The following is a 238,977-nucleotide window of genomic DNA, read 5'->3' as shown; positions in this document are numbered from 1 at the left end:
TTGCACATATATTCACGTACGTATGTGTATATAGTGTAAATATGCATTATATTGTACACACAGTATAGGCATGTGTATGCATATATATATTTATATATACGTACAGAACAATACTGAAATCTCCTTATTTTTCTTCTGTATGTAGGTGGGTATTAAATATATAATATATATATATTCTTAAACCTAACCAGATTATGAGCAACAATACAATAATAGAGCAACATGTGCAAGGGAGAGTGAGGACAAATCAGTGGGGAAAGATGTTTTATACAGAGGCTTCTAAGGAATGAGAGCAAAGTGGTGATTCGTGGAATTTCGTGGGGGGAAAGGAGGAAAAGACACAGAGGTCTCCAAGCTGTGAGCTGTGAGCGATTTGTGCTGAAAAAATCATTCATCATCGCGTATTTAGCAAAGTAGGGAAAAATGTTGTGGACAAATCGAAAGAAGGGGTGAGGATGTTGGTATATGAAGTGTGAGCTCCAAAATTATGGAATGTTTCAAGCCCGTGTGCAGAGTTTAAGGACAAAGGGATTTCCCTGATTGTTCCCTCTCTGGAAATAAATCTGTTGCCCCTCTAGAAACAAATCATTGTTGTGAGCAACACCAGAGACCAAAATAGTTTCATGATATTGGTAACACCTTGGCTGGGTCCCTCTTCTAATCAGGGTGTGGGGCAAGGCTGGCTATTTCCTGCAGAGAAAAGCTTCCTTATTAAGAAGATAATTTTGTGGTGGCATTTTAATATAACTCTGGCTCTCCACAGAGTCTACTGATATGAAAGGGTCCTTATTTTTTATGAGAATGAGGAAGACCCTGTGTAAAAATTCAGCTCCCTCTAAACAGGACACCAAACGTTGGCAGCTGCTGTTGAGATTTGGAGCTGGAACAAAGCACATCGTTATCAAGGTGATGACGAGGCTTCGACAGATTCACCTTTATTTGTCATTTCTCTTCTTTCCTCCTGGCTACGCCTCTTTTAACAAGAATTGACAGTGCTTTGGACCTTGCCTGGTGTGGTTCAGCAAGTGAGATATATTTTGAAGGGCTGGAGCTGTCCTGAAGTACAGTGTTTCCAAGTGAATTCCCAAATACATCTCCTGGGCTGCAGCTCCATTGCTGAGCTCTCCCCCTCCATCCCAGACCCCAGAGCATTAACAGGAGTGAAAAGGACTCAACACCCCACTAAAGGTGCTCAGATCCCCAAAGGACTCGTCCCTGGAGAGGAGGCAACAGCTAAAGGGTGGGGTGAGATGAGATGAAGATATTTCCAGAAACGAAAACAAGGCCAGGAAGGTTCCTCTGGAAACACAGGACCAATTTTCCTTGTTAAATAATTCAGCTAAGTCCAAGAGAACAACTCGCCCTGCAGAATTAGGAAGGATTTGAAAGAGAAAGAATGCATTCGGCACAAGAGCCGGAGGGGGCCGTTCCCCGAGAAGGTGCAGCACAAAAATAGATGTAAATCTGCAAAGGCTGTCACGTTGAAGTAAATCTGAAGTAACTCTATTGTTTTCCGTGGGGTTACTTTGGGTTTACACCAGCGTGACTAAGATTAGCATATCAGCTTGGGCGTGCTCGATACGATAAGTGTTCGCTCGGGGAAGTGGAGCATTGAGGCTGTGCTTGCAAGGGGCCAGAGCCCGTGTTTCAGGTAGACTCTGCGTCCTCTTATCTCCTTCCTCCCGCAGACCTGAGGTGTGCTGAGACTGCATGTCCTTTGCTTTATTACCCGCACGGATCCGAACTCTGCTCCGGCTCCACCACGGCGATGAGCTGTAATGAATATTGTATAACCACCAGCAGGAAGAATCCGGCAGGATAGTGGGAGCAATCCACGCAGGGAAGGGAGGGGAGGAGGAAAGAGCTTGACACAGCCATCCCTGCAAATTAAAGTAGGAGTAAATAAAGCAATTAAACAATATTCAACCAGAGATGCAGACTGAACAGTGGGAAAGGCTCGCACAGCCCATCTCCAGGGCAAACGCAGTCCTGTTTATGAGCACAACCTCATTTAAGTGCTTGTAGCCAAGCTGTGGCAACATATAGAATGAAATAATAGAAGTGTGAAATAAAGTAGAGAGATGCTTTTGAACGAGGAGGTTAATTCCTTTATCCATAAGGATTTGAAAGTGCTGTATGTTTGTTTCTTGAAGGATTTGCAGGTGCAGAGCCACGTGTCTGAAGGTGCTCTGGAGCTGAGGGGCTGCTCGGGACACGTTGCCTCAACTCGTGAGGCAGAGATGGCTCAGCGTGAGGTGAAGAACATGAGAGCTGTGCTACCCCAGCCCTAAAGCGTGGTGAACAGCCCCAAAATCCCACCTGAAGCCACCGTATCCCTCACACGTGGGTCTGTAGGGCTGTGACTGCAGTGGGGGGACGAGGTGAGGGCGATGGTGGCCCCTTCCTTTTCCCTGCAGACCCCAGCCTGCAGGAACCCTACAAGGCATCGACCTTTCTTCTCAGAAAGGGTGACTAAACATTGGAACGGGCTGCACCGGGAGGCGGTGGAGTCCCCGTCCCTGGAAGCGCTCAAGGAACGACTGAATGGGCCACTGGGTGCCATGGTCTAGGTGACATAGTGGTGCTCGGTTATAGGTTGGACTCGATGATCTCCGAGGTCTTTTCCAACCTAATGGATTCTGGGATTCTGTGACTGCCACCACTGGTTCCGCCGCGCTGTGACTGTCGCGACACCGGGAGGCGGCACCGCCGCACTACTTCCCGTCCCGGAAGCGGAAGGATCCCGCAAGCGGAGACGCATCACCCCGCCCGCTCTTCCCGCCCGGCCTATAAAGGGTTCCCGACGAGCCGCGTCGCGCTCGTAGTATCCATGCGCCAGGCGAGCCCGCTGAGGGGACGGCGGCCATTTTGTTCAGTGCTGGCTCTGTGCTGAGGGGGCGGGGGGGGGGGGCAGAGAGAACGAGGGAAGGCGCAGAGCAGGAAAGGGCAAAAACGAGACAGAACGAGGAGCGGAGTTGGGCCGGCCAAGCCGCGAGCGGAGCGGCGGGGAAGGCTCCGCCCGGCCGCTGAGAGGCGATGGCGGATATAGACAAGCTCAACATCGACAGCATCATCCAACGGCTGCTGGAGGGTGAGGGTCGGGGACGGCGCGGTTGGGGGGGGGGGGGGGGCGGCGGGGCCAATGCGCCGCGTCCCGCCCGCCCGGCGGGGTCTGAAGGGACACCAAAATGGAGGGGCGAGAGGCGCTTTGTCTGCCTGGGGTCTCCGCCGCCGCCGCCTCCCCGCCTGGCTCAGCCCCGCAGCCCCAACTTTCCCCTCAGCCCATGCGTTTCCCAGGCGGTTCTGCCTTTTGATCCCCCGGTGCAATGCTGGGACCAGCCGGCTGCCCCCTTCTCGTCCCGAGCAGCTCTGAGAGGATGCTTAATTTAGTAGTATTTTCGTAGGAAGATCTTTTAAAAAGCCTGGAGTGTTCTCTTGCCTTTCACGCGTACACATGGGATCAGTGCATGGCTGGGTAGTCGTGGGGTTCTGGAAATAAGACTCAGTGCGTTTCAAGAGTGTTGAGGCAGCTTTTCAGCAAGTCGGGAGGAGACTGTCATGGGTTTCAGTGGGGTTAGCTTTGATTAGCTACTTGCATTAAAGCTGCCACAGGATTTTGGCTCTTAATTCGTAACATATGGTGGGTTTTTAGGTGTGAATAGAGGGTTGGGGTTTGGTGTTTCAGACAGTCTGAAAAAGGGCTTATTTTCTGGTATTGTTGGTGCTTTGGGGTGAAAAGAGTTGCATGGGAGTCTGTAAATCAAAAAAAAACCTGAAAGTTGCAGGGGGTGTCTCCAGCATCATCCCTTCACTTGCAGGGATCAGCACTGGACTGGGATTGACAGATTTTAGGCAAAAGGCTGAGAAGTTGCCAGTGACAAATTCTTTTCCAGGCATCAAGGAAAACCATAATTATTCAGAGAAGGAAGCTCTCTTGATCCAGTCTCGTTTCACATGTGTCAGGGCAGGCATCTCATCTGGACTTACTCTTGAAAAGCTTGGTCAGGGATTTAACTTTTTTCCATTTGGCACAAAGTCAGCTGAGAGGTTGCTGAGAAAAATAATGAAGAAACGTCTTTTCTTACACACTTTCCTTCTTACAGGATTTTGCTTGTGTAATGCTTGGATAGCAAAAGGTCAGGCAGAGGAACAGAAATGCTACTCTAGAAATCAATTGGAGTTAAAAAATCCTATAGATGAATTATGGGATTATTGAATAAGTAAAAGTAAATGGGGTTTTTCCTCTGATCCGTTTTGGGTTTTGCCTGTTACCAATTTAAATTGCCCTGGTTTCAATTATTTAAAGACTTCCCTTCATAAAGTTAGACCAGGATTTTCCTGAAAATCCAGTAGTACTACTTGTAAATGTCAGGTCTCGTATGTCATATGTTTGGTGACATATTAATACATGCTCAGTTTAACTGCACATATTAGTTACAGTCCTTACTGATTTCTCCTAGTGTAACTAATGTGATATTTTCAAAGTGGAAATTTCAATTTTTAAAAGTATGGATTAGACCTTTTCCTTGAAAGAAATATGAGTGATTTCTCTGTTTAAAGTTTCAAAAAGTAGTAAGGTGTAGTATGTCAGTATGTTCTGCTTCTACTCAGTTTATATCATCATGAGATGTTTGGAGCAGATAAGAGTTCATAAATCAGGCTTCAGGTTTACTGACATCTTTTAAGAGGTGCTTCATGCAATTACAGACGTTACCTGAGGTTGCATCAGCTGCCAGAACTGAAATTAATTTTTTTTTTTCCTTTATTAATATTGCTGCTGGGATTTTGGATTCCTTGAGGCAATGATTGTCTTTCAATATTTAAAACAATTACTGGTGTTAGTAACCTATGCTAGTGCTTTATTTGATTATTAAATGTCTGTTCTAAACATCTTTGCCAGACAGAGAGTAATGACTGACCTTTTTGAATGTCACTTTTATACTTTTTTTTTCCTAAAATATTGCTGCATTTTAGCACACACTGCATTTTAGATTTAGATCAAACAAATTATTGTTTTTCAGTGCAGTTCTGGCAGAACAAGTGCATAATATTAGTTACACAAAGTGTGGTATGCCCGTGAGCTCTGTGTCAAGGGATACCCCTTCAGACAAGGCTGCACACAGATTAAAATCATACTCAGGCATGAAAACACTGCAAAATCTGGTTTAATAATCAGCTCACAAACTGAATTGCCCAAATCCTTGTGCAAGCTGTAATTTTAGAGCAATTTGGTATTCCATTATAGCTCTCTTTAAACTTTAAATACTTACACGTTTTTATAGCAGTTAACTTTAGGTGACTTGGCTACTAAAATTTAAAGAGTATGAGCAGGAAGCTTAGCTCTTTGTACAGGTAACAAACCCCAGTACTAAGGAGATACTTGAAATCCTGGAAATCAGTGAGCAGATACAGTTAGGCTGGTACCTGTGCTATCATATGCTTTAGCATTGCCCTTTTGGAAGAAGCAGTGAATCAAGTCTAATGGTTGAGGTAAAGTGAAGGGTGAATAATAAATTACTCTTGTTTTTGTCCTTAATACTGGGTATTAATAATGTATTCGTGAGGGATTTTAGTTGCTTTCTATCCTGACTCCTCTGCTCAACTCACATTATTCTTACTTTTCCCCCAAATAGTGATGTTCTCCCACCCACATTAGGCTATTTAGGTGAAATTATTAGCTTGTTCTTTAAAAGGCCTGGAAGTATATACTTCAGCTTCTCATTCTAAGGTAAATATTTGAAGAGTCTTCCTTGCTCCAGATGTTTATAGTACAGAACCATTTGGCATTGAAATGTCACAAAAAACCATTTTTCAGTAGCATTGTTCTCAACCTTGGAAAGCCATTCAGGGAAAACATTGAAAATACTGACTTTTTTTGCTGTAATTGAATTCATATTTGCTCCCTTCTTTACTGATGAGGGTTCTGTCCTGCTAGGAGCAATTTCCTGCATACAGGTTGTCTGACTTTGTGACTTTTGGTAACTGTAATGTCCACAAGAATAAGACTCCTAAAGTGTAGTAAGTAACAGTGCCCTGCACTGAGTATTGAAATGTTTTTAAGTGTCCTTGATAGTGGATAAAGGCTCAGATATTGATGGAACTAATTCACCTTCCTGAGGAATAAGAGGGGTCAAACATGAGAGCAAATTATGCCCCTCCTAGCAGGGGTGCTGTAGGCAGCAACTGTGGCTTTGAGTGTGTGCTAAGTCCAAACTGCCAGCAGACAAGAAGAAGCTAAAAAACTCCTTGTAAGATAAAAAATCAGTGGCACCTGTATGGTCTTGGGAAGGGTTCCAGGAAATGGCAGAGTTCCTGCTTGCTTCTCTAAAGAATGAGTGACAAATCCTGAGACTCCCTGAGTGTGAGCATGGCTTCCTTTCTGTGTCTTGTCAGATGGTGTTCCTATGACTCGAGCCCCTTATCCATTTCCTTCATCTCGTGTGCTGGCAGCTTTTCCAGATAAGTAGGGTCTGGTTTGGAGCTCACAGTCACATATTTAGAAAACACGATGCAAGTGTATTAGTCTTACCATGGTTACAATAAATAATGGGTAAAATAACACAGTTGCAACATACCTAAGTGACCCAAGTTGAAACGTGTTTCTGCAAATCTTTCCTGTGCTGCATCCTCTGCAGGCACTGTTAAGGGAAAACTAACTAATGAATGGAGGCTACTTTGGATAAAGCCATGCGAGGCTACAATGGTGGTAGCCATTCTGAAAGCTGAAATCCTGGCTAGTGCACTAAAATCAGCAAAAAGACTCTTAAATCCTTAAACATTTCTGTTTGTACGCCCACAGATTTCTATTCCCAGTAAAGCCTGTTGTAGAGATGTCAAGGCGATATTCTCTCTTAATTTCCTTTAAATGGGGAAAGATTATCATATACTTATTAAAAATAGTTGAGCTAAAGAGCATGGTTAAGATTTTGCTAGCTACAGAGAAGATGTTTTCTTACAAATGCAGTCCTCTAAATTTTTTTTCACCTTTCTGCTAAATACAGCATTAATTGGATCTGCAGGGTTGCTTGCTCTTTAGCTTCATATACTGGGGTAAGAGTCAGGTTCTCAGAGATGTTAATCTCAAGTGTAGTCACATTTACTTGTGGATGAGTTGGGATGTTGTGAGGAAGTTTCTCATGGACAAGCAGCACTTTTTGCCTTCAAACCATATCATTTTCCCTAGTTTGTGTAGCATAATGTTAATTGTTTCCTGCTGTGGTGCAGCAGTTTCTAAGGGTGGGAAATAGAAACTCCTTCAATTCCAAAGACAAGCATTAGATTCTTAGCAATGCCATGGATTCAAATAAGTCTGTTAAATTCTGTGCTTGTTGCCTAGTCAGTGAAGCAGAGGAATTTGTCACCTCTGTTTGTGATCAGTGTGAGTACCTGTTGCTCCTCACCTGTCTGCAGTGTGGAAATACGTTACAAGATGAAAAACTTGCAGTCATGCAGAATCTTCCATTTGAGAACACTGCTGTGGACTTTTGACATACTAGAAAGCAGACTGGAACTTTTTCTTTTTGGAGCCTTGTGCACCGAGGAGATGCTTTTCCATTTCAGTTTTGAATTTGAAGCGATCTGATCAAAGCTGGTAGTGCCTGCAGTAAAGTAAAACCTTTTTTTACATCAGCCACTTTCAAGTTATTTATTCCCTTTGTGCCTGTGGTGCAAAACTGACTGTGAAACTGTCATTGGGAACTGCTAAAAACTAGATTAAAACCAACCTGCAGTATTTTTGGAAATGTCACTATGATTGCAGACATCTTAATGTAAAACATGGTGAAACTGAGAGACTTGTTTAATAAGCCAGAAAAATGAACTGACCTGTAGATAGACTATTTTCCTTAAAACATTTTCTGTAGGAGAACTTGATTCTCACACTTCAGTTGACAGTATTTCAGCTGCTTCTTTTAATGCAATACTGAATGGAAATGAGATGTTTGCATCACTGAAATTTCTGGCATTTTTGAACTTCCTGCTATTTTCGAATACTTCTTTAAGTATCTGTCCCTTTCATATTAACCTTGAATGACGTAAAGGACTGTGTGGCACCAAAGCAGGTATTGGAAAATGCTGGGGATGGGTTGGGATGTGGGAGTCTGTTGTACTCTGCATGCATATGGTCTTCAGACTGTTGTACGTTCTCGATCCCACAGCTCCTGACCCATTTATCCCTCCCAGGGAAATGTAGAATCGTTCTCAATGTCAGGCAGTGTTCTAACTCCTGGCAGCTGCAGCTACACTTTGTACTCGCTGTTTGCTTCCTCCGTAATGACAGGGGTGCCTCAAGTTCTTGCTCTTCTTCCTTCTCCTTCCTTTCCCCCTCTGCTGGGCGCCTGTCATACTGCACTGTTTATAATACGCTCATTTTAGCGTTGGTATCTCTTGTTGTTTCCATCAGTTTCTCCCTGTCTTGGAAACTGTTAATTTTAATAGTGGGCCCTGTGTTCAAAGCAGTGCCTCTGCAGAGATCATCCAGGCTCCAGGGAAGGATTTTTTTCTGTAGTCATTTCCATCTAGTGAAGAGCTTATTTTTTTACAACTTCTCATATTCGTACAGTAGAAAAGATTTTATGTGCTAGAAGACTGCCCAGACTGGACACTGAAATTCGGGCTCTAGAGAAATGATTTCTAAGAACAGGAACATCTCTGCCTAAAGAGGGTGGGAACATTTTGCTGTCTGGAAATGCTGCAGCAGTGTGTTCAGACACAAATAAAATACCACTTGAAATAGGCTGACTTTTTTCCCCAAGTGATTAATCTTTAGCTTGTTCCACTGTCAGTTCCAGACTGTCATTTCTGAGAGGTTATTTTTTATGCATTGAAAGGGCAAATGTGCCTGTACAGTACTATTGAGCTGCTCTTTTGACTTTATGTCAAGCTGTCAATTAGTATCATACTGTCTGAGCTCTACAAGCTGCCTTATTTTGGTCCAAAGCAGAGAAACAAGCTGTAAACACAACATGTTTTTCACAGGGTATTATTTTTGCCTTTCTTAGAAGGACTAAGTAACTTGAAGATTCAGAGAAACCTTTTAAGAAGTCATTAAGACTGAATATCCTGCATTTCTGTGCCAGCTCTTTCATTGTGGATGAGTAAATCCTTGCAGTAAAAATACAGATTCCTCAAACCAAGATGTACTTCTGCATTTTTGATTCTTCTGAAGCCAAACCCACTTTTGGTTTCCCAGCTTTTCAGGATATATAGGTTAATGTCAGAAGAAATTGAACACACTCGTCTCCTCTGTGCTGGCTCCATGTTGGACAAAGTGGTGAAGATGTCACTGGCAAGCAGAGCTGAACCAAACTTTCCTGTTCTTTCATCCATGGTGTCTGTCCTAGTGAGTCTGGGGAGTGCAGCAAAGCATCATTTCACCTTATCAAGGTTTTCTACAGGCAGGTGACTAAAACTGTGTGAGGATTATACCAGTTCAAGAAAAATGTATTGGAAAAACCAAGAAAACCTGTGTCTGAAACAGTTTTCAGATCATTTAATCTTGAGCAAAAACCAATGCATATGCTTTATTCATGAGCTTTAGTGACTCAGTGCATTGCATAGTCTGCATAATATTTTGTACTTTTTAATTTATGGATGTGAAATACGGGGTTTGGTTTTAGCAATTTCTGAGAAGATCAAATCATGGCAAGTAGATTTTTGGCTTCACAGAAAACTAAATACAAGTATTTTGTATTATCTCAAAAACAAAGGTGAATTGTAAAATTTAGGATTAAGGGAATGTCTATTTTGTATTTACAGTTCAGCCAGTCTGTCACTTAATTCTAAAAATTTCTGTTCTTTATTGCTTCTGGATATTTGGCATTTTGAGTAACTTGCTGGTTGCTCAGGAGTCTTTGGAAAATTACTGTACGGATGAAAAAATTACTGTGTGGATGAAAAGCCTCATGCGTGATAAACTGCTGTGACAAAAATTTAACTTTCATTTACATGCTTCATTACTTCTGAGATACTAATGAAAGACATGAAGTGCAGCGGTAATTCCAATGTTGGCATGGAACGTCGGTGGTGAGTGATAACACGTGGGCAGTGAGGAATGAAGGAGCAGGTAGCGCTTGAAAGAGAACACTGTTAAAGCCATGACTTTTGACCTGCAGTAATGTCACTGTCAGTATACGTTGTAATTTGAACTCAAGTTTCATTCGAAGGTTGTTTGAGGAAAGGTGTTATGGTTTAGGGTACTGTCAGTGGTTCTGCAGGGCAGGCAGTGCCACCATGACTGGGGGTCTCTGGGAGTCAGTGTGCAGGGAAGGATTGTGTAGGCAGTAACACTGCAAGTGCCCGTAGAGATCACATCCAGTGACACGGGATTTCACGGCTGTTACACAGTCATTATTTTATTCGCGGTCTAGATAAGGTGCATGCTCACTGAACAGCGTTTTCTGTGCTTGATCAGAGGCCTGTGTAAAAGTCAGAAGCTTCTGTGCTAGTGAGAAATTGGAACACAACTGTTTTTTGTTCTTGCTGTTCCTAAAACTTGCCTCGAGCACCCCCAGCCTTTCCCACTGCAGTTCTCACTTGGCTTCATACAGCGCAAGGCCCACAGTGACGGCAGAGATTTGAGTCATCTGGAACTTTCAGATTTCTCACTCTGAGGTTAAACAGTAGCAAAGGAATTAGACTGAAATGGTAGCTAGATACCAAGTTATTTAGGACTTCAGGAAGATAATACTACATAGGTTCTTGTGTTTGAAAGGATTCAGGCTTGTTGCTTGCTCTTTTTGCAATTAAAGACCAGACTTTTTTGGATAAGGGCATAGATTCTTCAGTCTCAATGCCATAGGAGTTGCTCACAGTAAGTCACCTAAACTGGCAGCCTTAGCAGTGGAGGGATTATGTTTCTGGAGGTGTTGGCAGAGCGTTTCCAGGCATCTGAGACTCAAGTTCTTGGTGATTTGGCTTTGATGTGGCTGAACCAATGGGTTACATTGTAGATGATACTCCTCCTTTTTGTTCTTCAGCCTTATCACTGTTACATGTTCTCACTGGTTTTGACACCAAATAAAAATACAGGCTTCACCAGTAATGGCATACTCACAATTTTTTTTTAATCCAATCTTAACCCTGATAAATGCTGTTGCATGCAATTTGTGCCATGGTTACAGCACTGCTGCTGTAGAAATGTCCTTTGTATTTCTGGGCAGCAGAAGAGGGGGTGTGAAACTTGTTCAGGCCAGGCTGATGTCCTTGTCCAGAGCAGGAAGGAAAGTTTTAATGGGTGTTAAAGGAACAAACTGTTGGGAATTGTTGCAGTGGGGGAGATTGAAGCAGTGTTGGAAGGGTGTGAAGGATGGGAGTTAGGAGGGGGAAGTACTTTGCGGGCTGGGAGATTGATCTCCTACTGCCTTACCTTTTACTGTGCTCAAAGGCAGTGATGATGACAGCTGTTTTGTCGTCATGATCCAAAACTATTGCCTTACTGATAGGCCTGATCTTCCAGTCCTGTGCTTATTTTTCTTCCCTGTTTTCCAGCTGTAGCGTAGAACGGGGCAGTACAGGGTTTAGTGGTGCTGTGGTCTTGTTTAGGTACTGTCTTGGGCAAGGCGATTTGCTGGTTTAGGGAAACTTGCACATTTGTTGGTGACAGAATGGCAGATGCCCTTTTCTCAAGTTCAGACAGCTTTCCAGAGAACAAGCATATAACTGCTTCACTAAAAAATAGCATGTAAATAGTGACATTGTCCAGGATGGGTTTTAGAACTAAATAGAACTAAACTGATGCTATTTAAAATGTGACATTTTTAACGGGGGAAGTGTTGAGCCATGAATTCTGTTAAATGATAGAAGCATACGACTGGAGCAGAACACACTCCCCAGGGGTTTCCCTGGCACTGCCATTTCACCCTGGTACCCCGATCTTACCCTGGTACCTTCTCATTCAGTGCTACTCTGGCATTTAGTCAGGCTCTTAAAATAACACCAGGGATGTCGCTGGGTTTGATAACTGACTTCTGGCTCCTCCTGACAGTGCGAGGATCAAAACCAGGCAAAAACGTCCAACTTCAAGAGAATGAAATTAGAGGACTGTGCTTGAAATCCAGAGAAATCTTCCTGAGTCAGCCTATTCTACTAGAACTTGAAGCTCCACTGAAAATCTGTGGTGAGTACTGTGAGTTTTGGTTTGATCTTGGGGGAGGTGTCAGGTAAATACAGACCGTAAGGAGAGAACAAGTGCCAGATGCTACTTTCACTTACTAACAATGAAACTAATAAATAATTGTAGCAAAAGGCAAAATAAAACCCTGCTGGATATGTAGGGCAGAGGAGTGGAGAGGGGGTGACATGTGGGAGTTGTATTTGGGACCAAAATAATCCAAACCCAAAAAGCAGCTGGTCCAGTTTTACCAGGTTGGGGGAGAGATTGACATGAAGTTTTGGAAAGAAGTTATCAAATAAAAAATGTTTGGCCCAATTGTGACTGAACAAGGGGAAACAATGAGGAAGCCCAGTATTTATTGTGCTGCCATGCAAAGCTGAATAGTGGTTTGACAGTATTTTAAAATCCTGCTGGAAACTTAAATTTCTGTTCCTTGGAATTACTTTCTGGTTTGGTTTCACCATATTGCATACAGCAGTGTTCATTTTGCACACATGTACATGTCTACTTATGCTAAAGAAATGAAGAATGTCAACTTAAAAGCCTCAATAAATGCACTTTTGAAAGCTTCCAGAAAACAGCATTTTACCTTACTCTAAAACAGAGGACTTACTTCAGTTTGAAGTAGCTCATTTCATATTTATAATATTGGTAGTCCAAAATCACGATTTAGTGTTCTGCTTGTCAGAAACAAGCCCGTGATTTAAACCAAAGGCAGAAATATCAATTTCATTTTTGATGCAGTTTCACTGCTAGAATTTGAATTACTGAGTGTTTCCAGAAAACACAGTTGGTTTCTTGGAATCTTGATTTTGTTTTACACACTCAAATATTTTTGAGTAGCTACATGCAACTTCATGCAGTTAACCATTGCATAGATGTCAAAATGTGATAATTCTGTATACATTAACTGTCATTTTAAGTATGTTATGGGCAGTATCTAACTGCAAGCTTTTTTCTTTCTGAAGCAACTTTGACTTGTTCTTTCTCTAGAATCAATCAAAGATGTAGTGAAGGGTCACTTAAGTGTCATGTCTGATTCCCATTGCAGGTGACATCCATGGACAATACTATGACTTGCTTCGACTCTTTGAGTATGGGGGTTTTCCACCAGAAAGCAACTACCTGTTCCTTGGTGATTATGTTGACAGAGGAAAACAATCTTTAGAAACAATTTGTCTTCTATTGGCCTACAAAATTAAATACCCAGAGAACTTTTTCCTCCTCCGAGGGAACCACGAATGTGCCAGCATCAATAGAATTTATGGGTTTTACGACGAATGTAAGTAACAGGCGTGTGTGCCTCTGGCTGGGGACAGCAGGGTGGCAGTGTTAGATGGTTCCTTCCTGACTTGAAATGCCCTCTGTGCTCTTTAGAGGGGCCCTTGGCCTATTTCAGAAAGGGGAGTCTGTCCTTGCCCTGGTCCTGTTGGATCCTCACAGTACAAAGCAGCAACCAAGTGGGTAATTTCATTTGTTGGCTGGTGTGTTAACTAACAAATCTCAGTGGTACAAGTCATCTGATAAGGGCATCTAATGAGAGATGGGAGAATTTAATTTGATGTGCATTACTGAAGTTTGCCTCTGTTTCATTCATCTGAGGGACGATGATGACAGGTACAGACTGTGGATGGGGGCTGTACATAGACCTTACCCGAACACAAGAAGTAGTTTCACTGTGAAGCAGAAGCCAATGTTCCTGTTTCAAAGGATGTGATTTAATCCAGATAATGGAGAGATGATACTACTAAATTAATTGTGCACCGAAGCATGTTGGAACTTGTGTGGTGGGACATACTTGGCTTGCAGATGACAAGATGTGCACTCCATGTCTTGTTCTCCAGTGAGGAAACAAAGATGTGTGGTATTTCAGAGTTGTCTCCTCAGAGATTAATCACAGGCTTAGTCATATATCACAAATATGTTCAGGGTTCATATCTGGGAGAGTCCCTGTGAAATTTATAAAACTGTAGCAGTTTCATTTTTTAGTCCTTGTTTCGTTTTTCAGTCCTGTTTATTTGCTGAAAGTGAGTTCATGTGGTAAAGCAGAATTTTAAAGAAAATCTGCTTTTCAAGAATTGCTGTCTTCCCCTGGAAGAAACTGCAAATGGCAAGATTTTCTGCAATAGATCAAATTCTCCAAGGGATGATTTTCCAAAGCAGAGTTGGGACTGGAGAGCCTGGCTGCCAACAGTGGAATGTTGTTCTGTTGAACAGACTTACGGTGTCCTCGAAGCTGTGCCACACTGAGAGACCTTTGCCACTGTCTGTAAACAATAAAATAAGTCAGTGGGTATCAGAAAAGATAAATTATGTGTAGGCTCTAATGCTGACTTTTTGCAAATCTCAGTAAACTTAAGGCATCTGTGTTTGGTTGGTTGGATTGTGCTAGAAAAGCACATTGACTGGGTTTTTCTCCCCACTCTCCTCTAGGTAAGAGAAGATACAATATTAAGCTGTGGAAAACCTTCACAGACTGTTTTAACTGTTTACCAATTGCAGCTATTGTGGATGAGAAAATATTCTGCTGTCACGGGGGTGAGTAGCAGTTCCTAGGCGATGTCTGAGGAACTGGAGTACTCAGTCATGGCAGTTTCATGTTTACCTTGCTGAAGCTTCAAAACGTAGGGATTTTGCTCTGCCTTGGCTCGTGTGTGAGGAAGGGTTGGGCTCGAGGAGTGTCAGTTTTGTGAATCACAGAGCCAGTTTGGACATGATGATCTGCCCTTCCTTTTCCACCAAAAGGCACGTTTAATAGCCTCTCCTTTGGAGTAGAGTCCTTGTAGGGTTTTCTAAGATGGCCAGGACTTTGATGTCTGTCCTGGACATACCTGTTTTCATAGAAGTCAGAGTGGTTTGGGTTGGAAAGCACCCTTGGGGTCATTTGGTAGAATTCCCCCAGCGTGGGCAGGGATGTCTGTCACTAGGTCAGGTTGCTCCAGGCCTTCTATGACCTGATGGGTTTAATTTGTAGAAATTGGTTTATGCCACATGATGCCACTTTTTCAGGTCATAAAATACAGATTGCACCTTAAATGTTTTATCACTTTGAGTCATTACAGTTGCCCAGGGACTCAGATCAGTGGAAAATGGTCTGAGATGGGTTTGATGTTGTATTTCATCTTAACTGGGCCTGATCATCACGGGGAACATTCCCTATGATTTCTGGTGTTGATGCCTCTTTTATTTAACAGCTCTTTTATCAGACACTTGCAAAATATTAGTGAGATTACTGTAATCCTGTAAAACGTGGAAATGGCCTTGCTTTATCTTGCTTCCAGTAAATCTCCTAGAAAGTGACTTCTGTTCCAAATGCTTTAGAACAAATGCTGGTTTTAAAAAACATCAGTGAATGTTGCCATTGAGCTGCATAAAATGGCAGCGGTGAATCACTTTGAATACAAGTTATTTTTGTCCTGGATGAATGTCAGTGTTGCAGAGCAAAGCTGGACTAAGCTGTGGCCTGCCTGTGTCTTCCCTGTGAACAGGTTTGTCACCAGACCTTCAGTCAATGGAGCAGATCAGACGAATCATGCGCCCCACGGATGTACCGGACCAAGGTCTCCTGTGTGATCTCCTGTGGTCTGACCCTGACAAGGATGTCTTGGGCTGGGGTGAAAATGACAGAGGAGTGTCCTTCACTTTTGGTGCTGAAGTGGTTGCTAAGTTTCTCCATAAACATGATTTGGATCTCATATGTAGAGCTCATCAGGTATTTTCATTTTGTACTTAAAACCATAGAATAATTTAGGTTATGGGGACCTGAGGTGGTCACCTGGTCCAGCTCACAGTGCTGAGGGTCTTGTCCAGCCAAGTTGTAAATATCTGTGAGGTTTTCTTAATGTGTCCCAGTGTTTAACAGCCCTTATAATGAACATTTTAATATAAACTGACTCTCCTGAACAAGGGTTTTCTCAATGCTAATGGACTCTGTTGCTGAGCTGGTTCGTGGGACGCTCCTGTTTTGGTGTAAAAGTTTGGAATTCATGCTCCTTAAACATAGCCGGGTTTTCAGCTGCTGCCTCTGGAAAAAGTTGCTTTACACCTTGTCAGGAGGAAGCTGCCCAGACTAACTCTTTCGCTTCTATCTCTAAAGGTTGTTGAAGATGGATACGAGTTTTTTGCAAAAAGACAATTGGTAACTCTCTTTTCTGCCCCAAATTACTGTGGAGAATTTGATAACGCGGGTGCCATGATGAGCGTGGATGAAACACTAATGTGCTCTTTCCAGGTACGGTGTCTGAAGATTTTCCCTCCTATTTAGTGAGGTCACTCATGACATTTGTGCTATTTTGAATCAATGTTTTACTGTTAAACAACAGTAACACTTGTTTCAGATAGATCTTTACAGCTGCCACATATAGACAGGGCAGTGTTTGCACTCATATTTTCAAGAGTGTGCTAAGCCCGTGCTGGTGTGAGTAGGGGGAACCGTTTTATCCTGGAATTAAATCACCCAGGCGAAGGTGCTGGCTGTCAGCTGCTCCCACTGCTGTGGGCTCTGGAGCAGCTGATCCCAAGCCCCGGCCTAGCACAGAGCAGGAAACACATTGATTTCCTGGCACATTTAAACTTGTCCAGAAGACCCATGTAGTGCCTTTAGCAGTGAATTACTGTTTGACTGGAAGACAGCTAAAACTTTTTGCTAAATGACCCCTCTGTCTTTTCAGATTTTGAAACCTGCAGAGAAGAAGAAGCCCAATTCCAGCAGACCCGTAACACCTCCCAGGGGTATGATCACAAAACAAGCCAAGAAATAGTCACTTTGGCACTGCCTTGTTGGGACTTGTATCATAGTCTATAACCTCCATTTTTAAACCTGTCATGTGTGCTGTTCAGCTTGCTCAAAATAGATAATGTGTTTGTGATTTTCCTTTCCATTTGATGAATGGCATTTGCTGGTTGTAACAGCGAATGAAAGACTTTGCTCCCTCCCAGGAAAAGAGTTTGAAAGTCCCCCTGTGTCGGTGTTCCAGCTGCACACTCCACAGCATCTCCCTGCCAGCCGGGTAACTGAGGGGCTGGTGGGACCTGTACCATGAGTAGTGTAAATCTTGTTCTTTAGGATCTAAAGAGGGCACTCGTGTGCTGTGAGAGTAGAGATTGTTCCTGTCAGCAATTACATACTGTTTATACAAACCACTGTGAACTTTTTTTATGTTTTATTTCGTTTTAAAGGGATTGCTTTTCTTTTAATGTCTTGTCATGTACACGTTTAGTTTTATTGCTGTCGACATTAGGGATAACCTTCAACCTTGCCAGCACCACTGGTAGGATGTATATTTAATTCAGCTACACGTCCCTCTCCGTATACTTCAATGACAATTAAAGCCATTATTTTAAGTGTTTGTGTCTCTTTCCTGAAGCCAAAGTTTGCTTAGAAACCCGTTTGTACACAACCCCCCTGCTGTGTTGGCCGGGCTTCCCATCCACGCCTTCCTCTCGGAGAGAAAAGGAAGTCCTGGCTGGAAATAGCAAATAGAAAGGCTTGTCCATGCTCCAAGTGAACATGTTTTTGTACAGTTCCTGTGCGTTCAGTCGAGCAGATCACAGTGCTGAGACAGCAGTCCCGGGGCAGTGACACAAATGGCTCTGGATCTGCTGGAAGGGGTTTGTGCATTTCAGCATAAAGACTTTGTTCTACAAAGAAACCTAGAAACTCACTTGATAAGCCAACCAGAGGTGTTGATCTTGATCACTGGTTTATATAAATCTCTCACAGAATCTTGTTTTTTAAAAACTGTTGATCTTTTTTGAACAGATGACAGTGTACAATACCATGTAGTGAAAATCACTTATTAAATGAAGAAATTGTTAAATCTTCTCAGTGTCAGTTTATCACAACATATACACTACTGCTCTCCAAGGGCCTGACATAGAGAAATAAATTGTTCTGGAAACCCATGGATTCTTGGTTTGGATTTGTCTGAGCTGCAAGAGGTGATTTTAAACAGCAGTGTTTGGTTTAGCTCAGATCTGGAGCTTCAGGCTTGGCCCCTCCCAGCTGAGGGGTGCAGCTCCAGCAGCCCTGCATGTGGGGCCACTGTTTGCTACAGCCCTGCTCGGGGCTGGGCAGCAGCACAGGGGCGTGGGAGGACGCAAAGCTCGGCTCCTGTTCATTGTTCTGTGCACTGAGGGGTTGACCTTGAGTGCAAGTGTTGCTCTGAGAGGGCTGGAGCTGAGACCAGACCCATTTCCTCTGGTTTTTAATTAGAGAACTAAATTTCTGGTGAAATGGGGAACCTGAGTCCGTTTTATCACTGCTCACAGGAGGCTCGGTGGGGATGGGTGAGTGTGTGCCAGCTCTGGGCACTCAGCTGTTGGCCCGCACAGGACACAGGAACAGCCTGAGGTCCCTCACTGCCGTGTGGAAAATGCTGTGGGGAGGCAGCCACTCCCTACCCAGTGCCTGCTCTCGGACAGCTGCAGCGCTGGTGCATCTGCTTAGGAACAAGTTTGTCACTGGAATGCCCAGCTCTGTCCTGGTGCCCCACTGAATTCCCCTCTACTTCTGCAGTGAGTGGGACCCGTTTGCCCCAAACGCCTTTTCTGGGCAGTCCTCAGCCATTGGTTTTATCTTTTCAATGTATTTCTCTGAATTGGAGCCATTTTCCTACTCTGAAGAAATGTTTCCCTTCCCTCTACAGCTGATTAATCAAAAACCTCTTACTAAGCTCGCTAGATCAGATGTCACAGATTACCTGTTAAGGCTCTCTCACAAACTTACTTTCACCCTTTGAATCACACTTGTGGTTTCCTTTATAGCTCTATAATTTTTCTCCCTCCTCGTCCAACACCCTGTATGTCTGTTATTGCTGTGCTGAGTGCCAGCACACATGGAACCGGTTGGGATGTGCCTGCTCTCGAAGGGACACAGTCACCCCTCCTCGCTGGCTGTGCTGCCACACCTTTGTCCTCCATGGTTTGATTTTTTGTCTCCCCAAATGCAGTTTCGGTGACACAGGTGCCTATTCTGGGCTGTGTTCTCTGCCTGGCTGCATTCCCCGAGGCTGGGTCATTCCTCAGGCTCCCCCGGGTGGAGGTGGATGGGTCCTGTCCCACCATGGCAGCAGGAAGGGAAGAAAAGGAGCTGCTGGTCCTGCTGTGGGTTTTGATCAAAAGCTCCAGCGTGTTTTATGGCTGTTTGCTGGGGTTGGGTTGTTTTGGTCAGTGGAGGAAGAGAGGAGGAGTACGTGCTGATTGCCAATTGTTTTTCCATAATAATACTTGTAGGAATATCTAATTGACACATGGAATGGCTGGAGCGGCCATGAACCTTCCAGGGCCTGTGTCCCCACAGCCCAACACCAATTCCTGCTGGCCCAGAGCTCTATGGGTGCTGCAAAAGGATGGATTGGAGTGGGGAGGGGCACTGGGCTGTGCTGGAGGTCTCCACAAGAGGAAATTGTGGTAAATCCAAATTCTCTTCAATCCCTGTCATGTGCCATGGCAAGAGTGGTAAGATCTGAGGCACTCATGTGCTGGGTGTCCCTCAAGGCACTGGGGTGTTTCTCTGGTTTCTCCAAGGTGAAGCCTGTCCTTCCCCTCCCCTGTGGAAAGGCTGTTTTTCCACACAGGTCATGTTTGCCTGTTTCTGGTTTGCTTTGGGATGTGTCAGGGCTGTTGTATTCAGCTCTGAGTTAAGTCAGACTGACTTCAACAACAACACTTCAATTTTCCTTGGAACACGAGGACCTGGTCCCAGCAGAGCTCAGGCCTCCACAGGGGAACACAGGGATTTTCTGCACACACATCCCTCATGGTGGGGGTTTTCTCCTTAAACCCCACAGTCCTTACCCAAAAGGGGCTGGATCTGCTGAGCTCTCAGGTGCAGATCTTCCCCCATTACCTGATTGCTGTTTGCTGGACTCAGCTGAGACCAAAATGCCCAAATTAACTGGAAACCCCCAGGCTAAACATCCCTGCCGCGGGTCCAGGGCTGTGCCTTTGCTGTTCCGCTCGAGCTCTGTAAATCGCTGGTTTGAGCTGATGGTTGAGGGATGGGGGATTTGGAGCTCCAGGAGGGTGTCACCTGTGCTCATTCCTCATCACCCTGGGAAGGAGGACAGGGATGTGTCCTTTGGGATGAGGTGATAGAAAACATTTAGGTTGCAGGAAAAGCTTTAAGCACTCTCAAGGAGGAAACCCTTAACAAAGAAAGAAACATCTTACGGCTTTTAAAGTGCAAAACTGGAGAGATGTTCATTCCTTGGAGAAAACTGAAGTATTTCCAGTTTGGTCCAGCAGAGGTGCTTTGGGTCCCAGGTGCTTTTCACAGCTGAGTTTTTCTCAGGACTTCCCAAACCAGCTTGTGTTTGAGAGATGGACCGGGAACCCTAAACATGAAGAGGCTTCTGACAAAACACGAGCCCATAACTGCAGGCAGGTTAATCCCGGCCTGATTCCTGGATTTTACATCCCACACTGATCCCTGGACCTCCACCGACTTCGTGGGACTGATCTGTGTCCGGGCTCAGCAGCAGCTCTGGGCTCAGCAGAATCACAATTTAAGTTCACGACTCTCCTGAATCTTTGCTCGCTGTTTCGAGTGATAGGGGAAAAAAAGTTTAAAAACAGTGAAAAAAAAAGTTTAAACTCCATCCTGCGTGTCCTGTTCCGGCAGTTCCCGCGAACCGATGAACCGCGGGCAGTCCGGGGAAAAAAGGCTGCGGAAACGGGAAATGTCGGAGCGGGGCCGTCGGGGATGGAAGGGGTCCCGGCTTGGGAACTCGCTGAAGTTTCTCGGAGCGCGGTGGGGAGGAGGCGGCGGGGCCGGGCCGGGGCCGCCCCTGGCCGGGGGAGGCGGGGCCGGGCCGGGGGAGGCCCCGCGGCGGCGGGAGGCGGAGGGCGCAGCTGGGACCTGCAAGGTACCGGGGAGCGGGGGGCGGCCGGGAGGAGCGGGGCTCGGCCCGGTGGGTGCGGGCCGGGGTGGCGGGGTTACAGCGGGACCTCCCGGGGCTGCCACGTCCTTCCCCTCGGGGTCCCGCCGCGGCCCGGGGCTCCGTCCCGCTCTGGGCGTCGCCATGGCCGCTCCGGTTGATGCTGGCAACAGGAGATGTTGGGGACTCTCGAAGTCCTGGAGGCTCCATCCGCCGGCGGCTCCAGGCCCCGCGGCAGCCCCGAGGCCGTCCCGCACGGGGCCGGGGCTCCATGCCCGGGGCCGCTCTCCGCGGGCTCCGCTCGGCGCCCGGTGGCGGAGAACGAAGGTGCTGCCCCTGTGACGGCACCGTGGGAGCAGCTCCCTCCTCCCGGCAGATGACGAGGTGGCCGGAGCTGGGAGCGGAGACCACCGCGGCCCCGGGGAGCCGAGGGGAGGGCGAGCAGCCCGGGGACACGGGCGGACCGGTGGTGGCACCGGCGGGCTAAGGGACGCTGGCGCCGAGCTCCCCGGGCGGCTCTGGACAAGGACGGGTGCCCGGAGAGCGGGATGGGGACGAGCTGGCGGCAGGAGCGGATCTCAGAGGGTTTGTGGGTGAGACAGCCTCGCCGGGCTGCCGAAAGAGGAAGGGAGGCTGAGGGGGTTGCGATGGGAACACGAGAGCCTCTCCTGCAGTCGCGCAGCCCATCTGGAGGCTCCCGGGTCTTGCTCTTCCATCGAACTCGGAGTTTCACCCATACGGTTTTCATTGCTGGAGCGTGGCCTTAATCAGGAGTTTGGTTCGATAGTCCTGCCCCTCTCTGGGTGCCCGCGGGAATGGGCTGAAGCCGGAATGCCCGAGGGTGAGGTTATGAGGTCAGCTCTGGACGGGAGGAGATGGGGAGGACAGTGTCACCCACCTGCCAGGCTGGAATGAGGGCATCACCTGCTTAATTTGCCTGCAAAGACTGAAATAACAGGGCGTCATTAATGTTAATGGAGGGAAATTATGGCTGTTCCTCATCTTGGCAGTGTGGCCGGAGGGAGAGGATGCCGGGGTCAGCTTGACCAACAGGTTCCATGGATCAGTGTTAGAAACACAAGGGCAGCTGTCCCAATCTCCATCACAAGGTGCCAGATAAGGGCTGGGGCTTTTTGCTCCTGTAATCAATGCTTTGTTTGGAGAAGTTTGGAAATACCTTGTGAGGAAGTTCCTTGTTGTTGAGCAGCACGAGGTGCAAACAGAACTGGGAGGGCAGCGGGGGCTCTGTGTGGTGCTGGGGGAGATGATGCAAAACCAGAGGTACCACCATGAAGCAACTTCCCGTCAGCAGGGCCCAGCCAGCTGTGTCCGAATGTCACGCTCTTGTCAGCCTTTCTGGGTGGAAGATTTGGCATCCTTGGTCAGCCCCAAATGGGGAGGTGACACTCTTCTCTTGTCCCTCAGACGTCAGCAGGGTGATGCCAGCTTGATCCAGAGCCATGTCCAAGTACCTGAAGCACTTCACAGTGGTGGGCGACGACCCCGTGCAATGGAGCAACGACTATCGGAAGTGGGAGGAGGAGGAGGAGGAGGCTGGGGAGAAGCAGCCAGACTTGGAGATCAAACTGGAGCCCCCCAGGAGACACATCTCCTTCCAGTACATGATGAAAAAGCTCTTCAGCTCACACAGGTTTCAGGTGAGGCAGAACAAACCCAGGCCAAGGGCACCTGTGACAGCAGAGTCGCTGTGGGACGGAGCTCAGGGAGCAGCACTGAGCTCGTGAGCCCCCACGGTGCTGCAAGAGCAGCTGCTGCTTCCGAGCTGAGCTGTCCTGTCGGAACAGAGCTGCTCTGCTGCAGGTGCAGATGTTTCCTGAGAGGAGACAAGCCCCAGTGCACAATCACCACAGCTCTGGAACGTGCTCTCCTCCAGCTCCCTGAGCCCCCCACGCCAGGCAGGGTCTGGTGGGGAGCCAGGTGGTTCCATGTGGAATAAGCATTCGGGGCAGCAGGAGTGGGAGTCCTGTGTGGGAGCAATGGAAAGCTCCATGAAACACAACCAGCCGAATCAGGGCTGTGGGCACTGGGGTGTGTTTAGCTGAAGGGCTACACTGGCTCCTCTTGCTCCTCTGTCCGTGCTGGGAGGGGATTCATGTTGGTTCTTCTCCTCCAACAGATCGGGGTTGTCTGCTTGGTGATCCTGGATGCCTTGTTGGTTCTTGGGGAATTGCTGATGGATTTGAAAATCATCAATCCAGACAGATATAACATAACCCCAAAGGTAAAATGTGAGGAAATGTCAACATGCACAGCAGTTCCCTCCCTTTGGTGGCTCAAAGCCCCCTGGATAGGCTGGGCAAGGCAGGCCCTGGACCTCTGGCCTTGCTGAGCCGGTGGTCACAGAAGAAAAGTCCTCAGCCCTTCTCCTTGTAGAGCCAAACCAGAGGTGCCCTCAAGCAGCAGAGGCTTTCCAGCCTGCCCTGCCTGTGTGCACACTGCGGGGGCTTCCTGGCTTGAACTTGTGCTCTTTTCCCAGGTTTTCCACTACCTCTCCCTGTCCATTTTAACCATCTTCCTGGTTGAGGTGGGGTTTAAAGTCTTTGTCTACCGCCGGGAGTTCTTCCACCACAAGTTCGAGGTGCTGGACGGGATCGTTGTTGTCGTGTCCTTCATCCTCGACATCGTCCTCATCTTCCGGGAGCACGCGTTTGAGGCCGTGGGGCTCCTGATCCTCCTGCGGCTCTGGAGGGTGGCCCGGATCATCAACGGTGGGTGCACAACCGGGCTGGATTTGCCAAACTTCCCTGAATTATCTGGGTTTTGTTCTCTTCTCAAACCCAATCCTGGGGGTCTTGCCCTCCCAGCAAACTCAGAGCTCCACCCGTGTGGTTTTCCTTGCTGGAATGTGGCTATAATTAGGCTGCCATTTCTTTAGAGCAGAAATAATCTGCTGCTTGTGTTGGTGTGATGCCTCGGGTGCACAGCAGCCAGGCACATTCCCCCTAAAAAACCCCATAATCTGTTCCTGCACCCTTCTCCTGGAGAGGGATGGCTCATGTTCTGAATTTCCATTGTAGGATCCTTTTGGCAGGGGAGCCCCTGTCTTCCTGAATCTGCTGCTACAGCAGAGTAGGTTCTAACGCTCTGTTCTGCTGTGACTCCATCATCCCCTTCAGGGATGCTGCGATCAGGAATGTCCTGATCTCACTCTGGATCTTTCTTGCTTGAATTCAAAGTGTTTGCCATAAAAAGAGAAATAGAAAATGTCCCTGAATCAGACTTCAGTGACTTCACTGTTGTAGCTATACATTGTTGCAAACAGATGTAAATTCAGGCACATCTGAAACAAGCATAGCTGGAAACACTTTCTTCTTTCTTGGGGAAGGAATTTTGCGATTCCAAAAAACATGGCAATGAGATGATCTCAAATTCACGCATGAAACCTCATCTCAAGCTCTGTCCTGTGCCTATGTGCTCACTTTTGGTGGGTGCTCTGTATTTGACACAGCTGGGATCAGAGGAGGGGATTGCTGGGGCTGTGTCCATTGCCCTCAGCCCCTTCCAGTGGGGAGAAGGTGCCTGGTCGGCAGCTGTAGCCAGAAAGAAGAGAGATGTCAGAGCAGCTTGTGGCTTTTGTTAGTTCCGAGTGACAGTCAGAAAGAAACTGGATTTGCATGCGGCCGTGGGAGCCACGGGAGCCTCACTTTACAGCAGAACACCGGGACTGCAATTACAAATCCCCTTATCCTTGGGTGCTCCAGGCTCCCTGCCAAGCTTTATGCAATGTCCACCTGCTTGGAGCAGAAAGGGACAAAGGGAATCTGCCCCACGCTGGGGTGTTGGGTGTCAGTGCCTGGGCACAGTTCCTGTCGATGTTATCAATGCAAATGAGCAGCGGGTTGCTTTGTCCTCGGAGAACTGAACCCCCAGAGCCCAAACTGGTGCCTGGAGCACTGGAATCAGCCATGATCCAGAGGAGCTGTGTCGGGAGGGAGAACATGATGTTCTTCGTGCTCTCATCAAGCTGCTTTGTTTTATTTTTTGGGAAGAAAATTTCTTCAGTGTGGGGGCTGAGTTGACATGGAATCACCTAATGGTGCTTAGAGGGAAGTGCCACCTCTGCCTTGAGGAGACACTGCCTGCTCTCCCTGCAGCTGTGCAAGGTGAAGCCGAAGCCTTGTGGACCTGAGGATGTGCCAGGTCCTGTTCGGCCCGGCCGGAGCGATCGGCCCAGGGGATGGAGGAGCCCTGTGCCCCAGGCTTTGCTCTGCTCTCACACCTAAAACTGCTAAAACACAGCAAAGCTGCCCCAGCTGCACCCCTGGGCTCTGCCAAGGGAGCAGATTCAGATTCAGGATTTGAATGACAGTCAGAGTGATTAATTCAGCTCCGAGGTCAGGCTGCCTCTCCCCAGCAGAGTATCAGTATCCAAATCCCTCCGGTGGTTGACTTAAAACCCTTCCTCATTAAGAAAAGCACTTGGGAAGGGTGGTTGAAGATGACAGAAGCTGAGCTGGAGAAGAACACGTTTAACTCCTTGAGCACAGAGCCTGTGTGCTGTGAACTCCTGCTCGTGGCTGTTTTACAATGTAAAGCAAACCCACTGTGAATTGTTCCACAGGAATAATTTTATCGGTGAAGACCCGCTCAGAACAACAAGTGTCCAAGTTAAAGCAAGCAAACCTGAAACTTGCCACAAGGGTGGAACAACTGGAACACAGCTGTGTGGAGAAGGTAAAAAAACACTTTTAATTTGGGTTTACCTGCTGCTGGGGATCCTTGTGCAAGGTTGGCACTGTTGGCTTGGTTTCCTCATCGGAAAGTGTGGGGTGAGCTGGGCTGAAGCAGCACAGCCCTGCCCATGCCTCCCTGGGCTGCTCCTCCTCAAAGGAATGATGTCCCTACCTCTGTCCTACTTCTTTTGGCCAGGTTGTCCTGTTTTCCTGCAGCAGGAGATACATTATAGCAGTGGGAAGAGCTGTGGGAACCTGGGAAGCTGCTCGCAGGCTGTTAATGATTTGAATTTTGTCTCCTACAGGAGCAAGAAATCGAGAGGCTGAACAACATATTGAAACAGCATGGACTCCTCAGCCAGCAAAAATAGGAGGCCAGTTTTCCAAGGTGGGAAATTTTGCTTGGAGATTGCAGTGTTGGAACCTGCCAGCTTGACCTGAAAGGTTTTTCTTTGCTTCCTCTTGTATTGTGTTTTCTATAAACATTTTCTATTTGACCCCACTTTGATCAGACCTTGGGATGGCAAAAATAGTTCTACTGGAAAATTATTCACATACAGTCCCTGTAAACAGCAATTTTTTTCCCTTTCTTGTACAGTTGTACAGTCAAAACCACAAAATAATTTAATAAAGACACATCTTTACAAGCTATACATCCAGAAAAGTACCACTTATTTAAAATAATTTCATTTTTTTCTGTGATAGCATTCTTTGTTTGCAACAAACTTGCAGTATAAATGATAAGAACCCAGGCTGAAAAGGTAATTTCTTCTCTACCAGCTGCCTGTTCATCATCAATACTTCTCTTTGCCAACCATTCTTTTCATACTGTTGGTAGTTTCCTCATTTTTGTTGCTGTTTGTGCCACTTTGTTATTTATATAACATTCATTTCAGAAACACCAACACACCACTCCTTTCCCTGACAAAGAAATCAGCCCCAAAATAGAGGCAAACATGTGCCATCTTACGTCAAACAATGCCTTGTTCCAGTAGCAGATCCCAGTTCTGATACTGTATTCCCTCATCTCTTCTTCCCTTTTCACTGTTCCTTCACAGACCGTGGGGCTGCAAAGTTCTTTGTTTCCACAGCTCATAAATCCATGTATTAAAAGAACTGGAATATGTAAGAACAGATGTAGGTGAGTGCACCACTGGGAACAGTCAGACTCCAGAAAAGCCACGAAAAAGCAAATTCTAAAGGGCCAGGCTGGTGTTTGAACTTTTTCAGGTATTAGAGTGTCCCTGTGGAGAGGCTGTTTGAGAGCTGAAGAGTGAGGTTTAAGAAGTGGGAATTCTGAGAGCTGGTGACTGCAGCAGGTGTCTCCAATGGATTTCAGCCCCACTCAGCTGGAAGGGTCACTGAGCTTTGCTGAAAGCACAACTCAACTGTTCAGATTTTTAAAGGAAGGTAATTAATTTGTGGGACAGGAAAAATAGCCAGAAATATGTGGCTTATTCATCTATGAAAGGAGATAAAGCAGAGGCCTTATCTAATAGCACATGATGACTTTAATCTGCAATTTAGCTCTGCTGTTATGGGATAATGAACCTGCTTTCCCTGTGTGTCCTTGTGCTCTTCCCTTCCCCTCCTGCCTCTGCTGGGCAGGCTGGGGCTGGATCCCACGTGCTGGAGGAGTGGTGGCTGTGACTGGTCCAGAGGCACCAGCAAGTTCAAAGGGACCTTTTACCTCTCTGCAGAGTTATAATTGGATACTTTCCACCTCATGGGGGTTTCTTCACCCTAACCCTTCTGAGGTTTTCATAAGGTCTCACCCTTCCTCTCCTGGGCAATTTTAGCCCAGTATCTACAACTTAGAAGAAAGTGATGGCCTATTACAGTCACAGGATAAACAATGGACTAAAAATAAGAAAAAGCAGAAATACGGCTTTTTCTTTTTTTTTTTTTTGATGCATACTTACCTTAGACAAATGGATAGAAAAAATCAAAGGGTAACTTGATGTTAATGGTGGGCCAAGCTTTGTAGCCTGGCTCTGCAGGTGAAGAGATGTCAGTGAAAACCACAGAACTTGTTATAGGAATAATCCTTTTCCTTCCTGAGGGAAGCTGCAATGAAAATACAACCAGGACTTAGCTTCAGCCTTCTATTTGTACAACTGTTTTGTTTGGTCTGGGTTATATTGTCAGCTGTTATTTGTTAAAAGGGTTTGGGGTTTTTTTTCCTATACATTTCCATGTTTCTTTCCATAAATGATGTATAGATTTTTATTGAAGTGTGTTTTGGCAAGGAGCCCACAGTTGTGTTTGAGTTGGAAGAGAACTGCTGGCTGTAATACATTCTAATGTGAAGTGCTGCCTTTAGATAAAGAGATTATCTGGGTCACTGTCACACAGCTGATACCCAAGGAAAACAACCCACTTGTTTCATCTTAAATCCTGTAATTTAATTACATACCTGCTTCAGTGTGGTGGTAGTGATTGTGGCTGTGACATTCACTATCCTGGCTTGTGGATTGACCAGGGATCCGTATTTAGTCCACTTCACTTCTATTCCCAGTGACACTGGTATTTGGCATGAGCTCTGCAAGGTGTTAGAAATCATCTCATTGTCTACCTTATGCAGAAGCCACTACAGTTAATTAATTATTTGTGTCATTAAAAATGCAGAATGTCCCCAGAAAGCTCACTGGGGAGGTTACCAGAGCAGCTGGACCCAGCACTGTTGCTGGGCAGTACAAAATCCTGAACTCTGCCAGGGCAGAATTTTGAAGGCTACAATCTTTAATATTTTATGAATTTCTTCTTGAACTATCACACTTCTGGTTACAGAAACCATTGACTCTTTGGTTGTAGAAGCATGCAAGAAACCATCCACAATCTTATATTGTGCTTCAAAGGATTCTCTCTGTCTTACCCTGGCCTGATGTAAGAGGGGAAACACTGTTTCTGTTTGTTCACTCTTTCACCTCTGGTGCTTCATCCTTACAAGAGCAACACTCTAACCTGTGTTTAAACACCTCATTTTATACCCAACATGTAGCCCTGATCCATAGCCGAGGTGCCTGCATACCAGCTTGATTAAAAATAACGTCCACAGCAAGAGTGAAACTCCTCCTCTGAATATTCCATGAGTTCCCTCCAGCTTCTTTCTGCATTCCCAGCCCCATTTTTTTTCTCCAGTTGGTTCCTGCATTTTTAGGGTGTGAAGCTGAGCTGATGCCACAGCACAGGCACAGATCTCGTGAGGGTGGAGGGGTGGAAGTGGCTTAACTTTCACCTGTTCTGAGATGTGGAGCTGAGTTATTGGCACCCAGTCGAGCACATCCTGGGCTTGAGAATTCCCAAATGAGGCCACGTACTCAGGAAAGCTTTGGCCCTTCAGCACATCAAGGAGGGTCTGAGCCAAAGGCTGGCATTTCATAGCTGCTGTAATTCTTCCAGAAAACACACACAAAAAAAGATGAGTTACAGCAAAATCCATTGGTTTGGCACAGTCATCACTTCTCCTTGCTCTCTGCTCTGTTCAAGCCTTCTGGCTAGAGCTGCTAATGTACACAATATTTCCAAGAGAAAGACCATTGTTAATTAAATGACATTTTTTATAATTAAATACACCATTCTCAATATTCCTTCAGCTGTATAAATGGCCCAGGACCTGAACAGAGCCTAAGGGTAAGGGTTGTCAGAGGGTTAAAAACATTAAATTTAAAAAAAAAAAATAAATTACTTCTTACCGTAACTTACAGCCTGATATCATGTTATAACCAAATAATACTGGGGCTCTGGCTCCCTGTGCTGCCAGGCAGTCCTGGGTGGATGTGCTCTGCAGAATGGTGAGTTGGCTGTGTTTGTTACTACTCTGAATGATGCCAGATGTAACACACAGTTAAGGGAAATTAAATGCTTGATGGATATCGTGGCAAAAAAAGAATCCTTAATCATATCCTTAAAATAAAGCTGCAAATGCTATAATAGCTCAAGACTCCTCTCACGGTGTGAAAAAGCACCAGAGTGTGCAATGAAGGGCTAAATGTACCTCACTACACAGTCCCAGGAGACTGCAGTCAGGACTGAGTCATTCCCTCCTAAAACACAGCCAGAAAAGCACATTTTTATTTTTGGTAGAGAACAGATGTATTTCATAGATGTCCATGCTAGAAAGGGTTTGTGAAGATTGACCAGAGCAAGTGCAGCAAACAGAAATCCAGCAGGGAAAGGATATCCTTGAGGCCGGAATCCTGCTCTGACAGGCAGCCCAACAACATAACCAGGATTGCCACTGAGAGGAACTGGCTGTGTATTTTCCTGCAATGCAAACAGAGAGCATTAGCTCTTATCCTGCACTGAAGTGGTTGAAAAACACAGAAATATTTCAGTTATTTCAGGATTATGACCTGCCTTGAACAATGATGGTAAGACTGTAAGTAAGGTTTTGCTTTCTCTGTTATAGTCACAAGCTGGGGCTTGTAAATGTGACAGACTTTGGAGGCCTTTATAGCCCAGCTCTGAAATGCTGCCTCATCTGGGTATCCTGGGCAAGTTCTATTTTACCTTGCTGCTAACAATTGTTCTGATTCAAGTTTAATAAGTTTTGTAATTAAATGTCTTTCACCAAGTCACCTGTGACACCTCCACAGTTACCTGAGTGAAGCTGATTTCGAAGCTCTGCTCTATTGAAAGTGCTTCTTTGCTAATTGCCCCCAAGACAAAAGCAGCAGCTGCTTCTATTATTTCTCCTGTGTCTGTGTGGGTAATGTGATAATTCACCTGAAAATTAAATGTTTTCGATATTAATTTGAACAAATACATAAGAGAAACTAGAAAAAAAAATTAAAACCATGCAAGTATTTTCTTTCTTGCTTGCTTAAGAAACGAAATTCCAGGGTGGGGATATATTATATTCTCTAGAGGCTGGAGCCTCTTCAAAACTGACTTCTTGATAAACCTAAGCATAGACACAACGTTCTACTTTAAAATTAAAAGATGGTGTGAAGCATCTATTCCTCTGTCTCTCATTAGTGTGCCTGAAATCATCTTCTCCCAAGCATAAAGTAAATTCTAAACTCATGTCATTGTCTGTTGTGCCACATACACACAGTAATAACAAGGATTTCAGCCTGTCTCCATGTTGTATTGCACAGAGTTATTATTTTGTTGCAAAACACTCTCTTTTATCCCAAAGTCAGTGCTTCTCCTGTGACATGTGCTTTGGAGATGTCACAATATAGGGAAACTGCAAGGCCTTCCTGACAGCTTTGCAATTTGGCAGTCAAGTGACTTGATGCATAGATGCTTTCCATCAGCTATAAGGGGGAAAGGGCTGCCAGACCTACCCCAAGAACTGCATTGATGCAAAGTCCATCCAAAACCATCGGGAGCCTCAGGACGTCACTACTGTTCAGTAAAGTCCTCATTCCATTCTGAGCCTGGACAACAATGGACTGGACAGTAATATTCACCTGAAAAACAGACTCATGTTAGCTCTGAATACTGGGTATAATTAATTTTGGCTTTTCTGTGTTATTATATGTATGACCTTTCCGGGTTCTGTTCCACAGCAACAGCAGTCAGTAATTCTCTGAACAACTGCTGTGTTACAAGCACTGCTGAAGCTCAACCAAAGGGTCTGGGTTTAAATAAATAAAGAGGTTTACTTGAAAAGAGGGAGTTTTATATGAGAAATGTATCAGGCTTGAAAGTTTGCAGGCAGCATTTTAGCTTGGAGTTGCTAAGTATCATTACTGATAACAAATGATGTAATTTTTTTAATGTAAGGATTTGTTTTAATCAATCAGTGAAAAATTCCCACCAACTGTAATTAATAAGAATTTTGCCCACAGTTCTTCCAACTAATTTAGAAGGATACTTACCATCTGACTTGATTTGGGCACCTGGGGGAGAATAAAAGGACAAATTAAAGCAGTAGCAAAGGTCTGACCTATTGCAAGTAGCAGTCAAGTAAAGCAGGTAAGGCTTTGTCTATTTAACTCTTCTCATAACAGTAACTTTTATGTTATGGAGTTACTTGGAAATCCACCAGAGTATCCAGGAAGTGTGAAAAGAACTGCTACAATCCAATCCCCTCCTTCCTCTGATTCTTGGAATTATTCAAAGACCACCAGTTTAAGAAACCTGCCAGGCTGTGCTTCCCAAAGAAATGAAGAGCTTTTGTCGTCCTGTTCCACAGTTTCACGGTCTCTAAACCAATAAATGAGAAGAAAATATCTCTTTTGTTATACAGCACGTGAATATGTGTTGCCCCACTGGAAAATTTCCACCAAAAATATTTCATGGAAAGGCAGAAATGTTGGGCCAAGGTCATCAATCAGGTCTGTAAAATACTCCCATGGGAGCACCACTTTGTCTAAGGTTTTACTTTTCTGACTTTCCAATGAATGTTTGAGTCACGTCTTTGGGAAGGAACCACGGATTGGACTCTGATCATAAAGCAATTCTGCAATTATGATGGGATACTGAGAGCAGTGACTCATCCACTGCCCCAGCAGGGAACACATTCCTGGGAGCTGGAGACCTGAAGGTGATGCAGGTACAGTTTGTCACATATTTATCATCCCAAGGTACAGCTCAGCCATCAGAATCAGCTGGATGAATAAAGGTCCCTGTAAAGATTAGACTCATGCTTAGGTGGTGCTATTTCTGACTAGGATAGAAGGAATGAGCACCACTCCTGAAGTTCTGTTTATCCATGACTGGGGTGATGGATGATGTCTTTGGAGGTCACTGGCAGGCAGAACTGCTGCCTCCCACTGCCTCAGCTTCCCCTCTGGCAGGGAAGCAGGGAAAGGCAGGAACAACTCGTTGCTTTGGCAGCTACACACTCCCCACTAACCATGGGGTGAAGCACCTATGTGAGTATCCTGGTGGGAGATTCCAAGAATCCCCAACACTCCTTGATCTGCTGGTAAGATCAGGGCAGAGAGCAGAGATTATCTGCAACAATTCCCAAAACGTTGTTCTCACTCCAGCTGCCCATCCTGGCAGGCAGGATGAGCTCCTGGGGATGGGGCTTCTTGAAGGACCTGCTATCCTTCAGGAAGCCTTCAGGAGGCTCCCAGTAAGCCTCCCTCGGTCACTGGTTTGCCGTTTCTTTTGCCGGCAGCTCCATCTGCTGGTACTGGGAGGGCTCCTGCTCTGCCCTGTGACCATCCTGTCCCCAATGCCATCACTTCTCTGTTGTCACATCCCATCTCCAGCTCCCTTTGGGAAGGGAACCTTCCTACAGAGCATCTCCACCAGCTGCTCGACCTTCTCCAGTTCTTGCATCTGATCCTTCCTAGCATCCAACGTGCTTTGGGCAGAACTGTGACCTCTCCTGAGCTCAGCCATTGCCTTGGCAAGCAGCACAGGGATAAGGGGTTATGGACTTTTCCACTGAGGAAAGGGAATTCATCATTAAACTCAAAACCACTCAGCTGCTGGAGCCTGGCCTGAACCACACTTGTTCCTTCTGGTCCTGCAGCCAACAAGAACTAATTTTGGGAGGACATGGAGACACTCAAGGCCCTTCTGAGGCAGTGTTTTCTCCACTTCTTCCACAACAGGAGGATCAAAAGCCAACATCTGGGAGCAATCCTTGGCTGATTTCAATGAGATCCTGAAAGAGCAGGAGAGTGATCCCACCTGTGAGGGTGTGAACTGCTTAGTGGGCTTTCCTTGCTTTTGGGAGCTTTGGAATCTGGGAGCAGCCTGGAAGGGATCTTTAAGCAGTTACTCACTGCTAATTAAATTAATTTAAATATTTACATAAATTAAAATAATTTTAATGGTGAAGAGATTGCTCTTTCTTTACGGCCTCCAGCTTCTGGAAGGAGCCATCAGGTTTAAGGTATGATGTATTTCAGTTTCATTTTTTCATGAGTGATTTCTTTGTCTTCCTGAATATCCTTACAGGGGATTTATTTATACATAAGACATCATCCCCCAGGTCAGAAAGAGATGAAAAAGTAGACATAGGCTTTGAAAAATAACCCCAGACTGGATTTGAGTAGGCAGCAGCCAAAGAAACTTGCTATCAGTCATGTTTTTTGGGAGCGTAAGGAAGGCTGTGCCAGCCCTCACTATCAAAAACTGAGACTTGGAGGAAAGGGGCAGATGCAAAAGATTAAACCTGACAGGTTCCTCTTTCAGTACAAAGATTTACCAACTCTTAAAAACTCAGATTTCTTAGAATTATGTGTTCTGGTAAATAGGCTTCTTGGAAAAGCCTGAACATGCACAGAAACATGAAACTGCACTAGCTCAGTGACACGACCTTGGCTTTTCAAAACTATTATTTTTTACTTTATCTTTGACTATATTATTTATATTTGGCTAAGCAGAGAACAGCAAATGCTTCTATTACCAAAGCTTGAAGTAAAAACATTCCCAAAGGCTTTATGTATAAAAGTCTGCTGTAAAGGGTGATGTTTCTTCCCAACCCACAATTTAAAAATCCAAATAAAACACCATATCCCTCAGTAAACAGAAATTACTTCATTCTGCAGATGCAAAAATATAGAAAATGTGATTATTTCAGCTATGTGACTGTTTCAAATCATACTTACTGCCAAAATGCTGGAGTTGATATAAAACAACATGCTAAGTGCTTGAATGCTGTCACATTTTTCCACACTTACTGATCTAATGCATTTTGTGGCTTGGTTTACTAAAAACCCTGGAAAAAAAGAAGTCACCAAGTATTACCGGGGGAAATGAAAGAGCAATTATGGAAAGTATAAATGAAAAACGAGACAAGAACCTTAGGTACAAGCAGAAGTGAAAGTAAATGTCATCTCTATTGCAGATAAAGTTTCATGAGAGCTGTGAAGAATGAAACTTTTTATATTCTCAAAAAATGCTATGAGACAAAATATTACTTCTTAACTTGTAGAAAAAGCTTCATTTTTCAAATTACTTAATTTTTGAATCTCATAAGATTTTTTTCTTTCACAAGAGTCTTCAGTCCTGTAATCACCACCATGACTGTTATGAGACCATATTTAATGATGACAGCGGGCTTTGGAAAATGCAGGTGTGGGTTCGGTTGTGGCTTTTTTTTTCCACCTCCACCTCTGCAGATTTTCAGGAAATTGCGTGAGAGGTTAAAATGTAGAGCTCAGCCTGCAAATCTGACTGGTGAGAGGAACCCCTGGACAAAGGGAAGCTGCCAAAGGCTGCCCAGGCAGGGCTGGCGTGGTGCAAACCCCTCCTTCCTCAGGGTGTCACCCTTGTACTGTTTGATTAAACCAATTATGCCAAACAGGACGTTTTATTGTTGGATAAACAACCCATTAACAAGATTCTCAGGGATTTACATATCTCACTTGGAATGTTGAATAGAGATGCAACACAATTTCCATTCTATGTCTTTAAAAACCAAACAAAGCAGAGAAACAGAAGCGATTTGAAAATCATTGGCTCATGAACCTTTATCTGAATTCTCCATGGGGAGTGTGCCAGCTTTCTGACTGACTGATCTCAAGCCAGAGCAGAATACTCTAAAGCAAAAAAAAAAAATTGGGATTCAAGTGCATTTTCCAACCTGCAGGATTCGCATCAGAGCACCAAGAAGAAACAACAGGACTTGGCAGCCTTAGAAATGCATCCTCTGTCTGCACAGGAACACCATACTGCCAAATAAAAACCATAGTCAGGTACACAGATGTGTTCCAGCCCATGGAAAGTTTCAGAGCATTTTTATTAACAACAAATATGAATAAAAACAGTACTTATTTCCACAGTATCTCTCAATACCACTTTGTGCAGCAGTGCTTCAGCCACTGCTGCTTTATGTTGAAAATAGCAAAAAAAAAAGTGACTTATTTTTCAAAGATCTTAAAAATCTAGCTCACTTTTTAAGTAACTAAACACAAAATATTACACTTCTTTTTACATTTCTGTGTTTAAAGACCAATATAAATTTTGCCTCTTCCAGCAGAACTGCATTATTTAAAAGCAGATGCAAACAATGCTGATTTATTCTTTCTGGAGCAATCTAATACTAATTACATCAAATATAATTTACCTCCTATTGAACCAGAGATAATTTACCTCATATCTGTACGTTTCATTTGCATCAGGGGGATTTTGAGCATCTGTATCCAAATTCCAGCTGTCAGGCTCAGCACTGAACGTAGCACCTCCAAACTTGTCAAGCAACTGATCAAAATTTTCTGGAGTTGGGATTTCAGGGGATTTCAGGTACACGGCTTGTTCATCTGTCAAAACATTAAAAGAAGGAGGTAACTTTAGGGAAAAAAAGATACAGAAACAATAGTTAGTAACAATGAGACAACTTTAAACATTATTTATTTAGGATGCTAAATTATTTACAAAACACCCCCCCAAACAATACTTGTTTTTTCCAACAGAGAAGGCCAAGAGTCACAGATGTTTAATTCCATGTTTTCACAAGTGAAAGCATCACAACATAAGGATTGTGAGCAGACAGAATTACAAGTTTTCTGAGAAGTTGAATAAAATAAAAATAGTTTTAAATTTAGTCTTTTTCTGGTTCCTAAAGAGCTTACAAAAAATAACACCACAATGCTTAATACTGCCTACAACTCTACTTACAGTTTGTAGCATGAATGCAGAAAATACTGGGATTGACTTGGTCAATTAATTTAAATATCCTTTCTGGTGGATTTGCTTCAACATCAAGAGAATATACTGCAGCTTTCTGACTACACAGCTGGCTGTCACCTCTGCAAAGAATAAAAATAATAAATGAATTCACTAGAAGTTAGTGTTGACCAGATTTTCAAATTCTTTTCATGTACTGAGGCAGCACCAGAAAAATAGAAAAAGCATGAAATTACTGGGTTTAACACAATTTGTAGAACAATTGTGCATCCTTAGAAGGCTCTGTGCTTAATAATAAATAATAATAATAGAGAATTCTCCCACGTTTTATTTAGCAGAGGAAAATGTGAGCAGCAACATGAAGAAAGGTAAGAAACAGAGCAGGGGAAGGGAAAACCAGTGGCAATATGAGAGAGAAAATGCCACATTGGATGGGATTCTGATGGTCAAGGCCCCAAAAATGCAGGGCTGCACCACAGGCCAAGCAGAGCTCAGCAGTACTTTCATTTCTACAACCCAAGTGGGATGTCAGACCAGGAAAACAGGTCAGTTTTGTGGATAGTGGAATAATACCCATTTTGGGCAGGGAGTGGGAAAAAATCCTACTTGAGATGCATGTGAAAGAAATGGCGGAGTGAGGAACAGGAGGTGAAATTACCCAGCTTGTCTTGGGGAAGTGTTTAAGGCTGTGCCCCAGGTTCATGAACAGCCCAGAACTGCAGGAGAATGTGCCAGTTCAGACCCCAGGAGCACTGGTGTGTCCTACATGCTACAAATACAAGCTGCTGATCCCTGTGAAACTGGTATTTAGCAGGATAGAGCAGTTAAGGACAGGCACTGGAGAAGTGAAATGACTTTTAGAAATTTTTAAGCTCTTCCATGAGATGAGTAATTTGTTAATAGGATCCCATCATAAATCAAACCCTTTTGCTGCTGTTTCAGATGCCACAGGGCCTCCACCTTGGGATCAGCCAAACTAACACAAAAATGCAAATATATGTAAACCTAGATGTAAATAATGAGACCCACAACACTTGCAGACACTGAAAATCCCCTGGATTTTCATGCAAAATAAACGTTTTACACAAAAGAATTTGGGGAAAGAAACACGACTTCATTTGAGGCATTTCTAGTTGACAAAGGCAGCACAGCCACCTGAGGCAATTAAAGTGTCAGTCAGGAGGGCATTGATTAGACCTTTCTGATCTATAGAAATACCTATAAATGGGGAGCAGGAGTCTTTGTGTGCCAGAACAATAAGAAACCACAGTCTGGCATGACTGCTAATTCAAATTTCAAAGCACCAAGAATAAACCCCAGTGCTCAGATTGGCATAATTTATACAGAAGGTGGGTTGAAAAGCTGCACTTATTGTTCTGAGAAGTCACCATGAGATTTTTTGCACATTATGATTTTGAAGTGAGCTTTCTTAACTCCTTTTGAGAACATGGGATTGGGTGGAGGTGTTTTCAGATAAACTAAACAGCAAAGAAACAACTCTTGGCTTTAATCTGTCGGTATAACGTTTCATTTTAGTGTTTGTGAAGTGGCAGACTGGCAGTGGGGGAGCAGGTTGGGATGGTGACTTTTAAAATTAGGGTCAGAAAAATGCTCACACTATTTCAACAAGCCCTGAATTGATCCAGTGTGTAGCTGATATCATAAATGTAATCAAAGAGGTTACTGATAAATTGCTGGTGATCTACAGAAGTGGTCAGATCATTCTGTGGTACCAGTTTTCTTAACTTCCAGACACTGCATTGATGAAGATGCATCATTCTTCCCCCCCAAAAAAGCATCACCACCTAAGAGCCCACAGACAGAAGCACAGTGAAACAGGAGGAAAGCAAGGAGCATGAGAAAAGAAGGAATGAGTGGGAGAGAAGTGGGTGGGAGGTGGATTTGCTGTTCTGCCTGGTTGGGGCCAAAGTGCAGGAAGGACTGGTGAAAGGGGGGTCAGGATGGCAGCAGGGAGGGTTAGGAATTGATAAGAGGAGAGGACAGAGGCATGCAGCAAATGAACCAAGATTTTGTACTTTATGGTTATTTCTCCACTCACGTGACCACAGGAACTGAGCATGTGGTGAAGAGGCTGAAGTCCTCAGCGCTGCAGTCGGGGTCGCAGCAGCAGTTGATGTCACACTGTGCCACCAGCAGGTCACAGACACACAGCTTGGCAACTGCACCAGAGATTGAAATGAGAACTGGAGTGGGGACTTCACAGCATGTCCCAAATGCTTTCACTTTTCACCTCGCCCTGGTTTTGACAGTGGTCAGAAGTCTTCTCCAAATTCACGTTTTCTTTAAGTCATTTTTAAAAGCTATCTTTTCTGCTACGGAGCAAATTTATTTGGAACACATGGACAAAACCAAGACATATTAAAATCTGTTCCCTGAGAAACAAAACCCTGGCTCAACAGGGATTTTGGAAGTATGATAATATACTCAGCCCTGCAGAGGAAAAAAAAATAAGAGATAAACACACCTTGTTTGTATCTGCTTGTTTCAGCTTATTGGGAAGAAAAATAAAACATTTTGAAAGAGCAGAGAGATGTTTATAAGTATTGAGGATGTCTCAAGGTGCAGGAATATATTTCCCTGATGTGCCAAGACAACCACGGTTGACTTCTTTGAAACTGTTTTTTCTCTCTGTTTTTAGATACTGTGATATATTGCAATCACAGGCAGAGTAATTGCTAATAAGTTTGTAAACTGGCTCAATAAAATACACTTGGCAACTTCTTCAAACTCCGAGGTTTTCAAGTTTATAAATTCAAAAAACAGTAGATATTACTCTACTGAACTGTTTGTAAGAGTTGCTTTTCTATAATAAACCTAGACTTAAAAATAGCACAGAATGAGGAAAATTAAGGCCAGTGTTCTACAGGAAAGACATTAAAATACTTTTTTTGTAACTAACTCTTGTTTTATTTCACTTTGACTGTTGCCCCCTGGATGTTCTCTGACCACCTGAACAATATCCATGTATTTCCTGGAATCTCTGAAGTTCTGACTGTTCTGTTAGCTGAGCTTAGCCCTGGATCCTTAGCTCACCCTGTAAACAAGAGAAGTTTAAACATGGATGATTAGATTGCAAACTTATGTCTGTGAGATGAGGGATTTAAGTCTCTTTTCCCTAAGGACGTAGCACTGGGCTGGGTTTCATTTGGCAAATAACCCATGGAAAGCTCAGCTGACGGCAACACCACCGGGATATAAAAGAGTAGCCAATTATACAGTGGGAAACACCTGAGAACACAGTAACGAAATTTTGTGAGCTCTATTTTTATGACAATGTATCCACAGCACCAGGGCTCAGCCTTGGGACAAAGTGTGCAGCCAGCTCGGGGTGCGCACGGAGCTCTCCAAGAACACCCAGGGCCGCTCTGGGCTCCTCCGCCAGGTCGGAGCTGCCCGCTGTACTCAGAGCAGTGCTGGATGCAGGAAACTCTGCCCTACACCCCCACCGACCCTCAGGGCTATGGCAAGCCCAGCCTTGTGCTGTCCATGCCACGAGCAGCGTGCCCAGGGCCTGGGGGCTGCTCAGGGGCTCGCTGAGTCTTTCTGAGGCGGCTCCGAGCCTCGGCCGCAGCTGCCATGGGGTGCCCGAGCGGCGCTGCAGCGAACCTCAGAGATTCCCGGGAGAAACCGGGCGGCTGCCACGCGATTGTGCCAACGCCGGGCGCCGCACTGGGAGGGGGAGGCCGCGAGCGGGGCTCCCCTCAGCCAAAAAGCGCCGCCGATGCCCCGCAGCGCCCGGAGGGCACCCACCGTCCGTAACCGGGGCCGGCACGATGCGGGCCCGGGCCTGAGCGGCATCATGAGTATCTGCGGGCTCCGCGGCCGGCTCTTCTGCCCGGAGCGGCGGCGGCGGAAGGAGGAGGAGGAGGATAAGGACGAAGAAGACCCCAAGCCCCGGCGCCGCCATGGCGGCCGCCCTTAGCAACGGCGCGTTGCCAGGGCGCGCGGGGCGTCACGGGAAGGGCGGGCCCCGCCTCTCGCGAGACTTGGCGGGGCGGAGGGGAAGGGAACATGGCGGGCGAGGGGCGCGGCGGGCCCGGCGGGCTTGCGGGCCCTTCAGCCGCCGTCGGGTTCCCTCATCGCCCCGCAGCGCGGGGAGCCCCTGGGAAGAGGCCACACGCAGGGTTCTGGCTGGGTGTGGCCGTCGTGATGGTGCTGGGCGGCCGCTTGTGCCACCCAGCGGCCTCAGGAACGGCTCAGTCCGGCGGTGATGAGGGGTCGGTGCCCCCCTCAGTGCCACGGGAAGGGTTTCAGGTGTCGCGATCCAAGTGTAATCCACGTAGGTGGTTTGGGAAAAAGTTGTTGGAAGGCCCCGCGTTAAAAGAAAAAAAAGGGAAATGGCCCCTTGTGAGATATAAAATTCTATATTTCACATACTTTTGCAACGTTGTTTTTAGTAATCTTCCCTTAAAGTAATTTTTTAAGTGTTAAAAGTTTCTCCTTTTGAAGATGCTGTGGGTCCTCAGTGCTCAGTGAACATGCTCATTAATCTTGTTAGTAATCTTTTCATGTGCACAGTTCTCTTTGAGGTCTTTTTCAACCTAAATTTTTCTATTTTTGTACTAATTTGGAAAAACTGGGCTAGAGAGTGACTAAATGAGCACGGTTCCTTCAGGTTACCTTAGAGATGTCACATCCAGGCTTTAGTTCCAACCAAGAAATTAAATTTTTAAATTAATATTCATGAAGTTTGTGATCTGCATTACCTGGCATGGGACCTTATTGCTCTCTACAACTGCCTGACAGGAGTTTGTAATGAGGTGGGTGGAGATCAAGCTCTTCTCCCTGGAATCAAGTGACAGAAGGAAACGGCCTCAAGCTGCACCAGGGGAAGCTCAAGTTGAAATTAGGAAGAATGGAAGGGGTTGTCAAGCATTGGAAGGGGCTGTCCAGGGAAATGGTGGAGCCCCCATCCATGGAGGTGTTCAGAAAATGTGTGGATGTGGCACCTGGGGACATGGTTAGTGGTGAGCATGGCAGTGCTGGGGTGATGGTTGGACTCGATGATGTTAGAGGTCTTTTCCAACCTTAAGAATTCTGTGATTCTTTGATCTGTTTTTATTCCCCTGACCAGGTTCATGACTGTCACCTTGAAGGGAAGGCAACAAAACCTCTAAAAAGCTCTAATATTCCAGCTCCATACATTGAAAATGGAAATAATTCCACAGTGCCCCTCCTTTGCAGTGTCCACATCACAGGAGTGAGGAGTTACAAAAGACAGAGCACTGCCAGGCCACCGAGGTCATTTGATGTTATCAAGGAGCTGGTAAAGGATGGATTTGAAACAGCTCCATGTCGTGGCAAAATCCTGGAGTCATCCCCATGGAAAGGCCTCGTTCCTCCAAGGACATGGTGACACAAAGGTGAGAACTCGGTGTGCTCCGCTCTACCTCAGACCTTACACCCCAAAGTCACCTCACCAAAAATAACCTCCAACCTGCCTTCCTTTGGAAATGTAATCCAAAATCTCTGTGTTCACCTTCCTCCATGGGGATGAAGAGCTGGTGCATTCAGTCTCTTTGTTTTTTTGCTGCTCCTGAGGTGGCCAAAATGCTGCTTCTGGTGTTGGGTTTGTTACTTTTTTCAAGCTTGAAATGTGACTTCAAACATTTCCATTTTGAAAAGGAACTGTAAAAAATGGCACCATAGGACTTTTTTGGTTTTTTTGCTTCTCACTGAGGCTGTACCAGGACTGGCAGCAGCCACTGAAGAGAATGCATGCCTGTATTTGGAGGAAATCCTGGGAATCTTTACAACTCCATCTCTTTCACTGTCCCACAGTGAAGGAACAAAAAGAGAGGCAATCCAGCAGGAAGGACAGCTAGGACAGTGGCTGAGATACAACCTCCCTCTGGAAAGTCCCTTCAACTTCCTTGACTAAGCTCCCACATGCTCAATTAACAAGGAAGGAGATGTTTCTCCTCCCTACAAGTCCTGCAAAGTTGGAAACTTGGAATTTATCTTGCAGGCTTGGAGGGAGACTGGTGCTTGGTTTATTTATCATCACTGGTTGTGATCTGTGTTCTTGTTCCACTGCAGTGCCATGAGATAATGAATACTAAAACACCCCTACTTGTTAGTTTACATGCTTCTCATGCCTTTAAAATCAGTAAAAAAGGGCTGATGACATTGCACAAGGGAAAACAGAATTTAATCCATTCTTCTTGCATCCAGAATTACTTGGCAAAGCTGATGGTGCACGGGGGACCAGACTCCAAGATGAAACCAAGCCTTGCTGAAATATGAAAGCACAGATTGCACCCTGGCTGAATGTGGGCAGGAGCTGGATGAATAAAGAGGTATTAATTCTTACTGCATCTACCATTGAAATGTAATAGAAGTGGGCAACTGTTCAAAAGCAAAGTAGGATGGAATTAATCTGGTTTTCTCATGACCTTTTTTTTCCACTCAGGAGTGTCAGGACTTCACTCACAGCAACAGTTCATCTAAACCTATTTCCAGTGCTTGCTGTAATAGAAAAAAAATCACCTTTGTCATGCAGTGAAAGGCAAGACAAAAGCCAAGTCTAAGGAAAACTATTTTAAAACCCATGCCCCCCCAAAACCCACCCTGGTGCTGGACTTCTGAAACAGGTTCCAAAGAGCAACTCTAAAAGTGCAGGATAAGGTCAGGATGTCAATAAATGATGCTTGTTCTCCATCAGAGAGATTTTAATTTATCCTGTCAACATGAGTTAATTAATAATTAAAGAGGGCACTGTGATCCTTATGTGGGAGGTCCTATAAAATGAAAATTCAAGCAATTTGAGATGCAGTAGATTCCTGTTTATTAAAAAACGAGTTCAGGGATTTACTCTATTACTCTTTCAATTATGGTTTAAACAGCAAGCTTCTGATGTGCATTTAAGCATTACAGAAGCTGTGGCTGCCCCATCCTTGGAAGTGTCAAGGCCAGGTTGGATGGGGCAGGATAGTGGAAGGTGCCCCTGCCCATGGCAGGGGGTGGAATGAGATTGTCTTTGAGGTACCTTCCCAAGCCATTCTGTGATTCGTGTTAGTGATCTTCTGACTCTGCATCTTCTCTTGACTCCTCATGTGGGAAGCCTCACATGGTCCTTCTCACATTAGTTTTCTGTTTAATTCAGCTGTGCTGTCTTGAACTTCATCTTTTCAGGGCTAACATCGGGATTGCCCTATGACAGATCACTTTAAAAGTCCAAGTGGACAGGCATTTGGAATTAGAGTCCAAACAAAGTCAAACCAGGCTGAAATAAATTGCATTCTGGTCTAGCACAACATTAGCCCTTAAATAAATAGTGAGGAGCTGGGGCAGTCTGTACAGCAGATGGCATTACAGGTAATACTTATCACACTCCAATCTCAGGGCTAAGATACTTGGGAGGGAGGATTGACGTCAGCTACAAGTGAATCAGTTTTAAACAAGCTGAAAACCTGCTTATGTCTTCAGCACTTGATTACTTTGTGCAGCACTTCTGCTTTGCACTCCCCGGTGCATTTATTGCTCTGAGCAAGCCTAGCAGGAAGAGTTCATTCTGTTTTTGCAGCTTAAGTGAGCTGATGTAAATAGATCTTGGACTTTGAGGTGGGAAGATTCCACCCAGCTGCAGTAACCAGGGGGATGCCCTTTGCTCCAGTTTTTGTGCCAAATTTATGCATTGGGGAATTTTAAACAAATATCACTTGGCAGGATATAGACCCTCAGGGTACAAGAATAACACTGAGTAAGGCAGCAGGGCATGGGCTGGGAGGGATTTACAGGGAGAACTATCCAGGCTGACATTGAACAGTGGGGAAAACCAGTTCTGAAGTATTTTATTAAAAATAGTTGGGGTTTTGTCTCACAGGAGCCCAGAGATCCTTTGAATGAAAACCAGGAGCAGTTTTGCATCTGGGGACTGCGTCCTCGTGCAGGAGTGACAGAGTTCATCAAAGGTTACTAATTACCATGTAAATTATGAGGTCATCTGGCTGTCTGGACAGACCTGGGTGGGTGACCTGGGGTAGAATCATGGGATTACTAAGATTGGAAAAGACTTCCAAGATCAAGCCCAACCTTTGACCAAATACCCCCATGCCCCCTAAACTGTGTCACGAAGTGCCACATCTACTCCTTTTTGAACACTTCAAGGCATGGTGACTCCACCACTTCCCTCGGGAGGCTGTTTCAAAGACTTTCAAGGATGGAGGAGCATGAAGCTCATGGTGTGCCTTTCCTTGGGAGCACTTATGGAAGCACAGAGTCGTGCTCTGCCAAATGAGTTTGTCAGCCCTGAGCTCATGCTGTTCCTCAGCCTGTGAGCCACGGCTGCTGGGCAGAGTGGCACAGAGAGCACCCTTCCAACTCTGGGAAACTCGGGACTGAGGCATGGAGAACTCAGCTGTAGCTGGGGGGATCACAGGCTGAGCAGCACAGCCAGGTAATGCAGGACAGGTCACCTTGCACCAACTTGAGCTGCCTCAGGGCACTGCAGGCAGCAGTACAGAACAAGGGGTTAGGCCAGGCTGGACTTGAACTAGAAAGGACCCGGACAAGGTGGAGGAAGAACAAGACTGAGGGAAGGGAAAGAATGATTCTGTGGGGGAAACTCTGCAAATATGTGCTTCCCTTTCCTGATAAAGTCATGGAGGGTGTGAGGCACTGAGATGAGCTACCTTGTTTGTCTGCTCTCACACCCTGCCAGGCCCTGGCAGCAGCACTCCCTTATCTCCAGCACGTTGGCACATTCAGCTTTGCAGCCATTCCCTAATCCACCGAACCGGGCCTGGGCTGCTCCTCATTCTCTTTCTCCCTGTCCTAACAGGAGGATTTATTTTTTAATAAGTTTGGATACCATTTCAGCTTTAGGTGGATAATTCTCACGCATTGCTTAAGCCTTTAGCAGTTTAAGGGGGGGAATATTGTCTCTGTCAAGGTACACAGGGAGCAAAATGCCTCCCGTGTGATAATGAGGGTGCTTCAGCAGCGTTCCTGTGGGCTGGGTCGGTGGAGTGTGGCACAGAGCTCTTCCTTTCACTGCAGGCAGCTCGGGGGACAGGTTTCACACCTGCCTCTGCTGTATTTACACCTCTATTGTTTCTTATTTACGACTCTCAGGTTATGTAAGTGGCAGCAGCCTCTTGACGTGTACCCACAGGAATTAAGCGAATTTGCAGAGCAACCTGCTGGGAACTTCCAAAGGGACAAAGCCATTTTTTGCACACCCACGAGCAGCACGGAAAACCGAGCTGCAGAAAATGAGGAATTGGGTCTTTTTGAACATTGTGGGTCTCTACAGCATTGATGCCTTCAAGTTGTTGGTGTTGAAGTTGTCTAGCTGAGAGCTTGGTGTCACGCTCGACTATAATTAATGTGGTTTTAGTGGGGTTTGAGCGACGACTGCATAACACGCCCTTCTCGTGAGGGTTTTGTTTGGCATTTCACGTTCCTTAACCAAAATGGATTAACTGCCAGCGCTTCCATGGAGTTGCAGAGCAGCCTCTCACGCGCGGCGCTGAGCTGGCTCTGTCCCCGTTCGCACGGAGCCGGGGAGAACAGGGCGAGTCATCCTTGGAAAAAAAAACCCCCACATTTCTGCGCGGCGTGACTCACATAACCGTCCTCAGCCGGCACGAAGCACCGGCGGCCAGCGAGTCCCCGCGAGTTATTCAGAGCACGCTAGACACGCGGGGCGTGGAGGGCAAGTATGTGGGTTAGGCGCAGCCGCGCTCGGCGCGGTGTGGAGAACGTTAATTGCGCTAATTGCGGGTAAAAGGCGGCGGGGCCCGGCGGGGGCGGCGCGCGGGGGGGGCGGGGGCGCGGGCGCGGACCCCGCTCGGCGCCGCGGGGGCTGCCGGGAGCCGCCCGCTGTTATTGTCCCGCAACATGCAAATGAGGCGGGGCGGGGAGCCAATGGGGGGTGGCCGCGAGCCGCCGCTGCGCACGCGCGCCGCGAGGGGGAGGCGGGGCCGACCTCGCGCCCCGCCCAGCGCCGGGGCCCTCAGCTCAGCACGCGCGGCGAAGATGGCGGCGGCGACGGGCGGCGGGGCGCGGGGGCGGCGCGGGCGGCTCTGACCGGGCACCGCGGGCGGCGGGGAGCGAGCCCGGAGAGAGCCCCGAGAGCTTCGCGGGCAGCTGGCACAGCCCCCCTCGGGGGGGGGGGTGGGGGTGTGGCGCGGAAGGCGGGGGCGCTGCCGGCGAGCCCGGCCCTGAGGGGCAGCGCGAGGGGCAGCGCGCGGGCCGTGCGGGGCAGCGAGGGCCGGTGAACCACAGCCGGAGGGACGAGGGTCCGCGGCGGGCAGAGCTCGGAGCAGCGGCGGCGCAGGCCGGCGGGCAGGGGAAGGAAGGCTGGCGCCCTGCGGCGGGCGCTCGGCGGGCAGGAGGCGGCTGCGCCGGTGGCTCCCCGCGTTCCTGGCGCTCGGCTGCTGGGCGCCCCACGCCATGTTCTCGGTGCTCTCCTACGGCAGGCTGGTGGCGCGGGCGGTCCTGGGCGGCCTCTCGCAGACAGACTCCCGCGACTACAGCCTGGTGACGGCCAGCTGTGGCTTCGGCAAAGATTTCCGCAAGGGCATCCTCAAGAAAGGGATGTGCTACGGGGATGACGCCTGTTTCGTGGCGCGGCACCGCACCGCGGATGTGCTGGGTAAGTGCCCGGGCCAGGGGCTGAGGTGGCTTCGGCCTCGCTGTGTGACCTCCTCTCTCTCCCGGAGCTGCACATGGCGAGCGGCTCAACCTCCGGTCGCAGACAAAGGAGCTGGTTCTGCCTGTCAGTGTCACCATGAGTTCGCTTTTATAGCTTCCCAAGGAAGCTCTCGTGTTCTTTGTTGCAGCTCTGTCCGCCTTTGGCGTGGGGGGTTGTGTGTGCCGGCTGTCCGGGCCCAGCCTGGGCGTTTCACCTGTGGGTGCCTATAAGGCCCGGTGGCTCCAAAACTCAGAGAAACAGCTCCCAGTGCGTTTCACTTTCTTTCTTTTAACACCTAACCGAGCCCCGTGTACATGCATTGCATTTCCACAGAAAAGATCACTTGAACAGGCACTTCCTGATTTTAACGCGTGCAATGCCCTTGTCAAGTGAAAGGCAGAGTGACATTGAGACTGGAATCAAATGTCAAGCTTCAGTTTCGTTGTTTGTTCTGGCCTGATTGCACTCTCTGGTTTAGAATCATGGGTGAAATAAATCTTAAGGGTTCAAATTTTAGAAGTAGTGAATAATTATGGATAATCAATAGAATCTTCAGGCTATATGCGGCATTGCTTTTGACAGTGCTTGACCTTTCTCCTGTGTACTCAAGGTTGAATTTGGCTGACTGACACTCTGCACAAGTTAGTTGTGGTGTAACTACCAGAAGCAAATTTTCACCAAAACTTTGACGCTCCAAAAAAAGCTTCCTCCTCCCTGTCCCTTTCTGTGGTTCATTTTTTGCATTCATTTATTTTAAACCGGTGGGGTTGCACTGTGGCATCTCATGCTGTGGAAGTGGTTGATGGTTCTTCAGTTTGGCGCTGTCATTGTAACTTGGTTGCCATTTAGTAGAGCCGAGACATTTTCCTCAGGAAGCTGTAAGTTGGTGCTAGGTAACAGTTACTGCTGGTTGTTCTCAAGGGAGCTGTTACTGTAAGTGATGCCACAGCTTTCAAGATGTGGAAGCTTGGTGCGTGCATTTTAGACACTCTCCATCTTCTCTGTGGTGCCTCTTCCAGATAAACTTTTTTGGATTAGAATTAGCTGTTGGACACTCTTCCTTTAGCATGTGACTAACCCTGGCTGCCTTTAAAGTTCATGCTAGGCCAGCACTGATAAATAACTGAGCAATTGGTGTTTGCCCTTAAGAGAAATGCAGAATCTCCTGTATTTTGAAGTGGACTCTTGGTGTGGGGAAGGAATAGATTTAGCCCCATTTGATGATGTTTAGGGGATTTTGGCCATATTTGGTAGTTACTGTATGTGGACCTACAGTTTGTCTTGTGTTCCTCCTGGAATCAACAGAGAGTTGCGTTTCTAAGTTGGTCTTTGCATTAATTTTCATGGCAACTTGGAAACAAACAGAATTGTAGCTCCACTTAAGGATCAAACAGCAAAGAGGGCAGCAGACCAGGATGTCTTAAGTACCAAGAAGCAAATAATTTAAATAGAAAAGCTGTTGGTTTGTTTGGGTTTGAGTTTTTCTCCCCTGGTAAAGCTATTTTTATGTCAGTTTTTTATTGCTTTTTTAATATGCATACTGAAACCCCAAAATCTCTGTACTTCCTGCAAAAACAGGAATATTCCAGTGGGTTTTAATGCTTCTAACTTGATGCTTTTTCTTCATCTGTAGCTCTTAAGTTTACAAACAGTAGTTTTCTCCCAGTTTCTGCTGCTGGGATCATCTCTTTACTCTCTCAACCAGCCGTTTTGCACTGCTGCAGAGACAGTTTCAGCACCACCAGTGTTTTCCTGCCCTCATTTCCTCTTACTCTCATCACAAATCTGAGGTTCCTTAATGATTTTTTTTTTTTTAAGACCCTCATAAATTTTGTGCTACTTCAGTACCTAACTCTGCACCTCAGCAAAACTGAGCTGCACTTTTGGGTTTCCGACTTAATTTTTTGACATTTAAGGAAGAGGCTCACGTGGTTTGAGCCAAAGTGAACACTTGACACAGTAAATTTCAAGTGTATCACTTGGAGTGAGTAGTCATCAGTGACAAAGCCAGGCCAGATAATTAATTAAAAATTCCTCTGTGCCAGTGTTTTCTAGAACCAGTGTATGGAAAGCCTGCCTGTGTGGGATGGATTGGGTGTGGTGGAACAGTGAAAGAACTACTCCCAGCCGTTTGGCATGAGTGCTTGGGGATTCATTTTCTTAGGTCAAACAAGAGTTGACTTGGAAGAGTGTTTATGGCAGAATCAAAATGCTAAACACTTCTTTTGTTATGTGTGTACTGTATAGTTCAAAGGCTGAATGTTTAACAGTGTCTTCTAGTCTGAGCTTTGTCCTTTCATGGTAAGATCAGCAGGAAGCTTATGAAGAATCAGGTTATTTCCAGTCCTCCCGTAGTTGTACAAGCTTGATAAGGCCTGTTACTGGTGTTCTTGAATACTTGAGAATTTTGTCTCATTTGTGCTTTTGTGTGGAACTTACCCATCAAATTTGTGTGTTTTCTTCCCATGCTGAGCACAGGGAGAAACAAGAAGCTCAGAACAGGAGCTTTTCCTTAGGGATCACCCTGAGAAAAGGAAATGGCTTTACTGCTAATGTTAATCTCTAGAGCTTTACAATTCAGGCCTGTGTTTCCTTTCTCTGCTGCTTGTACTACGATGTACTTTTCTGTTCATTCACTGCCAGTGTCTTGAGTGTTCAGATCCTCAGAGTATTGAGATCTCTCACAGAGATTTGGGAGGTGTTCTGTACTGCTTGATATCTGATGCCTTTGGAACTTTTGAGGACAGAAATACTGGTTTTTTCAAAGCTGAAAACCAAAACTCTTCAGGAACTGACACCTCTGTTTTTTCTCATTAGTATGCAAGGAGGATTTTTGCTACATAGAGAACAAGGCAAATTTTTAAAATTAGCTTGAACAGTTTTATAACCATTTCACTAATGTACCATTAAAGCCAGTGTTTCCACTGCTGGAAATTTTGAAGTGTCACATGCTGGTGATAGTTTTTTTCCTTAATTTTGGGATCTGCCTTTTCTTGCTTATTCCGGCCTTATCAGGCTCCTGATGTCTTTGCTCGTTTTTTATGGATTTTCCAAGCTGTTGTGTGACTCATTATTGAAACAGTGCAGCAGCCAATGCGCATCCCGTGACAGCATCACTTATACAATGTCTGTGCTGGGTACAAGTTTGGGTGTAGCCAGTGTGACTTGACTCTTCCAAACTATTTCTGTCCCCCAGGAGTAAGGAAAAACTGTCTCACAGCAGGAAACTGTTTGTTCACTGCAGAGTTAAAATTTGACAATTGTTCTATTTGCTGCAAATCTTGATTTTTAGGTTTTGAGGGGAGGGGAGTGTCTAGGTGCTGCAGGGCAGCTACTCTAAAGGGAAAGGAACTGCACTTGGTTTGCAAATTAAGTTTGTCAGCAGCCTGCATAGGAGGCAGGTTAAACTGCAGTGACAAAGCCCCTGGAATATTGTCAGTGTCACTGTCATCAGGAAAAATAAACTTCAGCACCTAAATGAATTTGTAGATGAAATGTCAAGGTTGTTCTGGCAGCTGTAGAGGAGGAAGGGATTCTTACTTGGATGCCTGAAGGTTATAGAGGACTGTGTTAAGTGGTTTATTTGGTATCATACCCATTAAAGAGATTGCTGCCTTATCACAACTTATCACACTAAAGGAGGTGAGAATCGCCTGCCTCCCTTGGAGTAGCCTTTCACCTACTGTGTTGGAGAGCTCAGGGCACCTGAGAGGCAGTGATCAGAGATTTGCAGAGCTGCACACATGTCTTAGTTTGTAACAGGTCACAGGCAATTTTCTGTTTAACATGGGGAGTATCGGTGCTGGCATTTGTAGGGAAACTACAGATTGAGAACTACCCCATTAATAGTCACACTGGCTGCCTTTCTTGTCAGCAGAGCTGCTCTGGAGCAGCACTGAATAACCTCTGAGAATGAAGCTTATATCTGGTTATTCTTCCCCACAGTTTCTGCAAGGACACTGCACACAAGTGTTCAGGTCAGAATTTCCAGTTGAACACTAGTTTTAGCTGTAAATGCTATTGATGCTTGCTGATGGCAGCCAGTTTTCCATTCATACACAGATCTTGGCCTGAAGGAAGAGCAGATTCTGTCAGAAATCAGGGAGAAAAAAGCAAAGCTGAGCACAGTACCGGAGGTGAGGGTTAATCATACCTATGTCATAGGAATCCTTGGAAAAATCTCCTGCTCTTTGCTCTGGTTCATCCATGCTGTGAATACTGAGCCTGGGATGGGTCAGGCTGGCAGGGATTTATTTCAGTGTCTGCCCCCAGTACCTGTCCTTTCTCATCAGTTCCACAGTCACTGAACACCCTGAGAAATTAAATAGTTGTGACTAGGGAATTTTTTGTAAAGCCTTCATAAATAAATTATAGTTTAGTGTTCTCCTGGAGCTCCCCAAATCCACTGAGTGTTTTCTCAGGCTTCAATAAAATAGGGAAGAATTCTACCTGGAAAAATCTGCTTCAGGAACGAGTATGCTGTAGTGGGGGGGAAATAGATATGAGGAACTGTTGCTTTCTTCTGGGAGTAGATGCACAATTTAATGTTTCCAGTTCCCTGTTTCTCCTTCAGTTTGTTCTTCAAGATCATTGCTCACTTTGCCTTTGTTTTTTGCTCCCTGTTGTCACTTACCCAGTTACTCTTCCAGAACCTTTCTGTTTCATGCAAGGGTAGTTTAAGTTTTACTGTAACAGTGTGAATAAGTAACCTTTCCTTCTGTAACTTGTTAGCAGTCACACACAACCTGCCTTTAGGGATTTGTATTTAACTGGGCTATTTTCTTTGTCAAAACCCTGGGGAGGGGATAGACACCCTTTGGCTCTGACAGATCCAGGGAAGCTGCTGAGGGTCAGTGCTGGCTTTGAGCATTGGACTTGGTTTTGATGGAGAACCTGTCTAGGTGTGTGTGATTTATCCTACCACTGATAACACAACAAATCTCATCAGTTTGTCTGAGTTCTGATATGTTGACAAATACTAGGTGCTATATTTCAAACTTGTGTGGTGCAACTCATTGCACCTTTCTACCATTTTAGCCTTCATATTTGGTGCAAAATTCAGTTATAAATATATCCTTTTGATGTTCTTTTAGCAGTGATTCATTGCTATTTCAGGTAAGAATCTCAAGAAATTGAAAGTTCAGTAGGATGTGCGGAGTGCCTTAGAAAGTTAATTGTGGTTGCATGCAAAAGCAGCTCCTGCTGACACATTTATGCCTGCCTGGTGCTTCTCTGTGTGATTTTTATTCTTGGCTGATGCAATATTTCAAAGTATCCATCTCTCAAAAGGTTTTTGGGACAGGGTGGTGCTTTTGGACTCTGACTGTGGGCAGGTTAATTTCCCAGTTAAGCAGAACTGGCCCTCATAACATTATTTATATTAAACAGGGTTTGATCAGTATCAGGGGTTTGTTATGAACTCTCAGGCTGTTTAGTTTATATTTGCTCTGAACCAGGCAGAACACCTGGATCTCACACAAGTGAGTGGTGAAAAGCAGATATTGCTGCTTTCAGCACTGGCTGGTTTTCCCTGGGCTTCTGCAGGGAACTCATGTGCTGGCAGGCAAAACAATTTTGCACTTGGATTTCAGCTGCCGTCTTATCCCAGGTGCTTTTAGCATTTTGAAATCAGCTTTAACAAGTTTCACTGCCAGCATCCTCCCTGGCTCAATTTCAGTGCTGCAGCATCAGTCACTTGTGCTTTGTCTTGTAACTTCCTGACAGGTGTTTCTGTAAGAGAGATTTTGATACTCTGAATCTTTGAGGAGTTGGAAAAAGCCAGTTTTTGGATTGACACATGCAGCAAGTATTTTATCTGGCAGGCATATTTGTGTATTTTCCAGCACAAGGCAATGTAGTGGAGTGTTAGCTCTCAGATTCTGAGAAATCTCTGTAATATAGTTAAATACTTGAGAAGTATTTATTCTTCTGAAGTAATTTATTGTGAAATTTTCAGTTGCTTTATTTACAGTGGTGGTTCATCTGGCTGCAGGCATTGCACTGTCACGTGGATGTTTGTGTAATTTCTGCATGGACTTGGAATAGCCACAGAAATGTTCTTTCTATAAAATTTTCTCATTTACTCAATGGCTTGAATGAAAAAACCCCAAGGTTTGTGTACAGTTCAATTTCAGCAATTCTCAGCCATGCAGTTTGTCTTTAATGTCCTGTGATTCCTAATTTGTAACATGGTTAATACTGGAACACAATGGTTTATGGCTCAAAGGAAAACATGAGTATTTGTTGAAAAGGTAATTATTTTGAATATATACCCTTTATTTTTCTTGGATGAAAGCAAAGGTATTATATATAAATAGAGCTTGGCATTATTCCTTGGGAGTGATCTTGCCAATAGCAACACCTTTGAATTTTCTTCTGATGACAGGGAAAACCTGGTATTAATCAAAGTTGAGTGTTTAGTTTTTGCTACTTCTGGAGTTTGAAATAGTTTCACTCCTTATTTGCTGTATATCAAATAGCACAAAGTTTACTTAAACTTTATTCTCATTTACATTTCATCTATTTCAGTAGCAGTTTACTCAAACTGTTTCAAAATTACATATTCCTCTCCCATGTGAAATTGTTCAATTTACAGAGATTGTAGAATGCAAAGACGCTGGGTTTATTTTAAAACCATATTGAAGGTAGGACAGGATGATTAAAGGTCTTGGCCCCAAACCTTTATAAACCCTCCTCTTCTCCATTTGGGGCAAGGCCAAGAAATAGAGTTGGTAGCTGGTGGGGGGTTGTGGAGGTGTCACTGAAAGCAGCCTCCAGGGCCTGCTCCTGAATGCAGTGGTTGTGTCAGCTTCTGTGCCGGGGTGGAGCAGGGAGACAGCGGAGCTGTCCTGGTGCTGTGGGATCAGACAGTGTGTTCTCTCAAGTGTGGTACCCAGCAAAGCCAGAGGAGCTGCTGGTGGATGTCTAGAGGGTGATTGCACTGCACTGCACTGGCAGAACCTACTTAAAGCTGTTTATAGCTTGCAAAAAGCAGACAGGAAGGCAGACAGACAAAGGCAGTATATGGCTCAGGACAGAGTATGAAGGGTGCTGCCATGATTATGGATTCATATTTCCTGCCTGCAGTAAGAAATGAACAAAGAAAGTCAGATGGCGTGCTCATTTTTCCTTTAAAAATTTAATAGGTTTTGATAATTGGCCTTCTCAGGTGCTTGCTGTGGTGGCTTTCTGGTACTCTGTGCTAAAGCTGTAGTGTTTCTGTTCCAGTGTTTCCCAGCACTGATGTAAAAGGCTTTTCTGGATGGCTTGAGGGAGCTCCGTAGCTTCTGCTGAGCTTTCTTTGTAACTGCCTTGGGAGCCAAGAGCTTTGGGCAGCATTTATCAAACATCATCTTTTCATTGCATTAACCTGTTGTTAGTGTGGCAGTGCAGAAATACATCTGGACCATGTTCATCTTAAAGGGAAGGAACAAAAAGTTTATCTGGTACCTTCACATAAAGCACCATCATCTGACCTGAAGCTGAGTTTCTGTTTTGAGTTCTGGATCTAGAACCTTTCCTTTATGATCTGTTATTCTAGACTTGTCTGTGTGGCAGCAGAAAGCAAAGGGTTAATCCAGTATTAATATGAGGTTGTGAGACCTGTAGGGAGAGGATTAATCTGTTCTTGAAGGATCCAGAAAAGTAATTTCTGACAGCGCAGGGTGCTTTTGCATGAGCTTCTTGCCAGGGACTGCTCAAAGAGGTGAATGCAGGGATCTGCATTCCTGTAACATTCTTCTGAGAAAGCAGAGGGACAAAGCAGGTGTCTAAAAGGTTGTGCACTATTTTAGGGAGAAATCTGATTAATGTTGATAGGCTGTTCAGAATCTGCCTATAACCTCCTGTCAGATTATAGTTCACTCCAAGGTCGGCTCTAAACCTCCCGTCTCAGTTTCAGACCATGTCCCGTGTGAAGGGCGTTCAGAGATGAGGAAACTGAGTTTTATCTTCTCACTCACATTTGCATGCCTTTGATAACAGCGGCGTCTTTTTTCCTGAGCCGACTGTCCTTCAGCACAGTCTGAGCTCTGAAATTCATTTTTGGTGCTTTTATCATGAACATATTTCAGCTTTACTATGTTTTGGAAATCTGCTTGAAATTATTTGTCTCGTGCTGAGGATCAAAAAGATTTTTGGAAAAATTTCCACAAAGGAACATTTTAATCTCAAATAATACCTTCAGCGGTATTTTGCTTTTGTCATTTAGGCAATTGGAAGAAGTTCAAAGTTCTTAAACCAAATGACCAGCAGAAAATGTGTCTGCTGCTCACCTCCCTCTGATCACCCCCTTTCCATGACCACAGTCACTGTTTTCCATGTGGTTGCTTAGAAGCTTCCCAGGCTTTGGTAGAATTGGTCTAATTTTCTGATCTCCGGGTTATTTTGAATAACTGAAAATTGTCTGGATCACAGTCAGTTTTCATTCTCTTGCTTGGCTGAAGCTGTAAGCAACAAACTCTCCTTGAAAGGGGTAGGTCCCAGCATTGTGTTGGTTACATGGATTTTGGAAAACACTTGTAAAATGGGGATTTATTTTCTACAGATACTGAGAACACCAAATAGAAATCATTGTCCTTCATATGAGTAGGTAGTCTGGGAAAAAAAACTGTGCTGCTGAACAGCAGCAAGTGTTTCTGTGTCATTTCTGTACTAGTTAAAATGTTGACCTTCACTTTTAAAATTAATGAAACCTCTTCCCTTTTAATGGACTGATGAGAGGTTAATGGGATTGAATCCCCATCTTAACCCCAGATTTCTCATTATTTGTTCTGTAGTGGAGACAGCCTCCTCATTCTCAGCATTAGACTTTTACCTTCCTTTCAGCAATTCAGATTATATTTGGAATTTGGTCTGGGAGCTGATACCAGAAGTTACCTTAAAAATATTCAGAAATTTGTTACGTTAACCAAAAATGTTTTCCAAGCCGGTGCCATGTCCTACCTTTTAGTTACTTAGATCGTAGGTGATGCAAATAATTAAACCCTTTGTTTTGAAAGCCACTTCTGTTCAGGTAACTCTGGTTTTGTGTTTCCTTGCAGGGGTGGCAGATGGTGTAGGTGGCTGGAGAGACTACGGGGTTGACCCTTCTCAGTTCTCAGGGACTCTCATGCGAACGTGTGAACGTTTAGTAAAAGAAGGACGGTTTGTTCCAAGCAATCCTGTTGGAATTCTCACCGCAGGCTATTGTGAGCTGCTGCAGAACAAAGTACCTTTGCTTGGTAAGACACCAAAAGTATGTCAGTTCAATCTGGGTTGTGTGTTACCTACACATGGGCTTACTGAAGGGTGCTTGAATCTGTTATCATTCTAATTTGCAGGCAGTTAACATCTCTTAATTAACTGAAAACATAGAAATGTAGTTGCCTTGGTGGCATCCTTATTTTCTACAAAACTGTTTTAATTAATTTAGTAATGCAGGGAGTGTTGATGTGTGTGTATTTATCTATAAAATACAAGGCAAACGGTCTTTCTGTGGGAAGGGTGAATTCACCAGAGTTTGCAGAGCGAGTTCTGCAGTGGAACACACTGTGCACATGTGCTCACTCTGTATTTTATATGTATAAATAACTGTTCTCTGCTAAAAACTCTTCATGGCTGGTTGTGGCTTTCTGCTTCAGCTATGCAAGGAAAAGTATTTTCTGAGGATAATCGGATGCAGTTCTGTTCATTCCTGGCCTTACTCTGCTCCTATTGCCTTTTATGTCCCGTGGACTCAAACCCCAGTTGGTTGACTTCAGTAATTCATATCATGCGATCTCTGGTAGCATTATTTTTATAAATCTTTGTGGGGGGATTCATTACAGATCTTTCTGAAAGCCAGCTGAAGTAGATGCTTCACATATTCTGTGTTAACCTTGATGGGACACGGCATTCAGCTGCCTGGGGACTGGGAGCAGATAGAGAGGTGACACTTGGCCTCAGCTGACAACTCTGCCAAGGGGACACTTCTCTAAAGGACATGAGACCTCTTCTGCACCAAGAAAGTGTTTGCCCTGCATGAAATGCACAGGGCTCACCTGACCTTAAGCTGCTGTGCCAGAGCAGTGCTGTGTGAGCTATATTTAACTTGCCTGCTGAGCTGGGAACAGATGTTCTCGCATTATATGCCGAAAGAATAGGTTGGAACCTCAGGAGTGACCTTAAGTGTCACGAAAAAGCAGTGGTCAGTAATTACATTAGGATTTGGTGTGTTGAATGGTGCTTATTTGTGCAAAGCAGATGTAGCTGTAAGTGAGCTACAAAGTGGGGCACTGGCGAGAGCTCTCCCTACGCCTTTGGAGACGGAGCAGCTCAGCTGGGCTTGACCTTTGCAGTGCTGAAAAGCAGCGTGTGCTGAGTCACAAGATCTGCATTCCACACATGGCCTCCTGGTTACACTCTGCTAATAGAGTTAGAATTTGAAACTAATGATCCTTAGTGTTTCTCCTTTAACTGAGAACAGTATTTTTAGAAAGAGGAATAAACCCCTGGAATTGCCACAGCAATGCGCATTTAGAGTTTATTTAAAATAAAGAGACAGGAGAAGACTTCATTAAGAAAGATTCACTAGGCAATAACTTTTCCTTGCTGTTGTGCTTTAAGCCTGGATACTTGGTTCATCAGGATTGATCCAGTAAATAATATAAAATAAAACTGAAAAGGGGAGAATCTGTGCCATTTATTTAGTCACTCTTGTGTTGCAGAACAATTTTGGATACTGTCACATATAAAATCAGAATTTTTTCCAGATATACTGCTTTGACTTAACATTCATTAAGGATGGAGAAGGTCCTGTGTGTTCACTAGAGAACAGATTCAGGGCAAGTGCATTGCAGGGAACTCTGTATGTTAGAAAGAGAAACATCTGGAACGGGCAATGCCTGGAGCCAGCTGGACTTCTGCTCTAGCAAGCCTGATCCTAAGCTTTGCTCACTGCAAGCTTGTGGTCTGTCCAACATGGAGCTGTGCTTGGAAAATCCTGCTGGAAGAACATGGAGGTAGAAGATGAAGACAGTTCATGAGCTGGTGATACGGGGCAGAAGTCAAGAAGAAATGCTGTAGCTGTATTTCACCCCCTTGGGCATTGAAAGGTGTTTTGGTGGCTGTGCTGTCCTGTTTGCAAAATTGAGCGATGGCTGTTTGCTGTGTAGGACTTCAGGTTTCTTTGCAATACAGCATTTTTGTGGCTTGCAACCAAGCACAGTTGGTGGCTACTTCCCAGTGAATGAATGGAGAATTCCTCAGTGCCCTCAAGCGTGGCTGGGATAGTTCCAAGCACAGTTGACATCATGTTTCTGCTATTACTTTAATTTGGAATAGTATTTGTCTCTGAAACATGTTTTCCTTAAACTTGTGGAGTTGGTATCCCGAAGACACGACAGGATTATTATTTTTTAAACCTGAAGCAAGCTCTGCAGAGCCAGGCTGGGAGGAAAAGCATTTCATGGTCTGAGCAGAGAAATGCAGCAGGACCTAATACTTAATTGCAAACGGTTCTTTACTTGGTGTGGTTTATTTACAGCTGATGAGTTAAACTGTGTGGAGAGCTCCTAGTATTGTATGGATGCTACTAGAATTCTATTATCTCCATGATTTTGGAATTTCAGTATTTTATGTGAGTTCTGTAAATCCGGTCCTATAGCAGAATGTGCTGACGTATGTTGGGATGGAAAACTGTAAATAAAGCCAAACAAAACAGGTATTTGTCAGCATAACGTGTTTACCAAAATCAAAGCAGGAAGAGTAAATTCTACAGAAAAATCATAGTTTGCATTGCAAAGATTTCTAGCATTTTGCTAGTTTTATTTTATATTAATTCTGGCATTGTTGAGTATTACCATTTCTCCTGACTTTTAAGCTTTGATAAGTGTTGTAATTATTGAACTATTGATCAAATCAGTGAGAGAACAAGCAGTTTCTGTAAGGCTGACTGCAGTCACTGTGTTTGCAGGGAGCAGCACAGCTTGTATAGTAGTCCTGGACAGATCAAGTCATCGTTTACATACAGCCAACTTGGGAGATTCTGGATTTTTGGTAGTCAGAGGAGGAGAAGTCGTCCATCGATCCGATGAGCAGCAGCATTACTTCAACACTCCCTTCCAGCTGTCAATAGCTCCACCAGAGGCAGAAGGAGTTGTCTTAAGTGACAGGTAAGGGGGAAGAGGAACCTTAATTTTTAACCTGTGCATGTGACCAGCTCCCAAAAAGTTGCAGTTTTGCTGCTGTGGGGCTCTTCTGTAGCACATAGGATTTAAACAAATATCCAGACAGGTCCTGTACCTGCCACCCTCCCTCTTTAGATAAAATGGGAACATTTCTCACCTTGTACTTAACTTTGTACCTGTTGCACAGTCTGAATTTATTGGGCTGTTCATGGTGGCATATTCCCACAGCCATGGGCATGTTCTGATCCATGGGGAGATGTCACCCACTATAGCTGGTGTGTGGACAAGTGGCTGGACTTACCAGCAGCTTTGGTTCCAATCCCTGTCTGTGCTCCCTTGGGACTGTTTGGAGTAGCTAATTTAGGTATCTTGGCACCGAGGTTGCAAGTGCTTGAAGAATAGAGCAGAGGGACATGTGACTGTAACTTGTGTTTCCAACTTGCTGTTTCCAGCAGCATATTGTATTTGACCAAAACGAGCAAAAAAACTGTTTGGCGGAACACCAAGCTGGGAATGAGAGTATGAGGAAAGGACAATCTGTTCACAGAAATGAGTTGTTTCAAAGGCAGGCTTGTTCTTGTGTCTTCCCCTAGGAATGTCAGGCTGATCCATCCTGACTTTGTGAAGTCTCACCAGTAATATGAAATAAATTCAAAACCAAACAGTTTTCAAATATGTGTTAAAATGCAGCTCTCAGAAATGTCTCCCTCATTAAAGTAATACCCCTCATGTGAATATGAGATGGTAACAGAATCCTCAAGGAGTGGCCGTGGAATACAGGGAATGCAGTAGGCAGCTGAAGTTTTGGACTCAATGAGCTTGAGTGTTTTCCAGCCTAAATGATTCTGTGCATTATCAGGGCTGATGCAGTAAAGGTTGAGACTTTAATCCAAAATAGGTCTTTTTGAAAGTGTTGGTTAAGCTGTTGAAACTCCTGACCATTCTTGTGTGTGCATTCATCCTGCAACTGCTGAGAGGAAGCCAGGGTAGGACTCTGAAATTAGAACCTTTCAGTATTCCAAGCTCTTTGTTAGACTAAAATTAAATGATGGTTCGAAATTCTAGAGCTGTAAAAATCTTAATTTTCCTGATACTCTCTGTCATCTGTAGGAAGATCATAAAAACAAAGAGCAGAAGGATAATTGATAATGTCCAGTGGAAGTCAGGGAAGCCAAGTAATCTGAGTCATCCAGTAATAAGGAAAGCACAAGATAAATGTGCTCCCACACTTCAGCTCTGAATCATGATTACAGCTTTCTGCCTGGTTCCTGCACTGTTCCTGACGTTAATTAGTACTCATGCTCCTTGTCGAAACGCTTCTCCTGTCCTTTTTTATTTGTTGTCCCAGTTTAGTGATGAATTTGGCTATATATGGGCATAGGCAGGCAATCTTAACTCCATCAGCCTTCCTGAAGCTACACATCAGTTGAGCAAAGCAGCTCCTCTGTGTTTTGGCAGAGCCCAGTGGCCTGGGATGCAGCAATTCCTCGCTTTTACAGACCCCTGAAGAGTGTTTAAAAATGAAAGGTTTGTTATGTTGTTTCTGAGAATCAGATTTTGCAGCAATATTCATGTCCAAACTAGGTGTTTTCTCCTCTTGGTGTTGTGTAATGTGTTAGACACAAGCATTCAACAGACTCTGGTAGTGATTTCCAGACGTGTTTCATATTCCATTGAATTAGAAAGTGATTCAAAATCCTGAAGTGTTTGGGGCAGGCCCTTTATGAATTGTCCTTTCAAGTACTGCTCTCTTAAACATCTTCAAGATGAGCAGAAGGAAGCCCTGAGCTGCCATTCTGCTTAATGGTTTCCATGGAGACACACTCCTGAAGCAGATTAGTTTGCAGGATTGTTCATTTGGGAATTTTAACTGCAAATCCTGGGTGCAATAACTGGAACAGGACCTGTTTGCAGTCACAGTGCCTGTGGTGGGGCTTTCCTGACAGCCCATCCTGGGACTAAAGCTCCACAGTGAGTGATTATTTCTTTCTCTTGCACAAACCGCCAAAGAGTAGTGAAGTGCAGGAGCTCTGGATGTGCTCTTTGAGGTTGTTTGGTGTCTTTGTGAGGGCTGGAGTTCTTTAACCTCTGTCCCTTCCCCAGCCCCGAGGCTGCTGACAGCACGTCCTTCGATGTCCAGCTTGGGGACATCATCCTGACCGCCACAGACGGACTGTTTGACAACATGCCTGACTACATGATCCTGCAGGAGTTGAAAAAGCTGAAGGTGAGTGTGTGTGTCCTCAAGCTCTCACATCTTTTGTGCTGGCTAAACCTTTATAGTTACTACCTTTACTTCTAATGCACAAAACCTTTGTGTTTTATATAAAAACCCCACCACAAAGTGCTGTATCATTAAAAGGCTTTTCAGATAATATCCCATGGGAGCAGTGCAAGGGACATTGACCCCAGAGGGCTTTCTCTTGCATCTGCATCCAGGCTGAATCCAGAAGCAGCAGCTTGGGCATAAATTTCCCAAGTGACAGCTGGTTCCATGTCAGTAACTGGTGAGGGAGGGGGAGAGGAGGAGGGGAAGGGAAGGGGGAGATATATGTTCAGTAGCAGGTGCTGCGTTTGGCCACACACTGCACCTGCAGGTTGGAGATGATACACAGGAAAATAGAGAATCCTCTTCTGGGTTACTTGAGGGTGAGCTTACACTTAAAATAACTTTCAGCTTCTCTGAAGGTTTATAAACCAGTAATTCTGACACAGTATGGGCTGTCTGAATTGTGGGTTGCACATGCTTGAAAATCTTCAGTGTTCTGTAAAAAAAAATCCTGTCAACTGTTCCATGTTAGTGACCACAAATGTTTTTTAAATAGTAAGAATACATTAAAATATTTTAACTTGGCTGAGAACATTTAGCTTCAGGCTATTTACTTACAGAAAGGCAAGTACACTTAAGGAGATATCAATATGTATAAACTCCTTGAGGAAACTATTTTGCTGTGAAATGCAAATAAGAGAATTACAGTGTGATTTTAAAGAGAATTTGGCCTCCTCTTATCCTGCAGCTCCACAGGTCACTAATGTGTCACTGGGGCTGCAGCCACCTCACACCCTTGTTTGCAGAGGGTAAGGGTGTCCAGGCTGGCCACTGGAGCTGGAATTCCCTTGTGGAAGAAAGCTGAGCTCCACCTTTTGGTGTGTTTGGGAAAGGCACCGGAGTTCCCCAAGAGGTTCAGCCAAAAGTTAATCACATAAATGCCTGCTAATTCCCAAACCTGCAGGGAAGGCTCTTGAAATGACAAGGCATTTAAAAATGGTTACAGACAAAAAGAGCAGTGGTTGTCTGTCATGTTGGCTTGAGTGAGAAAAGCCTGGGAGTAAAGCAGCAGAATTACTGAAACAGGGAAAAAAACATCTTGGAGAAAGTGTGTGTGTGCTCTCAGTGCATTTTTTCATATCCGACTTGAAAGTGCCCCTTCACCCCAAGTGTGCTCTCGTCAGCTGGGGTGAGAGAGCCAGAGGTGCAAGACGTGCACTCAAGATAAAACAAATACTTCACCAGAGCCTGCTTGGGAGGCAGGGAAGGTCCTTGTAGGGTGCCCTGCAGGGACAGCTGCCAAATGCTCTGTTCCTTTCAGATGACATAGTTTAGTCTGTTTTGAGTAGTATTCTTCTAAGTTTCTAAATTCTGGAAATCCTCCAAACCCAAGTCTTGAGCTCCTGGTGGGGGTTTGAGGTCTGGCCATCCCTTGTGAAGATCCACAGTTGTAACCCAATTTACAAAGCCTAAAGAATGGGGAAGGCTCTGTTTGCAAGGGAATGTGATAATTAATGCCCTGGCAGTGAGGGATCTCCAAAACTGACATGGATCAGCACAACAACTTCTGTAGGCTTCTGAATAAGAATAAACTTTTTTCCTCGTGAATGTAGAACTCCAACTACGAGAGCATCCAGCAGACTGCACGGAGCATTGCTGAGCAAGCCCACGAGCTGGCCTATGACCCCACGTACATGTCACCCTTTGCGCAGTTCGCCTGTGACAACGGATTGAATGTCAGAGGTACGAGCTTCTCCTCCTCCCACTGCTGCTGTCTTGGGGAGATCTTCAGCAAAGTGAAGTTCTGCTGTTCCAAAATCCAGTAGGAAAACAGAACAGTAGGAAATGTGGTTGGCAGGAGAGCACCAAGCTCGTGTGGGATTTGGCAAAGCCCCCAGGGCCTGCACAGGCCATCCCGGCCCTGCAGAGCAGGAGCCTCCTGTGGGGAAGCAGCTGGAGCATGGAGAACACAGTGCCCTGATTGTTTTATTTTTAATCTAATCTGTGCATTCCTGCCCCAGGAATCCGGCCTGATAGGAGTTCTCCAGTACTCCTGTACTTGACTGGTTGCTTGGATTCGGGGGTGTGGGTGGTATTGTGTGAGGGTAGTTTTTTGTTTGGGTTTTTTTTAAGGTCTCATCTTACTGCTGCATTTCAGCTGAGGTTCTGCCCACTCTTTGGTAGATTTGGGATTTGTTTTTTGGTTGAATTTGCAACCCTTGTATCACTGGCATCCCCATACTGATGTCTCTGTTGGTTCTACTTCTGTTCTTTAGAAGGGTATTGGCGGAACACCTGGGAGACCTCAGAGCCTGAGCAAACACCTTTCTTTTAATAATTTTTTACTTTTAAATAAATAAATATAATTCTGCCAGTAGAGATGTTCCTATCTGTATCAGAAGGGCAGGATTTCCTGCAAGAACCTTAAGCCCCTTTCCTCAGGTAGCAGCTGTCACACTTGGGCTCCGTGTTGCTCCAAGCTCCGTCACTCAGTAATGAGGCTGCAGATCTCCAGAGCCCAAGGGATTGCTTTGACTTCCCACATAACAAAATCTCTCCTCTGGGCCATTTCTCCAGGATTTCTGTGTTGCTCTGGCTGTTGAGGATTGAAAAATAACTACTAAAAATGTTAAGTAGCTTTTAGGAAGACCTGAGGTAATGCAGTGCTGAAGAAGATGCTAAAGAGGTGTTTGATTTACAGTGGAAATTCCTGAGGAGATCTGATTTCATGGCAGTTTACATGTAACAAAGCAGTGTCAGGTGTTTTGTGCATTTATTAAAGAGTCTGCTGAAAACAGGCTTTGTGCTCTGCCAGCTACCAACAATGTTCAAGGTTCTGACCTCCTTTTCATAGTTTGATCTCACTGGAGCTTAAAAGGAGAGTGGTTTTGTGCTGTGTTACATGTCACTGCTCCCCTCGTTTTGGAAAGGAGGTGGGGGAGGCAGAGTTTGTGTCTATTCAAACCAAGTTTTGAACACTTAAACCGGTTTTAAAAGAGCTTTCTATGGGGAATGTCACAAATCATCAGAAGACAACCCTCTGTGGTTTGATGAAATAAGTGGGTTTTTGCTTCCGTTGCAGGGGGGAAACCAGATGACATCACCGTCCTTCTTTCCATCGTAGCTGAGTACACAGACTGAGGGCCTGGCGCTGTCCTGAGCTCCCTGGGCCCCCCGGCCAGTTTCCTGCTGGCAGGATTGTTCCTTCCTTCCCAGCTGCTCCGGGCAGCCGGCCCTGAGCCCGGAGCCTGGCCAGAGACGCAGCTGAGGCCCTTGTTAAGAACCACTCGTAGTCCACTGGTCTTGGTCTGCCAGCAAGAGATGAAGAAGCTCAAGGCTTGGAGCTTGTCTTTGAGAGCTTAGTCCTTGTCCGGAACAGGGGGAGGATCCATCCCACAGTGTTGCCGCGTTGGAGATGTGACTTTCCAAGGAGTAGAATTGGTTGATCATCTTTCAAACTAGATCAATAGGTAACGCCTCTGCACGAGGGCATATTACTCTATTTACTAGGAACGTTCGCTGTTGTTGACAGATTCGCTGGTATGTTACAGACCCAGTTCCATAAAGCATAGTCTTGTTCCAGTGATAGCCGAGGTTTCGTGTTTCTGAGCTCCAGTTTTCAGGAGATTTATAACTGCTGTAAACATTCTGCTCTTGCCATCCATGGTGTCAGCCTTAGGAGCCTTTTCTAGTACGAGATTTCAAACAAACCTAGTTCAAGTTATATGGATGCAAATGTGTTTTGTGATTTCAGGTGCTTAACTGTGATCTTAAAAGTTCTGCAGATCATTCGTCCATAATGGGCCTGGTTCTGGATGTTTTGGCTGTGGATAATTATTATTTTTTTTTTAAACAAAAATTCTAGTTCAGTCTCAAACAGCCGAGCTGGCCACAGTTGAGGTCTTGCAGCATTTGAACCCATCTCAGCGTGGGATGATGGTAAATGCTACGGTGGGAGGTTGCACAAAGAACAGCTCATCCTCAACTCTGAGCATCTTCACTTTGGGTAGATAATTCTGTTGTTGATATAAAACATAATTTGTGTTAATAATTGCCACTCTTGCTTGTAGAACAGAATATGCTGCACCAGTTTAAGTCCAGTTGATCCTTTCTGACTCAAACAGGCACCTCTTTGCTTCTGCTGCGGCAGCGGCAGCCAGTACGAAAATGGAAACTTAATGAATAATCAGCAAAACTTACATTTCAACTAAAGTTTAGGGGTTTCAATTATCCTTAATGATGTTTACAGTTATCTAACAGCCACTTCGCAATATGACATTTCCTTTTCAATGACAGTAGCTCACGTTTGTCCCCCCTCTTCCAGCCAGCTTTCCTTTTCCTTTCCTGAGGCTCATACGAAAGCTGAGAGCTGTAAAGATATATATATTTTTGGTCAGTTTTTCATTAACTTTTTTGCTGGTAGAGAAGTATGTAGAAATAAATTAAAGCCATGTTTTTATATATAAAAAGTCGGGTAATGTTGCTGTTTAGGTGAGTGCAGTTAAACTTGGTCAGTAAGGAATCTTACCTGCTCTCAAGAGGAGATTTTTACTACCTGGTTTATTGTATTAAAACTGTTTAAGTTTGAGGTTACCTCAACTTGTTTAAAGAATTTTTGTGGACTTGTACTGTATATTTGCGTAACTATGTCAAGCTTTTATTTAAGGTCATTTAACATGTACCATGTACATGTCATTTTACTATATTTCAATGCATCATGCTTGTAACAGGCATTTCATTTATAATAAGTGATTAATTTGGGAGCTCTTCAGTAATTTATCTGCTATTCCTCAATTGGCATAATGTTAGATATCTACTTTAAATCACCTTGTAATTACTTGTCAAAATGCCTTAACTACCCTAACTTGACCAAAATAGGATTTTGGTGAGGGTGTGGGGAGGATTATATTAATGAAGAAAAATTAATTAGTTTTGCGACACACACGAACAGTGAGTAGTGGAGAACTTTGCACAACCTGTCAGTCCTTGTTGTTCTTAACCTGAACAAGCTGTCTCTGGCTGTCTTGGAGGAATGTATTCACATGCAGAACAGGGCTTTGTTTCTTGTTTGGGAGGGGCCTTTCTCTCCCACTCTGGGTGTCTTTACATTTTATCCAGTATTTACTCGCATGCTTCTGGATTAGAGCAGATTTGATCAATTCTTCTTTCCCTTGCCCTTCCCTTCGGGCGCTGCCCCTGTGGCCCGGGGCTGTTCTCTGCTCTCAGCACAGTCCCCAGCCCTCCTGTTGCCCCTTCCCGGCTTTCCAGACCTTTGCCTGAGGACATGTGCGGGGTCAGAGGGACAGAATTCCCGAATTTCTGTTCCTCCGGGGCCAGGCGCGCTCCCTGTCTGTATCCACAAAGCCGTTTGCCTCATATCACACCATGACTTGTTGAGTTTTTTATTTAATAAAGAACAAATTTGGGTTTTGATTTACAAATCATGAGTTTTTCCCTCACCGGGCACACCAAAGACCAGTAAAGCTTTTAGCTTTTCCATCTGTTTATAAAGCAATACTGTATTATAAAGAATTGATATTTTTATCACATGCTTGATTGTTTTGGGTTTTTTTTTAAGACGTGCACTCTGAACATATCAAACCTGATTTTTTCCTATGAACTTACGCTGTCTGCGCACAACTGATCTTTGGAGAAGGAAATGACAGGGCCCGTGCTATCAAAAATAATTCCCAGTGATGCATGAAGCAGTAACACTTGCTAGGGGTTAGCTGAGTGGGAATGTTCACAAGAGGAATGTACAAGGAAGGTGTTCCCTGACTTGGAAGCGAGAGGAGCATGGGCTGGCTTGGAGCTGCTGCAGAGGGTTGTGGTTTGTTTTGGGGAGCTGCTGGGTTGGGAGCAGGGATCTGGAGGAACAGGAGGCGCTTTGTCCCCCAGCAAGCTGGGATTGCTGCAGCAGCGGCAGTAGGGATTGGGGTGAAACAGGGGTAAGATGTGGTGAATTGGAAAAGCTCTGTGGTTCCTTGCTATTTTCCTGGCTATCTTTGGGAGAGCTGCGACATACAGTCCTAAATGTTCTTTTTCAGGCTGAAAACAAAACCAAACCAAAAACCAGATTTGGGACCAGGCAGTTACAAGTGAGTCAAGGGGAAGGGAGAGGCAAAGGTCTGGCAGGGATGGGAGGATTTAGTGATGGAATGTCCATCTCTTGGTAAGGAGCATCCTTTCTCCAGGGGAGAAGCAGCTGGTGTGCGGAGAACCCGACTGTATGCAGTAGTTTCTGACAAAGATAGCTGAAACAATGAAGCAAATCTGAGTCTGTATCTGAGGATGCTTTTTTGTTGCTGTTAAAATGAGACTATCATCTATGCTTACCTAAGAGGCAATTATGTGAATTTCATGTCTGAGGTATAACTTATGCAGGAATAGTTCTGTAAATACATTTAAATAAATTGTAAAGATATTTAATAAATATAGTATTTATACTAAAACGTGCTTTTTAAAGTCAAGTTGCCTGCAAACCCTCTGTTTGTTGGTGTGGGGATGTGGTTGGTGGCACAGAGGCACAGCCAGGGCTGGGGTGGCTGGGCTGTCACTGTGCCCTCCCTGCCCTGTTCTCAGATCCACACCTGAGTGACACCCAATGCCTTCTGCAGCAGTCTGGCAGACAGGTAACAACCCTTAAACTGACTGGGAATTTCAGTGTTTTATTCCAGTGTGTCTTTGGAAATACTGCACTGCCTCTGATGTGTGGTGGAGGAGACGCAGGGAAGGAAAAGAGTAATCCATGTCTGAAACACAAACCTTTATTTTTTAAAATGCAATTCTGTGACAACTTTGGTTGTTCAGTTAAATGCTGGTTCTGCAGAGTCTCTGTAAAAACTTGAGTTCTGGAGCTGGGCTGGGTTTGGCTGTGGCAGAGGGCATGGTTGGGTTATTTTTCCAGCACCCTTAACCAGAACAGCAGCTTCATTTGCCTGATGTGGTAACAGAGTTTGAATTCCAGCTGAGACTCTCTTAGTGAGAGTGTTCTGAGAGCAGAACCCCAGCAGTTCCTGCAGAACACACAAACCTCAACAGAGTCAACTGTGACCTAAATTTGTGCCATTACAAGAGCACTGACAGTTCCAGAACGTTCTGTGCTGCTGGGTCACAGCACCAGTGACAAATGCTGGGCCTGCATTGCCCTTCCCTCCTGGGCACTCCCCACTCTCTGTCCTTGGACCCCAACACTGGAACTACAGAACCTGGGAGCTCTGCAAGGCACCAAAATCCTCCTCGGTGTCACTGGCTGTCACCAAACTCTGGAAGGTGTCACCGATGGCCTCCTTCTCCTTGGAAGAAACAGCTCCGAAGAATAAGGAATGAAACTGGAAAATGCAGTATTTGTACAGGTAAGAATTCTGTGATACAGAATTGGGGCATTAAATATTTGTGAAGCCTTTGCTACTTCAAGATCCTTCTCAGCTGCAGCGTTTCCCAGTGACACCCACCTGCCCCCCAGGAGTGTTCCCAGCAGTGGTGGGGTTTTCCAGCGGTGCTGCTGTGACAGCTGATCCCACTGAAACCTCCAGTGCACGTGGGGGTGCTCAGCCAAACAGCAGCTGTGGGGTTCCAGTGCTGACACCACAGGGAGTTCTCTCACCTTCTCATAAGGAGCCTCTGTGGCTTTTCCTCCCACTGCCTCAGCCGTGGCTGCTCCTGCTCTGCCTGGCACATCCCTCTCCATGCCTCTGGGAATACTTTCTACCTCTTGGTTTGCCAAAGCACTTGGGGGTTTTGCAGAGTCCGTGCTTGGAGTGTTTCCCTTCTGCTGTGGCTTTTTGGAAGCGGCCATGTCTGCCTTGCTGGCTCCATCCATGGAGGTCTGTTCAGATTTATCCATAGGTGTCTTTGAGCTGGATTGGACAGAGTAGGGCAGTTAGGAACTGGCTTTGTGTTTCATTGGAATACCCTTTTTTTCTGTTTGTGAAAAGATTACAGCTTTAGAGGAGATTCTCAGCATCTTCCCTCCTGCTGCAGCCAGACCCCGTGGAGATCAGGAAAGCAGCAGCTTGTACAGTGTTCTCTCTTGCACCCCTTTGTTGCTGTTGTGCTGCTGAGATGTTCCTGAACCCCTCTAGTTCAGAGTTTTCCTGTGAAAACCTGAGTTTTTCACCCTCTTAAAACCTCTTTTTCACCCTCAGCCCCCGTTACCTGTCCCAGGGCTGTGGGCAGCAGGGAGGCTCTGGGGAAGCTCCCTCCTTCTCAGCCTCACACAAGGTAGCCAGGATAAAGCTGGCCTCCAGCAGCAGGTCCTCAATGCTGAAAGCAATGGGTCTAAACACAAATATTGAGACAAAACAGCACAGAGAATTACAGATACTGTGGGAGGTGACACAGATCCTGTGATTCTACATATGGGTTAAAAAGTGCCTCTGAAAAGCTGAAAATCTCCTGTATTTGCTGCAGAGGAATGAGAGAGGGGCTCCTGTTGCAGATCTCACTGCTCCAATGACCAAATGCTGTGCAGTATCAAATGAGAGCTTTAAATATGTAATTGTTAAAATTCTATTTATTCAGAAAACGCATTGTTTCTGTAAAGTGCTAAATAAATCATGGCATGCATGAGACTGAGAGCCTCAGGTGTCCAGGTAATTTATACACAGGAGCTCATCAGTCAGCACGGCTGCCTTGGCAGTGCCCATGCCTGGGTTCAGTGCTTTATGTGGAATTACAAACTCTACTCCTGGATCACAGGTTAGAAATGGCTTTTGGTTTGAAATGAAAATCTGCTCTAATCTGCAGTTCAGTATTCACTGGGTGACTGCAGGGAGTCCAGTCCAGTCAGGGCAGTTCCCACACGTACTTCCCACATCTGTCGAAGTGGATGGACACAGGAACACTGGTGGCTTCGGAAAACACCAGCAGGCCCTGCAGAGAAGGGGGGGGTGAAGTGCTTGTTAAACCCAGAACATTAATATTTGAATGTAAGTTTATCCCAGCTGCTGTTTACTGGCAAAAAGAGGGGGAAAGTCTGCTGCTTCTAAGAATGATTTCTGTCCTCCCTTGCCAGAGCTTTGCCAGAGGAGGTTCTGCATGGAGAACTTCCCTGGTCACGATGCTTTCCCTGGGGCAGCTGTGCTGTGTCTGCCCAGCACAGAAACCACATTTTTGTTTCAGAAATGTTTTGTTTGCCTTTCAAAGGCTGCTGTGAGGGGCTCTGCTGTGTTTTGGGGATCCTGGGGTTTAAAGCTAATCCTCAAGCAGGTGCTGAAACCCTGCTGCTGTCAGGTGGGACACAGCCCAGGGCCATTCCCCAGGGACCATCCTGTGTTGTTCTGGTCCAGTCAGGCAAGTGAATGGGAAATGGGGTTTTTTCCAGACAAATTCTTACTTTACCCTCAGTTCTTTAAGGCAAAATGTCACTTCAGAATCTACTCCAACTTGAAAGTAGTCAAATTCCTCAGGACTGAGCTGTATCTCAGTAAGCATTGTCCTTGAAAAGTCTGTTTGAGATAACAACAAAGTCAAGGACTCACAGAAGTTTGAACTCAACGAAACTGTGGTTATAACCCTGAGGTTTTTACATCAGCATTGTTTGAACAAATAATTGTGGTTTTATAGTGGTTAACAGTAGTAAATGTTTAGCTCATATATATATTATAATTAAGTAAAATCCTGAATCTATCTAGAGTACATTGTGTAGATTTAAATGGATTTTAGCAGAACCTGTTCCATGTTCTGCTGTGTGATCTAACCCAATACCTGCTGCTGTTTTTGCAGATCTGCTTCTTCCACAGGCATCCATCACTAATATTCCCAGCTGCCTATTGTTGCATGGATGGGAAACCCAAAATTCGGCCTTGACTTTAACAGATTAATCAAAATTGCTGCCAATCACCAGAGCACAATGGAGGTGGACTGAGGCTCTTTGTTTTAACAATTACAATCTTTTCCTGACCCTTAAATGGCAACAGGAAATTGGCTGTTCATTTTCAGGTATTCAGTTGTTTGTTACCGTGGCTGTTAATAGGTGTGTGAAGAGAAAGTGAGAGGGCGCTTTCCTGAAGTGTGATAGTCCCAGAGAGCTCAGAGAAATTCCCCAGCAGCTCGAGCTGCTCCCCGGCAAAGCCAGGCTGCTGAGGGAGTGTTACAGGCGATTCTCTCTCTTCCCTTTCTCTGCTCAGGAGCTTTGTTTCATCTCAGCCTTCAGGGCCCCACCGAGGGTTCAAGCAGGCTCTGCTAAGAAGTTCCTTGTAGCTGTGGCAGGCGGTGTTTGTCACACACGTGCAGCTGTGGCTGAGCCACAAAGGAGAGCGGGTCTGGGCAGAGGGTTCGATTTCTGTGAAACCTGAGCGTGGAATCCCCCAGGCCACGGCCAGGTGAGGTGTTCAAAGGACACGGGAGGTGCTGCCGGCAGGGAGATTCACCACGAGCACAGTGCCTCTCATTGCCCCTCCTCCTCCCTCCCTGGGGTTTGGTATCTCTTTACAATTGTACCATTTTTCGCTTTCTTTCTGACAATAGTCCTGGTAAGTGAATGTTTCCAAAGTAACCACATTTGTCATTCAAAATGTAATCTTTGTATTTACAGTAATTTCTGCCCTGTTTCACTCCAGCCAGTTTCCTGCTCTCCCCTGTCTCTTAGCCCAATTCCCACCCCTGTGCTCCAGGCTCTTCCCAGGTCATTATCCCCAGCTTTGGTCATAACAAGTACGAAAAGAATCTCTTTATTATATGATATACAAGAACCTCTACTTCAGAACCACAATTATATCTTCAAAATTAGTTTGAGTCACACCCCAAGAACCTACAGCTTGTTCTCCGTGTCCTGGAGATGTGACCATGGCAGTAACAGTGCAGGGCCTGCTGACACTCTGTGCTGTCCTCAGACTAAAATATACTCTCTAATGATATCAATTCTGTAATTGTGGTATTCAGATTTAAATAGTTATTTTTAAAACATAAAATTATCCCCTTTTTCCTGGCAGTTGCCAGGCTTCTGCTCTTGCAGCACAGTAATTACCTCTTTCAAGCCTACACCAAGTGGCGTAATTTATTTCAATTGGCTGCTCAGTCTGAGATCTGCTACTGACACCAGGAAGATGTTTCAGTTTATTTCAATTTATTTAATTTATTAAAACCAGAGGGTGGCAGCATGACTTAAAATCTCTCTCTCTAATGTTCTGTTAAAAATATCGTTCAGGCATAAAATTCATCCCACATTTATATAATGACAGTTATAATTCCTTGAGTTCACCTCAAAAAAAGCATTAAACCCCCAAGTATTGGTTCACATTTTAAATTTCCTTACCAGTGTCTTCCTCAGTGTAACTCTTGAAACAAACTTTCATTGGAGTTACTGACAAGGTTATTTCTTCTTGACTGGTTGGAAAGTGAATCATCACATCAGCCAGCAGCCTGTAAAATGTCATTCAACACTAAAATAATTCTATCTATGACTATTTAGCATTTGTTACATTAGAAAGTAAAACTCAACAAAAAAGAATTCTGTGTTTGTTACCTGGAGTGGACTTTAAGAATGTTTGGACACATGTGCTTTGCAAAAATAGCCTGCAAGGGATCACACTCTTGGAATGTCAGGTTATAGGTTTTTACAACACCTGAGTATAAAGGAAATGAACAAAAATCAGTTCTGGGCTGTAATTTTAAAATGTACTTCTTTTTTCTAAAGTATTAATTGTTGAATAGAGGAAGTAACCAGGGGACTTAGTCCAGTTACATGGAAATAACTCACCACAAACAGAAAATGGAATCCACCTGCCATCTTCGACTCCCTCCATCCTATTAGCTGTGCCTGGACAGCATCCGAGTTTTTTAAGGATCCACAAGAAATGCATGAACAGCAACAAGTGCAACAAATACAGGATGGGAAATGGCCTCAGTAATTAACTGGTAAAATAATATAAAAGGGGGTGGAATGCAGAAGCCAAACCCTACAGATCTCTGCATTTCTGGGTAAGGATGTGCTAAGGGAGCTCAGTTGTCTGGAGAGCCAATTCAGTGATTATCCCATTATTGGTAACACCAGCTGGACTATTGATAATACAAACCACTGCCTCCAACCCAGCACAGCTCTGTGGGGGGAGATGATGTTTATTTAGGAATTTTCCAAAGACTGATGCTGATGAACATTCCCAGGCCTGCTGGGCTGAGGACGAGACCAGCTCCTGCATTGATAATGGCATGAAATGTTGTGGGTTTTAACTGTTCTCTGTGAGGTCACTTCCCCTGTGACCTTACCGTGCCTGCAGAGGAGCTGAAAGGTGATGTGGTGGTCATTGGGGTTGGTGAAGATGCTGCATTTCTCTACATTCCTTTCCAGCACATTCACACATCTAAACACAGGGAGAACTGACTGTAAAAAAAGATAAATCAGTGCAGAGGTTACTCCCTGAACAGCTTTGCAATAAATATCATTTCCCTGGGTTTGTACCCTGGTTTATCTCAAGCTCCTGCACTTAAGGCTTCCCTAAACTGCTCTGGGGACTCTGGGAGAGCCCAGGCTGATCCTCACCCATTGTAATTTCAGCTGGAAATTGGGTTAATTTGCTGTTGTGTGCAACGACTCATTAAAATGTACCTTAATTATCAATTTACAGGGGAGGGATAACTGCTTTTCCTTCTGACACGGTTGGGACACAGCTGTCCAGCAGTAATGTTGGAAAAACATGGATGAGAAGAACACACATGCATATGCTGACCTCGAGGAATTCACTGATCTTAAGGCAAGCTGGAAATGGAATCACAGTCATTAGGGTTGGAAAAGACCTCCAACATCATTGGCTCTAAGCACTGATGGAATAGAAGTAAAATAATTTATTAACTCAAAACTATCTCATATTGAACTTTTTAAAAAAAAGCCTCCTCTGGGCTTCAGTGCCACCAGCAAACCTGGAAATGTACATCTCAAAAGGATTAAAAAATTTAAAAATACTTTTTTTTTAAATTGATTTTAAAATTATTTATAAAAATAATTGAGTTACCCAAACACCCAGAGCTCAGCTTGTGGTAGGGGCATTTGAGGGACATGATCCATACAAATGAGCAAAGACACCACTCACACCTCAGAAATTCTTCAGGTATTAAAACAAATAATCTCCACTTGTGGTTTTCCATCCTCCCAGTGAGTCAAGGAGAGCTGATCACTTTTAACTAAGAAACCTCTGGAGAAAACACTAATTTTGCTGGAAATGGTGTTTGATTAATCAGAGGCATTAATGGATGTGTTCTTCCTGTTGAGTCACAACAGTACAAAACATGTTGTTTTTAGAGGCAGCTCCTGTGTGGTACAAAACTCAAACCTTTTGACATGTGACTACAGAACTGAACCTCGTGGCATTAATCCAGATGTCCTGGACAACAAAAAATCAAAGGATCTTAGGGCAGAGCAGGAACAAAATCTTCCATAATGGAATCTGCATAATTACAATCACAGAAAATATGGCATTTGTCCATACTGAAAGTGGAGAGAGCTGAGAATGTGATGGACTGAAAGGCACCTGTAGGAAAACACAGTATCCAACAGTAAAAATACTGGGCTTCCAAGAAAGATTTTAAAATTAGAATAAATCAAGTTCACTTACACCTTTTTCTACAGGGTCAAACCAAAATTCATCACTAATCCGTGCTATGGCATGTATTGCTCTTCCAAACACTGTCAGGGAAAGAAAACACTGCAGTATGCATTCTAAATTAAAATAAAAATGTGACACTGCACTTTCTCCAGAATAATTCAAGAAGAAACATTTCCTTCAAATGTATAGGAAATTTGTAAATTGATGGTGGAAAATGGTTTTTTTTTCTTTTTAACTGAAATTTTAATTTTCCAAACCCGTGATGTTTTGGAAGGCTGACTCTGATGAGGCACCTCAAATATTGCACGTCCCTTTGCAGCACCTGCTGTCACCACAAATTAATTCCATCAGGCAAAACTCCACCATTAAAAATGACATTTAGCAGATGGAAGGTCTGAGAAGAAACAGGACATCTGGAGAGATGGAACCCTAAGAAACACAGCGGAACCCAGCAAAGAGCCTTGGGATTCGCCTCTGGCAGTGGCAGAGCAGTTTTTTCCACAGAATGCTGCACCCAGGATTCGAGCTGTGCCTCTGGAGGTGCACAGGGAGACACGCAGCCAGGCCGCGGCATCTCCACCTGGGAGTCCCCAAACCCAGCGCTCTGCTCCGCATCCCACACAACCGCCCGATCCCGCTGGGATGAGGGAGAGGCGGATCCCCAGCTCTGCTCCCAGGGATCGTGTTCCGCTCGGGGCCGCGCCTGAGGGCAGCGCCGGGAGTAGCGCCGGCCCGTCCCGCTGCCGGGACCCGCAGCAAGCCCCGCATGTGCCGGGTTCCCCGGGCTCCCCGGGTTCCCCGGCTCCCCGGTACCTCGCAGCTGCGCCCCCCCAATCACGCACTTCATGGCCGCCCCCCCCCACCTCCCTCACGGCCGCGGAGGGCGGGAAACGCCCCGGGGGGTGGGGCCTGCGCCGCGAGGAGCCCCGGATGTGGAACCGTGAGGTGCGGGAATTGCGGAATTATGAAATTGTGGAGTTACGGAATTGTGGAATATCCCGAGTGGGGAGGGACACGCAGGGATCATCGATCCAAACTCTGGCCCTGCACAGACACCCCAACAATCCCACCCTGGGCATCCCTGGCAGCGCTGTCCCAACGCTCCTGGAGCTCTGGCAGCCTCGGGGCCGTGCCCATTCCCTGGGGACCTTGGGCAGTGCCCCCTCTGGGGGAGAACCTCTCCAGATACCCAACCTGACCCTCCCTGACACAGCTCCAGCCGTTCCCTGGGTCCTGTCCCTGCTCCCAGAGCAGAGATCGGAGCTGCCCCTGCGCTGCCCTCGGCAGCACCAGCTCAGAAACAGAGCCAGGAAACGCCCCCGACCCGAAAGCAGAGAAGGGCTGAGCATGGCACTAATTAGCATGGGAGGCAAGAGAATCATTAACCAATAAAATACTAATTAATAAAAGAAGTGTGTAACTTGTAGCCAATGAACACAAATTCCTTTGTTTCCCAAAATGCATAAATAGTAAAAAGTTTTGCTAGTTGGGGTGCTTGGTTTGTGGGACACCACGGAGCAGCCAGGCTTGCGCAACTCTGAAATAAATAAATCAGTCTCTCTCTCCCTCTCTCGTGTCATTATCGGCTCCTTTTGCGGACAGCTCTGGTTTCACGCGTGTAAAAACCCAGTCAGCGGCACGAACGCGTTCGGCGCTGTGTTCTCCCTTCCCAGCCGCCGTAGCGGGGGCGGTGCCGGGCGGGTTCCGGGAGGGCCGGAGCGGAGCGGGCGCGATGGTGAGAGCGGGGGGACCCCGGGACCGCCGGGACCCCACCCGGGACCCCCCGCACACCCCGGGACCCCCGGCACGGCCACGGAAGCCGAGCCCGACCCGGGCGGGGGAGAGCGGGCGGGAGGGCGGTCCCCAGCTGAGGCGAGGCCCCCAGGGGATGAGGGCCGGGCCGTCACTGCAGGAGCCCCGTTTATAATTTGTATTAATTTTATCGTAATCGCATTAATTTTTTTTTTTAAATTTTCTTTAACGCTTCTTTCATAACATCGACAATTCATTAATTATTATTTGCCCGTTCATTTGGCTGTGTTTTCTCTTCTGTTGCTTCCTCTCGTTTAACATTGATCATGTTCCGCCCTGTTTCTCATCCCCTGCAATCAACTCCTTCATTCCAATCAGGCTGGGCACAGAGTAAGTTACTCCTTGGCTCTCGCTAACACCCGTGGTAAGGGCTCGTTCGTGTTACTCCGTGTCAGTGGCAGGTGGCTCAGATGAATTTAGGGGCTGCTGGTCAATCCACGCTCCAGGTCACACCCAAATTCCTGGCAAAACCCAAGTCTTTCATCGTTCTCTGCCACTGCTTTATGCTGCAGATACCTGTGACGATTAAACACACTGCAGTGCTGTTCATTTGGTTTGGTTTGCCAAGCTTTTCTGTAATGAATGGGAAGTGAAATGTGATTTTGGGGGAAATGTGGGGCTGAGAGTTGGTCAGCACAGGGAATGTCTGTGTTGAGTGCACACACTGCTGGCACGGTGGGTTGTGTAAGTGGTAGGATAATTTTATTAAACATCGAATACATAACTGGCATTGCACATTTAAGTTCCTTAGGCAGTAGTAGGACAATCTATTGCCACTTAATCAAAATCACTGTTACTCACTTGTTACTCTTCAAAGACCATAAAAAAAGTCTTTCTTTTTTTTTGTTTTCTTTCCTCTCCTGGTTTAGTTTTAGACTGGTCACTCATTGATTAAAAAGCTTTTTTATTGCTTTACTGGTACTTCCAACCATCTGTCTCCTGATGGCTTTGATGGTGGCACTGAGATGTTCTTAATAAAAAAAAAAAACAAACCCAAACCAATCAAAAATACCACCCAAGTTCCCCCTGCCTCTTTGAGGGCTCTTAGCCTGAAGGTAACTGCATGGCCTAAAAATACATGAAAAAAATCTTTAAAAATACAATTTCCTAGCCTAGTTATATTTGTTTATAGAAATAAGTCTGGGCTGTGTCCTTTACAAACACATTTGAGGGTATCATCTTAGGAACTGCCTCACTAACATGAAGTGGAAGATAAAATCCCTTTAATATGGAGCCATTCTTTGAGTTACCAGGGCTGAGTGCCTCCAGATCCAGGGTTTTCCCAGTGCAGTGCCATAACATCCTCTCCCTGCTTTGTAAGCTTCTCATGTCCTTTTTGCACAATTAATTTATCCTGTGTTGCTCACATTATTGCTTTATTTGCAGATTTAAAGCCTGTGCTGTTAAGCCACAGCCTTGCATCATCTCAGTCCTTAATTTTGAAGCCCCCACTACATTTTTATTCTGGCATCTGTTGCATTGAAACTATAAATGTACAGAAGTAACGGGAACACTCTGTGCAGTGACCTGGATTGGCTTCTCTGCAGTGTCCTGTTTGTATTTTGTTGTTACATTTTAGCTTTATTCAGTTTTTCAGTGGTTTCTACAGTGAGGACTGTGAGCACGCTTCCTTTTCTGGTTAGCTGTTAACACATGTTGCAAATTTGCTGCTTTTTAAAAATATCTTGGTATTTTTTTTTTGATAAGGGGAGAGAAACTTGGATGAAGAGTTTTTTAAGAGAAGTGGCTGCAGTTTAGCCAGGTCTGTGCTTGAAACATGTCCTAGAGAAAAAAGAAAATAAGATAGTTTATGGTAGTTCCCAATTTTGTGTAAAATACTTAAGGTAATACAACAGGAATTTGTTATCTTGCACTGTTGGCTTTCAGCAACAAAACACAAATAATTCTGTAACTTGTGTTTGTAAAGCTCCCTCTGATCACGGTCTGGCAAAGACCCTTGTTTCCCTCAGAATAGAGCAGTATTCCATCACCATTCCATCCTTACTTCAGCAGCTTTTAGATCCAAATGCAAAGTTGTGACTCTGCAGAAGACATTGCAGTGCTGACTGTGCCCTAACCCGTGTCTGTAACCCTCTCTCTCCCCTGCCCTGCCCCTGAAGTTGGTGTTGGTGCTGGGAGACCTCCACATCCCCCATCGCTGCAACAGCCTCCCAGCCAAGTTCAAAAAGCTGCTGGTGCCTGGGAAGATCCAACACATCCTGTGCACAGGGAACCTCTGCACCAAGGACACCTATGACTACCTCAAGACCCTGGCTGGGGATGTTCATGTTGTCAGAGGGGACTTTGATGAGGTAGTGTCCATTTTTTTGGGGTATCTTTTACATAAAGGTGATATTTGGGGTTCATTCAATTAAAAGTCATGAATTGAGTTCCTGAGCTTTCCCCTTCTTGGTGTTGCATAGGGTTGGGTTTAAAGAGGAATCTCTAATCTGGGTTTGCTTTTATTTTTCTTTATTTGTAGAACCTGAATTATCCTGAACAGAAAGTTGTGACTGTTGGACAGTTCAAAATTGGGCTGATTCATGGCCATCAGGTGATCCCCTGGGGTGACATGGCCAGCCTGGCACTACTCCAGAGACAGTTTGATGTGGACATCCTCATTTCAGGACATACACACAAATTTGAGGCGTTTGAACATGAAAACAAGTTCTATATCAACCCAGGATCAGCTACAGGAGCCTACCATGCCTTAGAGAAGTAAGTGAATATTAGGGGGATTTTTTTCTTTTTGGTAACAAAACTGAACTACAAACTCCTGAGGGTTGATATTTATGATTTAAATGTCAGGGAGAGGATAATTACAGTTGTGTAACTTACACAGCTGTACTTGCTCAATCTCCTTGACTGAAAGATGAAATACAGCCTCAGATCTCATGTGCTCTACTTACAGAATTAATACCCATTTTTCTTAAAGTGATTTCTGTTAAATATTGGTAAAACACTGCTAAGGGGATTATAGACACACAATCAGTATGAATTTTTTCCTCTCTTTCCAGCAACATCATTCCTTCATTTGTGCTGATGGACATCCAGGCTTCTACAGTAGTTACATATGTCTATCAACTAATTGGAGATGATGTGAAGGTAGAAAGAATTGAGTACAAGAAATCCTAAAAATGTTTTTGCTTGTCTGGTATTTTTACCATCTCCTCCTGAACTGCAAGTTCCAAAACTTGATTGCTCGTTTACAGCCCTGCACTGTCGCTAACAGCTTAACAATGTAACTTCTTGGTCATGAATTTAAACAACCTCGTGTTTGCTTTTCTCTGTATGAATTGATTTGTAAAATATTCCATTAAGATAACTGTCTAAATACCGTTCCTTAATGTTGTAATAAACTCCACTTCATAGAAAAGCTGAGCTTTGTGAGGTGTTGTTGGGGAAGAATGCAGCAGTTGTGGTGGTTTGGTGTTCAGCTTCTAAGGGATGCTTGTACAGGGCTTGAACAAAGACATTGAGGCCTCTGGGACCAGGCTGGGTTTGCTCCAGAATCCAGTTTATATTTAATTTTCTCAATTTACCATTCTCAACTAAGTTAAAGGAGTAAAATGGCTTGAAAGTATTACAATTACCTCATAATTTCACTGTAAACAGTTTGAGTCTTTCTCTGATCAAAGCAGTTCCAAATCTCCCTGTGCTTTCATGGCTGATGATCTCGTTAAATCTGTAACCAGTGAGGAGAGGCTTTCCTTTCTTTGTGGCTCACATCTGACACTCCATGTGTGTGCACTTTGCTCCATGCACAGAGGCTCTCAATGATGTAATTCCATGTGATGTTCTCAAAGCTGCTGAAGATAAATATGGCTTGCTCAAGACAACTGCACCTTGTGGCTCCTCTGTTCCCACAGCTGCAGGGAACTGAATGTATTTAACAGCTCCCCTTTCTCACAACTGCTGTAACTTTCCAACAAAATAGAGTTTTATCTTTGTCTCCCACAGCAGAACGTTTAGAATGGGGGGGCAGTTTCCTTGGCCTTTGGATTATGACTCTTCCATCAGCTGGAACCCTTATTTCTGTGTCATGAACTGACTAAATAACTTATTTCTATTCAAAATAAACCTGCTTTGCCCTGGACAAAAAGACATTTCAGGCTGGTGTCTCAGGAACCTCTGGCTAATTGCACTTCATGCAGTCAGAGGTAGGTTGAAAAGAAAACCTTGGCACAAGTTATTAAAGGAATTTTATTGACTGGAACATCAGTTGATTGACAAACTCATAATTAAGAGGTTTACAGAATACTGTAAGGGGCAAAAACTGATGAATAAGTTTATTTTTTAATTTATATTGTAAGGCCAAAATTGACACATAATTTTATTTTTACTGTAAGGCCAAAATTGATACGTAAGTTTATAAAATTACACTTAAAATTTGTCTGCAAAGTATTTTACATGAAGCACACCCCCTGCAGTTTTATAAAAGCTTATCACAATGATGGCAAGGTTATGTTGTTGTGAGTGACATCTCAGAGTGGTCCTGACAGCAGGCCTGAGCATGGAGAAATACAGAAGTAAAGGAAATAAACGTTACTCCTTCCCAAAGTTAAAGTGCTGAGTATGAACTGTTGACTACAAACAGGAAATTCTGCTGTGAATCTGAACTGTTTTCAGGGGGATGGAGAATGGAGGAGAAGCAGCCTAGAACAGCTGAAAAAATGTGGAGAGGTTGTGGACTCTCTTGGTAAAAGCTTTGGGGTTTTAGTCTGATGTTCTCTTGACCAGGACAAGAGTTCTGAATGCACAGCCCCTCCTCCTGCCAGGAGAGGGAGGAGGGGAAAGGGTAAATCTCAACCTAATTTATGGCAGTTCCAGGACACAGGACCCCTCTGATCCAGTCAGGTACGTCTGGAAGGTCAAAGAACAATGTTAATAGGGCTTAGGAAAATGGGATATGATCCAAGACCTGGGAAGGTCCTTGGAAGTGTGAGGGTTAGCATGGCACAGACTTGGTTCAGGTAAAATGAATTATTTGAATTGATGAAGGGATGTTTTATTGTATACAATACATGTTACTGAAGTAGATCAGCTAAAAAGTATTTTTGCAAAAAGTTGGGTGAAAATCTTCAGAGAAAAAAGGAGAAAATACTGCCTGAAATGCAGAAGTGGTTTGTTTTACCTGCAGAAGATCAGATGCTGGGATGTCTGCCAGAGCAGGATTCCCACATTTCTCTTGATACTCTTGAATCAGGACCGTTGCATCATCAAGACTGTAGGAGGCAAAAGCTGATCAGCTTTGTCAGATGAAGCTCTCTAAAAAGCCAATGATTTAAACAACAAGTAGAAAAACAAAGTATGATCCCATAGTTTTGAAGTCAGATGGGTCCTGCCATTTCCCAGTAGAGAAAACAAGCCTGGCTTTTTCCCTGGGCTGTTAATAAAATCAATATATTCTAGAATTTAAATGTTTGTTGGTTCCTGTCCCAGTTTGAGTGTGGGATAAATGGTAACCCTCCCAGCCCGAAGGTTTGGGCTCTGGCCTGAGTGCCCCCAGATGTGAGAGGAGCCCAAGTGCTGTGAACCACCCACAGGTGAGTGGGGCCCAACCCAGGACCTTTTGTGATTTAAGTGGAGCACAAGAGGTGCTTTTAATTCTTGAAAACTTAGTGGCAAAACCACCAATTCCCAAGTCTTCAGTACAGGCAGCTCATTAATTTTTTTCTGAGTGTTCTTATTGCTGAAGCTGTGACTCTGTGATGCCCCCCTGAGCTGGATTCACCTAAAGGTAAGGTCAAGATTTTGATTATTTCACTCTGGTTGCTTCCATTTTAACTGCATTTCATCTGCTGCTAGTCCAGGTTTAACAATCTCTTACTTGGTCTTGAATAGCTGTAAAACTCTGTCCTAAGTATCCAAAGTAGTGAGGTGAGATTTATTTATTTAACTTAGCAATACTTCAAAACCCCTTAGACACCAAGTACTAGAGAACCTCCAAACAGATGAAAATCAAATAAAGGTGAGATTTAATTCCTGTAATTACTACCAGTTACACCTGGTTTTTTACCATTTATTAACTTACCAGTTATTTTTGGCAAAATAATCCACCAGCCCTTTTATTCTGTGGGTGTTTATCAGGTGTTGCTTCAAGAGTGGGTAATACTTGGTTTTCCAGAACTGTTCATAGAGCTTCTCATTGATGATACTGTCCAAAACCAAAGAGCTGATCTGTAGATTTAAGTTTTAGTAATGAAAAGTATTAATATTTTAGACAAAAGAGATTTTACTTTTGAATGGTAAGAGCTCATAGTTTTCATACTGGACTCTATAGAGAATGGGGTTTTTTTTACATTTTGGTTTTTTTTAAGTGCTGTGAAATGGCAGATTTTCTGAAAACTGATCCCACATTCAGAGAGGGAAATGAGTTAAACTTGCCCATAGGGAGGCAGCTGAAGGCAAGGCAAAAGTGCAGTTTCCTAAATCCTTTGGCCTTTTAGCTTCAAATATTTATTTCAAAAAAACAAGGTGGTTCTGCTGCCCTCCAAACAGGGGCAGCCCAGAACACAGCACTGGGTATATCCAAGAAGTTTTTCAGTTGCACAACATAAATAAAAATGTATTTTACAAGTATTTGACATTTTTTGAGCATTCTGTTAAGTAAGGCTGGATAAGATCAGAGGAGAGAGAAAAGAAGGTCCTGTGTACATTTATCTATCAAAAAAGCCTCCAACTCAAAGGGAAGTGAAGTAAACTTTATTTATTTACCTGGGAAGCAAATGCTACCAGTTCTCCAGTGTCCATGTGTTCATCTATTTGTTGCAGCACAGTTTCTTTCTTACACGTTGATAACAAACTCTTGTGAAAATAAGTTACAAAACATTATTATTCTGTGCTTGATTCAAGTAGGAACTCTCCTTCCAGAACAAATACTTGATTTATTCAGAAATATTTTGAAATTCTAGGTGCAAACATAGAATTATCAAACCAGGATCTGTGTGGTTGGATGGAAAGTGTTGCTTTTAACTCTCAAATGGTGTTTTGCTGTAGCTGTCACAGAATTTTTTGGCTGAATGTTTTACACTTAAGCTGTGATTTGGGGAAACCTTCTGAGCGTAACTTTAATGACCAGAAGCCTAAGAATTTAAGGTGCCTTAACTGGTCCCAGTTTGCTCGTGACAAATATGGGAACAGCCTATAATGCTTCATCAGGGAGAACAATGCAGAACATAAATTAATAGAAACAAATGAAGAGAGAAAGGAAAATGTCAAGGCTCGTGGATGGTGAGGATATGGCTTTAAGGCAAAAGGTTTATGTCAGAACTTGTGGTACCTATCAAACATCTTCCTTGGAAGTCAGGAGCTTTCAACTCAACACTCTTCCAAAGTAGGATTTAGTATTTTTCTTATGATCTGCTATGGCTTGGGTTTTGCTGGGTTTTTCCCCACGTGTTTTATGGGTGGGATCCCATAAAACATCCTCAAAGTCTCTAAAGGCAAAATCATATGACAAAGCTACTGGGGATGACTGGAGCTTTAAAACAAAAAAGAAGAGGAAGTGTTCACATGATCCCTTTAGAAGCCTTTGGGGGTGGGAAATGTTGAGCATTCATCAGCAGGGATGTGTTTAAGTTAACTGGAATTCTGAGTTACCACCTTTGACAGTCTCTGGTGAGCAGGACATGCTTAAAGACATTTCCCTTGCAGAGACAGGACATAAAACTTGTTATTTACCTGGATTTGCTGCTCTCGCTTCTCAGAGTGAGGAATGACCAAGAGGCACCCCAGGGCAAAAGCTGGGAGGTCCAGCTGGGTGTATTGTTTAGCAATTCCAATGATATCCAGGTCAGCCAGGACAGGACACCTTCAGGAGATCAGGAGGGAAGGTCTCAGCTGTGATTTGTTTAACTGGATGGCTCAGTGCTGCCAGCACAACTGCCCTGAGATTTGTAAGTCAGGTAGAGCAACGCATTTCTACCTCACGTTAATTTCAGAAATGGCCAAGCAAGTTGAAATTTCACTGAATACAAATGCATGGGGATTTTCTAGCCTGAAAAAAATCTCAAATCCCAACTCCAGTTTCTCTTTCTAAGTAGCCAAGGTCCTATTTTGAGGGGAATTGCTGGCCAACTGTTGGCCCAGAGCAGAGCTTTGGTACAGATACCTGCACCAAAGGATCCAGTGTAGGATGCCTTTCAAGATAATCTTTAAGGTCCCTCCCAACCCAAACCTATTTCCTAACTAACTTTTGGTTCATGTCAGGCTCTTTGAGCGCTGGTGGTTCTTTTGAGCAAGTGAGAGCACTGTGGTGAATCAAATAATGAAACAATGTGCCTTTTACACTGTAAAGGCAATGCCAGTCTGGTTTATGGACAGGGTGTTTAGGAGCAGAGTTAGGTCAGCACTGTGAACTCACTTGAGCAGAAGCACAAAGCACTCCCGGCACTCCTGGAGCTGTCTGGGACTCGGTGGACACGAGGCTGAGAAAGAAAGAGAACGAGGTGTAGTAAATCTACAACCAAGTTACTCCAGGAGCAGGACAGTGAGTTACAACCCCTACCTGTGAGGAAGGGGGACAGGACCACACTGCGCCAGGCTTGACTGAAGCTGGGAATCTGTTGGCAACAAGGTTTCTTTCAAGTAACAGCCAAAAGCAGGTGTAACCAAGTGTGTTATAAACACAGACACCCCAACCCACTGCACCTGGAAGAAGGATGTTGATGTTCCTTTTTATTTATCCTGGATGAATTATTCCCTAACATTGCTGTCCTTATCTCAGAGTCTTAAGATTTAGGCATATTCTGACTGATGGCAAAATGATTTTGTCCAATGTTTACTGATATATTGCACTGTCATAAAAATAATAGGAATTCAAAGAGAATCTTTTCATGGCTGACATGCAAAGACTCTAAGTTTTTGTTAAGTGAAGAAAAAGATGAGAAGCCAGCCAATATTTGCTTACCTCCCATAATGAAGGAATCCCAGTAATTGCAACCAAAACTCTTCTTAGATACTGAATCTGGAAAAAAAAAACCATTCAAGTACTTTGGTGTTTCTGAAGATTTGGCAATAATCCACAGGACTGCATTTAGCTTGTTTTGTCTGCAGGATGCAAACTTAAGAGTTTCTTAAGGTACTTTCTCTGTATTCCTTTGATACCTATGGAAATATGCTTTGTAGTTTAGTAAATTAAATTATCAACCACACTGCCAGGTACATCTGTTACCTCCTTAGGCTGCAGCAACTTTACATAATGTTTGACAATCACAGGCAATTAAGATTCTGAATGCCAACAATCAGGATTTCCATCACATTTTAGGGGTCATGTTTTGTGTATGTATATATGTACATACATGTATGCACAGTTTGCATATATTTGCACACAAGAATGTGCCTGTTTATGTTATAAAATGATAATAACATGAAGAAAATTATCAATTTATTCCCACAGGATTTACTCTGAACGGCTTTTCAAAAAATGGAAGTACAACAATTTCAGATCAAAATTCAATGCTAAGACACAAGTTCCTCAGATCTTCACCAGTTCAGTATCTCAGAGCCCAAAGTAACCATGGTTTATGATTTCTGTATCTATCCCATTCTTCAGCATAACCCCAGCCTTTTTCTCACCTTGCTGAAGGACTTATCCTTAAAAATTCCTTACCATATTGAAGCCCAGGAGTTTCTGTAGGAGGCCATTCCAGAGCTGAGAATCATACACTTTGTATTCTAAACTAAGCTCTGTCACCAGTCTCACAGCCTGCAGGGGAGCAAGGACACGCTGCATTTTAACAGAAATTCATGATCTTCAAACCTTTACAAGCCACTTTCAAAATTATTTTACACACAGTAGGAACAAAACCTAAACCATCTAAATGGGGTATAATTTTATCTTCTAACTGCAGGAAGGGTAAAGCTTTTATCTGTCATCTCCAGAAAACATTGAAGCAACATCTTTTAAGAAAAGCCTGTGCTTTGCAGAGAGGTGTAGATTCACAGTGTGTAACAAAATTTACAAAGGATTTAAAAATCCTACCCTGGGTTCGTGACTGTGGTTCTTCCATAGCCCTTTAATCATGCCTTCCTTGGGACTCTTGTGGAATGATTCATAAGTAAATGGAATATTCAAAATCTCAAACTCTGCCAGATAAATGCAGCACTTCAGAAAATACCTGTGAAAATAAACCCCCAAAGCAGGAGTTAAGTGATGTTTATATTTAATCCACATATTCAAGCTCAGGATAACACTGAAAAGTATCCTTCTGTTGCTTTAATAATATGGATAAAATTCATCTTACTTGACTTTCTCAATGGGTTTCTTGAAGAGTGATTCCACAGTGTTGGTATCTGCCAGGTAGAGCAAACACCTGAATGCTCTCGTCCTGTGAGCAAATGTCAGCTGAGTGTCACCAAAGGGCTGAGGGGAAAAACAGTCCCAAAGTCACAACAATTGGCTGAACAACTGGAGAGGATCATCCTAGAGGTATATAACCCTCTAGGTTTTCTAGATTTAAGATTATTGGTGCAGGCAAGAAAAATATATTTGAATATTTGTGATATATAATATCACAAATATAATTATTAAGTGTGGAAAAACTGGAGGTTAAGGTTCTGTTGAAACAATTTTACCACTTTCCTTTATTCCACCCAAAGTGAGCCAATGCCTTACACCAGCTTAAGGCACACTCTAAAAAATGTTTAGTGAAGTTGTTTCAGATAATATCAGCAATAAGTTTAGAAAACCCAGAGTTCAAGGGCTGCTCTTGGCAGTCAATAGCAAAATTCAATGAAAATCCCAGTTTTAACCCAAAGGTTGGTGAAGGGGGGAAACACAGAGCTCATACAAATCACAAACCATCCAAAACACAGATGCAAAGGCCATAGGTTGAAGCTCTTGCAGTTAAGCAGACAACATTTGATTTCAATAAGAGGTGAAAAGCTAAAATAAGAATTTAGCAACTCACAGATGTGACAGATGTTGTAATTGCAAAAAGCATTCTTGAACTGTAATCCATCGGGCGAGACTGAAGGAGGTAAATAACTCTGCAAAAATGGGTTTGTTTTTAATGCAAGCACAGCTACTGAAATACAACACATCAACAGTCATTGAAATGTAAATATTTCACTGTCAAAAAGAGCAAGGATAAGTTATTCCAAGGATATGAAAAAGGAGGGGAAAACCTCCAAAAATCTAGTCTTAAGCACTTGCATCTGTAAGTTATTGTCAATGGCACTTCGTGGCATAAATAAATATTGGATGATTCAAAAGTGATGTCAGCAGAAAGTAAAAATAAGAACAGTGAGCTCTGAATCACACACATATCAGTTTCTTGAAAGATCCATTTTTAACTGGCAAGTTAAAGATAATTCACCATATTACAGGTAAGACAACACACGTACCTTCGGAGTTCCTCATCCTCCTGTACCTCTCCAAAGATATCTTGGGTTTTCTTTAAAAAGAAATGAAAATTTAGATGAGTTTTCCACATTGCTTGGATAAATAGCTGGGTCATATCCCTGCTTAAAGCCTGGAATCAGTGTTTGATGAGGCTGATATATTTACAAGTGCTTTACTCCTTCAGGCTGGCTACACAGCACCAAGGGGAAGGTTTTAATCTCTACACAGACAGAAGGGAAAGCACTTCAAATCCTTCTCACCAGAGACAGCAGTGTGCTATTTTAGGAAGGTATTGAAATCTTAAATAGATTCAGGAGTACTACAGGCAATTTGTGTAGAATAACCTCAATTTTTTTGAACGAGTGGAGGAAAAAAAAAAACCTTCATATTTTATGTAACTGGTCATTTTCCTTCAAACCCCAAAGTGATGACTTACCCCTGAGGGTGGTGTGCTTGGACACAGCCATTTAGCCAGAAGTTTGTCATAAATTTTGTTCATATCCAAGTTGTTAATCTCAGCTATCTCCTTAGCTGCCACATGGATATCTACAGGAAGAGGTGCAGACAATGTTCTTTCCAAACCAGCATCACCTTGCTTGGGGTTTTTTTAAAGAGCTTCTCTTTGCTCCTTTGAGCCTGGATTATGAAAACTCACCTGGATAATCTCTGCCAGCTGGATTTTGGAATCTTTGGTCTATACTGTGGTGTTCATACAGTAAAACAATCAGATTTGCTGGTTTCCCAATGGACTTTAGATGTTCCCCAGTGTTCAAGTTATTTGTTATCAGGACATTTTCTGTTGCTGCTCTCTTATATTGCAAGTGTAAGTTCCTCTGGAGGACTTCTGCTTTCTCACATGGCTTATCCTTTAGCAAAACACCACAGTTTTACATTAAAAAGCCTCTTTTACTAAAAAGCACAAGAAAAAGTAATCTTAACTTTTTACAGACAGGATCTGCTTTTCAGAGGTGTCTCCACACCTGTACCCACAGATATTTTTTTCTGCAGACAGAGAGGATTAACCCTGTTGCTCTAGCTAGGAAAGGTATTTTGAAAAAAATTGCAAAGCTATGTTGTGAAAAAGCCAAATAAAATATGTGGCAGTAGGTAAAATGAAGAGATTTTAGGGTAAAATGGAGAAGAAAAAAAGATTATTATTAAAACTCGTGGCTGCTCAAATTTTAGTTTAATTTCAGTTTAATCTGGGCACAATTCTATCTGATCATGTGACTAAATAGAGATAACTATTTAGTGTTCTTTGTGCCTCAACAACTCCATAGGAAGTTTGATATTTATGATCAAAGATGAGATTCTTATTCACCTTTCCCTGAGAAAGGAAACCATGTAAAAACAAGCCTGAGAATCAAGTCAAAGCACATTTTTTTAAAATATAACACTGCAAACAGCTAAAGAATCTTGGAACTCTGAGCAAAAATTAATAATGCCATTGATCAAAGCTGGGTCAGGTTCCACCTCATTCTCCTGCAGCACGAAACATGCACACAACAGGAGAAAGGACAAATTATTCTTCCCTGAAACTGCTTATTTTTTGTCCAAGCTCCAAGAAGACTAAGTCTGATTTTTGCAGGGTGTTAACAGGAGAATGTTTCAAGACAGAGAGGATTCTTCTGGGGGGTCACTTCCCCAAAAGTATTTCTCATATCAGGGTTGGTTATGGTACAATTTACACTCCACTGCCCAAACCACCGAAAATTAAAATACAAACTTAAGTATTTTGTAATTTTTTGTAATAATTCCACAACAGTCTGGCAAGCAGTTTCCATTACCTGAGCTGTAGCACTCTTTAGCCACTTCTCAGCCAGATGGAGACAGAATTTCAATGCCTGGACATGGTCAGGACCTTTTTAAAGATAAAAAAAAAAGGAAGGGAAAGAAGTAAATAAATTAAGTTTTCATTAATCTTTCCTACAGTATATCCTATACCCATTTTATTTTGAAGAATTTAAAAAAAATTAGAAGCTATTTAAAATATTAGGAAAACTCTTGTGTCTAAAGAGCAAAAAAATATTATTTATTTGGATTCAAATAGCAGAAAAGGTAATTAAACTGGGCTGAAATATTGGCTTTTGGTGGAAAACATGTCTGAAGATGGTGTGAACATGGAGAAACTTTTGGCAAGACAACAGGGCCAGGCTGGATGGGGCTTGGAGCAACCTGGTCCAGTGGAAGGTGTCCAGGTTGGAATAGAATTGGTTTGGGCTGGAAGGACCTTCAAGCCTTTCTATGATTCTATAAAAAGAGGGAGAAAAAGGATTTGATGGTGGTGCTGTGACATCAAATGGCTGTTGGTCTAACCAACTGCTCAAAACTGGATGCAGGAGCATTTTCATCCTCAAACTTTGTTGGGTGTTATTCAAGATCAGTGAACAAATGTTCGCTCACACCCTCACTCTGCTGGTCCCAAGCCTTTTCTCCCCCCATTCCTTCCCCCATCGCATTTGCAACCCACCTGTGGGGAATTCCTGGGCAATCTTGTGAGCCATGGCCACAGCCCACTCTGGATTGACTATGGACAGCATATAGGACTGAAGTGCCTGCACAGTTTTTATGGTTTCCTTGTTAACAATGGAGGTACAGCCACTGTTTCTCATTTCGAATATTTTTGGTTTCAGTTTTTTTTCAAAGACATGTCGAACTGCAGACATGTGGAAGGTATCCAGGGAAACCTGGAAAAATGTTAAAGTAGATTAAGAGTTGTCAGAGCTTCTACAGCGAGGCCAACATCACACACAAGAAAGATGAAAACTTCTTTTTTTGGGGTGTGGGGGAATAATGTTTAAATAAATTCCTTCAAGCTGTTACTTTACCTTCATTAGCTTGGAAATCAACAGAAGTGTTGGGAAGGTTTCCTCACTGAGCTCTGCAGCTGAAAGGGAAAAATCAGTTGCCTGTGAAAGTGTCACAATCCACTGGCAGCTTCCTCTGTGAAATTAAGCACTTTCTGTTTATTGGTGGATGGGGACCTCCATTGGGAGAGAAAGGATATGATTGTAATTATCCCCACTGGCCTGGGAAGTGGGATACATGGATAAATTTTAGAGATCCCAGGAAAGAATTTGAGGACAAACCCTGCATTGTATTTATCATCTTAGCTCCTCTGGGCAGCAATCTGGGAGCACAAGTGCTTTCAGAAGTACTTGGGATGAAAACTGCATTAACAAAGAATTACAGTTAATATACAACATATACTGTAGCACTTTAAATGTCACAGATAGCAGAGAAAGGGAATGTGATATAAATATATATATATATGGCCATAAAAAATGCTGAACTTACATATAATGTTCCAGAAACACTGGGAAGTTCTGAAGAACAGCAGGTGAAAGGGCAGCCTGGTGTGAGCAGCTGGAGACAAGGGAATCATCTGCTCCAAAAGATATTGGTGTTCTAGGTCCACTGGTGGAGAAATTCTTGAATAAGATTTCAGATGCTTGAGGAGGCTCAAAGCCTAGGGGGAGGAAAAAAAAAAAGAAAGAAAATATAAATAAACAAACTATAAATCCTGGAGGCAATTTTTTGGGGCCAGTTGTTAAATACCTGCAGACTTTTTGTCCCTGCTACAAGAATTGCTGAGAAACTATTAGAAATCACTTTTTTTAAGGCTGTTTTCTGAGGGAAGGATGTGTACGTGGAATAATTCAACTGATTTCAACAGTTCTGAATGAATAATAAATAGACAAAGCAGAAATGAGATGCCATTAGCAAAGTAACACATCTGGACATACCTGGCTCAGCTGGATGCTGGTGTTCTTCTCATCAGCACTCTGGATAACTCTCAGGACAATTTCCAGAGTTTCATAGTCATAAGGATCCAGCTGTTCAAAATAATCATCTATTTGATAAGATGTTACATGATTTGTCTTATAAAAACATACAAGTGAGTTAATTTTTCCCAGTTTTAATACCTGTTAATTACCAGTTTTAATTACTGTTTCTTCAGTGTTATGTCAATATAAGCAGCATGACATAATTATCTAAAATGCATTCTTAAATCCTAAAAAAAGTCATCAGGATTTTCAAGAAAGACCAAAGACGTGCTGAAAACAACAACAAAAAAAACCCCAACAACCAAAAACCCACCCCACAAAAAACCCCAACCCTTCAAATACAAAACCAAACCCCATCCAAACAAAAAAACCACTTCCAACGTATCGTTTTTACCCCCACCTATTTTTAATGCAGAACTTATCCAGTGTACTTAGAAATTACTTTTTAAAAAAATTATTTTCTGGCTGGTTGTATTTAAGGGAAGTGGGGATGAAAGGCTTCTACCTCTCTTTTAAGAAAATTAGGTATGTTGCTGTAATTTCTTTTGCAGAGAAGCAGAAAACTGAAACTTAACATTCACACACTACAAAAACTTGGAAAAAACACAACCTTTTCAGTTTCTGTGGAATTATTAATCTGTCCTTCAAGTGACATGCAGCATTACTAGATGGAGATTCCAGGATTTGGCTGTGGCTTTTGTTTTGTCTTTATTTTATCATTTTTTTTACCTTGCACAATATTCCACTGAGGCTCATGACCAGGTATTTGGTGCTCTTCAGCAGAGGAATTATTTTTAGTGCTCTGCCCAGTAATGTAGAATGAGGTTGCCTCTCACTGCTTTCTGCAGAGTCATCTTCAACATCATTTGTGTTTGAATTCTGGAGCAGAAGGGTTTCAATGCAGAGCTGCAGTGCAACATCACTGTCCAGCATGAAAGAGCTAGGAAAGAACAGAGTATGATTTTCTCTGTGACCTTTGGTGTCATCAAGGAGCTTCTTTCCTTATGAATGAATTAATCCAAGGCCTCTATGTATTCTGAATAGCATTTTTCAAAAAAGAACAGTTTGAATATTATATTAATTAAGATTTATTTAAACCAGAATAGATTTCAGTGCCCATGGCTGTTCTTACAGCAACAATAGATTTAATAGGATCAGTACCTGCAGTAATTCAAGATGAGACCTGTGTCTACTTCTGGGTTTTGTACCAGCACTCTTATGAGTTCTTTCTTCCTTATTGGTGGCTGTCTAAATACAGTCTCAAAAGAAATCTACAGACAAAGAAATAATTCATCTTCTCACCTTGTACAGTGAAGCTTCTACTTTAGTTTCAACCCAAACACTTTCATAGCAGGAAAAAGCAGTGTATTTGCCAACTATCCCCTGTGTCAAATAATATTTAAGAACTTGAATTTTCTTTTGCAGCCCCCTCAATTACTGCATTTCTGTTTCTGATGTTTATTTATGCAGACAAGCAGAATGAAAAAACAAAAACAAAACCCCAACTTCGCTTACATTTGAGTGGTAAATCTGTCTAACACCCTCCCCCCTGCATCTCAGATTATATTGGTATTATTAACTGATTAGTTAATAAAACCCTAAAGTAAGTAAATAAATAAAAACTTACACCAAATTTACCAAGCTGGATACCCCATTCTGCATCAATAACCAATTCCTGGAATTTTCTCTTTTCTTCTGCTTCACCATATTGGTCAGCAAGCTGTGCTCCCACCAGAGCTACTGCCTAGAAGGAAGGAGAAGGGAAATGAATGCAAGTCTGATAAATAATCTGAAATTTGGGAATCCTGAGGTCTAAACCCTTAGAGGAACTTCAAGTAATTCATGATCACACAACTGTATAAAATGAAAACAAACCTCAGAGAAGGTGTCAGGACTACCTCACCTCCTGATCTGGCAGTTCAAAGCTATTTTAAAATTTACTTTCTCAATAATATTTTCCTAACATTGTAGAAAGTAATACAAAAGGTGCCTTTTAGGCACTTTCTCAGAATTTACATTACTCTCCCTCCCCATTTCTTTATGCTTTACTTCCCATCTTCCTTTCTATTTTAATAGATATATTCACTCATTCCATTCTTGAAAACTGCTGCCAGAGAACAACTTATCCAAAATAAAATGTAGATTTAAATAATGATGGGAGCTGAAATAAATAATTTCAAGCTTTGGAATAAGTCATGATGAGGTAACCCAAGGCATAGGTTGAAAATCACATTCATTTTGACAGCAAGTGCCTGTGCACAACTTCACACTGTGGTACAGGGGCAGCTCCTTTCCCAGTGCCCTGGGAATGCCAAACATTCTCTGTTTGCTGAAGAAACTCGAGGCCTTGGGAATTTACCAAAACTTTTCTGTAATTTTGCCATGAATTGTTTATGATCTCCCACAGCTTATTGAACATCTCTTCCTTGGGCAAAATACTGCAGTATCCCAGGGCCAGCTTCTGATCGATGACACGAGAGTTGAACACCTGTGGTTTGGGAAAAAAAAATTACAAACTTTAGGAATTTATTTAATTTATTCAATAGGTCTCTTTGTATCAAGTGCAACACATGAAAAATGCTCCATAATTTTAGACATGTATTGGGCCTTTAAGTTAGAAGGAAAAAAAAAAAGAATAAAAATGCATTTCAGGATTTGAAATCTAAAATCTGAATATCCTGAAGCCCATCTAAAAGTGACTTCCCTTAGTCTAAACTGCCTTAGAAGATGGTAAACTGCAGGTTTTGCACAGAGCTTTTTAAAAACTACCAATCTAAAACAAATCCAGGATTTAAAATGAGATAGAGAATACCTACAGAACATAAAGGCCATCCCTATCATTTGGGACCTTAAAGGATCCCCCAAAGGTGAGGCTCCCTCTGTACAGAACCTTCCAAGCAGAGTGATCAGAGCAGGAACAAAGAGCCACAGGCCACAAGGGACTCAAATACTCTTTGGAAAAGGCTGTTCAGGGAGGTGGTTGAGACACCATCACTAAAGGTGTTTAAAAGATGTGGAGATGTGGTGCTCAGGACATGGTTTAGTGGTGGACTTGGCAGTTTTAGGTTAAGGGTTGGACTCCATGATCTCTAGGGTCTTTTCCAACTGAAACAATTCCACGTGGCTGCCAGGTAGAGCAGAACAAAGTGGCTCACTCACCCTTTCCAGGGGATTCTTACCTTGTGTAGTAAGTTCAGGGCAGAGGTCTTGATTACTGAACTGCTCCTCTCTTTCATGGCTATGAGGAAGCTTCTGGTTTCAGTGAGTAGATCTCTGTCTTGTGGCTGTTATGAATAAAACAGCACATAATTAAAAATAAATTCTAAGCCTTCAACTTCTTGTCATTTACAGCATAGTAGGAGGTACTACAGTAATTTTTATTTTCAGATTTAAGACCTTACAAAGATTTCATCTAGATCGAAAAAGGATTTGTTTTTCAAGTGCTTTTGAATTGAGGAATGTTTCTTGAATATTCTACTTGCAACTTTTCCCATACTAAACAATGGTAAAACAACTAATTAAGAGTAAACACTTATTAACACTCATTCTAGTCTCTGCAGGAAGGCCAGGAATAAAAGCTCAGTTCTGAACACACTTTGTAAAGAGAGAGAGGACAATGAAAAATAGGGAAGAAACCACCAGCTCCTTTCACAAACTGACTCAACATCTGATCAAGTGGTGCTAATAAAAGGTCACGGTGAGAGCCTTTCCCTGCCTCCCCAAATCCTTAGAGAACTACTCTAAACTTGCTGAAAGTTACCTTTTCATTCAGGGCCAAATCCCTGGTGTTTGAAATGATATGCTGGACGCAGGATCTGACGGCACAGAGCGTGAGCTTCAGGGCCAGCTGGAACTGGCTGCACTCCAGCAGGTTCTGCACTGCTGCAGAGAAGGGAGATCCCACGGGCAGCAGAAAGTTATGTCCTGTGAAATATTTCAAAAACAACCCCAGAAAATAATTATGAAGCATATTGTTCTTGGAGTTAATATCAGAGCAGTTTCTCTTTTTCTTCGTTAAATTTATAACGCAGGATCTGCCTTAGTTCCCTTTGAAACCTCAAATTCTCAGGGCTTTTCATTTAATACAGATTCCCATTTTAGTTTAAAACCCACAAGTTTTTGGCCAGAAGTTGTCTTCTTGGACAGGCTTTGATGATTCTCACTCATAGTGGTAGAACTTCTGCCCTAAGTAAAGGCTTTGACATGGTGGAAGGGTAGGGATTACCACCCAAACTGGTGACTTCTGTGCTGAACCAAACCACCCCTTAAAATATGGCTTTAAGGGGAACATTTAGGCACCTGTGAAAATCCCCTGTGAGTTAGTCATGCTTGTGTAGGGTGAATTTAAACCTCATGTTTTCCAGTGGTCTGTTTATACTTTCATTGTGGTGGATCTGCCCTCGTGTCCCTGCCCATGGCAGGGGGTTGGAATTAGGTGATTTTTCAGGTCCCTTCCCACCCAACCAGTGTGTGGTACCTTCCATAAACGCTCGGTGTGCCAGGCTTATAGACTCCAAGGGATACAGCTTGTCCTCTGAAAGACAGAAAATGCACATCAGCAGAGTGCCAGGAACTCAGCATCACCAGGAAGTCTGGGAGAACCCTAAAAATACCACAGGGACAGGGCATAAAATAGAGACACGTGAACCTCGAGAGCCATTTGCTGCTGTTTTTAACTGGGCCTGCTCAGAATGTATTTTTGAGGAGGGAGTATCTCTCAGACTCACAAAGAAATCCAACAGTTTCCAGTAACTACTTTGTATGTAAATCCCTTGGATGAGACAGTCAACACTAAACTCATCTGTGAAAATAAGAACCAACCCCAAAGTCATCTTTCCATTCTATACATTATTCTATAATGGGTATTTCTACTGTGAGTTTGTCTGACTGAGATTTCTGAGGTGATAATTTCCACACACATGCTGAAATATTCCTGTTTCTAGATAAGAATCAATAAGAAACAGAGATTTCATATTGTCCCAATGTTCAGGAAAGCAAGCTTACCACAAATAGGCAGAACAGCAGAAGCAAGTTCATATGCAACTGGAAGAGATGTCTGAGGATCAAGGACTATCCCATCTTCTTTAAAAAAATCATCGTAAGTCCACTCTTCATAAGGATCTTTATCAGCTCCAGAAGATGTTGTCTAAGTAAGAACATTGTCAAAAGCACACACAATAAAAGGCAGAGTTAGTAACTCCACTAACAAACCAAGAGGTTTCTGTTTTGGAATACAGGAATAGAACATGATGTTCATATTAGAAAATAGTACTTCTGTGCAATGGCCAGTAGCAATAAATACATTTCCTACCTAGAGCGGCCACATTTGTCTTTCATGTTGCAGTTGTTTAGTTGTACAGCCAAAATATTCTCTAATTTAATGGAGGCTTTCATAAATGTTCTTGGCCAAACGTTATAAGCAAACATTTTCCAAGTGGATAATTTTCTAGAAAAATAACATTTTGTGCATAAACAAGCCCAGCCACTTTGCTCTACTCCACTCCAGCTGTAAGAGCCCATTCATTTCAAGTAGCCTAAAGCACTGCTTGACCTAAACAGAAAACAAAGATGCTATTCAAGAACTTGATCATCTCAAAGTTTCACAGAACTCTTGGGAAAGCTTTCACATAATACATTAATTTAAAAGCCAAACCCTCCCTGCCATACTTTCAAGCCAGCTCCCTGCCAGTCCTGGCAGAAGCTGTTTGACAAAATCACTATTTTCAGTAGGATTTATTATACTGAAGTTTAAGTGGAGAATGCTACTTGTGCTTGTCCCACAGCTGCACTGCTTTTAGGACTCAAATCAGTTTATTCTTTAAGCTAAAGAACACACAAATTCTAGGAAATCTTTATTTGTGGAGCTCTGTGTGGATTTTTTTGTTGTTGTTGGCTTTTTGATTAAAGAGTGCTGGAGAAATGAGAGGGAAAATAATATATACAGTGAACAGCACAAAAAATACCTCTGCTGTAAATTCATAGTTGTCCATTTGGCACTGTCCATGAATTGCCTTGGCAAGTGAAGTATATTTACACAGTTCCAGACAATCCAACACTAAATCTGTAAAAATACCAAGATCAGTAGCAGGAATGGAAGGTTCATATGTCCTATTAAAAGGAAGCAATTTTGCAGCACCTATTTTCACAGATGCAGATCTAGAAATTCACTTTGTTTTCAGGTTTGTTGAACACTGTTTGGAAAGCTGGACTCCCAACATGAACACAAGTAAATAGTAACAGGAATTACCTGGACTACACAGTGTAGTTGCTTGGCCAGCCAGCTCATAGATCACTGCTGGAAGATTCATCCCATGAGGAGTGATCATTGGAACATCAGCTCCCAGCATACGACAAAGCCTTAGGGATACTGCAAACAGCAGCTTCCCTGTATTTTCATTCCACCTATTTTCATAGAACTCCCTATTAAGAAAGAAAAGGATGTTAAAAATAAAAAGCCAGTAGTTCTTAGGGCTTTTAGTTAAGGCCACATTCTGTTCTGATTATTTAACTGAAACAAAAAGCCTTTGCCCTGCATAATTCAAAAATGGGGCAGAAATAGTTCAGAAAAGCCTAGTAAAAGTGATGATCTTGAAAAGCCTTGCAGTTTTACCTGCATATATTGACAGCCACTTCCACTCTTCCACCATCCAGTGCTCTCAAGGCCAGTTTTTCTCCCAGTTCATGCTCTGAGACTTGCAGGAGCGAAGCCAGAATGTACAACCTTGGTTCAGTGTGAGGGTTCTTCAGCTTGCCACCCCCTGAGTTACAATCCACTGCTTGCACGTTTCTAGGCTTGGATGCAGATCTGGTACTTTCACAAGCACTTAGGTGATCCTCCAGAAGTGCAGATATCAGTGAAGGGTTGCTGTATTCTTCATCTGAGAGAAAGATACCAAAGTATTCCTGCAACAACAACAAAAAGATTATATGTTTGTATCCATGTAGCTTCCTTTAAATTGCTTATTTTTTTTACCTACTGTCCTGAGATCTTAATAAATTATTACAGCAGTCTATTATGAAATTTTTGAAGTATTAGCAATTAAGGCTTTAGTGAGAGTATCTAATTTTTGGTTTAAATAGGCAACTCAGTTCTAATTGGGAACTTCCCCAGGCTAGATTAAATTGCTAGATTAGCCTTAGAATCAATTTGAAGTCAATAATAAAAACAACCTTTGCACATATGTTGTAAATACAATTAATTTTTAATATGATCCATGTGATAAGAACAATTGGAATAACTACAGTAAATCAAAAGGGATTTAAAACAAAAATACCCACCTGCAAGGCAGCAAGTGTTTCAAACAATTTTAGGTTTTCTTCACATTCATATTTCTTCATGGGATTGTCTGTTGGAGGAGAAAAACAATTACTTTTTGATTCCATTTATACAAGCAAGATGTAAGATGCTGAAGATGTACCTTACCTTTTTGAATACTGAACTGGAATTTAAGGATGTCCACGAGTGTCTTAGTCATAAACATTTGTGATTTTTGCTGCAGGAAAGGAAAAGGTTTGTATTTTTTGTTAAAATGTTGCTAGGAACAGACTTGGGTTTCAGCTCTTAAAGTACAATGCAATGTTCCACAAACTTCTCAAGCAATGATTACCAAGTCTAAGGTACAACCAGGTGAAAAGCAAAGGAACAGAAACTTATTTTAAATATTAACCCTCTACAGAAACAGTAAATATAGGTGTAATACGTGTTTACTCCATAGTCTGTTAGCTCTCCAGGAATTATCCACACTTCTCCCTTTTCAGAATAACTTGTGTGCACACTTTCTGATGTGAAAAGCCTTGGTACCTCTTCAGGATCATCTGCTTTGTTCCGTAACACCAGTCTTCCCCACAGAGTCAATCTCTCTGCAACCTCCTCAGCCTCAGCAAGAGGCAGAGATCTTAACAAAGTCAGAGACTCTTCTCCCTGAAGGGAGAAAAAGAAACAAACAAAATTAAAACAGAAACAATAAAAAGAAAAGGACATTTGCTTTTGGAAAAGCTGAGTTATGGGTACATTCTTGTTCTGATGCAATGGCTGCACGATGGCCAAGAGGGTAAGCAAAAACAATACATGAAAATACGTAGAGACTTCAATTCCAAACTCAGCTGGTGTATTGTAGGTCATAACTTTCATCCTATTCTGCCACAAATGAAGGATAAAACTCTGACAAAGGTCTCATTTTCCATGTCAGGCATAGGCAGTTAGGTGTAGAATTAGTAATTTGAATTTAAAATACATATGTAAACTGCTTATAAGATTTCAGCAATACAACTTGCCCCTGTTTTGTCAAAAGACCTCAGTGTCTGTAAATTTCAGGATCAACTGACATGAAGTATTTCCTTACCCTTTCTTTGTCAATCAGGTCCATCATCCTCAGGAAGCAGACTTCCCCAGCAGGCAACATGTATGCTGCTGCAATTTTCAAGGCATCCTCCAAGCAAGCAGGGGTATTTTGCTTAAGAATGTATCTCACAAGCCTCTGTAAGAAGAAAACAGAAATGGGCTTTAGTTTGTTGATAACAAGGGTAACAAGGGAATTGTTCAGCTTGTACCAAGCAAGTTACCTGGAAGCTTAAAACTTTTATCTAGAGAAAAGCTGACTGAAGTGTAACCGGGAGAAAACAGGGCTTGGGGACAGAATTAGCCTGAGAACTCTGAAAATTCCTCTGGTTCCTCAGGATATCAAGGAACTTCTCCAGAAATACTCATGTTTTCTCCTAACGAATGGGAGATGTTAAAATAAACCCCCAAATGTTAAAAAAAAGAAATCACCAAGTGCTGTTCACTGTGACCTCTGGAGAAATCTAAAGTCTTGACAACTCACCATTATCATCTGCTTGTCCTTTAAAAGATGGGTATCTCTTATCCCATAGGCTCTCAAAAGCCTCTTCATCTCCATCAGTCGGTAACTTTCCTGCAGTAACTTCACTCTGGGGACAAATTAAAGCATCATTAATTCCTTTGCTACCTTCAGCTATGGGATTTAATCATCACTCTACATCAGATCCACAGCATTTCCCCAGCCAAGGGTAGACTGTGGATGCTGCTTACTTGACATGGTTCATTTCCAGATGCTGTTTGACCAGCTGCTCCACTGCTGCACCCCATGGCACCACAGCTCCGTGCATTATCTCCAGAACTGCATCAAATTTCAGCTGCAAAAGGGACATAACCACCTCACTTTTCAAAATAAGTTTCAAAGTAGTTAGTCCCTTGAAGTATTGTTCAATGTGACTGATTCCTTAGGCAAGTATTTTATTTCCTTGCCCAATCTGCACTTGCATAAAGGGCATTTATTGTCATCGTATGATGTGTCAAGTTAGATTGGAAAATGCTTGCAGTCATTTATGACACTGTGGTTTCATACATGTTAAAATTGGTGAGTTTTCCATGTGATGACACCACAACTACAATTAAACCCTCAAAGAACATCTCAGGGAAGATGACTAAAATAGAATTAGAAGAAGAACATACTATTTTCTCCTCATAGCACTCATGTAAAAACGCACTCAGATGATTATGGAAAAATCACGTTTTGGTTTGAACTGATGTGTTGGACTCACTTGATGCCTTTCATAAAATATACTTACATCTGTGTCAGAGATGCAGCCAATGACAGCTACTGCCTTGGCCTCCCAGGCAGTTTCAAACACTGAAATAGATCGTGTCCGACAACGTTCCAGCAAATCCTGTGTATTTTGATGAAGGTGATTAGAACATTTGAAATCAGGATAAATACTCCTATCTTACAATATGAACAAAAATGTAAAATTTTCTGGATATTAAGGGATTGCTTCATAACTGAAATAGTAACTATCATTAAGTTCACTGACAGGAATAATGATCTAAAAACATTCAGTTGTAAATTCAAATGGTCATCAGACTTGGTTTCTGCTTCCTCATGTTGAAATTGCTTTCTTCAAAAGGAAGAAAATGTGGGTACCTTGACATACTGTAGAAGAAGCTCATCTTTTTGTAGGTTATGTTCACAGAGGTAGGGCTTTATAAACTTCTCCAAAATTGATGGGACAAGCTCTGGTGCCAAAATTTTATCAAGCATGCGAAACACAATAGTGGTTGCATTTTCCTGGGCAGCAAGTGGAAAAAGGCCATGTTAGAACATCACAGGTCAGTGCAAGACCATTTACATCTCTAATACATAATCCAACATCCAGAGTCCGCTGAAATCAACTGAATGATTTCAAGCAAAAATCCCTCTTTAGCTCAAATAAACCCTTTCATTTACAAAGCTTTTCTTGTTCAGTTGTACTTCCAATTTCTCTGTTGCGAATGATTGGTCCACAATAGATGAGCTGTAATAACCTGCAAACCATGGAGTTTGAGCCACACCTTCTCACAGTACCTTGTTATGTTACATTTATAACCAGAGTTGAGAGAAAATTTGTAACACAACTTATCAAATAGTCTTAGCAGCTTATGAATGCAAATTTCACCTACCATCCATCAGGATTCCTCCTTTGTCTGACTTTTAATCACATGCTCTAAAGTTCTTCTCTTTTCAGAACAAACTGAAAAGCACTTTTTCAAGTGTCTGCAGTGTTACCTTTTCAAAATCACAGAATGCCAGCCTGCAGTTGTATTTTCTGCACAGATTTCTCAGTTCTTGTAAATCATTTATCAACTTCTTTAACCTCTGTATCTCTTCACAGTCACCACACCTCTGAAACACCGTTGAGAAGTGAAATGTTAGGAGACAAGACCATTAGGAGGCTGTCATCAACATTTTTTAAATCTTTAAACACAAGAAAATTGGAACTTGGTTCCTTCCTTTCGTGGAATTAAGTCAATCGTCACTAAAACCAAGTGACCTAATTATCATCCACTCCAGCTCTAGCACAGAGCATCTGTTTGAAGTCTCTTAATAGCTAATTCTTGTATTTGTTACATTTCTTACCAAAGGAGTCCACTTGCCAAAAGCTGTCACTCCCAGTTCACCTTGATTTTTACTTGTAAAAAAAATCTCTGCTACTTGGAGTCCATTTTCAGGCCAGTTTGCCTGTCCAAAATAATTGATATTAGTAAACTGTATTATACATCTAGAAATACAAGATGTGCAAAGTTTCTGCAGTGTGACTTACCTTGTCAGTTAATTCAAGGTTTCGAGCAGCTTGTTCCAGCCATTTTGCTAATATTTTCTGAAAAAAATACAGTTATAAGTACAGTTATGCTATCTATCAAAGCAAAATTTGCCATTAGAAACTTCTTTAGAAAGAAATAATTTAAAATACAAATGCTAGGGAAAAGAATCCATTTCAAAGACAGATGAACAAGTTCCTGACATTCAGAAGTCTGTAGGTATGACAGTAAATTCATCTTAATCTGAGAAAATTACAATTTGCAGTTCTTAAGTCAGTCTCACCTGTCCATCTGGCACAACCCTCCTTGAGAAGGGGATCACAAAATTTTTAAGCCACACACACAGTTCCTTCAAAGGAGCAGTGAGATGGATGGCATTGAGCAAATCCTTCAGCATTTTCTCATCAAAGCTGCTTTCAAAATCGGCCTAAAATATTAAACCAGAACAATTACAGATCCATGGAGTAAATGTTCATCTGATGCTCTGTAAAGCTGTTTCACTAATAGGAAGAGCCAGTAAATTTCACAAATAAAAAAAATCTCAGTAATCATAGACAGAAATTAAATAAATAGCTCGGTTTTCTTAAAAAAAGACCTAATTGAATTAATTTCTTTACAAATTACACTGTTCTATTACTTTCAGACTTGTTCTACAGTTCTCTCTTATTAAGAAAACAATGGACATGGAACTGAAGGTCCTGCATTAAAAAATAAAATAACAGCACACAGCCACTATCTTGAATGCATCATTCAGAGTAAGAAGTCTGTGTGATTAAAGGGTCTTAAGTTTAGGCAGTAAAGGTCCACTTAAAAATTCTGAGAGCTGTGCTTGCAAGAAAGTGAATGGAAGATTACAAGCACTGCAGAATAAATCACATTGTTCTGACTTAGGAATATGAATTCTGATATCAGAAATACCAGTTTATTCCTAAATCAATACCAAATTCAGCCTCCTAAGGATCCAGGTGAACAGGTAATCATTGTGATAATAGATGAGATTCTGCCATGGACCTTTGCTTCTCTGAGGAGCTGTTTTGTAACAGCCCCTGTGAAATAAGGCTGGAAAATTGAAGAGATTTAACCCCCTCCATAAATCCCAGAGATGTCTGTGCCACCTCACCTGATGCCTAAGCCAGAGGTACTGTGCACAAGACAAATTTCCTACTTCCAGCTGAGAAACAATAATCTTGAACGTGTCCTCATTATGCAGGAATTCTGTCCAAGCAATACCACTAAAAGTGAGAGGGCGAAGAGAAGCTTTGTTAAATGTCATTATCAAAGGAATTGGGGGGAGGATTTCAAAGTTTTCAACCTAGTGCTGTATGCTGTAAGAAACAACAGGAGTGGTACACTGTGATTGTATAAAATCACAATCCCTCCTATACATACTGAAAAACAGCAACAACAACAAAATCTGTTTAAGTGCATGTGCAACAGATAATTTATGCTTTCAGCATAAAGGATGACTCAACCTCTCTGCATTCTCCCTTCTCCACAGCACAGGATAGGAAACTTCAGGCAGAGAAGGAAGAGCTTGAAGTTTAATGAAAACTTCATATAAAAAAACTAAAATAGTCTTAATTTCAGTGGTACAGTCTTAACAATCACAAATTTACATCTTAAACAAACACAAACAAACCTGAATTTCTCTAGTCCAAAAGCTTCATAGAATGTTGTAAGCCTTGCCTGAGCTCTCAATACCTGAATGTAGATGAGATTTAAGGTTAATATCTGGCTTAACATATTGTTACATTACATGATTAGAACACTGATTCTCCTTGAAGGCAGATGAGGCCAGTTTACAACAGGACTAAACAAGAAACAAAATGAAAAACCTAAAAGTACTTTAAGAAAGGTTCTGCCTTCCATTTATGAAGCATCTGAAACTGAATCTTTCTATGACTGAACGAGTGGCTTATTTCTGAATCTGTCATTACTGTGGTTCTCTTTCATACTATAAAATATAATTCTGTTTAGACTTTTAAAAAGTTCAGCAGTAGTACTGTTTGTAAAACTCTACCTTACAATTGTTTATATGATACTGCAAATCCAAGAAATTTGTCCTCACCTCAGCTATGGATACTGGAGCCCCATCAGATGGTGGAGCATTGGTTCTATTATCTTTCTTCAAGATCTGAAAAAAGGACATGAAAGGGTTTGGCTGACAACTCAGAACATGCCAGACAGGACTGTGAGTGCAGTAAAAACATGAGCAAAAAGTCAGGACTTCTGTAAATTGAGATTTTACAATGTTAGATTGGATCTAACCTGATCCGGTCTAATCTGGTTGGATTTCTGCATGGATGGAGGATCAGACAGATAATGTGTATCTCTGGTTCTGTTTGATAAGGCAGGAAAGACTAAAATAGTGAAAACAAAAAAGGTGACCTACTTTGAGCTTTAGTTTGAAAATTAATATTTTAAAGGTACTTAAAAAAACTGCTACTCAAAACTAAACCCTGCTTTCTGATGCAAGAATAAAACTGTGAGCTCTTTTTTGCCCTTGAGCAATACCAAAAATGAGGCTGGAACGACACTTGCTGCTTCTTCATGTTTGGTTATATAGGATTTATAATGCCTTTACTTTTGCCTTTTGGAATGGCTGTAACTGGTTTGTGGCCCTCTCAAGTTGTACAGAAGGGTGGAATAGAAGTTGAAGAGTAGAAGAAATTGCAACAAATAAAGCCCTTACTCTGACTTTAGCATAATTCAGCATTTCTCGAGTGGTTTCATACACTGGCCATGGAGCATTTAGGCAGTAATTCACAACAAACTGGTTGTCCTGTTTGCATAAGGAAAACACTGAAATTAATTCCAAGTTCCTTTATAATTTGAATTGCTTTAGTAGAGAAAGAGGGTAGAAATAAAAACAAACCTGAATTTTTTGCAGATTTTCTTTGGCTTCATTCTCAAGATCCAGCAACGCTTCCCGGCCATAACTCCCAACACAAGCTAAAGCCAGTTTTTCTAAAATAGTGTTTGCTTTTACTTTGTATACAAGCTGTTTAAAAAAAATAATACAAGTACAGTGAGTTGTTTTAAAAGGTAACACTAACTTGGTAATATTTGTAATCTTTTTAATACTTTTTATTGGACTATAGGGTAAGAACCTTACTCATAATTTCAGTTATACTGATTAATCTCAAATGTGTTTATCATGAATGAACAACTCACCTCAAGATCTAGTCCAAACTGAATAGCAAAATTCTCTGCTTCAGTGAATTTGTGTTTGTGCAGTAAACGGCTTAGTCTAAGGATGAAATGAAATAAACAACTTCAATATAAGTCCAAACCAGATATTAAAAAAAATATAATACAATGGTGTTTCAAAGAAACCAGTACCTATTTTCTGGCAAGGCTTCAGTTAAACTTCTCATCACAACTATAGAAACTGGGTCTTCAGAGGGCCTGAGGACGACAGGGGAAACTATGTGAATTTATCAACTCCATGTGGAAGTAATCTGGCATTTTTATATAATAATGAGCTAGTTACAAACAAAATATTTTCTTACTGATGCTTTTCATGAATTCCTTCCAAGAAGTATATTGTATCCTGTAGTGTGCGATAACAGAAACCATTAGGTGAAATGAAATAAGTTCCAAATAAATCCAGAGCATTTTTCTGTGCTAAGAGAACTTAAAACTTCCCTCAGTTTTTAGCTGTAACAGAAGCAGGAACAACTGGCAGTTCTATTAACTAGTGCAAGAGACCTCAGACTAAATTTAAATTGTTCAGTTTGCTTCATCATAGGATATTTTTCTCAATCCTTTAGGGACATTATTTAATCTTTCTTTGTATAGTTCCTGCATAATTTCTAGCAGGAAATGGTTCTAACCTAACAAGAATAACAGAGTACCCTCTTCAATATTTACACATATTAAGACAACTATATTTCTTCAAAGAACAAAAAGAAAATCATCTAAACCTACTGTGCAAATCCCACTTTGAACAAGGGAAGAAACAAGAGACACTTGCAGAGAATAGAGCTGTTGCATAGTGGGCAGTGCAAAAACCATGAGGCTTTTCATCTAGTAAAAAAAGAGAGAAAACAAACAAAGAAGTCAGAATTACTTTTTCTCTTACACTGGTGAGAGAGTGATATTTCAGAATCATTTCTGAAATCTTATGAAATTAGAGGGCAGTATTTGTAGGACTTTTTATGGAATGCAGATCTCCAGTTTGAGGGAGTTTAATGAAATTTCAGATGTTGCCTCCTTCTCTCTCTCGGCCTATTATGTATAATTTGACAGGTTTAATTTAATTTTAAGAATTATATAATATTCATCCTGGTATTTTATTTCTGTTAACTTCACTGACTCTATCTGGGGGTAGATGCTGAAGGCAGCAGAGACATTGCTCTAAAGAAATCTGTGAAGAGATGTAAGATTATAGTAAATGTTGCTGCTCTTCCTTGTCTGCCTACCTTAAAATCCAAACAAATAAACCCCAAACCATCCATAAAAACCCCAACCAGTGGGACAGCTTGCCCTGGTCACCATCACAAGAATCCCAACAACCCTAATACACAGATGGTCACATTTCAGTTTGGACTTTAAGCTCCTCAGAATTCTCTATGCCCCAAATATTTTGCCACCTCCTTCCCTCTCTACCTTTTTTCCTATGAGCAATTGTGTAACAACTGAGGAACAGAACAGAGATAAGGAGATTATACCTGTTTGTCATCTGGCATTGTCATGACAATCAGTTTAACGTTGGCAAGCCCTTGCCTAATGAATGAGAAAGAGATAACAGAAAGCAAAACCTGCTGTATGAATCTCAGGTTAAAACTTTAAAATATTTTTACTTCTGAGTTTCAGAAACTTCTGCATTCCATGAAAACGCATTTAAAAATAGTTGTAGACTTTAATCTGCAGCTGTACAGTTTCTAGCACACTTTTTTTAGAACAGCGGTTGCACTTTTTCACACATTCTGCTTAACCTTATCTTGCAATTCTAGGAAACAGCACCAGACAACTTTTCACTTCTCAGAACTGCTGCCACAATGCTTTACTTACCAAGTGACTTCAGAAGAATCTGACTCAGTAGTTAGAAAAAATTCTTCAATATGTATTAAAGGCCAATCCCAAATTAGAGTGAGAGAATAAACATCCCATGTGCTTAAGATGTTCTAGATTTAAAAAAAATCGATACGATTTCATATTTTCTTTGTAGAAGACTTTTTTTGAGCAAAATATTACATTTCATGGCTTAAATAATGAGTAGGATTAGAATTTTAAAAAAACCAACACAGGAAGATCAAGATGGTCTTGATATAAGTAAATATAAGCAACTTTATTTTACAGAAACTTTCCTTTAAACCTTAAAAAATATGTTTATAAGCTGTTTCAAGAACATTGTAAAGTGAAGATTACACACAAATCATTACCCATACCTCTGTATCCAAAACAAACAGCTGATTATCAAGGACTTGAAGTTTTGCAGCACCTAAAAAATATTAATATCACATAAATTCCTTATTTTTCTTGAGATAGGTATCTGAAGCAAAACATATTCAAACACACAACCAAGCATTGGCAACTTTGTGGTTTAACCTCATGGAACTTCCAAAGTTTAGCTTAAAGAGAATTGTGATTTATGTATCTAAGTTAAACTGCAATTTTGAAGCCCACATTTTGGCTGTACCTTTACAAAAAATGTTCTGTTTGGTACATGTGCATTTGTTAAAAACAATGAAATATCTGAAAATTAGTACATTCTGCAATTAAATACAAAATCTTGTCTATAAAAAGATAAAACCTTCTTCACCTTGGATCAGGCTTGAATCAGCAAAACTTTGAGCAGATACCAGGGCATTGGTGGGGTCTACCTCCCATTTGGAGAGCACATGATCACCTTTACCCTGTGAGGAGAGGCAAAGTAAAATGAGGGTAGAGAGTAGATACTTGACCATTGACATGTCTGCTTCTACAACTGATCTTTAACTTGGAAAGCTGCAAAATTAAATTAAACTTTATTCTTCTACTGATGTTCAGAAAAATACATTGATTTCTTTATTTTTCATTTAACCTTTTTCCTTTCTCCTTTCAAGACTGGTCTTTGTTACAGTGATTGTTAGTCAGCAGTTTTTGGCTCTTTGAAAAACAGCATGTCAAAGTATCTACTTTCCATTCTCATAGAACATAAAAGCTGAATGAAATTACACTGGGCCTACTGAGGAAAATCCCATTGAATTCAACAGGCTTCAAAAAATAAATTCAGAGGACTTGTTTCCAGTCCAAAATAACATTTCAAAGCATGTTTATATTTTAATTTTTTTATTAGTTCCTGTACTTAATTCATGCTTAAAAGCTCTGTTGAATTAGACCTTGTTATTTTAGCAGAGCTTTGTTGAATGGGAAGCTGCTTGGAAGATTCTTGCCAGCTTTTGTTTTGTCTGTGAGCTCAAAGATAGTATCTATAAACAATCCAGCCTGTACAGATCAGGAAGCAGTGATTTACTGAGCTCATAAAACCAGGGTGAAAAGATTTTCTCCTCATCCACCATAACAAAGTAATTTTGGAAATGACAAAGTTATTTCCTTATGAGAAAAACTACAGACAGGCTGCACGAGTGACAACCTTTAAATTTACAGTGAAGGAAATGAAAGGCAAAAAAGTCTTGGTGCAAAAAGCTGATGAGCTTCTTTTGAAACCACCTGGAGACAAATTTTGTTGCAGAACCAAAAACACCATTACTGATAATATAAAAGTTGTTATGACCATGTTCTTAGTGCTTACCCCAATTATCAAATGGATTTTGTTCACTGAGTTGCTGATCACAAAATCCTGACAGCCGAGGCTGTGATGCTCTCCCGTGGCAATGAAAGTTGTCTTTATCTGTTCTTGTAACTTGTGGGGTGGGAGAGGAAGGGGATGTCAACAGACAGGGAAGAAAAAGAGTCATTTATAGAACCAGTGGGTAAAATCTCTTCTCATTTCTAAACGTGCAGAAAAAGTAAAAATCACAGCTATCAGGGGAATAATGGACTGGTGAACAGTCGATGGAATATACAGAGCAAAGTTTGGTTACAAACTCTGCACTTTTAACACGTTACCAGTTTTGCAGGTGTTTCTTACTTGCTTTGCTGTAGTCATATCCATCTTCTCAATTGCTAAATATCAAAAAAAGAAAATAAAATCAGTGTTAAAACTTTTTCAAAATTTAAAAAAGGCACTAAGCATCATATAGGAAAGTTTTTTAATACAGGGCTCCCTGTTCTGATGAAATCTAAAGGGGTCTGTAGCTTCTCCTACCTTTCTGTGTTTTAGCAAGTGGGACACGCATAATGCAGAAACATCCATTGCTTGTGAGAATGAACATGTGATAAACACCTAAAAAAACCCAACACAAATACTTCAAACTTAAGTATTCAAGAGTAAGTAAAGAGAAGACTTGCTCGTAAACAGGACACTGAAATAATTGACACCAAAAAATCATCTGACCAATAGATTAGACTATTTTAAACAAAATTTTTGTCATTTCCAACTAAGAGCAGAATAATATATTCTATTGTGACAGAACAGGGCTGGGAGCTTATAGATCAGAACTACTAAAATCTGAAGTCTGATAGAAGACAGAAGGAATTCTTCCTTTTTAAGCCTTTTCATATGTTTAGCACAGTCTCAAAAGAAAGAGGTGTCAAGTTCTGAATGTTTCCTATGGTATTTGTAAAATAATTAATGAGATAAAGAATCTTATACAGCTTTGGTTTGCATTGTGCACATAAAAACTTTTCTTTACGCTTTCCTGTATTATTTATTTTGTAATCTCTTTCCCTGAGATATTAAAGGGGAACAAAATCACAAAAAATTTGCACAAAGGGGGAGAAAAAAAATCATCCAGTTCTTACCTGCATCCACATTATCTTTTACAATAAAGAGATTTAAGTAAGTCTTTTCAGTTGAAGATTGTTCAACCAAAATCTAAAATAGAAACAGTGTGAAGAGTATTAGTCTGTATTTTATTAAAAAAAAATTGAAATACTGATCATCAGTTCAAACTTTTAACTTTTTTCTTTCATGATGGCCTGGTTCTTGTTTATGCATGCCATTCCTAAATATATTTTCCTTATTCATTACTCATGGGAACAGAAGTGCCCCTTTCACCTGTTTGGTTAGAATATGTTGTCCAAAGGTAACGATGTCTATACTTTGGTATTTGGAAGAGAGATTAAAAAAACCTCAAGAAAGTCTGAGAACAAAACGTTTTCAGCAAAATTAAATAGAAAAGTTACTGTACCTTGGTTAGCAAGGTTTGTTTTGATGGAATGTGGATAAGATGTAAACTGCCTCTTCTCTCACCAACCACAAGAAATTGACTTTCTTGACACATACCCACTACATCCACATTAGTATCTGAAAAGTTCCATGGTAAAATGTCAAATATTAAGGTTTGGGGTTTATGAATAAACATTCAGACAAGACTTGGACAATACAGCATCCCAGATTTCCTCAAAACAAATTGTTTTGACTAAATGAAATATGGAAAGGGGCCTACAGGGAGTGGTTTTGGTATCCATTATTCCCACTTCAGTGAAAAGTTAGGAAGGATTTTAATTACATTGTACCGAAATAGTTAATTGTTCAGAAGCCAAAATCACTTTTTATTACTTAGGTACTTCTTATAATACTTCCTTTTACAGGCTAGTCAGACACTTGCTATGTTTTCCTGTACAAACCTACGTATTTTAAAAGCCAGTTTTCACTTGCAAAGTGAAATTCCAAAGGAATGAACTCACCAAACTGAATGTGCATCAGAAGAGACAGCCCAGTGCTGTCCAGAAGTGCCACAGATCTGTCCACAACAACAATGCTGCCATCCCTGGAGCTGCGTGCGTGGAGCTGAGGGTTCACAGAGACCTGCGAAGGGAAAGGTTGTTACACACAGGAACACTTCAGAAAACCACGACAAAGAAGTAATTATTAAAGTAATAATAATAAGTAATTATTAAAAAAGATAGAAGCACAACTTTGATGGGTTGTACCTTTTCCGAAGATGTGATCTGCAGCCGTGTATCCACCTGGTACAAGGCGGTGCCACAGTTGTGTCCCAAACCCACAAGGAGCTGCCCGGTGTCATCGTTGAGCAGGAGCTCAATATCGTTCCACATCTTTGCCTGGGATAAACATTTCAGGAACATCTTGTAGAGCAAACAGCTCTAAAAAGTTCTATGGCCACAAACAAGTTATTGACTGTATTACTGTGTGGAGACACTGTGCAAGGATGAAGGGCTGTACAAGAAGCCTTGTAAGGATGAACAGTGTGTTTAGAACCAAGTGAGCAGTGGGGATCCCGGCCTGGCTGAAGGCAGCTTGGGGGGAACAGAGTCCTCCCCACTCTGACAGTGCTCTGACAGCTGCTATGAATATCCCCAACCCTCAGGGACCCTCATGGCCTCTACTGGTGACAAACCCCTGCCCACAGGGACCCCCATCCCCTGCCCTCAGGGAATCACTGCCCCTCACCGCGGTGACAAACCCATGCTCACAGGGACCCCCATCCCTCACTGCGGCCGGTGACATCCCTATTTCCAGAGGATCCCGGGCCCCCATGGTCTCCCCCATCCCTCACCGGTGACACTCCCGTGCCCGCAGGGACCTCCCGATCCCCTCACCGGTGACACTCCCGTGCCCACAGGGACCCCCCGATCCCCTCACCGGTGACACTCCCGTGCCCACAGGGATCCCCTGATCCCCTCACCGGTGACACTCCCGTGCCCACAGGGACCCCCGATCCCTCACCGGTGACACTCCCGTGCCCACAGGGACCCCCGATCCCCTCACCGGTGACACTCCCGTGCCCACAGGGATCCCCTGATCCCTCACCGGTGACACTCCCGTGCCCACAGGGACCCCCCGATCCCCTCACCGGTGACACTCCCGTGCCCACAGGGACCCGGCTCCCCTGACCGCGCCCCCCCCAGCCGCTCCTGCGTTTCAATTTGGCGGGAGCCGGGACAGGCTCTACGGGTCGCGGCAGTGGCCAAACCTCCGCGAACGAGAACGCGCCTCCCCGGCCCACAACGCACCGCGCTCCCCGCGCTCCCCCCGCAGCGCCACATCCGGGCACTCGCAGTGAGGGCGGGCGGGGCCGCGCGCGATCGCTGTGGCCGCGCAGCCGAGGGAGGTCGAGCCCTGCGAGGAGGTTGCTGAGGGGCGGCGGCGGCGGCCCGGGCTCTCGGTCATGGCGGTGAGCGGCGGTTGCTGCCGGGGTTTTGGAGCGGGAGTGGCGGGGAAAGGGCTGAGGGGGGGCAGAGCCGGGGAGGGCCGCGTCGGGAGCCGTGTGCGCTGAGACACAAAATGGCGCCCGCCGCGCCTTCGGCTGCGGCGCCATGATGGGCTCGGGGAGGGGCGGCCGCGCTTCGCTCAACGCTTCAATCCATGTCTCCAGAAGTTTCTGTTTCATTCCTTGGGGCTTGGAGAGAGGCGAAGACTCCCTGGGACTGAGCCCCGGTGGTTCTATGGCTTGGGGGAGAAGTGCTGTGGCGATACTGGCGTTTCTCATGGGGAGTGTGGGGCGAAGCTTCTCTGTGAGGGGAGCGACCTGCTGTCTGTGCCGTGTTAAATTTTCGTTTCTCTACTTTTCTTCGCCCTTTGTGTTTGGTCACAGGTTTTTTTGTATCCAGTTAATTTCCTCCCATCCTGCTTTTTATGGTTAATATCGATGGGAAGCGCCTCTGCTGTAGTTACCACTGCCCTTCATGTTGAAACAGGGTCTAAGTGTAGTTTTATTTTCTCTGAAAAAATTCTGTCCTCTGGTAACGTATAAAGGAATTTCACCCCTGACTGGGTTGAAGAATCAGTAAAAGTTATCAGAGACTTTGCCTGATGTGGTTAATTTTTTCAAAAGTTGTTGAATAGTTTTGACAAAAAAAACCAACAAACAGGGCTTGAAAGTGGTAGAACTTTTCAAAGTTGACTTTAAGCGTTTTGCGGTGTCTAATCTGGTAATTAAGTATTTTATCTTGAAAGTTGGACCAGTGGTGAAACAGAACAGGGGGACTGTAAACTTCTGGAGAAAATTCTTTCAAAATTATTTTATTGTCGTTGTTATAGAACTTAACCTGTTAAGATTAACATACATTTTTCTGTAAAAGGACTTTAATTATGTGCACGGGGGTTTGCACTTAGATTAAAGTATTACTACTATATTCAGAGGTTCCTCTAAAGCGTAGGTGAGGAGCTTATTCAAGGTAACACTGTGCCTGTGGCCAGTCTGTGAACTGAGAATAATCTCCCTGAATGCTATCAGCTTTTTTATTGCTGGGGTTTTTTTTTTGTAGCACAGAGATTTCCTTCAGGTGCAGAGCACAAGGGCACTAATGAGCAGCACTGTGTAAATTATGAGATTGGTGGCCTTGGAAAATGTGGCAGTGGGCTCAGTTTCACTTGGATGGTGTGTTTTAAATTCCAGCTAATTTACACTCTTAGCTGATATTCTCGTTCTTCTCAAGTAGCTTCAAAATGTAAACAGTAGTAGCTGAAATATAAATCCAAATATTTACCTGTAGCATGTAATGAAGAAAGTCTGCCATTAGTACACGGTATATTAATGACAATCTGCAATGCCTGTTGTGTAAGAAAAAGCAGCTGCTTTGTTTTCAAAGCAGTGGATGTAAATGAACATTTGAGAGATTTTCACATGTCTTGTTCAATTTGCAAACCGTTGATCAGTTGCAGTGAGTGGACAGCTGTAAGTTTGAGTCGTCTGCTACACTAAATGTCTTCCTGAGTAGCGATTCTGGGCCAAATGATGACCTTAGTGACATCTTCTGCAGCCCCATGGTGTTCAGAAGGTTTGATTATGACTGGCACTTAGGAGATCAGGACACAACCAGTGAACCTGTAAAATCATTAATGAGAGCAGATTCACCTTCTCAGTGTGTACTTTTTCACTCTGTTCCTTTCAGTGCATTGTAGACCAGTTGTACTCATTTACCTCTCACAGACTGAGTTATAGAGTATCTTGATTTCACAAGATTAGTTTTTGGATTTAGTCCTCCTAGATCAAAGTTTAGAAGGAGTGAAGGGAACATCTTGGTTTTCATTATCTGAGAAAAATGCAATATTGTTGGAACAGGTGTAAGTGACCTGTATGTGCTCTCATACAAATAAATATTTTTGCACAGAGATACTGTTGAGGTGTTTCCTCATTCCAGAGTTAGCTAACACTAAAACAATGCACCTTGCTGCATTTCTCTCTTCAAAGTTCATTCCATGCTTCAGAACACTCTGGGGATTTTGTGCTGTGCCTCAGTAATGCCCAAACTTGTGAGGTCACTCAGATCTGTTGGGACAGCATTGTCCTTAAGTAATCCTGGTCATGGAAATGCTAAAAAGTGATTGAGCTACAAACACCATTTAGAGAAAACTGCATCAGAGTTTAGTGTTACTGATACTCTCAGAAGTACATGGAAAAAATAAAGTACACTTTAATGTAGTGAGAAAGCAAAATGTTCATTTTATGTCAGTTCTCTTTATTAAAATCTTGAAAAATCAATTTGCATGCATTTACACAGTTCACTGCAAGTCTATAAAGCTATTGTCCGAGCATGGGATGAACACAGCATTGTCTTTACAGAAAAAAAATTAGGTGTATCTTCAGAGGAAGCATGAGGTAAATTGGTTTTTTCTTGGTTTTCAGTCCTAAGCTTCTGCTTTTTAAACGTCCTGTCTTCATGTGTAGGGTAGTGATACAGAACGAGATGGAGTAGTCCCAGAAAAATCCTCTCCAGAAAGAGAGAAGAAAAAGGAACAATCAGATGCCTCCAGTTCTCCCAGAACATCAAAGCATCATTATTCGAGATCACGCTCACGGTCAAGGGAAAGAAGACGGAAATCAGGTATGGTCTCGATGGAAGCAAACTGCTTGTAGAGCTGAATTCTCTTTGAAGCAATTTTGGGAAAAACAGACCTAGCTCTAGTAACTTTTTAGAACTGGGAAAAAAATGGATCTGCTAACTTCAGGGGTGTATCCTAAATATTGAAACTGCTGAGGGAGAAGGTCTTATCAGTGTTGAGGGGATCGGGGAGGGGGGACATGATCAGACCGCACCAAACAGGAAACTGTCTTGTTTTGTTTCATTTTGATTAGATAAGCGTAGACTGGGATACTTTTGCATGGTTGTAAGGAGAGTAAGGTTACCTGGCAGGAAAACATGATTGGAGTATGATGTGGGTTAGTTTTTCACCGTCACTGCAAAGAACTGGGACTAACAACCAGAGTTTGCTTTCTGCAGTAGATATTCAAATAGTGCTGTTTGGTTTTTATGTTTTGACTTTAAGGGGTGGAGTAACAGAAAGGAGCTAGAAAGATTATAGCCAGGTGATCGTCTCTTTATCTTGGTAAATGACAGTAAATGTTTTCTTCTCCAGATACTGAAGGCAGAAAACACAGAAGCCGGAGCAGAAGCAAAGAGGTAATTAACACTTTGTAGCGTTTAGGTAATTGTACATCTTAAAAGATATCTTGTAGTAATGCACATATGTATGTGTAAACCTATATAAATGACTTTATGGTAAGTACAAGAAATTGAAAACTTTAAGCTTAAAAATGGATATGGAGAGCCTTTCATAGTGAAGCATGATTGCAGCCATCATGTTGACAAGGTAATAGCTTTATAGAGAGTGCTTTCAGAAACTAGTAACTTAATTTCTTTCTTTTTTTTTCTTCTTTTTTTTTTTTAATTTTTGTGGAAACAGCCGAGAGAGTTCATGTGGAGAAGTAGGATGGTGTTCTTGATCACTTTTACAGAGCTTCCATTATCCAAAAGCCTTGGGTGGCTTTGTTCCTGGCCAGTGTTCAGGACTTTGAATAATACATACCTGTCTACTTAGGTGTATTAAAAATAATTCCCCACTGGACTGCGCTATGTTTATTGCATCCTTTAATTGTAAAGGCTGTCATAGCTTGACAAACAAGCTGAGTCAGCTGGAAATGTGACAGTAGCAGCAAAAATTTCAGAGGGCTGTCTCTTAAAATAAATGAATGTGTATGTGTATATATAGGGGAGTGAGAAGAGACAGCATCAATAATGCCTTAAAAATAACTGGCTCACACACCAGAGAAGAGCTGAAACAAGCAAACCAGGAGCATCGAAATAATCATAAAGAAGCTTAAGCCGTGTGGGGCAATAGGCTGGGACAGATAAGGGACTTTTTAACTTCAAACCCGGGTCAGGAACTTCTCCCTCCCACATTCCAATGGAAGCTCTGTTTTAAAAAAAAAAAAAAAGAAAGGAGGAAAGAAAAATCTAGGCGAGTTTTTGTGAAATTGAATAATATATTGTTTAGCTCACATGATAACATTTCTATAATAAATCATACTCAGCGTGCTAATGCGCGAAGAGACTGAACTGAAGACGCTGCAGACTCAGATAGCAAAATTATAAGCCTACTTCATGATAAGGTAACTATTAGTCATTCAAACTCATATTTCCCTTAAAAATATCTTAAATCCGTTATGGGATATAATGGTGGTTTTATTACTAAGTGTGTGTCTGAAAAATGTGATTAAAATAAAAAATTCTAAGACTCTTTAATGATTAAAAACAAAGGTGTTTAAAATCCTGTCCAGTGCTTTGCTAGGTTGTTGGATCTAATCTTACACAATTTATTTAGCAGCTTTTAAGTTTCACAGAGTGAACAGATGAGAAATTATCTCCCACAGTAGATGTACTGTTGTCATTGATTTGCAATATTAAGCTCTGTCTGTAGACTAAATGCTGAATATCAGTAATTCTTCTTAGTATGTATGTGAGAACTATTTATATAAATACATACTTAAAATTAGTGTACAGGTAACCTCAGATGTAACAACTGATTATTATAGGATTTAAAAATGAAATACTGTGAAAGCAGGAAAATTATCTAATATTTGTTAACTTGAAGAACAGTAATCAAATATATTTAGAAATGGATACCAATTAATAAAAAGTTAGGTTTGGACAAGTGGGTATAATATATTCTCCAGATTCATTTGAGAAAGAGTTCTGATGGAAGAAAAGGTTTTATGAGTAGTTAACAGATACAGATAAGCAAGAAAACCAACCAAACAACTTTTGAATAATTGGGGTTTATCTAAAATGAATGTATCATGCTTGATCTGTGACTTGAGCAGAACATTATTAAAATGTAACACTTAGTGGGCTATACTTTTGTGCTGGAAAGGTTTCAAAACACACTGGATATATTAAGAAAGGGTGTTGATGTCACGACTTAGTCTCTAAGGAGAGCACTGGCAAAAATCGGGTCTGACCTTGCTAAATATTTTTGGCATTGCAGCTATAAAAAGGAATTTTTTTTTTTTTTCTTTTTTTAAGAGGCACTGCAGGAAGGAATTGCGGTATAGTGGAGCAGCATATCTGTAATTTAAAACTACTGTGGGAAGTCTGAGTGATGCATGTTCGTTTGAAATACTAAAAGTGGGATGTCAGCCATGTAAATTATCACTTTGCTTAGTAAAAACTGTTGGAAGTTACTGAAGAGAGTTTTGCTCTAGAAAATAATTACCCAGTGATGACTAGAAGATTTTTTTAGTTCTAAAAGCAAAATAGTATGTCTGTAACTATGTGTGGATTTTAGTAACTTTCTACATGGAAGGCTTAGGCAAATATTAAATAGTCACTGCAGCTCTGTTTATATACATGCATATTCATAAATTGTCAGGTTCTTTAAGATAGGTACTTATGTGCTTGGAATGGAGACAATAACTGAAAAGGACAGGTTTTTTGTTACAATGCTGTGAGTCTTATATGGAAGCACTGTAAAGATACCTTGATGGATACCTTAAAAATCTTTTATAGACAGTGGGAGGAGGGAAAAGGGGAAAAAATGATAAGAGTTCATTTGCAACTTTGGGTAGTTGGTGGCATTAGGTAAAGCAGCCGTGGCTCATGATTGAGTCACACTCCTAAGGTTACTAATGTTGCATCACAACTTAGCATTTTTATCTTCTGATACCCATACTAACTCTCTTTGTTGCACTATTTTCCTGAAAGAACCAACTTCTTCTTAAAACAGGCAAGAAGACATGAATCCAAAGAGAAGTCCTCCAAGAAGCACAAATCTGAAGATCACAATGACAAAGAGCATTCTTCTGACAAGGGAAGAGATAGCCTAAATTCATCTGAAAATGGTGAGGAGAGGCATAAACGCAAAGAGAGAAAGTCATCCAGAGGGAGGAGTCATTCAAGATCCAGGTCTCGGGAAAGGTAAGTTGTTATATGTGATTATTGTGTGAGTGTATTTCCAAAAGGCATATTTGGAATTATTGTAGACTACTGAAGTACAGCTGAGCTCTGTTCCTGACCTAGTGCAAAGCATCAGTTTATATTGCATGTTTCAGTTTTCACTGGGTAGTGCGTTTGTAGATAGTTTTTTTGCAGATTGGTTTGAAATAAAAGTACAAAATAGCTCTCAGACTTTATGTAGGGATGTGTCTCATGTTTATAATTGGTATAGAAAATATTAAACAGAGTATTAAATGTATCCTATTGTCAGTGACAGGAAAGCAAATACACCTTAGGCTCTTTACCTCCTAGATCATGAGCTTCCTCAGAGGGAGTGCTGGCCAGTTCTCCTCGCCTGGTAGCCCACCCAGCATGTTCTGAGGGTAGGAAAATTGCCTGGGACAAACAGGCTGCTGCCAGCAGAACTTCTTCCTTTGTAGCTGAGGGATCTGCAGCAAACAGGGTAGCAAGGAACAAGCTTTGGCTAATGACAGGCTGAGGGACTGGATGTGACTCACAGGCTGGAATTTGAGCATCTTTCCCAGAGGTCTTCAAATACCATGGAGAGGAGCAGGATTTTGTTGCCTTGGATTTAACACTCTTACATCAGATTAGTTTGGCTTTATATTTGTTTTGAGATGTACACTTCAGTGAACAGCTAAAAATAAGCGTCGTTGAGTATGGTTATTTACATAAACTGTGCAGCTCAGTTGTGGCTGGTGGTGGGGTTTGGTTCCTTTCCCATTTCATCCCTTTCCTACAGCTTAACCTGTTCTAGGCATGAGAATTTCCATGTGTAGTTTGTAGTCTCCCCACCCTGCCTGGTCCATTTTTTTCTCTGTGGTGACGAACCCATGTGTAAGTCCTTAAGTACAAACTGCATTTGAACACAAGAATATGTATAAGAATTCGGGGCATGTGTTTCAGACGTCATCGTAGTAGAAGTCGTGATAGGAAAAAATCCCGATCTCGCAGCAGAGAGAGAAAGCGACGGATCAGATCTCGCTCTAGATCAAGATCTAGACACAGACATAGAAGTAGAAGTAAAAGCAGAACTAGGAGCAGAAGCAGGTAAGTGTTGCCTTCCGTATACTTGGTGACGTTTGGTTGAACATTCTGTGGTGGGCTGATGGGATGGATTTGCCACTTAATGTCTGTTCAGTGCGGCTAAATGTGTTGGGCCTTTTTGCAGCTGTGCTGAGAGAGTGGGTTCAGGACTGGGTGGCTTGCTTAGTCTTACAGAGACATTTGTCCTAGACAGCTGAAAGGTCTCAAACTCTTGGCTTTTCATAGTTTGACTTCTTGTTACCAATATTATTGAAGTGGGAAGAACTGAAGAATAAGATACAGGTGACCCTTTCGTGTGTTTGATTAAATAGTAGTGTGGTTGGCATAGTGGTGTATTTATCCCTTCAGTTTGTGTATGTAGGAGAAAAGGAGAGTTTAACTGGGAATCACTGGCTGTCAGAGCAGATACACAGATCAGAAACTAATTCTGATCAGCTCCACAAAGTTGATTTAATTTTTCTGTGAAGTGACAGTTGGGGTGGTGTTAAGGTGAATTTTAGTTCAGATGGATCATTTCTGATGTGAATGTACTCTTCAGTGTTAGTGATTACGAGCTCCTCTTTGTCAAGTTCAGCTTGAGAATATTTATAACATTATTTTTTTTCCCTTCAGTGTTTTGATTTCTTCCTTTAATTCTGGAAGCACTTGATCTAGATACATACTGTCTTGGTCTGGGTCTGTGACAGAGTTGAGATTCCATACCTCACGTAGGATATGCTGAAGTTGACATTTTCATCACTGTATAGAAGTTAATGTTTTTCAATACTGATAATGCATTCAGTATTTTGGTGTAGAATTCTGAGTCTCTGTATCACCTTTGCATTCTTAATGCCCTGTAGGATTTTCTCAATGGTGAAGCTGAAATACAACTTAATGACTGCTACAGATGTTTTGTTGAAAGTAGTTTGAATGAAAATCAGTGTCCCTGCAGAGCTCCAAGAAAGTGTTGACAGTGTTCCAGTTCTCTTAGTGTGTTTTCACCAGAATATTTTAAATTGCCCTATGACTGGTTATGACTGCTCAACATTACAGTGGAACATTGGAGTCTTAACAATCACACTCGTGTAATGCTACAACATCCCTTGTGAAACTGTTCAGAAGACTTATCTTTCTGAAGAAATAGTTGAATTACATGGTTTGTGTCATATTTTTGATATGCACTTTCTACCAAACATTGAGCTGGGGTGAGTAGAGCTGGGTCTGCAGTTGGTACACGTTACTTGTATTTAATGGTATTTAAGCCACATTCAGCACGTTCTGCAAGGCTTTGGCTCCCCATTTTTGCCAGTTACTGTAGATAATTTGCACATACTGTTTTTAAAAGTCATTTTGAATGTTGTGTTTAATGGCTCCATAAAAACTTCATGCCCCAGAATAGATTTTGGCTTCTGCAGTGGAATTCAAATTACCTGAAACAAAACATCAAAGGTGGGAAGAAAATGTAAGGGATAGTCATAGCTTAGGAGTTTCTCCAACTGGAAACAGGCCTCGTGGGATACTGGTGGACATACTGCAAGAATCCTTCTCTTTTAAGTACTCTTTGTGTCTTGCACATCCTAGAGGGTGCATGTAAATGAGGCATAAGTCTTTTTTTTATCCGGAGCTAGAACACTTCATCAAGTTCAGGGCTCAGACAAAGCCCAGAAAAGAAAGTGACTTATGGGGCAATCCTCAAGGCAAACTCTGCACAAGCCAGATAAACATGATGTGGAAATCTACCCTGTTAAAGCTCAGCCTGTGAAAGGAATTCCCTCATTCCTGACATCCAGTATTTGTTGTGTTACAGTGAGCAGGCTGTGGCAGAAGCATTTGTAAATGGCAGAGCTTGACTTTCTCTTGATGGTTCTTTGCATAATCTCAAGCTCAGATTTTGAAGTGATCTGTCCTCACAGGCATTTAAAGCAATTTTTTTGTTTGTGAGTGCCTAGAACCTCCTAGCAGTTCTTTAGTGGTGTGGCTCTGATTAAATGCTAGGTGGAAAAGATGACACCAGCTGCTTGTTTCAAATGGAAATACTTCAATACAAAAGCTCAAATATTTATTTCCTTGATGTTTACCAGTGCAATAAAGCATCAGACCAAAGACAAGACCAAACAACAATAGTCAGCACGGGAAAAATGAAGGTATCTTTGAAACATGCATTACATCTTATCTCAGGAATGCAGATCTGTCACTTCCCAGTGCCTGAATCTGCATCTTGTCATCTTCTCTGAAAAGATAAGTCTTGCCTCCTTTGTATTCTACCAGATTTGTCATGTAAACAAGGATCTTTTTGTAACTTCAGTCTGCCTTTCATGATGTTTGTAGATGCTGCCCAGGTTGCAAACAGAAGAAAGGGAATATCTGAATGCCATGGAAAGTGGCTGTTGTCAAGTTAGCCATTATCCCCAGTTAGCTGTTACTCCAAATAGGTGATAATAACATTTAAAAAAATTGCAGAAACACCTTTGTGCATCTGAGCTTACTGATTATGGCAAATCTGGGAAAAGTGTGAGTGATATCACCTGTAAACTGAGCTTTGTTGAACACTCTCAGTGACTGTGACTTCTTAGTTTGAAACACCAGTGTCAGAGACTTAAACTGGGATAAACCCTATCTCTTGTACTGTAGATATTGATGATCCTGGCACAGAGGACTGCCAATAGTACTTTTTATGTATATTTTGAGTAGCTGTTATTCAGATGGGATTAGATATAAATGTCCTAAGAATGACTCCTGCTTGGAGGGAGGTGGGGAGAAGGTTAGTAAAGAAGAGTTGAACTGAATACTTTGGTATTTTGCTTAAAAATATATTCTAACTGGGTCATTTTCAGATGGTCAGGCTCCAGGTAATTCATGCTTCAGAGTTCTCTTCCCAAGAGAAACCCAAGACAAATCACATGTTCAGCTTAGTAGACTCCTTCAAAGCACTTTTAGGGGAGAGTAATAGTAATTTCCTGAAGTACTATTCCACTTCTTAAATTGGGCCTCTTCAAAATGCTCCTTATTAACATAATTACAGTGCTTGGAGGTCTCTTATGGCTTTAATGCGTTCTTCTAGCTTGATTCATTCAAGTTCTCTTGCAATTGACTTTACCAGAAATTAGATGATTTTCCTTAGGATTTAGAATCTCTAGAGCAGATCTATTTGTTCTGAACACTTAAGTATGAGAGGGTAGATGAATACCCAGAGTTGTGCATTCTCGTACAGCTGGAAATCTTCAGTTTTAGCTCTGTGTTGTTACAAGGCAACTGTTGTAGTATAAACTCTCTGAAAAGATTTTCTTGAGAGCTCCAAATTAATTATAAAGCAAATTTTCAATGCTGTGATCAAATACTTTATGAAATGTTAAGCTGCAAGTGTACCTTCATTGTTTTAGCAACTGTTAAATTTGGTTACAGAGAGCGAAAGAAAAGAATTGAAAAGCCCCGAAGGTTCAGCAGGAGCCACAGCCGGAGTCCGAGCCCTCCGCCTTTCCGGGGACGGAACACAGCTATGGATGCACAGGAAGCCTTAGCCAGAAGGTCAGAAATTGTGGTGATTTTGATGATATGTGACATGACTAGGCTCCTGATGTTGATTTTGCATGTCTAAATGGTTTTTATTTTCATGTGTCTTTAGGCTGGAAAGAGCAAAGAAACTGCAAGAACAGAGAGAGAAAGAAATGGTTGAAAAACAGAAGCAACAGGAAATGGCTGCAGGTAGTCCATGTGTATTAGATTAATTCTGAACAGCAGTGTGAGTGGAAGATGGAGTAGGCCTATGTTAATGGAGTGTTGCAATCTTATTTGACAGATGGGCAGGTTGTCTTTATGTAATTGCTAATAAGAACCACAGTGAGAACTAGGAAATGTTGAAAAAACCAAAACTAAAAAAAAAAGAAACTAAACCCCAACAAAAACTATTGGGATTTCTTATTACTTGCTGAGTGTACAAGAAAAATGTTGTATCTTAGGCTGTTAAAGTATTTTATGATAGCCATTGGGCTGCTACTTGCTCAGTGGGCTATTTAGAACCACAAGGTGCATTAGTTTCACTTCTGGTTCTGGTTTATTTAAAACTGCTGGAGGCATGTTCCTTAGTTGACAAATCACATGTATTCATTTTATCATGCATTTGTTATTTGTGCACTTCCAACTTCTATTGAAGGGAAAAGTTTGAGGGGTTTGGCTTTTTTGTTTGGTTCTGGGGCAGGTTGGTGATTGGGTTTTGTGTGTATGTTGGGGTTTTTTCCCCAAAGTCTGAAGTTACTTCTAGCAAGTTCCCTTTGTTCCTCAGCGGCTGCAGCCACAGGAGGCTCCGTCATCAACGTTGCTGCTCTGCTGGCGTCAGGGACACAAGTGACCCCTCAGATCGCCATGGCAGCTCAGATGGCAGCGCTCCAGGCCAAGGCACTGGCAGAGACTGGCATAGCTGTGCCCAGCTATTACAACCCAGCAGCAGTGAACCCCATGAAGTTTGCTGAGCAAGAGAAAAAGCGGAAGATGCTTTGGCAAGGCAAAAAGGAAGGGGTAATGTTGGCTTTTCTTACCTTCATAAACTTGTTTGGGAATATCTTGTACTCAGTTTAAGGATGCTGATTAATGTTATTTCCAGCACAACTGCTTTCATACCGGTTAGCAAGTTTTAATATCAGCCTGAGGTAAACTTTAGTAAAACCAGGAGCTGAGCTTTGATGATCCTTGTGGGTCCCTTCCAGCTCAGAATGTTCTGTGATGTAGGAGTGAAAGGACTAAGATAATTAGTCCTTCCGTGATAAAATAGTTGTGACACAAGAGTCAGGGAAACCCCAAATATCATAAAGCCTCATAATCTGAGGTGTAGTTGGATCTCAGTGTTGCTTTTGTCAGTTTACCTACGACTTGCAACTAAACATCAAATCCAGATGGCCTCCCCTTACTGGGAAGGGATGGCTAAGGTACAGAGTGTATAATTGACCTCTCCTTTGTTGGACTGTGGAGATGTCTCATGTGGTAGTTGTGTCCTCTCCAGTTGCAGATTTCAAAGACAAGTCTGTTGACCTTGCTGGTAACTTTTCAGGACCAGAGTAATGCGATATTAACCCTAACAAAAGTTGTAAATACAAATAAGCCTTCATGCTTTTGTGCTGTGTCAAATGTCTTTGCAATTAGTGAAGTAAGAAAGGCACTTATGGCAGTTGCTTTTTTGAAAAGTTGCTGGATTTCTGTAGAGTTTTTGCCTCCTGGTACTGTGGAAAAAATGGCCATTTTAATATTTGTAGTTTTGTCTTTTGTTACTCTGGTATAGAAGTGTTTGTTAGGCTGGTTTGCATCATGCAGCAGTTATGTAACAAGCTCCCTTACCTTTTCACAGACTGTTCCATAAGATGTGAAAAACAAACCAGTTCCCATGGCAATGGTGGGATACAAAAGGGAGGGCAGGAGAACCCTGAATGCTCTCTGGGCACTTCTTCCTGAATTGTGCTGTATATTGATTAATTGCAATAAACAAATTCGGTTTTCCATAATTTACCTTAAGCCTCAATTCTCACCAGGCTTCCAGACCTTTGGAAATGCCCAAGGAAGGAACAAACCTCAGTTTTGAACACCATGGTTAGGTAGACTTCCCTCACAAAGAGCTCCTGTGAGGATGCTGCAGGAGGAATGTCAGACTTGGAAACCTTTTACTTCTAGCCGTGGTACAGAATGGGCTCATCTTTAGCACTGTTGCTTTGCTTGCTGCTCTATTGTGCTATTAATGGAATCTTACGTAAAAAGGTGACACGTTTGTTTTGTTTTGTTTTGTTTTTTTTTTAATTCTGAACAGGATAAATCACAGTCTGCCGAAATATGGGAAAAACTAAATTTTGGAAATAAGGACCAAAATGTCAAATTCAGAAAACTGATGGGCATTAAGGTAAAGAATCCTGAATATGTAATTAAGTTTATTAACTGCAGGATAGTGATTTCTCTTTTTATTTTAGCGTACCTTAGCCAGTTAAGATTTTAAGATAAAAGCTCTTAACTACAACAGGTTAAGTGTCTACTAAGTTCAGAAACAGCATCTAAATTTGAATTTAATTCAAAAAGCAACTGGGTGATGGCCTGTGTGTTTCTTGACAGAGAAAATCTGCACAAGGATGTTGCAGCAATAATCTTGTAGGAATTTGTGAGCCCCTACTTGCCTGGAGCTGATGTTTTGTGTTCTGTTTCCAGAGCGAGGATGAAGCTGGCTGCAGTTCTGTGGACGAGGAGAGTTACAAAACGCTGAAGCAGCAGGAGGAGGTGTTCAGAAATCTGGATGCGCAGTATGAAATGGCAAGATCACAGACTCACACGCAAAGAGGAATGGGATTGGGGTTCACATCTTCCATGCGAGGAATGGATGCAGTTTGAAAAAAGAAAGGAAGAAAAAAAAAAGGCTGTTTTGAAGTTTGGGACTGTGGAAGGTTCTTGTTCACATGTTGGGTCCTTGTTCACCAAAAAGCTAGCATTCTAGCTTGCATGGGTGTTGCATTGACTTTAATTTATTGAAAAATACAATTTTTTTTGTAAATATCAGATTAGTGATACTGGTGTTAGTGTTGTAATCAGGTTATACCCACTTCCATTAAACTTGACAGAACTAGAGGAGGACAGTATTTTTTAGTTAAAAGTTCTACTTTTCAAACCAAGCAGCAGATGGGATGAACTCATACATGGATATTTCGTGTCCACTGTCTTGTGTACTTTTGTACTTTAACCTTGTACAGTTATTTTCAATTCTTGAAACATGAAAGAAACATTGTGTAGATGTTATTTAGCGGTCTGGGCCAATAGGCACATAATCCAGTGCAAAAAAACTGGTTAATAATAAAGACTTTTTTTTCTCTAAGGTCATATGGTAATTTGTCTTTTGGGCCAAACTCCCATCAGCCAGTTAAGAGAAGGGAAAACTTAAGGAGGTTTTGGTTTGGTTCTTTTGAAGTAGGATTTGCCTAAAATACTGCAGTGAGGGGCCTTACTGCAGCCACCCTACTTGAGATACTCTTGCCCTGCACGCTGCTGCTGCCCCATCTCTCTCCACCTCTGACCCTTTCTCGGAAGAGGAAGAAAATTCCCAAACCGGGAGCGATGCCGGTTCTGGAGGCGGGAGCGCGTCCTCCATTTGTGAGTACGGCAGATGCTGCCGCGCCGCCTACACCTCCCAGCGTGCATCGCGCCCAGGCACCAGCCGCTCGGTGGCTCGCCGCCCCGATGCACGTTGGGAGCTGTAGTCCTCGGCGAGCGTCGTCCCGCGCTTCCCGCCGCCCTTTGCCCCCGCCCCGCCCTTCCTGCGGCGGCCAAGATGGCGGCTGAGGTGGACTTCGGGGACCGCGAGCTCTTCGGGCAGCTGGAGGGCGAGCCCGGGCCGCCCTCGCCGCCCGCCCTGGAAGAGCCGGACCCGCTGCTGCAGCTCTACGAGCGGCTGCGCGACCGCGACGAGACGGTGCAGCGGCTGCGGGCGGAGAATATCCTGGCGGTAGAGGCAGGGCCCGCGCCGGGGCGGGGGAAGGCGGGCGCGCCGCTGCCGCCGGTTCCCTTCCGGGCCAGCCCGTCCCGGCCCTCCCGGGGGGCTCGGCTCCTGCCCGGGGCTCTGTGGGAAAGAACCCTTGGTCTCCGCCGGAGCCCGGGCGCGTTCCGAGGGGGGAGAGTACTGAGCTGGGTGGGGAGGGGGAGCCGAGTCTGGTGCTCCCAGGCTTCCTTAGAGCGCTTTTCCATAGAAACTTTTATTCTCCGAGCGGCCGGGCGCGTGCCAGCCCCACCTCAGGAGGCGGCTCCGTCCTGGGGTGCGGAGATGGCTATTGAAATGGCTCTCTGAAACTGAATTGCTGCGTTCTTGCCTTTCCAGGGAAAACAAACGCCTGTGTGTTCACTTTGACAATCCATTTTAACGCAGCTACAAATAGTTTCAAATTGTTGAATTGGGACAGGTTCCCTGGAGGGTTTTTAGGTTTGCTGCTGCAGCAGAATGGAATCTGAAATGTGTTATAGTTTATTTCCCATTTACAAGTACGTGTATACTACCGTTACCTTTCTTTTGTTGATGGTTGTATATATTTTTGAAATAAAATATTATAAATCTATTAATACAACCATTGCATATAGTGCATGGCACTATCTGGATTGTCACAGCTAGTCCTCTTTTTCATTTGTTTGTTTTCATTTTATTGTGTTTTCTTCAGCAACAGGTGGATTTGTAAATAATCCCCTGTGCAGTGAAAGGGAGGAACTGAAGCTCTATTTGTTGTTCTGTGAAATTCTTGCTCGGTGTTTTCTTGTTTGCTTTGGGTGTGGGTTTGTGTCTTCCAAAGGAAATCGTATTCCTTAACAATAAGTTAACATCAGGAACTTAAAAGGAAGCTGAGAATTCTGACTCGTCCTAGGTATGTTTATGTTGACTTAAAACACTGTATGATTTATATAGAGAGAATATATTTATTTATATGTGTATATATAGAGTTTATCTAAGATAAAAGCTGGCTGAGGTAACAATCTGCCACATCTTGTTTCAATGTCCTAATCCCTGCTCAGGTGTTGGGCTTCTAAAATGCCATTCCAGTTCCTGAAAAGTCTTTTGGAATTGAATAGCAGGAACTTGGTTGGTATTGCTGTAACTCTATTCGTGTGTATCTGTTTTATGAAACTCACCTGGTCTTCAGGGAAGCAGTTTTAACGTAAAGTTCAGCAGTGAGGGGAAATTACACTCAAATGTGTGAGTAAATCTTAGTTAGAAGATTGTATAAATTTACTGAAGTTGGAAGAGCAGGAAGAGAATTCTGTTCATGCAGAATTAAGTATTTCTGCAGTGTGGGGGTGTTTTGTTCTCCTTCCACCTCACACCAACCAACCTGCTTTGCTCAAGAGGATAGTTTCTGTTTAAGGAAATAGGATAGGAACTTCTTAAAAGGACAGATTTTGTATTGACCAGACCTTCCTCTCTGTGAGGTCCAGACTCAGCTACCAGCTGTGTGATAAAACTGGTGGGGAATATTTACTATACCCATTGTCTGTGTTCTGTGCTGTTCTAGTGGAATCTCAGTGGAAAACCCCAAAGTTGATGGACCTCTGTTGCAGATTTTATTTATGAACAATGTCATTACTAAGTAAGTATTTTCAGGTAAAAACAATCCTGACGGGAAACGGAGGCTTTTTTGTTTCTTTGGAAATAACAGTGTTGTGCCCAAAGGGTGGATATAGATTTTATTCAGTAACATACACTACTGAAGCTTGAAGGGGAGAAAGGATAATGGGCAGTATGACAGGAGTTCTGTTGCTTTCATTAGCAATATCTGGTTTTATCACAAAATGAAGGGTGACTTCCAGGAGCTTGGAGTGGGTCTGAAGACCAGTTTGAATTTCAGGAATGTTGTGGGTAAAATATAAGAAATTAATCTTTCCCTGCCTTGGAGTTGATTTTTTGCCACACTCAGGTGCTCTCTAATATCAGATTGCATTTGTGTTGGTGGGGGTTGAGAGTGGGACAAAAAACAATTGGATTTTCCCCTTTTCTAAGTTATTTAGTAAATGTTAAATGCTTAAGAAAAGAGACATCTGCCCTTTGTTTCAGCCATGCTCATACTTCATCTCTCTGTACTTTGTTCCATCCCAGGCGGTATCATCAAGAAATTGAAGATTTTATTTGTAGTTTAGTTCAAAAATATGAAGAGCAGAAGAGAAGTGAACAAGAAAAATCACACTTGAATGCTAAGCCACAGGTACTTTAAAGCTCAAACTGTCACGAGATGTTTCTTCTCCTCCATCTCTGTAATGGGAATATCGAAATACTGCACTGTTAAATGTAAGAAAAATCAAATCAAGTAGTTGTCAAACAGATGTATGTCCACTTGTTCCAAAAAATAGAGCCCAAGGCAAAGAAAAGATCCTTTCTGCCCATGAAAATGCTTCTTGAAAATTGTCCCTAGTGAAATTTCAGTGAAAGAAAATTAATAAGTTGGTTTAAATAATTAAGAGAGCTTAATGCATCCTCTTCTTCATTTGGCCCAACTCTGAGTATATGTAAGAAAACAGCTGAACAACAGAACCTATAAATTTACACTTTCTCCTCCTAGTTTAGAATTTTGATTCTTAATCAACCTTCACTTTTGAGTAAAAGGGTGGAATAGCACATTTCTCTCCATCTTTCCCTTAGCTTTTTTGGTGAGAATGAAAATGTTACTATGCAGTGTATTTCTCATCAAAGAAACCATTAGAAAGGGGCTGTGTCATGCTTTGGGCTGTGGAAGGCTTCATGACTAATGTGGACATCTCCATCCTACTGTTGGTAAAAGGACAGAAGCTGATCCCCACATTCTCATGCCTTTTACATCACTAATTCAGGAGCTCCATTGATTTAAATTAATTATTTTTATTTTTGCTTTCCCTATCAGCCCTCCAGTGTAGTTCTGGAAGAGGACTGTAAAGGAGCCAGCTCGAGTTCTAAAAAAGTGAAAGAAGCTTTTAGTGTAAGTTTTTGACTGTGCTCTTCCATGGTAGGTCTGACTCTTCATTCTCCACATTCAGTGTACACTGCCATTAAAATAAGATCTGTTAACTGCTGTTACTCTGGTAAATGAAATTTAAATTCAGCATGTTTTGGCTACATCAGTGCAAAAAAAATCTTACATGTACAGGTGTGGGCTTGTATTAATTGTAAATTCTTAGAGAATGGGGAAAAAAACCTGGAAGTATTTCAAGCAGTGTAAATTTATAGAAATGCTACCAATCTCACCTAAATACTGACACATTTCTGACAATTCTCTGACTTTTTTTCTGCAGGTTGTAGGAAGTGTTCTGTATTTTACCAATTTTTGTCTCGATAAACTGGGACAGCCTATTTTAAATGAGAATCCACAGCTGACAGAAGGATGGGAAATACCTAAGTATCCTGTTTGCTAAAACACGTTTCTTTTTCCGTTTGTCAAATCCAAAGTATTCCAGTGGGTAAATTGAACTCAAATTCTCTTCAGTGGACTGTGTGTTTCTATCAAAACCATATTAATCATTAGAGATGGGATGCTTTAATGAGTCATTAATGACTTTTTTACTCAAAACAAATAAGTATTTTGATATAATTGACTTGCTGATTGCTATCCTGAGGGTGAATGCCTTATCCCCATAAATACATCTTGTGAATTTAGGAACTTCCTGGGCCAGTCCCTAACCAGGTTTGGAATGACAGCTTCTTGCTGATTGAATAAGTGTTCTCCCTCTGTAAAATCCACTCTCTGGGAGAAGAAAAGGGTAAACTCAAGCATGCTGTAAAATGCTTTTTTCCAAATGTGGGAGCCAGAGGGAAAGTCTTTTATTAAAATTTAATTATGGAATGCTCTTAAACATGCATCCATTTTAAAGTTGCTTCTTTACTGTTTATTAAAGCCAATGTTTGAAAAGTAGAATTTAGGGAAATGCTGAAAAAAGTTGGAAAATGTTGAAATGTTTTTTAATATTGAAGTCTTCCATGATAAAAGAAATTGGACAGGACATTTCTCAAGTAACATCATCTCCCCAGTTTTCCAGTATTGCTTCTGTCCTGGAAAGACTCAGGACAAGAACCCGTTTCAGAGTTCATTTCTGCAATATCCAGTTCTTTAGCTTGTAATCAAGGTCATGTCATACACTAAAAATGTCATACATTAAAAAATTACTTGTATCTGAACATAAATTGCAAATTTACAATCTCCCAACCTCTGGATGAAGGAGGTAGATGCCTAATGGGAATTTCTCCTAAAATGCCAAGTTAAGTGTGGCTGAACTGATTCTGAGTGAAATGGTTCATCAGGCACTGGCTTCTAAATGACCCAGGTACTGCTCTCAGTGACCCTGTCGTTTTGAAACTCTATCAAAATGTGGTTTAGTAAGATTGCATTGCTGTGAAGCATTTCAGAATTATTAATGGAAATTTCTGCCTGTAAACAAGAGGGTTGTAGTTTTAGCAAGTGCTGATAAAGCATTGGGTAGAAATTTAGGAGGAAACATCATAAGCTCATCTTAGCAAATAGTTTATAGTAGATACCATTTTGTAGTTTATACTCTGGATTTCATATCAAGGACCCATTTGTAACTTAATGCAGATGAGTCAGTGTTCTACTCAAAGCACTGTTAAGTTTTCATTGATATTTTAAACAAAATTGAAATTTTGCTTCATCCAGTAGCAGTTCCTTATTGAAATCTAAAGATATCAGCAAGTTTTCAGCCAGATTCTCTCCCTAGATGGACAAGAAATACAAGTAAAACCCAAAAGGTTTGTATTATTCCTAAATATAAAGTTTTGAGCTGAAAAGTTCAGATGCACTCTGTGATTATTGCCCAATTGATAAACCCTTGGACATACTTTAAATTAAATAAACCAGAGCTGAGCTTTGCAGTCAGTGAGTCTGTTCTTTTATTGACTTTCTTTAGGAAGGGCCCAAAGTCAGTGTGTGAAAAGTTTCTGAATTTTTATACTTAATTCTTCTGTTTCTTGTCTTTTTAGTGATTGGTTTGTCATCCTTGGCACTGGTGTTGTGTCATGGTTACTGTTTTGTAGAACAGCTCCTGTCTGACTTACTTGATAGATTTTTAAGACAGACTGATCTGAGAGTTGATCAGTGTAGTTTTTGGGTGTCGTTTTTATGGGAGGTCAGAAGTGAAGGGAATTCAGTTTCCAGCTGGAGTTACCTTGGACACACGTTCTTGTGCCACACTTTTGTCTCCACTTCTGGTTCCCATCCTAATTCAGTAAAAATGAATGTTCAGAAAATAAGTTTTCCTCTGAAATCTTGGTTTTTTCACCCCAGTAATATTGCAAATGTTTCCTGCCACGGTGTGAATTTACAAGGAAGATTTAAGTTGAAGCCAGCTGCAGTTCCATTCCGGGTTTTCAGTGCAGTTTCACAAAATGCATTCCTTGAAACTGGGGGCCAGGAGTTTCCAAAGGAATGGTCCTGCTCTGCTGTTTGTTTCTACTGGTGACTGATTCCCAGTATTGTGAAAAGGACTAGATCTCTGATGATACCATTTCCTATTTCCCTCTGCCCTTTTCTCATTTCCCATGTTTTTCTTAGCACTGTGAAATCAGCAGTACTCTGTTCCTCTATTTAAGGACTGACAAAAGTTTAAGAGAAGCGGAAGACAGCACATGACATCAGCAGTGAATGAATGATTTTGTTTTTGTCTTTCTCAAGTCTAAACCTTAAAATCTTTTAAGAATGAAAATAATTAAATGTATTTAACATTGTAAAGTTGTTTTCAGGTTTAATTTGTGCATTTTTCAAGCAGGCCCAAACCTCATTGTTTCAATTGTGGTTCTGAAGACCATCAAATGAAAGACTGTCCAAAGGTAAAGTCACCAGTATTCCAAAGACTGCTGCTCTCCAAGCTTTATGTTGGGTGAAGGAGTGCATAAATTGTAAGTTGTCCAACTCTAAACTTCCCAATTGTATTATCTTTAAGCCACGAAATGCAGCTCGTATAAATGAGAAGAGAAAGGAGTTTTTGGAAGCTTGTGGTGATTCGAGCAATCAGAATTTTCAGCAGCGTTACCATGCAGAAGAAGTAGAAGAGAGGTTTGGAAAATTTAAGCCAGGAGTAATTAGGTATCTCTTTTCTTTCCATTTGCTGTTGCACTGCTTTTCTGGAATACCTCTTCTACCTTTGGAGTGCCAGATGTTAATTGCCAGAGTTTATTAAGTCCACCTGTTGCTCTTAATTATGAGTGTATTATGTTTGAATTTGCTAAATAGAATTTTGTTTAATAAATTGCAGAGATACTTTTCAAATGAAAATTCACTGCTAGCTGAATAGTCCTACTCTTTCCCTAATGCAGGGAGATAAGTATTACTCTTTGACATCTCAAATTGCAAATTTATGATGTTCCTACTAAAAATATATTCGAAAGTCTGCAAATTTTGAGCTTTGAGTGTCCTTTCCTCTCTATTCAAAACATTTAAAGAAATCACAGTATTGTGTGGCAGTCTCCAAAGAAATCACTAGTAAATTCAGTGTCAAGTTCCACCTTTCCTGTTGATAGCTACAGTCAAGGCCATGAGTCAGAAGTAGCAGGTCAAGTAGGTTATTCTTGGTGTAGAATTAAATCTAATAAAGGGTTTAAGCATATCAGAAAGGCAAAAAGTTGTATTTCATATCAGAGCTGGTTTTGATCTAGAGTTGTTATATCTGGGATTCAAATACAACACAGTTTGAGCTAAAACTCAGCTGTTTTACCTTGACAGCTGAAAACTCCACAAAATGTTCACAACGTTTTGTCACCAGTTAGGGATTTTTCTGGATGACATTTTGTTTTCTGTTTGTTTTCTCGACTTAGTGAGGTCCTTCAGGATGCCCTCGGTGTGACAGACAAGAGCCTGCCGCCGTTCATTTACCGCATGCGGCAGCTGGGGTACCCCCCGGGCTGGCTCAAGGAGGCCGAAATGGAGCACTCAGGACTGGCTCTGTATGATGGGAAAGGTGAGGAATATGGGGCTGCAATGCAGTTTTAGTATGAGGCTGTGGACTGGCTGCACCCTCCTCAGGAGACAAAAAAGTAACTGGTTTGTATTCATCTTCCTCGTGGAAGAGTTGCAGAGAATGTTGCGTATCAAGTCTTTTATTCCTGTAAAAATACACCTTTTTATCTGCTATGGTGTAACAATGAAACAAATTCCATAATGATTGGATTACAAAGATGGAGACTGTCAGTGGGGTTTCACTGTTAAAACCTGGAGTTGGGTGAAACTGCAAGACTTGCAAATCTCTTTTTGTCCAATTTCCTCTCCCTTTTCCTCTTAACGTTTTATGAAAGAAGCCGTAATATTCTGTAACTTACTCTTATACAGGAACAAAACCACCAGCAAGCAAACAACACATTTCTTGAAACCCAACTTAAGTAATTTACCAGCTTTTTGCTAATGACCAACATTTATGCTGCATCTCAGAACAGTCCTGATGACAAATTCTGAGGGTGGTAATGGTACCTGAAGAGCAGTTGTGTAGAAATATCCAGCTGGTTTCTGGGGAGGCTTCATGCCTGTATCTGATGGATTTGGTCACTCTTACTGCCTCTGTGGATTTCAAAACCTTCTATCAATACTTAGATTCCAAACCCCTGTTCTTAAATCCTGTGGATGTTTTCAGTGGTGTTCTTAATTAACATCAATAACAATTATATTCCATTATAGGTGATGTTGAAGGAGAAGATGAGGGCTCTCCCCAGCCCAAACGTATCACTTATGATGTGTCAAAGTTGGTAAATTACCCAGGCTTTAATATATCCACTCCCAGTGGGATCCCAGATGTGAGTAGCTGTTTTCTGTCTTCTAAACTACATGCTGAATGACAGTAATTGCTTTTAGCAAAGAGTTAAATGTTTTGTATTCTGCATCTGGCAATTTCCTTTCAACAGTCTCTTCTTTTTACGCCCTTGGTTTGGGGCTGGGGGTTGTAATTAACGTGACATCCATCTAACTGATACTTGTTATAGTTCTTGTGCTAGGGTCTGACAGTGCTGCTGTGGGGATTATTTCCATGAGACCAACAGGACAGTTTGCTGTTTCTTAAACACGAAACCTCATGCATGAATGGCTGTTTTTTCCATACGTGTGAATTTTCTGAATGTTCTTGGACTGTGAAAATCCCTGTGGGTGTTTCCATAAATATAATTTTGATCACAAAAAATGACATCAGCTCAGTCAGTGAGCAACTTCTGCAAAGCTTTGTAACAACTAGAATTAAACAAGTCAGAAGGCCCACATCTTGGGTGCCCGCTTAAGCACAGAGCACACAGGAAATGTGGGTGCTGCGCTTTTATCTTCAAAAGCATTTTAACCTGCTGTCAGTGAATTCCATCACTGATCTTAATGCCTGTGCATTAAAAAGAAGCACTTGTGCATTTACACCTTTACAATTTGCCCATTTAGTGGCCTCCAAATGTGTTTATTCATTCAGTGTTATTAACCAAAGTTCTGTTATTAACAAACCATATGCAACATTGTTTCTCTTTTTTTTTTCTTTTTGCTGTAGGAATGGCAGATGTTTGGTTCCATCCCCATGCAACCATCTCAACAGAAGGATGTTTTTGCTCACTACCTTTCTAATTACCAGGAGGTGAATATATCTCCTTGTTATTAAAAAAACCAATGTTGTCTTTTAGTGTAGGTCATGATGATCTCTTGCTTGTATCTTCTTTCTGCACAAGGCGACAGACTTTTTATTGACACTAATGGGGGTGAAATGCTGATCTGGCTTCTGTTTTAACAGAAGATGGCTTTGTGTTTAAAATGAATTCCATTATTTCACTTAATGTTAGCAGATCCCAGTTGTGCAATGATTTATATTGGGAAAAAAGTTTGCTTTGAATTTACACAACCTAGAAGTTCCAGAATCCCCTAATAAGTGAGAAGCTTATTAGGTTGCCATAGCCATGGCATCCCTCAAACGTCAATGTCTATTTACATACTGGGTCCCCAAATAATTGTATAGTTACAACATTGCCTTAATTCTTAAAGCTGGAAATGTTAGCCTGTACACTATAATACTAATTCTTTTTTGTTTTGTGGATATTTTCTCTCCAGCCAAGTCCAAAATCCAGCAACAAAAGGGCTGCGCCTCAGTCAAAGTCTCATCACTCCAAACGACCAAGAGACGACAATTCAGAGACAGCAGCAGCTGACATGGACCTGGACTCTGGTATCGTCATTCTGCATTTTTTTTCCCTAGGTTCAACTTTTATTTTCAAAATAACTTGCTCTTAATTGAAATGTGAGAGTTAAAAGGAGAAGCCAATGTGTTAGTAGTCATTTTGGTGGTATTTAATGTCAGAGCTGACAGAGGCCAGCAGTGTCCTACTGCAGTGGCATTTGGTGTGATTGTCACAGTGGTTTTCATATCTTCCAGTAGCAAACAGGAGGTTTCAGGTGTGCTCAGAGCAATTGCAATGTTATGTTAAAAATTCTGATCTCTTTACTTCAGGAGCATCCTAAAGAAACTTCTGTTAAGAAGACCCCCAAATCCCTAAGTCTTTGGATGAAATAACATAAATTTGCAAGCTTACAGCTTCTTAAAAATGGCAAACTCAGGGGAGGATTCAGTGTTGTTTACATGTTAGAATAGCTGGAGAAACTTCTGGCTTTCCTTTTGAAATCCGTTATGAGGAATCCTTCATTGTGTCTCAATGTGAAATGAGTTTGTTCTTAATACCTTCGAGAGTAATTTTTTTCCTTGTATGGCTGGCAGAGTCAAAATCCCAAAAAACAGTTTTGGTGGATATGAAAACCTTTGTAAAGTTTGTTCTGTCTCAGCTGAAAACCAAGGATGAGAAGACATAAATCTGGTAGTTAATCAGAGCATTGGCACTCTGAATCTTGTCCTGGTCAGATTTCAGGTTATAAAAGGTGTCTTTTCATCTCTTTCTAGATCTGGAAGGGGCACAGAGATCTCAAACTCCCAACAGTTTTCAGTTCCAACCTCCGCTGCCACCTGGGTCTCCATCGATGTCCACTCCTCCGCCTGTGCCACGAGGAACACCCCCACTCACACCTCCTCAGCCTTCCACACCCACCCACTCTCCCCTTCCTAGGACTACTCCACCACCAAACCCTTCCAGTGATAGTCCTCTGCCCAAAATAGTGGACTCAGTCATGGATGAGGATACTCTGACATTGGAAGAGCTGGAGGAGCAGCAGAGGTTAATCTGGGCAGCGCTGGAGCAGGCAGAGAGCACAAACAGTGACTCTGATATTCCTGCTGACACACCTTTAACTGGGAATTCCCTTACCTCATCGCCAGCCAGGAATGAAGCAGATCTTGTTGCAGAAGTCAGGTCACCTGAGAAAGTGATCTCAGTGGAAACAGAGTTTTCTGACATCAGTGAGCAGATCCCAGAAAACGAATGTTCTATAACCAGTCCAAATCTAGAGGACAGTTTGCTTGACTTAAAGGAAAATCCTGATAATGCAGTTTCTGAAGACCTGCTGGATGATACCCTGCCTGCTCCCAACCCTGAGGTTAATGAGGAGGAAAACACAGGTGGTAATAAAGTGCCCACAAGCACTGGATCATCTGTGAAAAAATCTGGACTTGTTCCTGACATGAGCAAGTTTGCTGCAGGCATCACACCATTTGAATTTGAAAACATGGCAGAATCAACTGGGGTTTATCTACGGATAAGAAGCCTGTTAAAAAATTCCCCAAGAAACCAGCAAAAGAAAAAGACTTAAATCTTAACTGGTCTTTTGTTTTCTTATGTCCAAATCCCTTCTGTTTCCCCCCCAGTTTTACAAACTCAGATAACCTCCTTCATCTTACAGGAAAGAGAAAATCTTGACAAATGCAGGTCTGCCCTGTTCTTCCTTAGTATCGAAGTCAGTGCAGGTTTGATCTTGTCCAGGAGTAGCGACGCAGTCAGAAAATGTAGAATTTTCCCAAATTGCATGCTTCCACTAAGGAATAACAGGACTGATGATTTGTTAAGAGCATTTTATTTGCCAATACTCGAGACTCTAAAATGCAGAGTTTGTGGTTTGGTGTTCATTATTTTGGCTAAGATTTTTATTGTCCTTGAGTTTCAGGTGGATTGGTGATTTTTTTTAATATCTGTCCTTTGTACAATAATCTACACTTTATACATTTTGCTAATTATCCTGTAGATAAGTTTAATATATTCGGAATGTTTTTAAAAAGGTCTGATGTTAGATTTCCCACATGAAAGTCTTGGCAATTGGAGGAAAATAATTGGGGATTACAGTGCTATTTTCACCATTTCAAGTATTTTTATAAATTATTTATGTGGGTCTGTTTTAATTGCCACTGTATCTTTTGTAGCATCGTCCTTCATGTAAACTTGCTGTACATACATGTTCGTGATTGTCTACAGAGGTTTAATAAATGAGCTTTTAGCTAAAGAGTTTTTAATTGGAGTCCTGAAGCAGCAAAATGCTGGTTTTTGAAAATCGGCTGCTGAAGAAAATTGGGAAAACAAGGTGAGCAAAATGAGGATGAATATAGTTAAATATTTTAGGAAGGGCCACAACTGTTGGCTTCAGGTTTTCTTAATCAAGAAACTGTTAAAATTCTTGCCATATCATTCAGTTTTCATAATCTGAAGAGCTGCCCTCTTCTGAATGCTTAGAAATGTTACAATCCTGCTGATTGATTGTTCTTTTTCTCCTTGTCTCGGGAGGGACCTGTGGCTGAAGTGACTGTACATTGTTCAGTTGCCAAGAGAGGGAGCACTAGGTTGATGTAATGTATTCCTTGGAGCAGGTAAAGCATTTGTCCTTCCATAAATGCAGGAAAAGTCTCCCCAGCCAAGTGTAATGCATAGTAAACCAAAGCATTTTCAAATATATAACAAAAAACTTGTGAGGGGGAATGTCGGTAAGATAATGTTAGAGAGCGAACTTAATTCTTTAAAATTCTCAGCTTTGCAGTTTGTGCATATTGCCCAAAGATCTTTAAAATACACGATACTAGCACACTCTGCATTTGAATTTCTACGAGGACCCCAGGCCTTTTGCAGTTTAAACCTTTATTTACTTCTCTTTCTTTTTTTCTTCCTAAACTTTACAGGAAGGCAAAACCAAAGCACATTCATATGTGAATTCTGAGAGGCTGAAAGATCTTTTTGCAGCATTTACCAGTTCAGTTTATTTGGTTGCATTTGGAAAGCAAGTCAAGGTAAATGTTCATCATATGTTCTAAAAGGAATGGCTTTTTTCTTCTTCGTTTATAGGAGAAATAATATTTTTATAACAGGAGTGGACAACAAAATAATGTGCTGTTTCCACCTTCTGCCCATGTTTAAAGAAAGCTCTGTTGAGAAGCATATGGAGGTCTGGTACTTCTTCCTCTTCCTCCTTCCATGGAATTAAAAGCCAGTAATGACAGTTTACAGGAGCCTTGGTGTACTGCGTCATTCCCATGTGGATGATAAAGGGATGCAGGGCAGGAGGTGATGATTCCCGGTGCACACCTTTTGGGTGTGTTGGGCTGCTCATATTGGAAACACGCAGTTCTCTCACCACACCTTAAAGATCTGCTTTTTAATGGCTCTTAGGAAATGCTGCTGCTTGAGTAGGACATGCAGCCAAAACTAAAGGAGTGCTTGTGGTTTCTTTGAGCAAGGCAGAAGAGTACACAAGATGAAAATCACCTTTATGTGCTTAGAACCTTTTACTGCTCTGTATGGTCCATCCTCCATCACCCTTCCACTTAATTAATTGGTCACAACAGATAAGCAAAACAGTTGTGACTAAAATACTTTCATTTGTTATTCTTTTGCCTTTCAAATTGCAAAGGAAACTTTTATAAATGTTCCTGTAATGCTTTTTTTTTTTTCCTTGAAATAATACTTTTCTGTTATGTTTTGATCTCAGAAAAACAGGCAGGGGCTGTTTAATTTCTGGGTTTAATTTTAGTAATTTAATTTCAAATAAGGATAACCATACAAAATTCTGGCACTCAGAGGTATCTTTTAAACTGTTCTTTTAAATCTTCTATTGGAGGTGGCAGTCATCATGGATAGTGCTCTGAGAAAATAACCAGTAAGTAAAACTCCTCCTGTATTTACCTCTGCTGTAAGACACACAGTTAATTAGGGATGGGGAGTTATCCCTGCTGCTTCTCTCATGATGAGGAATTCATTCATCTGCATCTCTTAGCCATTTATCTATAATTCACTGTTCTATCAAGTGCTACATACTGTTGCACTGAAGATGCTTGTAATTAGTGAGGTTTTTAATCTGTCAGCTGTAACCACTCAAATGGGTTTTGTATATTGAAACTGCAATCAGATCACACTCTTAGGTCCTGAGGAAAAGCTGAATAGCAAAGTATTTTGGGTCCTTTTAAATCCCATTCCCATGGTGATGGGTGTGGCATAATAACCTAGATTAGATTTTACTAAAATGAATGAGTAATAAAATCTGTAATGAGGTGGGTATAGCATGAGCAGGCATCACTCAAATTTTCCCCCAGATTGCTGTGGCATAGTCGTCGTGTTTATTTACAGCACTTGGAACACCAAAAATATTTTAAAATGCTCATGCATGTCTAAAAAATCAAATCTCTGCAAAATATTCTGGGTATCAGTCAGGTGGGAAGTTGTGTCTTAAAAAGATCTGAATTTCTGACTCTTAAATTTTTATAACCCAATTCACAGCACTCAAAATGTCAAGAAAAGAGAAATAGCCGAGATTCTAGAAGATATCTGAAAGACGTGGTAGCTGCTAAAAATAATTATTTTACTGCAAGCTCTGTAAGGCAGCATAGCTGGGGAAAAAAAAAAAAAAAAGGAAAAACGAAGAGGAGGAAAAAGCTCCAATATAATTACAGTGTTTCAAATGCCTTGGTAGTTGCCATGGAACCCCGTAGCACCTTCATTCTGTGCCATGGCTGTGCTGCCCCTGGGAAGTGAATGCCACTGAAGATTGATGCTGTTCCTAAGAATACAGTGCAGAGTCATTGCTACATTTTGGGGGGTGGGAGGGGATGAGTCAGAGGGAGGAATTGGTCGTGATTCCTGGAGTAGCTTGAAAACAGGATGGATTTAATAACGTGGTAATTACTGCGTGGCAATTGGACACTTCCTAGACTTCAGTTAAGTACAGCAGCAGAGATGTTACATAAGGTTTTTTACAACGTGTGTTTAGTTGTCACCCATGACTGAATAAACATTTATTTACCCTTTCTTTAGAATTCATCACTCAGTAGGAACAAAATCCTGCTTTGCTTCGCCGTAGGTGAGAATTCAGCTTTTATTGGTATTTACATAAGTGCTGGAATGATTTGCATCTTTATTAATAGACTGGTTTCTCAGTTATCAGGGAAATGAAGCACTCATCAAGATGAACATCATTGTTAATTTAAGTATCTTGTTAAAACCAGAATGCAGAAAGGATTCTTTTAAAATTTATTTAAATACAGTTCTCTGTTGTTTTACCCATGTTGAGTAGAACAAATAATGTAAAATTGGATGAAAGCTTGTCTTGTGTAGCTCACCAAATAACATGGGTTTGGAGAGCTTTTTCTTTTATTGCTGCTGGGTAGTCTGGCTGACCTGGGGAAGGGAACCAGAAAGTACATTAGCAGTGAAAAGACTTCTTGCAGCCTTTACAGAAAAGAAACTACAGAAAATAGTAGTGCAAGTGCTGGGATTTTTGAAGCAGCACTTCTGAGATTAAAAAAAAAAGCAATTAGCTGCCTTTTCTGTAGCAGATGTGACCATCAGTTCTGTATAGGAATTGCCAGATGTGCATATTGAAGAGATCATTCAGATGGAAAAAAAATTTGTACTCAAAATCTTCATACTTGGGTGAATACATCCCATTGAATAGAAAAATGGATCTCTTCAGTCAGGAGATCCTTACATTCAGTTCTTAAAGGACAACACTTTAGCTCTTTAGAAAGCTTCAACAACCTTGGACCCTTCACAAATCTGAAAAGGGGGAGAAACAACTGCAACTGGTGTTCCCACGTTATTGAGAACAATTTTAGTTCTAAAGCGAGCCTTATACTTGTGGCCAGGATGCCAGTAGTTATGTGGGCATCTTGAATTTCCCTGGAGCATCCAGCAATTCCTGTTTTCGTGGAGTTAGGAAAATGCCTATATATTATTTGTTGACTGATCTGATCATGCTGATCAGAAAATAGAGCCACCAGGATTGGAATCAAAGCTACTCTGGCTTTCAATCATATCTAATCCTTTACAGGAGTGTGGTTTATAGTACCAGGATCTTTTATTACAATGATTCCTGCAAATTGGCTGTGCCCTACTGGTGCAGACTGGTTCACAGGGGCTGTCAACCATTTCCAGCTGGGATGAACTGAAGTTACAGTTGCTCCAAGGCTACTTTTTCATGGTATGAAGTCAATTCTGGTCAAAGGATGGATAACAAACTCTCTTTTTTCCTACAGGACTATAGGATCTTGAAGCTGAATCTGTTCAGTAGGAAATTACTGGAAAAAACAGTGGCACATTCCCTTGATCTGTGTGACATTCTCAGTTCTTGCCTTAGTACAGGACATTTTTACTGTAGCTTTGCAAGGTAGTGAAGCAAAACTACTTACACCTTTAAACCATGTTTTATCCATTATTTCCCCACTGTTACTGACTGCTTCCACATTATGACAAGTTCTAAAATAACAGCAGAAAGTTGCAACTTCTAGTTTCCATCTTTAAGCTGACTTGTAGTTGCTGTACTCTGTCCTAGATGCATCAGTCTGGTATTGCTTATACAATTATAATGCTGTACACTGAACTGCAAGCATTTGAGATGAATTTATGTGGTGGCAAATTAACTGAGAGACAAAACATCAAAATAATGATGGGGAATGATAGATACACTTAGAGAAAAACCCATTCGACATTAGCATGAGATCAATACAGAAAGCTCAAATCTGCACCTCCACAAAGAAACACAAAGATTCACCATGGTACTCTTAAACCAGCAGACATTTTGGGCAAGTATTCTGTAAAGTTAGTACAACTCTCCAGTTTCTACTCTAATTTTTGTGGTAGAGATTATTTCCACAGCTAGGGGCTGCAGGGTAATTTTTTTAAAAAGCAGTCCTTTGCCAGTTCTGCACTTCTAAATACAACCCAATGTTTAAATCCTGAAGTCCTTATTCAGCAAAACTTTTATCAAATTTTGCAGGGAGAAAGAGGGGTGGCTGTTCGTGGATTCGAGTATCTGTTTCACCATCTAATGGCCGTGGCAAGAGATTGTGTTTAACGTTTAGGAAGTGAAATTCAAACAAACATTGCTAAATGCTGATGTAGTTGAAACCTATTATTTGGGGGAGTGCATCACACCATTTTGTGCTTTACCGTGCTGGATTAATGCCAAAGAACGAAGCCAAAATGAAACACAAATTGCAATCAGTCCCCAGCAATGGAACTGCTTTCTCATCACCCTTTTGTTCGAATGGCATCATGCAGAAACCAAACAAGCTATGAGACTGCAAACTGAGGTTTGCTTTGTGAGGAATTCAGCAGTGATGGGCCAGCTCTGGCTGGGCTCTCCTGCCTGTTTATAAGAGGGGAAGAAGTGAAGCAGAGCTGTTTGATTTAGTCTTGAAAATCGGTATTAAATTGATGATGATGGCGTTGGAGCTGCTGCTCCAGCTGTTTAAACTTTAGCAGTGGGATAACGCCAGCTTCCAATGTGTTGCTTCAGAAACACAATGAAAATAAAAATATTCAGTACTTTGGGATGATAAATTTCTGCATGAGAAATTTCTGGGCACCAGGACAAAAGGAAAATGGAGCGAAGCAGCAGACAGTGAAGTTATTCACCCACTACAGCGATGTGCTTCACACCTCCCCGTCTGTGCCCACCCTCTCCCCCTCCCACCCAGCCGGGCTCTGCCGCAGCGACGGCTTCGGGACCACCGGGCGCGGCGGGGTCACCCCGAGCCGGGGCAGAGCCGCTCCCTCCCGCGAGCTGCGGCTGCCGCGGGGCGAACAAAGCGGGGGGCGGACAAAGGGAGAGGAGGGGGCGCGCGGAGCTCGGGGGCACCGCCGGTGCCGCTGGTGCAGTCCCCGCCCCGGCGGGCGCAGACGTTGTGCCCGCCCCGCTCCGCCTCCTGCGAGCCGGGGCGGCGCCGCTGCAGAGGGGGAGCGGGACCAGGAACAGGAGCGGGAGCAGCAGCCGGAGGAGGCGGCGGGAGCTGCGCTGGCGGCGGGGCCGGTGAGGCGGCGGATCCGGGGGGGGGGGTCCGCCCTGAGGAGCGCGCGGGGCGGTGGCGGCGCCTGAGGGCGGGGGGAGCCGCGGCCGCCGCCTCCCGCCTCGGGGCCTCCGCGCTTCCCGTCCGGGCGCCGCGCTGGGCGGGTCTGAGGGCGCGGGGGTCGGCGCCGAGGGGCCGTCAGGGGCAGCGGTGGGGCCGTCGGGGGCAGCGGTGGGGCCGTCAGGGGCAGCGGCGCCGGCGGGCCGGGCCCCGGCGCTGAGGGCTGTTAGCGGCCGCCACACGTGCTGCCCGCGCCGCTCCGCAGCGGCTGCTCCGGCGGCGGCCCGGCCGAGCCCCGGCGGGACGGGGCGCTGCGGACGCGGGGCGGCCTCGTCTCCCTCAGCCCGCGGGGTGGTTGTCCGGAGCGGGGACACGAGGGGTGGATCGCTGCCTCAGATCGAGTCTCGCCCTGGGAAGCTGCGGTGCTGTGCTGGGTCACCGGTGGCTTGAGCGAGTGATTCTGAGGGAAGAGATCTGCATATTCCTTATATTCCTTGGTAAGTGCTGACCTGCAATTGTCAGCATCCTGCACTTACATACGGATATTTTACTAATAATCTACCTTGGCATTTTTGGTTGGTTTTTTTTTTTTTATGGCCGCTCCCCATCCTCGCGTTGTTATAAAAGCTGCTGGTTTCCAGGTGAGCTGCTCTTGCATCCCCTCAGGTGGCTCAGGAGACTTTGCTGCCATGTTCTAGCCAGTGTCAGAGCTGCGGGATTCCCTGGCACAGGCGCTGCTCCAGGCCCCTCCTGTTCCCGCTATAGTGCTGTACCTCAGGCGATGCAGTGCTCCCTTTTCTATGCCATAGCTGTCATGGGGCACAAGGTAATTGGTGCTGTTGCTCACAGGGTAATGTGGCTCCTGCTGCATAAAAAATCAGGAGTTACTTTTCCCTTTCATCTTTGTTCTGATTCCGTGCTTTAAATAATTTTTGAAAATATAAACAAAAGCCGACACCAAAGAAATCTTCCAGAACAGAGCATGGGGAGGAAAACTTACTCTGTGATTGCATGTGCTGATAATTAAAAATATGACTCTGAAATGAAGACTTGTTTCTCCCCACCCCTTCACTTACCCACTGTGCTGAATGGGCAGGGTTTTATAGAAGTTCACAGGTTGCTTTGAGATCTTTGAGCAGAAGGATTTTAAAACATGTGATACTTGTGTTGACACGTAGGAAGAAGAAAGAAAAAGAGGTATGAAAGAGGAGATGCCTTTATGCTGGCTGCTTTGCAAAGTATTTTACTGAAAGAACAGAAATATGCATTCTGAATGCAATGTAATTCTGAAACTAGCAGCGGCAGAGAGCTGTTTTCCTGAAGTGTGTGTCCGTGTGCACCTGCTGCAGGAGTAGGAAGATTGCAAAGTAGATACTGTGGAGGAAAAGTAAACACCTCCCCTCCACCCACAGCAGCATTTCTTATTCTAAGGAAAGTTTAATTGTTCAGGTACAAAACTTCTTCATTTACATGCTGAGGATTATTAGTTCTTGGTGTAAAATGACAAGATTTCAGGATTCTCTTCCTGCCCAGTCCTTCTACACATGCTGGGAGATTTTCTCTCCGTGCTAGAGTGCACTACAGCTTTGTGTGTATTGAAGGGAGAGGGATGAGTTGGCTGAAGCAGAAAAGCTTGGAAATGTGACCTCAAATGTCCATATCTTTAGGGATCAAGAGGGAGATTTTATTTGGCAAAAAAAGAGTTTTATATAATTTGTATGGTTTCCCTTAAAGAGAAGATCTCAGCTTTCTAGGGAGGGCAGAACACCAGCTGTCTTGTATGCTCCTTCCAGATGGATTCTGTAGGGAATAGCAGCCTCTTTCCTCATGTGATTACACTGTAGGAAGGAGCAGAGCTCCTCTGCTGATTGCTACGACTTCCTAGAGCTCCTGAAGATGTCCTGTCTGACTTGCAGGTTGTATCTGTTTGCTGGCTTCTGACTGTGGATAGCCAAGACGGCCTTTATTTACTCAGCTTGGGTAGATTGCATAATTCCTTTAGTGTTCCTCCCTTCATCCTTTTAGCCCTGTTAAAGTTTTTCTTGGGAGGGACTGAGAATATTTCAGAATAGGTCCTCCTTAAAAAGAAATAGAGAGCTCTGCCTTGCCAATATGATTTTTCAGAGCTGCTTTTCTTTCTCTTTCTAAAACACTCGGGTCAAATGTTAACTCTGTATGTTGAATGCAAGTTTTCTAATGTTTGAACATGACAACCATGAATGAATGCAGCTCTTGTTTAATCCTTTGGCATTCCTTAGGGACTACTGGCTCTGCTGGCACATATAAAGAGTAACTCACTGGAATCCTTATTGGAGCGGCATGTTTGGAAGTGCCTCAGATGGATGGTGTTTTGTTATTTAATGAAAGGCAATTATATACTGCATTAGCTGTAAGCTCAGCTGCCCTCAGCCCCATGCCAGTTTCTGCTGGAGCAACCATTTCTTTGGTGTTGACCAGCAGAACTCCTTCAGCAGCTCCCTGGTGGTTTAAACACCTCCTGCTTGTGCAGGTGTCTGTCCTCCACATCCATTTGTTTTTGCAATGATGCTGCACTCTGTGACTGACCCTCAGAAAGACCCATAAGTCTTGTACTGGCTCCTGGCCCCCGAAAGGCTGTGAAGGATTTAGAAGATGTATCTAAGGACATGCTGTACAAATTTGTGCTTTAACACCCACCTAAGTTTTTCCACTTGGAATATCTCATTAATTATTTGTACAAACTCATAAGAATAGTACCATACATTCTTTGAATTTATAAAACACATCTTCACTCTACTGTTTCTAGAAGAACCACCATTAAAAGCCATTTGTTTCCCCTGATCTTTATAATCTTACTGTCTATATTTTTAGCTTATTATGAGGGGAAATTGCAAGGCAGAGAGAGAAACTCAGTATTGTATAGAATTAGCTTATTTGACACTCTCATTCTGCTGCGCTGCTTGGCAGCAGCATCCACTCAATCACAGCAATATTTATCTGAGTTCTGAATTTGTACTTGTCCTGAGCTCTCTGCCAGCCATGCAGCAGTCATGGTGCTAATTTCAAAGGCTAAGAACATGGAGAGCTAAAAAGAGACAGCTGACTTGATGTTTTCACCCAATGTGAAACAGTTACAGTTTCACCCAAGTCTATCAAAATTAAATCCTTACTATAAAAAGCAGCATCTTTGTTTCAGCTGCTTCAGTTGTAATTGTATTAGGGAGAAGCCTTTGTGCCTTTAAATGGTTTGGGGTTTGAGGCTGATGGGAGATGATATTTTCTTTCTCATAATTTAAATTGTAGTTCCTAAAAAACTTGACACTCTACAATTCCAAAATCATCATTTTATCATGACTGATTGCACTTGCTGGCATGGTTGAAGTGCATTATCATCAACAGAAGTCAGTGTGGACAGCCAAACAAATTGTTCTTTATCCTATTGAAATGGAGGTCTCTGGGGAAAGACAAGAATTTATTGGGAAAAACATAGGAAAACTAGTAAGTGATGATAATGGGCTTAGCAGAAGAGGTGGCAATTAATTTACTTACATGGAAACTTTGTCTGCTCCTCAATCCTTGACTCCTTCTGTAGGGAATGATGTGCTGAGGAGGGAGGATCATGTGCTTTCTGATCTTTTAATAGACCAGAGCAGCAGTGTTTTTATAATCTGTGTTCAACTTGAAGTGTTAGAGTTTGCATCATATTAACAATTATCAGCTCTTCCTGATTAATTAAAGATAGGCAGAATCTTTTTAAAAAGACTGAACAGGCTGTGTTTGAAATAGCAATAGATTGTGAAAAAATTAGTCACAAATTGCTGGCTTGAAATAGTTTTTTAGTGCTACAGACATCCTCTCTCATTTGTACTTCATAAGAATATATTCATATTCAGCATGTTCAACAGTCTGTGTTTCAGTGTTTCCTTACTGAGGATCCTGAGGCATTTAGGAATCTGAATGAGCATAGCAAGTTCTAGAATGATCGAATGGGGGGACTTAAAATGTCCTTGATGCAGAATTAAAATCCATAAGCAGAGTTGAAGCTTTGATGAATTACCTTCCTCATAGCAGTGCTGTAATATCTGACTGATGGTTTCAGGTCCTAAGCCTCTTACTATCTTTGATCTGATTCATCTTCTTCTTAGTACACTTTCTGAGTTATAGGAATTTACCCCACCTCTTCCCTTTCCCTGGCATGTGCTGGGAGAATCCTGTTTATACAATTTGCAGCGAATATCCTGTGCTTCCCAAGGCAGAAAAATAGCCTTGTATCTTATTTAGCAACTTAGCAATTCCCTAAAACCAATTTTCAGTGGATTTGGGTCTCATCATGGTTGCCTTCCTAACTAAATTAAGTTCAAGTTTTAGATTATCTCCAAACAAACTGGTAACCTGCTGCTGTCAAATGTATTGATGGCAAATTCTTTGCTTCAGAAATCAGTTGTTCTAAAGGTACTGGGAGAAACTCAAGACTCCTTAAACACAAGTCTCTCTCCTCCTGGTTCACTTGCTTCTGTGAATCTTGTAGGAATATAATTTATTTTGATTAGAGATCTCCTGCCTTTTGTTTTATTTAGTTGAAATTACTCAGCAGGTTGAAAATTCAAGGAGAAATACAGATTTGTGTGCAGGCCTGGCTGATGTTGAAAGATGATTTAAAAGTCTTTGGTTCTGAATACCCTGGGATCTGTGAATTCATGTAGAGAACAGTTCCAGTCATCTCTGTGATACAGAAATACAGCTTCTGTTATTGATTTCAGTTAAGAAATAAATCTGAAGTTGCTGGTTGAGCTGTAGGTTCCCATGTCCATAACGAGGGACAGCGTTGTGGGGTTTTGGGATTGATTCCCAAACATTCTTCCCCAGTCCCTCTCAGTGTACAAGACAGAGGGAGCATCTTTGAGATCTTAAGGAAACAGGGATTTTCTCTTTGGAGTGAAAAACCCAGGAGCTATTTCTGGGGATGTCCTTAGCCCAGGGTGCGATGGTTTGATGGTGGGATGAGTGATGACAAGGCAGAGTGTTTGTGTTACAGCCCTGGCTGGGTCTGCTCCGGAGATCTCTGTGTGGTTCTGTCTCACTGAGCACACACTGGTTGCCTCAGATTAAGGAATATTTACCTAAACCAGTGCCCTGGAAAACAGCTGAAAGGTTTTTCAGGCCCTCTGCCACTGACAGTGTAGCTCTCTTTCAGTTTCTGTTGGGTTTTGCCACTCTTCATTTCAGGTTGAGTTCATCGCATCAGTGCCACTGTCAGAGGAGCTGTGTCATCCCAGTGGGCAAACTTCCCAAATTCCTGCAGGCTTTGGGCTCGTGTTATTATGGCAGCAAAAGCAAGCCGTGTTTGGGTTAGACTAAAGCCCTACTAAAACTTGCATGCAGCTGTAATTTCCTGGAGTTATCCTGGTAGCAACTGTGAAGGCACTTCAGAAAAGCAAGAATTGCTTTTGTTCTGTTGATTTAATAGTTATGCCTGGTTAAATTAAGTAGAGATGCACTTCTTCAAGAGCCTGTCGCTAGTAAAATTCATATTTATGTTAAAAACACAATATAAGAAACTGCGGCTTTGAGGTTCCTGTACCTCTGGAATTCCTACAATGGTTATGTTGGATTGGGCTGGAATGAGCTGAAGTGGAATGTCATAAGGATCCTGTGTAAGTTATGAGACCTTGTTTATTTTCTTACTAAATTTTTATTTCCTGTACCAGTACCTGCAAACAACAGATTTGAAAGGTCTGGATTTCTTTCATTATTTTCTACCTGATCAGATGAGTTTTAAGTGAAATTTTTTTTCTGCCTTTAAAGGTGATGTACAAAACACTGGTTTGATAGGCACCTGCTAGCCCTCGTGTTTTGATCTTGGCACTAAGCAGAGCATAGTAACCCAAATAAATATGTTTTCATGGCACTTGGCATAACAAATACTGAATTAAATAATGTCTTTTCTTCTAGTAGTGATGTATCTGAATGCTGTATTCAGATCATCACATTACTTGATTAATTGACATGAAAATCAGTGGTTTCTGGAAGACAAAATGAAACTGAAGTCGTGTTTTTAAATGCTCCCTTTCTCTAATTGCTGTGTGTTGAATGAGTAATCAAATATTGACTTCCAAATGCCAACTCTTATTCTATTGAAATCTTAAATACTTAATTCAGTTTGTTTTCTGTTTTATATATAAATTCTTTCTTGAATTTTATTAGTTTCAATGTGACCAATACCCGAGGATGCCTCTAATTCCACAGTCTAATCACTGACCAGTGCAGTTAAATTCTTGAGCAATGTTCAGATGCTCGGTTTGGTTTAACAGTGGCCTCTGCAGAGTTACATCAGGACCACCATAATTTGCTGTTTGTGCCTTGCTTTGTTAACAAATGCCTACGGTGCTTTCTGGTGTTTCAGTCTGAACTTGCTGCCCATTCAATAAATGCATCAGAGCTGACAAAACACATGAAATTTGCAGTAAAGTCAGGAGCATGAGGGTCAGAGAGAAGTTCATTTGCCTTTTCACTGTCTGGCTTCAGTGGATCAATGCACAGAGACCTGGATGTGAGTTCATTGCTCTAGAATAGTTGTATTTAAGTAGTGAGTGGCCAGGAACACCAAGTGTGCTGTATCACTCCAGAGAAGCTCTGTAAAGTGAATGCATGAGGGCTTCCAAATCCATCCTTCTGGTTTAGCAACTTGTAGTTGTACAGGACTGGCTGTGAGTGAGACATTAACAATGGATATTGTGTGCTCTGGAATATTTCATTGTAAACGTAATGCATCACTTTCCAAGTGGTGATTCAGACTTTTTAGGTGCCCAGTAAGAAATATCTCCAGTAGACCCAGATTGCAGCAGAGGAAGGAGTCAGGATTAGGAAGATTTTTGTTCCAGGATTCAGCTTCTCTTGTGCCCCCTCATCCAGAATTGTTCCTGTAAGGATGCTGGTGGGCATGTTCCAGTCTGGTCAGTTTGTGCACCTGCTGTGCATGAATTACTCCCCTCAGAATCTTCCAGAATTTGACTCTGATCTGGCTCATTCTTGCACACAGAGAAATATTCTCCAAGAGGTAGCAAGCAGCAAAGAGCAGTGCAAGGAGAAGGCACTGATTTTCTTCAAAGCCGAAATGGGGTTGTATTTTTAAATCAGGTATGAATTTCAAAAGCTTATAAATTTAACTAAAAGCATTAAGTACTTTTGTAAGTATATATACACTCATTTTTTACAGGAGTGTAATAACAGGAGACTGCAAATACAACTTTTGGAGCTGCAGGAATTAGATCTGAATCATACAGAACGTTTATGTGCTTCAGTTTTAAGACTGCAGTAATTTTAGGAGTTGTGTTCATAAGTGTGTAGGGTCAGAGCTCTTGGAATAACTCATGGACTTGGAGGGGAAATCTTTCCAGGTTCAAAACTCCAAGTTACTTTCTCTAAACTCCAGATATTTGAGGAATGATTCATGAGCTCCTTCAAGCTTGGCAGCAGCAGTTGAACAACGAGTATGAAACAGGTATTTAAGAAATGCTGTTCAGGCAGAGATTTCAAACAGCACTTCTTGTGCTGAGTTTGTTTTTCTCTCAGGAAGGCGAAGTTACTGCATCGTGGTGGTCTTTGGAATATGTTTTCCATTTGGCTTTTCTGCAGAAGGATTTTCTGCTTTATTTTGGTCATGTTACCTTTTCCTTGTGGTATGGGAATTTGTTTTCTAGGTGCTTATTACTGACTGCCACAGGGGTTGCATGTGAGGGTCACTGCTTATAGGCCCTGTGAGATTTTTCAGCAGTTACCTGTTCTACAACCCCCTTTTAGAATATTTACTCTTTATCTTTTAGTGTGACTGTTTATATGTGTTTTGCAAAGCACCTCTATGCTCAGCGCAATTAACAAATCCAGTGGTCTCTTTTTGAGCTTAGAAATGCATTGGCATTGCAAGGCATTTTCCTACAATATTTAGTCTGTTAATGGTGTTAACTAAGTTAAATATTAATCTTTTTAATTGGAAATGTTTTGAAGAACTAGGAGAAGCTGGACTTAATTATCTTAGAGGTCTTTTCCGACCTAAACTATTCTGTGGTTCCACTGGTATTCCTAAATTCTTGTTGTGATTACAGGGTTAAGTAGAGTGAGCTGACTTTTCTCCCTGTGTTCTTATTTAATTTAGCTCTTTTTGGAGTACTATTTGTTGAAAATAGTCTTGAAAGGAACATTGGACAGCTGCTTTCTTTTTATTACAGGAATTCCTTTTTTGACAGTTGGAAAATATTCTGCTTTTAAATTCAGGGTTATGTGGCTACATTTTATTTATTTATTTTTAATACCAGCTTGCCAACAGAATTCATATCTATTATCACATTAGTAGGATTTATTTACTTAAACTAGTGGTTTCCAACTTGCTGCTTGATCCATGCAATACTCAGAGGTCTGTAGAAGGTAAATAAGAATAAGGATATCATTAATCAGTTAAAATTCATATTGTGTGTAGTCATACATTTCCAATAATGGCACAAGTGTAGAGCTGTGCTTAAAATCTCTTTTTATGCTCAGTTTTGTTCCTGGTAGAACCTGCAGTAGAACACTTCCGTGGAATATATTATCACTGGCTTTCCAGACCTTTCCTTAGGTTCCTGATAGTATATTTTGGGACACAGTAATATTTTTGCCTATTGGTTATAAGGATCCTTTTTCAGAAGAGCTGAGACAGGTTCAAGGGAAGAAAGAACAAATTGAGACAAGCAGTGAGCTGCTGTCTTTTATGAGAACTGAAATGAGATCATTGACATCTGGAGCCTGTTAGGATATGTTGGAGTGTGTCATGCTTAAAATTACTTGATGCAAATTTACGTGTTTTATGAGCTCCATTAGGCAATGCTACTACAAAGGCCCTGTCCCTAAGACCAAAAGTTGTGTTTTAACTATTGGAGTGAGGCAGTCATTTATCAAAAAGTGTTGCCCATAATTTTAGCTTTTATTTTGTCTGAATTAAGCTACAATTTCAGTAACTCTGAAACCAGGACATGAGGGATTGTGTTACTTCTGGCCTAGTTGAAGGCCTGTGTGTTGAGAAAAGCAAATGACACAGCAAATATATAACCCATGACTGTGGAGAGCAAGATTAAACTATGAATGAGTACCCTGAGCCAAGAAATGCAGTGGTGGAACATTCTAACTTTCTGTTGAGCAGAGGTTTCTTAACCATCTATTAATAAATAATTAACTGAAACTGGCAAAGTCTAATTTGGAGTGGTAATATAGTGTGTGCTTTCTCTTGATACACCTGTCCTTGCACAATGTAGTTGCAGTGGTGCTGGAATGGTCTTTGGGGGCAAAAAAAGTGGTAACATATGGAAAAGAATGGCAGAGTGCTGGGGAACAGTTCCAGGTTCCAGGCTTTAGGAGAAATCTTCCTTAAGGAGGACTCCCCTCGGCCCAAATTTCCATCAATTTGGTCTTTGTGACTGACTGTGAACTAAAAAGGACTGAGCATGATGCTTCTCCTGTTGCTGTATTTGTACCAAATCCTCCTTTATCGTGTATAGGTTTTCCTGTTTCATGGATTTTGATGGGTTGAGAAAAGTAAGAGAGGCGAGCATGGAAATTCTGGAATCGGAGAGGAGGGAATAGGGCCTGTAGCCTGAGGAAGGGAGCACATGTTTAAGAGACAAAAGAAGGCTTTTCAGGTCCTTGGTGTGTAAGATCAAAGTGCAGTTTTAGAAGATTTCTAAAATGAAAGATAAGGAAATATGATGCAGACTCATAACTCTGCAGGCAGGTGGGTGACAAACCTCTGGCAACACTAGGAGAAAAAGGTTGAGAAGTCTTCACGGCACTTCATCATTTTCATGGAGCAGAACTTAAATTGTTGGCAAACACAATTACATCCAAGGTGGTAATTCATGCTCGTTAAAATATAACATTATTGCAGACTTAGAAAATGCCTTGAATTTGGCATGGCAGGTCTTGAAATAGCATGAGGAATGTTTCACTTTGGTGTTTAGGTTCACAAAGCAGTGAATTGATTTTTAGGAACACTGATTAATAATTCATAATACAGGAGGGATAAATCTTAGACTGGTAGATAAAGACAGGGTTGGTTTATTCTCCTTAGTTTTCCTTGCTGCAGCAGAGTTGTCTCTCCTTCTGCCAGGTTTGTTTTACCTTTAACTGGGCGCTGAGCTCCCAGTTTGCACCCTTGGGTACTGGTTTGGGGAGGCTGCAGCTGCCCAACTTTCTGTCCTGACAGGTGCCAGAATGCTGAGTAAAGGGCAGGACTGAGACCTGCTTTGTAGTTCTTGTTTGACGTGTTCTCAGCAAACAGTTGAGCAAACTCGCTGCGTGCCCGTTTCCTTTTCCCCTTCAGGTTTTTGTTTAGGTGTGTGCTGCTCCTGTTTAAGTGGCGTAGCTGTTCTGGCAGTGCCTCATATAAAAGTCAGCACAAAGCCAAGCTGTGTTCACACAGAATAGTTTGTCCCTTTGAAGATGGGGGAGAGCAGTCGCCTTGAAGTTCGGCTTTGAATTCATATTCGAGGTAAAAAAATACAGATTTTTCATTAGAGATGAAAAAGCCTTTCTGAAGCTTTTGTAATCAGAAAGAAGATGCCTCCTGTGGCAAAACACAGTTCCCTGAAAAGCTTCTAGCTGTCTTCCAAGTTCTATCCTAGCAACGTTGGGAAGAGTCCCTCCTCTTAGCTGGGGCACTGGTGGGGACTGCGAGCCAGCATATCTTGTGATCTGAGGTCACAGAAAGCTGAGGTGGCTCTTTGCTTTTCAGTTGTCATCATGTAACTCTTAAACAATTTAAGCTTTTCAGTTCCAATCTCTTAGAAACCTTACTCCTTTTATCCTGAAATTCCTGGCTGTCTTATTTTCTCTTGCTGTTATTGCTCTAGTCCGAAGTTGCTTTTGCTGGGATATTGCAACACTGGAAAAATGTGACTGAAAAGAGTTGTGTGTGTGGAGCAGTTATATCTATGTGTAATGTTAGCTATGCTGTTAAGGGCTTTGTTTCTTAAAATAGCCTTTTAGTTTAAATCTCAAGACAAATACAGCAGCATTCAGCAAAGTGAGTTATTTTGATGATTTAGGTTTTAATAGGAAATGGCTTTCAGAAGATGGGGAATTGGAAATGCTGCTGGTTGCTACTGTAAAGCAGCTTTTATAATGCATTTTATACACACATTGTGTATATATAGAAATCCCTTCTGTAGGAGTTAACACTGATCTTTGTTCATGTCTGATCTTTTCATATACAGGTTTATTCCAGAGCTGAAAAAGCTTGAACAATATATTTTATCCATGTTTGGAAAAAGATAGTTGCTACAGACGAGGAGGTTAACCACTGGTATTGCAAAAAGATGAGTATGTTAAAACCAAGTGGACTTAAGGCTCCTTCAAAGACCATCAAGCACGGGGGTACATTGCTGAAAACACCTACACCTGTTGCTGCTGGTAAGGAATAGTTAAATATCTTAATTGTTCCCTTATTCATCTTCTGACAAAAAGTACTTTGAATGCTGTAGTATACACTATTTTTACTCTTTACACCAATGTATTTTTGCTTGTATTTCTGATTTTAAAAAATTAGATGTGCAACTTACAAAAAATCTAAAGGTTACTAATTGGAGATCAAGCAATTTTCTTCAAAGAAACCTTGTCGTGATAAAAATGCTTTGGTAGTTTTTGAAGTCAGACCTGTGATTTTTACAAGGTTTTTACCAAAACCTTCATTAAATGCATTCAGTGTCTCTGTCCTTAGATTTTGAATTATTTTTTCCCAGAGATGATAGTGTTTGCACAGGAAAATTAGGAGTTGTGATCTTCCTTTTAGAAATGATGCTTTTCCAGATGTTTGTTAACACTGAAACTAAGTAATGATGCTCTTTGGAATATTAATGTATTTGATTCCCATTGTTTCTCATTGTGCTTTGATTCAGCTCCAGCAGAGAAAGCAGCTCCCAGTGAGAAGACCTCAAGCACAGCCCCTGCAGATACACACGAGGAGTTTGTGGATGATTTCAGAGTTGGGGAGCGTGTTTGGGTCAATGGAAACAAACCTGGCTTCATCCAGTTCCTGGGAGAAACCCAGTTTGCTCCGGGGCAGTGGGCAGGGATTGTCCTGGATGAACCCATTGGGAAGAACGATGGCTCGGTGGCTGGAGTTCGCTATTTCCAGTGTGAACCCCTGAGGGGAATATTCACAAGGCCATCCAAACTGACCAGGAAAGTGGTGACAGAGGATGAAGCCAACGGTACCCAGACAGCTCACGCTTCGAGAGCCACATCACCAACATCCACGTCAGCTGCTAGTGCAGTGTCCTCATCTGCTGCTGCACTTCCCCCTTCAGGAATTCCACAGAAAACTCCTCTTGCTGCTAAGGAACATGCAACTCCTTCTCAGATTAGCAATCTTTCCAAAACTGCCAGTGAATCTATATCAAATCTCTCAGAAGCTGGATCACTAAAGAAAGGAGAAAGGGAGCTCAAAATCGGAGATCGTGTTCTGGTAAGATTTCCCTGTCTTGCTTTTGATTGATTAATTGAAACTTCTGCCAATATTCAAAACTTTTCTGCTGTTTCCTTGGTCAAGATAATGTAAATTTATGCTCTAGCTTTCTTTGTCTGGTTCTTCTGTAAACAAGCTCTTTGCATGCTGTGGGAATATCTTGGCAGTACCAAGATAAAATGGTTATTTTGGCAGGTTTTAATCTATTATGTTTTTCCACTGTTTAAAACACAGCATTGTGTTTAACAACATATTTGTAGCTTATCTCTCTGTGTCTTCAAGAGCTTCAGTCATGCTAAATAAAAACCAAGAGTGTAAGATTTCCGTGCAGGTCTTCTGCCCTGTCCAGGGCCATGTCTTTAGAAAGCAAACAGTTCAATAATTGATTGTTCCTGAGTGGTGATAGGCAGGAACAGAAGCAGTCACATAATGCCACTGATCAGCCAGGAATTACGTGTGCTCTTGGGGATGTGCCACATTACTTGGCTGCCCTTCCTAAATTCAGATCCCTAAATGCTTCTGCCAGTGTATCATCTCACCTTTTTAAAAGGGAGTTGATTTGTTAGTTTTAATGTTTTTTTAAAATAATTATCAGAAAACTGGTGGTATGTTGTGTGTTATATTCTAAATTTAAAGACTGTTTATGTAGCCTTCAAGTATAGCTGGAATGATCCTTTTATGCCCACCAGATCTATGATCACTGTAGCAGAGACCTGATTTTAGGTTTGATTTACTCGAGTGCATCATTAAGCTGAAGATTTGTCTCACTCTTACTTTGATACAATCTCTTCTTATTTACAATATAATTTTAGAATTTCCATTGGGCAGGTGTGAGTGTCCTGGCATAGAAACATTTCTGGGGTTAGTGTAAGGACATTGTATAGAAAAAAATCCCCCAGATTTTATTGTTTGTCCTGCATTGCCCCACCAGATAATAATTCTGCAGTGAATTAAACTGATATTTTAATTTAGTTCATTGTATTTTTAAAGGAAGAATTTGCCTCCTCTTTCTGTTTAAGGAGAGCTTAAAACACAGGGCCATGTTGAAGAAGGAGACAAAGGTGAAGTGAGGGCAGGGGTTGGCTGACAGCTGGATTTGGGCTGAGATGTGTTTTCTTGGAGTGCCAATGGAAACAAAGATTTGTGGTTTATCCCTGGCTATTTCTGTCAGAGACTAGAGCCCTGTTGTCCTCCAGACAACATCAGGGCTTTAACCACTTGTGTGCCTTTTCCTCAAGGACCTTTGTGAGCCCTCCTGGGATGTCCTCTTTGGGTGGGAGAATTCTCTGGTGCCTGTGAAGGCATCGCTCTGCCTTCCCTGTATCTAATTCCTGCAGATTGCAGAAGCAGCATATCCGAAGTGCCACAGTTTGATAATAATAAGGTCTCAAATTCTGTTTGTTAAGTAGGACAAGTTAAACTTAGTATTTCATCCTCTCTACTACCTCTGTTTGCCTTAAATCTTCCTCTTGAGTCATCAAATTGTAGTTTGAGGTTTTGGGGTAATTCCTAGCACAGTGTGTTGGTGATGCATGACTATAATTTATATAGCAGTATAAGACACTCAGGAATATGAATGTTAAAGGGACAGGATCCTTGTTTAGTGGTTTTTAATCCTTTGGGATTCCATGCTAATTGTTTGTATTAGATCTCAGACTCTGCTGTCTTGTCTAATAATAATTCAGATGTAAGTATCTTAAGTGGCCAGGTTAGTTCAAATAATCCTAAATTTGGCTGAATAATTGGTTCATCTGTTAATATTTTTTCCCTGACACTGAACTCCTGTCCAGCACTGTGGACTGTAGAGTTGAGGTGTCACTGAGTAATTCTGGGAACTGTCCTCAAAGCCTACAACCAGCACCAGCTGTTGGGAAAGACCTGCCTGTCACTTGTGTCACTTGCTCGGCCATTCCTGCTCCATCAGAGGGACAAATCCACCTGGCCTGCTCCATGTCTTTTGGGTTTTATTTATGCTCACAGCAGCCCCTTTTCAGTAATATGTTACACAAGAGGATGAAAGGCTGGGTGGGAGTTGTCAGTCCCACCTCAGCACAGAATTTCCCCTCTAAGTGACAATGTGGTGTCACAGCCCCGTGACGTGTTCCAGTCTGACCACACCATTGCAGGGCTGTAGAGGCTCAGTGCTGCAACATCCATCAGTTTTTGCAGCTTGGACCAACTGCTGTGGGAGTATTTTGTAAAGGTTTTTTGATGATTATGGACACGTGGGGAAAACAACTGCTGAGAATTACAGTGTGAGAACAGGGAGCCTCCAGCAGTGTAGAACTGAAGTTCAGAACAATGAATTCATGATAGACAAAAGCTCATTTGGGAGTCCTATTAAAGCATCTAATTGGAAAATGATGTCCTAAAGGGCAGATTCATAGATGGGTAAGGCACAGCTCATCAGCCAAGATGACATTCCAGAATGGACATCAGATGGCCTCAACTTTATTGATCTTAGTGTGTGATCTCAGGGTGTTACACTGAAGTATTTCAATCTGTTAATTTTTTTTTCCTCTACCTTGGATTCTAAAATGTTCTTAATGGGAGTTACCTTGAGTGGATCAGTTAAATTACTTTAAGTTTCTTTTTATTGTTGGTAACTTGCTGGTTTTGGGTGACTTCAGCAAAAAAAGGCAAAGTCTTGCAGCTCTTTTTGTCTGCCCAGTCTGGATTAGCAAGGAACAAGAGGCCATTCCAACAGTGTTTACTAATTCACATCTCAACTTTTTGTGTTACACAGATGCAAATTGGGCACAAGTTTGAACCTGAAATGTTGGGTTCAATTTCAGGCTTTCCCAGCAGCTCAGCTTTGTTGGAATATTTTCCTGTTCCTACAGAGATGTTCTGCATTGTCCCAGCTAACTGCTGCCTCAGTTGTGCTGAACCAGTGGTGCTGGGATGAGGTGGTTTGGTTAAAGGCTGTTATGAGCAAAGAAGTCTTGAGGATTTCATTAAAGCTCCAGTGCATGGCCTGTATTGTTTTGTGTGGAGAGAAAAGATGCCTTAGGCTTATTTTCTTATTCCTTTGATCTCTAGTTGTTTCACCAGTTTTTTGTACGCTTAAAGTTAGAATTACCAAATACTACATGGTCTCATATTAGAGTCCTCCCAAACTTCTACAGAAGAACTGATATCTTCAAAATATAAAGAGTTAGTAATAAAGGAAGCTTCCAGTGAATGTATCCCTGATTTATTTGATTATGAAGACACGTACTATATAATCTTTCCTTAATTCAGATAACACTAGGAAGAATAGTGGTTACATACAGATTTGGGACACTTATTCAGAGTGAAAGAAAAGAAATTTCAGAGAAGTAAAAGAAAATTTCCAGAGGGGGAAAAAAAAAAACAAACCAGAAAAGAAATGCCAGAGAAAATAAATTCCACTGCAAAAACCAAGTAGAGCTGTGAGGTGATCACCTGTGTATTCTCAAAACCAGGCTTGCTCAGAGTATCTCATGTGAGGTTGTGCTGAACAGTGCTACAGATACAGAGATAAAAAGAAGCAAAACAAGCAGCCTTGCTTTTTCAGGGGGCAGAAAACCTCTTTTCCCAAAAGACCTTGTATATTAAAAAGATGTTGACATCAAAACAGAGAGTGCTTCAAGGTATTGGATATGTCAGCTGTGGGTGCCTGCAGAAAAATACTTACAACAATCAGCTACAACCTTTCCTGTTTTTTCCCCTCAATTTGAAGAAGACATTTCCAGGCCATTAAATTGAGTTGTAAACATCAGAAAAATAACTCATGGTAGACATCAATGCCCATAAGGGAAATATAATAATCGTGGAGAAATTCCCATTGTCCTGTTGTCTTAGAAGTTCTCTTTCTTGAGATTCCAGAGGAGTCAAAGCAAATCAAAAGCAAATCAAACTGAGTGAATACACAAGTATTCACTGAAGTATTATAGCCCTAAATGGATGTTCTAGTGGAAAAGGACCTTTAGATTTCTGTCATTTACTCCTCAAAGATGATTAATTGAAACAGCACCCTGTGCTCTGCTATCTTGGGAATCTCTGATGATAAATGTCTCCCTCAAATCCCAGTGTATGTGAGCCATATTCAGCAAGCTTATGCTTAATTTTCCTTTCGCTAACAAGAAATCAACGCTACCTCATGATAGTACGTGGAAATGTTGAAAATATAGGTAGAGAAGTTAGATATTTCAAAGAATTGTGGTTCATTATGTGTAATTTACTATTCAGCTTTTCATTTGGTGCATTTATGTATCTCTTACTGGATAAAAATAGGGCTGAACCAAAGAAGAGTTATTAATGCAAAGAGTCATTCAAACAGCTCTGTATTAGGCATAATTTCCATTCTTAACATATGATGTATGTTCTGGAATGTGGATGTGATTTAGCAGTTAGAGAGAGAAGATTAACTCTGGACAGCCTGATCTTGTATTTGGGGATTCTGTAACACAGGAAAATTGATGTGGAAATCTGCACTTCCTTCACTGGCCTTGTCCAGCCTTTCTGGGCTTAAAGACACAGTGCCAGAACTTCAGTTGATTTTCCTGCTGAAAATCAGGCTCCAGCTTCAGCATTTGAACCTGCTATGAATAAGAATTCCTGTGCAAGAAGTGCCAGTGGAAGTGCTGTGCTCGGTGCTAAACCAGATGGGGAAAGAACAACAGAAAACCAATTCAGAAAACAAATTACTTTCAGGCTCAGCCAGTTTGGGTTTCCTGTTTGAGTTGTGGCCAGAGAACCTGTTTGCCCTGGTGTTGCACACTTAGGATTTCTTAAGAGCCCAATGCAAAGTTGATTTTAAAAACAAACAAACAAAACCCCCTGAACTACCCAACCAAAACAAAGCCAACCTGTTAATAAAAGAGAGGAATCTGCTTTATGTGACAACTGTTGCCCGTACCAAAAGTTGAAGCAGCTTTGACAGTGTCGTCGGCTTTTCCCTGAAGGGACCAGATGCTGTATTTTAAATAAATAAATAAAAATCTTATCAACCTAAGGGGCCTTAGCCTTCTCAAGGGATTAAAGTGCTTTCATTCATTTAACCAGTTACAGCTTCATCACAGTCTGCCAAATCTGCTGCTTCTGGGGCTGAGCTGTAAAGCTGGAACTCGGCCTCTGTCCATATGTTCACAAGAAGATGCAAACTCAATTTACAGGCGTGTGCTGATGTGGCCTTTTTGCAAAGTTCTTCTCTGTGCATGAGTGCCATCTAATTTCTCTTTATTCCCTGTTTTACAGAGCTGGCTATAAGTTACTCCTTGCTTTGTTGTTTCTTCCCAAGGTCTCTGGTGCTGGGACAGGCAGGGGTTGATAGGAGATTATTGTCAGATTTGTTTCCACCCGCGTAACCTATCTGCAAGTAAACGTGACATAGGGCTGTCAACTGATTACATTCCAGGGCTCTTAAAAGCAGCCACGGGAAAAAGAAGCTTCACATGTAGAGGGGAATGTCTCCCTTTAGCATTGCCTTTTTTCTGGATTTTACAACTTTCTGAATAGAAAATGTACTGCTGAGCTTAGTCTGTCTAAAAATCTATGATAATATTTAACTGTTATGAAAACAAGTAGTCATTGGTGGTGTTACAGTTAAAACAGTGCCAAAATATCTGGCACAATGTGTGCAAAAATGGAAAAGGAAGAAAAATTTGGAAGTTGGGAACATGTGATAGTTTTGTGCTCTCCTGGGGCTCTTCTCTCAAGCCTCCTCCATCAAATGTGACAGTTTTAACTGCTCAGTCACACTTCTGCTTTATCCTTGAGCTGAGGTGACTGTGAGGTATTTTGATGGCTTTGTCATGTTAAGTCAAGGATGAAAGTAATTCCTATATTTATGTATGTCTACTTAGGCACAGTATTTTGGATACTGTAATACACGATGTAGATTAGTTTGCTAAGTGGCTGCTACAGCATGAAATACATGTATGAGAAAATATCTGAGGGATAAGGGATATCCAAAGGCTTTGCCTGCAATTCATCATCCAGGTGACTTTCCCTATGCAAACCTCTGCTTTCTTTTAATGTTACTTTTAAGCATTTTTCAGGACATGTCACTACCTACCTGCTCACAACTAAGGGGTTAAATTTATCTTAGAGCAAGGCACGATTTGGGTCTGAGTCACTCTGTTTTGGCAACTCCTTATTTAACTTCAAATTGCATGTGAGTTACTGGGATGTAATGGCAGGGACTGGTGACTTCCCCACATGCTTTGGTAGTAGTTAATTCATTTTGTGTGTGTGGATTCCCTGGCTCCCTTCCCCTCTCCCTGCCTTCCCAAGGGGGAATATCCAGGAACACGTTGTCCTCAGTCATTTCAACACAGGATGGGAGAAAGAACAGTTTATTTACTTATTTTAGTCTTTGCTTTTTTTGTGGTGGTGATGAATTCATGGGTGGCTTTTGTAGTATGGAATTGCTGGGGGGGGGGGGGGGGGGGCGGTTTTTGTTTGTTTCCTTTGTGTTGGGTGAATTAATTGAACCTCAATAGCACTTCAGTTTTAGTTACTAAACTGTTTTCTCTGGAAGTGAAGGGTTGTGTGATAGCACAGTGTGTATCTTACTGCACGTGAGGTTTTTTGCCCACTTTGGCCTTGCTTTTGAACTTCCAAGTTGACTGCAACCAAACTGATTGAGAAATTGAGAGGTTTCAAAGCAAGTTCTTCTGAGTTCCATGGAAACAGCCCAATACAAGGTGGAGGCTCTGCCCACCAGTTCTGGAAAAGCTGCAATTTGCCTTCACAGAACTTTGCACATCAGAGAATCCACATGATCAAGGCTTGTCTGAATCCTGTTCCCATCAATGGAAACAGCAGAAATCCCTCTTGCATTTTTAGATAGTGAAGTCACTCAACCATAATATCCAATGCCACAGGAAAACTGCTGTCATTAATCCTGCTATTCACAGAATTGCTGGGTTGAAAAATGTGAATTAGGGAGGCCAGTTTAAAGTTTGGGAGATGTTTAGCACTGTTCCAATCATGCCTTGATCCAGTGTTGGATGTTACATAGATATTTCTAAAAGGAAATAAGACAGTCTGAAGCAAATATCTAATATCTGTCTAATCTCAGCAAAAAACACAGGCAAAAACTGTCAGAGAAAGCAAATGCTGACAAACTAAAACATGGCCGTTTTGTCAAACGCTTTTGCTTCCTTCTCTGAAACTATAGATTTAATGGAGAAAATGCCATTACGGAGTTACGTGGTGGGATTATTATTCTTTTAAAATTCTGGATACTATCTAACAGTCTAACTTCAAAATTAGCACTGGACATTATTGATAGATTTAAGAACTCTGAATATTTACATCCTTAGTTATTTGAAAAACCCGTTGGAATTTGGCAAGAATTCAGAATACAGCTGGAAAATAACTCAAGCAAGAGAAAGTATCTTGCACTAAAAGATTTTAAGAACTTAAGATGTTAATTTTCAAAGGGAATATTGAGGTGTCGTGCTTAAAACCTGTATGTACCTGCATGGTGGATGCTGCAGAGCTCTGTAATCTTCCAAAACAAAGCATAATGAGAGCCAGTGGCCAGAGGCCACAGTCAAATTCGGTTTATTTTCATTTTAAATATGTTTGGACAGTGGAGCAATTAAGAATGAAAAGAGCCTGTCAGTGGAAGTGTGTTTCCTGATGGATATCAGCTCTGCTCCAAAAACATCCCCACAGAAATTAGCTCAGTACAGTTACAGGGTTAATTACAGATGGAACTGGGTGAAATGGAAAGAACTGTTCCATGAGAACCAGAGGAGATGATCCCATTGTTCCCTCTGGCCTTGAAGGGGTGAACAAATCAGTTAAACACAATTTCTGTTGCCAGCTGGAAACAGTTCTGCTAAATTTGGAGAAACAAGAGGAAGATGATTCTGATTAGAACGTGATTAGTGGATCCCAGGTGTTTCAAAGGCTCTGTGTGGCTGGATGGGTTTTACTTTTCCAAATGCTGCATATTGTGGTGCTGAATTGTCCTGAAAATGCAGAAATAGCCAAGTGATGCTTTCAGGAGTCACCACAAGTTCGTGCTCGTTTAGAAGGGGAGACACAGCAGTTGTTACTCACCTTTTACCTCCTCTGTGCAGGTTTGAATAAGTGATATTGTTACACTGACAACGTTCAGACCCTGCCCATCCTCTGTTCCACCAGCACTGCTCAAATCACACTCTCAGTTTTTAGACCATCTCTCTTTCCCCCTCCCTGGATTACACTGGTTTATTTGTTTCCTACTTCTCCTTATCTTTGGAAATGTGGCTCCACAAAGGTTCTCACAAGGTCTGACGTGTTCATCCCCCTGTCCTTTCACCAGGAGGTTTTTAACCACTTCAGGTTTCCAAACCCGTTTTGCTATTTCACTTTACCTGGCAGCAAATTAATGTCAGCTCAGGTATAATTGGATAAATGGAATTTAATCGCTTTTTGCATGTGTTTCACATAACTCTAGCGAGTTCCAAGCAAAATTCCTCACCTCACAATGACCTGTAGTCTAACCTAGATTCTCTGGAGTATTACAGCTTTGTGTTTTACAGCTTGACTGTATTGAGTGTGGGAACTGACTGAGAAAAGGTCTGGCAGTTCTTTTCTCTATATATTATTTAGTGACCTGCCTTAGCATGAAAGAAGGTCATGGAAAACTGTCTTTGTGGTAGCTGTGCTCCACTTTTTCATAGAACTTTTAGAAACCTTTTAATAATTTTTCTCCCTGTTTCTTTTAGAAACTGACCTTTTTTATTTTAGTCCTTCACGCAATATGGGAGGTAGATCTGCTGGCAAATGCAACGAGTTTTGTGGTTTGGGGTTGGGTTTTTTACCTTTTTTTGCTCTAATTCTTGCAATTTTTAAAAATAATTTTTCTATAACAGATGCTATAATCTGTAAAATTCTTTTTTCATATTTGTTGGAACAGTTGAGTTTAATCGTGTCAGGATCTTTTTTCCCATTTATGGCACTATTAAGTCTGTATATGTACAGCAAATTTCATCATGAAAATTCATTTCAGCCTTTACCATACTGCGTTGTACAGTAGCACCTCACATTGTGCTAGCAAGGGAATAAATTATTATTATTTTCTTCTCAAGGCAGGTGTTGCCACTTGCAGGTACTAATTGCAGCTGGAGATAAATACACTGTTGGGAGAGATGTCTGTGAATGATTGGAAGCCTTCAGTAGTCTCAGGCTTTATAAAGCAGGGCTGACCTGTCTTTAAAGCTGAAATTTAGAAAGTTTTTGCTTAACTGAGCAAAACTGCCCATACAGACCTTCACTGATTCTCTGAGCATGCCACCGGGTGCTCCGATTCCTGCTCTTGTAAGGACACACAGAATGTGCAGAAAGAGAAACGTAGTAGCTGGTTTTTCAAAGAAGCTGAACTGGGTTTGGAAAAAAGCAAAAATTCTTTGGCATTCTTCCTTGAGTCCTGTTTAAAATAACCGAGGTACCATGGTTACAAGACGAGTCACTTTGCTGCTTCTCCCAGGAATCTCGTGTTGTGCAGCCCCATCTGGTCTGGGATATGAATTCCTGCATTTGCTGGCTCCCACCAGGCAGTGGGTCACGGGCACTGCAGGGGCTGGAGCAGGTCCAGGGGGGCTGGGCACTGCCAGATTCCTCCAGGTTGCGTCTCCCAGTTTGTGGTTTGAATGTAGTATCTTCAAAAGAAACACTTTACGTTTTTTACATATACATGGAAGATGAGCACGGCCAAGGTATGAAAGAAAAAGGGATGAACATTCTGCACCCAAGTTTAATCTGTGTTATCCTGGAGCCAACATTACTTATGTGGAGGTTTACTTATGGTGTGAGTTGGAGGGAACAGATTGCAGCAGTTTTTCCTGTCCCTGGGAATCCTTGCATGGAGTTACCGTATTCCACCACGGTGCTTCAGACACCTCTTACCTCACTTACCCCACTTACCTTCCTATGGAAACGTGGTGGGTGGCTGTGTTTAGGTAATTCATTTGGGTTTGTTTAAAAAAAATCACCACAAACACAGTCACATGCCACAAAACAGGAATAAAATTCCACTGCCTGGCTCAAGGGTTCTGGAAAAGGAGCTTGAGGAATCTCTCTGTTCAACCCCAAACCTGACTATTGTCTTTGAAGGGATGCTCCTTATCTAGGCCGCTGTTCTAGTTTTCCTGTCTAATTTCTTAAATGGGTTTGTAGAGCCTCTTTTGATTTAACTCTGTTTTCAGGTAGAAAACAATACAAAACTGAGTAGAGAAACAGCTTCTAACCAGAACTAACCAGTCTTTTCACCTAAAGTTCTGTTCCAAATTTATCTGTAGAGAAAGAAACTGCCAAACAAAACAGGACAAACCCAAAGAGACAGAAAACCCTACCCAAACTTGCTGGAAAAGGAGTAAGAACTTGGAAGACTCAGTATGGACTGATAGTGCAGTTAAAAATTATTTTTATGTTTGTACTTAGGTTAATGCTATTTAATCTCTAGAAAAAGTGGATAATGTGTGAGGGTGAATAACATATCCCTCAATTTAAGGGGTAGTTCTTCCCAGGAAACACTTTATCAATGTTATATATTCCCTCCTCACCACCATGCCACAGAGATCTGGATTCTGTGTAACTCTTTGGGTGGTTACAATTCTTTTTTTCTGAGCCCGTCCTAGTGCTTGTTTGTGTGTTCTCTGCCAAGAACACCAAATACCAAAGGTTCTACGAGTTACTATATTAGGCTGAGTTATGATAACTGTAAACTTTGTGTGTTTTTATTCCATGGAGAGTAATAATTTGCTACAGTGCCACTCAAAGCAGGATCTGAAGGTGACCTGCAGTTGTTCCAGAATTGCTTCTAATGGCAGAGAAGGAGCTGCCACCTCAAGTGCAGACAAGAGGTGCCTCTGCCAGCTTTCTCACTTGAATAATATCAAAAAAGGTTCATTATTCTCCCTGTTTTTCTGAGGTTTTTGTGGATTAGGATTATTTTTCCTCATCAACTGAAGCCTCATCTTGCCACTGGAGGGGAGTCGATGAGCCAGAAACTGGAGCACAAATGTGTGTGGCAGCTCCTGGGCACTGACTTGGGACTTTGTGGACACGTAAAGTCCTCGATTCCTCACGAGTGACCTTGTGAGGGAGCACATCCTAAATGGAATAATGTGAATTCTCTCATGTGCTGTGATGGTGCACCTTAATTATGGCACGAGGAGCTCGTTGTTCTCTAGTAATCCTGGGAAGTTCCCTCAAGAAATAGAATGTCTGCTGTAAAAATTATTTGAAATATTAAATTACTTTTTAGTTTATAAAAAGAAAAATCACAGTATTTAGTAGGAGGATTCATTCAAGATCTCTGCCAAGGCCTCACAATATTCCTGGTTGTATAACGTGGTGGAAAACATGGGTGGACATTTTCAAGCCATTGGTGTGTTTTCCATGTGGAATTTTGTGAATCTCTTGAAGATGGTTTCCATCACCATGTCCCTGTTTTCACAATGCTGGATGCAGGCTGAACAGATTTTCACAAATTGAGGGCACAACATACTATCTTCCTGAACTGCAGGAATCCTGCAGTTCTGGCTTGTGGCTCTTCCTGGCAAGTGTCAGCCACACAACACCTTTTCCTTCTTCACTTAATTTAATTCTTCCATCCCCTGGGTGTTACGAAAAGCTGTAGCTCACAGACATTGCAAGTAATTGGAATGGCTGTAAATATTTAATATTATAAGTCTAAAAGCTGCTGCTTTCTAGTCTTTCATTTAGGAGTGTTTGGGTTGGGTTTTTTTATTCTTGAAAGTGAAGAAAAGATAAAATGATTCTCTCCTCCCCAAGGATTCAAATAGCAGGTTATATCTGCAGTTTTGCCAAGTGCTCTGTATCATGCTTTATATCAGTTCTTTTAAATACAAGAGGGCTGTACTGTGTAGTTTATCTGAATTATTCCTTAGAGAAAATATGAAAGGATTTTTTTTTCATTTCATTTCTTTTTCCTCAGAGAGTTAGAATAAGAAGTAAACAGACCTTAGAAATCTGCTGGTAGAAATTTATGTGAAACTCTAGCACAAATCTATTGCATTCAGTACACTGGTTATACTGTGGCTTGTTAAATATATTTTTGGTTGTGAAGATCAGTAATTTTTCAACATTAAAACAAACTCATAGACAAAAAAAATACATAGTTTGAAGTAAGAACTGATTGTGTCATTCCCGTGCTTTGTGAACATGGTTATGCCAAAAGCTTTTTCACTGAACTCGGTATCTTAATTTGGAAATGCATTAAATGCAGGTGTGTGTCTTATTTCTTTAGGTTGGAGGAACAAAAGCTGGAGTCGTGCGTTTTTTGGGAGAAACTGACTTTGCTAAAGGAGAATGGTGTGGAGTAGAGCTGGATGAACCCCTGGGAAAGAATGATGGAGCTGTTGCTGGCACGAGGTCAGTCTGTCCCCAGATTTACTTCATGAGATTCTTTTCTGTATTCTCTTTTGGGTTTTTATATCTTCCTTGAAATTTTCAATGAGGGGAGAGGAGGGAGGTTCCAAACCTGCCTTGTCTTCTGGTGGTGGGGAGGGTTGTTGCGTGATGGTTTGAATTTTCTGATGCCAGCACTTCTCTCACATTCATGGGATGAGCTGATCTCTGCTCCCATGTGAGTTTTATTCATAGACTGGTAATGGAAAACACAGTTTCCTTCTTTTGAATGCCTGTTTGATTTCTCAGCTTGGAAGGAATGCTCAGTTAAGAAAATCTCTGGATATCCAATAGTTGTACTTAAGTGAAATCTTCCAGCATCCCAGGAGCTGGAAGCTCCTGTTCCAACAGTTGCCCCCTGGTAGAGTTTGGGAGCAGTGTAGCTGCTTCTGCCAGTAGGTCACACTCAGAAGGCATTAATTAACACCACAGTCTAACTTTGTTTCTCATTTGCCATAAGGACCAGTCTTTTACCTCATTAAAAAGAGGTTTTACAGGGATTGTCCCACCTTAACATAGGTGATCACAGCTTAAAATTGTAAGTGGCTTTTGTCTATATTTAACCAAAGATATATGTTCTGTATCATCAAATATGCATAAATGATATGTATGTAATAAAATATAAAACTACTTGATTTAATTAAAATCTGATTTCTATTTTTAACTCTCAGCCACCACATTTGTTGGCAGCTCAGAGGAATGTGATGAAGGGGAAAGCTATGGGTATAAAACTGAATCTGAATGGAAGTTTTTAGGAACTAGAGCTGTGGTGTTTTTTCTGTTTTTCTGTTTTCTGAAGTCTGATATGATCATGCTGTTTCAGCTTCTCAAAGTTCCTTTTCCAAATCTGGTGTTAAATAAAATTGCAATCCAATGCGGATAAGATGGTCACCAGCTGCTCTCCTGTCCTTTAATACTTTTATACTCCTGATCTAGAATTCTGCATGAACCCAGACCATGTGTGTGAAATGAAGTTAATTCCTGCTCTCCTCCGTGTGCTTTGCTTTTGGAAGGTATTTCCAGTGCCAGCCCAAGTACGGCCTGTTCGCCCCGGTGCACAAGGTGACCAAGATCGGCTTCCCCTCCACGACGCCGGCCAAAGCCAAGCCCGCGGTGCGCAAGGTGCTGCCGACGCCCACGGCCCTGAAGCGCAGCCCCAGCGCCTCGTCCCTGAGCTCGCTGAGCTCGGTGGCCTCCTCCGTAAGCAGCAAGCCCAGCCGCACAGGACTCGTAAGCTGCTTTTTCCATCGCATGCTTCCCCTTCCCAGCCCCGAGCCCGCCCGAGCTCGGCTCGTGCAAACGGGGACTAGAGCAGATCGTGGGCAGAGCACACCGTACGTTTCATTGTGCTTGTCTTCATTCGAAGCATGCATGAAGGAAGGAAATGTTAGCTAGCCCTGGAGAGCAGCTGAATGTTTGAATATTTAATTCAGGCTAACAGAGTGATTGCAATAAGAAAGGGGCTTAAGGACACCGACAAATTTCTCTGGCTGCAGTCCCCATTTAATTCATTGTCACTACCTCTGTCATATAAGGTTCATGTCTGAGGATCTGGTGTGCACTGAAGCTTCCAGAGATCACACTTGTTTTATTTAAGCAGGAAGCTTCACGTTGGCTAAAATGTTAAAAATTTCCTTTTGCTGCTCAAGAGATGAGTCAGCTGAGAAATGCAGCAGGAGCAATTTCCAAGTCTCTGCTGACAAGAAGCCTCTTTCTTTCCTTTTAGATTTGGTTTTAATCTTATGAATTCATAAAGGCTGAGTGCAGTGGCTCAGGTGAAATCTAACACAGTACTAATTCCACCTAATACACTTACTATGGATTCTTTTGAAGTTGCTCTGTTACATAAATGTCCTAATCTGCAGCAGTAAAACAGAAATCTGAGAAGGCTGAATTTTGAGAAGTCTCTTTTATGGCAATTGAAAATATAGAAATAATTGGATTTTTCCACAGTCACCCTAGATGTTTCCTTTTTTTTTTTTTTCAAACCAAAGTCCATTGATAGATCTGATTAGGAAGAGGTGACTCCCAGTGATGTGGAACAGGTTCCCTGTCCCACTGACCAGCAGGTGCCCAGAGAGGTGACTTACCCTGGTCCTGCAGAACTGAAGCAGATTAACAGAGGTCAGCAGTCGGTCAGGGCACCAGGGTTAATACCTGACCACAAAAAGGATTTTTATTTGGCACAAACAGTGGGACTTCATTCCTTAATCCATTCTGGAAGTTGCACTTGCAGCTGCAGAGTGCCCTCTAGTTTGGGATCCCAGCATTAACACATGGAGCCAAATGCTTTATTCCATGTGCTGTGATCCCCCAAGTTACACCTTGTGAATGTCTAAAATGTATTTGCTTATTTTGTTGTGTCCCGGGGATTTTGTATGATTTAGGCCGTAAAATACAAAGCTGCTGTAATCCATTATTTCTGGAATTAAAATTCCAGCTTTCTTCCTACTCTTTTTCTCAGGCAGCGTGAACATTTGGTGGCCATCCAAGTTAAAAGGATTGTCCAAATAATTCTGAGACTTTTTCTTTAAAAGTTAAGCTGCTGGGGAAACGAGATTTCCTGTAATCAGTTTTGACACAGCAGACTTTTCGTACTTCAGTTTCTAGGAAAACTAAAACTTCTCTGGGAATTGCTGTACTCTCACATCAACTGCTCAGTTGTTCAGGGCTGCTTCTATTTTCTTTTACCTGGTAACTAGAGGCACGATGGTTTTGGCTTGCTGGAAAGCTGCCTTTCTTTTTTTAATGCAAAAAGATGCTTAGGAACATCCTGAGCCAGTCTTTGTGTGAGTCTCCACCTTCAACTGAGGCCTTTTATTTTAACTTCATCCCTCCTGCCTCCTCCTGTGCCTGCTGCTCATTACAGGGCTCTGACCACACGTGTTGGCCACTGTTAAATTCTGGAAAATGAAGTAATTTAAGTGTAAAAGGAGAAGGTACAGTAGGTCACAGAAAGCATTTGCTTTACTAACCCTGTGTTTGTGGAGTCTGGAGATAGCCCCTGTTTTTTTTTTCACTTGGTGCAGGATGATTTTTAACACATTTATTTTGTGAAGTTGACAGAAACCTCTTCTCGGTATGCAAGAAAAATTTCGGGCACCACAGCCCTCCAGGAGGCCCTGAAGGAGAAGCAGCAGCACATTGAGCAGCTCCTGGCAGAAAGGGACCTTGAGAGGGCAGAAGTTGCAAAAGCAACGAGTCACGTAGGGGAGATAGAGCAGGAATTGGCTCTGGTTCGCGATGGGCACGACCGGGTAAGAGAGTTACTGTTCTTTTGAAACAGAGTTAACACAATGGACTTAACCTCTGCAATGATGTTTTCTTACTAAAAAGGACTGGGAGTAAGATGTGGTGTGCTAAAAGTAAAATAATCCATACCTGTGAGATCTCCCTTGTGGGATCTTTGGCTTGATGATATACCAGATCTACTGAATTTAACTCATTTTTGTTGAACTTCACTACAGTCTTTGATCATATACATATTTGATAACGTTCCTGTCACTTGGCCCATCACTTCGCCAAATTGTAGTTACTGAGGTACAGATACATAACTTGGAAAAAATTCATGTATTTCCCAGCTTAGTAGATTTTGGTTTTATTCCTCTTCCTGATTAGCACGTGCTGGAGATGGAGGCAAAAATGGACCAGCTCCGAGCCATGGTGGAGGCAGCTGATAGGGAGAAAGTGGAGCTCCTCAATCAGCTTGAGGAAGAGAAAAGGTAACCCCAAACTGTCCTCACTAATGTAATGAATGTTCTTGTTGTGCTGCCCTTGTGCATCTTGCTGTTCATCCTGACTCCAGACATGTTTCTCAGTGCTGGAGTTTTGATGCAACGTGACATCTTGAAGGCCTGTGGATTCTTTGGATGTGTCCTGAATTTCTGACTGTTTCCTACATGAATGGTAGAATATATAGAATGGGAGATCAAGCTGCTCATTTAGGTCACGCCAGATCATGCAGAAGGGTGAAAAAAGGAGAGAATCAATGATGATTTAAAAGGTTTTAATACAAAATACCCTCTTCAGAGCTGCAGGAATACTGATGCCTTGCTTGGTCAGTGGTAGTGTTTTAAGGACAGCAGTTTTCTGTCCCTCTGATGCTTCCTGTGAGAGGTTTCTCCCTAATGTTCCTGGCAGTTTGCTGGTACAATGGGAATGTTGTCACTGTCATTCTGAATTCCACTGAAAAGTGAGCTCGAAAGCATTTTCTTCCAAAGTTACCTGAATTTTAATGAGTTGTCCCCACAGGAAAGTTGAAGACCTTCAGTTCCGTGTGGAAGAAGAATCCATTACCAAAGGAGACCTAGAGGTAAAATATCTCCAGCTTTGTAAAGAGGATATCCAGGAGGGCACAGAAAGGCAGGAATCATTAAAAGATACAATCCTGGTCCAGCCACATGAAAATGATACCCAATTCTGCAGTCCTTGAGTAAGCCAATTGTCCCCAAAATTGCAGGATTGCACCCCAAATTCAGTTACACACTTCAGCAAAGGCTGTGCAATGGCTGTAGTTACTTAGAGAAATTAATTCATAGGAAATTCTGTCTTTTGCTGTTAAAGGTAATCACTAAGAGAAAAAAACAGTTTTGAAGTTACAAAATTGCAAGTTAATATTTATGCCTTTGAAAATGAATATTGAAGTCTAGTTCTGTTTGATCCATTTTTTGATTAATTTCTGTGCTTCCCTTAGGGAAGGTTGATTAATGAAGAGTGTTTTGTCCTGAGAGTTTGCACATAAAATCTAAATAGCAATTAATGTGTGCAGCTTTTATCTGTTGTTTATATAACCATAATGTTGGGCTACAGCACACTGTGTTACTACATAATCACAATAGAAGATATTTAGGGAGGGATTGCTCTCAGGTATTTGAATACTGCCAATTTTTATCCCAAAATTGCAATTAATAAGCAAGATACTTTTAGTTGTTCTACTCTGTTGTCTAATCAGAAAGATATCAGAACTTCTTGCACAGCATAAAGTACAACCTTAGTTAACTGTGTTGCTGTAAAGCATTTGTGATTTAAGTGCTAGCCTTATGAAAAATACTCATTTCATGTAACATTTCTTTTATTTTAGTCTTCCATTCATTTTAAGATACCTATCTAGACTCATCATAGAATGCTCCTTTTATTGTTTAGTCCATGGAAATATTTCAGGTTTTTATTTTCTGTTAAATCAGTCGATAGTCATGGCAAACCATCCTAAAGACTCTGGTTTGTCAAGCTGCTTAACTTGGGGGTGTAAACTGAATTCAAGCTGATGAAATGTCTCCTGTTGTTTGTATTGGAATGGTAGTGCTGAGACTGCAGGTGAAACATTTTTGTTTGTTTGTTTTTTTAATTTTACTGATAGCGAAAGAGGCAGATTTCAGAAGACCCAGAAAATGTAAGAGGGCACTTAAATGTGCAGAGACATCCCGTGTTAACAGATTGTGTGCAGAAAATGCTTATACTGATTCACTAACTGCATAATCTGTTATTGAGACATTGACTCTGGTATTTGTGTGCATGTTGCTTTCAGAGCAATTACAACATTTCTTGGAAAGAATGTGTGTAATGACTAAACGTGGTAATCCCCATTAACTGCAGACAGGTCCAGGGTGTCATTAGAATTCTTTGGGGTCAAAACCTTTGCAACTCACTGAAGAGTCTAGGAGCTTGTAGAACATGACTGACCAGCATCCTGAAGTGGCCTTAATTTAAATGTAGGGTTTTAGCAGTTTTCTTCACAAAATCCTGCCTGCTCTCCTACAAGATCCTGCTGCTGTTCAATAGATGATGATTTTTCTGAGGGAAAAATCTGTCTGTTCTTCATCTCCCCGTATTTTTTCCTTTTTTCTGTATGAAATGCTAAAGGGAGAGATGATTAAAACCATCTGAACAATTACTGGGCAAAGCTGTCTGATTTTATGGAACTTCATGTAGCTCCTCTTCAAATTATGTAGGAAAAATGTGTTACTTGATAACAGAAATGGCCTTGCAAGATGTTTAAGGAGCCCTCTTGCTTCCCCAGCTCAGAATAGTAAAATTTTAAAGGTAAATTTATCCCAGGCTGCCTCCTCTGCTGCATCCCCAGCCAAGACAGGAAGTTCTCAAGACCAGAACTGGTTTTCCTGCTGTGCATCCTTAGGGGTTCTCTTTGCAGAGATCTCTCAGGGATCTGGGTCTCCTCCAGTCTCCCTGTCAGGTTGATGCTTTGTTAGAAATAAATCTGCATGTTCCCTTCCTTTCTCTTGTTTTGTGCACTCCTTCTTTGATCCCATCTTTTCTCCTGACTTCCCTGTTCTAATTTTTCCGTTAAAATGGACATCTTCACTCTCCCGAGGAGAGTTTCCAGGCTGATGCTCCCTGATCCCGGTGGTGTCCTGTGATTGTATCCCAGCACAAGGGGACTGGAGGGCATCTTCCCCCATCCATAGAACTGATGGTCAGGATTTATGGCCTCAGCACAATTTCACAGTTTGATGGAGAATGTCACAGGCAGGTTTATTCTGGAGTGAAAGAGTAGCCAGAATACACAAGTGCTGGAAAGAGCTGATGTCCAGCCTCTGAAGTTTGGGTGGAATTCTTGGAGGTTCAAGGCAGAGTAAGAATCCTGTTTCCACATCATTTCCCTAATTGTAAAGCTTTGGAGAAGGGGAAGGTGATTCCTTTGGTTTTGTTGTCTGTTTCTTTTTTTCCTGCTCTTCTTTTCCATGCAAGTTAAGATTTACAATCAAATTCTTTTCTTATTTTTGGGGTACTCTCTCTTCTCTGTTCACTGTGCTCTGGGGTTCCTCAAAGAGAACCGTAATCAGTAAGAATTTCTCTCTACATCATCAGGAGAGAAATTCGAGCAGTTCAAAATTTTGCAGTGATTTTTACCTCGGGGAATCTGGAACCTGTCCCTTGGAAATCAGATTTGATTAAAGGATAAGCTCTCATGCTCTGAATGGGGAAAAAGGTGTCAAGCAAAGATCTCTGGAGTATTATTTTTTAATCTTTTATTTCCATTTTGGCAGGATTTTAACTTACTTGCCTTTGTAGTGTGTAAGAGATGGGATTTAAAACAACCCAGTAATCAGTGATGGTCTGTCTGATCTTAGGAATAGTAAAACACTGTCTATAAAATTCATGATCAGAGGCTTTGGGTTTTATGTAGCATAGAAAAACTTAAGGTTGCATATTCCGAAGGCACACAGGGACAATTCTGCAACCACGAGGTTTGGGATTTCTTGGTTTTCAGTAGATCCCCTTGGTGAGTTAGAGCAGCTAAGGTATGAATTTCCAGTTTTTAAAGCCAATTGTTTTTCATACTTACTTACAATTTGGTTGTGGATCAAAGCTAATACTGACCTGTGTCAGAGAGAAAACTGAATTGTAGGCACTTATTAAATAGTTATTTCTCTTAGAACACTTAATTCCATTTTCAAAAGCTGTGGGCAGGAAAAAGAATAATCTGTGTTCTGGTGGGGCATTTTTCCCTGTTATACCCTGAAGATCTTCCACTGAGAGAGAAACAGACCTGCCGTGGAATTTCAAAACATCGACAAATCTAAAAAGCAACTTTTAAACATTTGTGGACCAAGGAACTCCATAGTAACACAGCCAGCTGTTTAAAAAATTAGCCCCCTTGGATGTCTGGATGCTTTTGGGAAGGAAGATAACTTGCTGCTGCCAGAAGGAATTCTGCATTTGGAGAAGTAGACAAGAAGCTCATCTCCATCTTTGTATTTCTCTTTCATTTTTTTCTCTTCCCTACTTCAGAGGTGCAGGTCAGGTTTGAACTACCTGCTGGACTTTCCCTGCATCTCCCAAACTTCAGGCTCTCTTGCAGGCCTCAGGGAGTATCTGGATATCAAGACAGAATACCAAATATCCTGTGTTCTTGCTAAAAATTCTCTTAGGAAGCAAAAGGCAGGAGGTACCTGCTCACTTCTGTTCATCTGTGTCCTGCTTCTCTTTAGGAACCTGTTAGAATTCCAAAGATCTCACTTTTTTCCTACTTCCACACATTGTTCAATATATTTAGACTTCAGTAACTGCAGAGCAACCAGGCTGATTCACTTTTTTAATCTGGTTTTGAGGAATCTTGTTGCTTGCTTCCTTCCTGAAAGAGGAGAAGAGGGGAAAAAAAGAGGAAGGTTTTGGAGTTACAGACAACCATTCTCTTTCTGTTTCTGTTCAAATAATTCAAACCGTAGTGACAAGTGAACCTTCATGTTCCCAGGTCTTGGCCAGAAGCATTTTTATGGCTGAGACTTAGAGACAGCTACTATCAAAAAAAGAAAGTTAAAGTTTTGATTTGTCACATGAGCTTCAGTGGAGAATTTTTGTCCCCTTGTTAGTAAGTAAATTTTTTCTAAACTAAGCTGAACACATTAAAGGAAAAAGGTAGTGGGATGACAAGGAGAGGGACTTACCATCCTGTTAGAACAGGTAGAGACATATATGCACATATTTATATTTTTGACATAACTATTCTAATTTGTGCTGAAAACTTCATGTACTGATAAATAACTTCTACTCAGCTGCATGAAACTTTTTTTTGGTTCATATTTCTCCGTTTGCTATTTATTTATTTATTTATTTTATTTTACACATTTTATTTAATTTTTACATGCCCATCCATTCACACCTTCAGCCCATCTTCCTCATCCATAGCATTTCCCTGTCCATTTTCCCCCCCTTGCATCCTCTCGGCTCACCTGTTAGAAGGCTCTGGCAGCACGGCCTGCATGTGGCTCCTCCTCTTGTGCTGGCATGTGATGGTGGCACCGTTGTGTTCTCTTCCTCTCCCTCTCCACTAACAGACGCAGACCAAACTGGAGCATGCCCGCATTAAGGAGCTTGAACAGAGCCTGCTCTTTGAAAAGACCAAAGCTGACAAACTCCAGAGGGAGTTAGAAGACACTAGGGTAATGGTTTTCCCTGTTTCAATAACAAGCCTGATCTGTGTTGTGGAAGATTTCTGATGGCACGATGCTTGGGGTGACACGTGCTGGAACAGGTCCTTGCTCCTGTCATAGCCAGAGCTGGAACACTGTAAAAAATTAGCATTAATTTTGAGCTTCCATGGGGTGTGTGTGTGTGCCAGGACGTGTGACTCGTTGAAGAACTCAGGTAAGATGTCTTCACACTGCAAAAGTAATCCTTGGATCCAAAAGTAGCAAGATGGGACTGTGAGTTGACATAAAGGAACATTCAGTAGCTCATTTTAAAAGTTAGCAGAGTTCATTAAACCCAAAAAAAAAAAGATTGAACTTGCCAGTCCTTTTAACACAGACTTAGTATTTAGGGCCTGGTTTTTGAGGTCTTCAGTAGCTGCTGTACTACTTCCTTTGCTAAATCATAGTTTGCAGTGGCTTTCTAGCTCTTTTTTTCTCACCAATGACATAATCTTTTAATGGATATCCCAGTAATTAGTAATGCTGTTGCCTGTCAGAATATAACTGACATACTTTGTCCCAAGTCAGAAGTTCAAGAGATGACAGTACTTAAAAGAGGGAAAAACAATAAAAAAAAAAAAATATATGCACACACATATATTCATGCTCACACATGGGGATTTTCTTGAAGTTGAGATGGGATGAATAAAAAACCCAGGATAAATATAAAACCAATACTATAATATGTAATAAGTACTTTTAAAGAGCAGCTGCAGGTAAGTAATATCTTGTCCTGGAGGTCGAAACAGTAACTTCCTAATTAGAATTAATTCTGGGAGCTTTGCTGTAGCGCAAACTGCTCCAACAGTCAGTGAAAAGCTCAGATAGTGTGAGGACACTTTTTCAGAGAGAATGGAGCTGGTATAGAAGGAATTTCAGAGGATTTGTAGGTTAAAAATGTGTTTGTCATTTTCTCTGACAGTATTGTAGCTGGTGTGAGAGGAGTTTGGAAGGAATTATTTCAACAAAGACCTCAAGGTTCTCCATCCTTTCCCAGTCTGCTTTAAAATGGTTCTGAGGAACCTTTTGTTAATCATTGATAATATCCATCAGGGTGGTTTGTAAGATCTTTGGCAAGTTATTTCTAGATAATATCAGAAGAATGAATTTTAGTAAATTCTACATTTATAGACAAAACAAGATGCCTGTGATACACAATGAAATTGTGGACATTTTTCCCTTTTTGAAGCAATTTGCAATGCTCGGTGGAAGCTTTTCAGCAAGGCCAAGAGTGTCTTTGTATTAAATGTATCTTTCATAATTATTCTTTTCTTAAAATGCTGTTGATCGTAGGTGGCGACAGTGTCGGAAAAGTCCCGGATCATGGAGCTGGAGAGGGACCTGGCACTGAGGGTGAAGGAAGTGGCTGAGCTCCGAGGGAGGTTGGATTCCAGCAAACACATTGATGATGTGGACACTTCTCTTTCCTTGCTACAAGAAATCAGTTCTTTGCAAGAAAAAATGGCAGCAGCTGGCAAAGAACATCAGAATGAGATTAATTCGTTGAAAGAGAAGTTTGGCCTTAGTGAGGAAGCCTTACAGAAAGAGATCAAGTCCCTTTCAGCCTCAAATGAGAGAATGGCAAAAGAAAATGAATCCTTGAAAACCAAGCTTGACCACGCCAACAAGGAGAATTCCGACGTGATAGAGCTGTGGAAGTCCAAGCTGGAATCTGCAATCGCCTCCCATCAGCAAGCAATGGAAGAGCTGAAAGTTTCTTTCAGCAAAGGTGTTGGGGCTCAGACGGCAGAATTCGCAGAGTTAAAGACTCAGATTGAGAAGATGAAATTAGACTATGAAAACGAAATGTCAAACTTAAAACTGAAGCAGGAAAATGAGAGATCTCATCACTTGAAAGAGATCGAGTCGCTGAAAGCAAAACTGGTGGCAGTCGTGGAGGAGAAAGAGCAAAACCTGGAAAGCCTGAAGACCAAACTGGAAAGTGTGGAAGATCAGCATCTAGTAGAAATGGAAGACACTTTAAACAAATTGCAGGAAGCTGAGATAAAGGTAAAGGAGCTAGAGGTACTGCAAGCCAAGTACAATGAACAAACCAAAGTTATTGATAGTCTTACACCACAGATCAAAGCTGCTGAAGAAAAGCTTTTGGACCTTGCTGCACTTGAGAAAGCCAATTCTGAAGGTAAATTGGAAATCGAGAAACTTAGCAAGCAGCTTGAGGCAGCTGAGAAACAAATTCAGACTTTAGAGACTGAAAAGGTTGATGGAATTAGCCAGGTTTGTATCAACATCCATCCTTTTCGTTTTCTTTTGCTTTTATTTTACATTTGTACCATTTTAATCTGCTATGGAAAATACATCACAGAAAAACCAAGTTTTACTGAATGGGTATCTTGGGACCATCTGAGGAGGTTGAGAGGAGCATTAACTGGGTCGTGTCTCAACAGGTTTCTGGTGCTCCACCTGCACCAATAAGCAAAAGGAAAAAAATCCTTCTGCACTTCCTTGCTGCAGATTTGGGCATGTCTGTGCTGAAATCTTCCTGTTATGGAAAAGTTACTTTGTTGGCTTGTTTGGGAGAAGAATCCACACATCCTAAGGTTTTAACCTTTGGGAATAGATAAAGGGACTTGGGGCTTGGTGGGGAAATATTTCCTTCATTACCTTTCCCCTCCTCTGACAAGGTGATGGAAGAGGCTGTTAAAAACAAAAGAAAGCACAGAAAATCCTGGTGGAACTTTTCCTTAAGCCCAGGCTCTGCAGGGATGTTGCTGGCACTGTTTCACTGCACTTTGGAACCACAGAGTGCAACTCGATCCAGGATTTTCCTTGGGTTTGGATGAAACACCTCTTTAAAGCTGATGGTAGTGAAGAGTAAAAGGAAAATAACTGGAAAGAGCTTTCCTAAACCCTTCACAGGTGGTTCCAAGATATCAGATTTCTACCTCTGACTCTCTTTTCGAGATCACACTGGGTTTCTGCACTACCCCTGGGTGTGGTACAGAGCCCTTGAAAAGGTTCCCTCCCCGTGGATGTGTCTTGATCTGATCAGCCAATTGAAGCACAAATCAGTCAGTTCAAAAATACCAAACGAAAAAGAACCAAAACTGATTGAACTAATGCTGGAACTTGTTCGAAATTTTAAATGGACTCAAAAATGTCTGCCATTAAATAATGTATTCACCATTAATGCCAAAATAACTACATTTTAATTATTTCAAATCTATTCCAAGATGCAATTAGTGCTGTGATGTATGTAATCATCAGTGGAAATCAGCTTCACGCAGTTAACCCATCATGGTTTTTTCTTCATTTTTTTTAATTTTTCATCTTAGAGTGATTTTAATATTACAGTTATTTCTTTCAGATTCACCTTTTAATTTTTCTAATTTTTCATTCATGTTTGTCATTTTATTTTACTCCATTTTATCACCTCTGTTAGGCCAGTAATCTGGCCAAAGAACTGCAGGGCAAAGAGCAAAAGCTTCTTGACCTTGAGAAAAACTTGAGTGCAGTAAATCAAGTTAAAGATTCTTTGGAAAAGGAACTTCAAATTTTGGTGAGTAATACCCAAAAATTTTGACTTTACTCTTTGGATTTTGGGTTTCATGGTGAGAGTGTAATGGAAATCTGTGGATCAACTCTGAGCAAAGCCTTCCAAAGGTGTTTTACTCATGGAGGGAAGGGAAGGGGTTCATGGCTGATGAGATCTCTCTCAATAAAAAGATCATTTCACCTGAGTGCTGTGTTATCAGGTGTTATGTCTAAATAGAACTCATCTATTTATGGATTGCAGATAAAATTAAACCAAATCAAAAGCAGCAGCAGTTTAAATTTAGACTGCTCATTAAGGAACACTTAATGGCTCTTTATTGTAGCTGTGGTACCAACTAATGCTTGCTACACACTTCTTAAAATGGTTTTTCAAGACATTTCTCATTGAAATAAATTTCCAAATACTCTGTTGTTGGGTGGGGTTTCCCTGAGGAACTACACTGGCATTAGTAACAAAACAGTGGGAATTTTGGTCTTTCCACGGCCAGTAGTAAATACTCAGAGTTGGTGGAAGAGCCTCACTTGCCTTCCTCAAAATCCTCCCTTTTCTTCACTGTTTGGCATCAATTCCTGCTGGTAAAGCTGGAAAACACTGCTAGGAGATGGCTCACAGGGTTGCAGGTGTCCCCTGTGCAGCCTGGGAGCAGCAGGGATAGAGACCCCAGATTCTTGTTTCCTACCCTGGGCTCTGTGGCAGCTGAAGGAGGAGTTACTTTAAATGCTGAGGTGCTTGCAGCTAAGGCAAGGGAAGATCTTGCTATATGTTGCTGAATACATCTGTGCCAACCTGTAACTCAGAAATTTGAGATCTGTTTATGTTAGGAGCGAAAACTATTTTATTTTGTACATGAAAAATACCTAATATAAATTCAGTGGTTGAATTGTACTGTTATTACCAAACCTTACCTTAAGTTTTTATCAATTTTTCAGAAAGAAAAGTTTAGTAGTGCAGCTGATGAAGCAGAGAATGTTCAACAAGCTATGCAAGGTATGTGCTGCTAAAATAAACAGAGAACTAAAAAGCTGCAGAAATGAAATGCCAACAAAATGGGTTTTTTAAACACTTTCAAGCCTGATGGTACAGCAGCTTCAGTGGCTGTGGAAAGGATGGGATTACTTGCAGCCTCTCTGAAGGGTAACATCCCTTGCAAGTAGATGGAATTGTCTGCATCTAAGTAGTTACTAACTTTATTTTCCAAATTTTACTTGCCTAGAAACGGTGAAAAAACTGAACCAAAAAGAAGAGCAGTTTGCACTCATGTCTTCAGAACTGGAGCAGCTCAAGTCTAGTTTGACTGGTAAGGAAGGGATGAAATTGAGTGTTTTGGAAATGCATCAGCTGTGTGCTCTGGTGTGGCTCCTGTAGCCTGTAGGAGGCTTTGCTGTGCCTTTCTCCTTGTACATCTCTGTGTAAAACCAGTGTAGAGGGAAGTCAAGCACGATTTGTGCCCTGAAGCAAACCTTGCCTGGCGTTGTTGGCATGGGAGAAGTGATCCCAAGGGCTGCCCTTGCCCCTGGCAGTTCCTGCCCTGGCCTGAGCCATTTTTTCACTGTAGCTTCGTGTTGCCTTCATTATTCATTTTCTGTTGCTCTGCTGTACAGCTGATGAGTGGTTTCACCTGCAAGACCTGCAGCTCTCTTCCTCCTCTGCTTCCTTCCCCTCTGAGACAGCAGAACTTGTACCCACTTCTCATGGTCTGAAGTGAATCACTTCTGAAACAAAGGGCTCGTGGCTAGCTGCTCTTCACTGTTAAGATTAAGAGTCCTTAATCTTTTGCTGCAGTTACCAGTTCAATCTATCATCATTTTTCATTTTAAAGGGGTGATCTGTGAGGTCTGTAGCATCAGTATTGCTGTTTCTAGTTCTTTACAATCCTCTAGCTGTTCTGTGCATACCCTTCCTCTTAAATTTACAGCCTAACAACCTTTGTTTTGCTCAGAGATGGAGAGGAAACTGAGGGAGCGAGAAGAGAGGGAGCAGCAGCTGATGGAAGCAAAAGCCAAACTTGAAAATGACATTGCAGAGATCATTAAGTCATCAGGAGACAGCTCTGCCCAGCTCACAAGAATGAACGATGAGCTGAGGTTAAAAGAAAGGTATTTCATCACTGTCAGAGCATTGTCACATCAAAACTCCTCTCCCACACTCCCAGCTTCTCATTTTATTTTTCTGTAAATATCTGAACAAGATGGTCCTGAGTGTCACATTGATATGACAAGTGAACTTATTCTAGCAAACTAAATCAATCTAAACAGTCTCCTGGGAGTGATTTGAAGAGCATCCAACATTGATAATTCCAAAATTCTTATGTAATGTGCTTCTCATTGCCCAGAGTAAATGACCTCTTGAATAATCCAGACTGTTGTGATTGTGCTTCATGATTATTTGATTACCTGATCAGCTCCATTTATTTGGATATATAAAAGACTTGGGTCACATTTTTGTGAGAGAAAATGTGGGGGTTTTTCCAAATAAAAATTGTGTGTACAATAGTTGTTCTTCACCCTTACAAAACCCCAGATGGGGAGCAAAGTTACTTGGTCTTCCCTGTGTATATTGAATTTAGCAGAACACTCTCTATCTGTTAAACAATTAAATCTCTTTCTAAATGCTAGGTCAGAATACAGAACTTCAGCACAATCTTGGCTCTTTCATCTCTGTGCTTGTGGTGCTGTCAGCAGAAAGTGATGTTCTTTCATTTGGTCTTTCCAGGCAGTTGGAGCAAATACAACTCGAGCTTACAAAAGCAAATGAAAAGGCTGCTCAGCTTGAGAAAAATGTGGAGCAGACAACACAGAAAGCTGAGCAGAGTCAGCAGGAAACCCTCAAGATTCATCAAGCAGAACTGAAAAGTCTGCAGGATCAATTAACAGACATGGTAAGAACAACTTTAAAAGCCCTCAAACTGCAGAATATTGTCCCACTGCTGCTAGAACTGAGTTTTGCTGTTTTATCTTCCACCAGAAAAAGGAGATTGAGACCAGCCAACATCAGTACAAAGATCTTCAGGCCAAGTATCAAAAAGAAACTTCCGAGCTAGTGGCTAAACACGATGCAGATATCCAAGGGTTTAAGCAGAACCTGCTGGATGCAGAAGAGGCACTGAAAAGTGCCCAGAGGAAAAACAACGAGCTGGAGGCACAGGCTGAGGAGCTGCAGAAACAAGCAGAGCAGGCCAGAGTAAGTGGCTTTTGTCACTCTGCATGTGACTTAAAGTTTAAATTTTCTGTCTCAGTGACTTGTTTTCTCTCTGCTTCAGCCTTTCATAGCCAGATTTTTGCAGTGTTTCTGCTTTGAACTTTTCCACGGTACGTGGATTTGGGTTAGGGAGGAGAAGCCCACAGGACAAACTGGTTGTTAGTTCTTTTCTAGATACACAAGATTTGATGAGAGACAGTTCTTTGATACCAGTAACATTTTATGTTCGTAGATATCTGGCTCAGCACAGCCAGCTGGAGCCAGATGTCATTCCCTGGTTTTTTATATGTGCTTGATTTTAAGATGCATTGTGAACCACTTCGTTTAGAAGTGCTACACACCTCTTGGTTTGTAGTATGATCTGCAGCTATTTAATGTGTAGCTGGACTTCAGCAATTTTGATTTTTCCTCCTGTTTCCTTGACATTACTGCTTGCTTTCATCAATTATTTGCTACAATCTTTGCTGTATGATTTAGCAAATTATTTCGTGTATAAATTGACACACAATATTGACACCATTGATGTGGTGTTTTGAATTAAAGGGGTTATGACAATATATTTTTGATAGAATCATGAGGAGAATTATCTATGGGTGAAATTGAGAATTGGAAGTCAGCGTCTAATAGAACTCCTTACATTTTAATTCATTTAGAGTCTCATGAAATCATTCTGTGGCTCTTCTTTTGAATAATTTACAGTCAGTCAGTTTATTGAGAATAGTTTTATAAATTACATGAAATTTGGATGGAGAAAACATTAAACCATGATTTTTTAACACTATTTAGCCACCAAAACCTTTTCTTGTGGATGACGGGTGTTCTGTAATGTAATGGGGGTGTCTGTCAGCAGCTGAGTTCACACAGGGACTGTGTGTCAGTGTATACACTTTTAAAACTTAAATTACAGTTGCTCTATTTGCCCTTAAAGCCCATTTCTCATTCATCTGCTTGACTTGATTTTTGTTTTCCCTTCTCCCTGACTTTATTTCTTTAGTCCTTAAGCTCTGTGTTAGCCTCATCCAGAAAAGAAATCGAACAAATGTCAGACAAGATGAGGGCTTTGATATCAGAAAAAGAGACTTTGGCACAGGAGGGGAAAACTTTAAAATTAGAGAGAGGTCCCTTGTTATCAAAACTTAAAGAATTGGAATCAAAGATTTTGTTAATGCAACAAGACCAAGAAGACCTGAAGGCAGAAAATAAAAGAATCCTAAAGCAGAAGGAAGAAGCTGAGGCCAAAAGCCAGCAGGAGAGCACAGAAAAGGGAGCATTGGTTTCTGAGCAAAGCAAATTACTCTCTGAACTTGAGGCAGTGCAGGCAAGGCTGCTGAAGGCAGCTCAGGAAAATGAGGCTCTGCAGTCCTTGGAGTTCACCTTGTTCCAACAGCTGGAAGAACTTCAGGCCAGCAAAGATGCCATGGATGTGGCATGTCAGAAACATGTCAAAGAATGGGAAGAGCTGGAGAATTATCAGAAGAGACTTTTGAAAGAGAAAGATGCAGTTATAAAAGACAAAGATGATGTTATCCAGAAGCTGGGAAGTTCCTGTGAGGCCCTGGCCAGTGACCAAAGGGAGCTTCAGCAACAAGTGTTAGCTCTGGCTGCAGAGAGAGATTCAGCCCTAGGGGAGCTCTTGGCTCTTCAAGACAGGCATGAAGCCCTGGAAAAGGAGCTGGGCAGGGTCTTGCAGAACCTGCAGGAAGAGAAGGAGATGCTCCTCAAAGGCACAGAAGAGCTGCAAGTGAGTTTAGACAATGCAGTCAGTGAAAACCAAGTGTTAAAAGTGAGAGAGGAAAAGATGCAAACACAGCTTACCAAAGTGATGGAAGACACTGTGGAGATGGAGAATTCCCTTGGGAGTCTCACTTGTCTTCTGGAGGAAGTGAAAGCCTCAAGAGAGACACTCAGTTTGGAATGTAATCAGTTACTTCGAGAGAAAGAGGCTCTTTCTTCATCAGAACAGAGGCTTTTGGCTGAAAGGGAGCAACTTCTCAATGAAAACAAGGCAATTGCTGAGAAGCTTGCGAAGGCCTCAGCAGATGCTGAGCTTTGTGAGAGAGTCTGTGCTGAGAACATGAACAAACTGACCTTGGAAAAGGAATCTGTCCTTCAGAAGTCGTTGCAGTTTGAAAAGCATAATGAAGCTCTTCTCCAAGAGAAGAAGGAATTGGAGACAAAATACTTGGAGCTTCTTGATGAAAACAAATCTTGCGCAAAGGCAATTTCTGATCTGAAGAGAGAACGTGAGCTGGACCTCTCGTCCAAGAATGCTCTGGCTCAAGAGAATGCCACACTCCAAGATTCCATTGAAGCCCTGAAGAGAGAACTAAGTAAGAAGACTGTAGAAAATCAAGAGTTGATGGCCTGTAAATGTGACCTTTCCAATCTTCTGAAGGAGGCCCAGGATGCCAAAAGAGCATTAGAAGGTGAGCTGGCTGCTGCATCACACACCGAGCAGGTCCTGTCATCTTCCTTGGCGACCTGCTCCTTTGCCAGGGAGATGCTGACCAGGGAGAGGGATGAGCTGCAGGAGAAGTGTCAGAAATTAAACAGGGAGGTTGCTCTTATGAAAGAAAACTTAACCTTAGAAAAGGAAGCTCGAAAACTGGACGAGGAATCGTTTCTGTTGGGACATAGGGAACTTCAAAGGAACATCAGCTGCTTAGAAAAGAAGGTAGAAGAGCTGAGAGAGAAAAGTGAGGAATTTCTGGCTGAGAAAAAACTTCTAGTTCAGGAGAAAGAAAAATCTGAGATGAAGCTGATGGAAATAATGAAAGAGAAAGAAACTCTCTGTGCAGAGAAAGAGCAGCTCACTTGCAGCATGGAGAGACTGAAGGGTGACTTTGCTTCCTTATCCAGCTCAGCAGCAGAATTCCAGGGCCTGCACGGCTCAATCTCCAAGAAGATGGATGAGCTCAAACACGAGATGGAGCTGATGGAAGAGGAGGAAATTGAGTTGCTTCAGGAACTGGACAGCCTGAGGGATAAGCAGGAAAGTGTGGTCATCAGTAAGGAGGGAACACTGAATGAGAAGGGGAAATTCTCCCGGGATTATTACAAACTGTGTGAGGAAGTTAAACTTTTAGAACAAGCTAATAGTGACCTCTCAGGCAAATTGCTGGAGTCTCAGGGCCAAAATCAGATGCTGCAGGAGCAAATGAACAATCTGATTTTGAAAGTAAAAGAACTTGAGACTCTCCAGACCCAAGCAGTAGTGCAAAAACCAGAGGTATTGAAATTCATAGTTAAAAGTCAAGTCTGGGGCTGATTCTACTAATCGTGAGCACTAACCCCTGATTTCCTCTCTGCACTTCACTGCACACTCATAACACACTGCAGTTGTGGGCTCTCTCAATATGGTACTTGGGGGTTGTTGCAAGTTGCAGCTGTGAGTCTGAAGGACACTTAAAAAAATTTTTAAATAATATTTTTAACTACAAAAGCCTCTGTTGTCGCTGGATGTTGCAAGAAAACAACATGAACTGTGAATAAAAGGAAGTTGTGTTCCCTGAATCTGGTAGAAGACATTGAGCAGCTCCTTCTGGTGAAGGGTTCTGCACCTTAAAACCTAAAGTAGTAATAGATAAGGTTTTAGATTGGATCTTTGTGCAATTTTATGTTCAATTGCAGCAAACTACAAACCTGAGTTACTCCAAAAAATATAAAAGAACGTGCTGCTCCTGTAAATGTAATTGGATAAAAGCAGTGTTAGAGACTGGGAAAGACACTGACAATTCTGATGTTCTTTTTATTCACAGAAGTGTTTTGTATTCACCACCAACAAATTCTGTATAAAATACTTTGATTTTCAGTTTGTGTGGCTTGAAGCCCAGAAAATCCCATTGAATGCAAATTGGAATCAAGATATCCTATAGACTACACCTGCCTAAGGATTTTAATATCTTTGTGAAGTGTTTCCTTTATGAGGCCATAATGAACAATACTGAAATAATGCAATAATTGGCTTTATCTCTAATTCCATTATTTTCCAAATTTTTGAGTTTTCGTAATTCCATAATTTCTGAAAATATACCAGGCTGTTGGAAGTGAATATTTGTTGAATTACTACTGCCTAAAGAGGTGAGAGGTCTGAGAGCAGTCACAGTGGTGATAATGAGAAATCCAGGAATTAAAATAGAGGGAATTCCTCAGTGGTGACATGAGCATGAGGTTATGATCTGTTTCTGCATGGAATTGGATCTTCTCTTGTTCACTTCATTTTATACTTTATGCAGCTTCAAAATGCAAATAAATTCCCAGCTGAAGTCCTTACTTGACTGGGAAGCAGCTGACAAACCATGGAGCTCTGCATAAAGTATTGATGTTTTGCTGTCAGAGTTCCCGTTGGTACTAATTGGGGTTTTTTTCCCCACCTCCCTTTATATCCAGGTGGCCAAACTGGCAGAAGATGTTTTCCAGGCAGTGGAGCAGGTGACCAAGGAGAAGGATGCCATTCACAAAGAAAAGATTGAAACTTTGGCCTCTTTGGAGAACTCGAGACAGACAAACAAGAAGCTGCAGAATGAAGTAATCACATTAAATGCTTTTCTGTGAAAAGTTTTGCCTGGTTTGTGAGAGCAACTGTTGAATTATAGAGAATTGGATTAGGCAGGAGAGGATTCTGTCATTTTCCCCTGTGAAAAATTACTGGATGAGTGCAGAGTGATGGAAAATGCACGTGGTTTTATGGTCAGGATTATTTTGTATTTTGCACGTGGTGTCAGTCCAAGGTGCAGCAGTTCCTGTTGGGATCTGTTCCCAGGCTGTGTCTTCCCACCACTCTGTGCTGCTCCAGGGCCTGAGGAAGGGGAGGATGCCCTCACCCCTTGGTCTTCTGCAGCTCCCATAGCACTGGGAGTGAACAGCTGGGCTGCCCTAAGTGCTGGAACGGGAGCGATTTCCAGCAGGATCTGCCGGCTCGAGAATTAGAAGTGGTGACGTTCATATGGGAGGGGTTCCCTTTCTGGATTAAAAAAATCCACAAGGTCCTGTAATGCCATGAGAATGGCTGCAGATTATCTGTTATGTAATATACTGTGGGGCTGGATGCAAGCAAATCAGGTCCATGAGCTCGTGGTGTTACCATGGGGGACACAAGCTCAGGAAAACCATGTCCAAGGTTTGTCCCATGCAACAAGATCTCTGCAAGGAATTCATTTCCTGTGGGTGCACGCACAGCATTCAGCCCTCCTGAGTCAGAAAATAAGGTATGGAAAGCAGAATTTATGAGTTATCTTAGAGGAATAAAGATCAAGGGAGCAGCTGATTTTAGCAACAAGCTTTGCATTTAAAGAACAAATAATGCTCTGAATGCTGCAGCAGTTAATGGAGCTGAGGTGCTTTGGGCTTTACCTTGGGGTGTTGACACCAGATTCCTGGAAACTGCTCTCCAGTGGACTTGGAATTCTTTGTGCTGCTCTATTTGAATGCAGAATGTCTCATAAAATTTGTTGTTGGACAAACACGTCAGTCCAGACAGGTTGGGTTAATTTAGGGGCTAAAGATGGAAAAGGAGGAGCTCAAGCCCCCATTTGGCTGAGTATTGTTTCCTGAGAACAGTGTGGTTTCATTGGTGTAATGAGGGGTTTTTTTTCTCTTTAAGTTGGACATGCTTAAACAAAACAACCTGAAAAATGAAGAGGAACTTAATAAATCAAAAGAGCTTCTAAATCTGGAGAACAAGAAAGTAGAAGAACTTAAAAAAGAATTGTAAGTATTTCAGTGTTAAATCTGTTCATTTTTGTGGGCACATGTACCTTTGATTTTTTTTTTTTTCAAATTGTCTTTCAGCACCTTTCTGGTATCCTCACTTATAAAGCAGATATTAGCTCAAAATTAAATGTGTGGCATGTGCAAAACTTGACATCAGAATGTTGCTACTAAATTGCTGAAGGGAACTGAAGCAAATCCTTGGAGCATAGTTTGAAATAATTTGTTTGGTGGAGGGTTCTGCACCTGAGGGCACGAGATGATATTAAAATCTTTATTAGAAGAGAATTCTGTTTGATTTAATTACAAGTACACTTGGAGTGTTAAGTGGCTTTGTTCATAGAATATTTGATTCTGCTTTTATTTTTCATTGATGGCTTTATGAAGTTTATTTCTGTGTCCCTACTGTGTATTTATTCCTAACTGGTACAAACCAAATCCTATATATGGAACGTAAAACTCAAGTTAATTGTTGGTTATTGGAGCTGCTTCACTGGAGAAACAATATTTTACATACTACAGACTCACGTTGTGTAACATTGGACACAAACAAATAAACTGAGAGCATTTGATATAAAGTAATTTTCCCTGTGGAATCTCATTGTAGCAAAGCTTTTGCTGTGCCACAGGGAATAAAGATCCCAGTTATTGCTGCTCTGCCAGTGGCTGCACATCCCCAGCTCTCAGAGGTGCCATGCATTAAACCACAGACCTCTTTCCACCTGTGCTCCAAGAGGAATTTCTTGGCTCATGGGGTGAGAGCTGGAATCTCGCTGACAGCTTATGAGCAGCTTTGACTAATTATTATTATTGTAGTTCCATTTGTCATTTTGTGACAGCTCTGAGCCACTGACAGCTCCGAGGTGACACTGGGACACAAGGGCCACCAGCTCACAGAATTCAGTGTCTGGCTGTGACTGGCAGTTTGTGCTGGTGGCTTTGGAAAACCTTGGTGATTGCATAGACCCCTTTGAGAAAAACAGGATTTCTTTCCAGGAGCAATTCCTGCCTCAGTGCTTGTGGGAAATGCCAGAGCAAGTGATTGCTGGTTGCTCTAATGAAGGGATGAGTAGACTCTGATATTGTGGAAAGGCAGCAGATACTGGGCTGTAATTTGCCAGGCAGAAATTATTTATAGGAGATGCTGCCTTGAAATCTCCAGCACCAAATCAAGCACCTCAGTTCCCAGGACCCTGATCACTCTGGAGAGGTTAATTCTGTTATTTCTTAGACTGTTGCTGAATGTGGTCTCTGATTATCAGAGCTGAGACCCTGGGGAGAAGGGGAAGCTTTTCTAGTTTTCAATTGATCTTTAATAGTTCTTTTGTACCCATCAGCAGGGTGTGGTTTGAGAGCACAGCTCAGGGGTGAGCTGACGAGGCCTTGGTGAGGAGAGCAGAGGGAATGTGCCCACGGGAGCTGGAGGAATGTGCTGCCTTTGGAGGCAGGGGATGTGACAGGGACAGGGTGTCCTTCGGGAAAGAGCCTTCCCTGCAAGGCTGGGGTGAGGGAAAGCTGCAGTGCCGTGGGTGCTCCCAGGGCCATCCCTTGGAGATTCCTTGGCACGAACACAGGAGCACTTCAGGCACGCTGTCCCCAGTGTTGGGTGTGGGATTTTTATAAAGCCCTGAACCATCTGTGCCTTAATGCCAAAAGAAGAAGGAGAAGGGGTTAGTGCTCAGCAAGGAAAAATAGTTAGAAATATGAGGTGGGAGCAGTTTGCTCCAGTTCAGGGGGATCAGGGTGGGAATTAGTCAAGGTGAGACCAGGTAGAAGAAATGGTTGAGAAATCAGAGTCCTGTGAGATGCTGAACGCAAAAGTAAATCAGACTTTTGTCTAAATCTGCCCAGTAAGAGACAACAGATCCTTGTATTTTGAAGTGCTTGAATAAGTTTCTGACTTATTCTTCTACTTCCCACAGTTATAAAAGTATTTTTAATATTCCAGTCAGGGTTTAAGTCTGTAGTATTGGTACACAGGACTACTGAGACTCCTTTTTTAAAAAACAAAACAGTAATAAAAATTACTATTCAGTGAAATTAAGGGTGTCTTTTGTGCTTTTCAAAAGATGTAAGATCTTAAAGATTTTGTGTTAGTCACTCATGTTACAGCTAGCATGCAAAATATTTTCCAAAATTTGTTACAAATAAATGTATTTTAAGGAAACCACATTCATTAGTAGCAACACAGGCTGATGAAAGCTGCAAAGTCTTTTTTTCTTCAGCTTTGTTTTTGTCTCATTTGCAGTTTAGTGTCTGTTAAAATAATGGAATATATGAGGTTTTGCTTCCTGTGATCCTGCACTTTCTTGTATGTTTGGATGTCAGACCTTGTAGGGAGTAGGAGCTCTAAGCTGGGTTTTTTTCTTGTTGCCTTTTTTCCTAGTTTTCTTTTTCTTTTTTATGCTTTCAAGCAATTCTGTTTTACCTCTGGCTGCAAAGTTCCCTTCTGTGAACAGTCCAGGCTGCAAACATTGCCGACCCTCTGGCCAAACCCTGCATTTCCAAATCCCAGCCTTGCTGCCCATGGGAATTCCCGACTACCTGAACCACTGCGAGGGAAAGGCTTTGTGCAGCCGCAGGGTTCACCCTGTCCCTGTGTCCCCAGGATTGTCACTGCTGTTCCCGATCCCTCAGCCACGTGACCCTGATGTATTTTTCCAAGCTGTGAAGCCGCCTCTCTCCCCCAGTTTTCCCTCGCCTCTCCCGTTCCTATGGTAACGATGCTCTCTGTGTGCTCGCAGCGAAGCGCTCAAGCTGGCAGCGGCTCACAAGTCCCAGCAGCTCGAGGCTCTGCAGGAGGAGAACGTGAAACTGGCCGAGGAGCTGGGCAGGAGCAGGGACGAGGTCTCGAGTCACCACAAGGTAGAGCGGCCGCAGCGGGCGGGTGGAAGCTCCGCCGGAGCTCCGGGGCTGCCCGGGGAGCCTTGTGCTGGAAAGGATGAGTGGTGCTGGGAACGTTTGGAAATAAATTTGGAAGCCACCTGCACGGGGAGGTTGGAAGTGCAGGCTGACAGAAGGTTATGTAACCCGGGAAGGATACTTGGGAAGGCTTGGGAATGAGCATAAATTAAACGTGCTTTAGCCAAGTGTATTAACAGAGAGTTGCTATTTCTGTCGGGAGTGGTTTTGTTATACAACTGTGGAAATGTCCATCCACCTAAGGAAATGTAGCTTTTAAATTCTTATTCCTGCTTTCCCCACTGAAAACAAAGAATACTTAGGATGTATTTCAGAATGCTGTGTAAAACTCCTTGGTTGGACTTGTGCTGTGCGTGTGTCTGCTCAAACTTCACACTGTGCTGCAGCCAGGCTGTGGGTCCTGGGGAACAGAACCCCTGTAAGGTGCTTTTTTGGTGGTACTTTATTTTTTTATTTTTCACTATTATATCTGAACACATTGTTGGAATCTTAAAATATGAGCAAGTTACTCAGCTTCTATCACTGGTACTTGCCAAAAGATAAAATAGATTTACAGCCCCTAATGTGGTGGGTTTAGTTCTTGTGGAGCAGTTCCAGTGACAGGCACACTGTGTAGGAATCTTGGGAAGATCATCCAAAAGATCCAAAAGCAGAAAGGTAGGAGACCAGGGTTTGTGTCCTGCCTTTCTGAGAGAGCACCTGTGTAGGGAGGGGATCCTGTTCCCTGGGTGTCTTGGTTTGAAAGACAAGTGTTTGCTAAGGAAGGCAGGAGCCTCCCTTGGAATGGAAAATGTAAGCCCCTTCCCTCCAAATTACTATAATTTTGAAATTAAGGGGCTTTCAGGCAGTTACATGAAAAATAAGAGTAACAGTTCTCTATTAGTATATAGAATAAGGCAATAATATTGGCTTAACCTGACAGAGCCAGGATATGACCTGACACCCTGCCAGGCAGGGTGGTGGTACCAGTCCAATTCAGGGGTGGCTGCAGTCCTCTTGGAAGTGATAGATAAAGTTCTGTTGAAGCAGTGTTCCTGTAGAAGTGTCTGATCCTCCTCTGAAGGTCTAGTGGTGGTTATGTAGCTCTTGTCCTCTGGGAATCCAGTAGGTAAGGGCTGACTGTTCCAAATCCCAGATTATATCCAGGTGGGAATGCTTGGCTCCTCCCCCTGGGTGGGGCATCTCACAATGGGATGACATAATCCTGCGAGTCATGGGGTGAGTCCTTAATTGCCCATTAAACAGAGATTGCTCCCAGCTGGTGTTACCAGAGATGAGTCATGGTAGGAGATAACGAACACTGCCCCACCCACTTTTAACAGCTTGTGAGGATGATAAGAGAATACATACCTTTGGTTACATCTTACACTGTAACCTAGGTCACCCTGACAGGGCACAGACTCTTCCACGCTGCAGCAGGCTTGATTATTTTTAAAGCCAACAGGCTGATTTTTATCCAAGGGTCTGTTTGGAAGTCCTGGGGATGGGTGACTACAGCCCTGGCCAGTTTGTAAATCCTTTTAGCTGCTGGCAGGAGTAATGCTCAGACTCCTTCATCCTCAAGAGCCTTTGGCGGTGACGAGCAGAGTCCCAGACGTGTGGGCTCAGCACTGACTCATTCCCCATCTGAGGAGCGGAGGGGGGAGAGCACATCCCAAACAGCCACTGGGAGCTGCTCTCCACTCCCACAGGGTTTCCTAAATTATTTCAGAGTCTTTGAGGCAACCTGTTATTTCCAGGCAGAGTTGTAACTTCAGAAGGATTTGGCAGCACTGCTCAAATCTTTCTGCATTTTGACACATGGAAAAGCCCTGAGAGAAGAGACCCCTCGGCCCCCGAGCCATGGGCTGGTTTTCCCCCATTCAATATTCTGTAAAAACTCCAGTCCGGGTTTTTTCCCCCATTCCGTACTCCGGGAAAGGTCCAGTCCGGGTTTTCCCCCATGCCGTTTCCCACCGCGGGATTGCCCGGGAGCTGCACGTTGTGCTCCCAAAAATCTGGGCAGTGGGGAGGGAAGCAGAACGCAGCAGAGCTCAGGCTGCAGAGGCTCTGTGCAGGTACCTGTTAAATGCATCAGGAAGGGGCAAACACGGGATTGGGAATTTTGAGCTGTTGTTATGGTATCCACATAAATTCTAACAGGTGTGTTGTCAGTTGGGTTAGAGGATCCGTGGCTCCTTTTGGCACAGTTTGCAAAATTAGTGGATCCTTGAGTGATCTATCCGGACATCTAAAGGTTAAAGTGTCTCACAACCAGAGATGCTGAGGGAGCTTTTCTGTATTGACCCGTAAATAATTAGCTGATTGTAATTAGTTAAAGAGTCACATTCAGATAAATACTGAGCTCGGGGAACTTTCCTGGCTTCGAATTATTTGTTGTGGCATTTTGGCAGCCTCAGACCTGCCCAGGCATTTGAAATTAATTGGAGAAGGTGTAGAAATACCCAGCAGCTCAGCTGGCCCATCTTTTATTAACGTGTGCAGGGTCTGTTCTGAGGGTGCCGAGTGTGACTGTAGAGAAATGCCAGTGCTGGCAAAGGACAAGGAATCCAAAAAAGCAGCTGGGAAGTGTGATGCACAGGAGATGTGTCCCCTCACTCTGGAGATGTGCAGGAGGAGAGGGGCCTGGAACCCAGGTGTTAGAACGAGGGTCTGGAGAAGCAGCCGAAGCTGCAGCTCCCTGAGAGTCACATTTCTCAGACTTGTGGTATTCCTCCCTTTTTTGTCACCAGTCTGTACAGATGTCAGGAGTTCACACAGGCTGCCTCTGGGCAGGAAACAAGACAGAAACTGGGAATCGGGATGCTCTGGTGCTGCTGGTGGAACTGGATTTTGGCTGGGTTTGACCTGCAGGAAAAATGTGCCCATATCCCCATAGTGCCTTGGCTGCTCTGCTCTCCCACAGTGGTCACTTGCCTTGAGAGACACGTCTTGATTTGCTTTAAGAATTATTTATAGAAGTCTCTCTACACCCTTCTAGTATCTGTTTTTCATATCAATAAAAGCTGTCTGATTAAGCCCAGTGAAATGATCCTGGTTCATCCCAAACCTGGAATGTTTAACAGCACTAGCACAGGGAAGGAGAAGGTAACTTGTCAGGAAATGTGGAGGAGATGGCTGCTCTCAGTGAGCTGCATTTAGCTGAGCTGGGGGCTGGCTGGCAACCCACCTGCTCAAGGAAACTTGTTTAACACCTTCTGTGCCAAACCTCAGTATCTGCAAAGTGCTGAAAGAATTCCCTCCGTCAGGGACAGGAGCTGTTGTCAGGGCTCTGAGGTTTCCATTAAAATGTATGTGTTCCTGACCTTGTGGATGAACCCTGGAAGCTTGTGAAATCCCAGTGGAAACTGTGCTCGGGGAGTTCTGATACAGACAGTTCTCAGCTGTAACTGCTGGCTTTGGCCATTGAATAAGAAGGAAGGAGGAGATGGTGAAAAATAATTAATTTGCCTGAAAAATACTTGTTTTCTTAACCTTACCAGAAGCTTAGTTGCCCCAGTGTTTCTGTGTTGGGCCTTTGCAGTTTTGTTGGTTTGTATTTCCTAACCCAGTTTGGACCCAAGAACCAACAACAATAATTTCAGTTGAAAGCCTTGCTGGTTTTAAGGCAGTAAGAGTGACCTCGCTGAGTTATAGCTTCAGGAAGTGGTAACAAACACCAGACCAAGAGCCTTGGGATCAATAATTTATCTCTGAGTAACGGGGCAGTAACAAATACGGATCAGCAGTGCAATGATCCAGCACAGCAAACCCAGCAATTCACCAGTGCTGAGCTAAAAGTAATGGCCAGGCACACAAAGGGTTCTTGGGGTGTGTGGGGGCCCTGGAAATATCCTTTAACACTGGTCTCACACCTCTGCTGTGTGCACAGGGCATGGAAATGCTTATAAAGCACCACCAGGCCCTCAGTAGTAGCTGATGTTTTGGTCACTGAACAGTTGGTGTTTGAGTGCATGTGCTGTGCCAGTAGAAAATCTGCTACTTTGAGGATCTGGGGGCTCTGCAGCCTCTCCCACTTCTATTTTATGATGATAATGATGCTCTGATACATTATACTAAGGAAACAATCTGTAGTGTATCAACTGGAGTCTGTCTGTACTTGTGTTTCAGCTGGAAGAGGAGAGATCAGTACTCAATAACCAGTTATTAGAGATGAAAAAGAGGTAAGTTGTTCCTGCTGATGTGTGTTTAACCCCACAGTCCTACAGAAATGTAACGCAAAAACGCTGCTAAGAGCTGTTCTTTTCTGTTGTGTCATGGTTAAAAGTGCTGAGTTGTTGCACTCGTTGGATTAGAGATGGAACCGTCCACGTTTGCTTTAGTTCCACACCTCCCACGTTGTGGTAATTCTTACTTGCAGTGATCAGTTTAATGTTTGGTTTTAGTCTGCTCTGGAATGTTGGATTGTCCCTCAGTCTGATAAAATGTGTGTGCACAGATCTGACCCGGCAAGCTCTTAAGAAATAATGGACAATACAGTGATGCTGAGGAGGGTTATTAGAGGAAAAGGGGAGAAGGAAAGAAAAGTTACTGGGCACTGACTTGCTGCTCTCATGGTTTTGGGCTGTCGAGTTCCTTGTGGGTTATTGCAGTTCATTCAGCACTGCTTTTAAATGCCAGGAGATTTGTCCTGGGTGACTGGGGCATCCCTTTGTAAACTGCTGCTCAGGGAAAGGTCCCAAGTCACAAAACTGAGTGTCTGCAGTGTGTGCATGGGAAGCTGATTGGCCCCTGTGCCTTGAGAGAAATGGGGGCTTTCCAAAAGCAGTTACATAAATCTTTAGAAAACAACACAGCTCCCCACGACACCTCGGGTGTTCCAGGAAAAGCAAACCAACCCCTGTTAAATTTTCTGGCTTTATAATGGTCACAACAAAGAACAGTGAGTGGCACTTGGGTGTTTATGCACATCCTTGGCCACTCAGTATTATCACTGTTCCCTTCTTCATTCCCTGACAGTGTTCTCTGGGACTGTTCTTTTCCACTGTTCCAAAGGACAGCAGGCACACGGGGTGTTTCCCAAGCCAGTGCTTCCCCAGGGAATGTCAGAGTTGGATCAGCTGAACCTCCAGCTTTAACCAGCCTCATGAGCTGCATCACCAGCCTGTTACTGAACATGTTTTAAAATGTGTTTTCAGTAGTGTAACTCCTAGAAGTCACTTGAGGAAAGGAAGGAGGGAGTGGGGACCAAGTCATTCAATACTTTCCAGCAGTTCTGTTTCACAGAGAACATTTTCAAAGACAAACTCTGTCTAAGTTCTACAAAGGAAGGTGTGTGGCTCTGATCTGATCTTCCTTCTCCTGTTTTACTCTGGGTGAGCTGCCTGAAATAATCCAGACACTTATGAAATCAGTGAAGTGAATTTTACCATGACTTTACCTTCAGTTGGTTACCCCAAGATGCCCCAGTTTGTGACTGGCTTAATGACGTTGCTCAGCAGTGTTGAATAAACTGCAATAGAAGAGGAAAATGAGGAACAGGAACAGGGGAAAATGAGGAATAGGAATAGGAACAGCCTTGCTGGGGCAAACTGCAGGCACTGGGGCTCTGAACGTGTCAACATGTGGCACAGCTGCTAATAAAAAAAGTTAGGCTGAATAAAGAGCTAATAAAGTAAAAATGATGAAAAGAAGTCTCTAAATTCCCAAATTCCACAGAATGTGGTGATGGGAAGATGATGATTTCCTCCTTTTGCCTTAAGAATTCAAGCTGCTGAACAAGAGCCATCTTTGTGTTTCAGTTAGGTCAAATCTCTAGCAATGGTTTTTTCACCTTCCCTCCACCCCCAGGAATTCTCTCCCTCTATTTTAGCATCCCCTCATATGAAATAGTCCAGCTGGGAGTGCCAGGAGTTTGGTGTTTGTGGATCATGGGGGGTTCTGTGTTGCTCAGCTCGTTGGGTTCAGTGTGGGTTGCTGTCTGACTGTCTTCGAGCTTCGCTATTTATCGATACTCATTTCATTCCTCTCTCTTCCCTTTCCTGCCCTTGCTTCCCTTGCTATATCTGTGTGTCTTTAATGGTAAGACTCAAGAAAGTCTATCCACGTTACAATAAATAATTTACTTTTTTTTTAGTAAAGTTGTTGTACATATTTTGGCTGCCTTTGTCCCTTCGTGTCTTGCTTTTGTTTTGTAAAACACTCAGCTCTATATATATATATATATATACATATATATAAAATGAAAAAAAAATCTATATATTTTTTACCAAAACAGAAGAGGCCCTTGGTGCAAATATTGTTCTTCCTTACAGTATTTTGCATTTGTACTCCATGTTTCTAACATGTGGTTCTTGTTATCTTGCATTTTTAAAGCTTACCCAGTAGCACTTTAAGGTATTTGCTTCATTCTTAGAATTTCTTATTTTTGTAGTAAGGGAAGAATCTGGGTGATTTTTTTTCTAATGTTAAACCAAAACAAACCTCTTTCTCCCACCACTTCCACACACTGCTCAGAACATGGTTTGAGCTTCTCAAGAAAGTGAAGTTTTTAAATGGTATCAAAATGAAAAAGTCATTTTTATGACTTTTTATTACTTTTATGGTAAGCAGATGTTTTGGACTTGAATTGACAGGAAAAATGTTTTAGTTCACCAAATAAATTTTTTTTTTCAAATAAAATAAATCATTTCCACAAGATTTTCCTTGCAAGCTCTCCCAGTGCAGGTATTTCACATTCAGCAGCTGCTCCTTAGTTTGTCGTGTGTGACTCCCACTGCACACGATGCTCCCTCCACTTCCAGCAGCAGCCAAGACTCTGCCTGGAAGTGAACTGTGATCCATCCACGCTTAGGGATCAGCACCTTTGTTAGTTGTAGCTTCTCCACTTCCAGCATTTTTGGGTCTCCCACTGGAGCAGCTCCTGGAGAGACTCTTGGGAAAGAAAACCCAAAGCTCCAGCACAGGGACCTCCTTCCCCTCTTGTTTTCTCTCCTCTTTTCTTCTCTCCTTTCTCTCCCCTTGTGTTTTAGCATTCGAGGCTCCTGTATTGAGTCTGTAAATATTTTATTTCTATCCTTAAACCCTGTTTGCCTTTTTCAACCACCTGTGTTGTGGTGGTTGAAGCCGAGCCCGACAAATGGCAAATTAACCATGTTTGTGCCAAAAGCATCTGTTTGGTCCTGATCTCTCAATGAAGATCTGACCAAGTGGAAACATTGGCTCAATCACAAGCTCTTGAGCATGGGCTGAGTCCCTGGGGTTTCCATCTGCCCTTCCCCAGCTGTGTGCACGGCACAGGGACGCTCGGGAGAAGTCTCGGGTGCAGCAGAGCTTGTGAGCAGCAACTTCCAGATGTGATTCCCAGATGTCCTCAGGGTTTACTTCCCAGCAAATCCTGGATTTGCAGCTCTTCTCTGTCAGCAGCACCCCGTGCACTGGTGGCACATTCTTTCCTACACCACCACGTGCCTTTGATGCACTCAGCAAAGCACTGAAAACCGCAGGATAGGCTGGAGCACTGAGAATCCTGCAGGAGAACACGGAGGTGGCTGTGGAGTTTTTGAGTGCTTTGCTGACTCGGGGCTGGCCAGGGGCTCTTTACATGCCAGTGCCCTTCTGGGTTTTATTAACAAGACTATAACTTGTATCTGAAGGCAAGATCACACAGTCTGCAAGTTGTTGTGTTCCACTTCTATTGATTCTCTCATTGTAAAAATATACCAAAATCAAATCAAATTTTGGTTCTTGTTTGGTAGCTGCCTCAGCTTTTCTAAACCCCAGATTCTCCACTTGCTGCTTCCATTCCTGAGTACAATCTGAACAATGGAAGAATTGCATTGATTGTGCTCTCATTGTTGAGTTGCCCATTTATCTCGAGTGGGTGAGATTTACTGTGTTTCATGGTCTGGGTATCGTGGCTCTCACTAACTGTAGATACCACAGAGATGGAAACTTTTCCATTTGAGCTCGATAGCTGTCCCCTGAGCATCCTCTCACATGTATGGGCTCTGCTCCTGATGCTTCAGCAGTCCTGGAGAGTGTAGTGCAGTTTGGAGTCCCTGCAGGAGCTCAGAGCCAATAGCAGCACTGCTGCCTGTGCTGAAGAGCCAGTTCCTCTTGGAGAAAAGTAAACAGTTTGAAGTCACTTTTTTGTTGTTTATTTTTAAACCAAAACCTTCCAGCTTGTAAGGAAATTTGTAGCAATGCTCCTCACATCAGAGGACAGTTAACTCACTCTGTGTGTTCTGTGAGCTGTCAGGAAGATCTGCTTGCACCAGTGTGAGGGTGCCTTGAGGCAGGAACTGTAGGCAGAAGTTGTATCTGTTAGACCCACAGAAAAGACTGGGAAAACTGGGCATATGTACACAGAAGGGTGTTGTGCCTGCTTTGGAGAATTTCTTTTTAACCCTTCTCCCGTGAAGTAATACAAATCCCATGTTGTTTCTCCATGTGCAGGAAATGATGATGTCACTAAAATTAGTGAGGACCAGCTGATATTTCCAGCCTCATCCATGCTTTGCATGACAACTTGTACAATGAGCTTTGCATGCCTGTTTTGTTGCTTGTTAGTAATTTTCAAGAAGTAACAAAACTCTTGAGTTAGGTTTTGTGGAACACTGTGCAACATGTTTGTTTATCCTATATCTCCCCAGTCTGTTAACTTGCTCCTTTAAATTCAAATGGATACGGTGCTATGCAGATTCTGGCATGTACTACCTAGGTAAAGTTTTTGCTTTGTTTCCACAGTTGTAACACCTGAAATGTTTATACATATATAAAACCTTAGTCAAGTAGCAAATTGTAATTTGTTTTTTAAGAACCACTTCTTGCAGTAGTTTAATACTTGAAATTAAATGACACTAGGCCACTAGAGTTATCCGTTCATTAGATGACTTCTGGTTTTACTTGGTTTTCTTTTAGAGAATCAACTTTAAAAAAAGAAATTGATGAAGAGAGAGCATCTTTACAGAAATCCATCAATGTTACTAGTGCCTTGATCACACAAAAAGATGAGGAACTGGAAAAACTCAGACATGAGGTAAATGAGGAGTGGGATGATTCCTAATTTCAATTAAGTTGCAGCCAGAGGTTTTGTGTGCTGGCTCCTGACGAGCTGGCTGATCATTTTTCTTTCATGTGGCACAGTTAAACCTTAGCCTCAAATCTTTAGATACCTGTGCTGAGACAGGTGATTCCTGGCACGTGATGTTGGTGGCTGTTCAGCCCTTGCTTCAAGGGCTGTGGCCTTGGTGCTCTGACTTGGTGCTGGAAGGTCCAAGTGCTCTCAAACAACTCTTCCAGATCACGGTGCTCCGGGGAGAAAACGCTTCTGCAAAAACCCTGCAGTCAGTGGTGAAGTCACTGGAGTCTGACAAACTGAAACTTGAGGAAAAGGTGAAGAACTTGGAGCAAAAACTCAAGGAAAACAACGAGCAGCCTTTAACTGTAATGAGCCCCTCAGGTAAAGCAAGAGCCACGCCACTGTCCGTGCCCTCAGAGACTGTGACATTATTTCTGACTGAGCCATCACACCAGTCACATTGTACCTTGTTTGGTTTTTTCTTTACAGGTGATGCTGCTACTCTGCTTCAGGAGGAAATTGCAAGAGAGAAGCAGGTACTGGATGTGCACATGAGCATGCTGAACCAGCAGTGGGGCTGTAGGGGAGGGGAATATGCCAAAGACAGTCCTTACCAGGTTTAATCAGTCAGGATTTTAACGGGCAGGTTTATCTTGTAGCCCTTAGCTTCTGAAGGGAAATATCAGTAACAGTAAATACTAAGAATAAAGTTATCAGTGATACTGGAGAAACAGTTCAGATTATGGGAATGTGAGGAAACAAGCAGGAAATAAGGGTGGCAAGTTGTGCCCTGCAGCCTGTCAGAGGTACAGCCCAGCAGAGCGCTCATTGCTCCTTGGCCTTCTTTCTGAAGGTTTCTTGGATGTGCATGAGGAAAAGCTGTGGCCCACCTGCAGCTGGTGTTTGCCATCTTGGAGAAATGGCCTCCCTGAGCTCCCGGGTACCTCTAAGCTTCTGCAGCTGAAAATGTTGGCCATGGCTTCTCCCTAACTGCAGAACTGGACTCAGAACAAGGGTTGGCAGCAGTGGAGAAGGAAGGTGTTCAGCTGGCACATGCTTGGGGCCAGGAAGATGTGATGCAGAGTAGGACAGTCATAGTGACCTCGTGAAGTGCTGCTTCCCAGGGGCCTGTGCCAACAAATGCCCAGAAAAGATGGTCAGAATAGAATCACCTTCTGCTCACAATAAAGCCTTTGTTAGATCATGAACATCAGTCACAGTGATTTAAAAATGTCCTTCCCAGTATTGCAGCCATCAGAACTGTCATGAACATACACTAACCACCAATCTTTTTCTGGTTTTCTGCCTCCCTGAATTCACCTGCGGATGGCAACCCTTCCTTCCACCAGGGCGAGGTTAGTTCCACTTCTTTGCTTCCCTGTTAATTTGCCAAGTGTTTCTTGGTTACATTCAGCAGCGCTGAACCCCGGGGCTGGGGCAGGTGCCATCCCCCTGCCCCTCTGACTGTCCTTGTCCTTGGCTCTCCTAGATCGACTTCCTGAATTCAGTGATAGTGGATCTGCAAAGGAAAAACGAAGAATTGAACTTGAAGATACAAAGAATGTGTGAAGCAGCCCTCAATGGCAACGAAGAGGAGATAAATAACTATGACAGGTACAAATCCTAAAGGAAACCTTGGCTCTGGTTCTGGGACTTGTTGGTAGAGTGATTTGGCAGCTGTGTGATGCAGCAGCTGATCTCAGCTGTCAGGAGGGACAGACAGAGCTTTCCCCAGAAAGCAGTGGTTGAATCCAGCCTTCTTCTTACACTGTGGTGTAACTGGTGGTGCAGATGATGCTCTGTAGTTATCAATCACAAATGCTGATGTATTGTGACATGTCTGTTGTCAGACTTGGTGAATCCAGCCTTTTTCCAAGTGCAGAAGAGTCTTTGCTCCCAAGAGGCTGTAGCTGTGTTGGGATGGGATAATCCAATCCAGAGAATTAGAACTAAAACCTAATTGATATATCATGACTTCACCTGTTTTAAGGGAAAAGAGGACCTTGCTTACCTGTGTTTCTTTTAGATGTCTCTGCACAAATATTTGCAGAAACAGTGGCTTGTTTAGTAAATATTAGAGTGTAGGGGATTGTGGGGGCACTGCAGGGTGATGGAGAAGGGGTTTGTATCCTATTTTTTGTTGGCCTCTGTGGCATTTCCTGAGTCTCAGTAACCACGAGCTCACTGTGCAGGGCCGTGGGCCTTGCTCCTGTGTGACAGAGGCACTGACTTGTGCTGGTGCTGCCCTTGCAGTGAGGAGGAGAGCCTGTCCAAGAAGAAGCCCCGTCTCTTCTGCGATATCTGCGGCTGCTTCGATCTGCACGACACCGAGGACTGCCCGACGCAGGCGCAGGCGCTGGAGGAGCCGCCGCACTCTGCCCACCACGGCAGCCGGCGCGAGGAGCGGCCCTACTGCGACACCTGCGAAGTGTTCGGCCACTGGACGGCCGACTGCAACGACGACGAGACCTTCTGATGGCGGGGCCACACCCTGCCCCACGGACCTTTGCACCACCAGCAGCCGCGTGTGCTGAATGTCAGGACAAGGGACAGCGGTTCTCGACCCCTCGCTCCCGCTGCCCTGCCCGCCCGCTCCAGAATCCCTACAAGCATAAATATTTTGCTCTTCCACTAATAAATACCCCCTGTCCCTTTTTAACGAACTTCAGTGAGAGATAAATAAATGATTTAACAAGTGACTTTATGCTGTTTGTTTCCAGGTTCTGGGTTTGTCCCGCCCTCAACAGGAAATGCCCCTGTGCTGTTGGATCTATTGATGGGAAAACATGTATAGGAATGAAGCACTAGAGTTATATTAAAGCTTATTTAAATACCTTAAAAATATGCTGTTAATTTTCATATTTGCACTAAACCATTTTAAGGCTGAATTTGTACATTTAGATTTTTAAGCTTTTTTTTGACACTGGACTGAGTTGAGAAATATTTCATCTTTATTTTCATTTACTCCTTTGAGTGCGATGTCGCTTGGTGCCGTGAGCTCTGGGTTGTGGTTTGGTGTGAAACGTGGAAATGATGCAGGTAAGGAGCTGCTGGGGGTTTTTGGAAACCTGTATGCTGTGCACACCTGTGCACACCTGAAACAGTTCGTGGGCCATCCCTGTTTTGCATTCTTTGAGCTTCTATATAGTGCGTGTGGTGTGTGTGTATATATGCATATATATAATAAAGTTATATTTTGGAAAAAAAAGAAGTGTGCTTTCTTTTCTGCCTTTCTATTTGGAGTGTGAGGGGTTCCAGGTGGGGACAGAGGTGCCCAGGGGCTGCACTGTAACTCACAGAATCCATCAGCTGGGAAGGGACCTCTGAGATCACCAAGTCCAACCTATGACAGAACACCACCTTGTCACTGTGACCACGGTACTACTGAGTGCCACGTCCAGTCCTTACTTAAATACCTCCTGGGACTCCCCCACCTCCCTGGGCAATATTTAATCACCCGTTCAGTGAAGAGATTCTTCCTGATGTCCAACCTGAACCCCTCCTGGTGCAGCTTTAGGCCGTTTTCTGTCCCTTGTTCCCTGGGAGCAGAGCCCGACCCCTCCCCTGCGGCTGCCCCCTCCTGTCAGGGACTTGTGGAGAGCCAGAAGGTCCCTCCTGAGCCTCCTTTGCTCCAGCCTGAGCCCCTTCCCAGCTCCCTCAGCCGCTCCTGGTGCTCCAGATCCTTCCTCAGGTCCGTTCTCTCCCCTGGACACACCCCAGCCCCTCAATGTCCTTCCTGAATGGAGGCCCCGGAACTGGCCACAGGACTCCATGTGCGGCCTAAGCAGTGCCCCGTGCAGGGGGGAAGCGGTTCCCTGGTGCCGCCGGTCACACCGTCCCTGGTACAGCCCGGTGCCAGTGAACACACATGAACACAAACACACGTGAACACGGACACGCCTGACCACGTACGGACACAAACACACCGCACACACGCGAGCGCTGCCGGCGGCCGGCGCTGTCCCTGACGCCCCGCCCTGCTCAGTGCGGCTGCGCGGCCCCGCCCCGCGGTCACGTGCGCGGCCGGGCGGGCGGGGGCCATGGCGGCGCACCTGAGCTCGGGCCGGGTGAACCTGACGGCGCTGCGCGAGGCGGGGCGGCGCGAGCTGCGCGAGTTCCTCGACAAGTGCGCGGGCTCCAAGGTGGGCACAGCGGGGCCGAGGGGGCAGCGCGGGCTCCAAGGTGGGCACAGCGGGCGAGGGGGCAGCGCGGGCTCCAAGGTGGGCACAGCGGGGCCGAGGGGCGGCGCGGGCTCCAAGGTGGGCACAGCGGGGCCGAGGGCGCGGCGCGGGCTCCAAGGTGGACAGCGGAGTGCAGCGTGCGGCCGGTCTGATCCCGCTGTCCCTTCCCGCAGGCCATCGTGTGGGACGAGTACCTGACCGGCCCCTTCGGGCTCATCGCGCAGTACTCGCTGCTCAAGGTAAGCGCCGCGGGGTTCGGGGGCAGGCGGCCGGGCTCCTCCGGTCCCGCACTCGGCTGACGGCCGGGCCTCCACGCAGGAGCATGAGGTGGAGAAGATGTTCACGCTCAAACCGGGCCGGCTGCCCCCGGCCGACGTCAAGAACATCATCTTCTTCGTCAGGCCCAAGCTGGAGCTGATGGACATCATCACGGACAATGTGCTCAGGTACCGCGGGCAGGGCAGCGCAGGGCAGGGCGGCCGTGAGGAGGGGACAAATGTGGCCTGAACCACCTGTGCAGGGAAGGAGGAACGATGTGCAGACCCCAAGCTGCAGCACAGCCACTCTGGGGCTTGAATGGCAGTGCGAGACACCCTGGGCAGGAGGGTTTCACCTTGGCTGCGATGCAGAGGGTGCGTGCCTTCCTGTGAGGATGTACATTCCGTCTAATTAATTGGAATGAGTCAGGCTTGGATTGCTGTGCCTTTTGGGAACTGCAGGACAACCACGTCCCCTTGCCCTGGTGTCAGAGCTGTGGCTGCACAAGGCTGGACACTGACATCAAAAGCTGGAAGTTGGCAATAACCCAGTGCAGAGTTCCAGTTTCATGTGAATGCAGTGCTCCCTGCCCGTGGTTTGTGCTGCCCCCGTGTGCAGTGAGTGACCGTGTGCTGCGCTCCTGCTGTGCCTTTCCTAGGGAAGACAGAGGCCGCTCTCCACAGAGGGATTTCCACATCTTGTTCGTGCCACGCCGCAGCCTCCTCTGCGAGCAGTGGCTGAAGGAGCAGGGCGTGCTGGGCTCCTTCATCCACCGCGAGCAGTACAGCCTGGACCTGATCCCCTTCGACGGAGACCTGCTCTCCATGGAATCCGAGAGCGCCTTCAAGGTGAGCACTTGACTCATCCTTGAGGAAAAATTCGATGTGGTTTTGTGCTGGATGTTGCTGGTGGTGCAGCAGCTCTCAGAGGGTTTGCAGGTGACCTGCACAGCAGGGAAAGGCCTTGCAGAGCAAACGGGGCTTGATCCTGAGGCCTGAACTTTGTGTGTGTTTTCACACTAAATGCTGAAGGAACAGTCACTACACCGAGCTGCAATCCAGTTCCTCCAGCTTCAGCTGCTGGTGTTATTGTCACAAATGGAGCGTTCCCGAGGCTTAAAGCACTCAGGTGTCACAAGGAGCCAGCATGGTGTGTGTTGCTGCTCAGCCAGGGAGCCATGTATGATGGTTCTCACTGCACTGAGCATTAACAGCTGTCACATCCCAGCTGTATGTCCTGCATTCCCAGAGTGCTGCATCCAGGGACAGGATGGTTTGGGAGTTTCTTGGCCCTCTCTGCCCTATGATGTGTAGCCCAGAGGATGTGTCAGGGCTTGCAGCTGTAATGAGGTACTGGGTGCTCAGATTGGCCTAATTAGCAGGAGAGGGTCCTTGCAGTCACTTTCTTTTACTCCATCAGACTGGGTTTGTGTCCAGAGTTCAAACATATTGTCTGGTCATCAAAAAAATGATTTCATGTAGTGACAGCACAGATAACAAGGTCCATATTTGCCAACAGCCATAGTTTGTCCCCAGCCTGTGTCTCCTCTGAACTGTTCACATGGACCTCACTCTGCTGTGGAAGCAGCTGTGATGGATTGACACCTTGCATCAGAATCCCTCTTGTTCTTTAGGAATGTTACCTGGAGAGCGACCAGACCAGTCTGTACCATGCAGCAAAGGGGCTGATGACACTGCAGGCTCTCTACGGAACCATCCCGCAGATTTTTGGGAAGGGCGACTGTGCTCGGGTGAGGCTGAACAAATGCATCTTGTTCTTTGGAACTGCCTTAAGGAGTGTTTGGTTAAATGCACCTCTGGGTTTTTTTAATCCAGCCGTAACACACACTGCTTCTCTCTGATCAACCTGTGGTTTAATTGGTATCTTTTGTGGTGGGGGAGTAGCTTGAGGTGTATGCAGTGCTTTGGCCATTGCTGTCTTGTGGAGCTTCAGAGAGCAGCAGAGAAGGACTTCTGTTTTCTCAGTCTCATCCTGCCCCATCCATCAGCCAGTCTGTACCTCCTGCCATCCCCTTCCTTTACAAGCATGTGCCTGTAGGGCCCAGAGGTCACATCCATCTGCTGTGGCCTGAACCATAACCAGAGTGATGTGATTTCCTTCCAGCACGTGGCCAACATGATGATCAGGATGAAGCGCGAGTTCCCTGGGAGCCAGAATTCCATATTTCCCGTCTTTGATACCCTCTTGTTGCTGGACCGCAATGTGGACCTGCTGACCCCGCTGGCCACGCAGCTGACATACGAGGGGCTGATAGATGAGATTTATGGGATTCAGAACAGTGAGTCCTGCAGGGAAGGAGCAGGTTTCCCATGTCCTAGGAGAGGTTTCCCGTGTCCTGGGGCAGGTTGCAGTGTGTTGAGTGGGTTTGTGCTTCACTAAATGGGTGTGATGTGGGAGCAACTCAGCAGAAATCAATGTGGGGTTGGTTCAGTCCCAAGCTGGAGCCCATCAAGATCCACTCTGGCTCTTTTTGCCTGGGAGGAGGAGCGAGGTACAGTCTGTGGTTACTGAAAGGGGTATTCTGGCTGTTGGCTGGCTGCAGTCACAGTGGCGCAGCACGGAGCGTGTGAGTGGAAATGTTGGTGTGTGCCTTCAGCATCCATCCTGGCTGGATCACTTGCCACACTGAGGGAACAGGGACAGTTTGTGAAATGCCATTTTCAGAATGCTCTCCTGCCCTTCAAGGGGTAAGAAAACTCCAGAGAGGCATTTATGGGCTGTAATCCCTCCTGCTGAACTGGACGGGCTGCCTCCAAGCCTCTCTGAAAGCAGGGCAGCTGGCACTCGGGTTCTGATGTTTCTGTAGGTCCCTGGCTGAGTACAGTGAGGCTCTCCTTAATTAACACACAGGCACTGAGTGGTTTGAGTGTTTATATTTGCTTTGCTGCTCAGAGCTGTGTCCAGCTCAGGGGACACATTTCCACAGCCTGCTGATCTTAACTTCTGGTGATGAAGTTCCAGTCCTTATAAGGGTCATTTCTCTGCATTTGGTAGCTTATGTGAAACTCCCTCCTGAGAAGTTTGCCCCAAAGAAGCAGGGTGAGGGTGGGAAAGATCTCCCCACTGAACCCAAGAAGCTCCAGCTGAACTCTGCAGAAGAGCTTTATGCTGAAATCCGAGACAAGAACTTCAATGCTGTGGGGTCAGTGCTGAGCAAGAAAGCCAAGATCATCTCAGCAGCCTTTGAGGTAAGACCTGTGTCCAACACTGCATCAGGTAACTCACAGTCTGTCTTCAGCAGGGCTGGGACTGGCAGCTCAAGCTGCTCCCATGCAGTAATCCCCCATCCAGAGAAAAACCAGGTAGTCTTCAGAAGCCTTTCCAGTCTGTTCCCCTGCCCTGGGATGAGGTCAGCTGCACTTGGACTGTTCTGAGTAGGTGTTGGTCAAATCTCCTTTTAAGAAGCCCGTAGTAACGTGGATCCTCATTTCTCCCCACACCTCTGTTCTGGGGCTTTCCCTCTGCTCAGAGCTTGCCTAACCCACCCTTGTGCTGTGTGAGCCCATAGTTCCCATAACAGGAATTGATCTCTGCAGTCTGCAGAACAGTCAGGTGCTGCTTCCCAAGAAGCCAAAGGTGATTTTTAGTGTGCTGATCAGTTCCACTTGGCTGCTCTTGTTACCTGTTCCCTGAAATGTCCTTTCCCCTTCAGGATGCCAAGAAAAGGCTTTAAGCAATAAAACACTAGAATGTGCTTTCACAGACTATTAGGGTTGGCATCAAAAACAGTAGAAATGTGCAAAAGACAGTTGTCTTGCAGGAGGTTTGAACTTAAAATTCATGCTCACATGTCACCTCCAACAAATCTGAAGAGCTGTGTGGGGGACATTTGTGGTTTTGTCGAAGACATCCTGTTGATGAGTCATAAACTGAGGTCCCATATCTCGTCTTCCTGACCTCATGGGTACTCTCAAAAGAATTTGTTTCATTCTTTGGTTGTATTTCCTTTGGGGGGGCTTTTTTAGCCTCTTCACCTGTGCCACATCTAAGATGAGGTAGTGGTACCTTAACTGAAACACTGAGTGCTCAGCCTCATCCCCCAGTGCAGGTCTGCTTCTGCACTATTAGTGCTGGAGGTGCTAAAGATGGATTGTTCATACTGGTTGTTAAGAAAAGAGAATTTTAAGAAATTTTCAGCAGTAATAGGTGATAATGAAACAGCAGCATATTGGCAGCAGAGGACTAGTTAAATTGCAGGCTCCATCATGATTCTCCTGCCTGCACTTGCCCATTTAAATCCTTCACATATGAGTCAAATTATTACTATTTTTATTCCAAGTTGCAGCAAGAGGCAAGTAGCCCAAATGCAGTGCAGACCTTTGGAGCTGAACTCTGCATGGTGCTTCAGCACATCCTGCCTCAAAACATGGCATGTTGTTGCCACCAAGTAGAGTGAATGGCAGACCCTGCCAGCCCAATTCCTCAGCACCTTTCACTCCTGCTCCAAGGAAAGATGTTCCCCAGCTCTGACAGCACTGGCCTAGAGCTCCATGTCAGCCAGCAAAGTAATTCCCCTTTGTGTGAAAAAGGGCGTTTTCCGTGGTAGGGAAACTGAGGAGCAGATAGTGATGGCTGGAGTCATCAAATGTGGATAAAATGATTTACAACACTGGGATAATGGAAAATAACAGTCTAATGATCCTGCTGTATTATGTGCTGCCTCTTCTCATGAGCCAAATGCTGTTACAGGTAATGCTGTAACTTCAGTGTAAGCATCTAAAGCCCTTTGTCTAAAAGGCTGCATGGCTCTAAACTCCTTACAGGGAGTGCAATAAAACAGTTCTTCATGATAAAATGATCTTGTTGGTGTTACTAATGTGAACAAGGCCTAACCCAAGTGATGGATTTCTTCAGGAAAGGCACCACGCCAAGACTGTTGGAGAGATTAAGCAGTTTGTGTCCCAGCTGCCTCACATGCAGGCAGCAAGGAGCTCACTGGCAAACCACACCTCCATCGCAGAGCTCATCAAAGACATCACCAGTGAGTAGGAATAATGTAAATCCAGCAGGATGCCAGATAACGTGATGGACATCACTCAGCCTGGCAAAAACTGGCTTTGCTCCATCCAGTGCATCTCTGCTGAAACGTTAAATGTAAAACATGAGCTGTCAGTTGCTGTTGTATTGATTTTCATTCTTTTCCCAAAGCATCTGAAGATTTCTTTGATAATTTAACAGTGGAGCAAGAGTTCATGTCTGGAATAGATACAGACAAGGTAAGTAGATAATGGCAATTAGCAACTCTTAAATCTTCAGAAAATGGGGTTTTTTTCCATTTGGAATTTTTTTGAGAGGAAACATCTGATCTAGATGATGTCCAATGAAATGGATCTCTGAATTACCTGTCACTGCCGTGCACAGCTGGGGTACTTTACCTGTCCTGGGGCATCCCATGCTCTGAGGGATCAGTGGAACATAGAAGATGGTTAATAAGAATTTTTCAGTATATCAGGCAAAGCCTGGCTACTGAGTGTGGAGCTGATGTGCTCTAGGGAGAGCCCAGGTGGAACCAGTGCTGGGTCACTGTTACACAGATGATCCTGAGCTGCCTGGAGAGCAGCTGCTCCTCTTTTGTGTTTTTTTGGAGATATAGGCAAACTAGATCTTTCTTTCCACGTCTTACAGCCACTTTAACAATTCTTTAAATAACTGCTTATGTATTTTATTTAATAGGTTAACAATTATATTGAAGACTGCATAGCTCAAAAACATCCATTAATCAAGATACTGCGTCTCGTTTGCTTGCAATCTGTGTGCAATAGTGGGCTGAAGCAGAAGGTTCTGGACCATTACAAAAGAGAGATTCTCCAGGTTAGCCTCTAGCATTTGGAGGAATAAATTCCTGAGAAAATCCACATCAAATCTTCAGCTCTGCACTTCAATTCTGGACAGACATATCTTACTCCTGAATAATGTGTACAAAGGGAGCACTGGGTTTCTCTCTGAGCTGATGCTTGGGAGGTGCTTGTGTATTTTACAACATGTAGATACAGAAGTTTATATCACTTTTTACTATTATGATTTAAACACTCTAAATTGGATATACTCTACAGCAATCTTAACCGTGAAGCTTTTTTTAAATAAGCATATTTTTTAAACAAATGTGTTTGCTTTTTTTTGTTTGTTTTAAACACTAGTCATGGGTTATTGCTATGGTATTAAAGGTGATTTCTTCATATTGCAGACTTACGGCTATGAACATATATTGACCTTAAACAATTTGGAAAAGGCTGGACTCCTGAAACCCCAGACAGGTGGCAGGAATAACTACCCAACGATCAGGAAAACACTGCGCTTGTGGATGGATGATGTTAATGAGCAGGTAAACATTACCTCTAACTACAGAATTATGTGCAGCAGGAAAACCTCCTTTTTTATTTAATGTTATTGATTTCTTTGAGGCTGTTTTGCAGCATGAGGTAGCACTGACCTGCTGCTCCCTCTGTCTCTCTCTGTGTCCCCCAGAACCCCAATGACATCTCGTACGTGTACAGTGGCTACGCCCCACTGAGCGTGCGCCTGGCCCAGCTGCTGGCCCGGCCGGGCTGGCGCAGCATCGAGGAGGTTTTAAAGATGCTGCCAGGGCCCCATTTTGAGGAGAGGCAGCAGCTCCCTACTGGCCTTCAGAAAAAACGTAAGTTTGGGTTTGTTTTCCCATGGTTTGCAGGGAAATGCATCTCTCTGAGGGTGGAGCGAGGCAAACTGAAATCAGGGCGGGCAGAGTCCAGGTCTCTGTCTCATGTGCTTGTCCCACAGCAGTGTCAGATTGACCTAACCCTCCTTTGACAAATTATTTAACTTCTCATCAGAGTACCAAAATAAACCCTAAACTTACACTGTGATTTTAATAAGTAACATCATGTAAAAGAGGGTCAGTGTCATTGTCAAACAGAAGCACATCCTGTAGCAACTCCAGAGCTGGGAGCAGACTGTGGATTGCTGTGCCCCAGGCTGCTCGTCTCCTCTAATTCAGGTCATTTGAGTTTGACTGATAGTTGATGCAGGGGAGCTCTAAAAATCAAACCAAGCCAACCTGGAACTCTGTGTGAACCCACAGGTCAGCATGGTGAGAACAGAGTCACCCTGGTGTTCTTCCTTGGGGGGGTCACGTATGCGGAGATCGCTGCGCTGAGATTTCTGTCCCAGATGGAGGATGGAGGCACAGAGTACGTCATTGCCACTACAAAACTGATCAATGGAACAACCTGGATCAAATCCTTGATGGAAAAACTGGAGCCTGCCCCATTCTAGGGTGGGTGGTGAGAGACAGTCAATCTTGGAGGCCCTGTGCGACACAAGCACGTCAGCTGCTGGTCCTGGCACGGTTGCTCTGCCGGCGAAACACGGCAGTGAAGGAAGCTCTCCTGGGACCAGCTCATGAGCCAGTTACCCTCATCTCTTCTGCACTTGTGTTCCAGCTGTCTGTGGAAGTTCCAAGTAGACAAGCAGGGTTGAAAGTCACTAAGGATAAACAGTTAAGAGAGAGATCCCTAGTCATGGTCTGACCTGGCAGCCAAGAGCTGGGGGAGCGGGAATGGGCCCTGGTCCCTCTCTTTGGCAAATTGCTGCTTTTTTTCTTTCAGTTTGACTTTGGTGGGAGATGTGATTACTGCTTTTTACCTTCCTAAAGTGCTGAGGAGGCAGGATGTTCTCTATTCCTGACTTCGTACCAGTATTCCCAGACTGTTTATCTCTCCCTGGTGCCTGATACATTCCATGGATGCATTGGATGTGTTAGTCAGAGATCTGCACACAGCTGTAACTGTGATCCTTAAGCATTTTACTTCACTTGTCTCCTGAAGGGAGCACTGTGAGGGGACTTGTTTGTCCTAGGTACACCCACCTGACTCTGAAAAGCTCCTCCACAGTATGAATGACATCAGTGTGTCCTGAGTTTATGGTTGAAGACACACAAACACTCCCTGTGTAGGCCTTGGGCCAAAATCAGCAAGAGCAGGGACCCAGTAAACAGTGGGTTTAAAACAGACACTTTTTTCAACCCCCGTTCAGGTTATAAACTGTGGTAGTTGCTGTCACAAGCTGTTGTAAGCTCAAACTTTAAAAATGGAATTTTCCATGGGCTTGGTGGCTGGGCCCTTGGCGTACAAGAGGCAGCTTCTGGCTCCAGAGGCTGGGAAGGCCAAGCAGGGTCTGTGGTGGTGCCTGTGCTGCTGCTGGGCACTGTCAGTGTCCTCACAGGCTTTAACAGCAGCCACTGAAGCCTCTCCCAAACTGCAGTTCAGTCTTAAAGACAACAAAAAAAGCCCAGTTCTCACCTTAAAGCACTCTCTTAGCAAACATTTCTGCCTTAGTTATCATGTACAATATGTCCCAATAAATCCTTTCATTTTTCCAAGTTGTCACAGTTGTGACTGTGGGTTTTGGTCTTTTATTTTCTGAGTTATGCCAAGTCAGACCCTCCACAGAGCCCCTCTATCTGTTTAACTCCAGTTGACTTATTAGAATAAAAAAAAAAAGATGTATTTAATCTTTTTTTGGAAGTGTTTGCACTCTCTCTCTCTCTAGAATACAAAAATAAACAAAATAAAACAAAGCCCTGCACTGTGGTAGCTGTGTCCTTGTCTCCCCATCCCAGGATAACTGGATAACTGAATTACTTCAGTTGAAACTATTTTTCTAACATCCAGGTGTTTTTAAATTAAGGCTCATGAAAAATTTCATAACATACTACATTAGAACTATTTGTGGGATTTCTTAACTTTTGCAGAAAAATACAATTTCAGTCACTGGAGGCTTTCTGCTTTGGGTGGGGAGGCAACTTGTAGACAGACTTAAAAAACATGCTGCAACTTCAGTGGTGCAAGAAGAGCAAACATGGATTGTTTGCTCTGCAATTCCACTTAAAGTAGCTAATTTCAGAGTATTTAAAAGGAAAACTGAATTAGGTTTGAATCAAAAATTAGATGTTACTGTGCAGAGAAAAACAAGAAATTGACACAGAGTGTGTCCTTGGGTTGGCCTTGAGGGTCCAGAGACCCACATAGACCTACAGATAGTATCACAATTTCCAGGGTTTTTTTAAAATCTTAACAGTTGAAGAAATCCCAAGGAAATACTCACCAGGCTGGTTTCTGAGCTAAGGTCCTTCTGTGTAAAAGCTATACCACAGGTGAATAAAGGAAAGCACAAAAAGGCTGGCTCACCTTTCCCCGGCCAGCAAGTCAATAACACTAGAGGCAAAACTTTTTTTGATAAGAGTTTACACCAGACACTTGGTAAACTCTTAATTCATCACCAACATTGCTGCCTATTTTTTTGCAGCCTGCACCAGCACTGAGCCAGAACTGTGTAACCACTCCACCTAGACAAAGCCCCTTCCTGGAACTATTCAACAACAAAATAAAAGCCATCCTGATGTTGATGAATTCCCTGGAGGAGCAATTACTATTTAACAGGCTTCCTGAGCAGCTGATGATGTTCTGCTTCTGTCCAAGGCCCTGCTGACCATGCGGGTAATAATTTGATAACAAGAGAACCTAATTAAATTAAGGGACCATTTTCTACATCATAATATCTTTGTAGGTAAAAGATTTGATTTGCAGTACATAATCTTCCTTCTCTCTGCTGTCTGCATTACTACAAAAAAAGAAAGAAAACATTACCCAGCCTCTGCCCCAAAAGACTTTCACTTTTCATACAACATTATCAGAAGCAGTTTTGCTAAAAAATAAACATGCAGCCTGGCTCCCTCCTCCCCTCACTGCAAAGGAGCTGCAGCACTTGTGCTCTAAAAGGTCGGGATGACTCCTTGGGAGGGAGGGTAAGGGTGACACTACAGCAGTGACCTGGGTGCAGTGCAGGGATTAGGGGACCTTCAGCCCCCACTGCTTTTGGTAAAAGATCCTGGCTCAGCCTGCACAGTCCCACCTGGGGGATGAGCCCCAGCTGTGTGTGAGCACCCTCCTTGAGCGGCTCACAGAGCACAGGGTGCTCAGGGAACAGAGCAAGAGGCACTGCAGACTTTAAGATAACAGAATAAAACGTGTAAGATGACACAACGTTTCGTTAGAGGCAAACCCCCAATCTCAACAAATGCAGGTTTTGATCTGGTGACTCTAAGCCCTGGCAGTGGGACTCTGGAAATGTTGTTGCCAAAAGCCCCCAGGGGAAGGGGAGTGTTTGGCTGCACCGAGCACCACGGCGCTGTCAGATCATAACCGGTGCTGACCACACCTAGAGCTCAGTCCTCGTGTGGGCTGCACACACACACTCTGCTCCTGCTCCCAGATCACAGCGGGATCAGCCTACGGCACAAACCGCTGCAAGACAGAAATTCAAGGGACAGCTGCAGACCAAAACTAGGGAGAAACACAAACTTGCCGAAGTCGAGCCCGTCGTCTGCCTGGGTAAGCAGTTTATTTCTTTATCAGCATCTTTCTAGCTAACCAGAAATCTCGCACAGCCTATAGACAGAAAACTAACGCTCTGAACAACAGGGAAACCACAGCTGTTTAAAAATGCTGAAACTCCTGTACTGTGTACGTGTGCCTGAGCTTGGAATGGAATGGCTGAACTCTTTTAACAACACCAAAAAGTGAATTCTTTATCACAAGAGCTCTTTTATAAACATTCTAAGTGGTGGGATGGGAATTCAGTTTAGTATAGCTGGCTTTAGGCTGTTCAGAAGAGAAATAATCCTTTCGGGCTAGTTTTTATCCTAAAAGTCTGATTTTAAACTCCCTTTATGTGTTCGACCAAGAGCGTTGATATTGTTGATCAAGCACAGTTGCAATCAAAATTTAAAAGAACATGTAAATTGAAGAGATAGAATTTTTCAGGTGGGTTTTCACAGCTTCAAATCTAAAAAGCCAGTGACTTTAGGGAAAAACTTCAGATTTAATTTAAACTAACAAATGAGCAATCACTTCCAAAGCAATGGTACATATGACAATACAATACAGTTACAAGATGAATTCTAAGGCACCTTACCCCATTTAACGGTTATTTTTAATGAGAGATATAAATATTTGCCTGTGCAAACTTGTATTTAAGCCTCAGTTTTCGTCATTCTTGAACAAAAGGCTCAGTTTGTGCCAGTACCTCCATTAGATGCAATTACAGCATTAAATATTAATGGTGGCTTCCTTGGAGGAATTGACCACTTTGATCAGAACACGCTGTTGGTAATGCACCATCAGCGGCCGCTCTGATCCTGACGCTTCCTGGATGCACAGCCACTGCCCTAAGGGAGAGATTCCAGGAGCCAGCTGGACTCTCTAAAAGCCCCCAGCCTCATGCACACAGCCGTGCCCACTGCCTGTGTCTGGCTTCCTTACCAGTCCTGACCCGGAGACTTTGATTAGATCCCAAACTCTCTTTCAACACCTTGGCAGGACTGAACAGGCCCACACCAGTCACTAACAATCCTCCAGGTGATCGACCCTCCTGATCACACGATTTCTCCCCAGTGCAGGGTGGGCTCCCTGCTGTGAAGACTCACCTTGTCCTTCTGCTTCCAGGCCGGGGAGGAGCAGGGAGCAGCCAGCCCCAGGGAGCCGGGAGAGCCATGCCGGACTCCTTCGCCATCCACTTCCTCAAGGTGCTGCGGGAGCTGCTGGCCTTCGTGCTGTTCAGCTACACGGTGCTGCTCGGGGCGCTGCTGCTCGCCGGCTGGACCACCTACTTCCTGGTGCTTAAATGAGAGCTCTGCTCCTACTCCTGCTCCCACGGGCTTTCCAGAGGCACCCGGCTCCACGGCGCAGCCCCGCACACGGGATGAAGGCTCCTTCCCCCTGCGCCAAACCTGCAAGAGTTTTGTGCTGTTACTGCCTCATCACAGTCTTATTTTCCTATGTAAAAACAATAAAGGTTAAAAGAAAAGGTATCCCTGTGTATGCACTTTGCAGATCCTTGTGGCTCTTGCAGATTCTTTGTGCCTCCTGGACGTTTGTTTCTGTTCCCTGAACTATTAAAAAGCCTCCCAGCAGTTTTCTCCTGAGATTCCCACCCTGCCAAGCGCAGCATAGGGGACGGCAGGGATGCAACACCATTCCAACATCTCAACAAACAAGTCCTGCCTTGTCCTACTCTGCCTCATTAAGGGTGTGAAGGCAGACACACAGAAATTACTTGTAATTTGTTTTAGAAGTCCTGGAAAAAGACATTTCAGATCAGCACAAGGTTCCCCTCTCCCTACAGTTTTACGAGGTACAGGGTTGTTACCTGGCGTTCTCAGGCTTTTCTACAAGTGTTTAAGATTAAATGAAGGATGTGTGATACACCACTTCCTCAGTAATGTAACCTGCTCTGAGTAACTGAGTCTCTGAGAACAGGAGAGAGAACAGGAATTTCTGCTATAAATAAAAAGAATTGATCTAATTGATCAAGGCCTTTTTGTGTGGAAGCCTTTGCTGGAAAAGGTAGAGATTATCACTAGCATGGAACTACCCAAAATCAAAGCAGCATCGTGTACTTTAGAACGACAAAGATGAATTAAACCAGTGAAGTGAGGAGCAGCATTTGTGCCTCTGAGTTGGTGATCATGATCTGTTCCTGCTGGAATTACCTTTTACCCAATGGGAGCTGATTTCAATCCAGATGCAGGGTTGGGTTTTTAGTTTCTTCCTTATCTTGGGGGTTCTGCCCAATGTCCTTGTGGCCCATAAATTCTGTAGTCCTTGTGTCCAAAGCCTTCTTCCCAAGCTTTGTTAATCATCCCCAAGATCTAAGATCACTGAAACACATCAAGCCCTAAACCTTAACGAGGCAATTCCGCCACCAAGTAATTTGGTTTTCTAACACCTGGACACCACTCAGCGCTTGTTGGCCGCTCTGTTTCACAGATGAAATCTTGTTGATGAGGCTTGAAAGCTACAAAGATCAAACCCCAAAGAACAGCCCTTCTTAAAGAGAATTTTTACACATCCCACATTTTGCAACAATTAGGCAGGATCCTGTTTCAATAATCCCCTTCTCATTCCCAGCAACTAGGTAAATTGTTGCTTGTTTCTGACCCTTAGGATGTTGGGCATCTCAGCAAAACACAGAGGACCTGTCTCCCAACACCACTGGTGCTCCACGGGGCTGTGACGGCGGAGGGGACGCGAGTACATCCCCGGGGACATCTCCCGCTCCCTCCCTCAGCCCCTGCTCCCTCACGTTCCCGCCACAGCCCTCACGGCCCCGCGCGCCCCTTCACGTGCCCCCGCCCTGCGCGTGCGCCGCGCTCGACCCCGCCCACGCCACCACACCCCGGCAGGTGTGCGCGGTGACGTCACTTCCCGCGCGCCGGGCGGGCCAAGATGGCGGCGGGCGGGCGGTGGCTGCGGAGCTGCTGCTCCGTGCTCAGGTACCGCGGCGGGCCGGGGGGAGAGGCTGAGGGGGAGACGCGCTGCACACACCGCGCTGCACACACCGCGCTGCACACACCGCGCTCCCCACCCGCGGGCTGTAGGCTAAAGAGTACAGGGCATAAAAGAAGGAAAACCGACCAGTTGTTTTCATTAAAGTGCTGTAGAACAAAAGAAAATCTCATTGCTTTGTGCTTCTGTTTTTCCGCTCGAGTGTTTCCGTGATAGACCCTGACCCCAGGGCATTTGCACAGCTTGGGTTGTAAGTAAAACTGGCTAGAGAGACCCAAGTGTCGCTGGATTGTAACAAACCTGTCACATTTCTCATCTGCATGTACCTCACGCCAATTTTAAGCTTATTTTTAACCTATTTTCCAATATTATTGACTATCAGCAGTGTGCTGGTACCAGATAACATACGTTTTCTCTCTGAAAGCATTAATAATGTACTAGTTACTATGCTTGTCTTTTCTTGCACTTACAATTAAACACTAATACAAAATTTAAAACAAACTTACTCATTACTCTTACATAGCTGCACCATAGAAGCCTGGCATAGACAAGTTCCCCTGGAACAGCTTCTGGGTGTTTTTCTTCTCTTTGATCCCTATTCCCACTGCACACAGGGGTGCTAAACTTTGCCTCTTGCCTTTCCAGACGCAGCTTCCCAGTTCTGGCCAGTGTCCGGCAGCGAGGCCTCTCAAGTGGACGGTGGCACCAGGCTGTGGGGCTGGGGGTGGCCCTGTGCGCTGTCCCTGTCGTGGAGGTACCCCCAGCACCCCTTTCCTTGCAACAGTTTAACACCCAAACCCACCTGTTTGGCCTGGTTTTCCTCCTGGGATTGCATCCTCTGCGAGCTTGGCCGTGCAGCCTCGCAGCGAGGCTTTTCCTCACCTTTGTGTTTGACTGGCATCCGTAGGAGGGCGATGGAAAGGTCACACGGGTGTCTTGTGTTGCAGCAGCAGGGCTCAGGGTCCCTCAGCAACGATGCCCTGATCAGAAGAGCCGTGTCCCTGGTGACAGACAGCACGGCCACGCTGCTCTCCCAGACCACCTACGCGCTGATCGAGGCGCTCACCGAGTACACCAAGGTGAGCTCGGGGGTCACACGCCTGGCACGAGCCACTGCTGGGAGTGCCAGCTGGTCTGGCACTAACTACACCTCTTAAACCACGCTCAGAATGAGCTTTTGCAAAATTAATTTAACCAAAGAGGTTTGGGGGGTTGAAGATGTCAGGTCCCTCGGGAGCTGTGGGGTCACTTTTACACCAAATGTGGAAGTTACTTTGAGCTTTGTTAAATCGTTGCTTTTGGATTAAAATTTGACAATCCTGGAATGGTTTGGGTTGGAAGGACCTTAAAGCTCTTCCATTCACATGGGCAGGGACACCTTTCACTATCCTAGGGTCCTCCAAGCCCATGCAACCTGGTCTTGGACAATTTCAGGGATGGGGCAGCCACTGGCTGCTCTGGGCAGCCCGTGCCAGAGCCTCACCACCCTCACAGCCAAGAATTTTTCCCAAACTAACCCCTACCTAATCTCATCTAACCCTTCCCTCTTGTCAGTGTGAATCCATTCCCCTTTTGTGTCATTCCATGCCCTTGTAAGAAGTCCTTCTTTTTACTTAAGGCAAAACAACCCTGGAACTCAGAACTGGGGCTGAAGAAACTCACAGCAGTTATTTTTATTACCTGTGTACTGAGTTCTCTGTTCTTGGGCATTTTATTGCCCTTCTCTGCCTTTCTATGGCCATGAACTGAATTCCATCAGAAGAATGGAGTGAGCCATACATAAGTCTGAAACAACAAGACAGTTTTAATTTTGCAAATAAAGTGCCAGTTTGAGTAAAGCATTTGCATTCCAGTTTATCAAGTATCTAATTTTGCTAATTAACACCAGGTAACACTGAGACAATGCCAGAGCTGTGCAGGTTGTCATGGTAACTGTGCAAAATGATTCCTTCACAGGCAGTTTATACCCTGGTGTCTCTCTACAAGCAATACTCAGATCTCCTTGGGAAAATGAACTCAGAAGAGGTGGATGCAGTCTGGCAGGTGGTCATAGGAGCCAGAGTGGATGTAAGCAAACAAACCTCCCTTCCCTCACCATGTGCCTCTCTAACCCTGCTCACAATGTTCTCCACAGCTCAGGAGAGCTCTCAGGTCTGTTACACCTTGTTAATGCTTTATCCTGCTCCTAGATGACCACCAAGCAGCAGGAATACCTCAGGCTGGAATCCAGTTGGATGACGGCGCTGCGGCTGTCGGAGATGGCGGCAGAGGCCGCGTATCAGTCAGGTGAGCCTCTGCCCCTCTTCCCTTTCTCAACACAGCTCAGACACACAATGTACATTCAGTTAACATCACAATTGACAGCTGGTGCCTAGTTTTTAGAGATCCTGACCACATACATTCTTTTTTTGGCTACAAGTCTGTAGATGCATTGAGAACTAGGCCTGGAAACTTCACATGTGGTTTAGGTCAAGACAAACCATGGCCAAAAATGTCTGAGGGAAGAGTTCAGTTATTTTTAAATGCAAAGCTCAAACACAGTCCTGGGAGCCACAGAACTAAGGGTGCCTGTGAGTCCAGTAGGGCTTTCCAGCTGGATTCAGTTTTTTTAAAAAAGGTACAAATTTTGGTCTGTCGTCCATGGAGAGATTTGAGAGCTCCAAGGTTGAGTTATGGGCTGGTTTATGGTGAGTAGGCAAAGTTACTGGAACGGAGAGGGGAGGGAAAGCAGTGAATATACAGAGACACCCTAACTCTGTAAGTGCCTGGAAAAGACCCAGAATCTGTAGGAGCATGGAGGAGAATGGTGGGAGTTCACAGTGCCGCAGGTGTTCCTACTGCCGTAGGTGCCAGGATGGGACAAGGACTGAAAGGTTCTGGCACACAAGGACTGTGCTGGGCTTAGCTCTCAAACCCACTGGCACAAGCTGATCACTCCTATCCAACTCCAGCTGTATCCTACTGGGATGAAAGAATTCAAGGGAGCAGTGAAATCTCAAAGCAGACAAATGGTTTGAGGTAAATGAACAGTAAAAGCATTGAGCATTAATACAGCCCAAGAGTCACCACAACACAGCAAAGCAGAAGATAATCCCAGCCATTTCCTTAGCTTCCAGTGCTCCTGCTAACCCCTGTGTGTCAATCCTTCCCTCCAGGTGCAGACCAGGCCTCCGTAACAGCCCGCAGCCACATCCAGCTGGTGAAGGCCCAAGTGCAGGAGGTGCGGCTGCTGTCCCAGAAAGCAGAGACCAAATTAGCTGAAGCTCAGACAGAGGAGCTCATAAAAGCCCAAGGAGAGGAATCCTCGTTGCCACAGGGTGTTTTAGGAAATACAGATCCAGGTGATGACCCTTACCTTCGGGAGGACTGAACAGAACTGGAGTCTGAGGGTCAATCACAAATTGAACAGTCCCAAGCTCTTAAGTGTGGGATAGTGTAAAACTGCTGAAATAAGCCTGTGATTCCATTTTTTCCCCATGAAAACGATTGCTTTACAAATCAAGTATTTGGAAGGCCTCAATTTTGTTTGTAACTTACCTTGTTTGTAATACTTTTGGATTCATTTATTTAAATGCTTATCTATGCAAATGTGAAGAGTGTTATCAGGGATGGCCTGGTGTTAAATGTGTCTCTGCTTGGAGGGTCCTGCTGCTCCCTTGGTGTGTTTGTGGGAGCTCATGAGGGATCAGACAAAGATGTGTATTTAAAGATCCTTGTTTTTAACCTGTGAGGTATATGATGTCTGTGAGGAAATGCCTTTATTAAACTGCAACAGCAGCTCTTTGTGGGTGTGTCCATTTGGGGAAGAGATTAGGCCCTGCTTCCTATTTGATTTTAAAAGATTTTAACCTCTGAGTTGGCAACTGCACCAAATTACACTGAGCTACAGTCAGGGGGAATGTTTGCTCTGGAGCTGAGAACTTCCCATGGAGTCACCCAGGCTCTTGGTGCAGTTTTGTTCAGCACAGCAACTTATTTCGCCCAGAGTCACCTCTGGGGAAGGTTCCCCGGGAAGCAAAGGAGAGGTTTGATTTTCAAGATACTGTGGTTATAAATGAAACTGTTTTGGCAGCTGCTGTGTACTGTTCTACAAAGCAGTGAGCAACAGAGATTTTTACATTTGAATGCTTCCCAGTGCAAGTTTCAGGAAATTACCTTCATCATTTCTTTCGCAAGCTTAATGTTTCACTGCAGGCTTCAATACCACAGGTGTCTTTCACTGTGTTCATTTCCTAACCTGACAGCTGTTGTGAAATTTGCTTTGTAGAACAGCATCCACTAGAACTTTATCACTGATGTTTGGAAGCAGTTAATCCCCATCTGCCAGGTTGTGTAAGAAAACACACTAATCAAAGGTTTTTCACCACCAATTAGCATCTGATGCACTGCACCTGTGTCAAGGTTGCTGTTACTAAATTGAGTTGTGCCTCACCAGGAATTTTCTCACCTGCAGCATAAATTGTGTCTCATGTTGGCTGCCTTTGGAACAAATGCAATCTCAGGTGCACAGCACTGTTCATTTATAGATTAAGTAGTAAAAAAAAATTAACAAACAATCTTTCCTTGCTCCTCACTGGTGCTGCTGTATCCAAGGAGGATAGCACAGTCTGGAATTCAGCTCTCAGGGAACTGCCAGTGTCTCCTGTGCCAAACACAGCTTTGGGCTGGAGCATTAGGGAAAAAACCACTATGATGAGAGGATTACTTGAGTGGTGGCACAGCCAAGCCCTCAGGAGCCAAACGCACCCTCAGATCAACCTCTAACCACAACTGCTCTCATTTGATGCCTTGTGCAGTTGCAGAACATCTGCCAAACCCCTGACCTGAGTGCACAAACAAGTTGTGTACCTTTCAGGATGCCACAGTAACTCTACTCAGATGTTTGCATGGCACTGCCAGGAGCCTGCAAAGCCAGGAAAGTCCCTTTTCCCCTTGTTCCCAGCCCTGCTGTGACCCCACTTCTCATTTCACTGCATGTCCTGTGTTTTCTTCCCAACAGCTGCTCCCACACACATCCAGCCTGACGTGACTGGAACCAACCAGTCAGTCCAGTCAAGCCAAAGTGAGGGTGAGGAGCACAAATGGCTCCAATTCACCTCCAAAATGGGGCAGAAGAGAGTCCCTCACCTTTGTTAGGAAGTGAGAGCTGCCAGTTGGGGATTAGCCCATGCACCTAAGCCCACAACAGACATGACATCATGCTCTGTGCTCCTGAGTTTGCATTGGGAATCATTGAGTGGATCACAAAAGTGCTGGCACAGCAGCTCACAGGGCACCACGGTGCCCGCTCTGCCCAGTCTCCTCTCCAGGACCAGCAGCAGTGCCCAGAACATGGGGTCTGCTGCTGACACTCGGCCTTGTTTACAAAGCCAACACACCTGAAACTACACACAGTCACTTTCTCAGCTACAGTTAATTAATCCCTGTTGGAGCTGTAGCAGAAAACACAGCAGCTTGCAAAAGACCACACTGCGGATGGACACCCACCAATTATTTGAGACAAACCCCTACTCACATCTGACACAAAACCAGCTCCTGTGAGGTGGCACCTTCTGCCCCAAGAGCCTGAGTTAGCCCTGGGGCTCAGCCAGAGCTACTCCAGGTGCTCCAGAGGGCTGAGGGAGCACATTCTGCCAGCAGTCCCGCAGCCTGTGCAGCCCTGAGAGCTCCCACACCCCTGCTCTCGGGGTGTCCCTGTCTATAGGACAAAAAATAACCTCCTGGCAGCTCTTCCCGGGCACCTCTGAAAGCTCCAGCTCCCATCTGGTGGGGGATGGATGCTGGGCAGCTGGCACCAGAGACAGCAGTTACAACAGCACAGCACAAAGAGCTCTATTTTCTCTAATCACACACTTCCTCTTTACTCATTTGCTTTTTTTTCCTAAGGCTTCCAGGCTATTTCCTGCTCACCCACAGCTTCTGCTCTAGCAGCAAGACACCCTGACACTGATAAGCTTCACAAAAGTACTACCAAAGCTTAGCTCTGTATTTGATCTTTTCTCAAACTAGCAATTCCAGCACATTCAGATTAATCACTTTTGTGTCAATACATCTTGTCTGGACAGGGCAGAAAACAGCAGCTGCCCAAAGAAAAGGAAGTGGCAAGTATCCATTTCCACATAACATTATCCTCTTTAATGTAAATACCCAGCATCAGATTCTCAGCCTTCCCTGGCTCTTAGCTTTCAGGAGACCTAAGAATATTCCCATGAAAATACTTCTCAAAACTATTTTATTTATACACAACATTACAACAACAACAACAACAAACCAAACACCTCCCACACAACATGGGAAGCTACAGCCACTCTTCCTACCATGATTACTCAAGACACATTGCTCCTCTCAAGCCAGATCAGAAAGTGTTTGTGCAAAAGTGTCCAGTGCATGTAAGCCTGTAGTGAACTTCTGTAAAAGGCAAAGGGCTGGAGGCAGAGCCCAGTCCTTCAGATCATCATCATTGCTGTGTTAAGGCCGTATCTTTTTGAAGCTTTTCCGTCCCCACTCCACTCCCTTTCTCCTGCTGTCTAGTAGGAGCTGTGGGGTTGCTGCCCTGGGACAGCAGACCCAGCAGGCCATAGTGGCCTTTCTTCCACCCCTTCAAGTACATTTCAAATGCTCTGTCACTCATTAGTCATCGCTGGCTGCCCCACATGAGACTGACTTCGGCCGGTGGTCAGACACCAGTGCAGGTGGCACTTGTGACTTCCCCTGGCACAATCTAGCTGGGAGGAGCCGAGTCCCCGGTGCCATGTCTCACACAGCCACACCCCCACCCTGTGCCAATTCAACTGCTTCAAGTAACCCCCGACAGAAAAACACTCACTGCAAAGCAAACTCCGACGGCTCCAGTGCAGTCTGTTAGTAATGGACACGTTTCTACCACAACCTGATTTTTAGTTTAGGTACCCTGTCACCAGCCACAATCCTGCTGGGCTCATCAGTAGCTCCTTTTCCAGCCCCTCCTGTAGCTGTGTGTCACCGACACTGCACACTTAATGCTGTCATCCTTCACCAGTGTCCACATGATCCACATCTCCGTTGGGTTCAGTCTGTGCACAACCATCAGCTCTTTGTACAAACACGGATCAAAAGGATTGAAAGGTCTCTGGATCCCGAAAGTCTTAAAACCAGCGTGGTTCTTTGGGGTCACTGACATCTTTGCCAGACACATTCCCACAAACACGTCATCTATGGGGAAGAGCTCCGTGTCCTCTGCGGTGCTCTGGAGGCGATGTACTGTCTGCCTAGACATCACATAGCCCCCTCCTCCCGCATAGAGAGGATAGAAGGTGGCTCCATACATGGGCTCTGGAATAAAGTATTTGACCTTGGTGTTCCTGATGGGCCGGGCATTGGCGATCACGTCCCCAACAAAGAGATCCTGTTCAGGGTCCAGCTCCCTGAGGAACTCAACGATGTTGTAAGTGTTGACAAACACATCATCATCACCCTTCAGCACGAACCTGGCGTGCAGGCAGTCCTCCGTGAACCAGCGGAGGAAATGCAGCTCCTTGAGGGTCAGGTTGAAAAAGTCGTCAACAAAATCCCACTGCAAGATGTCATCAAACTCCTGGCTCTCGTAAGCCAGCAGCTGGTGCAGGGGCTGCACCTGGATTTTGGCCTCGGAGCGCCCTAGGAGGAACACCAGCCTGATGTGCCTGCCCCCGATGGAGACCTCCTTCCCCCATGTATTCCTGATGGCCACGCGCCGCTCCACATTGATGGGGGAAGACTTGATGGCCAGCAGGAGGAACATCTCTTTGCTACACTTGGAAGGCCTCAGCAGGACTGAGAAGTTCCTGCAGTGCTTGTAGGTTAAGAACACACGGTGAGGCTCCGGGAGGGTGAGAGAAGAATTGGCAAAGGTCAAGTTCGGCAAACACTTGCTGTGCCCAGCGCTGTCCAGAACCGAAGGCAGCAGTCTGTGATCTGCTACATCCACTTTCTGCTCTGCTGATGATGCTGCCAACTTCGCCTCCTTCTTCATGTAGAACACACAGGCCAGCAGCGTGACTGAGAAGGTGTAAAGCACGAAGCTTTTAATCCTGGGATACATGGCAGCCTCCGGTGCAGGACCGGCCCCGGGCGGGCAAATGAAGACGAGCCGTTCCCTCCCAGGTGGGACGGGGACGTTTCTCGGTGCTTCCCCCGGTTCTCACCAGGACGCGGTGCTGCCGGTAAGGACGGTCCGGAGCCCCCGGCCCCGCCGGGGCGCGCAGACCGGGCTGGAGCCGCCGCTCCACGGTGACCCCCACACAGCAAAACCCCGGCTCCGCTCTGCAGAACAGCCTCCTCCACAAGTCACCGGGAGCTGCCGCCGGCGCCGCGAGTTACCGGGAGCTGCCCCGACCCCGCCCCGCAGCTTCTGCGCCCCGCCCGCGGGGGGAGGATGCGAGGGGCTGGTACCGGCACCGTGGCAGCGTGTCCCAGGCACGGCCCATCCACCTTACACCCCGCACACCCACCCAACACCCCCTGCCCGCTCCAGCTCCTGCAGAAGCTCAGCACCAGCCCCAGACCACGAGGAGTCCCAGGGCATCTCCCAGCTCTGGCGATTCGGCTAAATCAGGCTCCACGCAGCGTTCCCGTGCGGTTTATTTCCACTCACGCTTCTGCTACGGACACATCACTGAGTGTTTCCCACTGCCACGGCCACATTCTCCTGGCTCTGGGTGCTGGCTGCCAAGGGCCACCGAAGCAGCTGCATCTGGAACTGAACCGTCAGCAGTACGGGCTGGAGCTCTTGACCCTCCGCCACTTCAGCGGTGTCTTTGTTTTTTCCTTTTCCTGTGGAAAGAAGTACATTTGTCACTGTCTTGAGAGAGTAAATCATCCTAAAAGCAGCAGTGTGCAAGGGTGTCAGCACTGACTGGGCCTCGAGGGAAATCTATTTGAATATGACTTTGGATAAGAAACCCAAAATGCATCTTTAGGCTGGCAACTGACCTGGGTGCAACCTTGCTTTTTGTTGTGAAATTGCCCTAGGGCAAAAGAAAATGCAGAAATAAATTATTTCAAGGATCCTGGGAAATCAAATGTGGGGTAAAATGAAACTACGTGAAACTACTTCTGAAGACATCCTTCAATGTCTGGGCAAATGGTTCACTTGTGAAAAAGCTCACTGCCTTTCCTCTTTGAGCTGTCTGGAAGCGATCCCAATTCCTCTGAGAGGACTTATTATTTGTGTGCATTTGCTGACTGAGGGATGCAAATCAGCCTCAGATCCCGGCTGTGAGAGTGCCGGTCCCTGCACAGCCTCACTGGACACACGGCTGGGAGCCATCCCCTGTCCCCTGGGACATGGCCACTTTCACAGCTCCAAGGAGGTGCGTGGTCCCCAGGTGATGAACAAGTGTCAGACAGCCCCACAGCAGCTGGTGCCTCTCAGGGCAGGCAGGATGTGCAGACACTGCACTCAGCAGGGCTCAAGCAGTACCCCCAAAAGCCACAACTGAGGTGTTCTTATGAGTCACGGCCATGGGACACTGGCTGTAGCGAGCTGTGGGGCAGCTCATTTTTAGGCATGGTGAATTTTGCACTCATGCTTTGAAATATGCACGCAGTGGCCTCCCGGTGTGGCCAAGCCAGCCCCCACCTGCACAGATACATGGGGACACCAAATTAAGCATGAATCTCTAATTGCTCTGGGTTTCCTGCAACAGCGGCGTTTCTGTGCACACAACAGCACCTTTACCCTTGCTCAAGCTGAAGGAAACCTCCTGCATGCACTGACCCCACACTGGGGTAGAAAGGAAGGAAGAAATAACCACGGCTGAAGTTGAGCTGTTTGACAGCAACTGCCTGCTTTAGCAACAGGCTGAGTGTAGATTGGAAATACACATCTTTTTGTGGGGGACAGCAATTCAGGGAATTTTCTTCTTTTCAGGTCACTGGAAGAGGCCACAGGCTTCCCTGAATGCAGACACAGCCAAGGACTGCAGAGCTCTGAGAGCCTCCCCACAGATGGGGACCTTGCTGTGGGTGACTAGGCACAGGAAAGCAGCCTGGAGCTCTGTGGGTTAATTGCACTCTTAAATCTAATGCCAGAGCAGGAAAACAAGGCTCCTTTGGTAGCCCTGAGTGGTGCTGGGAGGCCTGGCCCTCTCCATGCCCTCCTTGACCCATGAGCAGCTTTTCAGCATTGCTTGGCCACCCCTTCCCTCTCCCACTTCCCCCTGCTCTTGCATTACCCCTCCGATGTGCTGGCACTGCTATTTTTGGAGTCAAAACCAAGACTGTTGGAAAAATAACCTGCAAGAGGCAGGGCGAGGTTTGTTTCTGGCAGATTAAGCAACACTGCTGGCTGAGCAGCCCTGAGCTCCGCACTGGGGAGGCAGGGGACCCAGCCGGTGGGGTCGGGGTGGTCTCTTCCTGGGTGACAGCAGACTGGGATCTGTTCCTAGCCCTGCCATGGGCTGGCTGGGGGACCTGGGGCTCTCTGTGCATCTCATCTCCAAACCAGAGAGAACAATAATCCCCTCTGCAAAGTGCTTTCAGATGCGATTTGGCAATGGATGAGGAGCTCATTATGCATCCCAGGCAGCCCTTCCTCAGCTGCCCGCCCACGCCACCGCCCACATTTGGCAGCCGACACAGTGGGCAGTCCTTTTCTCACCCAAAAGTCTGCTTTGCCCTTCTCCCCTGGCACAGAGTGCTGTAGGTGTGTGTCTCCCAGGGCAGTCGGCAGCCCACCCTCGGTGCTTGTGCAGACACCGACTCACACGGTCTCCAGGCTGTCTATCCTGACAGCGCTGCAGTCAATGTCTGTATTCACAGCCTGAGGCTCAGGATGTGAGTAAGTCCCTGCTCCTGGAGCTGGCAGGGTGGCCAGGCCCTGCTCCTGTTTGCTCTCTCTCACACACACCACCCTCTGCCCTGCCAGCTCCAGCCTCTGTCACCTTTGGGAGACGTCGCGGTTTTCCGGCTGGCCTGAGCTCCTTTCACTGCTTTGGGTGTTTTGCTCTTGTCTGTGCCTTTTTTCACCTCCTGTGGAGAGAGATGTTTCCACAGTAAGGCTGTGTTGAAACTCAATGCCCTCATTCAGTCCTGTGACAGCTGTCACCATCTGGGTGCTGTCACCGGGATTTCAGGGACAAAGGAAAGAGGTGAGGGGGAGCAGGAGCACAGCAGAGTGGCTGCTAAGAGAAGAGAATCCAGGAAATAGGAAGTTGGTACAGCTGGTATGTGCTGCCATGCTGAGAGAGAGCACCAGAGGAAGCACGAGTGGCTGCTTTCACATTCTTGAATGGAAAAATAGACTCATCTATTTTCCTAGGCCCAGAAAAAGTAGCAGTATTGCTTGCTAATATCAGCCTTAAATAACCACACCAGCAGTGATGGATGATGGTTATAACTGAACCCCAGCCTGCAGCCTCACCCTGGGACACGCTCCTTACCTTCTCCTCCACAGCTGGAGGTTCTGGTGGTTTCTGAGGGATTAGGATCCCAAACTCACACACAGCTGCCACCATGTTCTCGGTGGCCAGCAGGGTCTTCAAGGTCACCCTCCTTGTGCCCAGAATGCTCCGAATAGGAGGGTCACTGCGGAATTCACATGGCTGCTTCTTCTTTTTCTGCTTGTCCTTGGACACAGGACGGTGCAGGACACAGGGACAGGTCTCAGCAGAGGGTTGGGGTCCCTTTATCAGAGAGAAGCAACCCCAACCCAGCCCCTTGCCCACCACTGCATCCTGGCCAAGGTGTGTATCAACAGCTGCTGCCTTCCCCCCATAGCAAAGGGGGACTTTGGGAGAGGTCTGGTTTTGGGGGTGACTCTCTGACACACTAAACTGATCCAGGAGAAGGATCCTCATTCTCCCATCACTGTTTTTGCAACTCAGATGTAATTTGGTCATTGTTTTCTCCCAGCACCCTACCTTTGCACTGTCCTTCTTCAGCTCCTGTCCTTCCTTCTTATTTGTGGCAGCGTTTTCTTCTGCATCAGCATCCACAGGCCATGAGAGCACCTGCCCGGAGAGGAGCTGGCTCAGGGTCACTGCCATCCTAGCCTGCCTCCCAGAGGGAACGTGATACCCCTGGCTCCACAGCAGCTCCCAGCAGCTCTTCCCCCTTCATCCAGCTCTGCCACACCCTCACCTTCTCCTCCACAACAGAGACAATGGTTCCAGCCTCCAGGTAGGACTTCAGCCCCACCAAGTCTTTGGCAACGTGTTCCTTCCTGTAGCTGAAGTCGATTGTGTCTGCCCAGGGCTGTCCAGGGGTGGCAAACACCTTTGCTATAGGGACACAGAAAAGTTCAGAGGAGACCTCTCTTTCCCCAGGACAGAAGGACCCCCAGGACACGGCTGGTGCTAGGTCATCATCCATCAGTCCCAGAAACAGCTCAGCTGATACTGTGAGGGACATCCTGATGCCACCACATCCCAGGAAGAGCTATAAACCTGCCCTGAGAGATGGGACAGAGGATCTATAATTCCTCATTACCAGAGTGGGCCTTGGGCTCCTCTGTGGCTGCAGACTCCTGATGGCTCTTTGCTTCTCCTGTGTCCTGAGCAGAGCTGTCCACATCCAGTGTGGCCACCGTGGGACTCTGGTAAATTTGCGTTACCTGAAACAGAGACCGATCTGCCTCCAAAATCCTATACCCCAGACCACCCTCATGGGAAGAAGGAACATCAGTGCCAGGGAAAGGGTCTGCCAGTCAGCAGGAGGGGGGCTGTGAGTGCACTCCCATGTGCAGAGCTCTGGGCTCCCCAAGAGGGATGTGGAACGTGGGCAGCTGGGTCTTGTCCTGCTGGATGCAGCCACATGGGAATCCTCTCCCCAGCACTGCTGCTACCCATGCCATGTCCATCACCCCACAGCCTGGAGATGCCCATGCCGTTCCCCCTGCTGTGGCCTGCCATGCTGGTTGTTTCCAGGAACACAATCAAGCACCAACCTCAGGGCTGCCCCTGTCCTCAAGCTCCTCTCTCTCTGCAAACTCGTAGGTCACACGGTAGCTGTAGGTGATTACTGGACCCTCAGAGCCAACCTTCAGCTGCTGAAAAGCTTTGGGATCGGGGAGTCCCTTCATCTCCCCAATGCTCACAACCACTCGTCCTTCATTCCTGATCAGCTCTGAAAGAAAGACAATCTTGCCATGAAGCTGCAGCACGTTCCCTCCAGAGTGAGGAAGGAACAGAGCAAGCAGAAACCTCCAGGTCCCTCCACCTCCTGGCATGCCTCGGTGCCACCCTGTGCAAAACTGTGACAAACCACTGCCACGTGGGGTCACTCCAAAGCCATGCAAACACCTCCTGGCTTGACTGCTCTGTTCCTTCTACAATTGAGTCTCCAATAAGCACATCCAGCACATAAACTCATTGAGTAGGGACCATCAAGAGAAGCTTCCCATCCCGAGTGTCCCAGCCTCCTCCTCTCATCCCAGTCAGGGATGTGCCACGGAGGTGGCACCGCTGTGTGCAGACAGTGCAGCACCATGTGAGCACCTTCCCAAGTACAGATGCTCCTCTTGCCACAGCTCGAGAGGGAAACACATGGTCTGAAAACAGGTGGTGTCTGGGAAATGAAGCTGAGGCAGGCCAGGACACTGAGGCAGTGCTGGGACTGGGATGGGTTGTTCTTGGCCCTAAGGCTGAAACTACCTCGATGGTAATTACAGAGCTCCACCACAATGAAAACCCCGCTCCTGAATCACAGGGTCAGCACGGGCAGCCTCAAAGGCAGGGGCTCACCTGGCTGCCTCGCCAGACCATGGAATTGCTGCCTCTCATCAGGCCGTATGTGGATGTCATCAAGGATGGACAGCTTGGGCAGGCTGTCCACGAGGAAGCCTCTGTAACTGGGGATGAGAGCCAGTGGGTTCCCTTGGAGCACCAGGATGCGGAGATTCTGCAGAGTGGACAGCTGGGAGACCAGCCCCTGCAGGTCCGTGAGGCTGTTAAAGCTCAGGTCAAGGGAGACGAGGTTTGGCCTAAGGAGAGAACCCAGGGAGGGAGGTAAGGCAGCCAGCACCCATATGAGGATAGAGGCTACTGCCCTGCGGCAAAAACAGAAACGAAAGTTGTGTTTCCCCAGCACAAACTGGGTTGAACTGAAGAATCCAGTCTGGAGGCCAATTCCAAATTCCTGAGCCATACAGTCCATTGTCAGTCTGCCCCACAACACAAAAACATTTCTTTAGCTTCCACTGACGACCCCACTGCACCATTTGGTGATGCAGCCTACACCTCAGAACCTTCCAGACTTCCAGCAGGGGCTTTGGGAAGGACATGGAAAAAGTAAGCTGCCCAGGGAAATGGGAACTGTGGTGGCAACGGTGTCAAGGCCCTTGATCCCCTGGTGATCCCCCCATTCCACACCTTGCCAAGGACCAAGACAACCTCTGGGCATAAGACAGAAGACTGCAGAGACAGACTGCTCTGCACAGAGAGTGGACACAGAGCAAAGAAAAAACCCTTCTGAAGGGCTGTGATTTCCCAACAACGGCCACCTCGGTGGCTTGAGGTCTCCTGCTCATATCTGCCCATTTCCCTTTCAGCAGCCCATGTTCAGCCTGTGGCATTACCAGAAATCCACAGTGAAGTGCTTTTCCTGGGAAGGGCCACACAGCCGGTTGTACCCCAGCCCCAGGTGCTGGAGCTCCGGGGGTGGCCGAGCACACAGGTCCTGCAGATCATGCACAGCGTTGCAGCAGAGCTCCAGGACCTGCCCGGGACAGAAGAAACTACAGACACCTTTGCAATGAGCTGTTCCTGGCACCCCCTCAAACTGGTTGGCTTTCACTGTTTTCCCAGATGGGAATTCCTGCCCCATCCTGCACAAGGCCCTGCTCGCTCACCTTCAGAGCCCGGGGCAGGTGGGCCGAGGTTACTTTGCTGATGCGGTTGGCACTGAGAATGAGCTCCTCCAGCTGCTGGAAGCGCAGCACACCCTCATCCACCTCCTCCACCTGCAAAGAGCTAGGTTTGGCCAATGTGTCCCTGAGGCACCTTGTGGCACTCGTTGATCCACGTGACATCCATGTAACACAGATTAGCACAATGTCTTGAGGAGGCTGTGGTGTTCCAGCTGCAACACCTGAGAAGACCCTAGGAGAGGAGGGTGTCATTCTTCCAGGATGTTTTCCCTCACAGCAGGAAGACACAGTTTCCTGGCCTACAGCTTTATGGGCACCAGCAGCTGCACTTACTCCCTTGTCGAGTATCCGCAGGGACTTGACAACCTGGAAGACTCTGGAGCTGCGCAGGAGCTCAGGTGCCAGCACGGCCACTTCCCGTAGGAGCCGGTCCTGGGGGCTGCAGTCGTGGGGCAGGGCCCAGGGGCTGTGCTGGTCTCTCAGCAGCTCCAGCAGCACCTCGGGGGTCTCCTCTCCCGGCAGCACGGTCTCCTCCAGCCCTGCTGGCTCTGCATTGAGGCAGGATTTGTTCTGCGGACAGGGAGAGAGGAGAGGCAGTGGCAGCCCCGTGCCATACCCCATGGCTGTGCCCCCCCAGACCCTTACCCAGCTGCCGAGGCCGCAGGGGAAGTCCTGCAGCCCCAGGTGCCGCAGGTACTCCTGAAAAGCAGCCGAGACGCTGCCGGGTGCTGCCATCCAGCCCCAGCCTGGCAGGGAATCCCCTGGCTCAGCAGCTTGCGTCCCTGTCGCTAGGAGATGGCGCTGACGCGAATGCCATGGAACCAAACTCTCCAAGCAGAGCGTGCAGCAAGTCTAGGGCAGCACCAAGCTTGCCGGGCTGGGAATAAATCCCTGGTTTTCTGGGTCTACCCTGTGTTATGGGGGCTGCTCCCCACCAGGGAAAGAGCAGGCGGCCTCATGCTGCACTTGCAGGATACAGCATCAGCATTCTTCCCTGGCCGGGGACCTGTAGCATGGAATTTGGCATTTTCCTTATCTACGGCCTGAGTGTCACTCAGGTTTCAGGGAGGAACCCGTCAGGGTCTCAGTCAGCTCTGAAAGTCCAGCTCTCCACTTTACGTGGAGGGCACTGTCACACAACCATGTAAGGCCATCAGAAAACAAGCTCACAGCTGAAAATACCAGCTCCCACACTTGGAAAAAGTAGGTGAGGTCTAGGAACAAAAGCCACAGCTGTGTCTCAGGTCAGTGTCAGGTCTCCACAGATGGAGATTAATTTCCTTTTTCCAGCGATAGGTGTTGAGGCAATGGCTACAAATTCCACTTTAGAGAGCTGACAGGGCATCATGTGTCAGCAGAACTTCACCAAATGAATTGCAGTTGCACTGTGGTGTCTGATGGTTACGTGGTGGAAAGCTGAACTTCTCAGGTTGGGTTTTACAGGACGGATGCCGACCTGCTCCCTTATCAGCTCAGCAGCTTATCACAGTCCTGTACAGACTGGAAAGGATGTGCAGAGCATGCACAGGCTATGAGATAATGGCATGTCCTGGAGTGGAGTAATCAGGTAAAGTGCTGTCCTCAGGAGAAAAATGAAGTAAAGTCTTCTGAAAGTCTTAGAAAAAGCATCACCAGTGGTTGAACCGTGTTTTGTGGAAAAGCAAAGCTGTAAAAATGCTGCTGCTTTTATTTGCATCACTATTTAAAATAACTGGGCCCCATTGCCTTCAGTGCTGCACAAAGAGATATTCCTGCTCTTGGAGGAAGACCAGATCCCAGTCCTCCCTGGCTGTGCCCAGCTGGGAGAGCTGGAAGGGGACTGGCAGTGCCCAATGGCATCTTTTATGTACCTTCCATGCATCTTCCTGTGGGCCACTGACCAACTGCATCTCTGCAGGTTTGGTGCTTCCAAACAAGAAACCCGCCAAGACCACCCTTCTGCCTGAAAGGAGCCATCTGTACCCACCACTCCCTTTGTAGGGACACTCCTAAAGAATACCACGCACAAAGAAACATCTTCTCTTTCTCTCTGTCTCCATCTCCCCCTCAAATAATAAAACCTTCAAAGAAAACAACTGTCTGCCAGAACTGTCCTTGCCCTAGGCCATGGTAACTCATCTCTTCCTTGGCATTATTAAGCACCTGGGAACAAGGGTTGTGCAAGAAGAAAGACTTCCTGGTGGGATGGCTCCTTCCCTCTGCTTGGCTCCCTCACAGCCCATGGCAGAACCACCTTCACTTTGGGAAACTCTGTTACTGTGGCTTCAAGCAAAGACTTGAGAGCTGAAGTTACAGCCTGGTGGGATCCTGGTGCACCATGTTACAGGGGAAATATCCATTACCATTTCAAGCCTTGGGAATCGGTTCAGTCCTGAGAACAATCCTTGAACCAGTCCCAGAGGAGTTCATTCACACACGAAGCTTTTTCTTTTCAAAGAGGGTTATTGCACATGAAAGCCAGAACTGATTATTTTGACACCAGTATATTGACCCTTGAAGGTTTCCTGGTGACTTGACACATACTCATCTTTGAGCTATGACTACCTTCCAGGCACATCTCTAACTGCAGAGGTGGGAAGAACAAGTGTGTCTGTGTCACAAAGGTATTTCCATAGGGGTTTCCTCTGCTCTTTCTGTCCCAAGCCATCAGGAGTTTTGCTCTTCTGATCACAGCCTCATACTTACAAATCCTAGGGATAATTATTCTCTGTTTTGGTGTGTATGAGAATTTCCTGCACTTGGTACTAGAAGCAGAACACAGCCTCAGAGGAGTTGGAGAGACGGGCATCAGGGATGGGGAGGGGGGTATCCTGAGCATCCCTTGGGAACAGGGTCTTACAGGCATCCAGCAAAAGGATTTATACATGGAACTGGAGGCCTGACCTACCTTGCACACAAGCCTTTTTTACTCCCTGCAGTGGCCCACTCTTAAACTGACTCTGAAGGAGAAGCAATGGCTTTGGGTAGCAATAACATGCTCCCAACCACGTTTATCAATAAAACAAGAGTTTATGTTCTAAATCCCACATTTTGGAGAGCCCAAGGATTTAAATGGGATGGCCAAGACAAGTATCCCAAGCTCCTAGTCAAAGAGATGACACAGGACACCCTCTATGTCAGTTTGAAACTGCACCTAGATCACAATCAGTGAAGACGCATCTGATGCAATCTTCAAAAAAGAAAAAGCCCCAAATTATCACTGGCAAAAAAAAAAAAAAAGAAAAAATTACTGTGACGCAGGACTCCACAGCATTTAAATGCAGGCTGGCTGGTCCCATCCACAGCACTCCAGGCAGGCAGAAGCTCCAGAAGCAACTCCAACACCAGCTCCCAGCCAAGCCACTGCTGTCCAAGCCCACCAT

The 238,977-nt window shown here is 43.5% G+C and overlaps 14 protein-coding genes and 1 long non-coding RNA gene across 41 annotated transcripts; 10 read left to right on the top strand and 5 right to left on the bottom strand.

The window, feature by feature from the left end:
• Positions 1 to 2,831: 2,831 nt before the first annotated feature.
• PPP1CC (protein phosphatase 1 catalytic subunit gamma) lies at positions 2,832 to 18,016 on the top strand. The gene is made up of 7 exons (XM_039560818.1): positions 2,832 to 3,091; positions 11,984 to 12,115; positions 13,164 to 13,394; positions 14,546 to 14,650; positions 15,601 to 15,824; positions 16,209 to 16,343; positions 16,783 to 18,016. The coding sequence occupies exons 1-7, from the start codon at positions 3,037 to 3,039 to the stop codon at positions 16,870 to 16,872; spliced, it is 972 nt and encodes a 323-aa protein (XP_039416752.1). The 5' UTR covers positions 2,832 to 3,036; the 3' UTR covers positions 16,873 to 18,016.
• Positions 18,017 to 20,891: 2,875 nt separating this feature from the next.
• HVCN1 (hydrogen voltage gated channel 1) lies at positions 20,892 to 26,336 on the top strand. Of its 2 annotated transcripts, XM_039560819.1 has the most exons (6): positions 20,892 to 20,979; positions 22,417 to 22,649; positions 23,129 to 23,233; positions 23,489 to 23,720; positions 25,574 to 25,686; positions 25,991 to 26,336. In XM_039560819.1, exons 2-6 carry the CDS (start codon positions 22,452 to 22,454, stop codon positions 26,054 to 26,056), a joined length of 714 nt encoding a protein of 237 aa, XP_039416753.1. In that variant the 5' UTR covers positions 20,892 to 20,979; positions 22,417 to 22,451; the 3' UTR covers positions 26,057 to 26,336. The 2 variants fall into 2 exon arrangements, with proteins under 2 accessions (XP_039416753.1, XP_010396631.1); XM_010398329.4 differs by lacking the exon at positions 20,892 to 20,979 and having other exon boundaries at positions 22,230 to 22,649.
• On the bottom strand, positions 26,337 to 40,196 carry TCTN1 (tectonic family member 1). Of its 2 annotated transcripts, none has more exons than XM_039560816.1 (15): positions 40,002 to 40,195; positions 38,290 to 38,410; positions 36,222 to 36,352; positions 35,697 to 35,863; positions 35,188 to 35,275; positions 34,211 to 34,320; positions 31,517 to 31,537; positions 30,980 to 31,105; positions 30,288 to 30,413; positions 29,869 to 29,951; positions 29,381 to 29,521; positions 28,924 to 29,080; positions 28,102 to 28,227; positions 27,608 to 27,752; positions 26,337 to 26,801 (listed from the first exon to the last, which is right to left on the bottom strand). In XM_039560816.1, exons 1-14 carry the CDS (start codon positions 40,156 to 40,158, stop codon positions 27,609 to 27,611), a joined length of 1,698 nt encoding a protein of 565 aa, XP_039416750.1. In that variant the 5' UTR covers positions 40,159 to 40,195; the 3' UTR covers positions 26,337 to 26,801; position 27,608. The 2 variants fall into 2 exon arrangements, with proteins under 2 accessions (XP_039416750.1, XP_039416751.1); XM_039560817.1 differs by lacking the exon at positions 26,337 to 26,801 and adding an exon at positions 27,177 to 27,498 and having other exon boundaries at positions 40,002 to 40,196.
• Positions 40,197 to 40,272: 76 nt separating this feature from the next.
• LOC104688682 lies at positions 40,273 to 45,982 on the top strand. Of its 4 annotated transcripts, XR_002045225.2 has the most exons (5): positions 40,273 to 40,530; positions 40,998 to 41,211; positions 41,326 to 41,614; positions 42,426 to 42,550; positions 42,664 to 42,920. It is a non-coding gene; the product is annotated as an uncharacterized LOC104688682 (long non-coding RNA). The 4 variants fall into 4 exon arrangements; XR_002045224.3 differs by lacking the exon at positions 42,664 to 42,920 and adding an exon at positions 44,077 to 45,982 and having other exon boundaries at positions 40,275 to 41,211; XR_751684.3 differs by having other exon boundaries at positions 40,275 to 41,218.
• A 424-nt stretch (positions 45,983 to 46,406) lies between these two features.
• Positions 46,407 to 67,761, top strand: PPTC7 (protein phosphatase targeting COQ7). Its single transcript, XM_010398510.4, has 6 exons — positions 46,407 to 46,851; positions 55,932 to 56,111; positions 58,823 to 59,021; positions 61,140 to 61,263; positions 62,919 to 63,048; positions 64,388 to 67,761. The coding sequence occupies exons 1-6, from the start codon at positions 46,650 to 46,652 to the stop codon at positions 64,444 to 64,446; spliced, it is 894 nt and encodes a 297-aa protein (XP_010396812.4). The 5' UTR covers positions 46,407 to 46,649; the 3' UTR covers positions 64,447 to 67,761.
• A 322-nt stretch (positions 67,762 to 68,083) lies between these two features.
• On the bottom strand, positions 68,084 to 75,770 carry RAD9B (RAD9 checkpoint clamp component B). The gene is made up of 11 exons (XM_039561030.1): positions 75,660 to 75,770; positions 74,856 to 74,926; positions 73,853 to 74,002; positions 73,513 to 73,627; positions 72,773 to 72,872; positions 72,563 to 72,669; positions 70,648 to 70,754; positions 70,115 to 70,179; positions 69,463 to 69,585; positions 68,912 to 69,164; positions 68,084 to 68,636 (listed from the first exon to the last, which is right to left on the bottom strand). The coding sequence occupies exons 1-11, from the start codon at positions 75,691 to 75,693 to the stop codon at positions 68,505 to 68,507; spliced, it is 1,257 nt and encodes a 418-aa protein (XP_039416964.1). The 5' UTR covers positions 75,694 to 75,770; the 3' UTR covers positions 68,084 to 68,504.
• A 751-nt stretch (positions 75,771 to 76,521) lies between these two features.
• VPS29 (VPS29 retromer complex component) lies at positions 76,522 to 80,762 on the top strand. 3 transcript variants are annotated; one of them, XM_039561214.1, is made up of 5 exons: positions 76,536 to 76,581; positions 76,977 to 76,988; positions 78,779 to 78,970; positions 79,141 to 79,376; positions 79,676 to 80,762. In XM_039561214.1, the coding sequence occupies exons 1-5, from the start codon at positions 76,579 to 76,581 to the stop codon at positions 79,791 to 79,793; spliced, it is 561 nt and encodes a 186-aa protein (XP_039417148.1). In that variant the 5' UTR covers positions 76,536 to 76,578; the 3' UTR covers positions 79,794 to 80,762. The 3 variants fall into 3 exon arrangements, with proteins under 3 accessions (XP_039417149.1, XP_039417148.1, XP_039417150.1); XM_039561215.1 differs by lacking the exon at positions 76,977 to 76,988 and having other exon boundaries at positions 76,522 to 76,581; positions 79,676 to 80,754; XM_039561216.1 differs by lacking the exons at positions 76,536 to 76,581; positions 76,977 to 76,988 and adding an exon at positions 77,012 to 77,176.
• Positions 80,763 to 80,843: 81 nt separating this feature from the next.
• KNTC1 (kinetochore associated 1) lies at positions 80,844 to 112,837 on the bottom strand. 5 transcript variants are annotated; one of them, XM_039561210.1, is made up of 64 exons: positions 112,758 to 112,837; positions 111,874 to 112,005; positions 111,628 to 111,748; positions 111,129 to 111,244; positions 110,740 to 110,812; positions 110,144 to 110,221; positions 109,967 to 110,001; positions 109,628 to 109,738; positions 108,656 to 108,749; positions 108,282 to 108,334; positions 107,905 to 108,017; positions 107,562 to 107,616; positions 106,819 to 106,917; positions 106,401 to 106,441; positions 106,231 to 106,296; positions 106,063 to 106,138; positions 105,764 to 105,889; positions 105,581 to 105,670; positions 104,957 to 105,022; positions 104,528 to 104,589; positions 104,009 to 104,120; positions 103,172 to 103,315; positions 102,891 to 102,947; positions 102,707 to 102,808; positions 102,356 to 102,472; positions 101,735 to 101,878; positions 101,382 to 101,480; positions 100,843 to 100,946; positions 100,616 to 100,721; positions 100,136 to 100,270; positions 99,595 to 99,714; positions 99,217 to 99,286; positions 99,072 to 99,139; positions 98,404 to 98,696; positions 98,041 to 98,213; positions 97,757 to 97,854; positions 96,798 to 96,939; positions 96,271 to 96,327; positions 95,554 to 95,717; positions 94,973 to 95,077; positions 94,153 to 94,281; positions 93,421 to 93,537; positions 92,955 to 93,064; positions 92,523 to 92,733; positions 91,752 to 91,841; positions 91,303 to 91,474; positions 90,834 to 90,892; positions 90,476 to 90,692; positions 89,793 to 89,866; positions 88,661 to 88,871; positions 88,442 to 88,551; positions 88,008 to 88,057; positions 87,572 to 87,650; positions 86,906 to 87,024; positions 86,644 to 86,779; positions 86,272 to 86,367; positions 85,570 to 85,626; positions 85,168 to 85,222; positions 85,024 to 85,087; positions 84,342 to 84,471; positions 83,376 to 83,465; positions 82,693 to 82,838; positions 81,793 to 81,883; positions 80,844 to 81,521 (listed from the first exon to the last, which is right to left on the bottom strand). In XM_039561210.1, exons 2-64 carry the CDS (start codon positions 111,997 to 111,999, stop codon positions 81,474 to 81,476), a joined length of 6,672 nt encoding a protein of 2,223 aa, XP_039417144.1. In that variant the 5' UTR covers positions 112,000 to 112,005; positions 112,758 to 112,837; the 3' UTR covers positions 80,844 to 81,473. The 5 variants fall into 5 exon arrangements, with proteins under 5 accessions (XP_039417144.1, XP_039417146.1, XP_039417145.1 ...); XM_039561212.1 differs by having other exon boundaries at positions 80,844 to 81,165; XM_039561211.1 differs by lacking the exon at positions 112,758 to 112,837 and adding an exon at positions 112,547 to 112,618.
• Positions 112,838 to 112,955: 118 nt separating this feature from the next.
• On the top strand, positions 112,956 to 127,000 carry RSRC2 (arginine and serine rich coiled-coil 2). 3 transcript variants are annotated; one of them, XM_039560985.1, is made up of 10 exons: positions 112,956 to 113,078; positions 115,575 to 115,731; positions 116,264 to 116,307; positions 118,910 to 119,100; positions 120,046 to 120,189; positions 123,568 to 123,690; positions 123,788 to 123,867; positions 124,445 to 124,677; positions 125,954 to 126,043; positions 126,343 to 127,000. In XM_039560985.1, the coding sequence occupies exons 1-10, from the start codon at positions 113,073 to 113,075 to the stop codon at positions 126,520 to 126,522; spliced, it is 1,248 nt and encodes a 415-aa protein (XP_039416919.1). In that variant the 5' UTR covers positions 112,956 to 113,072; the 3' UTR covers positions 126,523 to 127,000. The 3 variants fall into 3 exon arrangements, with proteins under 3 accessions (XP_039416919.1, XP_039416920.1, XP_019140800.1); XM_039560986.1 differs by having other exon boundaries at positions 118,888 to 119,100; positions 126,343 to 126,757; XM_019285255.2 differs by lacking the exons at positions 112,956 to 113,078; positions 115,575 to 115,731 and adding an exon at positions 117,219 to 117,296 and having other exon boundaries at positions 116,273 to 116,307; positions 118,888 to 119,100; positions 126,343 to 126,757.
• A 426-nt stretch (positions 127,001 to 127,426) lies between these two features.
• Positions 127,427 to 139,037, top strand: ZCCHC8 (zinc finger CCHC-type containing 8). Of its 2 annotated transcripts, XM_039561027.1 has the most exons (14): positions 127,427 to 127,616; positions 128,489 to 128,531; positions 129,177 to 129,251; positions 129,758 to 129,863; positions 130,536 to 130,610; positions 130,924 to 131,027; positions 132,323 to 132,388; positions 133,405 to 133,465; positions 133,579 to 133,721; positions 134,450 to 134,592; positions 135,303 to 135,418; positions 136,144 to 136,227; positions 136,695 to 136,809; positions 137,536 to 139,037. In XM_039561027.1, the coding sequence occupies exons 1-14, from the start codon at positions 127,454 to 127,456 to the stop codon at positions 138,336 to 138,338; spliced, it is 2,097 nt and encodes a 698-aa protein (XP_039416961.1). In that variant the 5' UTR covers positions 127,427 to 127,453; the 3' UTR covers positions 138,339 to 139,037. The 2 variants fall into 2 exon arrangements, with proteins under 2 accessions (XP_039416961.1, XP_039416962.1); XM_039561028.1 differs by lacking the exons at positions 127,427 to 127,616; positions 128,489 to 128,531; positions 129,177 to 129,251; ... (1 more) ...; positions 130,924 to 131,027; positions 132,323 to 132,388 and having other exon boundaries at positions 130,578 to 130,610.
• Positions 139,038 to 144,702: 5,665 nt separating this feature from the next.
• On the top strand, positions 144,703 to 205,985 carry CLIP1 (CAP-Gly domain containing linker protein 1). 12 transcript variants are annotated; one of them, XM_039560862.1, is made up of 28 exons: positions 144,704 to 144,809; positions 156,066 to 156,261; positions 156,747 to 157,315; positions 169,551 to 169,675; positions 170,725 to 170,941; positions 172,771 to 172,968; positions 173,330 to 173,433; positions 173,963 to 174,023; positions 175,068 to 175,100; positions 178,507 to 178,611; positions 179,935 to 180,879; positions 182,045 to 182,161; positions 183,088 to 183,145; positions 183,372 to 183,455; positions 184,098 to 184,254; positions 184,871 to 185,036; positions 185,123 to 185,338; positions 189,746 to 189,883; positions 190,959 to 191,065; positions 193,810 to 193,930; positions 198,098 to 198,150; positions 200,303 to 200,323; positions 202,850 to 202,967; positions 203,231 to 203,390; positions 203,499 to 203,545; positions 204,359 to 204,364; positions 204,499 to 204,623; positions 205,263 to 205,985. In XM_039560862.1, the coding sequence occupies exons 2-28, from the start codon at positions 156,168 to 156,170 to the stop codon at positions 205,483 to 205,485; spliced, it is 4,368 nt and encodes a 1,455-aa protein (XP_039416796.1). In that variant the 5' UTR covers positions 144,704 to 144,809; positions 156,066 to 156,167; the 3' UTR covers positions 205,486 to 205,985. The 12 variants fall into 12 exon arrangements, with proteins under 12 accessions (XP_039416808.1, XP_039416796.1, XP_039416800.1 ...); XM_039560863.1 differs by lacking the exon at positions 144,704 to 144,809 and adding an exon at positions 145,207 to 145,343; XM_039560864.1 differs by lacking the exon at positions 144,704 to 144,809 and adding an exon at positions 155,237 to 155,341.
• Positions 205,986 to 207,020: 1,035 nt separating this feature from the next.
• On the top strand, positions 207,021 to 215,957 carry VPS33A (VPS33A core subunit of CORVET and HOPS complexes). Its single transcript, XM_039561194.1, has 13 exons — positions 207,021 to 207,151; positions 207,364 to 207,429; positions 207,509 to 207,636; positions 208,107 to 208,296; positions 209,082 to 209,198; positions 209,573 to 209,747; positions 210,464 to 210,657; positions 212,324 to 212,450; positions 212,618 to 212,685; positions 213,143 to 213,280; positions 213,654 to 213,791; positions 213,935 to 214,103; positions 214,527 to 215,957. Exons 1-13 carry the CDS (start codon positions 207,050 to 207,052, stop codon positions 214,718 to 214,720), a joined length of 1,806 nt encoding a protein of 601 aa, XP_039417128.1. The 5' UTR covers positions 207,021 to 207,049; the 3' UTR covers positions 214,721 to 215,957.
• A 4,751-nt stretch (positions 215,958 to 220,708) lies between these two features.
• On the top strand, positions 220,709 to 224,571 carry DIABLO (diablo IAP-binding mitochondrial protein). Of its 2 annotated transcripts, none has more exons than XM_039561305.1 (6): positions 220,709 to 220,778; positions 221,437 to 221,545; positions 221,742 to 221,870; positions 222,748 to 222,858; positions 222,981 to 223,077; positions 223,947 to 224,571. In XM_039561305.1, the coding sequence occupies exons 1-6, from the start codon at positions 220,732 to 220,734 to the stop codon at positions 224,159 to 224,161; spliced, it is 708 nt and encodes a 235-aa protein (XP_039417239.1). In that variant the 5' UTR covers positions 220,709 to 220,731; the 3' UTR covers positions 224,162 to 224,571. The 2 variants fall into 2 exon arrangements, with proteins under 2 accessions (XP_039417239.1, XP_039417238.1); XM_039561304.1 differs by having other exon boundaries at positions 221,739 to 221,870.
• Positions 224,572 to 227,006: 2,435 nt separating this feature from the next.
• B3GNT4 (UDP-GlcNAc:betaGal beta-1,3-N-acetylglucosaminyltransferase 4) lies at positions 227,007 to 229,158 on the bottom strand. The gene has a single exon (XM_010398337.4). The coding sequence runs from the start codon at positions 228,848 to 228,850 to the stop codon at positions 227,732 to 227,734; it is 1,119 nt and encodes a 372-aa protein (XP_010396639.1). The 5' UTR covers positions 228,851 to 229,158; the 3' UTR covers positions 227,007 to 227,731.
• A 134-nt stretch (positions 229,159 to 229,292) lies between these two features.
• LRRC43 (leucine rich repeat containing 43) lies at positions 229,293 to 238,232 on the bottom strand. The gene is made up of 12 exons (XM_019285243.3): positions 236,261 to 238,232; positions 235,949 to 236,185; positions 235,598 to 235,708; positions 235,325 to 235,464; positions 234,492 to 234,730; positions 233,696 to 233,874; positions 233,239 to 233,362; positions 232,891 to 233,030; positions 232,671 to 232,760; positions 232,191 to 232,376; positions 231,693 to 231,780; positions 229,293 to 229,581 (listed from the first exon to the last, which is right to left on the bottom strand). Exons 1-12 carry the CDS (start codon positions 236,348 to 236,350, stop codon positions 229,421 to 229,423), a joined length of 1,785 nt encoding a protein of 594 aa, XP_019140788.1. The 5' UTR covers positions 236,351 to 238,232; the 3' UTR covers positions 229,293 to 229,420.
• Between the last annotated feature and the right edge of the window lie 745 nt (positions 238,233 to 238,977).

The sequence above is a fragment of the Corvus cornix genome, chromosome 15 (genome assembly GCF_000738735.6).
Source record: "Corvus cornix cornix isolate S_Up_H32 chromosome 15, ASM73873v5, whole genome shotgun sequence".
In the NCBI taxonomy this organism is placed as follows: Eukaryota; Metazoa; Chordata; class Aves; order Passeriformes; family Corvidae; genus Corvus; species Corvus cornix.
Note: the sequence above shows the minus strand (reverse complement) of the source record. Positions and strands in the feature narration are given on the sequence as shown.

Excerpts from the sequence above, each read along its gene's own strand:
- PPP1CC (XM_039560818.1), top strand. The coding sequence starts at position 3,037 with ATGGCGGATATAGACAAGCTCAACATCGACAGCATCATCCAACGGCTG. Across the intron at positions 12,116-13,163 it reads AGCTCCACTGAAAATCTGTG|GTGACATCCATGGACAATAC; the intron begins GTGAGTACTGTG and ends TTCCCATTGCAG. Across the intron at positions 13,395-14,545 it reads TTATGGGTTTTACGACGAAT|GTAAGAGAAGATACAATATT; the intron begins GTAAGTAACAGG and ends ACTCTCCTCTAG.
- B3GNT4 (XM_010398337.4), bottom strand. The coding sequence starts at position 228,850 with ATGTATCCCAGGATTAAAAGCTTCGTGCTTTACACCTTCTCAGTCACG.
- RAD9B (XM_039561030.1), bottom strand. The coding sequence starts at position 75,693 with ATGAAGTGCGTGATTGGGGGGGCGCAGCTGCGAG. Across the intron at positions 70,755-72,562 it reads TTACACTGAGGAAGACACTG|ACTTTTCAAGGACAATGCTT; the intron begins GTAAGGAAATTT and ends TATCTCAAACAG. Across the intron at positions 69,586-70,114 it reads CACTTCGACAGATGTGGGAA|ACCCATTGCTTTCAGCATTG; the intron begins GTACGTGTGGGA and ends ATTTGTGTTTAG.
- RSRC2 (XM_039560985.1), top strand. Across the intron at positions 116,308-118,909 it reads GCCGGAGCAGAAGCAAAGAG|GCAAGAAGACATGAATCCAA; the intron begins GTAATTAACACT and ends TTCTTAAAACAG. Across the intron at positions 120,190-123,567 it reads AGAACTAGGAGCAGAAGCAG|AGAGCGAAAGAAAAGAATTG; the intron begins GTAAGTGTTGCC and ends ATTTGGTTACAG.
- VPS33A (XM_039561194.1), top strand. The coding sequence starts at position 207,050 with ATGGCGGCGCACCTGAGCTCGGGCCGGGTGAACCTGACGGCGCTGCGC. Across the intron at positions 207,152-207,363 it reads ACAAGTGCGCGGGCTCCAAG|GCCATCGTGTGGGACGAGTA; the intron begins GTGGGCACAGCG and ends CCCTTCCCGCAG. Across the intron at positions 213,792-213,934 it reads TGGATGATGTTAATGAGCAG|AACCCCAATGACATCTCGTA; the intron begins GTAAACATTACC and ends TGTGTCCCCCAG.
- PPTC7 (XM_010398510.4), top strand. The coding sequence starts at position 46,650 with ATGTTCTCGGTGCTCTCCTACGGCAGGCTGGTGGCGCGGGCGGTCCTG. Across the intron at positions 46,852-55,931 it reads CCGCACCGCGGATGTGCTGG|GGGTGGCAGATGGTGTAGGT; the intron begins GTAAGTGCCCGG and ends GTTTCCTTGCAG. Across the intron at positions 61,264-62,918 it reads AGGAGTTGAAAAAGCTGAAG|AACTCCAACTACGAGAGCAT; the intron begins GTGAGTGTGTGT and ends TCGTGAATGTAG.
- TCTN1 (XM_039560817.1), bottom strand. The coding sequence starts at position 40,158 with ATGGCGGCGCCGGGGCTTGGGGTCTTCTTCGTCCTTATCCTCCTCCTC. Across the intron at positions 36,353-38,289 it reads TGCTCAGTTCCTGTGGTCAC|AGGTGACAGCCAGCTGTGTA; the intron begins GTGAGTGGAGAA and ends TATTCTTTGCAG. Across the intron at positions 34,321-35,187 it reads CTCTGATGCGAATCCTGCAG|GGTTTTTAGTAAACCAAGCC; the intron begins GTTGGAAAATGC and ends CTTTTTTTCCAG.
- LRRC43 (XM_019285243.3), bottom strand. The coding sequence starts at position 236,350 with ATGGCAGCACCCGGCAGCGTCTCGGCTGCTTTTCAGGAGTACCTGCGG. Across the intron at positions 236,186-236,260 it reads CCTGCGGCCTCGGCAGCTGG|AACAAATCCTGCCTCAATGC; the intron begins GTAAGGGTCTGG and ends CCCTGTCCGCAG. Across the intron at positions 229,582-231,692 it reads AACCGCGACGTCTCCCAAAG|GAAAAGGAAAAAACAAAGAC; the intron begins GTGACAGAGGCT and ends TTCTTTCCACAG.
- VPS29 (XM_039561216.1), top strand. The coding sequence starts at position 77,069 with ATGAATTTAGGGGCTGCTGGTCAATCCACGCTCCAGGTCACACCCAAA. Across the intron at positions 78,971-79,140 it reads TCAGAGGGGACTTTGATGAG|AACCTGAATTATCCTGAACA; the intron begins GTAGTGTCCATT and ends CTTTATTTGTAG. Across the intron at positions 79,377-79,675 it reads GCCTACCATGCCTTAGAGAA|CAACATCATTCCTTCATTTG; the intron begins GTAAGTGAATAT and ends CTCTCTTTCCAG.
- HVCN1 (XM_039560819.1), top strand. The coding sequence starts at position 22,452 with ATGTCCAAGTACCTGAAGCACTTCACAGTGGTGGGCGACGACCCCGTG. Across the intron at positions 22,650-23,128 it reads TCAGCTCACACAGGTTTCAG|ATCGGGGTTGTCTGCTTGGT; the intron begins GTGAGGCAGAAC and ends CTCCTCCAACAG. Across the intron at positions 23,234-23,488 it reads GATATAACATAACCCCAAAG|GTTTTCCACTACCTCTCCCT; the intron begins GTAAAATGTGAG and ends CTCTTTTCCCAG.
- DIABLO (XM_039561304.1), top strand. The coding sequence starts at position 220,732 with ATGGCGGCGGGCGGGCGGTGGCTGCGGAGCTGCTGCTCCGTGCTCAG. Across the intron at positions 220,779-221,436 it reads AGCTGCTGCTCCGTGCTCAG|ACGCAGCTTCCCAGTTCTGG; the intron begins GTACCGCGGCGG and ends TTGCCTTTCCAG. Across the intron at positions 223,078-223,946 it reads AGAGGCCGCGTATCAGTCAG|GTGCAGACCAGGCCTCCGTA; the intron begins GTGAGCCTCTGC and ends CCTTCCCTCCAG.
- ZCCHC8 (XM_039561027.1), top strand. The coding sequence starts at position 127,454 with ATGGCGGCTGAGGTGGACTTCGGGGACCGCGAGCTCTTCGGGCAGCTG. Across the intron at positions 128,532-129,176 it reads AGAATTCTGACTCGTCCTAG|TGGAATCTCAGTGGAAAACC; the intron begins GTATGTTTATGT and ends GTGCTGTTCTAG. Across the intron at positions 129,252-129,757 it reads ATGAACAATGTCATTACTAA|GCGGTATCATCAAGAAATTG; the intron begins GTAAGTATTTTC and ends GTTCCATCCCAG.
- CLIP1 (XM_039560874.1), top strand. The coding sequence starts at position 156,168 with ATGAGTATGTTAAAACCAAGTGGACTTAAGGCTCCTTCAAAGACCATC. Across the intron at positions 188,568-189,745 it reads AGACTCTCCAGACCCAAGCA|GTGGCCAAACTGGCAGAAGA; the intron begins GTAGTGCAAAAA and ends CTTTATATCCAG. Across the intron at positions 191,066-193,809 it reads GAAGAACTTAAAAAAGAATT|CGAAGCGCTCAAGCTGGCAG; the intron begins GTAAGTATTTCA and ends GTGTGCTCGCAG.
- KNTC1 (XM_039561210.1), bottom strand. The coding sequence starts at position 111,999 with ATGTGGAACGATATTGAGCTCCTGCTCAACGATGACACCGGGCAGCTC. Across the intron at positions 93,065-93,420 it reads TCCAGCTTGGTAAATTTGGT|ATTTCTTTTGAGACTGTATT; the intron begins GTAAGTTTTTAT and ends CTTTGTCTGTAG. Across the intron at positions 81,522-81,792 it reads CAGCATCTGATCTTCTGCAG|ACGTACCTGACTGGATCAGA; the intron begins GTAAAACAAACC and ends TTGACCTTCCAG.